The sequence below is a fragment of the Anabrus simplex genome, chromosome 2 (genome assembly GCF_040414725.1).
Source record: "Anabrus simplex isolate iqAnaSimp1 chromosome 2, ASM4041472v1, whole genome shotgun sequence".
NCBI classification, from domain to species: domain Eukaryota; kingdom Metazoa; phylum Arthropoda; class Insecta; order Orthoptera; family Tettigoniidae; genus Anabrus; species Anabrus simplex.
The window spans coordinates 105,545,640-105,833,997 of record NC_090266.1 but is presented as its reverse complement, the minus strand read 5'-3'; the positions used below and the strand labels follow the sequence as shown (position 1 = coordinate 105,833,997).

Sequence of the window (288,358 nt, the reverse complement as noted above, 5' to 3'; positions counted from 1 at the left end):
TCACTGTCGGTTAAGCCTGCAGTGGCACGGGGCCGGGCGATGTCTTCGCACTGCGTTTGTTCCTTTCCCTGTAGAGTTTAATCCTTTCGGCAGTGGTAAGAGTCTCTCTCCTTTTTCTTTAATCACCACAATCTGACCATTCTTCTAATTGCCGTTCCCTGAAATTCCGCTTGTATAAATTCGCAATATACCTCAACACTGTCAAGTTTTTTTTAAATTTGTTTTTACGTCGCACCGACAGAGATAGGTCTTATGGCGACGATAGGATAGGGAAGGGCTCGGAGTGGGAAGGAATCGGCCATGGCCTTAATTTATTAAGGTACAGCACCAGCATATTCCTGGTGTGAACATTGGAAACCACGGTAAACCGTCTTCAGGGCTGCCGACATCGGGGTTCGAATCCACTATCTTCCGGATGCAAGCTCACAGCTGCGCGTCCCTAACCGCACGTCTAACTCACCTGACGTGTCATTTAAAAAATATATATTTTGCAATGTTTATTTTTTTATTTTTTTGCTACTTGCTTTACGTCGCACCGACACAGATAGGTCTTATGGCGACGATGGGATGGGAAAGGCCTAGGAGTTGGAAGGAAGCGGCCGTGGCCTTAATTAAGGTACAGCCCCAGCATTTGCCTGGTGTGAAAATGGGAAACCACGGAAAACCATTTTCAGGGCTGCCGACAGTGGGGCTCGAACCCACGATCTCCCGGATGCAAGCTCACAGCCGCGCGCCTCTATTTTGCAATTTCGTCTCACATTTATTATAGCGTATCCGTATAATAACCCTTTAAAGAAATTTAATATGGTTCACTATTTATCGAAAAAATGTACTTTTACTTCACTTAAATCGGTTAATAAATCTGTTCTCTAAACACTCCCAAGGTGGAACCGATTCCTCAAGCAGTGCATCGTTCCTTGTTGTGACCTTGAATAGTTTCAAGAAAACGTCTTATATGCGAGCGTGTAAACTCTTGCTCTACGTAAGAGTGCACGTAACTCGACTGCACTGCGTACGATTTATATCTTGTAATGATTTGAAATCTTCCCTATTTTCGAATCACTCAACTTTAAAAACTCGTATTAGCCAGATGATCTTGTCCAGCTCGCCACTGAGAAAGCTTGGAACATAATTTGTGTCATAGCCAAAAGAAAATAATTAAACAACAGGTACATATCGATGGCCTAGATCGAACACCTCACTACTTTCTACCTATCCATTATTTTCCTTAAGACTGGTCACGCCTCCCAGCCATATTTGGATAATGCAGTCCATCCAAACAATTTTCGTTGTAATTATCGTATTTACTCACGTATTTACCTTCATCGCATATTTTCCCCGCTCTGTTTTTTCGGGACTGAAAATCTAATTTTATATTTCTCCGCGAAATTTCCCCACTCTCTGGTTAGCTCAAGTAGGCCGATCAGCTGACAAGCCGTCTCGAGTTGCTGCCGAACTTGCGGGGCGAATATTGTCCCGAGTTCCCAGCTCTATAGCGAGAAATGACGGCAAAAATTACATTTGCGAGATAAAGTACGAAGTTTAACTTAAACTCGAAACTAAGGTTGCGCAAATCACCAAAACAAGTACGATGTTCTCCTAGAGAATGGGAATTATTTGCAGTGCTTTCTTTTTAACAAATATATCGCTGAAGGTCAAATTGGTCAAAATTTTGAAGAAATAATAGTAATTAAGAAGATCGGAAGAAGAGGTGAACCTACAACACTTGCTTTCCAGGCGCTCAAGGTTACACCCCTTCCCATGCGCTCCTTTTAAAATTAACTAGCAGGAGGTACAGTGGTGTCACAACTTCCGCATTCGGGAATCCCGCGCCGTTCTAGGACATTTCGCACCACGGACAGTTCGTACCACCGGACATTTCGTACCACTTAATTGGCTGATTACCTGCGAAATGTCAGCTAATGACTTTAAAATATTTAGGAGCGGACATTCCGTACCACTTGAAAGAGTGGAAAGTATTGCGAAGTAAAAACGATTTCCTAATTAATGTAATGACTACTCGTGCAGAAGCCTGTCCGTTACTAAATACCGGTATCTAATATGTTTTGGTGTCCACTACTGATACATTTGCTGCCTCAAGAATAAATTTTGTGTACATACGTATATCCCGTTGTGCAGTTTTCATTACAAGGCAAGAAATGAGTAAAGGATGGTTCTGTCTATAAGAATACTTATTTTTTGAAGTTATGTAACTTACCAAGAAAAGCACAGTAAAAAATTACTCGAACAAATTTCCTTAAAGTGTCCACTACCGGTGCGTTTACCTTATTTTTTAAATATTTTTGGTGTTTTTTTATCCAAACAGCCATCCCGTGGTGCAGGGGTAGCGTGCCTGCCTCTTACCCAGAGGCCCCGGGTTCGATTCCCGGCCAGGTCAGGGATTTTTACCTGTACCTGAGGGCTGGTTCGAGGTCCACTCAGCCTACGTGGTTAAAATTGAGGAGCTATCTGACGGCGAGATAGAGGCCGCGGTCAAGAAAGCTAAGAATAACGGCCGAGAGGATTCGTCGTGCTGACCACATGACACCTCGTAATCTGCAGGCCTTCGGATTGAGCAACGGTTGCTTGGTAGGCAAAGGCACTTCTAGGGCTGTAGTGCCATGAGGTTTGGTTTTGTTACCCAAACAATTAACAAGTTCGTCATGGTGTGTTTCATTCCAAGTTCTGCGAATATGAGAGAGCTCCCAAGCAGGATCTGAGCTTTTCATTTTCTTCATACGCTTCATTATTCTGCCAAGCTGTTCATCATGTCTTCCTTCTCTTTGCACTTGCAATTCTCAGTTCGTACTTTATGTGTTCTCCAGCCATTTCTCAACGAAGTAATAAAAAAAAAACAGGCTTAACTTGGCCGACTCTGGGGCTTCAGAGTAAATCTCCACCCAGCCATCTTGAACATTCTCTGGTTTTACGAGTAAGAAAGACAGGGCTGCACACATCCAGATGTGGAGACGTATATCGTCGTTTTCACGGTAATCAGTTGAGAGCCCTAATTCTTGTACTCTGCGCCAAAGACAGTTTTTCATATGAAAAAGCATCCATTTACCCGTGCTGAAGGTAGCACTTCTCGAATCGCATTTCATAATCCACGTTCACCGTTTCTAGATTCCACTCTGGAACAGCTTGACGGATTAATTGAAACAATCGAATGTAGGTTTCTTCTCGTTGGACAATAGGGCAAAAACAACGGGGTTGACGTTAGTTTCTTCATCCATACCTCCAAAATCCGCATGAATGCTGTATATCTGTGAAAACTGTATACTAGAGCACTTAAAGGTAGCGTCCATGAAAACGATTTTGAAACATTTCAAACTCTCTTTGCTCTTGTCACCACTGAAAACTATATTCTGTCTTCTTCTCCAACGTCGGCCAACAGAAAAGAAGTTCCATCAGTCATCTTCAGGGTTTCTTAATCGAAAACCATTCCTTTGCGGTTGTTCGACACTCTGGTGTTCCCTTGCACATTATACTCGTATCACTGCCGACGTAGGTTCTTGTAATAGCCTACTGACTGGGCATTTTCGCAACGAAGTCGTACCCTGTATAAAATGACAATAATAATACTACATTTATAAATGAAACAACAACTTATAACAGTTATTATGAAAAATTAATGTTTCGAATGCACAGAGTTGACGCTGAAAACCTTTTCTTTTTAATGTTGGAACGATACGACAAAGATTTTAAAACTGGTAATGGCCATTTAGGCTCATCCAGTTATTCGCTTACAACGAAAAATAACCCCCTGTAAATGTTTCAGTAATTCAGATTATATCGGGTACAGAGTGCTTTACTAGCGTAGTTTAAATCTTTTAGGCTTAGTCTAGTTGTAGTATAAATATATGATAGCCGGGCTGAGTGGCTCAGACGGTTAAGGCGCTGGCCTTCTGACCCCAACTTAGCAGGTTCGATCCTGGCTCACTCCGGTGGTATTTGAAGGTGCTCAAATACGTCAGCCTCGTGTCGGTAGATTTACTGGCAAGTAAAAGAACTCCTATGAGACAAAATTCCGGCACCTCGGCGTCTCCGAAAACCGTAAAAGTAGTTAGTGGGACGTAAAGCAAATAGCATTATTATTATTAAATATATGATATAATTTAACTTTAGCAGTTGCTATTGTTGAATGAGTATTACAAAAGGTTATATAATAATCTATCTAATTTCTTCATATTATACTTATTATTTTTATGTAATCTTTCGCTATAACAAATTTAAAATTCCAAATGTAATTTAGCAGTAGGAAGATGCCTACTCGCAAGTGTGTATTATGTTTTAAAATAAAATAGATAATTTTAGTGATCTACCTTATCGTTGCCGGTGATCTGAATGGACACGTCGGACAGAGGAAAGAAGACTACACTGACCATGGCGGACATGGATATGGAGAGAAGAACGACGACGGCCAACGCATTCTCGATTATGCAAAAACTCATGATCTGATAACCACGAACACCTGGTTCAAAAAGCGTGATGCTCATCTAATCACGTACTACAGTGGCTCCAATGCAACTCAGAATGACTACATCCTTGTGAGACGACGAAATTTGAAAGATGTTCTAGATACAAAAGTTGTTCCTTACGAAACCGTCATGACGCAACATCGACCGGACATCTGCAAGCTACGGATAAAGTCGCCAAGAGCCGAATACTTACACAGAAATGGACCTAAAAGAATCAAATGGTGGCGCTTCAAGGAGGCCGACGTTGTTACAAACATTACAGTGGCACCAATCAACACAGTGAAAGAGGACTGGACTACATTGAAAGACGCCGTTCATGAAGCCGCACGCTCTATTCTTGGAACACCTAAACCAGAACGACGAAGGATTGGCAAAGACACGTGGCTTTGGAATGACGATGTTAAAGATGTAGTGCGGAAGAACGAACAGCTATACTGTGAGTTTCTTTCAGATAAAACACAATCTCGTTGGAATGCCTATAAAGCAGCCCGTAGTGAAGCGAAGACGGTCATTGTCGTAACAAAAGCAAACCGATATGCAGACCTATATGAAAAACTTAACACTCGCGAAGGCGAGTGGCACTTTTACCGGCTACTAAAATCGAGGCACGGCGAAACGGAAGACATCCAACGTTTTCACGGCATCAATGACGAAACAGGTGACTTGTTGGTCGACTGGAAGAAAGCGCGAGAACGCTGGCGGAGCTCATTTGAGAAATTTTCAACAGAAGAATTTCCCCACCCACCAATCCCAATCACCTCCGCTATTGAAGGTGCAGTGAAGGAAATTGACGTCACCGAAATCCAGGCTGTTCTGAAAGAGATGAAACCAGGGAAAGCCACCGGCCCCGATGATCTTCTGGCAGAGTTCTGGTGCTCTCAACGGTGGGATGCGCAGTATGGCTAACACAGCTCTTCAACCAGATCATCAAATAAGGTTAAACACTATCAGATTGGCGACGGAGCACTACCGTACCAATCTTCAAGAAGAAGGGAAGTCCTGCCGATTGTTCTAATTACCGCCCGATCAGACTTCTGAGCCGCGCGATGAAGATCTTCGAAAAATCTTGGAAAAATTGTGACACAACAGATGCAATACACGCTACACGGCTGTTAGTTCAGAAACACCGTGGAAAGAATAAGCCGCTTCATCTCGCTTTTCTGGATCTTGAGAAGGCCTTTGATCGGATTCCACATGACCTAATCTGGTTAGTGCTACGAGAACATAGCATTCCATACCACACTGTTAAGTGGGTGCAGATGCTCTACGTAGAACCGAGTAGTTACGTTAGCTGCCGCAGGAGCGTCCGATGATTTCCGCATCACTGTAGGAGTCCATCAAGGGTCTGCCTTATCACCACTGCTGTTCATTCTTGTGATGGACACTGTTACATCAGACCTGCACAAGCCAATACCATGGACACTTCCCTATGCTGATGATGTCATGTTGGCTGCTGAGAATAAGCTTGATCTCCAGCGCCAAACAGAAGATTGGAACAACCGACTAGCGCAGTACGGCCTGTGCCTCAACAAAAAGAATACGGAATACATGTCATTAGATCCTCGAGAAGTTGGAACCATCCACGTTGACGGTGAAGATCTACCACGAGTAAAGTTCTTGGCTCCACAATCTCTGACGATGACCGACTCGCTGACGAGGTCAACACAAGGATACACGCTGTCTGGCTGAAGTGGCGAATGACAACGGGCGTCACCTGCACCCGTCGGATGAAGGACCTTCTGAAATCTAAGATCTACCGGACTGTTATCCGTCCTGTCACTCTCTACGGCACCGAGTGTTGGCCAGCTACAAAGGAGGTAGAACGTCGACCAAGCGTCATGGGGACGAAGATGCTTAGGTGGACAGCTAGCATCACTAGACTGGGTCATATTTCAAACGACGATATTTGGAAACGTTTTGACGTTGCGCCGATCCAGAAGAGAATGCAGGAAAACCGTCTGCGCTTGTTTGGGCATGTGTTGCGTGCAGAAGACAATACGTTGGCAAAGTCAGCGTATTCATTGGAAATCGCTGGAAAGAGGCCCAAGGGACGACCAAGACAGTGATGTACCGATACAGTGCACAACGACCGGAAAACTGTAGGACTACATCCAGATGTGGCCCGAGACAGAATTAAATGGAGACAACGAATCCACACAGCGGACCCTGCTACCGGGCGAGGCAAACGCTAAAGAAGAAGAAGAAAAAGAAAATTTTAGTGATAATTTCTGTAAGAAGCTACAGAATGAAAAACTACTCTAACCTTTATCGTGAAGATCGCCGAGAGTCTGGGTGTTCCTTCCTCCCACGCCCTTTTCTTCGCCAATTGCGTCCGTTGTTTTACTTTGAGCTGCGCATCGTTCTGAAATCCACACACGTGACTGCTTGAAGGGCCACTAATAACTTTATTTCCCCTGGATTTTATAATCACACACAATTGTCAGATTGTTGCTTTACAGAAATCCAACAGTATCGTCCTTTGCCTAACGCTTCTTCCTATATGCATATCCCCGAAGTGGGCACACAAACCTCCCTTAGTCGTAGCACATAACGCCATGTTACAATTTCAAAATATTGAAAGCCGTACATTGTGACCATTACTGATGTTAACCTTCTGTCGGACGCAACTGATCTGACTGGCACACGTGTTAATTCGTCATTCGCAGGGACCTAGTTACTTCCACCTTTCAGTAGCTTCCTGTTTCCCACACCCATATTGGCCATTTCATCAGAATATTTTGTTTTACTTACTTGCTAATGAAATAATGCAGTAGTTAATAAATATTCACAATAATAGTAATAGTAGTATCCATCCTTGTGCTCGTCAGGCACATTGTGCCCGAACACGATGGACAGTATATTTCTATTGTATTGTTTTGTTTCAGGATTTATACTTCAATAAGTCGACTTTTTTATGATAATATTTATGTAAATGGAAGTGGTAGAGTTAGTATAGTTTAAAATGCAATTATTAAAATAATATAGAAGTTTTCTTCAGCAAATGTTGCAAATGACTTTTTTCTGATCTCTAAACTGTACCTGTCAGGCTCATTACGCCCGCTAGCGCAATACGTGGAAATGGAATTCTCATCTGACATCAAGTGGTACGGAATGTCCTGGCTTAAATATTTCGGGATTACGGGAAAACATTTCGCAGGTGGATAACGACCTAGGTGGTATGAAATGTGCTCTAAAATCAAGTGGTACGGAATGTCCGTGGTAAGAAATGTCCGGACACCATCCCGCGCTGAGCCAGCTAACACGTAGTACAGCAGTAACCTGAGTAGCGAGCAGATTGTGAAAACTTTTATCACAATAAAACAGTTCAATTTTCTGGCGAGTGAAACTAATAAACATGGGTAAACTTAACAATTATAGGGCAGAGTTTATGTTGCGTGTACTTTTCTCCATTGAAACAAACGGAGTAAGAGCTACAAACCAAGAATTTTCAGTGGACCCTAAGTTAATACTTGACCCATCTACCGCGTCCAGTAGGAGAGTAAAAGAAAACTCCGATTACCCAGATGATCTTAGGGTACATCTTATCAAATCTTGGCTTAACGTGAGGTCAGAGAAAGAGTACGGTGCTCCACAACTGTGACCTGTCAACGTCTCAGGTGGACGTCTCCACCCACGTACCATACGATGCGAAAGATTAAAAAAATGCAATTCACTTAAATTTATATCCTTAACCTACAATATCTATCAATAAATAACCTCGTCACATGGTAAATTTTAATGGTTTATTAAATAACTAGAATAGCTTGGAAAGAGACACATACTGTGACATAAATCATTTCATAATACTTGATGTTCAAATAAATCTCATCGGAAATATTATTTACAATACAGTTTTCTTTTATCTTCTAAGTATGACTATCCCCCTGCTTTAAAATTAGCTAACCAACGTACAATACATATTTTGTAATGATTAGCCTTACCTCCTTTCCAACAATCTCCACTGATATGTAGATCACTCCAAACAAATCTGTCCTCAACATGACTATTTATCAATTTCCAAATTTGATTTTGTATACAACACACCTAACTTGTCTTCCTAACCTCATAACTATTTCTCATGCCCACCTTCGAAATGACGTGCTAAGTTTCACTTCTTCCTTTAACAGCAAAATCTTGCATCTACTAACCTGATCTTAATTTACTGCGATATTTCAATCATAACATTATCTTTAAAGTGAAAATTTCTAACTGACTTTTAAGTCAATCAATTCAGCTTTTATTTTTAAATCATGTGCTCCAGCATCAATGTAGTATAATAGGCCATTGTTTGTATACAGCTCTTTAAATTCAATGAACAGCTTTACTACGACTACCACACAACAACATTAAATTATTTCATCCCTTTTCTCAATATATTATCATATTAGACACACGTGAGATGTTCGATATAGTTATCACTTAACATATTAATCTTTATTACTTGGATATGCCCACAATATAAGTTGGACCATGCTTAGCATTCACTATTCTAGGTCAGATATGTCCTCATATACTTCTGTTCCCTCGATTAAATTCCTTAATACTTCAATGTAGCCTGTACATGACCCAGTCTTAAGCTACACACATCTCCTACCCCATCTATTTCTTCTGTGCATTGCTAATGCTAATACTCTTCGACGATTATACACTTCATTTAGTACAACTCGCAGCTTACATACTTCAACTGTAATCATCTCTGTATATATTCACTTCTTCTTAAAGGTCTCAACCTCTTCTCATAAACACATTTCCCTCGATGAAACATACATAACTATAGCTATTTGAACTACACTGGGTCATATATTATTTCATTCCGACGACATCTGACTCCCGAGTTTACCATAACATTGCTTCTTGCTTTTCAATGACAACGAAAACATATCTGCCTGGATATCCCTACTAAACCCTCCATATGTTTTCCACAACAAACATTACAATATCTAGTTCTCAAAAATTGCTGTTCTCTGACGTAGTAAACTTTATCTATTCAATATTATCAAGGCGACATGTGCCTAATTACAGCACTGTATTCGTTTTATAGACATTGAAAACTGCTCCATTCTTACATCGACTCTGATTTAGGTGAATACGTGAGAGCTTACTTTTCATTTAATATATCCATACTACAACTATATACTCTCTGTTGTAGGTTACAAACATGTTTTATTTTTAATTCAAATAAGAGTTGTAATTTATGGGAACTTAGCTCAATCATTCTCCGGTTTGGGGCGATTCAGCTGCCATCCATCCTTGGTCTGTTACTCCCTCGACCGCTCGGGAAACAATCAATCAATCAATCAATCAATCAATCAATCAATCAATCAATCAATCAATCAATCAATCAATCAATCAATCAATCAATCAATCAATCAATCAGTCAATACTGATCTGCATTTAGGGCAGTCGCCCAGGTGGCAGATTCCCTATCTGTTGTTTTCCTAGCCTTTTCCGAAATGATTTCAAAGAAATTGGAAATTTATTGAACATCTCCCTTGGTAAGTCATTCCAATCCCTAACTCCCCTTCTTATAAATGAATATTTGCCCCAGTTTGTCCTCTTGAATTCCAACTTTATCTTCATATTGTGATCTTTCCTACTTTTATAAACGCCACTCAAACTTATTCGTCTACTAACGTCATTCCACGCCATCTCTCCGATGACAGCTCGGAACATACCACTTAGTCGAGCAGCTCTTCTTCTTCTTTCTCCCAATTCTTCCCAGCCCAAACGTTGCAACAATTTTGTAATGCTACTCTTATGTCGGAAATTACCCAGAACCACCGACACGCTGCCTCCACATTCTACATCAGGTTGACCGATTCCGCGGTGTCGAACACATCTCTAGGGCTGCCCACTGCATATTTAGCTGGAATTCACGATGGTCTTCTTGCTTGAGCACATGTTAAGAAAATATACAGATGAAAGTTAAGAATTCATATCGATATCCTTATGAAGTAGATATATATTGCTTTTCTGACTTTGCTGTTCTAGATAAGACTGCTCTGAATTGTGTTATGGGATCTTGGTTTTGATCCCATTCTGTATTTTATTTCCAAGATGATCAGGTTTTAACAATCTGCTTGTTTTTCCGCGATAATTTCTATTTTCTCTACTTTCTTCTTGAATATAGCTTGGATTCCACCTGGCAATCTCGGTATTTCGCTGACTACTGCTATCTCGGCTATCGTATAACAACTTGTTCCGGTTGTTTATCTCTACTCTTCTTCTCTTGCAAGAAATACTTCTTCTATGAACGGGTATATTTCTTTCTGAAGTGCTTTTCGTTTTCTTCCCTTTAAAAAATACATATTATCTGTCATTAGATATTATTTAAAACTTGTTGTCCATTTGCTTTTCTTGGCGATGTTGTAGTAGTTTTATAAACCTTTCTTTAACAAGAACAAATAGTGCAAATTCTTGTGGAAGGTATCTCTCCACCTTATACAGTAGGTCTTATTTATGTTTCGCGTCTCGTCCTCTAACGTTTGCAGAGTTAGAGGCTATGGCGGTGTCAGCAGAAGGAGTGAGGTATGCCGACACCTTAAGAGTTGCAAAGGAGCCCCCTCCATCTTCTAGTAGTTTTCGGCCTCCACTTCGCCGAACATTCACCACCCGCAAAATGCTATGCTTGTGGGTCAACGGAACATCTGCGTAACAAGCGCCCATTGATAAAATTGGGTGAGACAAAGAATGGAACAGGGTCATCTCGAGGTTGTTTCAAATGCGGCTCGTTTACCCACCTCGCCAAGAATTGCCCTAATGTCAATAGCACCCCCTCCTCCTCAACTTCTCGTACAACCTCCACGAACTCCAACAATAGAAATTGACTAGTGTCATCGGCTAAGTCGGCATGTTCATCTTCCCAAGACTCAGCCCCTCTTAAACCCAGCGAAAGCTCTGGTAAGGGTAAAGGTTCTTCTAATCTATCGTTTGAGGGCCCCAAAGAATGCCTCAGAACTGCGGCGGAGACTCCCGCACTGGTACCATTTCTTAAAATTAAAGTGAATAGTGAACCTGTCACTGCACTATTAGACTCAGAGAGTGTGTGTTCTATAATTTCGGCTGAATGGTATTTCAAATTAAAGACTGTAAGTTTTCTGACTATTGTTCGTCTTCAGTCCAATGCGTTTCTCCATTAGAAATTTTGGGTTTCATCTTTGCTAAAATTCGTATTTCTAAATTCACCTGGAAAATAAAATTATTTGTGGCTAAACACTTGTCTTGCCCTGTAATATTAGGGGTTGATTACATGGCTTCTACTGGTATGGTGCTCGACATTCAGAACAAGTAGTGCACCTTCAAATTTGCTAGTAAATGTAAAATTCCTTTGCAAAAATGTAACTCTGTGTCATGATCATCTGTTTCGCCTACCCAGGATGAGATGTTGTTAGACCTTAGACATCTACCTGATGAGCAGGCTGAAAGTATTCTTAAATTGTGTCAGTCGTTTCCTGATGTATTTTCTGATACTCGTGGCGTTACTGACCTTATCGAATACAAGATTGAGGTTACGGATTCGATTCCAGTTAGATTTCCGCCTTATAGACTGTCCCACCTAAAATGAAGGCTCTTAAAGAGATCATCGATCAAATGCTAAAAGATGGTATTATTCGACCTTCTAAGTCGGCGTATTCATCGCCCATTTTTCTGGTGCCGAAACCCCAAGGTGGCTTCAGGCTTGTGATTGACTATAGGGCTTTAAATCGTAAGGTGGTGTTACAATCAGTGCCCCTGCCTGATCTTCACTCTTGTTTTTCATGGTTTCGGAAAGGCAAGTTCTTTACCATCCTAGACTTTAATCAGGCGTACTACCAGATCGCTCTAACTGAAGAATCGAAACATCTAACTGCTTTTGCCACGGATTGGAACTTGTATGAGTACAACCGCGTGCCTTTCGTGCTCCCCACGGGGGCAGCTGTTCTAACTGGACTGCTAGATAGGGTCATCTCAGACATCAAATTTGAATACTTGTATCACTACCTTGATGAGGTTTTTGTATTTTCCGAGACCTTTGAAGACCACCTAGATCATCTAAACGAGGTACTCAATCGCCTTCCTAAACCTGGGTTGACTGTCAAATTATCTAAGGTAGCTTTTGCTAAACCTTCTGTCGTTCTTAGGGCATATTGTGTCTCCCGATGGTGTGTCCATTCTAGAACACAGGCCATCCGTGATTTCAAACCGCCTAAGGACATCAAAGGTACTGCCAGTTTTATAGGCATGGTGAATTTCTTCAGGAAGTTTATTCCTAACTCCGCTAACAGAGCGGCGCCCTTGAACTTACTGCATAGGAAAGGTGCCAAATTCGAATGGGGGCCGTCTCAACAAGCCGCGTTCGAAGATCTGAAAACAGCTCTTTGTAATGCCCCTGTTCTAGCAATGCCCGATTTCTCACAGAAATTAACTGTCCAAACCGACGCCTCATCATCGGCGGTGGCTGCTGTCCTTCTTCAGGAAACGGAACTCGGAAGGCGACCCATCGCCTATGCTTCTAGGACTTTATCGGCTCAAGGGGCCAAATATTCCATCTATGAACTTGAGGGTTTGGCTGTTTTGTTTGCACTAGAGAAGTCCCGACTCTATCTGAAGCATGTCAAATTTGACTTAGAAACAGATAACCAAGCCTTAAGTTTGGTATTAGCTAGGCCTCGTCGGACTGGTCGTATAGCCCACTGGGCCACTAGGATTTCCGCCTTCCAATTTGATGTGAGGCATATCAGAGGATCTGAAAATATAGTTGCGGATAGACTAAGCCACATGTTTTCTCACAAAGTGGAGACCACCGACCAGGAAGACAGTTCTTCTCTTCCCACGTCCATACCTTCGGGCATTAATGCCATCCCAACGGATGACCCCATGTTTTTTCAGGATATTGAAAAATATCAACGTGAAGATCCAGTGCTGGCTCCTATTATGGAAACCCTTTCTTCTGGGGAACATGTCATCCCTTACGTGTTGAGAAACGGGGTTTTGTGTTGCCCGTCGAGGCTTGATCAAAATATGAAAGTAGTGGCTCCAGCTATGCTTGTGCCTATGATCTTCAAGTACTATCATGAGACCCAATTAGAGGGGGCATTTAGGCATCTTCAAAACTCGGGAAAAGATCCGAGAATTGTTCATTTGGAAAGGTATGGATGGTGAAATCAGAGAAATGGTAAAAATTTGTAAATCTTGCTGGCTTACTAAACCCACCTTGTCCACCAACCGTCGCGCCCCATGGAACGTCTATATATACACTACGTCGGACCTTTCCCACAATCAAAGGGGAACGCCAATAAATTCATTCTGGTGTGTGTAGATGGTTTTACTAGATTTTGCTGGTTATTTTCGACCAAGCTGGACACCGCTCAGTCTATTATTTCTTGTTTGAGTACTATTTTTGCTTCTTTTGGTCCTTGTCAATATATAGTTTATGTTAATGATAAGGCATTCACATCAAAATTATTCCGTAAATTTTGCTTTGACCTGTCTATCTGACACGTAACAACTTCTGCTTATTACCCTCAACCATCTCTGGCTGAGCGGGTCAATCGTAATCTTAGATCTGCTCTAATAGCGTTTCATCATGAAGATCATTCCAGGTGGGATACTTCCCTGCATTGGTTGGCCTTTGCTTTAAATTCGGCGGTTCACTCCAGCTTCACTTATGTTTGAATTTGTTCCTAACACGCCGCTTTCTAATCATTGGTCACTTAACGACATATTACCAGAGACAATAGATCCCGATTTATCTTAGAGATCTATGGAAGAAGGCTAAACATAATCGTAAGGTTCCCCATGAAAAGGCTAGAGACATATATTTAAAAGTCGGAGATCAAGTCATGGTTAATAATTTTGTTCCTGCGGGCAAGCTTGCCCCTAGATTCCATGGGCCATGCTACATCCTACATTTTTTGACACCTGTTACATTATTAGTAGGCAATCCAGCCACAGAGAGGATATTTAGAGTTCACCTCTCTCAGGTGAAGCCTGTGTAACTTCATTGATGTTAAATTTGGCAGGAGTCGAAGGTTATGTTTCTTCGTAGAAGGGCATGATTTTAAACTAATGTTAATGACTAATTCGAGGCCTTCTGTCCTGTTTGGTATATTAACTGATATGTACGATCTTCCCCTCTGATTACTCCTGTCGTCATTTCCCTGGTAGCCATTACCAAGTCCCCGTCTCTTGCACTCACGCATTATCGGCACACACTCACCTTCAACACCGCCCGCCCCTCTGCCTCACACCAATAAAGATCGTATACTCAAGGTTACAACAACACTTCTCTGTCGCCTAGATCTTACTGTCTCAGTACCCCCTCAGCTGTCAGCCGCCATACTGCAACATCGGGCGAGAGATACCAGAGTGGAGAATGGGCCCACATCGCTCTAGTGATGTCTCATTATCAACGGCGCGCCGGAGTCCATCTTTCCGGCAAGGGCTGAAGTGCGGTATCTATACCGCCAACCCATCTGAGGACTGCACATATACATCTGATCTGCGGCGTCCTTCACCATGACTACCCCTCTCATAGTAGCGGGAGAGGTGTATCTGAGGGTACTTGAGGGGGGGGGGGGGTCCGGGCGACCTCACCTGGGTATCGGCAGCGGCGGCAGATCTTGCTGTCAAGCGTAATCACCATATAATTAACTTCTGCAATCACAAGAAGGCTTCAATCGGCGTTGGTCAAAATGTTCTACAAACCAACTTTCGAAAAATCTGCGTCATCACAAGGAAAGACTTTTGAGGGGGAGGTCTGTACCGGGAGGTACACCTCAACTCCGCACATTCAAAATAAGCGCCTTAATGAAGTCCTCCACCGACCAAAATGTGAAATTGCTACTACATAAAGTTGAAACTTTAATCAGAAGATGTCTACTGAAATATTAAGTAATTGTGTTATTGTGAAGTTTCCTAAACTGATTGGATTTCTCTTGGTTTTGTTTTTGCCGTACATCAAGAAGTTTGGACATTTTCCCACAGATGTCACTACCAAAAAAATATGGTCATACACTCTGTTGCAAGGTAAAGGAAGTTGTTATTGAAATAAATTTTGTGTTTAGAGATTTTCTCAACTTTCATCTGTTTTTATGTAATTCCAGGTTTGCAACACTTCAGTCTCATTCAGCCAGTTTTGAATCTGGCCAATGAAAATTTTCTATAATTAATTTTAAGCCTATCATAGGCTTCTTGTTCGGTTCTGAGTGTAACTTTTGGGTTCAGCCCATAAAAATGAGAGGGTGTGTCCGGATTAGCCCAGAGTCATCTCGAACCTTCCTTGAGGGAATATAAGTTGCGGCTTTTCAAGTTTCCTTGTCTTTTGATCGTCGTCTTTCTGAGTGTGTGCGTTAAGGCAGGAGGCGGGACGCCTCATTCTTCGGCAGGCAGGACATCAGTCATGTAATGGCCACCTAAATTCTCTTTTCTGTAGCTACCTCCGCATACTTATCCGAGGGGAAGGTCAGAATTTTTAACTATGTAACAAAACTTTTCTAAAATGTAAATTTTATTTCGGCCAATGTAAAACTTCATGAAGTATTTAACTGTAAATCGGGGATAGAGAGTGAGTTTCCCTCTCGAGCTCCCCTTCATCTTGGTTTGAGGTGACTACGATTTCGTAACTGTTTTCTTCCTGTAATGTATTAAATTTATTTCCATGCGAGGCACCTCAGTAGCTTGGGACTAGCCCCTGCTTCATTGGGCCCAGAGCCCTGTTAGGGTTTTAATATTTCATTATCTAGGAGCGCAAGTGTACGCCTACATTCCGTTTGTGTTCGGGCCATTTATTTAACCTGTTCTTTTTCCGCAAAGGCCCAGTAGGTTGGGTACTAGATACCCATGTGTAAAACTATTTCCATTTCTAAATCGTGCCTTGTGAGGCCTGAGAGTGTAAGACTTGGATGTAATGTCGCCTTGAGTAGGCTGTAAGAAATTGAGAGCATGTAAGCTCTTTCATAAGTTTTGGTAATAGTGAGGGGTGCCTCTGGAAGGCTAGAGATTGTCATTTTTGGAGCAAGTGCTCTTGAATTGGGGGATTTCTGCCCTTGACTAAATTATTCCTAATTTTGAATTGTAAATTTTGTAAACATGAGCTTGTAGCTCAGAACTTGTAAATCTAGGGCTTGAAACCCAAAATTGTTGAACTCCCTATTCTGTTCCACCCTTGTTCGGCGTTGTACCTGAGATATCATTGTTATTTTCATCAAGTGAAAAATTGTTAAGTTTGTTGTTTTTGAAGAAATACAACCTTCACTTCAAATTTTAAATTAATTTTGGTATTGTAGATAGACCCATTCACCCCAGCACCTTCTTTTACCTATTTCTGCTCCACGGATATCTCCGTAACAATTATTTTTATTGCGATGATTTCGTGGATCACGGAGGTGCGGGCAAGAATGGGTGGATATACGAAAATCGAAAGATTGATTTAAAACTTTAAAAAATGGCACTTATTTTTTTCCCTAACCTGTCCCCCTTTTTTCTTTTCAAATCTTAATACTTTGCCAAGTAATTAACAATCAGTTACAGAAATTTAGCTTGAAAAACACTTTTAGAGAGCTCAAAAATAACCAGATAATAATTTTGCAGGCTGAGCTTGAAGCTACCAATCACAATTTTTGCCTGAGCACAACTGCTCCTTTAAATCAATAGTCAAGGAGACGGATCTCCCAATTTCTTTTTCATCAAGAGTAAGAGTTTCTTGGTTCTATCAATTTACACTTAGGAATCTATTTTCGAAAATTCACACTTTCCAGGCCTATCAATGCCATAACATGTATTTAACAAAATTAAACAGTATTCACTGTCTTAACTGCTCAACAGTCTGATTTCCTTAACATGAAAAGAATGATATAGAGTTTTACAGGGGTAACCAGTACCCATTCTACAAGGCCTTTGGTAAAAACAAAAGGTTAAATTTACAGGCCCAGAAACCAAAATGGTGAGGAGGCGAACACTTGCGCTCCTTAAAATTTACATAATTGCATAAAACCCTATTTGGGCTTACGAGCCGACGTTACAGAGGCTAAGCCTATACTACAGAGGTGACTAGATGGAGAAAAATATTTAAATTACAGAAATTACAAGACAGAAAATGTTACAAAATCATAATAGCATCGAAATCAAGGTGAGAGGGAATAAGAGAGGGTATCTCACTCTCTACTCCCTGATTTCGGTAAAGTTCTTTCGGCTTTATTTGAAATTTACATTTAGAGTTCGAAATTTGTATTTTAGGAAAGGAAGTTACCTTACTAAAGATATGAAACCTTCCCCTCGAGCTAGCTTTGAAAGACTATCGCATTTTAAACTGGATCTGCCATTACCTTGGCCTGGTGGACCTCCCGAAGATGGATGAGGCGGCCCCCGCCACCGTTACGAACACACACTAGACTGTAGACTGGAACGATCACAAAGACAACCTGGTCCAAAAGGTGCCAGCTTTTATAGCAGAGGGGAAGGTTCCAGAAAAGTCTGGGCTAAGGGCCCGACACACCCACAATTCTCATTGGATAATCAAATAAATACCAAAATGTTGTCATTGGTGAACAAATAAATGTACAAATATTTTGATTGGCCAACCCCTTAATTTGGCGGGAAGAGACAGAAGTGTTGATAACTTTTGAACATCACTAAACATTCCAGTTTAGGAAACCTTTACATATAAAATTTATCAAGAATTTTAATAGTTCATCTTTACACCAGAGGGGAAAACATAAGTTTAGAGTAGCGACATCTGTTGAGAAATGTTCTAACTTCTTGTACCAGATGTTGCAAGGTTTATATTTCAGATGGCATTCTCGAAGGCGCTTAATGTAAATGCGCGGGGCGAGTGTACCTCCGGTACAAATATTATTGTTGCGGAGAGTTTTCGTGGAACAGAGAGGTAAAAGAAGGTGCTGGTTTGAATGGGTCTATCTACGACAGTCAAAGATTAATTTAAAACTTTAAAAGATAAAGGTTATATTTCTTTTCAGATTTCAACAAAACAACAAAATTTCAGGTACAGAGCTCGTTTGGTACAAGGTAGAAAAAACAGAAACGAAGAACTGGTAAGTTACACTTTGAGCTTCAAGCTCATAATTTACAAAGGTCCCAACATCACTACTGTTGCGTTTAGACAGACAGTCAAGGAGACGAATCTCCCAATTTCTTTTAAAGGATATTTAAAACACAATTTTCAAGAGCACTTTGCTTCAACGGTTACAGGTTACGACCTTCCAAAGGCACCACTCAGTATTTACACAAATATCTATTACATTACAAGGAAGAAGCCTCTATGCACTATAATTCAACCAAGCAGAGTGCGCTCCCAAACCCTTACAGCCTACTCAAGGCAACCTTTAAGTTAAGAGATTAGAGTGTCGTTGCTCAATAAAACTTACACTTTCAGGCCTCTCTAGGCACAACCTACATTTAATAATACCGTATCAGTTTTCTTTTACATGGAAGAAATAGTACAGGGGTATCGAGTACACATTCTACTGGGCCTTTATGGAAAGCAACAGGTTCAATTACTGGCCCCAAACTGAAAAATATATGGAGGCGTACACTTGCGCTCCTTGAAATCAAAGATTAAAACCCTACTTGGGCTTGTGGCTCGACGATGCAGAGGCTAATCCCAATCTACTGAGGTGATTAGATGGACAAGTTAAGTTACAATTTACAATAGTGAAAACAGTTACAAAATCGTAATCACCTCAAGATTAATTGAAGGGGAATTCGAGAGGGTAATGCACTCTCTATCCCCGGTTTTCAGTTTAAGTACTTTTGACTTACTTGAACTTTTACATGAGAAGGAAGAACGTTTACATTTTAGGAAATCGACTGTTACATAGTTAAAGATTGGAAACCTTCCCCTCGAGTCAGCTTGCGGAGATAACTACTGAGATAAAAAAATGGTGGCCACCTTAGCTGATGTTCTGCCTGCCGATGGATGAGGTCCCTGCCTCCTATCTTAAACACACACACACACACACTCACTCAATAACACGACGATCAATAAGACAAGTTGACTCGAAAAAGCGTCAGCTTTTATAGCCGAGAGGAAGGTTCAAGAAGGCTCTGGACTAAGACCAGACACACCCTCCATTTTTACTGGACAGTCGAAAAGTTACAAGGAGCCTATGATTGGCAGAAAAATAAATACACAAAATTTTTGATTGGCCAGACTCCAAAGCTAGCGGGATGAGTAAGAAGTGTTGAAAACCAAGAAGTATCAAAAACAAAGAAATTCAATTCAGGTCAGAAAACCTATAAACACAAAATTTCTTTAATTTCTACTTGTTCCACTTTGCACCAGAGTGCATGACATCAGTTCTTTTTTTTTTTTTTTTTTTTTTTTCTTGATAGACACATCTATGGAGAAAAGTCGCAGCTACTTGAAATAGCTGTTGCAACTTTATGTGATAGATAGCGTTCTTTAAGGCGCATTTAAATGCATGGGGTTGATGTATACCTCGTGGTAAAATCGTTATTATTATTATTATTATTATTATTATTATTATTATTATTATTATTATGATTATTATTATTATTATTAATGTCCGACTCCTTTGCTGAATGGTCAGAGTTGTGGCCTTCGGTTCAGAGGGTCCCGAGCTCGATTGGCAGCCGGGTCGGGGATTTTAATCTTGTCTGAAAAGTCCTCTTGCTCGGCGACTGTGTGTTTATGTTAGTCCCAACATTTTCCTCTTCATATTCAGACAATACACTATACTACCAACCAATACAGAACATGCAATAGTGATTACAACCCTCAATATAGAGTTGACGACAGGAAGGGCATCTGACCGTAAAATAGGGCCAAATCTACTTGTGCGACGCAGTTCGCGCCCGCAACCCCACAGATGTAGGGAAAAGTGGTATTATTATTGTTATTAATTATTATTATTATTATTATTATTATTATTATCTATCCATCATCATTATATAACGTTATGCCTTTCAGCGTAAAGTCAGCAAGCCTGTGTGAATTTACTAAATGTCACAAAAATCCTCTTGCTGTGGCCTCATTTAGTTCTATACCTGTTATCTTTAAATCGTTAGAAACTGAGTCTAAGCATCATCGTCTTAGTCTCCCTCACTTCTCTTACCCTCCATAACAGAGCCCATTATCCTCCTAGGTAACCTATCCTCCTTCATTCACCTCACATGACCCCACCACCAAAGCCGGTTTATGCATACAGCTTCATCTAGCGAGTTCATTCCTAATTTAGGCTTTATCTCTCATTGCGCGTACCCTCCTGCCGTTGTTCCCATCTATATCAGCAATCATCTACTTTCATGTCTGTTACTTCTAACTTATAAACAAGATATCCTGAATCCACCCAGCTTTCGCTCCTGTAAAGCAAAGTTGGTCTGAAAATAGACCAATGTAAGGATAGTTTCGTCAGGGAGCTGACTTCCTGCTTACAGAATACTGCTGATCACAACTGCGAGCTCACTGCATTAGCTTTACTGCACATTGATTCAATCTCGCTTACTATATTACCATTCTGGGAGAACACACATCCTAAACACTTGAAATTATCTACCTGTTCCAGATCTGTATCACCAATCTGATATTCAGTTCTCTTGAATTTCTTACCTTCTGACATCAATTTAGTCTTCAAAATGCGAATTTTCATACCATACTCATTGCACCTATTTTCAAGTTGCAATATATTAGACCGCAGCCTTTCAGCACAATCTGCCATTAAGACCAAGTCGTCAACACAGGCTAGACTGTTTACTACATTTCCACCTCACCCAATCCCTCCCTGCCACTATACACCTTTCAGCAGATGACCCATGTAAACTACGAACAACAAAGGTGGAAGATTAAAGCCTCGTTTAACTCCTGTAAGTACCCTGAACCAAGAACTCATTCTACCATCAATTCTCACTAAAGCCCAATAGTGAACATAAATGCCTCTGATTGATTTTAATGATCTACCCTTGATCCCATATTATGAACAACTTTTCCCTCGGTACCCTGTCATATGCTTTCTTTAGATCTACCAAACAAACACAACTCTCTCTCGTAGCATTTTTCAATTACGTGGCACATACTGAAAATCTGAACCTGACAGCCCCTCTGTGGTCTGGAACCACACGGGTTTTCATTCAACTTCCCCTCAACCACTGATCGCACCCTCCCTTCCAAGATGCCAGTCAATACTTTGCCCGGTATTCTAATCAATGAGATACCTCGATAGTTGTTGCAATCCTTCCTGTTCCCTTGCTTATAGATAGGTTCAATTACTGCTTTTGTCCAATCTGATGGTACCTTACCAACACCCCATACCAATCTTATTAGTATATGATGCCATTTACCCCTGCCTTCCTACTATACTTCACCATTTCAAGTCTAATTTCATCTATTCCTGCTGCTTGGTGACAATAGAGTTTATTTACCATCCCTTCCACTTCCTCAAGCGTAATTTCACCATCATATTCCTGCTCCCCATGAGCTCAGTTGTTCACGACACCACCATGAAGATTTCCTTTTACGTTGAGAAGATTTTCAAAATAATCCCTCCACCTGTCCAGTGATTCCCTGGGATCTGTGAGTTCACCTGCATTACCCAAAACACTGTTCATTTCCTTTTTTTCCTCCCTTCCTAAGATTCTTTATTACTGTCCAGAAAGGTTTCCCTGCTGCCTGACCTAGCCTTTCCAGGTTATTACCAAAATCTTCCCACGACTTCTTTTTGGATTCAATACCTCCATTTTTGTTCTGTACTTATCTCTTCAACACATACTAAATATACGTAACACGACCTAATAGGTTGAAAGTCGGTTTCGATTACAATGCGGTCGTGAAAATTCAATATTCATTCCTTTCTTCTGTTCTTGGCTCTGGGAAGTACAAGTGGTGTAGATATGCTTAATGCATTATAAATACAAATGTTTTCGTCAGTAAAAGATACTAATTATAATTTCTTTACGATAAATCCTCCCTTATATCAGCCAAACCAGGAGGTAATTAATGTTCTGTTTTTGGACACTTAAATTGCAAGAATTTCCCGTTTTATTAATTTTTTTGGACTATAGCAACCATAATTTGTTTTGCTCTGTTTCTTTCATCTATGTACAATTTCCTGTCTGCATCCGCCCTTGTTAGAGCCATTTCTTACAGGCCTTCTTTTTACGTTTGCAAACTGCTCTCACTTCATCATTCCACCAAGATGTTTGCTTCTTTCCACCTTTACACACAGTTGTTCCTAGACACTCCCTTGCTGTAGCTACTACAGCATCCCTGTATGCTACCAATTCTCTTTCTATATCCTGAACCTGCTTACTGTTCGCTGTTCGGAAGTTCTCACTAATTGTATGCATGTAGTTCTGTCTAATTTCCTCGTTCTGGAGATTTTCTACCCTTATTCATTTGCAGACAGATGTCATCTTTTCTATCCTATGCCTAGAGATACTTAGTTCACTGCAGATCAGATAGTGGTCTGTTTAATCGAAAAGTCCCCGAAAAACCCGTACATTCCTAACAGATATCCTGAATTTGAAGTCGGTTAAGATATAGTCTATTATGGATCTGGTACCCCTAGCCTCCCTTGTGTAGCGGTGAATAGACTTATGCTTGAAAAATGCACTCGTAACTGCTAAACCCATAGTAGCACAGAAGTCCAGCAAACGCTTCCCATTCCCATTAGCTTCCATATCTTCTCCACATTTACCAATCACCCTTTCGTATCCTTCAGTTCTATCTCCAACTCTCGAATTGAAATCGCCCGTTAGCACTATCCTATCCTTGGTTTTGACTCCAACTACGATTTCACTCAATGCTTCCTAAAACTTGTCAATTTCATCCTCATCTGCACCATCACATGTGCACCGAGACATTTCTCGCCCTAATTCCTCCAACTGCCAAATCGACCCATATCATTTGCTCATTTGCGTGATTAACAGAAACTATGTTGCGTGCAATAGTATTCCTGATGAACAGCCCTACCCCATACTCTGCCCTTCCCTTTTTAACACCCGTCAAGTACACTTTATAATCTCTATCTCTTTCTCGTTATCTCCCTGTACCCGAATATCACTTACCCCTAGCACATCCAGATGCATACCGTACTCTTTGCTGACTCAGCCAGTTCTACTTTCCTTTCTTCCATAAGCCCCATTATTATTATTATTATTATTATTATTATTATTATTATTATTATTATTATTATTATTATTCAACCATCGGCTAAAACCAACATCAGGATAGTGACCTCCAGAAATGCACGAGATAAGCTGAAGGCCAGTATCAGCATAAGTACTGTAGATCTAGTGACCGCCAGAAATGCATGAAATCAGCTGAAGGAACTTTTATTATTACTACTATTTATCACCTCTGGCTGAATGGTCAGCGTTGAGGCCTTCGGTTCAGAGGATCCCGGGTTCGATTCACAGTCGGGTCGCGGATTTTAATCTTATCTGTTCAAGTCTTCTGGCTCGGGGGACTGGTTGATTGTGTTTGTCACAACACTTTTCTCTTCATTTTCAGACAATACACTATACTACCAATGAATACAGAAACGCACAATAGTGGTTACATATCTCCATATAGGGTTGGTGTCAGAAAGGGCATCCGGCCGTAAAACAGGGCCAAATCCTCGTGTGCTACACAGTTCACGCACACGACCCGCCCAGGTATGGGAAAGGTAGTTGAATTATTACTATTATTGTTATTATTATTCATGTCCGACTCCTTTGCTGAATGGTCAGAAGGAGCAAGAAGCAGTAGTGAGTTCCTGGAGTGGACTGCGTGTGCGAGAACGCATTGTCAATGAATATAAAACTTCCGTTTCCGGTCCTCTCGGCAAACAGTATATGAGAAGCAGAGGCATTCATTTCTTAAGACCACTGAATGCAGTCGACATGCAATATTTTTAACATGACTAATGCCTTTTTTTTTTACTTGTAGGTACCGGTATATATATTTTGCTAATATGAGGTAAAAAATTATGAACACTAAAAAGAAAAGTTGTTTGTGTAGAATTAAACGCGTATATAAAAGCTGTGCAAGTATTATCCTTCCGGAAATGCGTCGTTTTCCGTTGCTTTCATCACTATGCTGAGACGTGTATACACCATAACCGTGTTCATAGTAAATTTAAGCAGTGTTATGTGTTACGCTTCTGTAAATACAGTGACTTACGTGCAGAGAACTTACGCCATTTATGCCGTATCGGGGCCACGCATTCCAACCGTGACTCCTGTCCGCTGGAGCTTGAACTCAGAATTATTGAGTGTAATTGTGGATGACTGGGGAAAAGCTGAAAGAAGTTTTTGAAAATATAGTTACCAGTAACCAGTCTGGTGACAAATGTACTCTACTTGCCAGAGGCTTTCTTCACGACATGAACAGTTTGGAATTCACTTTTCTGGCAGTAGGGTTTCATGACTTTTTGTTTAACTGATATTCTTTATGATATTTTCCAAAAGAAGTCATTGGATGTGAACTATTGTATATCAAAATAAGAACATGTGATCTAACAAACAAGAGGACCGATAAGCATTTCCTAATTATATTTGACAAGGCCAGAAAAATGACGGATATGCGCTAAACCCAAGAGTTCAGCACCCTTACTCAGGACGAATGTGTTCAGAAGTATCGAGTTTTATATTTTGAAATTTTGGATATCATTTTGATGAAAATTGACGAGAGATTTCAAGACTGTAAAAAAATAAAATTTGTTTGCTTAGCCGATAACACAAAATTTGAAGAATACAACACATGCTCTCCTTCTAGCGCTCTTGAAAACATGCAAAATTTCTTTGGATCTGTGTTTCCCAAGATGCATTGCTTAAGAAACGAACTCTCTATTTTGTATGCCGATGAAAAATACAGGCATGTTTCTATTGAAAAGATGTTCCAAATGCTTCACGAAGATAAAGACATTTTTACGGATGCTTATAAATTGTTCTCCTTATTCTGTTCATCTCATCTACCGTACTATTGCATTAGTGGAAAGAAGCTTTTCTTGCCTAAAACACAAACATATAAAAACATACCTTAGAAATGCAATTTCAGAAGAGAGACTTTCTTATTTGGGGAATATTCCTATCAGAGTTAATGAACAACCAACCATTCTATGAAGACATTACCGACAAATTTGCAGCTGATGTACAAAAAATAAGCGACTTCAATTATTAAGAAAAACAATTAATATAAATATATATTTTCTTTACTACTACAGTATAACTTTTTCGGTTCCTAGCGTCAGTAAACAGCTGTGCATCGTAAATGAAAACATGTCAAAATGCCCAGCTCTTCTCGAGGGTGCCGCGCTTCCATAATTGTTAGTCTCCCGGTCAGATCTTATCTCTATTTTGCATTGTAGAGCAAAGTCCGACTCGTTGACTGAATGGTCAGCGTACTGGCCTTCGGTTCAGATGGTCCCGGGTTCGATTCCCGGGCGGGTCGGGGATTTTAACCTTCATTGGTTAATTCCAGTGGCCCGGGGGCTGGGTGTTTGTGCTGTCCCCAACACCCCTGCAACTCACACACCACACATAACACTATCCTCCTCCACAATAACACGCAGTTACCTACACATGGCAGATGCCGCCCACCCTCATCGGAGGGTCTGCCTTACAAGGGCTGCACTCGGCTAGAAATAGCCACACGAAATTATTATTATTATTATTATTGTAGAGCAAAGACAGCCACATGGCAGCCGCGCTGTGACGTTACAGAGCGCTCCGGTCTGTATATATTTTTGGTCACGTGCTGGACTCTCCGCCAGTCACAGGTACGAGTACAAAACAACCAAAAGCAACACGTAGTTCCTAAATCTGTCGCTCGAAACTGAACGGGTTATAGCCCTTCACCATACTTTACAGCCACGAGCCGCCACTGATGTTAGTAGAGATGTTACATCAACTGTGTTACCATGCCCTGTATTTCCTCATGTTGAACATATTACCACCAAGGAATGACGAGTTTCTTGTGCCCCCATGCCACGTTGTAATCCTACCATAATTTCCGTGAACAAGTTTCTTGCATAATTAGCTCTGATTAATATTTCAGTAGTAGGATAGACAGTTCCAGTGTCATAGACTACGATCTTTCTACCTTTCTACTTTAATTTTTGCAGGCAAGCTCTCTGATCAATGGGAGTATTGAACCACATATAGAAACTTCATCTAATCCTCCAATCTCACATGAATAATTTCCTGATACACACTGAAGTGATATGTGATATCTCTTATAAACTTGTCTTCATGAGGAAACTCCCACAAGAAGTATCTGAATCAGATTTTCAGATCCAACACAACAGCAATCCATTTCCCGTGTAGTCTTCTTTAGGATGTAGGACCACTGAGATCCACTATCTATTATCAACCTTACCACACGTTGACAAACCTTAGCTGTGATTACTACGAATAAAGTCTGCAGCAGAACATTTGCAGAACAGTGATTTATCTGACACTCTTGTTTTCCCTCTTATTCTCTTCTGGCAATATTGATTTCTCACTATTACTAGGCATTTCAGAACACATTATTGAGTAATGTTTATTTCCACAGATCAAATATTTCAGTGAAGATTTACACCGTACAAACCTGTGCCCATGTTTCAAACATGTGAAACAAGATTGTTTAGCTTTTAGAATGTATGTCTTTTCCTTAAGAGACATCGTTTGAGCTTTAAAACACACCTTACTCTCATAAAAACTTCTCACAAAATACACAAAACTTTGACCTCTTACTCTGTTTTTCACCAGTCAACAGATTACATCCAGTAGGTACGTTCTTGTCCCCTGTTTGTTTTCTTTCATTGAATATTTTACCTGATCTGTAAGATAATTTAAACTCAACTTCAACAGTGCCAGCCTAATAACTCTAACAGCATGTCTGGCCAGTCCTTCCAGTGTTTATTTCATCTGGACTCCATTTTATTTTGATGACACACCTATGTGGATTAGTAAGTTTTAAATAAGTTTTAATCACTGATGATGGACCTTAGTGTCTGAAAACTGGTTTTGAACTGGATACTTGTGTGGTGATATGACCATAAGTTATGAATTTCACTGTGGTCCATATTGACAGTTGATCACTATCAAAAAGTAGAGAAACGAAGTCTACAGTCTGCTCATCTAACAAAGAGGGTTCTAGAAACAACCATTCCACTGACATTAACCTAATATCTTCATCATTTATTACATCTTTATTTAACTCAACTAGTAAAAGTTTGGAGGTTTTCGCAAATGACATCCTCACAGGTTTCTGTTTCTTAAGCAATTTCTTGATTGTAGCTTGTATAGTTATTACTTATTTCTTATCACATCAGGGCCACCAAGTAAATGTTGGGTTAGACATTCACGTACTACCGGTACCCATGTTGCAGATTCTTTCACCAACAGTAACAACAGCAGAGTATCATCTACATGTACAAACCCATTTCATAACACAGGATATACTTCCATACCAGGTCTAATTATCCAAACATTCCTGTTTACATTTGTTTTTTTCATAAACTACATTCACAACACTTTCTTTTATAACACTGCCAAAGAGAAAAATGTTTCCCATGAAGACATAAGTACACATACTAAACTCATGTCACCAAATAGATCACAATCAAGTACAACAAAGTACACAACACAAACAACACATATTACATTGGTTTCTGACACCATGGACTCAGTTGGGAATACTTTAAGTAGGAATTTTTGATGGTCCTCAAATTTACCAGCTCACCAATGATTTCAAATTCAGTTGTGTCAAGACTGGCACTGAAGAGCACCTGCCAGGTATAACTTCTTTTCTGTTGTAAGGAAATTTTTGGGCAACCATCGAGCACTCAGTTATGAAGAAGTAGTCCACAATATACTGGCAAAATTTGGGGGCTGATATATGCATAAGATACTGTACCGATGCCAGTTAATTGCCCATACGAACTGAAAGTTTATGCTGAGAGCACAAATACAAACAGGCCATGAACAGAGTGTGCTAGATTGCAGTACAGAGGGAAAAGTTCTATCTACAATAATTTTAATTTTTTTTTCCTGAACTTGAATTTATTCAGTGTTGGCAAAATAAATTTACATCACCTCTATACAGTTTCTGATTGTTGTCTTCCAAACTCTTTCTCCTGGCATCATCCCACCATGGTACCATGGTCCCACGTAGTCTGTATATCACCTTATTACCACAATCCATTGATGATAGCTCACCATCATAGTACCACGATCTATCGAATACCACTCACCACCAGAGTACCATGGTCCATTGAGGACCTGGGAGCTCTGGAAGATCATGTTGTGGGGTCAATTCAATTGTAATTTTACTTAGCATGAGTGTCCACCTTTTAAAATTCCCCTTGGCACATTCACTTTTATGTTTCAAATATGACTATAATCACTTCATGTGTTTAATTGGATAGCTGTTTGAACTTAAGCACTTACCCTGAGAAAAATGTGGAAATTGAGGTGAATTTAGTGGTGTCTTGCCACCTTTAAGAAGAAGATAACTACGCTTGAATGTCCCTTAATAATTGGCATTTATCACAAAATAAAGATATGCTGGGTTAACAATCACTGAATAACGTAACATTTAAAAGTCCTAATGTTTCACTTGGAAATATTTAACATTTAAGACACCTGACCATGCAGATTCCAAGTTTTGCTGTTCATCAAGGTATTTCAAAGAAACAAAAAAATTTCTATGACCTCATTTACATAAGAGATTATAAGTTTCACTCTACTAACAGAATATCAAGTTCACTTGAACAGAGTTTCTGGCAGACTTTCAACAGCACTTCGAGCAATATTGTGGCATACATGGCGAGCCTGATGGGTAACAACTCCCAACGATGAATACCAAATGCTCTAGCCTGACAGTCGTCCTTTATATGGGTTTCGGCTCTGAAGTCATCTGACAGCGTGATTACTTTCTCCTGGGATATCTCCTATTTCCCTGCATGGATTTTCCTGAAACTTGTATACCGGGACGTTTATGTTCCTATGCATATAATGATGTACTTCTCATGTTACTGGGTCAATTATTATAGAATTTTTTAATTTTTTGAGATGGAATTCTCTGGAATGTGTGATGTAACTTGTCCTTGTCCAGCACTGTGAGTTGTCTGGTTGCAGTAGGTTGGAGTGGGCTGCCTATCTAGCTCTGCAAGACTTGTTAGAAACACAGGCTGAGGTGAGTTGAAATGTATTACTTATTTAAATCTCATAATACTATCTTACGTATGGTACCTGTGTTCCTGGTACAGTACACTACCTACATTGCCAATTAAATAGATTTCTGCGAGTCTTGGTAATTTCAATGAGGGGCAAGGGGAGGTTCCATCTAAGCATCAAAGTTACGCACAAGGAGTGTCAATGAAAATGGGACAGGCATGATATGGCACACTACTGCTGGATTCCCCATCAGAACTGTCCTGATAACTCACGTAGGAAAAAAATCAAACAGGAAGAGTTTTTTTACATAATAATTGTAAAGACTAACTTGCTTTCCATCATTAACTAAATCTAATGTCATTGTGTTTTTCATATGATTACCTTATGGTAATTTGATATTATGCTCATGCTGCCTTTGAGTAGGTGATTTTATTTGTTCATTTTCTTGTGTTTTTAAATGTTTTTCAGTACGGCATAAAATATCTCAAAAATTAGAGTCAATCTAGCAAATCCGATGCAATATTCTGATTCATCATCCTAAAGTCAGATAAGACTGGCAACAAAATGATTGTTGACAAGTTACTATTATTAGATTCTCATGAACATTTTCAAAATATAACTTCCAGGTGCTGTTGATTGTGGTGGTGGTTATTTTAAGGTAAAAATCAACATGGTTCCCAGTCTTACCAAAAAGAGGGAAGCACATCAGAATAAAACAAGGATGGAGACTGGTGGAAAAACAAACAACCGTACATACTGAGCTACAAGATCACACAATGCAAAGTTCATGCATGAAAAAAAAAAAAAATCCTAGACATTTCCTATCCTGAGGTCAATAAAAATGTTCTCTCTTTTCACTATTCACAGTGCCTAAATTCTTTGGGCAAAGGTCCCAGTGAGAGTAGACATAATACAATTTCCCCACATCTGGAGTAAAGTATCAAGAAGAAATTCATAATCTTCATCATTCTTATTGCCTGAAAGTGACCTTCAGGACTCCTAAAATCTTCTGAAATCCCCATTATCATACGTACTAACAATTCCAAACAGTTCATTACAAATTTCCTAGTCTGATGGAGTGCTAATACTTACATCATTTCAACTGAACATTTGTTTAACATAGTAACTCTCATCTGAAAGAGGGTGGAATCCAGAATCCTGGAATGAATTCCTTCCTGTCAGTTCAATAGCATTGTATTTTTTTTTTTAGTATCCAATAACCTTACACTCTGAGTAATGGAATCAATATTCAGCCAATAGCACTCAATTGATCATCTCTAGAATTTATAAAGTCGAAAACCTAGGAGCATATCATAAATATATGTCAGCATATCCTGTTTGACTACAATTTATGTGAGATTGTTTTCCACAATTAATTCAGACAACAGAGTGTACATTTTATTGGGTGTTTCTTTCAAATATCTGTGATAGAGGAGAAGAGCAGAAGGAAATTTGTTTCCACCATAGAACAAAATTGGATTTAAAATTAAATTACAATAAAAACATCACATCTCACAATGACTGATTCCTGATCCAGCTGCTATTTCCAAATTTAAATATTTTGAAAAAACTCAAGAGAATTATTGACTTTAAAAGCAAGGAAATTACTTGTATAAAGACTTATGATGCCCATCTTCAACTACTGTGATTAAGTTTACAAAAGTCTGACAATATCTCTTTCGAACATACTTCAGTGAGTCCATAATGCATGTGTTAGTTTTATCCTCAATGTACCAATTTTCGACCATATCTCTCCAGCATTTACCAAACTCATAGAGCTACATTTGAAAGAATGACAGAATCTGCACTGTCACCACCTTACTTCACGTAGTGACTCAATACCCCAACATACCATGCCTTGCAATTTCATGACCTATCAACTTCTACAAGCTCGCAAAAGAGGCTCTGTGCTAAATATCCCTGCCATGTCACTGATCAGCAGCCTATGGTTAATCATTCATAGTCTCAGCTAACTGAGCCTGGCAATTGAAATTTGGAGGATGTCAAATTGCACTTTATGAATCATTGCAGGAAAGAGCTTGCAGTTGAACATTTATAAGTTACAACTCAGCAGTAAATTAATAAAATATAGTATTTTAAGCCTATGGTATTTTATATAAAGTTAACATAGATTTGTTACAAGATCACTTTAACTATAAGAACATAGTTGTAGGAATATAGGCTAAATTATAAGAAAAATAACATGTCGCATATCAAATGCGGGTAAATGTGTGTTTGGGCAGAGAAGCAGGCATCATAGCTGAGTCCCAACATGTAAAATAAGATATTTAATAAAACAAGATCACGGCAGTCCAACAAACAAGTAATGTAGCAGTTTTTGGTACATCCTCTTTGTCATCCTACAGGTAGCCCATATTCTGTTTGAATACAATATATGTGCTGAGATTGTTTTCCACAATTAATTTGGACAACAGAGTGTACATTTTATTGGGTGTTTCTTTTAAATCTGTGATAGAGGAGAAGAGCAGAAGGAAATTTGTTTCCCCCATAGAACAAAATTGGATTTAAAATTAAATTACAATAAAAACATCACATCTCACAATGATGATTGATTCCTGATCCAGCTGCTATTTCCAAATGTGAATATTTTGAAAAAATGCTGCTATCTTTTGTGGACAATATTATATGAAATGTTGGCAAGCAAATTCCACTCACAGCCTCAAAGTAAGCCACAGTAATATAGAGTCTATCTTACCTCAATAAGTCCAAATTCTGTGTGTTCTTTCAGAAACATAACTGTTATCACTCAGGAGACACTAGAAGTTGCAAGTTTTCACTATGAAGGACTAGCTGAATGTGAGTTTGAACATTCATAATTAATTCTTTTTCCAGGTATCATCTGATGCATTTGCAGTACTGTACAAATATATTGGTCATTTATTTGGCCTGATTGTTATGGTGGTTGGTGGATAGGCTGATGATGTCGGTTTGGTATATATAATGGAAAGAGTATGTTACTGGTAGTAGTTAATTTTAATAATTCTGATCAAGACATATGTATGCATTTCCACCTTAATTCTCTATCCAGTTGTTATGTTATAAATAACATTGTCTTTGGCATTATTTGTAAATGCGGTAATAGAATTCTTGCTCATTGTCCCTCGACATTGGCAGCTGAGTGCAATTATTTTATATATGTCATCTACTAAAAAAGGCTACACAGTACTGTATATTCAAAAGCTAAAAGAATGTGGAATTCCATAATGAAAGTCACCAATTGAAAGGCTCAGAATCTCTAGTAATTAAATATAATGAACATACTTCTGTCTAAGCCCTGACAAAATCTCTGAATGAGACAATGTAGTGTGCATTTCCCAAAAAATATTTTGGAAATGCTGAGGGGTACTCATTTTTAACATATTTCCTCAACGGAATATTGTGAAATAATACTTGATAGTGACAATTAACACCTCAAAGTTTGTGCTGTGGGTTACTCTAGTCACATCTCGGTCCATAAACCAAGGGCAATGGCTAAGTGGCCTAATAATTGGTCCTGAGACACAACACCCAGTTGGTATGGAACGGGAGTGTGCATCTTGGACATATTCTGAGTCATGGCCTTCCTTTCACTCTGGCAGCTGGGACTGTACAATTCACCGATGGTCTCTAATTCATTAGAGGACAGATCCTCACTTGGACTACATGTAAGTAAGGGTAGCATCCTGCTTCACAGAATTTGCACTGAGCTCACTCAGAACATTTTAAGCAAGCTTTGGACTTATGGGAGTAATAGAGTCCCACTCCCATTTGACAGGCAAGAGACTCATTGGAAACAACGAGACAGAAAAAAAATTAGTTCAGTGGGGAGCTGTCAGTATTATTGGGGATTACAGAAAACAAACAGCAGAACTGCCTAAGTCAGCAAAGAGGATGCATCTGGATATATTAAGAGTTAATGATATTCAGGTAATGGGAGATAACAAGGAAGAGATACGTGATTATAAAAAGTACTTGACGAGTGTTAAAAAGGGAAGGGCAGAGTATGGGGTAGGAATGTTCATCTGGATTACTATTGCATGCAACATGGTTTCTGTTAGCCATGTAAATGAGGGATGTGGGTAGATTTGTCAGCTGGAGGAATTAGGATGAGAATTGTGTCAGTGTGTTCACCATATAAGGGTGCAGATGAGGGGGAAGTTGACGAGTTTTATAAAGCATTGAGATATAGAGTCATCAGCAAGGTTATTATAGTGCTAATGGGCGATTTCAATGCAAGAATTGGAAATAGAACTGAAAGATACGATAGGGTGATTGGTAAAAGTGAGGAACATATGGAAGCTAATAGGATTGGGAAACGTTTGCTGGACTTCTGTGCTAGTATGGGATTAGCAGCTATGAATACATTCTCCAAACATAAGGCTGTTCACTGCTACATATTGGAGTGTAGGGAGACCCAATCCATAATAGTCTATGTCTCAAACGACTTTGTATTCAGGAAATCTGTTAGGAATGGGCAAATTTTCTGGGGATTTTTCAATGTTACAGACCCCTATCTGATCTGCAGCAAACTAAGTATCTCTAGGGCTAGGATAGTAAAAAAGAAATCTGTACATGAATAAGTGTAAAAAAAAAAAAAAAAAAAAAAAAAAAAAAAAAAAAAAAATGCTCAAGGATGAGGAAATTATACAGAAGTTCATGGACATGATAATTGAAAAGTTTCGAACAATGGAAGGTAAGCATGTTCAGGACATAGAAAAAGAATGGGTGGCATAAAGGGATGTTGTTGTTGTTTGAGTCATCAATCAACTGACCTGTTTGATGCAGCTTTCCATGCCACCCTATCCTGTGCTAACCTTTTCATTTCTACATAACTGCTGCATCCTACATCTGCTTGGCATATTCATACCTTGGTCTACCCCTACCATTCTTACTGCCTACACTTCCCTCAAGAAGCAGCTGCACAATTCCTGGGTGTCTTAAGATGTGTCCTATCATCCTATCTCTTCTTCTGGTCAAATTCAGCCAAATTGATCTCCTCTCACCAATTCGATTCAGTATCTCTTCATTAGTGATTTCATCTATCCATCTCACCTTCAGCATTTTTCTGTAACACCACATTTCAAATGTTTCTATTCTCTTTTTTTCTGAGCTAGTTATTGTCCATGTTTCACTTCCATACAGTGCCACACTCCAGATGAAATTCTTCATTCTTCTAATTCCTATATCAATGTTCAAAATTAACAAATTTCTTTTCTTAAGAAAGGCCTTCTTTGCTTGCGCTAGTCTGCATTTTATGTCCTCCTTACTTCTGCCATCATTAGTTATTTTACTACCAAAGTAACAATATTCATCTACGTCCTTTAAGACTTCATTTTCTAATCTAATATTTCCTATACTGGGATACTGTAGTAGAAAAAGCAAGGATCAACTATGTCAAACAATGAGAAAAGGAAAACAACTCAGTGGAATGATAAAAGTGACAGCAGCTTGTAAATACAGAAATAAGGCGTATCAGATGTGGCTCCAAACAAGGATGATGCAGACAGGGAATTGTGCAGGGATCAAAGAAACAGAGTGAAACAAATAGTTATTGAATCCAAGAAGAAGTCATGGGAACATTTTGGTAATAACCTGGAAAGGCTATGTCAGGCAGCAGGGAAAATCTTCTGGACAGTAATAAAAGACAACTCATAGGAGATCCCAGGGAATAACTGGACAGGTGGAAGAAATATTTTGGAAATCTTTGCAAGGAAATTTCCTGGCTCAAAGGGAAGAGGACAAGAATGTTGGTGAAATTACTCTTTAGGAAGTGGAAGGGATGATAAACTCTATTGTTGTTGAAATCTGCTTTCCTCATTGGTATTGTTATAGCCCTGTGAATCATTGTGTTCAGTCCTGCTAATTTGTACGTGGGTCGGGTGATTGGAATTGCTGTGATGTTTGAGTGGGTTTCTTGTGTATCTTGTATGGCAGTTGATCTTCCCATTCACTTCTGGCTCCATTGTGAATTTGGTTAAATTGTGTAAAGAGTTTAGTGTGTCAAGTATGTGTTGTGCATTTGTGACATTATCATAAACTCATATTATGTTATCAACGTATCTGCTCCAGTGAAATATTCCTTTGGAGCTTTGATCTATTAAGAGTCTGTTCTCAGTGCTATTTAGGAATATGTTCCACTATTCCTCTCGATAATGGTGAACTCATGGCTAATCCTTCATTTTTGTGAAAATATTTTGTTGTTAAACATGAACAGGTTTTGGTTGAAGGTCACTTTTAACACGCTGATCATTTCTTCTGTTTAACTGCTTTCTTTTAGATGGTTTTCTATTATTTTAACCAATTCTTCTATTGGTATGTTAGCGTATACAGTAGAACCTCGATAATTCGAAATCGGTTAATTCAAAATCCCGCGTAAGAAGCTATCGTTCCCGGAAACATGAGATACAGTTTTGCATGTTATTTAAATTGTTTAATTCGAAATACGGATAATTCGTAATTCGAAGTACAATGTTGGACCCATTACCGAAATTCATACTTATAATTCGAAACTGCCTTTACATTTTAAAACAATAGTATGTTACAGAGTAATTTCAACTCTAAATTTATCCGCTCCGCGTCATAACAGAACGCACGTTCCCGAACGTGGAGGGGTAGCTTTCCGCACTTACACTCACTTCGGTGGGTCTACAGTACGCTTCATGATTGCTAAGTTGAATGAAATCGGAATTCTTTTGTATTCAACCTTTTAAGGAACGACGTAACATCACGCAACAGGCAGTGTGCGGAAAAACAGAATCCGCGAACACTAGCGATGTCGACAGTTGACGAAAAAACGTGGCTCATATAATAAATTCGTAGGCACCGTACAATATGGTCATTGCCGGTGAAACTGCATTGCTTTATTTTAATGCGAGCCCAAACGGTCTTATGGTTTTGAAGGAGAAAGTGCCAGCCAGGGAATCGTACAAGGGTGGGGGTGGGGGTCATAGTAGTGCGTTCCAATGCACGTGGAAGCGAGAAACTTTATCCAGGAAAGTTCGATAAGCCACAATGTTTTAATTACTTTCCATGCCAGTACAAAGCATCTAAAAATGCGAACAGTACAGAAATCCAAAAAATAATGCATTTGCACGGGGGAACCGGCATCATTTATCCTCATCTTTGAATTGTGTGATTTTATCTTTCGTTGCGTGAGGTTATGTTTGTCAGTGAGATATCCGAGTGCATTATTTGAATACTGTAAATGCACCTTCTTGGATACATTTTGGAAATAGTTCTTTTTCATGGCATTTGAAAGGTATAAACTGTGAATCAAGGTTAACTGCATGCAGTAACGGGCCTTAGAATATTTTGTAACGCGGCAAGGGTTGGTACTTCTGAATTGCGAATTGGTGGTTAATTCGAAATCACGTAATTCGAAGTCCGATTTTTGAGTCGTCCCAACGACTTCGAATTAACGAGGTTTTACTGTATTTTGGTGATGTATGAAGGCTGTTTTTTGTCAACCTCCGATGGGTTATAAAAAGACGCATTGACATAAAATTATTTTATCACTGAAAGTTTAGTGGTTTCAAACTTATTTTTTCCACATAATTGCCAAAATGATTTAGGGATTTGTCGTATCGTGACACCAGCTTTCTGATGCCCGCTGCAAGGTAATGTTCGTCTGGACAGCCTCCTGCTCCATAAAGTCCAAGACACCTTTATGGTCCCAAAAACTGGTAGCCATTGTTTTCCTGTTGCTAAGTGCCAGTTTAAACTTTTTTTGACCTGTTTGGAGAAGGATACATCATCTGATTAAACATTCTTTGGTTTCTGGAGTGTCATACAGGACCAAAGTTTCATCGCCAGTAACGATAGCCTTTAAAAACTCTTCCCCATTACTATGGTAACATGTGAGAAACATTATGGCTGATGCCATTCGCCGAATTTTGTGATCGTCAGTCAAAATTTTTGTGACCCAACGTGAACAAAGTTTCTGGTCTACTAAGTGTTGAGTCACAACTGTGTAGAGAAATGACCTGGAAATGTCTGGGATTGCTTTAGAATGTTCACTGATCATATACCTCCGTTTGTGGCAGACAACCACCGAACTTCAGGAGGCTGTCGAGATGCACATTACCTGACTGGCAGCAGACTTATTTGCAGAGGGATTCGGAAAGCGGGTGTCACGATACGACAAATGCCTGAACCGTTTTGGCGGTTATGTAGAAAAATAAGTATGCAACTACTAAACTTTTAGTGATAAAATCATTTTGTTATGTCAATGTGTCTTTTTTAATAGCCCATCAGAATTTGAAAGAAACCTTTTGTACTTTCTGTGCTGTGTTATTTTCAGTGTCTTTTAAGTTCTAATGTGTTTTTAATCCACCTGTCATTGTTGTTGTCTTTTCTTTTAGCATTCTGTTGAGAAAAGAGTTTACATTGTAACTTGGTTTTTTAAATTGGTCTGATAGAACTTGTGTCTGTGTATTTTGGGGAGAGTTCTTAGTGTTGGAATTTGTAATAAGTTAGTCTTCTCCCTTGGTAAGGATTAAACTGGTTTTCTTGACTGCTTGCTTTACGTAGCTCTGAAATGTATTAGTTGTGATCTCCTGTATTGAATTGTTGCAGACAAAATTGTTAGTTTTATGTATCTATTAGTCATTTTTAATTATGACCACTGTGTTCCCTTTATCTGCATTTAATGTTTTTAGTAATAAGCTTTGAGTTTTAAAATTTGGTTGGTTAGCTGACTTTTCGAGTTTGATTATTTTTAATGGTTTGTTGGTTACTGTGCATTTTATCATGTATTTGTGTTGTGTGGTTATACTGTCGCATGCAATTTCAACATCAGTGATTAGTAGTTTTATATTGTTACCCAAGTGATTTTTTTTGGCAATTAAACTTCAGGCCTTTTCCTAACAGGTACGCTTCTCTATTTGAAAAGGTTGTAAGGTTAACAACTCTTTGGTAGAACATCTCACACGTAATGAAAACGATCACTTTCCATGGCAGTTGAGTAAATAACTAATACAGTATTTTGTCATGGACATTCTTTTAAAAGGTACAGTAAGAGAAAAAAACTAAGCACAAGAAATGGAGTTCAGACATTCTTTAATTAATTAATCATGGATACATTTTTGATACTGACATAATTAACAAATAATTGTCAGGCTCTCACATTAATGGTGGAGTGACCTGTCCTAGTGACTACATGGCACCCAGGCCAGTTGAGGTCCACACCACTGAATTTTACAAAACTGTCTTATTGTAGGTAAGCCCAATTGTTTGAATTTACTTCATCTCTTCATTTCATTGTTCATCATTTAAAAACAGCAAAACATTTTAAAAATGTGCAAAACTGTAATTACACAAAATAAATTTCTTAATTAAGTCTGTATTGTCACCTTAACAAGATTATGGCACATTTTGATAAAAATTCCACCTTTACAATAAAATTCTTCTCACAATAAAAATATCTTAATAAAATGGGACATGTTTTGTCACCATGGTGACATCTTCAGTCATAGTTAAAAGACAAAAATACAAAAATAGAACAAGGATATATTAACCCGTGGGGGTTTTGTAACCCGTTCCCCTATCGGGCGCGTCCCAGGTGGCGGATAGGTGGACAGGTATTGCCGAAAACGTCTTGAGGCACTGTGATTGTCACTAACCCAAGTCAAGGCTTGGAAGTTGAGGCCTCACTCACACATGCTAGCGAGACATCCATGGTTCCTCCACATGGGTGATACCGTGGTTCAGATGAAGTGGGGCTGGTGATTGAGGTGAAGGCTCACTGTGGGGTGCTGGAACCAACACATCACTTTGCTCTACGTAGCCTGGGATGAGCAACGGGTTGGGAAAGGGGCGTTCCCAACCTAGGGGGAAAGTCATGGCTGTGAACTCTGTCATGGTAATGCCAAGTGGAGACCACATGAGTAGGCCTACTGAAAGGGAAACAAACCTGGCTAGGTTCGGGCCAGGGACGGACCGCTGTATGGACGACTGACGGGCGTGGTTTCCGCTACAGAGAGCCTGAGTTGCGGGAGGACAATGTCTGGCTGTATGCCTCACCACGGATGGTGAGAACGACGCCCAGGACCCTAGAAGGGGCAAAAACCGTATGATTGATTGAAATGTGGATGCTTATAAAGAACCAATTTCAAAAACTTCGACATCAAGGGAAGCCATGGAAGCTCCAGTAGAGCAGATCCGGGAGCAAGCCCAAGATGAAAAAATGGAGACAGAAGTCCCAACTGGACAGGCTGTCCCAGACTCAAAACAAGAAATGCCAACAGAAGCTCCAGTAGAGCAGACTGCTACCACAAGCACACCAGGAATATCTGTAGAGAGAGAACTGAAGATTTCTGCATCGAAAATCAACAGATTTCATATCGACAGACAACATCACAACAGTGCATATTACAAGGAAAGGAAGAGAGCGAGGAAGGAAGCCAAAATAGTGGCGGCAACTTGGATGAAGAAGAAGCCAAGGAATAGGGTTCGGCGAGAGGCTATCCCTCCAACAATGCCCAAAATGCCAAGGTCAGGGGATATTACGCCATCAAGTTTGACTACAAAACCACCTGCCAAGAAACAGAAAGATGGTCATGTCCTTTTCGGAAAGACTAACTTCAATCAAGGTAGCAATACCTAAAACCTTTCCAGACGGGAAATTGAAGGAGGAAGACGTGAAGGAAATTTCATCTGCTCTGATAGCACAAATGAAACCGCTATCGGATGGATGCCTTCCAGGCTTCGAATCTCTAAGGCTGTAAAGTGGAGCAGAGGTACTGATCTGTGCAAATCCAGAAACTAAAAGCTGGCTGGAACAGAAAATGGCCAGTTGCAACCCTTGGAAAGGGGAGAATTTGGAGGTGGCAGAAGCCAAGAAGGTGCCGAATACTACAAAGTTCATCACCAAGTTTCCTCCTCCAATTCACAAGAAGAAGGTTGATGATGTGCTTGTCAGGATACATCAGCATGACACAAAACTTCCGACGAAAGAATGGAGAGTGCTGAATGCAACAACTACTAATGACACAGGAAGGACAATAGTTTTGGCCCTTAATGAAAGAAATTATGAAGAGCTCAACAAAAGAGGCCTTAACGCCAAGCTTGGACTTGGGCAGATCAAATTTCAAGTAATAAAGGGAAAAACAAAACCTAGCATTGGCAAGGATGGTACTGAAAGTTCTACAGGCCAACCGACAACATAAAAAATCAGCTGTCGCCAATTTCATCAGGAAGCTGAAGTCCGAGGCTATCGATGTGGCTCTTATACAAAAATGTAACAAAGGCTTTTCAGTCTGTCGAACACACAGCAAATACAATGTAAATTATAACACTATAAACATACCTGTAAAATACACATTAACATACAAAAAATGACATGTTTCGTTCTACAAGAACATCCTCGGATTCTATCAAATCACTTAAAAACAAGCTTATATATGTACAGTATTGTTTACGTAGCGTAAACTTGTCAATGATAGAAAGTTTAGTGATAACATGAAACAGTAATGACACAAATAAAATATATACAAGTATTAATATAATGAAAACTTACGTACTTATCTAGACTGCCAATGTTAAGTCCGTTGTCACCAAACACTATTTCAGGACTTAGGTCATGGAAAGTTTTTGGTGAAGCACCCTGCGCGTGGAGAGGGTAGGGCAAGAAAGGGAGGGGGCCTTGTAGAGCGATGTGGATCTCTCTTATTGGATGATTAAATCGAGTACACTATACAGTGGAGAGGAGAGGGAGAAGTAGGGCGAAGCGGCTGGAGCGCTGTGGAACGTTCCATCAACATTGGAGAGGGGAGAGATGTTATTGACCTATTTCATGTTAAATATACCTTTATGTAATATGGATGAATGCAAATTAATAATTTTTAATTTATTATTTTTTGTTGTGTGAAAAAAGTAAGGAACGGTATTATTATTATAATATATAATTCGCTGGGGCCATCAAGGACCACGTTAAGTCTTGTTGCATTTGACACTGAACTTGGCCTTCTTTAGAGCCCAAATTTCCCTCATTCTTTGTGAGTGGGCCTGCTTACGCTCCTCTGTCCAAGGGGCACCGTGTCTTCTCTTCGCTTGCTCGTCTCGGTTTAGCCCGTTCGTCAATATTTTCTTGCGGAAGAGATCTCTGTTAAGGGCGTCTTCACCCGAGATATGTAGCATTTGCAGGTCTTCTTTGGTATTTCTAAACCAGGGAATTGTCGTTTTGGGGTTTGAATCAAAAAGTGAAAGACTTCTTTAGTTAACTTTCTTCCGTCCATTCTTTTCAGATGACCATAAAATCGTGCCCGTCTTTTTCTGATTGTGTCGGTAATTTTCTCTATTTTGCTGTAGACTTCTTTGTTGGATCTCTTTTGATGGATTCCATTTCTGTACTTTGATCCCAAGATTCCTCTCACAATTTTGCGTTCTCTTTTCTCCAGTTCCTCAAGGAGTCCTTTGTTGGCATTTAGAGACAGGGTTTCGGCTGCATATAGAACTACTGGCTTCAGAACTGTTTCATAGTGACGTATCTTGGTGTTTTGGGAAAGGCATTTTTTGTTGTAGATTGTGCGGGATGTTTGGTAGGCTATTTCCAGTTTGCGTACTCGCTCCTGAAGTGCTTCTTTGTCCAGTCCATTTTTCATGATGATCTCACCCAGGTATTTGAATTTGTCTACTCGGGTGATGTCCCCGTATTTTGTATGGAGTTTTGGTGGAGCCTCTTTGATGTTAGTCATTACTTCTGTTTTCTCAAACGATATCTGTAAACCAGTTTGTTCGGCAATTTCCTTTAAAATTTCAACTTGAGCTCTAGCGGTTTCTATGTCGTTTGAGAGAACAGCAGTATCATCGGCAAATGCTAAGCAGTCCCTTGCCATTCCCTTGGATTTGGTTCCTATTCTCAATGGACTGTAGTTGGTTTCCTGTAATCTCACCCGCCAGGTTCTGATGATCTTTTCAAGAACACAGTTGAAGAGTATCGGGGATAGCCCATCACCTTGTCGGACTCCTGTTTTGATGTCAAAGGAATGCGAGAGACATCCGTGGAACTTCACCTTGGATTTTGTATCGGTCAGTGTGGCTCTAATTAATGCCAGCAGTTTCAAATCAACTCCAAATTCATTTAAGATGTTTAGCAGGACTTCCCGGTCAATGGAGTCGTACGCTTTCTTGAAGTCCACAAAGACAGACACATACTGCTTGGACCTTAGTGTACAATATCTGATGATCGTTTTGAGATTTTGGATCTGTTCAGCTGTTGAGCGACCTTTTCTGAACCCTCCTTGGTATTCACCTATTTGATGTTCGACTTGTGCTTCCAAACGCTCCAGGATGGCAAGTGATAGAATTTTGTAAGTCACGGGTAGCGAAGATATTCCTCTGTAGTTGTTGATGTTCTTCATGCTGCCTTTTTTTGTGTAATGGATGGATCAAAGCTATTTTCCAATCTTTGGGTAGGGTCTCCTTGTTCCAGATTTCTTCTATTTGCTTTTGCAAGATATCAAGTGATTCCTCTGGGGCATATTTCCATAGTTCTGCTACTACTGAGTCTTCCCCTGGCGCTTTGTTATTTTTGAGACGGGCAATGTGGCGCTTGATTTCATCTCTGTCGGGTGGTCTGGAATCTGGCTACCTGAGTAAGGGTTCCTTGGTCTCAATGGCGCTTTGTGGTTTAGAGCAATTAAGTAAATTCTTGAAGTAATCTGCCAGAATGCTGCAATTTTCTTCATTTGACGTCGCCAGTGTGCCGTCCTTTCGCTCGAAGCATAGAGATGGTGGTTTATAACCAGTGAGTTTGCGTTTGAAGGCTCTGTAGTACTCTCTGCTTTCATTCTTCCTAAAGTTTTGTTCTATCTTTTCAATGCGAGATTTTTCGTATTTACGTTTCTCAGTTCTGAACACCCTAGCTGCTTGGGCACGTTGGGTTTTGTAGGTTTCCCAATCATTTTCCGATTTCGTAGAGTAGTACTGTTTCCACGCATTGAGTCTTTCTTGGAGGACTGATTCGCAGGTACTATTCCACCAGGCATGCTTTTTGCTTCTCTTGATTTCTGCAACGTCTTTGGCGGCCTCAACAAGGAGACTTTTGGCGTTGTTCAAGTCACAGTCATTTGGTCTAGCCTTCTCCTGGAATTCCTCGACCCTTTGCCGAAGTTTATCATTGTCGAAGCGTGTGATCTGTTTGGTTATCTCCCTTGTGTTTGCGGGAATTGGTTTGAATTTGATAAGAGACATAATGATCTGAGGCCACATTGATGCCTTTCTTTACCTTGACATTCATAATCTCAGGGCTGTTTCTCCTGGAGATTGCAACATGATCAATTTGGAACTCTCCGAGAGCTTGGACGGGAGAAGCCAAGTCATTTGCTTTCTGGGTAGATGGCAAAAGTGGGTCGACATGACCTGCAGGTTGTGATTTTCGCAAATGGATACCAGTCTTTTGCCGTTGGGATTGGTTCTTTTGTGAGCAGGGTAATTTCCTATAACTTTCTTGTACTTCTGTTCACGACCTAGTTGGGCATTGAAGTCACCCAAAAGAAGCTTGACATGGTGTTTGGGGATTTTGTTTAATTTTTCATTCAGTAGGTCCCAGAAATTATCAACTTCGTGTGGATCAGACTTGTTCTTATCGTTTGTAGGAGCACGTGCGTTAACTAGGGCGTAGGTTTTGTTTGCGCATTTAATTGTGAGTATAGACAATCTGTCATTCACAGGTTCGAAATTTGCAACCAACTGAAGGATCTTGGTTCTAACAGCAAACGCGGTTCCAAGCATCACAGCTCCATTGAGAATTCCTCTTTGCGCTTTGCTCTTGAAAAATCGGTAGCCTTCGGATTCAAAAATCTCTTCATCTGGGTACCTTGTTTCCTGTAGGGCCATTATGGTAATCTGATTTTCGTGAAGAGCTTTGGTGAGGGTTTTCAGCTTGCCAGTTTGTGTAAGTGAATTTATGTTGAAAGTTGCTAGAAAGGTTTTAGATTTTGGCCTGAGTTTTTGACTCTTCGGGGTACAGCGAGACACTCCGACTCGTCTCTTGCATGATGTCGAGTCTCCCCCAGAATCCGAACGAGACGCGTGCGCCGTGGCATTAACGACGAGGGATTTATCCGAAGATTTACCCCCTGGGGTATGTTTCTTGAAATGTTGTGCCATCATGCTTTTTGACTTGACTTTGCTTTGGACGGGTACCCATCCTTTTACAACTAGGGTTGTTTGCCCTAGAGGTTGCCTCAAGATGTTTTCTGGCTTCTGGTCATTTACCAGTCTTCGCCGTAACCCTGGCAAGGGACCAGTTTTTTTTTCACGGTGGTATTTTATTTCCCTACTACCCTCTGACTCTGCTGGCGGCAGAGCCAGCGAGCTTCCCCAATTCCAATGGGACGCGCCCGATGGAGGTAACCGGTAAATCCCCACACGGGTATTATTATTATTATTATTATTATTATTATTATTATTATTATTATTATAAAAGCAATATAAAGAGTAAGTGTTGTCAGATATTATGTGAGTAGAGCAAATAGGGGGAATTATTTAAATGTGCATGCTCATTCAAGTTATTTGCATTAGCATTTTTTGCGACGTAAATTTCTATTGCTTCTTTTATATTCAAAGATTTTACTTTTATTTTCGAAGTGTAAATTTTTTAGATCAGTTTTGATGTCTGTGAAATGGTGTGAACAGTCGTATATGTGCTCCCCGAAGGCTGAATGCCAATTATATCTGATCGCGTTTTTGTGTTCTTTGTATCTTGTATGGAAATTACGTTTTGTTTGACCTATATATGTGGCGTTGAAGTTAGGTTCTTGGCACTTGAGTTCATATACTCCTGACTTTGAGAAAGGGTCCTTTTTGTTTAGGTTGCACCTGCTGATGTGTCTCTGTAGCGTGTTATTCGTTCGAAAGGCTACTTTTAAACCTTGTTTCTTGAAAATGTTAGCTATTTTGTATGTGTTATTGTTAACAGAGTTGAGAACCACGTAGTTTTCATTGTCATGTATGGTGCTTTCCCGGCAACTTTTCTTATGTTTATTTAATAGTTTATCTACTGTGCCTGAAGGATGGTTTTCTTTTGCGATTTGTTTAATGATTTGCATCTCTTCATTGAAATCCGTTGTGCTCATTGGTATGGAAATAGCTCTATGTATCATTGTATTCAGTCCTGCTATTTCGTGTGTGTATGGGTGGTTCGAGTTGTTGTCAATAGTGTGCGACGTCCGAGTGGGCTTTCTGTATACTTTGTAAGATAGGTTGTCATTATTCCTGTTGATTGTGATGTCTAAATAGTTTTTCTTGTTATTTTCTGGCTCCATTGTGAAGCTGATGGATTTGTGTAAAGAATTTAGAGTGTTTAATAACTGGTCTGCATTAGTGATGTCATTATCATATATGCATATGACGTCATCCACGAATCTGCTCCAATGTAAGATTCCTTTTGAAAGCTGGCCCATTAAGAAGATGTTTTCGAAGTTATTCAGAAAAATGTGTGCTATTATACTGTACCGGGAACACCGCTACGACAGAAGTTCGAAGTATGTTTGTTGAACTTTGCGCGAGATGGAAGGTAGGCAGCCCGCCGAACGCAGTGACGTACCCAGCGAGTGACGTGGCCGCAGTAAGCCAGCTCTCCGCTACCATATATGGTAATGATCCAGCTCGTCCTCAAAAGTACATCTTTGAGCTAATTTATCGCTATTTTGACACTGCCATCTTAAAGGCCCTTACAATAGACATCATCTGTTCAGATTTCAAGAAAATCCACCGAGTATTATAGAAGTTATAAGGGTAGATAGTACCCGAGTTCTAGACACTTCCATGCGAACGTGTATAAAAGGAAGACCACCCGACCTACGAATTCAGTGTCTGTCACTCCGCCGTCTCTGTGACACGGGTGACAAGAGAAGTCTTGTGTGTGTCGAACTTCTAGTCGACAGTCTGCGAAATCCAAGTTCGGTATTTCTCTAAGTGTTGTATCAGGACTTTGCCATATTCTTGAAGTGCCTGAATGGGACTTTGTTTCCTGCGGACATCGTATTGGAACTTTGTCATATTGAAGCATTGGGACTTTGTTTTTTTTGTCGTGTGTCGTGATTGGACTTTGTTTCTTCTTAAAGTGTCATATAAGAACTTTGTTTTTTTTCTGAAGCGTCTCATTGGAACTTAGTTATTTTCGCCAAGTGTCGCGATAAGACTTTATTATTTTCTTAAGGTGACATACTGGAACATTGTCATCGAAACTTTATTTTCTTCGAGTGTCGTGTTGGGACTTTAACATTTCGACACGTTGGAACTTTATTTTCTTCGAGTGTCGTGTTGGGACTTTAACATTTCGGCACATTGGAACTTTATTTTCTTCGAGTGTCGTGTTGGGACTTTAACATTTCGGCACATTGGAACTTTATTTTCTTCGAGTGTCGTGTTGGGACTTTAACATTTCGGCACATTGGAACTTTGTTATTTCTACACATTGGAACTTTGTTTTTTTTCTGAAGTGCCACATAAGGACTTACTTATTCGACGACGATTGAATTTTCACGTGTGTTGTGTATCGCATTGAACTTACGCGAACTTATATTTTTGAATCAATTTCTGGAACATTGAACTTAGGGGACATTAAACATTACGTTTAATTGTGAAATATGCAATGCTTTCCAAGTGCTGCACAGGGACTTATGTTTGATTCTTAAAGACTGTGACAATTCGGAATACGCATATCGCATTTCCAGAAAGCCTAGAACTTTCCAGTATTTTGAGTGATCCATAATTTATGAAGTCAGACTTTTTCTTTCAAATATTATTTTCTTTAATGGCTATTCACTTCGCTTATCAATGCAACAGGACAGTTTCCGAGTGCTACTTATTCAGTTCATTACCAATATGTTTTAAACCTTCAGAACTGTGCATTTAGGGCTGCAGTAACAGTAATCCTCTAGAACATCCTGACTTACAGTGAGCTTGCCTTATGAACTTGCATTTCTACCAGTACTTGTTCGAGTGATTATTCTAGAACGTTTTCGCAGTAATCATAATTAAAAAAGTCATATCTGTTCAGACAGTGCCCTGAATGTGTGGAGTGCCGTACAGGAAATTCAGGTGTGAATTACGTCTCGAATCGAACCCAGGAGCACGTACCAATCTTCGAGACATTCCAGAACGTCGGGACATTCCAGAACGTCGAGACTTCCAGAACGTCGAGACACTTCCAGAACCTCCAGACGTTCCAGAATTCCTCATCCGAGCAGGTGTGGTCCCTGCCCGGTCGATGTCCAGCACCATCCCAGGACTTGGAGGTACCAACCAGCCGCGACATTTCCACGCTGCTGTATGAAGGTGATATGAACTTGCTTTTGATGATCAATAAACTCAATTTATCAAAATAATCTCTCAATTTGATAACTATACCTCTCTCTGTACCAGCTCCAATGATAAAGCCACAACAGAGATTAAGCCTCATGCTCGTTCATTTAATATCAAGCGCCTTAAAGATATGAACACATTTTTACGGGTACAATACCTGATAACGGTGAGCCCATGGCTAACCCTTCTTTTTGGCAATAGATTTTGTCGTTAAATGCAAAGCAATTTTGGTGTAGTGTTGTTCTAAGAAGGTTAATTTCTTTGGTTTCTTGTAGAGACATGTTCTCTTTAAGAACGTTTTTGATAATTTTAATGGATTCATCTATTGGTATGTTGGTGTACATGTTAGTGATGTAGAAATTGCTTGCGACAAAATACCCTCTCCACAAAGAGAAATAATAAAAAACGTAGCCACCAACGAAGCCCTAAAAATAATTGCACATAAAAATTCCATCAAACAACCGAATTAGGCCACTCAATACTCGGCATTGAAAACAGTTAAGAACAAAATTAAAAACGACAACCTTATCATCACGAAAGCGGATAAAGGTAACAACAGTCATAATGAAGAAAGACGAATACATAGAAAAAACAATAGAATTTATCAACAACGGTATTCAAGAATTGCAACGCGACCCTACAAATAAATTTCAAAACCAAATAAAGCAAGCTATCAAGGAAACAGACTTCATTTTCACAAAACAAGAAAAAGAAAGCCTCACCATCAAAAATCCTAAACTCCCCACACTAAGAGCCCTGCCCAGAATACACAAAGAGCCGTGTTCCATTAGACCAATAGTAAATTTTGAAGATGCGCCAAGTTACAATTTAAGCAAACAACTGAACCTAATTCTAATAGAGAAAATTTCACTTAAAGGAGACAGATCAATTAAAAATAGCCTAGAACTAATTAAGGAATTAAATAAACTTAAAATAAGAGAGCACACGTATGATATCCTTTGACATCACTAACATGTACACCAACATACCAATAGATGAATCCATTAAAATTATCGAAAACCTTCTTAAAGAGAACATGTCTCTACAAGAAACCAAAGAAATGATTAACCTCCTTAGAACAACACTACACAAAATTGCTTTGCATTTAACGACAAAATCTATTGCCCAAAAGAAGGGTTAGCCATGGGCTCACCGTTATCAGGTATAATAGCAAACATTTTTCTGAATAACTTCAAAAACATCTTCTTAATGGGCCAGCTTTCAAAAGGAATCTTACATTGGAGCAGATTCGTGGATGACGTCATATGCATATATGATAATGACATCACTAATGCAGACCAGTTATTAAACACTAAATTCTTTACACACATCCATCAGCTTCACAATGGAGCCAGAAAATAACAAGAAAAACTATTTAGACATCACAATCAACAGGAATAATGACAACCTATCTTACAAAGTATATAGAAAGCCCACTGAGACGTCGCACACTATTGACAACAACTCGAACCACCCATACACACACGAAATAGCAGGACTGAATACAATGATACACAGAGCTATTTCCATACCAATGAGCACAATGGATTTCAATGAAGAGATGCAAATCATTAAACAAATCGCGAAAGAAAACAACCATCCTCCAGGCACAGTAGATAAACTATTAAATAAACATAAGAAAAGTCGCCGGGAAAGCACCATACATGACGAAGAAAACTACGTGGTTCTCAACTATGTTAACAATAACACATACAAAATAGCTAACATTTTCAAGAAACAAGGTTTAAAAGTAGCCTTTCGAACAAATAACATGCTACAGAGACACATCAGCAGGTGCAACCTAAACATAAAGGACCCTTTCTCAAAGTCAGGAGTATATGAATTCAAATGCCAAGAACCTAACTGCAACGCCACATACATAGGTCAAACAAAACGTAATTCCCATACAAGATACAAAGAACACAAAAACGCGATCAGATATAATTGGCATTCAGCCTTCGGGGAGCACATATACGACTGTTCACACCATTTCACAGACATCAAAACTGATCTAAAAAATTTACACTTCGAAAATAAAAGTAAATCTTTGAATATAAAAGAAGCAATAGAAATTTACGTCGGAAAAAATGCTAATGAAAATAACCTGAATGAGCATACACATTTAAATAATTCCCCCCAATTCGCTCTACTCACATAATATCTGACAACACCTACTCATTAAATTGCTTTAATAATAATAATTATAATAATAATAATAATTATAATAATAATTATAATACAGTTCCTTACTTTTTTCACACAATAAAAAATAATGAATAAAAAATTATTAATTTGCATTCATCCATATTACATAAAGGTACATTTAACATGAAATAGGTCAATAACATCTCTCCCCTCTCCAATGTTGATGGAAGGTTCCACAGCGTTCCAGCCGCTCCGCCCTACTTCTCCCTCCCATCTTCATTGTATAGTGTACTCCATTTAATCATCCAATAAGAGAGATCCACATCGCTCTACAAGGCCCCTCCCTTTCTTGCCCTCCCCTTTCCACGCGCAGGGTGCTTCACCAAAAACTTTCCATGACCTAAGTCCTGAAATAGTGTTTGGTGAGAACGGACTTAACATCGGCAGTCTAGATAAGTACGTAAGTTTTCATTATATTAATACTTTTATATATTTTATTTTTGTCATTACTGTTTCATGTTATCACTAAACTTTCTATCATTGACAAGTTTACGCTACGTAAACAATACTGTACATATAAGCTTGTTTTTAAGTGACTTGATAGAATCCGAGGATGTTCTTGTAGAACGAAACATGTCATTCTTTGTATGTTAGTGTGTATTTTACAGGTATGTTTATAGTGTTATAATTTACATTGTATTTGCTGTGTGTTTGACAGACTGAAAAGCCTTTGTTACATTTAACTATGTCAACACTGGAAAACATGGCTTCATTCTTAACAAAAAAAATAATCTTATACAAGAGCCATGGGTAGTTAAGGGCAGAGTAGCAGGACTGGTGGAATCTGGGGGTAATCTAATGTACAATACTACATCGAATATGTCTAGAACATGTTTACTTGTGAGGAGAAAAATGAAAAGCCTTCCGTTTCAGGACTTTGTGGCGGCCAAGATAAAACTTGGAAATTCGGAAGGTCGTGGAAAAATAACCATACACTATGCATACCTCCCATATGACTCAACTAATCTGTCCCCATCAGAAGAAGTTGAGAACCTAATTTGCAATACAAAGAAGAAAGGAACACCTAGTCCTGGGAGCAGATGCAAATTCACACCACACAGCATAGGGCAGCACGAACTGCAATGCAAGAGGTGAGTCTTTACTAGACTTTATTATTGGAACCGAGATGACTATACTAAACCTAGGAAACAAGCCTACATTTATAAATAAAAATCATAGTGAGGTAATAGACATTACACTAAGCACTATGCATATTGCAAACTTTATTAAAGACTGGAAGGTGCTGGGGGAACCATCATTGGCAGACCACCAGGACATCCAATTTGCAATAGATGAGAGACTATGTGGGATTGAGATGTACAGAGACCCAAAGAGAACTAACTGGAATAGATACAGAAGTTCTAGGGAAGGCTGTGCAAAAAACTACCTAACGTGAGAGGAGAGAAGGAATTGGATGAGGCAGTGGAACTAATAGAAGAGGCCATTATAGACTCATACAATGACAACTGTCCTCTCAAAGAAAAGAAAAAACACCAAAAAAGTAAGGTGGTGGGACAACAAACTAGCCAAAATGAAAAAAGAGGTTAAGATATTGTATAGAATATCATCTAGAAATGGTATGTGGGACGTATATCATAGGAAACTCAAGGAGTACAACCTAAAGATACGGAAAGCAAAAAGAAAATCTTGGACACTGTTCTATGAGAAAGTGGAATCGCACACTGAAACAGCAAGACTCCAGAAGGTTCTTAAAGCAACCCATATAAATCAAGCGGGGACACTGGGGAAACCAGACAGGTTGTTTACTCAGGCGGGGAAGGACACGCTGGAGATGCTAATGGTGCGTCACTTTCCTGAGGCTGAGGAGATGACAGAAGAAGAAACGGTTGGAACAGAGACCGGAGCTTGAAGAGCAGACTGGAACTGTGCCAACAGAGTAATAGAACACAACCATGTAAAATGGGCAATCGACACGTTTCACCCTATAAAGGCTCCGGGGCCAGATGAGATACTTCCGATACTCCTACAGGAAGGACGGGAGATACTCGTCAATGCCCTCACGGAGCTCTTCACAGCTAGTCTAGCTTTAGGGTACGTGCCAAAATCATGGTCTGAAGCTAAAGCAGTATTCATATCCAAGCCTGGAAGAGCAAACTACGCCCAAGCCAATACAGACCATTATGTTTAACCTCCTTCATGCTGAAAGCAATGGAGTAAATTCTAGATAAATAGATCAGAAGAACGGTGCAACTGAACTCAACGTTACATGAAAATCAGTTTGCATATAGACCTGGCAGATCCACTGAAGTAGCACTCCACCAGTTGGTTTGTAAACTAGAGGAAAGCCTACAATATACAGAAATTGCACTGGCGGCATTTCTAGATACAAAAGGAACCTTCAGAAGTACGACCTATGACTATGATAAAAGCATTGGAAAAGAGCAAGGTGAGTAAAACCGTCATCAAATGGATTTAATCCATGTTAGACGGAAGGAAAATAAAAGCAACCCTGTTTGAAGAAACGCTGATGGTTAGAGCCACCTGAGGCTATGCTCAGGGAAGAGTTCTTTTGCCTCCGCTGTGGAACCTCGTGGTGATCAAAATCATAGCTATCCTCAACGAACTGGGTTTCTGTACACAAGGATACACAGATGACCTAGTGATAATGGTACAAGGTAAGGTGATGAGTGTTATCCAGGACCTCATACAAAGATCACTCAACCTTGTGGAAAACTGGTGTCGGAAAGAAAAACCATCAGTCAACCCAAACAAGATAACTCTGGTCCCTTTTACAAGAAGTAGAAAATTAGAGGAAAAGAGATCACTGAAGCTCTTTGAGCAAGATATATATGGAAGAACAGGGCCTGCACCTAGGTGTAGTGTTAGATAAAAATCTAAACTGGAATCCACATATAGAAAGGAACACAACCTGGGCCAAGAACTAGCTGTATGCATGTAAAAGTGCCGTTGGGAAGACATGAGGCCTAAGACAATCAATGGTAATGTGGATATACACAACGATCATTAGACCGTTGACGGCCTATGCTGCAATCATCTGGTGGCAGAAAGTAAGTCAAGGAAAAGTCTGCAATAGATTGGATAGCCTACAGAGAAAGGCATGCATAGCCATAACTGGGGCTATGAGAACTATGCCGACAGAAGCCTTGAATACCTTACTAGTCCTTCCATCACTATGCAATTTCATAAAAAGACAGGCTAGAATGAGTTCTTTTAGATTGGCAGAATCAGAGTGCTGGAATGCACTAGGACACTAAAATTAACAGAGTAATAACAGAGGAAGTTCTACACGTCTTCTGATCATATGATACCATAAAAAACTTTGAAAAACCGTTTGAGACCCAGATAATAAAAAAAAAAAAAAGAAGACGTGGATACCAACAAATGGAATACTGAAAAAGAAGATATAGTGCAGTGGACTGATGGCTCAAAGACTGTGGATGGCACAGGAGGAGGGATCAAGGGATCAACAGAGAGATCAATCCAGATGAGCCTGGGCAGACACACTACAGTCTTTCAAGCTGAAATGATAACTATCACAACATGTCTTGAAGAAAATCTGAAAATGAACTATAAGAATAAGAACATTTTCATTTTTACGGACAGCCAAGCTGCCATTAAGGCACTAGAGGCAGTCCGGATAATATCCAGAATTGTCTGGTATTGCCACTCACTTGTCCTGAAGCTCTCAAAGTACAACATAGTCAAAATAATATGGGTGCCAGGGCATGGAGGTATAGAAGGAAATGATAAGGCAGATAAACTCGCCAGGAAAGGGGCAGGAACACTCTTTTTGTCTAGTTGCTTTACGTCGCACCGACGCAGAGAGGTCTTATGGTGACGAGGGGACAGGAAAGGCCTAGGAATGAGAAGGAAGCGGCCGTGGCCTTAATTAAGGTACAGCCCCAGCATGTCTGGTGTGAAAATGGGAAACCACGGAAAACCACCTTCAGGGCTGCCAACAGTGGGGTTCGAACCCACTATCTCCCGGATGCGAGCTCACAGCCACGCGCTCCTAATCGCACGACCAACTCGCCCAGTAGAAACACATTTTGTAGGCCCAGAACCTGTATGCGGGATTTCCTATGGACAAGCCCGACAATACATAGGAAAATGTGTACAAAAGAAACAAATGGGAAACTGGAAAAATACTCCAGGATGCAGGCTTGCAGAGGAACTGATAAAAGGACCAAATAAGAAGCATACTAAAGAACTGTTGAAACTCAGTAGAGAAAATATAAAAAAAATGGGTAGAAGGACTGTTGACAGGACACTGCCATCTGAAAAAACACCTACATAGAATTGGAGTAATAAGAGACAACACGTGTAGGAAATGCAATGAAGCAGTGGGAACAGCTGAACACACACTTTTTGAATGTGAGGCGCTGTGTAGAATCAGACTCTCCACTCTAGGACTATAAGGTGAAGAGAGAAAAAATCCAAGAAGACCCCATAAGAACAACCTGCAGCTTTCAATCAATCAATCAATCAATCAATACTGATCTGCATTTAGGGCAGTCGCCCAGGTGGCATATTCCCTATCTGTTGCTTTCCTAGCCTTTTCCGAAATGATTTCAAAGAAATTGGAAATTTATTGAACATCTCCCTTGGTAAGTTACTCCAATCCCTAACTCCCCTTCCTATAAATGAATATTTGCCCCAGTTTGTCCTCTTGAATTCCAACTTTATCTTTATATTGTGATCTTTCCTACTTTTATAAACGCCATTCAAACTTATTCGTCTACTAATGTCATTCCACGCCATCTCTCCGCTGACAGCTCGGAACATACCACTTAATGGTAATACTAAATTCCCATGAAGGGAATTAGATATTTTTCCACCAATAGAGCATATCAAAAATCAGATCAAAAATTGGATGTATGGCTTTTCAGGCGTTTGCTCTATTAACCAGCATTTCGTCTTAGGTCTGACACTAGACTCGTCAGAGTGGGATGTGTCAGACCCTACCCACTGATGCTGGGGTGTATGCAGGTGAATTTATCAGAAGCCTCTTATGTGGCACAGTCTGATAACTGCATACGGGATATAAAACTCCACAATGGAATTAATGCCCGCCTAGCAATTCCAAATGGTAATACTAAATTCCCATGAAGGGAATTAGATATTTTTCCACCAATAGAGCATATCAAAAATCAGATCAAAAATTGGATGTATGGCTTTTCAGGCGTTTGCTCTATTAACCAGCATTTCGTCTTAGGTCTGACACTAGACTCGTCAGAGTGGGATGTGTCAGACCCTACCCACTGATGCTGGGGTGTATGCAGGTGAATTTATCAGAAGCCTCTTATGTGGCACACACATCCCACTCTGACGAGTCTAGTGTCAGACCTAAGACGAAATGCTGGTTAATAGAGCAAACGCCTGAAAAGCCATACATCCAATTTTTTATCTGATTTTTGATATGCTCTATTGGTGGAAAAATATCTAATTCCCTTCATGGGAATTTAGTATTACCATTTGGAATTGCTAGGCGGGCATTAATTCCATTGTGGAGTTTTATATCCCGTATGCAGTTATCAGACTGTGCCACATAAGAGGCTTCTGATAAATTCACCTGCATACACCCCAGCATCAGTGGGTAGGGTCTGACACATCCCACTCTGACGAGTCTAGTGTCAGACCTAAGACGAAATGCTGGTTAACTCTCTTGGAGCCAGGCGGTACTGCGAGCGTCCGCCCTTTAAATTGCCAGAGCCGATGAGATCGGCCTTTAAATACCCGTGCGGAAGTTGCCAGAGCCGATTACATCGGCCGGCTGGAAATTCTGTGATATACGTACTTTTTGGCAGTCTATAGTGACGTGCATACTTTTGTGACAACCTGTAGTAAAGGGGCTACAAGGTATTATGTGCCTGACCTTGCTTTGGAATTTCTAAGAGGGTGTTCTAGCTTTCACAAGAGTTGTCTCCTGTGTTTAGAAATACCGCTAACCGGTCAGTACAAGATTGCTTCTTGCAGTGAGTGTATTCTTGACAGCAGAATGGCAAGTGGATCACGTGATATATTTTCAGCAGGTATTGATGACGATAAATTAATGGAATATTTGGAACAATGCGAAGTGAACGCGGATGATTTATCGGATAGCGGTAGTGAATTTAGTTCAGAGAGTAGTGATGAAATTATACCAGACACGCCCCCGTGATCACCACAGCTAAAGAAGAGGCGTTTATTTGTTTCTAATGGCAGTAAAGCTACTGTGAATACTGTTGTTGATGAAACTAGTGATGACGATGATGATGATGATGATGATGATGATGATGATGATGATGATGATGATGATGATGTCTCTGGAGAACATTTTGTGGAAATTTCTCCCAATGAACCTGACAACGTTCCTCAGCCCGCTGTTTCGTTCATGGATATCTTAGACTATAATCGTTATATGGGTGGCATTGATACAAATGACATGATGGTGTATTTTTATTTAGATGAACGTAGAACTTTGAAATTCTGGAAAAAAGTTGCATTCAATATAATTTCGAGAATGGTCTTAAATGCTTATTTGATGTATTTAGAAAACTGTAACGGAAAGAAAATGACTAGGATCCAGTTCTACTCCAGTATAATTGAATCTCTGAGTACTGAATGGTTTGAGAATAGACAAAAGATTATCACGAATATTCCCGTGTGTGGCGTAAAACTTTTGTCAGGTACATTAGAAAGACGGTGCGTTGTATGTAGCTCTCCGCAACGGAGAAAGAGGTCGCGAACTGTGTGCATCAAGTGCGATAAAGGCCTGCATACTAAATGTGCAGCTCTTCATAAGTGCCCTAAATAAACAAAAAAAAAAATATATTTGAAGTTCTACTTGAACAAAAAATAGAGATTTTATATGACGTTGCGTTAAGCTTTTTATTGTTCCTATTAGTGTTAGTGATAAGTGATTAGTGTTAGTGATAAGTGATTAGTGTTAGTGTAAATAACCTTAGGTGCTTCAACAGTGGTCTCAAACTTTGAACAACATTATATAGCGGTGACGGGTCTTCTTCTCAAAAATGTTCGGTAAGTAAATTTATTTTGTCATTTTCCTTCTTTTTTACTAGTGACATAGTAAATTTGTGTTTGCATTTTTTGTTTTTCTTTTTCTCGTTCAGAGCAATTATTCTGTTCATAAATTAATTCTGTATCATTACGTAAATGCCGGTCCCCACGGGTCAAGTGTACTGTGCCTGCCTCTCACTCGGAGGTCATGGGTTCGATTCCCGGACAGGTGAGCGATTTTTACCTGGGTCTGAGTGTTGGTTCGTGGTCCACTCAAATTAAGTAACCCTAAGTGATGACAATCGAGGAGAGATCTTAGGCTAAGAGAGCTACCTTGGTCTAGAAAACCATGAATAATGAACGAGAGAATTCGTCCCACTGATCATGCGTCACCTCGTAAACTGCAGGTCTTCGGACTGAGCAGCGCTCGCTTAGTAGACCAAGGCCCATCAGGGCTTTAGTGCCATAGATGATTTAATTACGCATATTGTATTGTATTTTAAGATGTTTTTAAAAATAGATACTGAAACAGAAAACTAGAAAAGGGGATTTCCGATAAAATAAAAACTATAATCTCAACTATTATTTTTTACTTTTTAATAACTCAGAACTATTTTTATACAATCTACACCACATATATAAAATTTATCTTAAGTGTTTGCCATACATCGATATATACATGAATTTTATCGATGAGTAAAATTGTCTCATTTTCATTAGGGACATGCGTTTGAATTTTAATTTTTTATATTTTTATTTTTCGCGTTCAAAATAATTATTTTATAGCATTATATTTAGAAATAAATTCTGCATTTAGACGTATATTCTTTTGTATCGTAGATGATATTTTCAAAGTAGATATTGAGAAAGAAAGTGCAAAAATGTTTTTCTCTTCCTAAAAGTAAACGTTTTCGACAACCATAATATCAACAATAATACTTTTTAATTATTTATATCACTCTAAATCAGTTGTTTATTTTATGTAGTCGACGTATAGAAAATTTCTTGCCGGTATTTGACATACACCGGTAGATATACGCGAATGTTAAAATGCACGTAATTCTACTAAAAACGGCCTGGCACTTTACAGTAGTAGAGTGCAGGCGGAGCTCTGGCCTCTTCCAGCTGCTAGTGAGCGGCCGATCAGATCGGCTCCTGGCTCCAAGAGGGTTAATAGAGCAAACGCCTGAAAAGCCATACATCCAATTTTTGATCTGACATACCACTTAGTCGAGCAACTCTTCTTCTTTCTCTCAATTCTTCCCAACCCAAACATTGCAACATTTTTGTAACGCTACTCTTTTGTCGGAAATCACTCAGAACAAATCGAGCTGCTTTTCTTTGGATTTTTTCCAGTTCTTGAATCAGGTAATCCTGGTGAGGGTCCCATACACTGGAACCATACTCTAGTTGGGGTCTTACCAGAGACTTATATGCCCTCTCCTTTACATCCTTACTACAACCCCTAAACACCCTCATAACCATGTGCAGAGATCGGTACCCTTTATTTACAATCCCATTTATGTGATTACCCCAATGACGATCTTTCCTTATATTAACACCTAGATACTTACAATGATCCCCAAAAGGAACTTTCACCCCATCAACGCAGTAATTAAAACTGAGAGGACTTTTCCTATTTGTGAAACTCACAACCTGACTTTTAACCCCGTTTATCAACATACCATTGCCTGCTGTCCATCTCACAACATTTTCGAGGTCACGTTGCAGTTGCTCACAATCTTGTAACTTATTTATCACTCTATAGAGAATAACATCATCCGCAAAAAGCCTTACCTCCGATTCCACTCCTTCACTCATATCATTTATATATATAAGAAAACATAAAGGTCCGATAACACTGCCCTGAGGAACTCCCCTCTCAACTATTACAGGGTCAAACAAAACTTCACCTACTCTAACTCTCTGAGATCTATTTTCTAGAAATATAGCAAACCATTCAGTCACTCTTTTGTCTAGTCCAATTGCACCCATTTTTGCCAGTAGTCTCCCATGATCCACCCTATCAAATGCTTTAGACAGGTCAATTGCGATACAGTCCATTTGACCTCCAGAATCCAAGATATCTGCTATATCTTGCTGGAATCCTACAAGTTGAGCTTCAGTGGAATAATCTTTCCTAAAACCGAATTGCCTTCTATCGAACCAGTTATTAATTTCACAAACATGTCTAATATAATCAGAAAGAATGCCTTCCCAAAGCTTACATACAATGCATGTCAAACTTACTGGCCTGTAATTTTCAGCTTTATGTCTATCACCCTTTCCTTTATACACAGGGGCTACTATAGCAACTCTCCATTCATCTGGTATAGCTCCTCCGACCAAACAATAATCAAATAAGTACTTCAGATATGGTACTATATCCCAACCCATTGTCTTTAGTATATCCCCAGAAATCTGATCAATTCCAGCCGCTTTTCTAGTTTTCAACTTTTGTATCTTATTGTAAATGTCATTGTTATCATATGTAAATTTTATTACTTCTTTGGCCTTAGTCTCCTCCTCTATCTCGACATTATCCTTGAAACCAACAATCTTTACATACTGCTGACTGAATACTTCTGCCTTTTGAAGATCTTCACATACACACTCCCCTTGCTCATTAATTATTCCTTGAATGTCCTTGGAACCTGTTTCTGCCTTAAAATACCTATACATACCCTTCCATTTTTCACTAAAATTTGTATGACTGCCAATTATGCTTGCCATCATGTTATCCTTAGCTACCTTCTTTGCTAGATTCAATTTTCTAGTAAGTTCCTTCAATTTCTCCTTACTTCCACAGCCATTTCTAACTCTATTTGTGAAGGGAGCAGGTATATCTAGGTGGGAATGAAGGAAAAACATGGTAGCAAAAGATCTTAGAGGTCGACACTAATTAGGAAGTAATATTTAGAGGTCCCGTGAAGAAAAGAAGAGGAAGAGAAGAAAAATACTTTAAAAAACAATTTAAAAAAACAAAACAGACTGATCATAACAGGACTACAATAGTTTCAAAACATTAAAAAATCACTAAAGAAATGTGCGAAACTGTCATTACACAAAATAAATTTCATAATTAAGTCTGCATTGTCACCGTAACAGCATTATGGTACATTTTGATAAAAATCCCACCTTAACAATACAACTCTTTTCAGAATAAAAATATCTTAATAAAACAGGACATGTTTCGTCCCCATTATACAGTATCTTCAATCATAGAAGACAAATTATACAAAAATAGAACAAGGTTACATTAGAAAACAAAACAGGCTGATCATAACAGGAGTAGGATAATTATGTAGTAACATTTTTCTATTTGATTCAAATATGCACATATTGTATTAAATGAACAAATTAATTACCTATTTTCAAAACAATAACAAATAAAAAAATTACATACAAATGAAACTAAAGCTCATTCAGAGTTTCTCTTTTTTATTCTTTAACGGTCACTAATTACGTTGTCCCATTAACACTTCTGAAAATTCCTTTAGGATTTTAAGAGTAGAGCAATTATCTCCTCCTCCTTCCAGTTCTTTCTGCAATAATTTGCTCTTCCATTGAGAACAGCGTAGGAGTAGTTCATCCCGGACGGCTGACTTAATATTTAGGGCACTAGAAGGGAAATAAAAAATAAAATAAGCTTAAGCGCACATATGACGAAGCATATATGAAAAGGCAGGGTCATTGAAAGTAGTAGTAGTAGTAGTAGTAGTAGTAGTGGTAGCAGCAGCAGCAGCATTAGTAGTAGGTGTTCTGAGGTACGAAACAAAGGGATCATCGGCCCATCTAAAATAAAACATAGAAGGAAATGGAGGAGACCCAATCCATACACGAACCATAAAATGGAGAAAACAGTTGACCACAGGTGGCTGAAATGGAAAGATAAAAGAGGAGACTGGTATAAGTGTGTGGAAGAAATAGACTCCACTAGGGTCCTGTGGTTCCCATTCCAGGCTCGTTACAAGCTTTTGAAGATTGCATCAGGGAGCTAGTAGAGATGAGATAAAACCATTAATTTATGAAAAACAGTACAGAAATTTACTGCAGTGTGTATGTGATGAACGGGACTAGGATAGTTATGTAATAACATTCTTCTATTTGATTCAAATATGCACACATTGTAATATGTGAACAAATTAATTACCTTTTTCCAAAACAATAAAAAATAAAAAATTACAAACAAATGAAAATAAATCTCATTCGGAGCCATATCATGAAAATACCATTGGTCAAGGGTCCCAAGTCTTCCATGTCACCGTTTAACATCACTATTGTCATAAGGACAGAATTTTATTCATCACATAGATTTTTTATTTTCTCATAACAAGACACAAGCCTTAGTACATTTAAAGGCCGAGTTTCCTCAAGCTAATGTATAAAATACATGTGCATAAGACTTAACATCATTGTCCTAAACATCAAGATTTGAAAAAAAAAAAGACTTAACACAATGGTCTAATGCACCTCACCCATAATTCAAGTTTTTGTGCTGAACTTTCATCTCGCTTATTTTAACTTAACATTAGCTACTTTATATTTCTTGTTATGTGTTTTTACATTCCTTTTTAGGAATTTGAAACTTGTACCTTTTGTATCACTGGCTGATGATGACACAGACTTCTTGTTGAAACTAGTACCTACCATCTATATGTGAACAACTTGTGATGTACAGTAATTCACATAAAAACTATTTTGTATTGAAAAAGGTGGAACCAAAACTATACCTATTTTACTGTAATCCCAGTTCAATACGGACCATTAGGAAATGTTTAACCTTTAATGATATATCCAACCAGGCAAAGCAAAAAGCCTACTACTATATGGGCTTCAGAATTAAGATCGCCAAATAGGCAAAGAAAATGATTTCTTGAAACAATGCATCACACATAACCTAACTCCCAACTTCCTTAAAGGCACTATCAAAAAATGTTGCTCTGCACCTTAATCTATCAAAATCCATCATAAGACTAATAAAATTTGGCTAAAGAAAGAGATTCAATCAATCAATCAATCAATCAATCAATCAATCAATCAATCAATCAATCCTGATCTGCATTTAGGGCAGTCGCCCAGGTGGCAGATTCTCTACCTGTTGTTTTCCTAGCCTTTTCTTAAATGATTTCAAAGAAATTGGAAATTTATTGAACATCTCCCTTGGTAAGTAGTTATTCCAATCCCTACCTCCCCTTCCTATGAATGAATATTTGCCCCAATTTGTCCTCTTAAATTCCAACTTTATCTTCATATTGTGATCTTTCCTACTTTTAAAGACATCACTCAAACTTATTCATCTGCTAATGTCATTCCACGCCATCTCTCCGCTGACAGCACAGAACATACCACTTATGAACATTAAAACAAGAATAATAGTTAACACCACCTTTCCAATACCTATCTTTCCTTATATTTAGGAAATAAACATTACAACAGGCGTTGTAAGATGGGACATGTTTCGCTTAACAGTCGTAAGCATCATCAGCTGAAAATAAATCTTAGCCTAAGGTCAGGGCCCTGAACCTAGTGTCCTTAACATATATGGCACCCTAAGAATCAACATTTATATTTAGAAAATGAAAATAGGCTTAAAACTAGTGTGAAAAAACATAGAATGTTACAACATGGCTAAGAGAAAAAACCTTGACTACAATGTCAGGTTCACTAAGGAAGACAAATTCAACAGGTCTTTAAACTTCCTGGACTTAACCTTGACCAGAGCCAGTGATAATTTTATTTTCCAAATTTACAGAAAGCTGCTCCTTTGACAATAAAGAATGAGTCGTTACACCCTCAATCTCATAAACAAGCAACTTTCTACAGTTTAGTTCATCGAGCATTAAATATTCCACTATCCCCTTCTAACCGAAAAACAGAGTTTGAATATATAAAAGAACTTGCAAAACTTAACGGCTATATACCTAACCTGAACAATAAGATTATTGGTAAAATAAAATCAAAAAATACTACAAATTTAATTCCAGATAAGCCCAAAAGAATAAACACTGCCACCTTCACCTTCACTAACCCCGCCATACACAGCATTACTAACTCGTTTAAGAAGCATAACATCAGAATTGCCTACCGAACTCACAACACTAATCGGAATATATTCTTTAATTCCAACTTGGTAAATACTTCTCAAGACAAATTTTCAAACTCTGGTATTTACAGACTCAAATGCCCCCAGTGTGAATTTTCTTATATCGGACAAACTGGCCGCAGTTTTAGAACTAGATACTTGGAACATTATAATGCCTTAAAGCATAAAAAGTACTCTGCCATGAGCAACCACATGAGGGATTCCGGCCACAATTATGCTACAAGTGATCAGGACCTCCACATTATAAAATATGTAAATAAAAGCAGCTTAATGACTGAATTGGAAAATACATACATTTTCTTGGATCAACATTTTAATAATAATAATAATAATAATAATAATAATAATAATAATAATAATAATAATTTGAATGATGTCCCTGAGAACATCAGCCCATTCATTGAACAAGTCCCCAATTTACTCACTAAACTTAATATAAATCATAACAATTTCACAAAAATCTCCAATTATATACCTTTAAATACCCCTCCAGTCGTCATAACAGATTCCACCTTACCCCCTCCCCATAACACAACTCCGCCGCCAGCTTCCAGCACTCTCATTGTTGCGCCTACCCCTCCCGTCCCAACTTACTCTCTGCCTAGGCAAGCACACAGATACAACACACGCAGCAACGGGCATAAATTTAAAAGTCCCCCTTGAACAGCTAATGTCTCCGCTCAACGCTCATCCAACATAAGAGATTTCAGTTCACGCACTTGGCATCTTCTTTTTTTCCGTTTCGGTCTTGAACTCCCAGCAAAAATGAAGCAGCTTCAGGCGTGATCAATCCTGTTTGAAGTGTTACTACTCCATGTCTGCTACAACATGTGATTTCTCTCGCCCGTTCTCACGTATCTATACAAGAGTGGGATTTAATTATTTCTTCACTTAAAAGAATATAACCATCATGTTTTGTTATATATGAACATTCTTATTAACTGACTGGCAGCCATGAGTTTGATTATTACACTGCCAGCTCTGTTGTACCTTATGTTTTTAACCTCTGGCAACACGATTACGTGTTTTTTTCTAACTCAGCCATGATGAACACTCTTATATATTTCCACTCTTGTTTTTATGTTTGAACATTCTGATTGACTGACTGGTAACAATGATATCCTAATGATTTTAATTATTTCACTACCAGCACTGTATTGTACTTTCTGTTCTTATCCTCTGTCTCAACTCGATTGTGTTTTTTCTCTTAGCCATGTTGTAACATTCTATGTTTTTTCACACTAGTTTTAAGCCTATTTTCATTTTCTAAATATAAATGTTGATTCTTAGGGTGCCATATATGTTAAGGACACTAGGTTCAGGGCCCTGACCTAACTTTAGGCTAAGATTTATTTTCGGCTGATGATTCTTACGACTGTTAAGCGAAACATGTCCCATTTTACAACGCCTGTTGTAATGTTTATTTCCTAAATATAAGGAAAGATAAGTATTGGAAAGGTGGTGTTAACTATTATTCTTGTTTTAATGTTCATATCTGATGTCCAATACGGTCTACAATGAGATTTATTACTTGTAACATACCACTTAGTCGAGCAGCTTGTCTTCTTTCTCCCAAGTCTTCCTAGCCCAAACTTTGGAACATTTTTGTAACGCTACTCTTTTGTCGGAAATCACCCAGAACAAATCAAGCTGCTTTTCTTTGGATTTTTTTCCAGTTCTTGAATCGGGTAATCCTGGTGAGGGTCCCATACACTGGAACCATACTCGAGTTGGGGTCTTACCAGAGACATATGCACTCTCCTTTACATCGTTACTACAGCCCCTAAACACCCTCGTAACCATGTGCAGAGATCTGTACCCTTTATTTACAATCCCATTTATATGATTACCCCAATGAAGATCTTTCCTTATATTAACACCTAGATACTTACAATGACGCCCAATCAATGCACTAATTATAAATGAGAGGACGTTTCCTATTTGTGAAACTCACAAACTAACCTTTAACCCCGTTTATCAACATACCAGTGCCTGCAGTCCATCTCACAACATTATCGAAGTCATGTTGCAGTTGCTCACAATCTTGTAACTTATTTATTACTCTATACAGAATAGCATCATCTGCAAAAAGCTTTACCTCTGATTCCACTTGTTTACTCATATCATATATATATAAGGAAACAAAGGACCAATAATACTGCTTTGAGGAATTACCCTCTTAATTATTACAGGGTCAGATAAAGCTTCGCCTACTCTAATTCTCTGAGATTTATTTTCTAGAAATATAGCAACCCATTCAGTCACTCTTTTGCCTAGTCCAATTACGCTCATTTTTGCCAGTAGTCTCCCATGATCCACCCTATCAAATGCTTCAGACAGGTCAATCGCGATACAGTCCATCTGACCTCCTGAATCCAAGATATCTGCTGTATTTTGCTGGAATCCTACAAGTTGAGCTTCAGTGGAATAACCTTTCCTAAAACCGAACTGCCTTCTAGCGAACCAGTTATTAATTCTGCAAACATGTCTAATATAATCAGAAAGAATGCCTTCCCAAAGCTCACATGCAATGCATGTCAAACTTACTGGCCTGTAATTTTCAGCTTTATGTCTATCACCCTTTCCTTTATACACAGGGGTTACTATAGCAACTCTCCATTCATTTGGTATAGCTCCTTCAACCAAACAATAATCAAATAAGTACTTCAGATATGGTACTATATCCCAACTCACTGTCTTTAGTATATCCCCAGAAATCTTGTCAATTCCAGCTGCTTTTCTAGTTTTCAACTTTTGTATCTTATTGTAAATGTCATTTTATCATACGTAAATGTTAATACTTCTTTAGCATCAGTCTCCTCCTCTATCTAGACATTATCCTTGTAACAAACAATCTTCACATACTGCTGACTGAATACTTCTGCCTTTTGAAGATCCTTACATACACACTCCCCTTGTTCATGAATTATTCCTGGAATGTCCTCCTTGGAACCTGTTCCTGCCTTAAAATACCTATACATACTCTTCCATTTTTCACTAAAATTTGTATGACTGCCAATTATGCTTGCCATCATGTTATCATTCTTTTTTTTTTTTTGCTAGTTGCTTTACGTCGCACCCACACAGATAGGTCTTATGGCGACGATGGGACAGGGAAGGGCTGGGAGTGGGAAGGAAGCGGCCGTGGCCTTAATTAAGGTACAGCCCCAGCACTTCCCTGGTGTGAAAATGGGAAACCACGGAAAACTACTTTCAGGGCTGCCGACAGTGGGGTTCGAACCTACTATCTCCCGAATACTGGATACTGGCCACACTCAAGCGACTGCAGTTATCAAGCTCAGTCATGTTATCCTTAGCTGCCTCCTTTGCTAGATTCAATTTCCTAGTAAGTTCCTTCAATTTCTCCTTACTTCTACAGCCGTTTTTAACTCTATTTCTTTCCAAACTGCACGTCCTTCTTAATCTCTTTATTTCTCTATTATAATAAAGTGGGTCCATACCATTCCTTACCACCTTTAAAGGTGCAAACCTGTTTTCACATTCCTCAACAATTGCTTTAAACCCATCCCAGAATCTGTTTACATTTTTATTTACCGTTATCCACCGATCATAGTTACTTTTTAGAAACTGCCTCAAGCCTGCTTTATCAGCCACATGGTACTGCCTAATAGTCCTACTTTTAAGACCTTCCTTTCCATCACATTTATTTTTAACTACCACAAAAACTGCTTCATTATCACTAATACTTATCAACTTATCAACTTATTCCTCACTTCATTCCACCCCTCTCCCCATTTAAGTGGACTTTCTGAAGGAAAAAAATACGTGAATTTTTAAAGGAGATTCCAAACACCAATTTTCACATCTGTAAACTTCAGTTTTTGAGATGCAAGTTTCTCCAAAAGAAGTACAATTTTTTCACTTCGTTTCACACTCAGACCTTAAGGGAATTTTCCAAAAACAAAAAATGCGTATTTCTTTATTTATAAAGGAGCTTCCAAATACCAATTAGCATGACTATAACATCTTCAGTTTATGAGATATATGTATCCTCATGAAAAGAATTTAACTACTTTTGGTGCCCAAAATTGAATCTGCATATAAAATCTCAATCCAGAAACATAATGAAGTACAGTGAAACTTCGTTAGTGTGTTCCTCATTAACGTGTTTTCCTGCTTAACACGCAAGTCCTAATTCTCATCGTATTAATTCTATATGAAAATACCTCGCTTATTGCGTCACAAATTTTCACTATTACTGCTTAGTACGATCACATTTTTCCTAGCCCTGAAAATGTTATTTGTCATCCCTTGTGAAAGAAACATGATTTCTCGAGTAAGAGCCATCGCCACAATTCTGTGATTATGGGATAAGGCCTTAAATTCCGGAACTTCACAGAATAAGGTGCACATTCGGGAAGCAAGCCGTTAGCCTCAGGAATGTTCAGCTTTGCTTGCCGGTTAGCAGCGAGTTTGCTGAATAACACAGTGAGCCTATACCAGTAGCTTGTATTTTGCATTCCATTCAGAAATTAGAAATTTATTTTGTGTTTAGTGGTACAGTGAAGTGTAGCAAATATTTGTCGCATGATACGTTACCTTAATCTGGATTCAGAACGCAACTGTGCACAACTGACTAGCGTGGTGGATATTTGTCTTGTGATGGCAAAGAAGTTGTTTCGAATTCATATGTCAATAATATGTTCATTTGTGCATGAACTTACAATTACATACCTTCATTATCTTCACTCCGAGTATCTTCTCTAACATCACCCTCTGAGCCACTATTGTCACATACAATATTGAAAATATCACTTTCGTCAAGCACACGTTTGCCACGAGAAGCCATGCCTTAGAACTCACTGAATGACAACATCTACTGATGTATGCTGGTCGAAAATATCGTAAATTCTCTGACGTAGACATATAATACTGCCATCTGCTTAAATACTCTTGTAACTAATAAATGAAGAAACACGATGTAACCACCAGAATGCGTGCATAGCTCATTCTCGATGTTTAGTGAATTGTCAAACCTTACAACGGACTATGCCCGCAGCGCGGCTCGAGCGTAATTTCGGCCGCTGCGAGCTATGCTCACAGTTAGACCAGAAAGAATTAACGACATGAAACGAATGACGTGATATGAGTAACTAAAACAGATTATATTTACTTTATATGTAGGCCTAAAAGTCATGTTCACCATTTATTGACTTTTTACATTTAGAAATATTGCCTTCCAATGAAAATAGCCAGTATAACTCAAATACACTCATAGGAGTGTTAATGACCAGTGTAGAATGTTTACATGTACAATTTATAGCTCTTTATAACCTAGAAGTCATGTGTTCACTGCACAAAATTTGGGGTTATCGCATACTGAACACCCATTTACATTTTTTGGCTGTAAAAGTGGGGAAAAAAAGGGGTCTAATACGCAAGTAAACACGGTACATGCCAAATAAAAGCAATATAGGAATCTCACACTTTACAGAAAGCACAGAGTGGCAGTGTAGATGCATGAAGGCAACACCATTTTTCTCTTTGTCAGAAACTGCCAAAGGACCACACAAAGAAAGGTAGTGCAATTCTATTGGTATTTTGCATTCATAATTAAATATGCATAATTTCCCCTCACCCCCATTTATTGAGGTTAAAACATTCTAAAAGCAGGAAAATGTTTCAAGTAAATAAAGTCATCTCAACAATTTCTTTTTAATTTCCTGTTTACAGTCTATTGGGTCAGGTTGTGAATCAAGAACCACTACAGATTTCTATTTCTCCCCCACTTCCTTCCTTCCTTCCTTCCATAGGGAACATGCATGATCTGAGCTTTTAATTAAAAATATGCTAATCTGATTCAAAATTTCATGCAGATTTCAAAAATGTGATCAGAATGTACAAATAACTCCAAACATGATAAAAATCTAAATCAATGTACGAAACTGTCACGTGGCGCAAGTACGCGATCTCATTGGTCTGACGTCATCGTACAGGTTGACTGAATTAGCAGACGAAATAACACATAGTGTGCTGTGAGAAGCAGGATACACTTCGCGTATTTCTACTTTATGTTAGTGTCTGGTATAGTTAAATTCGAGGTCTATACATTGGATAATAATCTGAGTGGTATATTTTAGACTTAAAATGAATCCTGCGCAGACAGTGAGGCAGAAAACTTATAAATGGTGTATAGTTCTGATGTGGAATAGCACATTGCATACCATCCCAAACAAATTGTTTATAAATGTTCCAAAGACGCTAAAACTAGGGAGAAATGGATTTTGGCGAGCCGGAGAAATGCTGGTGATGTATCGGAAAAGTCTACAGTTTATTTTTTTTAAAGATTTAAACGTAAGATGAATTAGTTTGAATTTTCAATCACTTTTCCATGTCAGCTGTTCCAATGGTAAAACATTAAATTTTAATGTATGATGCTTTATTTAAATGCTTCAATTACATCTTGGATTATAAAAGTAATAAACAGTGCATTAATTAATGCTGATTATTAAAGTATTCTCCAAACCTAACCTATGTTTTGGGTAAAAAGTAAAGTAAACTCGTGTCCTCATCCCGAGGTGATGCAGCTCTTTTCAGGCACACCCCCATTGGAGGTGAGCTGCATGTACCATTGCAACCACATACCAGCCCTCCTGCCATTCTTAAATTTCTGGCAGTACCGGGAATCGAACCCGGGCCCCCGAGGACGGCAGCTAATAACACTAACCGTTACGCTACGGAGGCGGACATGTTTTGGGTGATCCATGTCAAGACAATAAATCAAAGGGGTTATGAACCATTTTGACAGCTCTAATTCTACCAATTTATCTTGGCATGCAACAGTTAGTTATGTCTTTATTGAAGAGCTTAATTTGTAAAGAAATTTAGGCTATATCTAAATACTCTATAATAGGCGTGTACATCATGAACGGAAACAACGTGAATTTAACAAATGTATAACTCTACACAAAACCAATGCTTGTCTGTTGGGGTCTTATAAGTTAACAATGCTCAATTATAATAATTATCATAATATTAATGAAATAAATAACATCATTGCACACAGAGGAAAATAGTGATGTTGGTGTTTAAAATATTATCCAACTTAGCCTAAGTTTTAGGTTATACAAGCCAAGTCAATAAACCGAAGGGTAAAAATACCGGGAGAGTTGGCCATACGGTTAGGAGCGCGCAGCTGTGAGCTCACATCCGAGAGGTAGTAGGTTTCAAACCCCACTGCCGGCAGCCCTGAAGATGGTTTTCCGTAGTTTCCCATTTTCACACTAGGCAAATGCTGAGGCTGTACCTAAGGCCACGGCCGCTTCGTTCCCATTCCTAGGCCTTTCCTATCCCATCGTCGCCATAAGACCTATATGTGACTGTGCGACGTAAAGAAAAAAAGAAAAAGTCACAGCACCCAAAGACATTCCTGTATTGAACGACTAAAATGTCACCAGGACACTTTTCTTGCCTGATATGCTCAGCTTGTTAAAAGCCAAATGTAATTAATGTTATTGGCTTTACGCCCCGCTAACTACTTCTACGGTTTTCGGAGGCGCCCATGTGCAGGAATTTAGTCCTGCAGGAGTTCTTTTACATCAGTAAATCTACCGACACAAGGCTGACATATTTGAGCACCTTCAACTACCACCGGACTGAACCAGGATCGAACCAGCCAAGTTGGGGTCAGAAGGCCAGCACCTCAACCGTCTAAACCACTCAGTCCGACTTGTGAAAACTAGATGAAGTCATATTTATCTTTATCATGTTTAACTCTTTCCCTCCACAAAGATATTTAATGTTTCTCTTCCATGGGCCTTGGAAGTGGGTAGGCCAGCTGTCCCAACCATAAATATATATATTTTGGGAATGATAGATTATAGCCCTATAGTACTATGATCTTTCTTTCTTCCCTTCTTTCTTTCTTTCTTAATCAGTTTATCCTTCAGGGTTGGTTTTCTCTCGGACTCAGCGAGGGATTTCACCTATACCGCCTCAAGGGCAGTGTCCTGGAACGTGAGACTTTGGGTATGGTGATGAAACTGGTGAGGAGGGCCATTACCTCGCCCAGGCGGCCTCACCTGCTATGCTCAACAGGGGCCTTGTTGGAGGATGGGAGGATCGGAAGGGATAGACAAGGAAGAGGGAAGGAAACGCCCGTGGCCTTAGGTGCCTGGAGGAGAAGTAGGAAAATACGAAAAACCACTTCGAGGATGGCTGAGGTGGGATTCGAAACCCCTATAATGCTACCTATATGTTTATGTTAGTGCTGAAATCCGATTTCTTACTTTACTAATGCTGAAAGCCCGAAAATGTAATGTTATTCTTTAATATGGGAATCAGTCTAGAAGGAAATGTTGAAAGTGATGCGATATCTATCCAGGTTCGTTATCCTAATACTATGGGTTACAGTACATTGCACGTACATAAAAGATGCCACTTACAAACTTGCTTTTTATCCGCGAATTTCTGCGGCCACAAAAGTCACTATTTCAAGAATGACGACACCTGCACATGGTAGATTGTCTGACTGTGCTGTTTTGAACCTTTCTTCTGTCATTTCAAAGTTATTCGCGATCATGAATAATAAACATTCGGCTTTTAGCAACAGCTGATGCACAACAGCTGGTAGAGCTGCATGCGGTACTGGATCATGACGTCACAGCGCGCCGCTTACGTCAGAGGCCGTTTCACTCGCCTTGCGGAAAGGCACTATTAAATAATTTTTTAATGGTAGAAAACAAGGCAACTTACCACAATGTAATACGTTTATGTACTACTTCATTGGTGTACTTTTCAAAAAAAAATATTTTTGAAAATTATGCATGTTCCCTATTAATTTTTCTACTTTTACTCCTTTCTTCTCTATGCTCTCCTTGACCATATGCATCCACCTCTTTCTGGGCCTTCCCCACTGTTTTCTTCCTATAATTTTCTCCGTAAATACTCGCTATGGAACTCGATCCTCTTCCATTCTCATCATGTATCCATACAATTTCAGCTTAATGGTCTATCTTGCCCTGCAGTTTAGAGAATACAATTCTCTCTGATTTCTACGTTTCTGACTTTATGCCTTGATGTCTTCCCAATTATTCCTCTGAGAAATTTGAACTCAGCTGCTTGGGTTCTGCTTCCATCATGTTTTGTTGCTGTCCATGCGACTGCCGTGAACGTCAAAATTGGTGTGTAATACACCGAGTACAGAATTTTCTTGCAATTCTCTGGGACGTCCTGGTTCCACACTATACCTTTTACACATTGGTAAAGCCCGTAGGTTTGTTGGATTCTCTTTCCAATTTCTTTGTTTATTTTCCCATCTTCTGCAAGTATTCTCCCCAAATATTTGAAGCTTTTCACAAATTCTAATGGTCTTCCATTAACTTCAATATTTTCTCTTCCTTCTCTATTACCTCTCATCACTACTGTCTTACCCTTCTTCACACTTATTTTCATTCCACATTCCTCTATCTCCTGATTCCATACAGCAACTTGTTCTTGTCTACAAAGAGTAAAGGCCTTTGTCTCTCTGCCTCCCATTTTTTGTTGTACACTCTTGTGGATTTCATCCATGACTTGTCAAAGTCCTATTTCTACAATGAACCAGTTTATTTGCCGTATCTTAGTCTTCAACACACTTATACACATTTCATAAATGGTTTTGATCACTTCTACTTCTGCTCTGCCTACCTTCTTTTTTTTATGAATATATCCCAGACCAGTTGCCATAATAGTGTCATATGCCTTCTCAGTATGTATGAATGTCATCACTAAATCCTACCTGAACTCCCATCTTTTCTCCATCATGTTCCGTAACGCAAAACTTGGATCAAAATTTGATCTCTCTCTTCTCAATCCATACGGCTTTTCCTCCATTTCCTTTTTTATTTCAATCCTCAGTCTTCCCTTTAATACCCTCTCAGAAGATCTTTGCTACATGTGAAATGAGGGTGATTCTCCTACAGTTGCTACATTCTTTCTTATCACCCTTATTGAAAACTGGGATTGTAAGATCATTTCTCCAATCTTTTGGTACTTCATTTTTCTTCCATATCACTTGAAACCGTCTATAATAAATCCAATGTAACCCTACTGTTTCTGCTGGGAGTTTTTTCCTCCCTCTTTAGCTAAATTTTTTTTTTTTTGCTAGTGGCTTTACGTCGCACAGACACAGATAGCTTTTATGGCGACGATGGGATAGGAAAGGCCTAGGAGTTGGAAGGAAGCGGCCATGGTCTTAATTAAGGTACAGCCCCATCATTTACCTGGTGTGAAAATGAGAAACCACGGAAAACAATCTTCAGGGCTGCCAACAGTGGGATTCGAACCCACTATCTCCCAGATGCAAGCTCACAGCCACATGCCCTTAACCGCACGGCCAACTCGCCCGTTCCTTAGCCACCTCATCAACACCTGATGCTTTGCCACTTTTCATCTTTACAGCTCCTACTTTCAACACTGTTATATCTTCATTTTGATTTTCTTCCACCATTTCTTTGAATTTGGTATTAAGTAATTTAGCAAAATACTCCTCATATCGCTGGAGAATACTGTGTCAAAATTTGTCCTGTATCTGCCCTTACAAATTTTGTATCTTCTCTCCTGTTTACTTTGCTTTTAACCACTCCATGCAATACTTTTTTACTTCCTTTAATATCCTCTCACAAAGTTTCTGTGCAGTTTTTCCAGCACTTACATTCCTCTTCCTGTATAATCTTCTGATATGCTTTCTTTGCTTTGTGGTACTTTTGGCTACTCTTCATATTTCTGCCTACTGTCCAACTCCTCCATGTTTCTTATTTTTCTTTCATTGCATACTTAATTTGTTATTCCACCACGGTGTCTCCCTTTCCTTCTTTTTCTCTGATACTCTACTACATGTATTTTCTGCACATTTCACCACTCCTTGTTTGAACTTGGCCCATTCCACTTCAACACTGCAAACCTCTCCTTTAGGAATTTGTTTTGTCAAATCTTCGTGGAACTTCTCTTGTGTTTCCTTTTCCTTTAATTCCCATACCATTAGTTTTCTTTCTCTTGCCTCTTTTAATTTCATTATTTTACCAAGTCTTAATTTAGGTAGTATAATTCTATGGTCTACTTCAAAATCTTCTCTTGGCATAGCTGTCACATCTTCCAATTGTCTGTGCCCCCCCCCCCCCCTCTCTCTCTCTCTCTCTCTCTCTCTCTCTCTCTCTCAACTAAAATCAGTTCAGTCTAATATCTAATATACCAAAACGTATATGAAAATATCCATCAATGGTGCGTGGTCTCTGAAGAGACCTGGAGCAGATTGTTCAAGTAAAAATCCTTGAGCAACTTGCATGTCTGCAAGGATGGGGTCCTATCTAGGATTAAATCGAACACTGGAAACATCACAAACACCCATTATTACTAGTAAGAGGAATTAACCGGTGAATGTTAAAATTTCTGACCTGACTTAGAATCAAACCCAGGACCCCTCAGATCAACAGTCAGCATTCTACCCAGTTATCAATTCTTCTATTTCTGTTGCTCCCTCTTCTCACACTCACCTGCCATTGTGTTCGTCCTATAATGTGTTTCTCTTGTTCCTATCTCTCTGTATTTATGACTTGACATTGTTTCCCTTGCTAAACAACATTGCAGGCATCTACAAAGTAAATGAACTATCTTATTATATTTCATTTTGTACCCTTGCAGAATATGCTGCAAATCAATACCACATGAAACAAATTGAGATGAGGAATAGCTTAAAACCTTCCCAACACACTACATAGCAACCACAGCCAAATTAGTGTAGTAAAGATTAACAGTGATTGATAAATAAACATTGTCTTGTATCAGAGGATCAGTAACTACCAAGTACCTTTTTCACTAAACTCAAAATATCCAAAATACAGACCAATAAAGGACTTATACTTACCTTTGAACATCACTGGCAATTATTTCCTGTGATTCAATAACTGAGCGCAGAACTTTTCCAGCCTGTGCATATGAGTCTGCATAAGGATGAACACATTCGCTGATTGTTCTCAAACGGGTAAGGATACTGTCCATAATTCTCTGCAATTCAACTATAAAAATGAAATATTATTTAGCACATTAATTTAATCAGAAAAAATACTGGATTTCCCACAAACAGCTTCACATGAATACTAAAGAGAAACATGAATAAGAAAAGAGGAGAAATTCTTCCACAAGTCTATCCACAACAACCCATTTGCAAAATTCATACTTCCATCAGCTTCAAAAGGAATGAAGTCATTATTAATATTTATTTATCATAGGTATTTCACAGTCATATCTGTATCATGCAATGTCGTTTCAGGATTTGGAACAGCGAGCTAAGGCATTCTCCCAAAGCAACACGTGCGGTTCCCACCCAATCTGCATGGAAAGTTGGCGAGGTTTACCCAAGAAGGGACAAAAGTGGGCTAACGAATTGAGTCGAACTATGTCTTGACACATTCCACACTGGTACCATGACCGGAAGAAACAACGAGCTAGTCAATGTTCTTAAAAACCACCGAACTAACATCGCATGTGTTCAGGAGACTAAGTGAAGGAGTATCATCAAGAGACACTACAAAAGGTTTTTATATAGTCTATAATGGCCATAAGTAAACGCACAATGATTGGTGTAGTGGTTAGCGAGAAGTTGAAAGGGAATATCTTACAAGGCGACCACATATATCTTATCATTTGATGATGATGCTTGTTGTTTAAAGGGGCATAACATCTAGGTCATCGGCCCCTACTGGTATGAAACGAGATGAAATGTAATGACAAAGTCCAAAATCCTCCACTGACCAGAATTCAAAACGTGAGGACAAAGAAGGAATGGATGGATATGAATTTAAAATCATCAGTGGATCCGACCTGCAATGCCTCACATTCACAGAAACTGACGTAAAACAATAGTATTACTGACTAAGGGACTGCGCTTCTATAGCATAATACTGAATCGATGATGCTTGTAGTCTAAAGGAGTCCAAAATCCAAGTCATCGGCCCCCCATAATGGTACTTATCAATAGGAAAGTAGAACCATGGTATTTGTCATGTTGCAGTACTACTCAAAAGTAGCGTAGACTCGCGGTATTCCATACGGGCAAATGCATCAGGTTGTTTAAAAGTAGTGAGACAGCCGATTACATTCAGTAATTAATAGTGGCCGGTTTTGAGGCATTTAAAAAGTGAGCGACGCTCAGTAAATTAAAGAACGGTGTTTGTGATAGGAAAAACGTTTGCACACTCCATGGACACTTGTGGTAACAATTAGACTGTGTGATTAAAGGGGAAATGAATAGCGATTTATACAAACTTACCCCTATTCGGGTTAGTCCATTTGAATTTATAAGTGGATCTAATCACCAGTAGGTTCTTTGAAAAAACAAACAGCGTTCAATAACCAATTTTTCCATTTTTGCCTGTATGTTCGTGAGTGATTGTCGGACCCAGAACTGGAATCAACGAGAGTCGCGCCTAGTGCCAGCATTCATCTCTTCAGGGAACGTCTAGAGATTCCAAAAATAGAAGACCACAATTCAAGACATAGACAGTATATTGAGGAAGAGGAACCAAGGACTATTTAAGAGTGAAGCTGTCGTCATGAAGGTCTAAAAATCCCAGATGTACCCTCGAGATGGCAGAAAACCACACGCAGTATCGATAAGTACATTTTTTTAATATACTAAAACATGAGATTTGCACATCGATGTCAACTTTTATTAGTAAATAAAAGTTTGTTTATTTTATGTAATTAATACTATTAAATGTAGGGAACACTATACACGTGTGACTGGGAAAAATTATTTTATTAATTTAATTAGGATTTCTTCTGTAATTTATGGATATTCTCTAATATTTCAGCGGGCTTATTTGCATGAATTAGTACATAGATCCCATAAATTTTTAGTGCGTGTGAAGCATATGTTTTAAGGGAGAATGGCACTTCAGCTAAATTTATAATTTCTTCCTAATGATACTAACTGGTAAGGATCATCATAATAATTTGAATATAGATTGTGTGTTCGCTTCACAGGGTAATGCATGTATTTTATAAATCCCATAATAATAAAAATATGATTATTAAAGATGTTCAAGCCAAGGTGCAATTTGTGAATTATATAGATACGCGAGTGAGATGGGATTAGTTAAATGACCTGTGGGAATAGAGTCTTCTATATAAATGAATATTTTTTTTTTTTTGCTATGGGCTTTATGTCGCACCGACACAGATAGGTCTTATGGCGATGATGGGATCGGAAAGGCCTAGGAGTTGGAAGGAAGTGGCCGTGGCCTTAATTAAGGTACAGCCCCAGCATTTGCCTGGTGTGAAAATGGGAAACCACGGAATATAAATGAATAAAATGGATTTGAGATGCAGTAGTGTGACAATGAAGAAGATGAGACTTGTGAAATGTTTGAGATGACGGAATGACAAAGAATTAGAATAATGATGGCTGTCGCAACGTATTCAATTAGACTGTATATGGCCGGAATAATAAGAAATAAGAATTGGCGGCCCTTAACTAAATGTGTACTTGGAAACGAGCCAAAAATGAGAAGAAAGAAAGAAAGAAAGGAATAGAAAGTGTCTTTGCGACTGCAAGGTAGGACACTGACCATTACCAGAGAGACAGATTTATGATGTAAGGGATTTGCCCAGTCCGTGCGGACAGAGTTGTCTCGAAGAGTTCTCGGAACATATGCCCTTGTAAGACTGTTCATTCACCACTGCAATATCAATCCCATGCTAATAATATATTATGAGTAGCGTTGATAATTTTATGATTCTGCAAAGGACGTATTCCTCCTCATTTTATTTATTAAATTAGCTTATGATATGAGTTTCAGATTTTTTGCACCTTGAAAGCTGGAGAACGTGGGTTCGACCCACGTCAGAACGATGGATTTAACCTGATACCATGTGGCTTGACTAGGCCACATCTTCAAGATGTATTGTTCACTATATGTTTAATATTTCTCTATGTAATGTATTTATGTATATCCGTTATTCTCAAGTGTTTATGGTGATGGGTAGGATACCAACGTTGTGTTAATCCACTTCGAATACAACAGGGTCAGGTAAACCCAAGATACGTGTATGTGTTCAGTATAATATGTAACTGATGTGGTCAAATAGACCATGTGTTCAATATGCGACGATGTAATCTCGTGCGTGAAAAAAAGGTATTAATTTAATCTTCCTAAATTCCACAACCATGACAGCTAACTATTAATACAATTTAATGAGAGTGTGCCATCCTGACCTTGTGGTCAGTCTATTCAAATAATTTTTAATTTCATGTGGCTATTTCTAGCCGAGTGCAGCCCTTGTAAGGCAGACCCTCCGATGAGGGTGGGCGGCATCTGCCATGTGTAGATAACCGAGTGTTATTGTGGTGGAGGATAGTGCTATGTGTGGTGTGTGAGTTGCAGGGATATTGGGCACAGCACAAACACCCAGCCCCCGGGCCATTGGAATTAACCAATGAAGGTTAAAATTCCCGACCCGGCCGGGAATCGAACCCGGGACCCTCTGAACCGAAGGCCAGTACGCTGACAATTCAGCCAACAAGTCGGACATTCAAATAATAGATACCATCGAGTATCATTGCTCAGTGATAAATAAACTTGCGTGTGTGAAATATGTATATAGTATTAGTGCGCGCTAATAAGGTGATTTGAAGTATGCCAAGCAATAACCACAACAGTGTACGAACTGACAAAGACGTTGAGTCATACTGTATACAAATGATTGCTTTACTATTGATTTTTTTAAATGTGTAATAATATGGCATTATCTCATATATTTATCGTATGGTTCTATCAGTTTAATAAAATGATTAGTAAATATTGGGAACAAAACTCTTCTCATTTAATATTAATGTATTCGTCTTACATCATAGAGAACCATACTTTCGTTATATTTAATGTAGTGCCCATTTTTCTTCTATGAATATTCCATTACCTGTATGCTTCCGAGCTTTAGCCGTTGATGCAATGAAAGTAGGGAGGATGGGACTTCGAGCCCCCGGAAAGTGATTTTCAAAGGTTCTCATCCAGGAATTCCATTTATATATTTGTTTGTGAAGCCGAATTATGTAATTATGCCCGGGACGGGTACATTATATCGAGTGGGGCTCGACATTACAGTAATAGACTTTCATTCCGATATAGAGTCCCACTAGACATGACAACAGCGTGTACTTTTAGCGATTGTATGACGACTGTGCAGTGTTCCAGTATTGTAGAGCTATCTAACAGTCTCCAAGAAAACATCTTTCCCTATTTACTATAGTTTGTAAGAACTGTAATAACTTTACAACCTCTGTTATTCTCGAACGTTTATGACAGTATACTGATGATACAGACTGAATGTAAACATGACTGCTTCATCTTCGCTCACGGAAGTGGTTATTTTAGAACAGTTAGCATACAGTATTGATGCTTTCAATAATTTGACTATACGTTGATTGCTCAGACCACTACACATCAAACTATGCTTTTATCGTGAAAAACCTGAAATGGTGACAGAAATTTTATTCTGATTATTGGAAGTGGCATGTCAACAGATTCCTGCTCTATAAAGTTTACTGCACTGCGAATTGCAGACATTTCATCCTACAAAGTCTTCTGGACACAGGTGATCAATGAGTTGGTTGGGGAAGTATGCAATAAAAGTCAAAAGGGAGGAAAACCAGCTCCTCCTGGTGTTGAAGAATGAATGGTGAACTGCACATTACCAACAAGCTACTTGGAAAAACAACATAAGGATTGTGCTGTCTGTTCAAAGAGGATCAATAAAGATGGTAGAAAGGAAACGGTTTACTACTGCAAAATGTGTTCAAGAAAACCAATTTTCCACCCAGAAACTCTTTTGAAAAGTACCACATAATGAAAAACTACAAGGATTAATGTATTTTGTGTTCTGACTGTAAATATATTTCTTGTAACATATTATATTTTGTGTTAGATTGTTTTGCAGCGTTCACTTCCTACAGCTGTTCATAGTACAGAAATTAATTAGGAGTGGAGCAGGAAGCATATGTTAACGGTAATGGAGTTCAAAAGGTTAACATCCAACTGGAGTCAATTGAATAAGAGGAACATATCACAACTGGGGGTGATTTCAGTGGACATGTTGAACAAGAAAGAAATGGCTAGTGAACACCTCCTTTAAGAAGACAATCCCACTTGATACCTGCAACAGTCGAGGGCATACAACTAAAATCAACTACTGGGAAATCTGATAAGTCTTGAAGTTGGTGATCAATACAAAGGTTATTTTAATCACCCATATCCACGCAGCATCCCATGAAGTACTGACACAAGTGTGATAAACAGATATAACTTGAAAACAATATTCTCTTACCCATGGGTAAACAAAACAATTATCAAGCTTAAATTATTATTATTATTATTATTATTATTATTATTATTATTACTTGTAGGAATAGCTATGAAGTGTTACATCCATTTAGTATTATTACATCATATGTACATATGATATGATCACACTGTTTGTGAGGTTAAGTCATGAAACATGTGCTGTACATGAATATTCATATGAGTTCAATTAATGTAAATACCTGTAAATTAATTATATAATTTATTCTTACCTGTATATATAATTTGTAATCCATAATTGTGAAACACACGGCAACTTCCACAATGATATAGGTAGACGAGAACAATGGAGAATATTCTGTACATTATAATCTATGTATTAGGCACACTCGAATTTTCATGAAGGTATATTTTGTAATGTAGCTCCTTTTTTTTTTTTTTTTTTTTTTTTTTTTTTTTTTTTTTTTTTTTTTTTTTGCAAGTTGCTTTACATCGCTCCAACACAGATAGGTCTTATGGCAACGATGGGACAGGAAAGGGAAGGAAGCGGTCGTGGCCTTAATTAAGGTACAGCCCCAGCATTTGCCTGGTGTGAAAATGGGAAACCACGGTAAATGACTGCAGCTATCCAGCTCGGTAATGTAGCTTTCTAATAATAATAATGTTATTTGTTTTACGTCCCACTAACTACTCTTTTACGGTTTTCGGAGATGCCAAGGTGCCGGAATTTAGTCCCGCAGGAGTTCTTTTACGTGCCAGTAAATCTACCGACACGAGGCTGACGTACTTGAGCACCTTCAAATACCACCGGACTGAGCCAGGATCGAACCTGCCAAGTTGGGGTCAGAAGGCCAGCACCTTAACCGTCTGAGCCACTCAGCCCGGCAATGTAGCTTCTAGAAGCCTGGCCAGGCACATATATAAGGAGGTGGTTTGATGGCAATGACAAGTATTGTTTAGCACGAGTTTCACTGGTGAATACGTGTTGTGGTTAACTGACATGCCGATGTAGGCAGTCTGTATCAACTGATTCAACTGTGTTTCAAGGTTGTAACCTCCATGTGCAGCGATTGGCATTTTTAAAATGGCGGTTTGTGATGCAAGTGTTTTGTTGTGACAGCAGTGATTAAGGTTACGTGTGTGTTTAATTTGTAAATAGATGCGAATAAAAACTGTACCAACTGACAGCATCTCGTGTGCGTCTTTGAGGATACGTAAACTGGCGATCATGACAGGACTATTAGAATCTATTGGAATCAAAAATGAAGAACGACCAGAGGACTGTGGTGATGTCTGAAGAGTTAATTTCCTTCGCTAAAAACATCGAGGCCCAGTTTGGAAAACTCTAGGAGAAAATCGGGCCCAGTTCAAGACCAGACTGACGTCAGCAGACGGAGCCGAATACCCGAACGTTGGACGTCGTGGGCAGGACATGGAGTATGACACAGCCCACAGTCACGTTCGACCTGCGAGGAAGTTGTGGGAGAAATTTCGGCGGGCGTGGCAGTGCCCATCAACCGAGAGCTGACTACTGAGTCCAGCTCCAGGAGAAGAGTGATGGCGGAAGGGACATCATCGAGTATGCCAGCAGCAAGCTATCTCCCACCGAACAACGCTACAGTACTGCCGAGAAGGAAGCCTTAGCCGTGGTGAGGGCCATGGGCAAATTCAGAGGCTACTTGGAGGGAAGGAAGTTCCAGCTTTACACCAAAAACGCCTCTCTCAAATGGTTGAACTCGTTCTCTGGCTCAAAATCTAAATTGATGCGATGGGCTCTGTTAATCGCAGAATTTTATTTCGATGTGTGTCACGTCCCAGGACCGACGAACATAGGAGCAGACAGCTTATCTAGGCACCCGACGATAGAACCTGAAGCTAGGATCACCGTTGTCGAAAGGGAGTTCCCAGAAAAACACCAGAGTGAGCCTAAGGAACCTGTCCTTACGACCATCAAGAAGGAACTTGATCGGTGAGTGAACAATCAGTGGCAGGAACAAGACGAGCCCTGTAGGACCATGACGCAGTGGATTAGGGGACAGAACACAGATAGTCGACTTGTCCCGAGGGAATTCAAGATGTGCTACAAGAACTTTCGGGTTGACGGAGGACTCTTGATATACAGGTCACACCTTTCCAACATGCCTGCAGTACTGGTGATCAATAGACAGCACACGATGGACATCCGACAAGTTCCACGACAACACGGAAGCCAGACATCCAGGACTACATGAATGGCTGCTACATCTGTGCCTGCACTAAGGTGAGCAACAGGAAGGCATATTCCAGCCAACGAGGAAGACGGCCACAACGCCCGTGGGAGGTCATAGTCCTGCACTTGATGGGTCCTTATCCCCAGAACACCACGGGGTAAAACAGGACTCCTAGTAATCACTGACGTATTCAAAAGATGGATTGAGGTCTTTCCGATACCAGAAGACACGACGGGATGCATAATCAGCCTGCTACAAGACGAGGTACTCAGCTGCTACGGTTATCCACAGTGCATTCTGTCAGACAACGGGAGTCAGTTCACGTCGAGGAAATGGCAGCAAACGATGACAGAATGGGGTGTGGAGCACTGGACCACCCCTATCTACAACCCAAGGGCAAATCCAACTAAATAATGGAACCAGGAGCTGAAAAGGATTCTACGAGTCCACCTAATAGACAAAGAACATTGACTGTGGGACCTTCAGATACCGCAGTCACTTTTTGCCCTACGACAACGCATCAACCGTGATACCGGCTATTCCCCAACAGAGCTGTTTCTTGGTGATTAGTCCTCTGTGGGGGTTACAGTTAAGTCCTTGAAGATGGGTACAGTGGAGAAGGGATCCATAAGCATACCGAACTCAGCAAAACAGGTGACTCGGATCTTCTTGGGGTTAATAAAAACAATTGGCAAACATCTGTACACACATTGGGAAGATCCAAACAATGTCTGTATTCACCATTTCTTATAGAGGATATTCCAAAATTCTGAAGCAAAATGCACTTCAAAAACTTGAAACAAAAGTCTGTTACATTCACTTCCCAGTCAAGCTATGATAACAGATGTTCATGTTTACTCCATTCAAGTTTATTATTATTGAAGGTTATTCAATTTTTTGAGAAAGAAATGAACATGCATGAACTCTGAAGTTGTGATTTTTGTACTTTCTTTTAGCCAGGGTACCGGCACTTCCTGAAGTATATAATGTTAATTTTCCTTTTACCAAGTCCTATAGCCATTGGATAGATAGGTAGATAAACAGATAGATAGTTTTGTCTATACTGCCAGAATTTTTTAAAAATTGGTATATATGTGTTGGTCAAATCCATAGTAAGAAGGATATGCAATTTTTAAATTTCTACCATGTCAGTACGTACGCACAATATGAGAAAATGGCTTAATAAAATTTAACAAATATCAGTATTTAAGGTCAAAGGAGAAAGCACTACAATCTATGCCATAAATAATTTTATTCAAGCTAGCTGGAATAGTAGTTTAGGGGAAGAGCTAAAAACTTCTCAAATACATCGGCTAATACTGGTCATACCAATAAAATTTCTGATTTTACATGAATTACAAACTGATCCTACAATGAATAACAACAGATATATTGAAGATTTTATACTTTTAAATTATGTCCTGCCGCTATTAATACTAATCATCGAAGAATCTTTTGTAGCAAAGAGAGGAGGAAAAGCAAATTCTGATCTTCCATGCCTCATAGATTTCTATCACAGTCCCGATACTTGAAGATATTGTCTGTCTAAAAGTGGGCAGTAAGCATACATCTGCGTAACACAGTCTAGGGAGGAGGTGGAAAGCTAGAATACTTTATCTTGCTATTCCTCTAGATCTTTTACAATTTGTTTTATGTCGCACCGACACATATAGGCCTTATGGAAGCGATGGGATAAGAAAGGCCTAGGAGTGGGAAGGAAGCAACAGTGGCCTTAATTAAGGTGCAGCCCCAGCATTTGCCTGGTGTGAAAATGGGAAACCACGGACAACCATCTTCAGAGTTGCTGACAGTGGGGCTCGAACCCACTAACTCCCGGATGCAAGTTCACAGCTGCGCGCCCCTAACCGCACAGCCAACTCGCCCGATTTCCTCTAGATCAGGTGCTTCCAACTTGTAAGAGCTTAAGGGCCACATTGGAAACCTTAGACATCGTGGGCTGAACTTTAATAATAAGCCAATTTTAGTAAAATTCTGCAAATAGAAAAGAGGTACTGTACAGCATGATGAAATAATATGCACAGTTAAATTGAAACAAAGGTTTGATAATTTCTTTGTCATGAGTAAGGCTTCTCAGTGAAGTTTAAAGTTGTGGATTATCAGACTGTGCATCCATCTCTAGATAAAACTGTGAAATTGATGAAATCATAGTAGCTTTTCCGTTTGAGGACTAGATGTCTCTGATATCAAAATGTTACCTAATTTATTAGAGTTCAGATGTCCTTATTTGTCAGGGAGAATGTATTTAGATGTTATTCATACTGTTCATCTTCCAATGTTTATTTTAATTCTCTGAAGTTACCTAAACTGCAATTTGTCGACATGATATGGGCTTTTGGGCGTATGCCGTGTCAAGCAAAGAAGGTGAAACTCTTAATACGTTTCGCAGAGAACTTTGTGAACAGTCGAGATTTTTCTTCTGAAGACCCGGAGCAATGTTCTCTGAGAAACATTGATATGAATTTAATTTAACCTAATAAAAAAGTTTTCACTACAATGTCCAGATGGTTCTGCTTGTAGGAATATGTCAGATTGGTCAGAAGGTTGGTTGGATCGCCCCGAGCGGTTGGGACGCTTGGGTTGGGACGTTTCAACTAAGGTACAGAGAAGGATAAACAATGAAGTGGATTCCCACGAAGATACTATATTCTTAGCTGTAGAGAGTTAATTACAGTATGTACACTATGTACAAGTAATTCAATATTTTCCGTTGACAAATCTTGAGAGAAGTGTCTTTCACCTTCTGTTTCCAAGTCTAATTATGAGAAGACCTAAGCTACTATTGCTGATTGCGTAATCAAATTGTCGACCAACAGGGATTCTGACTGCAGCTCATCCGCGAATTAATGGTAGAAGCCCTTATCAACGGCTTCTCTGCCCTTTTATAGCCTTTGCGGCCCCACCCGATTTGTTCTCGAAGCTTGTAGATTATCTGCTGCGTGACTGTCGAACATTCCTTAGTTCTGACCAATCAGAGGCCTGTATTCTCGGTACAATTCCGGTACATCTTAACATTGTTCATGGATTGACCTATGCTCCGGTCAACATGACTCACGTCCTCGTGCTTGTGACTCTGAGCGTATGACAAACTTCTCTGTTACTCAAGATTTCTCAACCAGTTGACATATAATTTCTACTCTTAAATTTTCAACTTCATGAATACGAATTATTTTATAGATCATCTTATATTCAGGTGTACCCATACCTGACTTCTAGCCCTTATCACTGGCTTATTCTAATACATGTACCAGGTACTGCAATTCCTCCTACGTTCCCTCCGGATCGATCCTCGGAGAGAATAGCTGTCCTGTGTTCGTATCCCCGGGAGGACGCGACAGACGCAACACCTCCCTCCCCTGGGAAGAAATGAATGCAAACATCCCTTGCATTCATTTCGTTATAACCTCTTGGAGTATATCCTTCTATTAGTGGGGCTACGCTGTGCCAATGTCTCGTCTGGTAACACCCGCAACTCAGGTGTTTCTATCAATTCTAACTCCGGCAGCAAGCCCGGTTCACTGGGGGCCTTTCCAGCGGCCCGGAGTTGCTGAAAACGGACCGTAATGTCCTCGACTGATACCTTTGCCTTTCTGTTGACAGTAATTATATTCTGTTATATAGAGAGATTGGGACAGCGTTCCTTGTAGTCATCAATGCACTTGGGGTTGTACTTACATTTTTTACAACAGCCACAACAATAACACAATATGAATATCATTAACACTAATATACTCTAAGTTACTATTTGGTATACACTTATATACTGTAACGTCATTTTGTGTTCGGGTACAGTTTCCTGTTGTTGCACTAAACGTTTGACTTCATTTACCTTATGATTGGCCCATTTAAGGTCGCTTACATGATTCAATAAATTACCTACAGTCACTTTATTTAACTCAGGAATTTGACTGAGTTTGATATCACTATAACTTGTATCACAGCAATCATATTCAAGCATAATTTCGGGAATAATGAATGTCCTTCATTGTAGAGTTCACGATTCCTGAACTTTGTATCTTACTATCTATGGAATATACAGTAGGGCCTACACATTTCCATGAAACTTATTATACTTATGCCATGTAATTTTATATCACTAGTAGATTCCTTACACACACATGTCACTTGGATTTCATTAGGGGCTATATAAATGTATTTATCATCATTTACAGGGATCCAAGTGAGCTCAAAAATTGGCAATACCCTTTTTTCACAGTTTTTGGGCATATAATTTACACCTGTCAGACTGATTATACAATTTCTTTTCATGACTACATTTCTTAGTGGAAAGTTGAACTTACATAGTCTTTGATTATCTTCTATTAACTTACATTGTTGCACTTTTCCTTACTTAATTGTGCGTATGTTTGTTTTTCTTTATCCGATATTACATATTCTTTCTCTTCCTGTAGGTATACGAAGTGGTTGGGATTGCTCTTTATTTTGTTGGGATAGGGAGTATTTAATTCCATTTGTGAGTGGAAGCTTTAATATGTACACCATTGAGTCTTTTGTTAGGTAAACACTTACTGGCAAGATTTGATATGTGACACACCCATAACTCTCTTATCTCTACTGGGAAATTCCCCTTGTACTTTTTTATAAGCCTTTAGGATATACTTTTTTATAAGCCTTTAGGATATCATCGGGACTAAGAACCCGCACTTGAACTATTCCCAACTGAGCATTTATAATACAGTCTAAAATCACTTGATAGTGCTCATGCAGCTGAATTAATACACCTTGTAATTCAGTCAGGTGTTTATTTAACGTTATCTGTAGTTCAGAATGTCGGAAAGCCTCTGAAATTTGTAAGGTCTCGCTTTGCACGTACATTTAAGTCGCTCGAAATTTTCACTAAATTTTATCTCATTCACGGCAATATTATACGGAGTGTTAATAACGTTAACACGTCAAACAGTGTCTTGGTTACGGTACCTACTACGTGGATTAATTCAAGTTTATTAATCCTCTTTCATTCCGTCTGCCTTTTATGTCTGACATCTATCCCTTTGAAAATTTTTGTATCCCTTATCCAAAATAAAGAAAGTAACAGGAAACTATTTACTCTACATTTTCTGTCATGCCTCTTTAGTGACACTTAGGCCATCTACGATAGCTAACGGTGGACCTGTTGAGGATTTAATCAGCCTTCGGGTTGAAAACCCAATATACATATACGAACGCATCCCTTACATACAATTTCCTTCTTGATTCTAGTGCACAAATTTGCGTCCCTTGTGGGTTCGTACTGGCTAGAATATACAATTCAGATAACCTATTAATTGGAATAATAATTACAGCGTACAGTTCTGCTTCTCTCTTATCTTCAAAGTATACGCCTATTGGCTTGCTGTATGGGTTATGTCTAACGGTGCTGCCTTATCAACATCAAGGTTGCTGTCTCTCACCGTTTACTGGATATCATGCATGCTTGGCCGTGCTGGCCTGCGAGTCAATACAACATCTCTCTTATCTACTGGCAATGGTGACATAACTTTGTCTTGCGCTTGACTGGTATTACGTTTACGTTAGATGATCACGACGCTGAGGTGTTAACATAGCAAGTTGTCACTGTTCATTCTTAGTGACTTTCGAATACCTGTAATGGTATTACTGCCTACACTGACCGAACGGTGGGTCACGGTGACGTGGGTCTCGGGTTCATTTCCTTCCTATAATTATGGTATTGATTCAATCCTCCTTACTATTCACATAGCGATCTTCGGTGTCGTGAGTCCTGAGTTCGCAAGAGCCCTTCCAATAATAATATTGGATTCCAGATTTTGGCTCTTCATTACCTGGCTTATCCATAGGCATTCAGGTAGCTCCCGCCCTATAATTAGCGAGTCTTCCCAAGAGGTGACCTTCGATCAAGAGTGTTTCACCTTCTGCCTTCAACATCCTCTGATAGGAGACATAGAGTTCCGGTCCAAGGGTAACGACTATGTAATTTGAAGGTCAGAATTTTACCTTGAGGGTAGCGCATTGTGGTGTGTACATTCACCAGAGTTCATCGCACGCAGAGTGGCACAGAGTTGCGTGGTGAATGGTTTTATCATTGTTTGATATCGCACAGTTCCTAATACACTACGATTATGTTTTTGGGAAGTTTGAGGTCCTCTCTCGACATTTTCCAATTTTTACTGTAAGAAGTACAGTTGTCTCGTGTGGGTGCAAATGAGGGTCGAACTGGCGATGTATGTTTATGGGAAAAGTCCTAGTATTTTCGGTGTTTATGTGGCTCTCGAGAAATACTCGTGAATTAACGTGGTTAAATTCAAGGTCTCCTCTTAAGCATATGGGAGATCCTAGAGTATGTGGATGGATTTATTCGAATTTCAGTAAGATATCTTGTGAGAAATAATTGGAATTTTTTAGCACCTTGTGCTGCATGAGCGTGGTTGCTCGTTTCGTTATAATGTGAGATGATAGTCCAGTCGACCAGGCTTTGTTCTTTAAATGCATACTAACAAGGATCCTGACCTTATTTATAACCCTTCTTGGTGGATTTCGCGCTAGCGGAGATCACACCTCCTTGAGTAGCCACCTGCTCCGTGGTGACATACCCCAGGTGGAAGCTGTCCCACGAGATTTCACGCCTCCCGCAGGGTGCCCGCATCAGTGCCTTAAGGACTAAATGTACGGCCGTTCCCTGTGGGGATCTATTAGTCGCCTCCTACGACAGACTGGATCGCGCTGAGGTGTTATTCTGGCGTACAAAGGCTGCTTATGTTAATCCCCAACACCACACAGGGTTCTTCCGTGTATTTTACTATCAGGACTCGCCTGTTCTCTCCTTAGTGAGAGAATTGCTGTATACTTGACCGTATTGCTTAACTCTTCAACATTGATCTGTGGCTGTGTTTATTCACAACTTCTCACCCTTCACGTTGGTTAATTTAGATGCAGTTTTCGTTCTATAATGCTTATTCTTTGTAACACTAAGTTGTGTATTAGCAATGTCCCTATTAACACTGAATTAAATTTTTAAGCCTTCTACTTTCACTATATGAGTGAGCCTTGTGCTCAGCTCAGGACCCCGTGGGTCAAGCTTGGTGAGGTTTGACATCTAGACTCTCAGCCTCGCCACTGTGGTCCTTCTGACGGGTAATGAGGATCGTGCAATGTTTGATGTCCCGTACCAATAATCTTGGCTCTAAAATTTCTAGGTTAAATTTCCAACGTCGGTATCCCTAATATGGCGCGTGGCCTGACTGGGTATTTCATATTAACCCTATCAGCAGCCATTGAAAGTTCACAATGCTGTTGGGGTAAAGGGAGCGTAGTTTACCGCGGCCGAAATTAGAGCCAGTTAACTAATATCTATGCCACCGAGCTTGATAGCTGCAGTCGCTTAAGTGCGGCCAGTATCCAGTAATTGGGAGATAGTGGGTTCGAGCCCCACTGTCGGCAGCCTTGAAGATGGTTTTCCGTGGTTTCCCATTTTCACACCAGGCAAATGCCGGGGCTGTACCTTAATTAAGGCCACGGCTGCTTCCTTCCAATTCCTAGGCCTTTCCTATCCCATCGTCGCAATAAGACATATCTGTGTCGGTACGACGTAAAGCAAATAGCATTAAAAAACATATCTATGCCCTTTTAATTAATATACAGTTTTAGTCTGTTCTTATGGACTCTGGCTTGCTTCCCTCGTGAAGTGTGCAGTTTACACCGTCTACCTTTATAATTCTATAAGGACCTTGATACGGCAGAGATAATTTTGATTCGCTACGTCCTCGTCTTACGGCATCATTACGGAGTAATACTAAGTCTCCTACCTTAAAAGAAACTTCGTGCTGCGATGCATCATACAGATTCTTCTCTTGCTCTCTCTCTTAATTAGGGTCTGTCTAGCTATTTCGTGACTCTCCTGGAGTCACTGAGTTAATTCCTCTACCACATTCTGATACTCATTGTAAGTTTAATCGTTTCCTCTGAAGTACGCCTGGGATATTGGCCTTCCTTCCAAATATAAATTCAAACGGCTTGTATCCGGTGCTGGTATGTTTGGTAGTATTATACACAAACATAGCCATTGGGAGATACTTGACCCAGTCATTCTGAGAGCTACACACACAATGTCTCAGAAACTCGCCTAGTACTCTATGTGACCTTTCTAGGCTTCCATTCGATTGTGGGCGGAAAGCGTCTGTGTGTACCTTCTTAATTCGTAATGTCCAACACAGTTTCTTAAACACGTCCGCCATGAAATTTGCACCCTGATTAGTTAGGATTGTTCCTGGGATTCCGAAGACACTAATTACATTATTAATCAAGAGTCCTGGCTACCGTGTCTGTACTTTGATCTGGAATTGCACTTACGAACAAGTACTTTGATAACTGATCCTGACAGGTGAGTATATATCGATTTCCGGCCTCCGTCAAATACAGGGGGCCTACGATATCTAATGTGACTTTATCAAACACCGTGACAGGTGTGTCCGATTATCATTGGCGCCTTCACTTCCGGTCCGGTGATCTTATTCTTTTGGCAATAAGGATATGAACGGATATTATTCTCTATGTCCTTTTGCATTCCATCCCATTGGATGTAGTTTTTCACCCTAGCATACGTTCTGGCAATGCCCTGGGTGACCTCTGACCAGCGAAGCATGTGCTTCTTCAATTATGTCTAACTTTTCCTGCTCTGTTAGTTCGGACTTCCATTTGTCTACTGTACCGAAGCGTCCTCAGATTCAGAGCTGAGTCCGTCTCTCTGTACACTTTCCCTGTTCGACCTCGGGTTGAGTGTTGACGTCCCTTATTTACTTTGTTGCCTGTTGCCTACCGTGTTCACCTCTTGGCTCTCAGTGCTAACTATATTTACCTCTTGTTCAGGGGTAGCAGGAATTCTACTCAGGGCATCCGCTTCACCTCTTTGCATACGATATAAAAATCGTACTCGGCTAACTTTAGCCTAAATGTTAATAGCCTAGAAGACGGGTCTCATACACTAAAAACCCACTTCAATGTTTTATGGTCGGTCACCACTGTGAAATGGCGTCCAAACAGATATGGACGGAAATATTTTACGCCGAATACTATGGCCAATGCTTCCCTCTCAGTAGTACTGTAATTTCTCTTGGCCTTATTTAATGATCTACTGGCGTAAGCCACCAGCAAATCCTTGCCTAGCGGACCTTGAGACAGTATAGCACCTAATGCTTCTCCACTCGCATCTGTGGTTAGAATGAATGGTTTCTCAAAGTCCGGATACTGTAAGACTGGGTTCTCATTGAGTTTCTGCTTCAGCACTTGGAACGCATGTTCCTACTGTTCTGTCCACACGTAAGGTACGTCCTTTAGAAGTTCGTACAGTGACTTCGCTATCTTACTGTAGTTGGGTATGAACCTACGGTAATAACCTGACAACCGTAAAAATCCTTTCAACTGTTTTGTGGTAGTAGGTTGTGGAAAATCCCTTACTACTTGGGTTTTCCTCTCATCAGGTTGGACTCCGTCCTTTGTAATAACGTGGCCCAAGAAGGCGACTTCAGTTCGTAAGAACTCGCACTTGTCCGGCCCTAATTTCAAGTTGGCTTCTCTTAGCCGTTAAAATACATCTCGAAGTTTCTGGTTATGGCCCTCTATAGAGCTGCCATAGATTATAATGTCATCTTAATAGCAAAGGCATTTTATGCCCTCTAGCCCTGTTAATACGGTTTTCATTAACCGTGTAAATGTTGCGGGGGTGTCTCGCAAACCCATCAGCATCCTCAGGTACTCTTAATGCTTCCCCAGTGCAGAGAATGCAGTCTTTTCTCTGTCTTCCAGCTTCAACATGACCTGATGATAGCCATGGGCCAGATCCATGGAGGAGAAGTACTGTGCCTTCCCCAGGGCATCTGATAATTCCGTAATTAACGGGAGCGGATAAGGTCTACCGATCGTAACTCGGTTCAACTCATGAAAATCGACTAATAGCCTGACTTTTTGCTTCCCCGAGACGTCCATTTTCTTCGGAATCAAAATGGGCGAGGACCCTGGAGAGGTAGAAGGCGCTATAATTTCATCATTTAACATCTTATCAATCTGTCTACCTATGTCCTCCTTCTGGGCTTCGGGCAATCTATATTGCCTTAAATGTATGGGAGGCTGGTCAGCGGGTGTCGGAATGGCATGTTGCAGCACATACGTGTGTGTCAACTTATCACCTTCCAAGTAAAAAAATCTTGGTAGGCGGTACAGACCGCATATATCTCTTCGCCATCTTTGGCTGCCAAATGTTCTAATCGTAACTGTTCTCGCAGTCTCAGGGCCCTAGACTTAGTAACTGGAGAGTTGGTCTCCATTTGTTCACCACTGATATTATTATTATTATTATTATTATTATTATTATTGCCGTTCTCAGAGTGCTCTTGTTCTCCACCGCTTACTCTAGATAAGGCGGCTCTCTCGACCTTGTTTACTACACCGGGTGTTTCAGCTGTCTCATTCATTACAGAGTGAAGCTCTACTACTGGACTTGGTAATCTCCAAGTCTTATCAGTAGTGTCAATAGCCGTGTAATCTTTTGACTTGGTCAGGCACTCTGCTAAGTAAAGACTCGGTTTTACTTCTTGCCTCTCAATTAGGCCTTCAGTATTACACTTATCTACCTCAATAGCCACTATTTTTTCTGTTCGGGGTTCCAGGGTGACCCATACAGATTCCCGTGCACCAAAGGGATATTTCTTTCCTGCTATTAGCGCATACCCGTCTTGGTAGTTTAGCACGCTATCATGCAGGACGTCCTTTCCAATGATCCCATCTTGTCTCAGATTAAAATCATTGCCTACTAGATGGAACTCCAGGACCTTCCCTCCTATTGGGATTCAAACTTCTCCCTTTGTGAATATTGCGTCTCCACTGATGCCTCTCAGTTGGAGGGTCTCCTATCGATTCACAAAAATGTCCTTAGGTGCACACTTTTCCTTGAGGAGAGATACGTCGCTACCTGTATCTATAAAAAATCTAACAGGGTCTCTCCGACCGACTAAATCAACCAAGATTGTGCCTTCGGTCTTGGTTATTTCTGTTGCGGCGGGACTTGATACCTTCGGGGTTTTCACTGCTGTCCCTGGCTCGTGACCCCTTGTTAGTTTAACACGTCCCTAAAATTGAACCAACAGTCCTTACTATCGTGGGACCATATTTTACATATCTCACACCGTGATTTACGACTGTGATTGCGCGTAGGAGGGCTACTCTGTTCGTCTCTGCTATTTTGTGTTATACAAGCCTTGACTACGTTCTGTCCTTTCCTTGAGGGCTGGCTCGGGCCTCTTGGCTGAGCTTGGTGGTACATTGCCACCGTAAATGGCCATGCCTCCCACAGGCGTAACACCGCTTCAGTGCACGTCCACGGTTCCTGTTATATCATGGACACTCGGGTCTCCTGTGACCCATTTTGCTGCACTCATAGCATCGTATCAAGGGCCCAGATCGCTCCTTACGATACACTGTTCCCTGCGCATGCTAGAATCATACCTTAGGTGGCACTTTCATGGACCTAACTATTTTGATTTCTCCGGTTGTAGGTTTCTCTTGGTCCCTTAACTTCTTTCTACATTCTCGCTCTTTATGACCTAATTTTTTTGCAGTACGTGCACTTAGGTGTAGGTGTATCGGACTTGGTTCGAGGCCGGTCACACTCTTTTGCGATGTGGCCTTCCCGCTTGTAATTGAAGCAGGTTACCAAAACATTTCGGGATTTGTTCTGTTTATTTCCCATAGCCTGACGTCGCCCTGTGTTGCCTTTAATGGGTAACACCTGCCAACTTTCTTTACGAGGAGTTCTGGATGGCTGTGGTTTGTATAAGGCTTTGCGTTCCTCTTGGGAGAGCAGTAATGTCTGGCCGCGCTTGCAACCTCCTCGAATGTTTTCGAATTCCCGTCCTGTACCTTATGCTGTATTCTTCTTTCGGAGCCCTGGAGTGAACCCGGGAAATGCAATCTTTACTATCAGCTGGCGCTGATATTCGTGGCCATCTATCGGTTCCTCCTCTAGAATTGCGTTCCTAAACATAACTACAATTTCTTCTACTTCGTAAGCCCATTCTGCCACAGCATCCCTAGTCCCTTGCTTGGATTGGAATAGCTTGAATAGATACAGTTCAAATGTGCCTTGTTTGCCATAATACTCCCATAGAGCACACTTCGCATGCCTCCAGTTTATAATATCCCCCCGCGATAATAGTTTCTTGCGAGCTGGACCCGTAATCTTTGTTAAGTTATATTTAAAGGATAATACTTTCTCATTGGGCCGTATCGTGCAATGTGCGGCTTCATGACCTATTATTTTATAACCTTCTGCCGCCAATATATAGACGTTCTTCTGCATGCGCATTACCGGTATCAGATCCTGAATCACTGATGTTGCCTACTAAATTACCCATTTCACTTGACTCTGCCATTATAGTAGAGCAAGTTACAAGCACTCACCCTTAAGGTTGATCGGTGTTGAAGCTGGGCTGGATCCTCGGTCTTCAGTCGCTGTCTGTTACCACGCGCTGGGCTGGCTCAGTGGGTTGCTCTCGTGCTGCTGGCACCTCTCATTGGATAGGGAACTACAGGCTGGTAACTTCTTTCTTGAGCTAAGCCTCTTCTGCGGGGCTTTAAAATAATTTATTTCCTTCTCTGCTGAGGTTGTCTGCTTCCCACACCACAGCTGCACACCAAACATTTTCTTCTTCTGTCGTGACAGAGAGGATTTGAGCTTGAAGGAGTATGTCAGATTGGTCGGAGGGTTGGTTGGATCGTCACCGAGCGGTTGGGACGCTTGGGTTGGGAAATTTCAACTAAGGTACAAAGAAGGATAAACTATGAAGTGGATTCCCACGAAGATACTATATTCTTAACTGTAGAGAGTTAATTACAGTGTGTACACTTTGTACAAGTAATACAATATTTTCCGTTGACAAATCTTGAGAGAGAAGTGTCTTTCACCTTCTGTTTCAAAGTCTACTTATGAGAAGACCTAAGCTACTGTTGCTGATTGTGTAATCACCTTGTCGACTGACAGGGATTCTGACTGCAGCTCGTCTGCGAATTAATGGTAGAAGCCCTTATAAAAGGCTTCTCTGTCCTTTTATAGCCTCCGCGGCCCCACCCGATTTGTTCTTGAAGCTTGTAGATTATCTGCTGTGTGACTGCCGAACATTCCTTAGTTCTGACCAATCAGAGGCCTGTATTCTCGGTACAATTCCGGTACATCTTAACATTGTTCATGGATTGACCTATGCTCCGGTCAACATGACTCATGTCCTCGTGCTTGTGACTGAGCGCATGACAAACTTTGCGGTTACTCAAGATTTCTCAACCAGTTGAAATATAATTTCTACTCTTAAATTTTCAACTTCATGAATATGAATTATTTTATAGATCATCTTATATTCAGGTGTACCCATACCTGACTTCTAGCCCTCATCACTCGCTTATTCTAATACATGTACCAGGTACAGCAATTCCTCCTACCTTCCCTTCGGTTCAATCCTCTGTGAGAATAGCTGTCCTGTGTTCGTATCCCCAGGAGGACGCGACAGACACGACAAGAAACCCTGTGCATTGTAAATATTATGGAAGATTTACCTTCCTTTGACTGTATAAATTCCACAAGGGATTACCTTCCTCTCGCTGGAATCTTATGACGTGCGGGTCAAAGAGTTGGACTGTGCTACTCAAAGAGAGTTGCATTTAATTCATTATACTGTTGTAAATATTTTGAGGTATCAAGCTCGTCATGTTGTAAAATTCCATAATTTATGTAAATTCTAGAGTGTGTCAGCTTTTGGTAAATAATTGAAAGTACCTTTCCACCCACGACATTTATTAACTGCTCCATATTACGAAAGAAAACAAACATCCAAAGAGATTAGTTTACTTAAATTCTGGCTAATCCTTGTCGAACTAGTCACATCTCAGGCTTCTTTCCCCTCTCTGCTCTGCAGAAATAAGCAATGTAACAATTTTATTTGCTTAAAACATTATTTTACAATTGAAAAGAATGAAATTTAAAATAAACAAAAACTATTATACTCAGAACAATTGAATTTTGAAGAAGAGCACTCTTGTCAATTTATTTGAATTAATATTTGATAAATGGCAAAAAGGAAAAATTGTTTTACCAAAACAGAAACTGAAATTAATACTGAGATCAAAACACAACTTAATCAAGGACAATTTAGATGGAATACTTGTGATCAATCAGCTGCATCTACCAATGAACGAATGTCTCCAGCTCTGTTGTTAATGTCATAAGATACAAAGAAGAACCTGCAAGTCTTCTAAAAAAATGAATTTTATAGAAGGAAAAACACTTTCATATATGTACAGGGGAACCTTGATTATCTGTTCCCAGAAACAAATTTTTCCTGGATTATTCGTTCAAATTATACAGTCCCACGAACGTCCTAGTTTTTTTCTGTTGTAAAAATTTTGCGTTATCCATTCCTCGAAGAAACTACAGTTCAACCTGCTTTATACATAAGTCTGTTCTACGTAATTTGTATTTGTACACAATTTTCTTTAGGTCCCGGCAAAATATAATTTAGAAGCGTGTTAATTAAATCTTATTTATTCGTAATCCGTTTATACGTAATTCGCTGTTATATGTATTAAGTGCCAGTGAAATATAACAGAGTTTTGCGTAATTGTAATGAGAATGTGCTTTTTAAAAAGAAACGACTGTATTTACGAAGTTTCCCCTTTGTCGGCGTAGGCGGAAATAGAGCGATCGGGTTTCGGTGCTGAAACAGAACAGAGTTTCGCCGAGTGACATTGTTGACCCTTACATACTGCGGCTTAACAAAGACGAGCCCCCTTCGCTCCTCCTCTACCTTCGTCGTTTTTAACACGCCGCCAAAGATTAAGGTACATTGTAAGCAAAACGGGCGGTTTTGATGCGGAAACAAAAGAAAATACAGTAAATTTGTTTGAATATGAGAATTTCTTTCATGGGAACAACGGAGAATAAAATGTTCACGATGCCAGTATCTGGTGTTTACTGTTGAACAGTAGTTTTGTCATTCAGTTGCTTTTGATTAGCCATGGAGAACAGAAAAGGGAAAAGTTATACGAGAAGTAGACGCTAATCCACACAAACAAAAACTGAAATCGCTTCAGACTTAGCCATTGCTTATACCACGCTATATACAGTCATCAGTAAAAGAAACGCTATTTTGGACGATTTCTTAAAACTGGGTTCAAAATCAGCAAAGCGCAGCCGTCAGCAAGAAGGATGGTACGTAGATTTGGAGAAAGCACTTTTCACATGGTTCCAGCAAAAGCGGGCTGCAGCTCTACCAATTAGTGCAGACATGCTGAAGGCAAACACAATAGATTTAGCTAAAATGATGAGTATCACTGCTGCTTTCAAGGCTTCATCAGGATGGTTGCAAGGATTTAAAGATCGTCATGGAATGACAGGAAGAACAATTTGCGGGGACTCAAAATCTGCAGACGTCACTGTGCAACACTAGAAAGAAGAGGTTCTGCCGGGTATCATAAGCGATTATCAGCCTCCAAACATCTACAACTGTGATGAGACCGGCCTATTGTACAATCTCCTTCCTAATAAAACATTAGCCTTGAAGCAGCCTGAGACACATTCTCAACAATGATGCAGACATTCCGAGGCATCTGCACACCAAGCTGGCCAATCAATGGATTGAACTACGATTCCTTCAAGGAAGTATCAAGAAATATAAATAAATAAAACATTAGCTGAAAAAGGGGACTCATGCCACGGAGGGAAGAAAAGTAAAATTCGTGTAACACTACTTCTCGCCACCAATGCAGGTGGATCTGACAAACTTCCTCCACTTGTGATAAGAAAATCGAAGAATCCAAGGTGTTTTAAGGGTATGAAAGCAAAACCTAAGGAAGTTGAATCCAGTGGAACAGTGGTTGAAAAAACTGGACATTAAAATGAAAAAGAAACAGAAGAAGATCCTTCATCTTACGGATCGATGTGCAGTACATCCACCTCAAATCGTTGTGGAGAATGTCCAAATGGAATTTTTCCCTCCTAACTGTACCAGTGTTCTACAACTGCTTGATTTGGGCATCACTGCAAATTTCAAAGCGCATTATAGAAAAATGCTGGTTCAACATTTAATAACACTGAGTGATGCAGGAAATGAACCTCTCTCCATTAATTTGCTACAAGCCATGAACTTTATTTCGGCTGCCTGGAAGCAGGTGTCATCCTCCACAATCAGCAACTGTTCCCGCAAAACTGGTGTCTTACGAGAAGAGGCTGCCTCTAATTATGATTATGGGGACGAAGTTTTGTCTGGCAATGAGCTAACGCTACCGGTGCGTGTATAAAAATAGAATTCGATACTTTTGTGCATTTCGATGACAATCTGGCTGTATGTGGAGAACTACCGGATGAAGAGATTATTGCCGATGTATGCCAACAACGCGGTGGTGATGGACCAGCTACAAGCGATAGTGACATTGGAGATGGAGATAACGACTTGAATCTTGACACCTGAACTGAGTGGAGTGTTAAGTGCAATCGAAGTGTGTGTTACATCAGTGCAAAAAGTTGTAGTGAAAATGCTTTGAATGCATTACCAAGTTTGCTAAAGGAGGTTTATATTCTTAATGCAAGAAAAGTGAAACAAGCCAAACTATCTGATTTCCTTAAGGCCGGGCCAAGTTCAAAATAATATTTTCTGTCTTAATGTATTTATTATTTGCAAGGATTTACACATGTAGGTCTATTCCATTGGTTTTTCAGTAAATATGTGATGTATTGTGCAAGTCTGATTTCTAAGTAATTCTGAGTTACAAGTTTTTTCTCTTCCCCTTGGTATACGTACAAGTCAGGTTCAACTGTATTTCCCGGATCAACCGTCCAGAAATTTCAGTCCCATCAAAGCTAAATCCTCGATCGTGGTTTCCCATTTTTGCACCAGGCAAATGCTGGGGCTGTACCTTAATTAACGCCATGGCCGCTTTCTTCCAACTCCTAGGCCTTTCCTATCCCACCATCGCCATAAGACCTATCTGTGTCGGTGCGACGTAAATCCACTAGCAAAGAAAAATCCTCGATCAAGCGGTTTTCAAGAAAAAGTATCTCGGGAAAGGACGGCTACGACATACCTATGGATTTTGACGTTAACATCCCATCATTGAAATAATTAGAGCAAGTACTGCATTGGGAAATCAGTCGGCAGTGAACTTGCTTAGCATCACATTCAGTTGGTATTATTTAGGGAATCCTCTGAAATTGTATTTCCACTTCCGGAGGTGCATATGACCCTGAGGTTCACTCAGCCTACACCAAAAATGAGTACCAGGTTAATTCCTGGGGGCAAAGGCGGCCGGGCGTAGAGCTAACCACTCTATCCCATCACGTGCCGCGGCTAACAATGGTGGAAGCCTTTACCTTCCACTCCTCCAAGGGCCTTCATGGGCTGTACGGAGGTGTCTGTCTTTGTTTGAAATTGTAAAGCAGAGTGGCCACAACTATTGGAAGGAGAGACAGCTCCACTTCAAGATGGAATGAGTTTCGTCCAATGTTCTTACTTATAAAACATCTACATTACGTCCAGGGTTAGATGTTTATTTTTTACTTTTTTTCTTATTGTATTGCCGAACAGGTTTTTGGCACTTCCCACAGAGCACTATATAATATACAGTAGTGACTGGGCTTTCGGTTAGGAATCAAAATTGCTCCTTCTTAACACGAATCTAGTATTTTAATATGATCGGATACAATTATGTTCTCAAAACCAGAAGAAATGTTACACTTTACACATGTAAGGCCATTACTGTTTCGGTCCTAATATAAGATGGAGATTTTATGTTTACGTTTTTATGTTAAAAAGTCCTTATAAAAACAGCATTTGTTATATTTGCGCAGCATAACATTTAAGAAGTTTGTATCATTTCCTACTCGCACTAGCTTGTGCAGTGAGCACACTTTCCAGCTCAGCTTTAGGTCATGAATAAAAAGAAATTTTTGGAGGAGTTTATTTTCTCTTTCCAATCTGCTTATGATTAGTGACAGGCAGAATTGAAAAATTGAAAAATTAATGCAATGGAGAACTTTTGAGAATCAATACTTTACGTGGTACAAGATTTCCAGAAACTTACGGTACTATAAACAGTATTATTATTTATAAGTTTCATATTCCGTATTGATTGGATTCAATGTAATAGACAAGAAAAATGTTCCACCGATCAATACATTTACTGTGAATGAATTATTGCACTAGTAACGGTTTCGGCCTATCTTGGCCATCATCAGCTAGCACACAAATTTACAGTCATTAGACAAAGGTGTTACGTTAGAGCATCCGGATGTCTAATGAAAAATGGAAGTAAAATATATTGCAGTTTGTTGCGTTAAAATATCTCTGATTAAAAGTGGTGATGGTTATAATAAACTAAAACCTATTGAGCATGGACATGAGTACATAAACACATTAAAATATATATGCCACATCATAAGACACTAAAAAATATAGCACATTAAACACATTAAAACATGGTATATTTTAAAAACGTCTATTAAAATTCGAGTTCATGTTGCGTTGCATTCATTCTTCAATCCTCTTGTAGTTCTTGTGTTGATTAAGTTGTATTAGGTGAATATTGAGAAAGTTCTATGGCTGATATACTTTGTATTGGTATGTTATAAGAACTCTTGTCATTAAAATTTGAAAATTGAGTACTGTGCAATTCAACTGTTGATGTAGTCAGGTAAGATTTATATATACAGCAAGATAGGGTTTAATTTTAGAACAGTTGGTGGTGACACCTCTCTCGTCTATGCACGTTATATGGTTGTTATCTGTAAAGAAAAGCTAATATGAGTATAGCGTATGTATGAAGGAATGCCTGGATGTATGTGTGAAATGAAAAGAGTACTTACTGTTGTTGCTGTGGAGGTTCACCGTCCGTTATAATGAACATATAAATGCAGTAAAGCACAACCATTTCTCATCAATAGGCCAACATGTAGAAGAACCTAAGCACAACTTCACAGACACCAATAATGACATGATGATATTAAACATAAACTCTAAGGGCCCCCTGCTCAACATAACCGAAGATTTCTATATTTCTTTGGATCAATACGCTAACACCAATCATAACATTAACGACATTACAGAGAAAACCAGTATCATCTTTGACAAAGTCATTCCTGCAATAAAAAATGACTATCTCAAATTAGTAAACACACGTCATAACAAACCGACGAATCACAAACCTAACCCCGCCCCTACCTTCACAATAGCCACCCCTCCATCCCCTCTACCAACATCCCTCCACACAGCTAACATGAGCCCCAGACGTACTCGTAGCAGAACACAACAAATCTCCAAACATATCAGTACACAACCTCCACTAGGATGAAAGTAACACGAGTGGTCGCGCGTTGAGCAAAATGCTCATGGTATGACACGATGTGTTTACATAATAAATTCCAATAATAGTTAACAGTAAGTACTCTTTTCATTTCACACATACATCCAGGCATTCCTTCATACATACGCTATACTCATATTGGCTTTTCTTTACAGATAACAACCATATAATGTGCATAGACGAGAGAGGTGTCACCACCAACTGCTCTAAAATTAAACCCTATCTTGCTGTATATATGAATCTTACCTGACTACATCAACAGTTGAATTGCACAGTACTCAATTTTCAAATTTTAATGACAAGAGTTCTTATAACATACCAATACAAAGTATATCAGCCATAGAACTTTCTCGATATTCACCTAATACAACTTAATCAACACAAGAACTACGAGAGGATTGAAGAATGAATGCAACGCAACATGGACTCAAATTTTAATAGACTTTTTAAAATATACCATGTTTTATTGTGTTTAATGTGCTATATTTTTTAGTGTCTTATGATGTGGCATATATATTTCAATGTGTTTATGAACTTATGTCCATGCTCAATCAATAGGTTTTAGTTTAATATAACCATAACCACTTTTAATCAGAGATATTTTAACGCAACATAATGCAATATATTTTACTTCCATTTTTCATTAGACATCCGGATGCTCTAACGTAACATCTTTGTAATTTTGTCTAATGACTAAATTTGTGTGCTAGAAGATGATAGCCAAGATAGGCCGAAACCGGTACTAGTGCAATAATTCATTCACAATAAATGTATTGATCGGCGGAACATTTTTCTTGTCTATTACACTATAAACAGTATACCGGAGACCAAATTACAATGGAAAAAAAAAAGGCATTTTGCCATCATGTTGGACACTTTCGTATCTGACGTACTTTATTTGCTTATTTGATTAGATTAGAGAATTAAAAATTACTTGAGATAGACTGTTGTTCGGCTTGGCGTAATTTATTAGATATTTTGATGAGCTTGGCTGATCATAAGTTGCCGACATGTTTCCCCAGTAAAAGTGAACATACAGTATCGAGATTCGTAACTCAAGTAATTAACCCACCAGTGGTCACTAGGATGAAAGTAACACGAGTGGTCGCGCGTTGAGCAAAATGCTCATGGTATGACACGATGTGTTTACATAATAAATTCCAATAATAGTTAACACCACCTTTCCAATACTTAACTTTCCTTATATTTAGGAAATAAACATTACAACAGGCGTTGTAACATGGGACATGTTTCGCTTAACTGTCGTAAGCATCATAAGTTGAAAATAAATTTTAGCCTAAAGTTAGGTCAGGGCCCCGAACCTAGTGTCCTTAAAATATATGGTACCCTAAGAAACAACATTTACATTTAGAAAATCAAATAGGCTTAAAACTAGTGTGAAAAAAGCATAAAATATTACAACATGGCTAAGAGAAAGACACAATCTTGTTGAAACAGAGGATAAAAACAGAAAGTACAATACAGAGCTGTTAGTGAAATAATTAAAATCATTAAGGTATCATTGCTACCAGTCAGTCATCAGAATGTTCAAACATAAAACAAGAGTGAAAATATAAAAGTGTTCATCATGACTAAGTGAGAAAAACACTTAATTGTGTTGCCAGAGGTTAAAAACATAGGGTACAACACAGAGCTGGCAGTGTAATAGTCAAACTCATAGCTGCCAGTCAGTCAATAAGAATGTTCATGACAAAAAACGATGATTATATTCTTTTGAATGAAGAAATAAATCACACTCTTGTATAGATACGCGAGACGGGCAAGAGAAATCACATATTGTAGCAGACGTGGAGTAGTAACTCTTCGAACAGGAATTGATCGCGCCTGAAGCCACTTCATTTCCATATATTTTAAGGACACTAGGTTCGGGGGCCTGACCTAATTTTAGGCCAAGATTTATTTTCGGCTGATGATGCTTACGACAGTTAAGTATGCCCTTTACACAAGGAGGACGAGTCACTATATTTGCAGCACAAGTATGGGAGCGTGGGTTTCTTCTAGGTGGGTGTCTGCCCCACTTTGTCACCTTATCTTTCCCTATATAAACATTGTCACTAAACATGAAATTCTCATTTATCTCCAACATACGTTGTTCACCAGCTACAGATTGCTCTCCAGGTACAGTTCCATTAGCACGTTCTTCTGTCTTGGACTGTTCAGTACCCATATTATGTTCACTGTGTCCACTTGCACAGTCTGAGTCGCTGTTTTCGCCCTCGAGTTGATCACTAGCAATTTCATCACACCAAGTTAAAATATCACGACTCAAAACCATCATCACGCACTAATTATACAACACATTAATACAATAAGTTGCAAAGAACTGTTTCAACTATGAAACAACATACAACTATAGCAAAACTATAAAACACACAGAAATTAGCGCCAAAGTGACTGGTCGTACGTGAAGCAAAATGCTCACTGTTGATGGTCGCTGATTATTCCTCCCAAATTCAGTGCATCCATGCTTCTCTCAAAATTGCTGTGCAAAGGTACATCAGGGCTCAAGTTCGAAACTGTATGCTGGATAAAAGAGCAGATGATTTTCACTAACCGTGAGCATTTTGCTCATATAGCAACCACTGGCGGGTAAATGTTTGAAGCCAGCTGCGCGGTCTAGCTTGCCTGCCTCTCACCCATAGGCCTCAGGTTAAATTCCCAGCCACGTCGGGCATTTTTTACCTGGATATGAGGGCTGGTTCTAGGTCCACCAGCTTACACGATTACCGTACCGTTAATTGAAGAGCTATCTAACGGTGAGATGGTGATCCCGGTCTAGAGCGCCAAGAATAACGGTAAAAAGAATTAGTCACACGGACCATGCGTCACCTCGTAATCTGCAGAACTTCGGGCTGAGCAGCGGTCGCTTTGTATGCCAAGGCCCAATAGGGCTGTAGTTTGTTTGTTTTAGGGATATTTGTTAGATTATAACCATACATATTTAATTATTTTGATGTTCAGCCAAATTGTTGATGGTTTTAATTCAAACCCAGATTTTTCCATTTTCCCATATCTAACGCTCTCCCCCCAAAACGGAGAATCGAGGTTCCACTGTACATGCTCCCAAACACTGAACTCATTTTTAGTCCGTATTATGTTAAGTTTGGGTGATTTTCTTTGCTGGATAGCAGTTTAAAAAAATGTCCTCCCTTTTCTTGTTTGGTCTGTAGGAGAGTATTGGCTTATACATTGTACACCTCAAGTTGTATGTGTGGTTCTGGACCCTTGATTGTAGCACCAAGGATTCACGTAAAGCTGTGCACTGCTTTTCCAAGTTTTAATTTCTTTGAACCATGTGTTGAATTCTTCGCTGATCTCTTGAATGTGTGAACTGAAATCTGAAATATCTATAGCTTCCTGGTCTTCCTCTGCTGGTAATAGACAATAAGGGAAATATGTTAATTGTTTTCCAATGAACGTTTGATAATGTTTAATTTATTTCAAAATCTGTTTGCATTTCCCACCACATCTAATACCTCCTTGAAGACTCAGGCTGAACATAAGGTGATTTGTCATGTCTGTTAGGAAAGTTAACTTCTTTAAAAACTGTGGGCATTGAATTTCTTCTTCTAGTTCTGAGGTATCAGACAAGACAAACCTTGAGTTATCTATGTAAAAAAGCTTGAATTCCACCTCTTAAATATTAATAATTGTAAACATTAGCTCAAAAACTTCAGTTTTCTTCAGTGATTTCCCAAATAATGCTCCTTGGTGAATGAGACAGTGGATCACACCTTTTTTTTTTAGCATACTTGTCAGACCTGTCTTTGCCCCTGTGATTGCTGGCACCATGTCTGTCACAATGGCTGACCATTTACTAAAGCCTATAATTCTATTGACTCATCACGAAAAGACCTATCTCCGTCAGTGCAATGTAAAACCAATTATTTTAAAAAAATCTGTCAACAGGTTTTTCCGACAATCTGCTTTATGTTGCAGCAACACAGATAAGTCTTATAGCAACGATGCGATAGGAAAGGGCAAGGAGTGGGAAGGAAGCAGCCATGGCCTTAAGTAAGGTACAACCCCAGCATTTGAAAGGGTGAAAATAGAAAATCCTGGAAAACCCTCTTCAGGGCTGCTGACAGTGGGGTTCAAATTCTCCATCTCCCAAATATAAGCTCACGGCTGCGCGCCCTTAACCGCATGGCCACTTGCTCGGTACAGGTTTTCATAACAGTATAAATGTCCTTCCCATTTTTGTTGCTCCTTGAGGAGAACAGTCATCAAATAGCTCATCTTTACGGCTGAAGTCTGAAGGTGCTGCGTACAAATATTAACAACTGACTGACCAATGCTTTCATGAAGGCATAGTGAGAAATAGTGCTCCCTTCACCAATTCTAATCAGCAGTTTTTCTACTTGTTCTGCCATATCAATGACCCTTCTCTGTAGTCTGGTTGGAAAGTGGCATGGATTCAAATTTCTCAGCTATTTTAGCATCTCCGAAAGCCTCTGCCATTATCCATAGCACACTTTTAAATCAGACTGGCTTCAGTGAAACTTCATTTCTATGCCTTTGCAAGTTGAAGCGACACTGCGTAGGAGGTGTACAGAGAAGATACCATGTTTTAAAACTTTACTGAACGTACCTGCTTGCTGTTTTAAGTTCTTGTCAAAATCTGCAACCAGTACATATCAAGCTTCTTCCTTGTATGTTGCATTCTTGTTCTTGGGATTTGTTGAGTAATGTTGTTTAACACTGCACTCATTCAGTGCAGACATAATGTGCAGGCATACCAAACATTGAAGCTTCTCACTGTCATACGTAATTAGTCATTTTCTCAGCTTTTCTTGTAAATTCTGTTTTTATTTTTAATTGTGTTTCTTTGAGTTTCAGCTCTTTTTTTATTCACATAAATACACTGTAAACTTCACTCAACACAAAACAAAGCCCCCAAAATGAACAATAACTTGTGAAACTTCACTACACATTAAGCAAGCGCAACTGAGCATGAGTGGAGACAAGACGAGTAGCCAGCAAATCTTGCCGGGTGAGTCTATTGCTATGTGAGTGAAGAGGAGGAAGGTGAGTGGAGAGGCCCACAACTACTCTTGCTCGCTCCAGCACTGTGCAATGCAGCACACTGTTTGTAGAAGGGATGACTTAATTCCATATCAACATTGTTTGCTATGTCTTGCAAATCCCTTACAGACAAAGCATTCGCATTTGCGAGCATCTTTTATACATTAACATTAGTGATTAGAGTTCAGCTGTTGTAGAAATGAGATCAATTTGACATGAATGTTAGGGTTCTATGTATCAAGTTTCATTTCCATGAAAATATTTTGTACAGGGGTTAGTAACTATTGAAACAATATAATGCTGCACATTGTATATCTCAGCATGACAACTCGAACATTTTTATTTCATCATTAAGATATTTATGGCAATATTCAAAAGATAAGTTACTGAAATATACTGTTCAATATTTAAATATTTATTTCATAGTAATTGTGGTAAGATACACACACAACTGAAAATGGTACTCATATGACAATATATGTCCTCACAAGAGTGTCGATGTAGGTTAAGGCTGATCAATCAACATTTCCACGATGAATAAGTGGGACTTCAGGAATGATTCTGACTGGATATTGCAGCTAATTGAAAAAGACACTTCAGAACTTGAATGAGTGATAGCAATGATAATGACTGGTTGGAACACTGGAAAATACAGATGTTGATAAAAGCAACGAATTGGAGTAAATAATGAAGGCAGCAATGAGTAAAGTGACAGCAATGGAACTGTTCTTAAGCAACATGAGCTAAAATCCCTTTCCAATCCAAAGATCTTCCTTGTGGAGGGAACATTTATATTCAGTTGTAACAGCCTAAAATCCCAGCCCTGAACTTCCACGAGTACTTCCCCGAAAATTTCGAGACTGAAGCACTGTGTAACAGCTACTACTATAAACAAGAGAAGAACGAAGGACTGAAACCACCTTCTACAGCAATGGAAATGAAAGAATTTTTTGGTATTCATTGTATGCTCTGTTGCATAAAAATTTCCACAGCTGTGCTTCCCATAAATTTCAAGATTTAGAATGGATCCCAAAGCCATTTTTATAACGGTTATGGCCCATTTCCCCCAAAAATTTGGATTTTTAAGTTACAAAAATCAAATATACTCTATCTAGATCAAGAGAATAGACAAAAATAGGAAATATTAAAGAATGAATTATTTCTCACTGGGGTCTGTAAGAGGTACATTAATTAATGAACTTTTTGAACAAGCTATGAAATATTTTTCATAAACTGTCTTCATTTTTCATACATATTTTTTTCAAAAAGCTTTTGTGGCCTGCCAGTTGGAAACTTCTGCTCTGGTTTATACATATTCTGAAAACTATTGGTACCTGACACACTGGTCCATCATAGTACTTTAGCTATTAAATTCGTACTAAGGAGGCGCTGATAGGAATGAAGAGTTTACAACCATGAATTAGACTGTTTTCTCTATTTGCATGAACTACATACAAGGCATATCTGTCAAGGACAGGTGCAACAGATGATTAATTCTTGTGAAAATAACATTTCATTAGATTTACTTCAAGAGGGAACTGAATTTAAATAAATAAATAAATAAATAAATAAATAAATAAATAAATAAATATAAAACTCCTAATTCTGCCTGTCATTCCAAGCAATATTGAGAAAACTAGAAGGTTTCAACAGCTGAAATTTGTACCAGTTATAGATTATGTCTTTTTTTTTTTCCCCAGAAAAATACAATGAACCTCTCTCAACCATGACTTTTGCACTTCTTTAAAGAAAAATAAATTTCTATCAGCCAGTTGACTCATTCGTCATGATGAAGTAGGTATTGTTGGCACGAGGTCAAACTATGCACATCCTCATTTCTGTTGCCTTCATAGATATCAGAAAACAGAAACATGTGAGAGACTTAAACTGGTACCAGATATGGGTTACAAGAACAATGCAACGATGACCATCATTCTTGAACTATTTTGTGAAAAATACTACCTTTCAGTGAAAGAAATCTTTCCATTCTGGGATATGAAAACGCATTACAGTATTTCATGCAAAAATTGCAGCTCACGTGGTGACCATGATCGTTAAGGCGTGAAGTGTATGGTCTGACACCGTAGTTAAGCAGTTCCGAGTCCCGTTGGTCGAAGGAAATTTTACCACCAGAATGTTGGCTGGTCGGGTAGGGGGGATGCGGTGGTGGTATACAATTTAAAACCACTAGGTTGCGTGCCAAAAGCCTGGATTAAATTTCAAACATTTTCACAGTCCTTATATGCAGGGCATATGACTATTGATGGTGATTTGTCCATCAGAAAGGGACGTAAAGCCTTAAGCAGACCCTTTGGTGGTATTAGACCGGAGTAGGTTTTGTGCTGGCATTGGGTTTCACCCCCTCCCTTCCTACCATCATTATATCACATCATTCATTTCATCTTACTCCTCTGATGAGGAGGTTGTCAGGAAGGGCATCCAGTTGTAAAAACTCGCTATGAAGATTCATCTTATTTCACACTCCCCTTACAAAAATGGGGCAAGGGTTGGACATACAAGTCTGAGGAATGACATCTTAACAAATGTTCTTGGATGCTTCGTTTCAGGTGTTTCTATGGTAGAGATATGACTTGGCTGAGATGGAAATTTGGATGCTTGGTTCTTTCTGGACAAAATACCTCTTATTCAACAAGGCGAGATTGTCATTCTGTTGCACATAACATTAACGTACTCTATTAGCATAACACTGAAATAGGTTTATTTTCTGGTTTTGAATTTTTCGCGCATTGAATGGATGAGAAACAGAAGACAATCGTTAATGCTTATCAGTGCAGTGAGGTTGTCGCATTAATGCAAGTAGCAAATTTAACAGAATCTAATGGCATTAGACTGAACCAACTCCTGCTGCCTGCTTCGATGCGATTCCTTAACAGAGCGCGATATAAGCAAATGACAATAATTCAGTATTCATTATATTTGTGTTCTGTGCATTTAAGTGTCTTGGTATTAGACATATTCTCCATTTGCTCACACTAAAATGACAGATTTAATGAGTGAATTGGAATCTGGTGATTATTTATTGGACGATTATGTTAATTATTTGTTTCCCAATATTTTCTCTAGAGAAAATATTTTAAGCCACAAAATAATTTTTCTTTTCATTGGAACTTGGAGCTTTGGACTTAATTCAACTAGCAGAAATATGTCAGCAGACATCCATCAGGAGAACAACATCCATGAAGGCATGACATCCCTCTCATCTGAAAAGAATTTTCGATCACCGAAGGCTGTATGAATTGTATGTGTTAAATCAACAAATTTCTAATGACCTGACCATCCAAAGTACTAAAACTCCATGAAGAAAACAAAATGAGTATTCAAAGGCAAAAAAAGGTAAAGATAAAATATGCAGTTACAGAGACATACATACCTATTTTAGACTGTTATGCCTTTCAGCGTTCAGTCTGTAAGCCTCTGTGAATGTACCAAACGTCGCCACAATCCTCTATTTGCAACTAGTGTTGTGGCCTCATTTAGTTCTTTACCTCTTATCTTTAAATGGTTAGAAGCCGAGTCTAACCATCGTCGCCTTCGTCTACCTCTACCTCTACTTCTCTTACACTCCACAACAGAGTCCATTATTCTCCTAGGTAACCTATCCTCCATTCGCCACACATGACCCCACCACCAAAGCCGGTTTAAGCGTACAGCTTCATCCATCGAGTTCATTCCTAAATTAAACTTTATCTCCTCATTCCGAGTACCCTCCTGCCATTCTTCCCACCTGTTTGTACCAGCAATCATTCTCGCTACTTTCATGTCTGTCACCTCTAACTTATGCATAAGATATCCAGAGTCCACCCAGCTTTCACTCCCGTAAAGCAAAGTTGGTCTGAAAACAGACCGATGTAAAAATAGTTTCGTCTGGGAGCTGACTTCCTTCTTACAGAATACTGTTGATCGCAACTGCGAGCTCACTGCATTAGCTTTACTACACCTTGATTCAATCTCGCTTACTAAATTACCATCCTGGGATAACACACAACCTAAATACTTGAAATTATCAACCCGTTCTAGTTTTGTATCACCAATCTGACATTCAATTCTGTTGAATTTCTTACCCACTGACATCAATTTAGTCCTCGAAAGGCTAATTTTCATACCATACTCATTGCACCTATTTTCAAGTTCCAAGATATTAGACTGCAGGCTTTCGGCACAATCTGCCATTAAGACCAAGTCGTCAGCACAGGCCAGACTACTTACTACATTTCCACCTAACTGAATCCCTCCCTGCCATTTTATACCTTTCAGCAGATGATCCATGTAAACTACGAACAGCAAAGGTTTAAGATTACAGCATTGCCTAACCCCTGTAAGTACCCTGAGCCAAGGACTCATTCTGCCATCAATTCTCACTGAAGCCCAATTGTCAACATAAATGCCTTTGATTGATTTTAACACGTTCAGTACCTGCTTCTGAGCGGGACACTTGAATGCCTGGACCGGTCATTTTCATGGCCGGCCCTCTTGACATGCATCACTTAATACAATTTTCATTTACTCCTAAACTATAAGTGTTAGAAAAATGATACTTTGTGCTTACCTGTAGTAAATATTTAAGGTGTGATATATGGTGTGACAGGTTTCAAAATGCGTCTGATTTTATACAGCCTATCTATATTTTCAGCATAACGATTACTGTCACCGAAGTGAAGAAATGAATATGAAGGAAGCGTATTCGGAACATTGTTTTAGAAAATATCGTAGTATGAATAACAGGGTCTTCGGTCCAGTACATTTTTATATCAGGATTTTGGATTAATTGGTTTCCACGATTGCATGATCGAATTCTTTGTGAAAGACCAGGGCGCCGCACTTATCACTTGACTCGCGTATAGATTGGTCTGCTCACACACTGATAAAATTCGTCATTCATGAAAATACTCACGTAACTCAAAATATCCTGCTTATTTTCTATTTGAACGTTTATACCTGAAGTCTCTGTAAATAGTGGAACAGGTGGACAATAACTAGAATGATATGTATCAGGCACTTCACTTTCCTCTATACGCCTATCGGATTCAGGAATCGCAATTTCCTCACCACTCTCACTTTCACTATCTGAGTCTATTTCAGGAATAAGTTCATCACCAGAATAATCATTGTGAACAATATCTATTTAATCTTCCGTAAGAATCTTTGTATTAAAAGCCATTATACTACACTCGGTAAGGACGACACACACTGCATTGGAATCTCAAGTACCGAATTGACGCGCGAGGAAGTTATGAGATTTTCCAGCTAAAACTGCTGAGATAAACATGAGCCCACTCAACGCGAGGGTTATCTCAACAAGGTCAACCAACTTCCTGCTACAACCAGTAACGCAGACTAAGGTGTAAGAATGCATGGATGACTAATATAAACAGCATTGCTTCGCGCGAAACATTAAACGCCTTACGCCGTCCACGGCCCGCAGCATAGGAGCAAGCTTGAACGTCTTACGACGTCCACGGTCCGCAATGAGTTAATAATCCACCTTTAATTCCAGAGTCCCCTAGTATGGCGAAAATCTTTTCCCTCGGTACCCTGTCATATGCCTTCCCTAGATCTACGAAACAAACACAACTGCCTATTACTCTCATAGCATTTTTCAATTACCTGGCGCATACTGAAAATCTGATCCTGACAGTCCCTCTGCAGTCTAAAACCACACTGGTCTTCATCCAACTTCCTCTGAACGACTGATCGCACCCTCCCTTCCAAGATGCCAGTGAATACTCTGCCTGGTACACTAATCAATGAGAGATACCTCGATAGCTGTTGCAATCCTTCCTGTTCCCTTGCTTATAGATAGGTGCAATTACTGCTTTTGTCCAATCTGTAGGTACCTTACCAAAACTCCATGCTAATCTTCATACTCTATGAAACCATTTCATCCATGCCTTCCCCCTATATTTCACCATTTCAGGTCTAATTTCATCTATTCCTGCTGCTTTATGACAGTGGAGTTTATTTACCATCCTTTCCACTTCCTCAAGCGTAATTTCATCAACATCGTTTTCCTCCTCTACATGAGCTTGGCTGTTCGCAACACCACCATGATGATTTCCTTTTACATTGAGAAGATGTTCAAAATATTCCCTCCACCTCTCCAGTGATTCCCTAGGATCTATTATGAGTTCACCTGAATTACTCAAAACACTGTTCATTTCCTTTTTCCCCTCCCTAAGATTCTTTATTACTGTCCAGAAAGGTTTCCCTGCTGCCTGACCTAGGCTTTCCAGGTTATTACCAAAGTCTTCCCATGACTTCTTTTTGGATTCAACAACTATTTGTTTCGCTCTGTTTCTTTCATCTATGTACAAATCCCTGTCTGCCTCGGCCCTTGTTTGAGGCCATTTCTGATAAGCCTTTTTACATTTGCAAGCTGCTCTCACTTCATCATTCCACCAAGATGTTCGCCTTTTCCCATCTTTACACACAGTTGTTCCTAGTTATTCCCTTGCTGTTTCTACTGCAGCATCCCTGTATGCCACCCAACCTGCTTATTGTCTACTGCTCGTAACTTCTCACTAATCATATCCATGTACTTTGTCTTAATTTCCTCGTCCTGGAGATTTTCTACGCTTATTAGTTTGCAGACAGATTTCACTTTCTCTACCCTAGGCCTAGAGATACTTAGTTCACTTCAGATCAGATAGCGGTCTGTATTGTCGAAAAATCCCCAGAAAACCAGTACGTTCCTAACAGACTTCCTGAATTCGAAGTCGCTTAAGATACACTCTATTATGAATCTGGTACCGCTAGGCTCCCATGTGTAGTAGCACTGAATAGCCTTATGCTTGAAGAATGTATTCGTAAGTGCTAAACCCATACTGGCACAGAAGGCCAGCAAACGCTTCCCATTCCTATTGGCTTCCATACCTTCCCCACATTTACCAATCACCCCTTTGTATCCTTCAATTCTGTTTCCAACTCTTGGATTGAAATCGCCTGTTAGCACTATCCTATTCTTGCTGTTGACCCTGATTATGATGTCAGTCAATGCTTCATAAAACTTGTCAACTTCATCCTCATCTGCACCCTTACATGGTGAATACTCTGAGACAATTCTCGTCCTAATTCCTCCAACTGATAAATCTACCCACATCATTCGCTCATTTATGTGCCTAACAGAAACTATGTTGCGTGCAATGGTATTCCCGATAAAAAGCCCTATCCCAGACTCTGCCCTTCCCTTTCTAACACCCATCAATTACACTATATAATCTCCTATCTCCTCCTCGTTATCACCCCTTACCCGAATATCACTTACTCCTAGCATATCGAGATGCATCCTCTTAGCTGACTCAACCAGTTCTACTTTCTTTCTTCCATAAGCCCCATTAATATTGATAGCTCCCCATCGAATTCCATTTCGTTCGCCAAGTTGTTTCCAAGGAGTCCCTCGCCTGTCAAATGGGAGTGGGACTCCGTTACTCCCATTAGGTCCGAGGCTTGCTTAAAATGTTCTGAGCTCGGTAAATTCATGAAGCAGGATGCTACCCTACTTACACATAGTCCAAGTGAGTATCTCTCCTCTAACAGGTTATGGACCACCGGCGGATTGTATAGTCCTACCCGCCAAAGCACAAGGAGGGCCATGACTCAGAATATGTCCGAGATGCCCACTCCCATTCCATAGCAACTGGTGTCCCAACTCTCAGGACCACCTACTAGGCCACTCAGCCGTTGCCCATGGTTCACGAACTAGGACGTGACTACAGTAACCCACACCATGAACCATCGACAATTTAAGCTAAAAGAATACGTTTGGAGAAAGGTGAATTGAGTGGTTAAGTCACAGGAAACAGAAATTACTAAATTTGCAGACCTCCACGTCTAACATAAGAATGCCCGAAGACGCGGAGTAAATAAGACAGGCTAAGTTAATCACATGGAACGAGGCAACCACAGCTCCCCAATACGCTCTTTCAGCAGTATGTCAGCTACTTATAATGAACAACAAATCACCGTTTGCTAGAAAAGTGACTTTGCTTCGTGCCTGGAAGTAATTCCTCACTTACAGAACAGCTGTTATCCAGCTAAGTTTTAAATATTCTACTTTATGGCTTAAAATTATGATCTAACTTTACTGAAGGGCTTCTATAACTTGGAAACTGAGAATTAGGTGAAATGGCACTACTGAGATCATCAAAACCAGATTACCAAAAAAAAAATTTCGCCAAGAAACTAACAAATTAACACATCAACCAATAGGTTCTGAATAGTTTCATAGGTGACCAAATAACGTACATTAAGACTGACTCTGTAGTGTGCAATGATGTTAATTAGATCAATAAAGCTGGTTTGTGCAATGGAATGCGATTGAATTTATAGAAGCTAGACAAAAATATCGTTCACGCAGAAATTCACACGGGCTCAGCTTCAAGATGAAAGTGTTTTATTCCGAGAATAGATTTAGCACCTGCAAATCAGGGTATATCATTCGTTCTTAAATGGAGGCAATTCCTTGTAAATTTGGCCTTCTCCGTCACAGTGAATAAGCCACCAGGACAAAATTTAAAGTTGGGATGACTCTCCCCACTCCAGTGTTTTGGACAGTTGTACGTAGTTTTCTCAAGAGTACGCAGATCCACAGATGTAAGAGTACAACTCAAAGCTACGACTGCACTCATTTTGGTTTGTAAGAAAATACCATAATAACTGTTTTGATTCCATTCCAATGCTGTATGAAACCTGGAAAGTGTAACTTTTATTCATAAGATTATTAGTCCGTTTAGAATTTCCGATTACTTTATAGATAATTTCAACTGTAAAAAGCAGGCTTACATCTCAGCTGCTTGTAATCTCTGACATTTCCTTTTCAGTGTCCTAACTTCCCATAAGTAAGAACATTCTAGATAAGTCTTAACAAATGCTTTATTGGAAATAACAATTCTCATGATTTCAGAAATACTTTTGTTGTCACTGGCGACCATGCTTCTGTAATAGCAGAACTAACCTGTTGGCTCAATTTTTTATTTTCTAATCTTTCATACCTGCCAACTTTTAGAAACCAAAAACAGGAAGATTTTTTACTTCTTGGATGTCATCACGTATATTGCGCCACGATCTCGAAAAAAGGACAACATAAAAGGCATCCATATCTACAGTTACAAGGCAAATTGACCATTAAATTTAAAATCTTATACTGAGAAAACATACGAATGGTTACAAGAAAATGTAACAAACACAGAACAAAATGCATACAAGTTTCTTTTATTATTTGTAACATAAAAATTCAAAATTCAGTTTTATAGATATCTCTGAACATATGGAGATAACGTATGTTATGTTTTGTTGCCATAAAGTGAACAGAAAATAGCAGAAACTGTCACGACACAACTGTCTGGAATACATTCATCTTATTAAAATTATGAGCTAAGAATGAACACAAATGCACTGAAATATGCGAAACTACCGTACCACATATAAAATAGATCAGTATGTCTCATACTATTAACATGCGACTTCGACAGGGGGAAAAGCACAGAACCGCAAAGAAAGAAAAGAAAACCACACGTGGCCTACAACTCTAACGAAACTATGCAAAGAAGCTATGTTAACAGCGCGCGAACCACACAATAAAAAACTCAATCTTTCATCCTGATTAACTGAGTCGCTAGCGCGCGCTAGCCTCTCTCACTTGTAGGACGATTGCCATCCTGAATTCCCAGCTGTAAAACACACACGATGCTGTAGTAAGTGGCGAACAAGATACAGTAAGGCGACGGACGATACACACTCGCCAAATAAAGCATCAAATAAGTACGCTTGAAAATGAGGTTGCATGAATTACACAAGCACACAATTTTTCCTAGGGAAAGAGTATTGACCGTACTGGAGGTTATATTGCTCAAAAATAGGAAAAATAAATCGGAAAATCAGAAGACGAGTTAAAAACTGAAAGTTTCTGGGTAAATCTGAAGGGCTGGCAGGTATGATCTCTATGTGAGCCTCAGACATTTTGACTGCCTTCTTTCAGAAACAAATAACAGTATATTAAATGTCTGTCTGTTAGGTCATCAGCCCAGAGGCTGGTTGGATCCTCAAATAGCACCACCAAAGGCTATGCAGTTATAGGGAAACTTCAAAAACCAATGGCAGAGCCCAAATGAGGCGTACTAGGTGAGATGAGGAGTGAGGTAGTTTGCCATTGCTTTCCTCACTGGGCCAGAAGGTGCTACTGCAGCACGACTGATCCGATGAGCAACACTTTTCATAACACAGACACTAGTTGTGCTCCAAATGTCATTACTCAGCACCACCCATACCCCAGCAGCTTCCATACTGTCACAGCCATGGATAAGACTGGGACTTCGGTGGAAGCTACACTTTGCTCTGGCCTGTACCAAGAGACTGATACAAAAGTACTGCATCCATCAAGAAATGGCAACAGGCCAGTATATTAAATAAGGAATTTAAAAGAAAGTATCTGGCTTCGAGCCCATTTGAAAGGCAAGATCATAAGTCATCCAGCTCCTTGAAGTGTGTTTCAAAAGTTCTACATAATGCAGTTAATATAATAGAATAATGTTGCAACTTTATTTGGGAGCTAGGGTAGTATATGCACACACTGTAGCTGCTCTCTGTTAAAACTAGTGACAGGAATTCTTACTCCAGCCTTGAGGCCAGCACCCAAAATCTTGAGAATCACATGACACTTCTTGAGTCAAAGTAACTAGTGCCACACACACTACACACATGAACAAATCCCAATATGTTCTAAACATTTCTCAAAAATTTCTTCCCTGAAGTGCAGGACTTGTGCTGTTTTAAACAATCACTCGTATGATTATTCTGTCGTATTGCATAAAATGAATTTCATTGCAAAGCAATACTAAAATTCTTTCTTCTATTAGTAGTTAACAAGTGTCAAGACATGTTTCGTCCTTTTCGGACATCAGGTGAGAATACTTGTAAGATAAGTAAAATCGACAAGGTCACAAATAGATATTAGAACACGATTCGGGTTACTGAATATGTCAAGTTAAAATGCATGATAAAATTTGAATAATGTTCCTAAAATGCTGAAGCTCAATTGCTTTTGTCGTAACATGTGCCCAACATATTTTTAGAATTTCTTGCCTTCAGAGTACCTCATAATGGATTTTATTTGACAAAACAGCTTATTTGCACAAAAAAGAATAAGTAATTAAACAAAACCTAGTTTACGAACTCTTAAAAAACAGACAAAATATCTGCAATTAAAAATAGAACATTACATCTTTGAATTATGCTTTCTCTTGTTTCTCATTTTACAAAAACCTTGCATTTAACTGTAAAATGTTAAGTATGTATTTGAAAAAAAAAAAAAAAAAACAGAATGAAGAGCAGCAGAACATAATTCAACCTAAAAATGCAGCCCATCTTGAAATATCTCATGGTTCTCCAAACAGCCAATCGTGCTCAAGGTATTTTTGCCTTTGAAACTAATATGCTTGGGACAAATATTAATTGCACTATATTTTCTGGGCCTCTCAGGCTTATGATTTTTTTACTGGTAGTCATCAATGTACACTAAAAATATCACAATCAATAAATTATGAACAGAAGGGCTCAAAAAGTTCAGACTCAAATGAAATGACAGATTCTGCTATTTCTCCCCCTCCCCAAAGTTGGCTGATAGGGGTAAATCAGACCTCCTACCAGCTTCCTTCCCATCTGCACATAGGTCTCTGCTGTAAATGGGAAGACCAAACCACCTCCTGACTTGGTTGATTGACTGAGATAATGTAGTGTGTTACTGCTTTCAGTGTACTGTATGAGATCAGAAGTGTGCCTACCCTTCTTGATATGTCTTGTGAGCAGGAAACTGAGAAGTTTTCCAGCTTCTTGAGACTTATGCTCTTGTTCCCCATCCCTAGTTAAAACTATTCTTGTTGTGGCATGAAATAATTAATATACATGTAAAAAAAATAATAATAATAAAGAGTTGTGAAATATGATGTTCATTTTAGTAGCTACCCTGACAAAAATGGAAGTTTTAGTACAACTGTACAATAAAATAATTATACAACTTACCAACTTCTGAAGAATCTTGACAGACTTTGATATTCTTGGTCGGCACAATATGACGTACTGTATTCAACTTATTTGTTATACTGACAGTATCTTGTGAGAGAATCTTATCCAAAACATCTGAAAGAAATGAGCATTACAAATTATCATAAAATGAGGATTCAAGGTCAAGAATAAAAGGTAATGCCATTTCAGTGACTCTAACCAATAAGAAATTATCAAGTCATCAATCACAAATTTCAATAGATGAATGTTCGAGCATGTCGTGTGTAGTTGTACTGATTGAAACTATGCATTATGGTACAATCCCCATCAAGTAGACATCTGATGGCACCACACAGAAAGGAATTGGTGTTGGCTACTGAGTGTATGATTCGAAGCAGTGCATCGATTCATTGAAGTGACCGAGTGAATCTATGCAGAGGAACAGCAAGCTCACAGCACACAATTCAGTTGACTCGCCACAGACATTGCTGAGTGGCTCTCTCACGGATCAGCGAGACACAACACAACACAACACAACACAACACAACACACACACACACACACAGAATTCATTATCAGCACACTGGGCATTGGCGGGGAGCCGAACTTCCGCTGCGGGCGAGACATACAGAGCCATAGCACACTGAAAGAACTGCACACAATCAAGGCTCAGTGAGACAAAACACACACACGATTCATTATCAGCACACTGGACATTGGCGGGGCGGCAAACTTTCGCCGCAGTGAAGAACACAGAGATTGTATGCTACGACGGGCTCTCACTCTCAGCTCATTTGACGCAAAAACTGACTAAAATGCTCTTAAATACATATATTTTTAGTTTATTCTACAAAATAAAAATTAACATCTGAAAAAAAGCACCTGCACAATTGTGCATGTCAGGACTTAATTCACTACTTACAAAAAATAAAAATTACCTCAATGCATGTGAATATACATATGTACATGATCAAATGTTCTATTTTACAGTGGGGAATAATTTAAAACAATTAAATCTTCGTTCAAACACAAGTAAATGTTACATTTTCTACACTGAGGAAGAGTTTTGCTTTTACTGCCCTTTTGGCAGCAACAACTTGCCGTCAGACCTGAAAGAAATCTGGAGGTGTCAAAACGTCAAAAACTTACTAAAATGCTCTCAAATACATGTTTTTACAGTTTATTTTGCAAAATAATAACTATCGGCTGAAAAACAGAACCCACACAATTGTGCATGTCAGGACGTCATTCACTACTTGCAAAAAATAAAAAAAATAAAAAAATTCAACTCAGTATATGTGAATATGCACATGTACATGATCAAATGTTCTATTTTACAGTGTGGAACTATTTTCAACAATTAAAATCTTATACATTACATTTCTCATGTCGAGTACGAGTTTTGCTCTCACAGTCCTTTTTGTGACAGCACGCAGCACTCCTGCATGCATTGCCTGTAAGGAAACCTAGCCCGCACATGTGCGTATCAACATTCAAAACCTCATATTACGTACGATATTGTAAGTACACAATTTACGTTTGCTACACAATTTACACAATTCATTGATTATATTCTGATATTCAGTAAAGCTTCTAGATTAATATGAATGCAATAAATAAATACTTACTTTAGGCATTACTGCTTCCCGCCATCTTGCTAATGAACTGTATTCTTAAACTCTTCTTCCTGACCCCTGGTGGGCAAGTACTAAATAAAAACAGCTGAAGTACATGCTACGTGTCCCGCACAAGCACTGCAGTCTGGTCTAGCACCAAGAAAACGTTAAATAAGCTCAGATATAAATAAAATACCAACCCACACAATTGTGCGTACACGGTCTGAAAGGGTTATAGGGAGGTTTAAATAATATGGATTTATTTGCAGTGTTAAAAAGGTACTAAAAACGATAATTCCAAAGTAACTAGCTAGTAAATAGATAAGCTGTTAGGTTCTTCTATTTAACAGTTTAATGAATCAGTATTATAACTTAGTTGACATTCGACTATTAATTCACCTCAACTCTCTAGCCCACCTTATGACCAAGTCATGCTCATGACCAAGTCATGCTCGTGACCACTCTAAATTTTCTGATTTATATTGGGAAGAATCGCTCAGTATCTTCTCAGTTCGTATGACACATCATTGCACAAAACTTCAATAAGTGAATCACAAGATCACTGGTGTATGTGGACAGTGGGCGAGTCGACTGATGCAATAAAAAAAATGTTGAATCAGAAAACCACAGGGCTACTCTGCATCTAAGGTAGTCTATGCAAAATATGGCGATTTAAAAAATCCTCTACTGATAGAGACATATTTTCAAGATGACCGAGCGTGTTGGCCATGCGGTTAGGGTCGCGTAGCTATGAGCTTGCATTCGGGGGATGGTGGGTTCGAATCCTACCATTGACAGCCTTTAAGATGGTTTTCCGTGGTTTCCTATTTTCACACCAGGCAAATGCTGGTGCTGTACCTTAAGGCCACAGCCGCTTCCTTTCCACTCCAAGCCCATCGTCGCCATAAGGCCTGTCTGTGTCGGTGCGAGGTAAAGCAACTTATTTGATATATATGTAGGCTACTTACTGCGAACACAGCTATTTTTACATCTAATTCTGTATATATAATAGAGTTGTAACTTTCTGTGAACTGAGGGAAAACCATAAGTTAATGTATAAAATTTGAGTTATGTCCTTCTTCTGGTGATGATTAATATTATTAACTATGTAAGTTTTGTACTTTAATATATTTGTTTTGTATTGTGTACTTACCATGAATACAATGAAATTTCCATGTTCTTTGAAATCATTTAAGAAAAGACTAGGCAAACAATTAATGGGAAATCTCCCACCTGGGCGACAGCTCTAAATGCAGATCACTGATGATTGTGCTTACAGATATTTCTTCATCTCTTTCTATATACTGTACTTCTCTAATGGAGTTGTCACTGTGGGGGAAAGGCTTTGCAACATCAAAATTTGGTGCGATCGATACAAGCCTCGATGCAGATTTTGATGTGGAAAATTAAAAATTGGGAAAATGCTATCAATACATTCTTCTTTTTTCTCCAAGCGTATCAAGAGGGTGTTGCAAAATCGACAGTTCAGAGTGGTTTACTAAATTAAAAGCTGAGGATTCAAACATAGAACACAGATATCTCGAGAAAACTTTCAGCAATGGAGGACAGTCTCAAATGAAGATAGTGATGCTAAATTAACACCTTGGAGATTAGGTGAGACTCAGAAAATTCCCAAATATAGCTTTCACGAATAATTTAGTGAAGTTTGGATATGCTTTTGTTTATTATAATTGGGTCCCACAAAAACTGTTTTGGGAAAAACTGTAGTTGCAATTACTCAAAAAAAGTTTCCCGATGAGACTGTTCCTTAACCCGCAAGTGGTCGCTATATGAGATTTTCCCTCACATTATTTTTTATTGTGATATTACTTCAGAGTGATGAAAGGGAGGTGACTGTTCCCTCTTCCAGCTGAGTTTATAACTGTCATGAGTAGAGCGATTCACATTTGAGGGGTAAGGATCCCCTTCCCTTGTCAGAACAAAGGTTCCTATGTGTCCGTGTGCGCTGCGTGAGAGTTTCTCTTATCGCACGACTAATGACGTTGGTATTATTTTGAAGTGTAGCGGGAAACTTACTCCTGTTGTACGCGTTAGTATTTGTATTATGAGCACTTCTTGTTTTTGAAAATGTTATTGTGTTCAGAAACCTTGCTTTGTACGTAAATATTACCAGATATAATGCTTGTGTGAGATTTTATTTTATACAACTTCACGACGGAAGCTATTTTTATGTACATTGCATATGTAATTTTAAGTAGTAATTTGTGTCTTTAATAAAAAGCTAATCATGTCCGGCTCCATGGCTAAATGGTTAGTGTCCTGGCCTTTGGTCACAGAAGTCCCAGGTTCGATTCCCAGCGGGGTGGGGAATTTTAACCTTAATTGGTTAATTTTGCTGACACGGGGGCTGGGTGTATGTGTTGTCTTCATCATAATTTCATCCTCATCATGACGCGCAGGTCGCCCACGGGGGTCAAATCAAAAGACCTGCATCTGGCAAGCCGAACTTGTCCTCGGACACTCCCGGTGCTAAAAGCCACATGCCATCTCTCTCACAGCTAATCATTTTATTTTTATCTAAAATATATAAGGTAGAACTTGAGTTTCATTTCAGTAGTAAATTTCAGCCTTACGCCCCACAAAACTGAAAAATTTCATATTGAAACGGGAATGCCCTACGAGCATTCACGTTTCATTCATTTATTAAGAGGAACTCGCTAACACCCGGCCGTAAGCATTTAAAACTTGCGCCGAGCGCACAGGCATTGTGGGAACTGCAAGCAAGCTCGCGCTGTTCCGGAACACCGGCCAAGGTCAAGCGACGTCGCAGAAGGTTCTTTCGTGTTCCATAGCATTACAGCATGAACGAAATGTGATATCAATATTTCAATAACGTCACCTTGCAGGCAGGAATAATGAACGCTGCTAGCCGAAATTTCATGTCAATCAGTGTAAAGATAGCCAAGATATATACAATTTTCTTGGGGCCCACAGGTGTAGCCACGCCCACCGACCTTCGGCAATATAAGCGAATCGCCAGCCTGGGGTAAAGCAGAGAGTGTGCAGTGTGGGCAGTGTGCAGCTGCAGTGTGCCGTAGGCAGAGAGAGTGAGAGGAGTCTGCAGTAAGCCGTGAGTTCAGTGTGTGTGTGTGTGTGTGTGTGTGTGCGCAAATAAGCACGTCGCGATATAATTTGTCGCTCGGTCCGGCTGTGTACTTGAGTTCGGAAACGTTAGTGTTGGAAGCTTTCTCCGTGGGCTTGAACTTTGTGCATGAACAAAAACGTAATTTCGTTTTTATCAGTCTGTACGACTGGGCGATTATATTTCGTTTGTGGACTATGAATGTTTCTAGCATAAACTGTGTCAACCTTGATTTCATTTGAAGACTGTGTTTCTAGCATAAACTGTGCCAACCTTGATTTCATTTAAAGACTGTGTGAAAACAGCGATAACGTTTCTAACAAACTGTGCCAGCCTTCATTTCATTTAAAGACCGTGTTTATCCATTTTGCGGAACTGTGTTCGTAATAAAACTGTGCCGACCTTCATTTCATTTAAAGACTGTGTTTATCCATTTTTCGGAACAGTGTTCGTAATAAAACTGTGCCAGCCTTCATTTCATTTAAAGACTGTGTCTATCCATTGAACTGTGTTCGTAATAAACTGTGCCAACATTCCCTCTTAAAGACAGTATTAACTTGTGGAATACAGTATCGTAATTTCTTTCCGAGGGACCATGCCAATTCCCATCATAACCTGTTCTGAATCACGTATGATCTTAAGTGTCAGTGATAATCTTCTGAAAATTACGACGTAACAGAACTTGGACTGTCGTTTATTTCAACAAGTGTGTGAATATTGTGCTCATGGTGTACAGTGCAGAGACTGTACCCGGTGAATTTAATTTTCTTTGTGAAGTGCTTAATCACTGCACCTCGGAAGGTCCTAGTTTGTTTTCGTTTGTTTATTATTCCAAATACGATAATTCCTTCCATCTTATTCTCATGGAACTGTGACTCTGACTTTATCCTTGCTGCTAAAGTGCGTTCAACATCATTGATTGTGGGAACTATTTCGGTGTGCTTCGCCTTAGAGAGGTGTCACACCAGAGTCCCATGACGTCCGATGCGGAAGCTCCACATTTCCCCGTTCCCGCCTCAGGTTCGAGTCGCCATCAACACTAATACAGAGAAAACACCAACGACGGAAGACAACGCCGACGCCGCAGGACGACGTCCCCTCCACGCCTTCAAGGACAACCCCACGATTCAGCTGTAAAAGGTGACATAATTCTTTGCATATCTATTGAATAAACTGAAGGATCCACTTAATCATAAAAAAAAAAATTTCACTACCCTTCTCTCTCACTCTTTTAAGCATGGGCCGTACACGCCTTGTCGTTTCTCATGCTCTCCGATAAACTGAAGTACGGGCGTTCCTGTTTCAATATTTATTTTAATGTGAGAGAAAGTCTCACGTGCGACCACCCACGTTACATTTCGGCAAGCGACCGCTCGCTGGTTAAACAAATATGATCAGATCAATAATGTCTTTTCTGAGCAAAGCCATACGCCATCTCTCTCACAGCTAATCATTTTAATTTTTTTCTAAAATATATAAGGTAGAACTTCATTTCAGTAGTAAATTTCAGCCTTACGCCCCACAAAACTGAAAAATTTCATATTTATTTTAAAGTGAGAGAAAGTCTCACGTGCGACCACTCGCGTTACATTTCGGCTAGCGACCACTCGCGGGTTAAACAAATATGATCAGATCAATAATTGTCTTTTCTGAGCAATGTACTACAGAAACAATTCTGTTTGCTGAACTATGAAAACAAATATCAAATTGAAATACTCGTGTAACATTCTGGATCAGATGGGATTTCAATGTCATCATCATTTTTTCCCACACAACCATACATTTAACACGTTTTTCACCTCAGAACCACGTAAGTTCTATGCGCAAAGAATTACAAAAGTATTGGAAAGTTGGCTTAGTCATGGATGAATTTAAGATACGTCAATGAAATACATTCCTTTCTGTTGAATCAAGTCATATATAGAGACAGCAACAAGAAAAGGAATAGGCCTACAAAATAGGATAAACACTATGGCAGGTCAGGGCAGAAAGAAGGAACAGAATGAGGAGACAAGGACAAACATAAAAACACAAAAGGACAAGCAAAATCTGCACACCTTCACACACTTCTTTTCTATCTATTAAGCCTGTCAAAAAATTCAAAAACTGCCTCTAAAAGAAACATATGGTAACAATATTATACCTAGAAAATAAACTACTTAATTAAAAATAGAATTAAATGTTTTGTTCTTGAAAGAACATCATCAGATTCCATCAAATTACACTCAATAATAATTAGAAATGTATCAGCAGTAAATCCTTAAACACGTGAAAGCTGAAATTTAACTTGACGACATCCTCACTTCTTTCCACTCTAGCACCAATGCAGCACCGACACAGATAGATCTTATGGTGACGATTAGATAGGAAAAACCTAGAAGTGGGATGGAAGCGGCTGTGGCCTTAACGAAGGTACAGCACCAGCATTTGCAAGGTGTGAAAATGGGAAACAACGAAAAACCGACTTCAGGGCTGCCAAGAGTGGGGTTCGAATATACTACCTCCCAGATGCAAGCTCACAGCTGTGAGCCTCTAACTACACGGTCATTTCACCCGATCTGATGGTAGAATGTGTTCTTGTTTCAGGATACTTACAGGCGTTAGACAAGGATGTAATCATTTTCCTTTGTTGACCATAGTTTACAAGGATCATCTGCTGAAAGGTATAAAGTTTGGTCTTTGGCAGATGGTGCCAAAAACTTGAACTCTAATATCTTGGAACTTGAAAATAGGTGCAATGAGTATGCTAAGAAAATTAGCCTTTCCAAGGCTAAATTGATGTCAGTAGGTAAGAAATCCAAGAGAACTGAATGTCAGATTGGGTACAAAGATTGAACTAGTAGATAATATCAAGTATTTAGAATGTGTATACTCCCAGGATAGTAGTTTAGTAAGTGAGGCTGAATCAAGGTGCAGGAAAACTAATGCAGTGAGCTCGCAGTTGCAATCAACAGTATTCTGTAAGAAGGAAGTCAGCTCCAGCATGAAAATATCTTTACATTGGTCTGTTTTCAGACCAACCTTGCTTTACAGGAGTGAAAGCTGGGTGGACTCAGGATAACTTATGCACAAGTTAGAAGTAACAGATATTAAGTCCGGCCCCGCATTGTAGGGGGAAACACGTCCGCCTGTCACCCAGCCGGGTCAGGGGTTTTTAATTGCAAATGATTAATATCCCTGGCCTGGGGACTAGGTGTTTGTGTCGTCCTTAATGTTCCTTTCCTCACTTTCAACACTTTACACTTCCGAAATTTAAAAATACACGCAGGTTCACAACATATGGTGCAAAGTAGTGGCAGAAGATCTTAGGTCGGTGCCCCGAAGAAATAGCATTTTTTTTAAATCAGATATTAAAGTATCAAGAATCATTGCTGGTACAAACAGGTGGGAACAATGGCAGGAGGGTACTTGGAATGAGGATATAAAGGCTAATTTAAAAAATTAACTCTATGGACGAAGCATAAATCAGCTTCGGTGATGAGGTCATGTGAGGCGAATGGAGGAGGATAGGTTATCTATAGATCATTCCATGTTAAGAAAACAGTATTGTTCTTATGGACCTGCAGGGAGCTAACATACCCCCTATTAGACACTTATAATTTCTTGTGATTAAGGAACATTACAATGTACATTATATTGCATTATGAAAGACAGAAAAAGAGGATGAGGAATTTTTTGCCTGTGTGTTATTAAAATAACTAGGGAATCTTTCTATCTCATAAATATTCATAGAGAGGAAGCACAATTGCAGGAACAGCCATCGCTTTGTTGGCTTCCTTCAATTTCCTTTTGTGTTGCTCTAGTACAAGTAACCCGTAATCTGTTAGTCTGGAATCCTGGCAGCTTATTACTGTACTGTTGTCGAGAAGTCTTCTATTTATGTCTTCCATATGTTTTTTTAAATCTTTATACCACTGTGTACTTGTATTGAGCGAGTGATATGCGATTAATTAATCTACGTGTGCGATGTTTCCTTTTAGGTTAATATACTGATTTATTTACTTTATGGATGAGGCTGAGGAAGAAATAAAAGTAAACTGCACTAATTTGCAGTTTATCATAAATATAATTTTCAGCTTGAACTTAAATAAGCCTACTGAGTTTCACCAATATATATGCTGCAGCATAATGCTGTGAAAAAATTAAAATGAGCCCCGTCTAAACCCCCAATCCCCTTGAGTTCATAAAAATAATTTTCAGCAAAGTTTCTTCCCTCTCTTATCCTGAACTTAAATACTCAGTTTCACAAATTTACACACCAATGTTTTCCTGTGATGCTGTAGAGGAGAGCTGTTCGATATGGCAATCCTGTTGTCATAAGAATAATACTATTTTCTTAACATGGAATTATCTACAGGAGAATAATTAACTCTGTTATAGACGATAAGAGAAGTAGAGGGGGACCAAGACGATGATGGTTAGAGTCAGTTACTAACGATTTAAGGATAAGAAGTATAGAACTAAACGAGGCCATAGAACTAGTTACAAACAGAGGATTGTGGTGGCGTTTAGGAAATTCACAGAGGCTTGCAGCTGAACATTGAAAGACAATCTATAGTGTACATTCATGTATTATTATTATTATTATTATTATTATTATTATTATTATTGTAAATGTAGTTTTTAGTACAACAAATTCTGTTATAACTTTTCTTTTTCAGATAAGTTAATTTATAAATGTTTTTATTCATAAATCAGTTTCAAAAGATTGAAGAACATAAGTTACAAATTAACCGAGTTGAAACTGGAAAGAAACGGCTTCAAATATCACAAAAAATCTTCATACACTCCCATTTCTGAAAAGATTCTCTCCTAATCATTCCCAGTTCTTCTATATCCATCTCTTCTCAGCCCCCAAAGAGCTTATTGCCGCTTACCAACTTCATCAGCAAAGTAGGCATCAACGCCCACTGAGGGGTCATCCTGCCAGATCTTCAGTCTTGACACGGGTAGTGTAGGATAAGAACAAATAAAGGATAAATTCAAGGAAAGGGAAGAAACATAAGATAAAGATCAGGTGGTAAAAGGTTAGAAACACTGGACAAATACAAAAGGAGAAAAGAACCCCAATGTGATAATATAAGTATTAGGAAGGAACAAACAAGTGTCAAATCAAGTAGATAGAAGGTCTTAATGATTGAGCGACTCCACTTTTAAAACACAGTAAAATTTTATTCCTTTTTTATTTTATGTTAAAAAAGGGACATGTTTCATCTCTTCCTTGGGAGGCATCTTGAGCCTTAAATAGTGGCAACACTACTGTGGAGAAACTATGCAACGGAATATAATATTGTCGCTGATAGCACACGTTGGTTACATACCCACCTACCTACCTTACCTCAGAGCAAATGGACTCGCCCTTCCCACATCGCCTGCGTGCGCACAAGCGAGAGAAACAGTCACTTGTGAGCTAGCAGTCTAACGTAACGTCACTATGTTTTCCAAACAGGAACAACGGGGTTGGATCAAGACTGAATGTGACAGAGGTCGTACAGCACAACAGTGTCATCAAGGTTTTCAAGAGGCTTGCAGAACAGTGGCACATTGGGTAACAGCCTTCAACGATAATCGGCAAACTGTGGTGGACATTCATCGGGCAGGTCGTCCTACGAGCGTCAGTGAAGAAGAAGTGCTTGCTCTTGCTGGGTTACTGGACAATGATCGAAGCCAGGGAATATGAAACATAATGGCAAGGAGGAGTAGAGGAGAACTAAGGAAATATGTAGATGGAAAGGACAAGTTAACTGAGAGGGAATGACTGAAAGGGAAGTGCTAAGATGTTTAAATTTTTATGGTCATATGAGAGATACGTGCTGTATTTAGGAAAGTGAAAGAGATTCATGGATACAGGCACAGTAGGTGTATGAATATTGGCTCAAATGGAAAACACTTGTAACAAACTACAAAATGCCATTAAAGCAGAAAGTTACCCCACTAATAAACACAGACTTCATCTGGAGAAGGAACTGCTTCTAAGATGAGCTGAGCAAGCAAGAACTGCCCAGAGAAAGGACAATGAGAAAGCAAAGCATAGTCAGGTTCATGTCATAACATTTGGTCTCTAGAAGACACTGCCTACTCCACTGACAACAAACCTTGTTTATTACAAGAAACAGCTATGGACATACAACCTGGGCATACATAACTACAAAACAGACTAAGCATACATGCATATGTGATCAGAGAGCACTGCATCTCTTGATGCTTCAGAAATTAGCTCATGCCTATTAAGGTATGTTAAGACGATGCCGGTCAATAAAATACATCCTATTACCTACAGTGATAGCTGCAGTGGGCAAAACAGCAACCAAATAGTTACTCGCTCTTGATTGTTTATTGTTGTTAAAACTAGTATCAAAGTAGTTTACCATAAAGTCCTGACGCCTGGCCACAGCTATATAGAAAATGATGCAGATTTGGTAATACAGAGATAAAGGATATCTTGCTCATCCATGTAGACCAGAAAATACACCAGTCGATCTAACGTATCTTTGAGATTCACTAGTTTAACTGAAGAAAGCTAAGCTGAATGACAATGTCACTGCTGCCTTCCATTCTTCTACCAGAGCACCACCATTCCTACTACAATCTAAGGGCAGAAGGGAGCCAAACAGACTGTTGTGAATCTGTGTCCTATGCCCATCCTCATGGTCACCCTTGAAACTGCAAATCTCTTTCATTCACAGAAAGCATAAAACAACTAGAAAGATTTATAGCATCGAAGAAGAAAATTGGGTGACTGAGAAAAGAATGATGGAAACAAGAGTGATACAACTAACATTCTAAAGAGAAATCTTTGTGCATAAGGGTACAGGTGAACTATATATCTTTCATCTGTGTACCTATATGAACGGGAAGAGTCTACTTTTAATTGTCTGGAATGCTAATCACTTGCCCATTAACCCTCCATTGGTCAAACCTCCTGGACGGACGTGCATGGTCAAGGGAGAGCGCAGCACTCACCTATCATACAGATCATTTTTCAGACCGTTGTATTCTTCTTGAAAGCTTTTCTCTAATATTACAATTTAGAACTGTCACAGAACAAATATAGTTACCAATGACAATAATTATCGTGGAAGGGAGAAGCCCACTCCAACAGCAGATTATTCAAACGCCAGGATCTAGTACTTAATGCTTTACCCCTCCTTGCCATGTCATATGAAATGAGCCACACCATTAATCTTAAATGGTTTTAATAAATGTATTCATAATTACAGATAATAATAAAGTCATACTAAGGTAAATGAAGAAAATGAGTAAGTTAATATCTTGGCAATTAAAATCATATTTGTAGAAATAATAAAATATGTAGCTTGAAATATTTTTAGATCAAGATAATAATCCAAAGGTGAGGTACCTCAATACTACTAAAACTATGACTATAACAAATTATTATTCCCAATTGGGCTGTTGTACCATATCCAGAACCTCAGAATCACAACAGGCCTTGGTTAAATAGGGAAGGAATATAGTTAAATTCAGGGCATTCTCTTGCCCTTGGGGTTGAATACTTCCCCTCAAGGCGAATGAACCATATTTGGTCAACGGCATAGAAAGTCCTCAACGGCGGACCAGGCGTAAGGACAGTAAGTCCCTCCTCAGCTGGAATGGTGGACGAAGGCTGCAGTGACTAGGAACCCTTCAATCGTCTTGCATCGGCTTGCCATTGAAAACAGTTCTTAAGTCATCAAGTACAGTGCGTTTGTTGAAGTGCAGCAACACTCTCTTTCTAAAAGAATCTCACACACAGCAGTCTTCCAACAACAGATTGACTCTTCCAAAAGTCCAGCGGCGATCAGGAAGTTGCGACGGGGGCAGGATTGTGATGTCTGAAAGCCTCTAGTGATAACTTGGCACATAGGCGGTAGATGTGTGATCTGTCGTCTTGCTTAGGATTGTGGCTGTAGAGCAATTCGGTTGCTGCATCTACGACTGAGCAGTTCCATTTAGGGTCCACTATGCTCACCTCACATGGGGAAGGGGCTAGAAAAGGTGCCCTAAACATAGTCAGCCACTTCTAGTACCGATTGGATAGCCGCGTCCAATGGTATCACCTCAATGCGGTCGAACAAGAAAGAAATTATACTTTGCTACATGGAACATAAGAACACTTAATGATGACACTTCAAATGAGAGACCCGAAAGGAGAACAGCCCTTGTGGGTGGAGAGTTACAAAGATACAATATCGACATAGCAGCACTCTAGGAGACCCGTCTTGCTGAAGGTCAGTTGAATGAAAACGGAGCAGGATACACTTTCTTCTGGAAGGGTAAACCTACCAGCGAACACCGAACACATGGAGTACGCTTTGCTCTCAAGAAAAAGCTTCTCAGAGACCTGCTGGAACTTCCAACTGGACATAATGAACCCATCATGACATTAAGACTTCGATTAAATGACGACCAGCATGCCACAGTAATTTGCGCATATGCCCCCACATTAGACTCTGATGAGGACATCAAAGAAACCTTCTATTCAGATCTGGATGGCATCCTATCAAACATCAATTGCCTAGATAAAATCATCTTGCTTGGTGATTTTAATGCCAGAGTGGGAAAGGACCATAAAGTATGGAATGGTGTCATTCGCAAGGAGGGAGTTGGCAGTGAAAACTCCAATGGTATTACAAAATGTGCTGAGCATGGGTTGATAATCACCAACACCATCTTTCGCCAAAGGGATCGCTTCAAAACATCATGGCAGCATCCTAGATCGAAACACTGGCACCTCATTGACTATGTAATCGTCCGCAAGCAAGATCTACGCGATGTTCTCATCACCAAAGCAATGACGGGAGCTGATGACTGTTGGACAAATCACTGACTTATTAGATCAGTGATGCATTTGTCACTGTCCACCCAGAGGAGGAAACAACAGAAGAGCTTCAGACATACTTTTGACACAGAGAAGTTTGGCAATACAGAAATTACTTCAAAAGACAGAGAGCTCCTTCATCGGACTTTGCTGAAGGAATATCAACTTGATGTAACGTAACACTGGGAGAGTCTGAAGACCACTATTCAAGATGCTTGCAAAGAAACTGTAGGATATAAGACCAGAAAACATCAGGACTGTTTGATGAAAATAACGAAGAAATTGAAGCACTGATCTCAGAGAAGAGAAAAGCCTTGCAAGCATGGCGAAGGGACATGAACTCCCACTCTAAGAAACAAGCTGTAAGTATTGCCAAAGCAAATGTCCAAAGAAAAACCCGTCAGCTAAAGAATGCATGGTGGACAGCAAAGGCAAAAGAGTTGGAATATCTAGCAGATAAAGATTCACGACAGTTCTTCCAAACGACAAAAGCAGTTTATAGTCCCACCACCTTTGGGAGAAATCCTCTTTGGTCCAGTGATAAAAGTACACTTTTAAAAGATCAGAACTCCATCATGAATAGGTGGGAAGAGCATTTTGAAGACCTCTTGAACCAGGATTCGATTATTGATGAACAGGTGTATGATATATTAAAACAAGCTCCCATCAATGAAGAACTTTGCTCCCCACCAACACCAGATGAAGTTAAGCATGCTGTCAATCAAGCAAAGCGTCACAAAGCCTCTGGTCATGATGGTATACCAGTTGAAGCTCTCAAAGAAGGAGGTGAGAAACTAATAAGACACATACATGAACTGATTGTCAAAATTAGGAGCACAGAAGAAATGCCTCCTGATTTCAGAGACAGTCTGTTAGTTCCCATATTTAAGAAAGGGGATCGAACAAACTGCAATAACTATCGGGGACTATCCTTACTGTCGTGCCTGGGAAAGCTTATTGCTCGAATCTTGGCAAATCGTATTGTACCCCTGGTGGAGAAAATACTTCCAGAGAGTCAGTGTGGCTTCAGGCCTTCTAGAGGAACCACAGATATGATATTCACAGCTCGTCAACTTCAGGAAAAATGTAGAGAACAAAATAGACCTCTTTATAATTCCTTTATTGATCTTACTAAGGCATTTGACTCTGTGAGCAGAGAAGCTTTGTGGAAAATTTTTAGCTCTATAAGGCTTTCCGCAGAAATTTATTGCCATCTTGAAATTGCTCTACACTGATATAATGGCAGCTGTCATTGGCAATGGCTCTATTGGAGAGCCATTCCATATCAATACCGGTGTCAAGCAAGGCTGTGTGATAGCCCCCACTTTGTTTTCCTTGTATGTTGCCGCTGTCATGGAACTTGTCAGAGATGATCTCCCTCCAGGAATTCATATAACTTACAGGATGGATGGTAAACTTTTTAATTCGAGCCGTTTAAGGGCAGGAACTCTGACATCGTCTGCAGCATTAGTCGAGTTACAGTATGCTGATGATAATGCTGATATATTTGTCCTGAATGAGTAAATTTATAATACCAATATAATGGTCTGTTATTGGACATTATAAATTTTCCAGCTAACTCATTCTTGGCTGCCTGCGTTTCGCCTACGTGTGTTAAGTTGGGCTCGTCAGTTGGGACTTAGGACACCTCCCAAGACGCAAGGCTAGTGCATACCGAGGAGGCCACTGCATAGGCTACTTGAAGCCACCAGCAGTGCCAATACACTATGAGAGCGAAACGCAGGCAACCAAGAATGAGTTAGCTGGAAAATTTATAATGTCCAATAACGGACCATTATATTGGTATTATGATGATAATGCTGTCGTGGCTCAGGCACAAGAAGAGCTTGTGATAATCCTGAATGCTTTTTCTGCTGCATACAACAAGATCGGACTCAAACTGAATACCAGCAAAACGCAGATCCTATACCAACCAGCCCCTGGGGAAGGTCAAAGAGATATCAGTGTCACAATTGATGGAGTGAGCCTTCAAGTTGTAAACACCTTCCCATACCTTGGCAGCACCCTCTCATCAAGCGCAAATATAGATTCAGAAATCCAACACAGAATTAACCGTGCAGGAGCATCCTTTGCTAAGTTAAGATCTCAAGTTTTTGACAACCATGATGTCAATATCACAACAAAGATTCTTGTGCACAATTCTGTTGTAGTTCCAACCTTACTCTACGGATCTGAATCCTGGACATGCTACAATCAACACCTTAAGAAGCTGGAACAGTACCATCAACGTTGCTTGAGGAGATTACTGCAAATAACTTGGCAAGACAGGTGCACAAATATCAGCGTTCTTGAAGAGGCAAACACCACCAGTATAGAATTGATTGTTTTAAGACACCAGCTACGATGGACAGGGCACATAGTTCGCATGCCCAATAATCGCATTCCCAAACAAGTGCTTTACTCCGAGCTATCAGTAGGTAAACGCTGTGTAGGCGGTCAGAGAAAGCGATTTAAAGATGTAATCAAGGCTAACTTGAAGAGATGTAACACTGATGTTGATAACTGGGAGAACTTAGCCCTTGACCGTTCATCCTGGAGATCACTAGTCCATTACGGCACACTGTCTTTTGAAGAAAACCGCCGACGTATAGCGAATGACAAGAGGCAATGTAGGAAAGAAAAAGAAGTGTTGAGTAGACATAGAAATAACATGACTGCTCCACCTAGGACTACATGTCATCACTGTGGCAAATTGTGTAACTCCCGCAGTGGACTGTATAGTCACCTCCGAACGTATAGATGAAGAGGCATCCTGCCTGGAAGACAAACCTACTCTATTACGAGTGTTTGCTATCATGATAGTTAAATATAATTAAATTTACTGCTTGAACATGTACAATCAACTGGCAATAAATAATAGATTGACTAACATAAATAAATCAACAAATAGGATCCACATCTAAATAACAAGCTAGCAGAATCAATTTTATGGTCATCAGTCAACCATTCCATCCATCAGTAACATTCAAAGATAGCCATCTTTCTCAACAACAGAGAGGGCAAAAAAAAACTCAAAAAAACATTTTTTTTAAAAGCCGTAACCCGGCAACAGGCCATAATAATAGGCAAGGCAAAATAGCGCACATAAAACTAGCCTCACTGCCACCAATAATTTTGAGGTTTCGTTTACATTAGAGAAGAATGCATCAAAATGTTATAAATTTTTAGGCCTACTCTCACAAACAAGATGATCACATACCTTGAATAAACCTTAACCAAGGATTAGAATTATGATATAGCTTTTGAATCTTACTAGAAAAGATGTTTACCGAAGTAAGGTTTTCATTTTAGCAGTATTTAAGGATTCCGAATAGAATAATTGTGAATTACTTAGTTTATCTGCCGATTGGACGGCCACCGGGACCAGTCCTACACACTATTTTGATTTACAGCATACTAAAAGGTTTCTATATTTAACTTAAGGTTCAGAATTCAATACTGACTAAGTAAAGGTGAAATAATAGAATTAAACAAAGTTACCACATGAGCATACGAAAACTGATTTGCCCAAAAATAATTAACACCAGAAAAATTAAATAACTGCGGCTATAAAGAAAAAGGTTGTCAATTATGAAACTGATAGTGGTTTCTATTCAGGATCAAATTCTAGCCTTCCAGATATTCTTTTTTGCCACAAACACCAACTTGCATCCAACTCAACATCCATCTTGACCTTTAATACAAAGGCCATTTTTCTCTCGTCTACTTCAACTATTAGTTCCAGTGTCGCAGAGTGCCACCAACTGGATGAGGCTTTAGTAACTGGCTACGCCAACAGACAGCGTTGCGATGCACACTAGCTTAAATCCATTATGTGATACGAATTTAAAATCACTTGTCAAAGAATCCAAGTCCATTAATACTGTCACAAGAATGATTTGTGAATTTATCCCACCAACGTCAAGATGATATTCTAAGAGGCACCGAAATGAGATTTTTGCAACTGAGTACTCAGACTTTATGCCATAGACGACATCCACTCCGCCTTTGGTAACGTTATACAGAAAGTCACAACAGGTTCTTTTTTTTTTTTTAAGGTTTTGCGAAGCTTCATCAAACCCGTTTAATCATGCGTTGTCAATAAGACGATGACATTCTGGTATTTCTTAGGAACATAAGACAACCATTGCATTTTTCCTAAATGCAAAGAGACTCCAATTTTGAATGAAGTTGCGTTGACTGAGACGTTTGAAGTAGTTTCAATGAGAACATTGCTACCAATGGACTTTTGGTAATGCTAGAGCCACGTGGAGCAAGCCTACATATACGTAAGCACATGCGAAGAGGTGATTATCAATTATACATCACGAAGTTAGTAGTGTTGAAGAACAGTGATTGTGGAGTCATTACTGTACCATTACGGAGCAGACTACAAAGGCATTAAGGAGTCCTTACAAGTGTATTACGAGAATATTACAAGTTCATTCCCAGTGTGCAGTCTGCGGAAGATGCTACATATAGTTCATTTGTCAGTCATACTCTGGATTATTTCTCTCCGAGAAAATGCACCGTATGTGTGGTGGTTTATATGTGTAATCTGGAGCTAATGTGTTGTACACAGAACTAATTATTGCTAGATGAAATTTTAGGCCAAGTGTTCAGTGCCTGGTCATTCTTTGATTGATTCGACATGGCATTAATCGTTCATCCATTCCACAGCAGCCTTTTGACATTGTGAAGTTGTATGGTTTGATTAACAAAGTATATTGAGATGATGCTTGTCGCAGGTCATCGGCCCCAGTATATTGAGATGACTGGGATCGTTTCCTTTTCTCATACAGTTATAACCCATGGTAAGTTGATTACACGGTGATGCTATTTTGTTCATGTAAATATGGTTAAGAACGGGTAGTCGTCTGATCCGTATGAAATCATCAATCTGAAGCGCAGCCTAAAGAACCAAGTACATTTGTGGTGTGTAGATACATGTCTGTGGATGTTTATTTCTGTAAGCAGCAAAACAAGTTGGTCTCATCACATGATGATTCTTGTTGGTATTTGTTTTGTTTTACATTATCATGTTTTGGGAGCAAGTTCTTGTAGTGAAACTTACAGTAAATCTTTTATTGGTGGAGTAAGGAAAAACCTGGCATGCTACCCAAATTTATTTTCAAAATTAAATAGTAGCAGGTAAGGCAATGAAGCAAGTTAGGAGCCTCATCAGCCTGATGACCGTCACCTTGGGAGACGTTCATTCATCCTCTATTGAGTCAATTATTCCTGTGAATCTTTCACAGGTGGCGCCCAATTTCATCGTTTATATTTTATTCCAGGTATAAATTATCCATTTCGTGTTTCGGTTTCCCCAAGAGGTTACAGTATGGCTTTTAATGTTTTTGTAGTGGAGGTAAGTGTTTTGTGGTGTGTGAATTGCAGGAATGTTGGATGCAGTACCAACAACCAGTCCCCAAGCCCGAGAAATTCACCATTTAAGGTTAAAATCTCCGATCTGGCCGAAAATCAAACCCAGGGCCCTCTGAATCGAATGCAACTAAACTGACCATTCAGCCAAGGAGGTGGACTATATGAGGGGTAGTGAGGGGCATTGATTCTTGTTGGGGGAGGAGTCTTCAAAGGTCTGCCTAGCTGCGGTCTTTCGTGTTTATTGTAGTTCATTAAGATGCTCTCAATAAGTCTCACCTTGAATTCTAATATGGTATCCTAATCTTCTGACTTCTGGGACAAGTAGGCATTTAGGCAGCATATGTCCAGTAAATGGCAGAAAACTATTTCATGGTAAAGAAGACAGACCAGACTGGGTGGATCAGATGTTAGTGTGCTAGCTTTTTGAGCCAAAGGGTTTGATCCTATTCAATCAGGTTATATTTTAAGGTGCTGAAATATATCCACCTCATATCAGTACAAGGTACCTTGCATGATTTTCAGGGACATCAAGGTGGCAAAAATTTTGTCCCACATGTTTCTTGTTGTTCCTTTTTTCATACCTTTATTTAGTCTAATTTCTCTTACTACCATTACCTTCTCTACCTTTGTCTACATCCGTATTCCAGTCTCTCATCACAATTAAGCTTTCATTTCCTTTTACATGCTGTGCTACATCTTTCTTTGCATTTGTTTTTTGCGTGCGTGCATTTTAACCGTAGAAATCTGTTCACTATGCTGGTTTATCTTAAGGATGTTGTGCTTCTGCGGCTGCTAGAAATAATACTGTATGGGAGTATACTGGAACAACTTGAGGTGCACATCGAGATGCAGTAAAAACATCTGCCCTTGTGCAGTACTACTCTGCAGCTGAGTATGCATGCCCAGGGTGGTATAAATCTTGCCTGTGGATGTGGCACTCAATGAAATATGCTAAATTGGCTGCCCGTCTGTGTACCATACCACTGGAAAAGATCTACTGTCTTGCTGGTAGAGAATCTCCTGACATCCATCCAGAAATAGTCGCCAGAAGAAAAGAACAAGGCAACACCACCTCAGACCCATCCTCTGTTTGGACATCAGACATCTTACCAACTTCTTAAAAGAGAAGCAACAGGTAAGACATATCAAAACCTATCCTGACATTTTTCTGACAATTGTTGTACCGTAAGAGGATAGCATGTGGAGAATCAGCCCCCACATTTAACGGCAAGGCTCAAAATCATACCTGGAATCCAGGTACACAAGCTTGATGGGTGGCACTGCTGGTCATCTCTGAGCCAGCTCGGAGTTGTGTTGTGGCAGGGCGTATTTGCATGCAGTCTACTCGACCCACTCTGAAGCTGTATTGTTTCACTCACTTGTCAGTTACTCAGAAGAGTGTATCAGAAATGACTGGTATAAAATTCATGATGCTAACGGGAAGTTTTTTGTACACCAAGCACAACAAATTAGAACTTCATTGTCGCGTTCTTCACACATTTCTTTCTTCTTCCCCGAACAATATTTAGCGGGCACTACGAACTCGAAATCGTGGTGACGAAAACTGAAAATGTATAAAAGACTGCAGTTTATGGATTGTGCCAGTGGTGAACCTCAACTTTATCATCATTACAAGAAGTTAGAATTTCTGTGAATACACGGTAAAAAGCTTTACACTGCTGGAAAAAGAATTTGTCAAACAGTTTAATCAAAGCAGTTCTATTGTTTTATGTGGAGGAATGTCTAAAAGACAAGTTGTATCGCTATATGTGTTCCACGAATGAAAAACCAGGGCACAGTTGTCTTCAGAGGAAAAGGCTTCTCTAAACCACATTTTCAGTTCCGTTTTCCCCTTTTTCCCCAATTTTGTGGCAGTGACAACAATGTTATCTACTCTAAACATTTTTTTTTTAAACCAGAGGACCAAAGGTTCCAGTAGGCTCCTAGATTACAATAAATAATTTAGGGAACAAAGAACCATCCATTCTGGTTGTTGGCATTATGGTGTATGAATGTGTGAGTGAACTAACCGATTGAGCTATCATGTGTGTGTTTTTCACCTACAAAAGAGAAAGTCATTTTCAATCGCATTTTGCGCTTGAAACCTCATTGATCAGTTGTTCCGGCATAGCTATGGCTAGACCACCTAGTTGCTCGCTACCACTTCCTAGGACAGATAGCAGCACCCTTCAGCACCCAGCCGGAAGTGGTGTGGATGGAAGGGGATGAGAGACTGTTATGCTTGGGTGCCTCGTGCGAGAGGACACGAGAACATGTGACTGACTGTTACCGAGGGCATCAGCCCATTAGTACTCAGTATTATGTATTAATAATGTGTTATAAGTGTCGTAAGTGTAATAAATGTTGTTATTTAAATTAAGTGAGTGATTTACGTACAAAACATCAATGTTGTAAATACGCGACGGGGTGTAATGGAAAAATCATTCTTGAGCCTTCTACAGAAATTCTTCTTCAGCCTTATTTTGTTTTTCATCTTGAATATCCAAAGGGGACATAAATTTCATAATTTTTCTACTCCCAATTCTGTTTTGCTTCTTGAAACGGCTGATCCAGGCATGAGAGGCGGAGACATTACTTTTTGTGACAGATAGTTCACGTGCAATTTCCAAAGCCCAGAGTCGTAAATCTTTCGCACTTATATTTTGCCTTCCTCTTCTTACCTCCTAAACACGTGAATAGAGTTTTTCATACATAAAATTTTTTATGTTCAATCGGACTTCCCGGCATACCTGTATTTACATTAATTAAATCAAAAGTAAACTTCCACCTGTTTGATACTATATGATTGCTTTAAGCAAAGTGATAAATAATAAATTAATTATTAACCCTCGAACCGGTAGTTGAAATGGCTCTAACCAGTGGGTGTGCACCATACATTTGCAGTACCTGATGCATGTCACTCTGACAGATGTATTATTCACAAAATATGCACATAATACATCGAAAGCGAGCCTCCGTGGCTCAGACGGCAACGCGTCGGCCTCTCACCGCTGGATACCGTGGTTCAAATCCCGGTCACTCCATGTGAGATTTGTGCTGGACAAAGCGGAGGCGGGACAGGTTTTTCTCCGGGTACTCCGGTTTTCCCTGTCATCTTTCATTCCAACAACACTCTCCATCCTCATTTCATAGCATCTATCATTCATTAATAAATCACTTTGGGAGTGGTGACACCATCGTACTAACAGCCTATATCTGCTTCATTCATTACATCCCTGACCCGGTCAATGACTGGAAAACAGGTTGTAGGTTTTCATTCAATACATCGAAACATTCAGCATGAACTGGACTATTTGAAAAGTGGTTTTTATTTACCCTCAATGTAATATGTTTTAAGTTTTCTGCCCCTTTAAATGCCCCCTCAAAAAAATCAAAAATAGTTTCTACTTACACATCAAATATAAATGACTAATCAGATTTTCTGAAACTTTTTAAAATATACATTTTGTAGAGAAATTAATTCTGATGATAGGCATGCAAAGTTTAAGTGAATAGTGTTAATACTTTAGGAATTATTCAATAAAAAGTATGTTACTTGATAGAGCTCTAACCGGTGGGTGTTCATAACCTACCTCAGGTGGCACAACACTTATCCATTATGCTGCAGTAGGCCTTGAATTTACAGATGCATTTAATTCTATTAAAGTATCTTCATCATTTAAATCTGAAAATGTGGCCATCATGTGTGCATAACACACTAATGTTAAAAACTTCATATTTGGTCCGTATTGAAAAAAAAAAAATGTTGTGATTTTGTATTAACAACATAATTTGTATTGATATAAGGTGGATCATTTATACTCTCTTTATACTCTCTTTGTTATGTGCATAACACACAGTAAACAATGAAAGCAAGTCACAACAAAATCAACACGTGTTTCAAAGCTGTACGAATTGCGACCTTCATTTGGTTCAAAGTTATCACACATAAATGGATGTACTGAACACCGAAACATTCCACATTCCAAGGAGAAAACAAGCCTGATGAATGCTGCCATCTAACGTAAATATTCACAAATTCTTCTACCTGTATTCACTGGTAAGGTAGACCTGACGATCTATCGTCAGCAGCGGATGAGATAGGTGCACACCTGCCGATCTATCGTCAGCTACCACTTCGAGGGTTAATAAATAATTCAGATTTGATACGGGAAATGAAGCGGATTTGCAATACCTGTATTTTCCAACTGACCGAGCTCGATAGCTGCAGTCGCTTAAGTGCGGCCAGTATCCAGTATTCGGAAGATAGTGGGTTTGAATCCCACTGTCGGCAGCCCTGAAGATGGTTTTCCGTGGTTTCCCATTTTCACACCAGGCAAATGCTGGGGCTGTACCTTGATTAAGGCCACGGGCCACTTCCTTCCCAGCCCTAGCCCTTTCCTGTCCCATCGTCGCCGTAAGACATCTGTGTCGGTGCGACGTAAAGCCAATAACAAAAAAAAAAAATTCCCAACTGCTTCTTCCACAAGTAAATATATTGCTCTAACTTCGGTAAAGTAATTTCGGACATGTGAAAGTGATTATGGCTTTTTACCACCTTCATTAAACCAAAATTTCACAGCCCTCCTCTTGTAGGCCTACTTGCACACTTTCTATGGGACTAGGAACCTAACTAGAACTGGACAATTTGGATGGCGACAAACTCGTAGCATAACTAGATTTTGCTAAGTCATATTCTAGTTTGAACTCTGACCCGGAATTTCACTTGCTGTTGGCAGAAGCTTTTGACAAACGGAAATCACTGGAGTCTCTTTCACTGTCTCCAATGTGTATATCAAGAGAACCTCCTCAATGATTATTTTACATCAAATCAATCAAATATTTCCTTTTCAGCTAATTCGTCTGGGAAACAAGAATCCCTTTTCATGGAAATAACTCATTACAAACTCCACTATGCTAATAGGATTTAAAATGTCATCCTCAAGGAATTCATTCTCACTATCTTGCTTTATTTAAAATAACCATTAAAATGGTTATGTTATTGCTGTATGCAATGAAACACCCGACAGCTGACTACTGCATGCGGCTCTGCTTATCACTGACCTTGAATATCTGGGACGTAAGGACTGTCCACTCCCAACCAACATGGACATGTACAGTACTCGCGCTACTTCCCATTGATCTATATGAGAGATTTGCCACATGATTTCGGAAGCTTGTAGTTACATCTGGAAGCTGTTTATCTGCACACTGTCCTCTTATAGTACAATTGTATCAATAGAAAATCAGGATAGGTTTCGACCTGTCTTACCTGTTACTTCTGCTGTTAGATCAAAAAAGACCTTAAAATCTACTGAGGTGCTTATAGGTACATCATGGCAAGTAAGAATTTAAGAGTGGCAGGCAAGAAGTCAGCAAATGAATGAATGGGTGATGCCAGATTAACAACTCCCTTCTGGTCACATGGCAGATTGGATGACTTGAAAGCCATAAAATGCAATTCTCCTTCTCCGCATGAGATCAGAGATCTTCTGGACATGAGTATCCAGCTCATAGTTATGCTGACGTCTGTATTCCTCTTTGTCTTTAATTGGGCCAAGAATTTTCCTTAAGATCTTTCTCTCTTTAATTTTCAATTTTTCTATGAGGCCTTTCTTGTTCCGCTGCATACAAAGCCTCTGGTCTTATGACAGTGCAGTAATGTCCGAGTTTTACATTCAAGGATATGGACTTTTTTGTTGTAAACTTCTTTGGTCAGTTAACTCATTTCCATTTTATTCATACGTGACGCGAAAGCTTCTTTTTCAGAGATGTTCGGTTCTATCCACTTGCCAAGATATTTAAACTTAACTGTCCGTTTGATTGCCCCCTTGTTTACTTTTAGCTCTCTTGGCGCTAGCTTGATGTTAGTTATGAACTGAGTTTTCTCCAAAGATATCTGGAGGCCTGCTTTTTCCGCCTCTGTCTTGGGGTGATTAATTTGCTTTGTAGCCATGTCTAAAGAATCAGACAAAATTGCTAGATCATCTGCAAAAGCTAAGTAATCAATTGAAAGGTTCATGTTCTTGTAACCCAATCTCACACCATTTTTGAGCCCATCGTTAATTTCTTTGCGCCATTCACAGATGACTTTTTCAAGGACGCAATTGAAGAGCAGGGGCGAGAACCCATCTCCCTGCCTAACTCCTGTCTTTATCTTGAAAGAGTCCGAAATTTCTCCTCTGAACTTAACTCTGGAGGTTGTGTTAGCTAGGGTCTGTTCGATGATTGCCATGGTTTTGTTATCCAAGCCAAATTCCTTTAGGACACGAATAAGAGCGATTCTATGAATCGAGTCATAGGCCTTCTTGCAGTCAACGAAGGTCACCACAAATTTCTTGTTCCTTAGTTTCAGATACGAGAGGATAGATTTCAGATTCATAATTTGCTCGGCACATGAACGCTCTTTCCTGAACCCTGCTTGGTACTCTCCCAGTTGTGGATCAAGTTGTTGTTCTGCCCTAATCTGCAGATTTTGAGAGAATTCTGTAAGATACCAATAGGAGGGAAATACCACGGTAATTGTTAACATCCGTTTTGTCCCCTTTCTTATGCAGTAGGTGAATCAAGGCAGAAGTCCAGTGATGTGGAAGTTTCTCAGTTTCCCAAATCTTTCTGATGATGTCAGTCAATTTATCAATAATTTTGTTACCAGTATACTTCCACAATTCAGCAGTTATCGAGTCCTCACCTGGTGCCTTGTTATTCTTAAGGAAATGGATAGTCTGTTTGATTTTTCTTTCATTGGAGGGGATGAATCTGGGTGGACGTGTATGTTATCTTCAAATGAAAAGTGAATACTGGAATTACACAACTGAGAAGAGATTCAAAGTACTTTGCTAGAATCTGGCAATTATCTTTGTCGTAAGCTAGTTTCCCATCTGAGTCTTTGAACTGTAAGCTTGTTGGATTTTACTTGTTTAGACTGTGTTTAAAGATTCTGTAAAAGTCCCGTGTGTTGTTCCTCTGGAAACCTTGTTCAATCTGCGTTAGTTGATTCTTGTTGTAGGCACATTTTACATTGCAAATAGCTTTTGCCGCACATTATCTCTCGTTCACAAAGTTTTCCCAGTTATCTTGGTTCTTTACCGAATTCCATTTTTGCCAGGCGAGTTGTCTTTGTTTTACCACCGAGACACATTCGTCATTCCACAAGGCATCTTTGACTTCATCAGTGAGACTGTTTCCTTTGCTGTTGTAATCAAGGTCTGTTGTAGCTCTTCCCAGTTCTGGGGATTCAGGGGTTCTATATACTTCGTAAATTCAGGACATGAGCATAGTTTTGCAGTATCAAATCGATTGATCTTCAAGTGGATCTTTCTGGTGTTTCTCGGAATCAGTTTAACTTTGATTTTGGATAAATAGTGATCCAAATCTAGATTGGCATTGCTTAGAAGCTTCACATTCTGTATCTCTCTGAGCTTTATGGAAGACTGCGATGTGGTCGATTCGGAACTCCCCGAGACTGGGATTTGGAGATGTCCAAGCCTTACATAGCTCCACCAGCCGCTCTCATACCTGCCAACTTTTAGAAATAAAAAAATACAAAGATTTTTTTTAATTCTTTGATTTTATCATGTATAATGCACCACGGTCTTGATGAAAAAAGGCCTACAGTTACAAGGCGAATTGAAAAATTTTAAATCTTAAACTATGAAAACATTAAAATGGTTACAAGAAAATCTAACAAACACTGAACAAAATGCATAATAGTTTCCTTTATTAGATTGTAACACAAACTGAAATTAAATTTTGTAGGTATCTCTCAACACTTGGAGATAACGTTTGTTATTTTTTGTGGTCATAATGTGAAGAGAAAATACCAGGAACTGTCACCGACACAGCTCTCCGAAATACATTCAACTCATTCAAATTATGTACTAAGAATGAACACGAACGCACTGAAATATGCAAAACTACCACATACAAAACACATCAATATGTCTCATACATTATTAACATACGACTTTGACAGCGGAAAAAGCATAGAATCACAAGAAAAATCGTGTGGCCAACAACTCCAATGAAACTACGCACAGAAATGATGTTAACAGCACGCGAACAAGAAACTCGACCCTTCGTCCTGATTAACGGAGTCGCTAGCGCGCGCTAGCCTCTTTCGCTTGTAGGACGATTGCCCTCCCGAATTCCTAGCTTTAAAACACACGATGCTGTAGTGAGTTGGAACACGATACACGAAGACGACAGATGATACACTTGCCAAACAAATACACTTGAAAATGAAGTTGCGTAAATTACACAAGCACACAATTTATCCTAGTGGAAAAGTATTGACCGTACCGACGTCATATTGTTCAAAAATAGGAAGAACTAAAAATAAATTGGAAAATCAGAAGAAGAGTTAAAGAAACTAATATTTTCCGAATAAATCAGAGGAGTTGACAGATATGTTCTCTCTGTTGCGGTTTGTTCTCTGGTGTGCCGGATAGGTTCCGATAATGTTCCGGAACTCTCTTTACCCAGCTGTGCATTGAAATCTCCAAGAGGTATAATTATGTGTTGTCTGGGATCTTACAAAGAACATCCTCAAGATTTTCCCAGAATTTATCTGTTCCTTCTGAGTCTCTCTAATTCACTTGACTGATTGGTGCATGAACATTCACTATAGTGTAAACTTTGCGCTCCAGAAGGAGAGTGTTGAAACTCTGCTACTAGGTGAAGTGAAGTTAATGTCTGAAACCAGAATCTTCCTACCGACTATAAAACCTGTGCCAAGGTGGGGAACCATTTATAGAACGCATTTACCAGTTTTTCCTTTAAAAGATTCCGTAACCCCCTGACTCAAAGATTTCTTCATCAGTGAATCTTGTTTCTTGAACCGCTGCAATTAATGGGATTGGTGGGATAACTCATCAGTTTTTCAATTTGCCAATCTTCCGAAGAGAATTTGTGTTAAAGGTAGCAAAGAAATTCCGGCATTTGTGTTGGATTTTTCCTGGAGTCTTCGATACCTCCAAGCATATTCGTGCAGGCTTTCCAGAATCCAAAGGCCTGCATGCTTCACTCAAGACGAAGGCGGATTAGGTACCAACTGGGGTAGTAGCTTCTGCTGAACTTTCCTCCATGCTGCAGACAGTTGAAAAACTGTAGATTGGGGTTAGTGATATTTCATACTGACAAAAATACAACCAAGGTTGCGAGCCTTGGAGAGCCTCACGATGTTTTCTGGCTAAGGGCAGGCATTTCCTTCTACTCTAACTAGGTATGGTTTTCCCGCCAACATCTGAGTGGCTGATTGCAGTGGTTACCCACTGGGCAATGGGGTCGCGACATCCCTACGCCAATATTATTATTATTATTATTATTATTATTATTATTATTAAGAAAGTTGATTTAAATCAGCCAGTCGATCAGCAAATTTCATTTATAAGGACTCTGGCGTGAAGGAAAAGGTCCAGACGAGCAGATAAGATGGAAAACTGTTTAAGATATCAAAATTAAAATGGGCCCCCATATGAATCCAGTATGCCAGTTATTCTCACACCAAATTTCAGCTCAATCTGTCCAGCCATTTTTGCCCAGCCTATTGCAAAGGAATAACACAGTCAGAAGAGTGGCAGTTATAAAACTGCTACAATTTTTTTTTATACTGGTTTCATCCCCCACTCCCAAATTACATATTATGAATAACATTGGTAAAAACATTTCTTTGATACTGCCACTTGTTAATATTCCTAAAATCCAACAATAACAGATTTAATTCATAAAATATTTTTTTTCAATTACCTTTGTCATCATCATAATCATCGCAATAAAAAAAGGTGTGTACTTACTCAAAATATCTTCAATCTTGTTACTCTGAGATTTTAAAGCTGCTTCTTTTTCAGCACAGTATGAAATGTCTTTAAGAAATACACTGGCCTTTTCAAACGTGTTTCTCTGCATTTCTAACTCTTTAGACAAAGAATCAAGGCAACCCTGAAAAGAGTAAAAGTCAAGTCAAAATATATCTAAATCCTCTTCTACATCCTTTAGTGTTCAATTTTCAAGTCTCACCAAATGACACACTGTCTCTATAACCCTCCATTCAGGCCCCTCTACATCATCTACTTTTGTAGCAAACAAACACTGAGTATAATCAATGTCACCTAGATATTTCTATACTTCTCTCATCTTGCTTCTACAAACTATGATCCCACTACCTTCCTGCTGATGAGGGCAGTGGAATACATCCACAGTACCCCCTGCCTGTCATAAAGAGCAAATGAAAGGGGGCCAGTGGCTCTCAGCTTGGGAGCATGGGTTGGCAACCACAGGGCTCTACCTGACTCTGCCATTGCTTCCACTAATTTGTGTTGGGCACCTAGCTTTCATTTTTTTGTTCGACCCTCCTGAATACACTTTTGTTCTATTCTGGCCCTTACAGTATTATGTTTGCCTATCATGTTCATGAGCTTCATGATCCTTCCCTTTCTTTTTCTCATACCTTTATATTTCAAAATGTTGGACCTCTTCCATTTTCTCTCTGATTAGTGTTAAGAGAGGATGGTTATCCAGCAGCACAGTAAAACCTGTACTAAAAGACCACTGTCGGTTCCAACAAAACATGGTCCTCCAGAGAAGTGGTTGCCAAACAGAGGTGATTGTTTTTATACAGATGTACATTATACCAACATCATCTTCCTAGCATTTTCCTGCTGGTGCAGGTTCAGCTGTTTTAACCATAGCTCACCATTTTGCATGATCTTGGGTATCATGTGGTCTAAAGTTCAGAGTCCTCATATCAGCATTTACTGTGTCACGCCACTACAGCAGTGGGTGAAATTGGCAACTGTTCCATGTGCAGCATGACATGACAATACCGTTGGAAACATTTTTCCCATGACTTCTCAGTGATGGATGCTATGCCCATTTGCTGGCAAACTGTCATTTTTGACACAATGCAGAGGTGTGATGTCCATCGACCAACGGAGCATACACATTTCATGGTGTGTAATTGGCGCCCTGTAGCTTTGTCAGCTGGTCAACATTCAACACTGTATAAAGCAACAGGACATACTATCATGTGGTATATTTTGGACTTCAGATGTAGTGGCATCCTTCTGCTGCAGAGTACACCTGCGACTTCCGTCTATCTCAACCATGCTGCCTTTATCCTACTCCATATTTCATCACCTATTGTGCTATCAGTCTGTAGGCAGGATCCCAGATACCTTAAGCTTACGGTCTTCGTTAAGGACTCTCCATCAACTTGGACTGAGCCTTTGCTTAGTATGGTTTCCAGGTATTCAGTCCTTCTCTGTTCAGTCTCACGCCGTATTGTGAGAGACGGCCATTCCAATCTTCAACTTAACGCTGCAATCCACTTCTGGTGGTATCAGCAAGTGGGACATCACCTGCATGTAAGAAAGTTCAAGGGACAATCCTCTGCAGGTCCCAAGTGACCGTGTCCATGACAAGGACAACGATCAATGAGGACAGTGCAGAACCTTGGTGTACACTGACTTTCAGTGAGCACTCCAAGATGCTGACAGCGCAATGTAGCCGACTTGTGATGTTCACGTATAGTATCCTGGTCAACTTGATATGCATTTCTGGTACATCATGCTACAAATATAAAATGCCTGGAAGTTTGTTTAATTTTAGTACACTATTTTTTTTCTTTCTGTCATGATTTCATTTTATTAATTGTCCTTTAACAAGTTAAAAATTTATTTCATATGTTGTCCAGTTGCAGTCTTTCAATGGTGCCAATTGTTGAATTCTCTCAATGTTTGACAAAATTTCTTGAAGTTGATGCAAATGTAATGGACTAGAATAACTTGGAAACAATTATCTAACCCATGGGTAAATAATGAAAATATCGAGCTCCATTATTATTATTATTATTTTTGTAGTTATGTACGGAGTTTATTTGGCATAAATCGTGATCGTAATAAAACACATGAGGTTACGTCAGGACACGTCTGCTGTATGTATATTCATGAGTTTATTTCATGTAAGAACACATAATTAATAGTATATAACATATATATGTAAATACGATATATAAATCCAGTGTAATGTTGTACAACAAACTGTAATAGTCCAGAACAACGCATCTTGCCACGAGAAAGTTACAGAACATTCGATCCATTTGTAAATAGGTTATTGGAGACTCTAGAAATTACAAGAAAACATGTTGTGTCATACTTTTCTTGAAGCACAATTGACAGCATGTCCTGTGCGAATCTTTTTTGGTTACAAGAAAGTGACAGTTTCATGTACAGAATCACCACCACTACCACCAAAATGTTTCAAGATTTCAAGATATCAGTAGTTCACTGTTTGATCCTCAGTCAGGAATTCAGGGCGCACAACACTGTTGATGTCAAAATAGTCTGCCAACATTTTTACAATCGGAACCACTCTTAACACTGCATATAATTCGTGCACTGACAGTCACAGTCATTTGGCATGTCTCCGTAAAAGTTTGAAGCAGAAGCAAATGTTGATATGCTGCTCGTAATATTCAGATATTTCCACAATAGTAATGCACACTCCACACACTTGCGAACTAACAACTGCTGGGTGATAACTGTTTCAGAAATGCATGAGAAAATGGCTGTTTACTTAGGAAAGATTCCACTTTACATTGCCACTTTAAAAAAATAGTAAGATTTCGTATTTGCTATTTTGCTTTACGTCGCACCGACACAGATATGTCTTATGGCGACAATATTTCATATTTGTGCTGTATTTTTGAAGTTTGGTTATTTTCTGAAAGGCCTTGTAAACCTTTTAGCCATGAAAACAAAAAGTCTGCCAGGTATACAAAGCATATTAAACGAATTGTATCAGAGAAAGTTTGGATGATATACAATACTTAGAAAGTCTTGCATTCAGAGGCCTAGAATGGATAGTTTGCACTCTTGACATTCTCATCAAGAGCAGTGTAATGTGTCTTCCTCATTTAACATTGTAGAAATAATGTCTGCCATAAAGGGGCTTACTAATATTTATGGCAAGAGTATAAGCTTTTCTAGATCACTGTTCCCCCAGATATAGTTCACTGAAATTTCCCCAGATGGCAGATTTTGAGGTTATTGCTCTGTGTTATGGTATAATTATACAAGTTACACCTGGATTATTGAACTATGACTCTACGTGGACTAGGCATATTGTTTTCAGTTCTTTGTAATGCAGTGTATGTTCAGATATTTAGTGACTGGAGTAGCTTTCTCAGTCTGTTACAAGGAGAAATTCAGATATGCATGCCATACCGTGTATTATTAACTATTTAATTTTGGTTTTAATGTTTTAAATATAAAATAAATATGTAATTATTTCAACTTCTGTGGTTTCTATATTTAATGTACTGTAGCATAATTTTTGGAACAGAATCCTTGCCATAACTACAGCAACTTTGGGTTACTTTAAGTTTCTTAGATATTATGCATATTAATAAGGGGTTTGCTCCATTTAGATATTTGTAAAAAAGGCTTTGCAAGTTGAAAAAGTTTGGGAACTACCAAGAAGTATGTATAATCTTAAATATTCCACTAAAATGTATCTGTTTTCCAATATTCATTTAAATGTTATGAAAGCTAGATGCTTGGCTACAGAAAATAACAAAACATGTTTTAAGACATGCATTAAGTCAATTTTTCTAACATTTTGCTATTATTGAGATTTTTCAGGTTTTTAAAGTTTCCTTTCCATCTGCTTTTTTTGTCAATTATTATCAAATTAATGGTAAAAGAAAATGTTTCACAGAAGTCCAACCCCTCATCCAATCCGTGGGAGATGGGCAACGTCATCCAGCAGGGAATAGTCTATCAATGTAAAGTACAGTGGGGACCACGTGTGCCCCAAGACTGCTACCGTAGCTGTGAATACTGTACAGGAATCTGAAAAAGATGGCGAAAGATGGCGGCTAGCGGACCTCTGGTGAAATCACGACAGGCCTAGCAAGTAGATGATGGATATCAACTCGCTTTCAAGGAAATGAGGAACAATAAGCCGGACGGATGTAACAGACGATCCTGGTGAGGAACAGGATTATGAATTAGAACACTGAATATACGAAGACTGACTGGAAGAGTAGAAGTTGTAGACATGATGGAAAGAAGAAACCCGGATGTATTGAGGCTAGCAGACTAAATGGAGCGAGTATGGTAACAGAGAGCTACAGAATGTTTCTTGGTTGTACTATATAGAAAATGATGAAGGAAAGCGGAATGGAGTAGGAGTGGTAGTAAGAAATGGACTGAAAGAGGAAGTAAAAGGGATGTGACAGGTTGATGAAAGACAAAGTAACAGTCAAAGGAAAAACCTAGGAAACTGTACAAGTATATATTCCACACTTAGGATGCACGCAATAGCATAAAGATGACCTTCAGGAAGAACTGAAGAGACCGTTGAAAGGCCATAATATCGTAGTTATGGGCGACTTGAATGCTTGTGTAGGCATGGAAAGGAAGGGATATGAGAACGTGCTTGAGCAGAAGGATGGAGAAATAGAAAGAAATGAGAAAGAGGAAAGGCTACTGGATTTGTGCAAACGAAATGTGATGATGGTCAGGAACTCAATAGTCAAACAGAGAGAATGGCATAAGATAACCTGGTACAGCACTGACTGGTCTAGGAAAGGAAAGAGAGAGGGCAGATAAACAAGATGTATCAAAATATGGAAACTGAAAAAGAAAACCAACGAATACCAGGAAAAAACTAAGATTGAACTCGCTAAGAGATGATACAAAAACAGGAGAAGAGGAATGGGAAAGGTTCAAGAGGACATTAATAAAAATTGCAGAGGAATTTTGTGGGAGAACTAGTACCAGGAAAAGATGTAAGGAGACCCCATGGTGGAATGACAGATTCAAAGTGTCAGTTCGGGAGAAGAAAAGCCTTTAGAGTGTGGCTTGTTTGTTTGCCTGTTTTATGCAGTTGTTTTTCTTTTCCTTAATTATTCTTTTATATCCCTTTTTTTCTGAGTATAGTAGCAACGCCTCCTCCGTACAATTCTGTTTTGCTGTTTGTAGTTGGTCTGAAGCTTCCTTCGCTATCCTTTTCCTTTGATCTACTTGGGCTCGTCTTATGAATACCACTATTGTTTTAAGTGATCCCCCTTTAGCCTCATTGTCTAATACAGCTGTTGCTGTTTCCAGTGAGGAAATCTTTCTTTAAGAAAAGTCTGGTTTAATTCTCTTGTTCGTGGAGGTTCAATTAGTTCATTCCATTTGTGATTTGTGTGTTACTTTGATATTTGAAAAGTTGTTACCACCAGTAAGGATTTCCAAAGTGGCACTTTGTTGCTGTAATAGAATTTCTTGCTTACAGGCTATATTGTACATTTTTCTTCCGTGGTCCCTCCAAAAATGGAGAAGCAAGGTTCCACTGTATTTAATTTGTATGATTTAGTAATAATGTTCAAAAATAAGGTTCCTAGGAGGAAAACATAATTTCACTTCATCAATGGTAAATTTTAAAAACATTTAAGCTCTTTAAGTCTTCAGGGTTTTTCAATCTTGAAATTACCAGCGTTTCACATCAGTGTAGCAGTGGGCTCATCAGTTGGAATGCTACACCTTTCCAAGATGCTGGCCATCTGGGCTAAGCCCACTGCTACACTGGGGCAAAACCCTGGTAATTTCACAACTGGAAAAGCCTAAAGACTCAAAGAGCTTAAATAATAATAATATTAATTTTATATCCCACTAACTACATTTATGGTTTCCAGATATGCCAATATGATGGAATTTTGCCCCCCCACGAGTTCTTTAATATGCCAGTAAATCTACTAACACAAAGCTGAGGTATTTGAGCACCTTCAAATACCACCAGACTGAGCCAGGTTCAAACCTGCCAAGTTGAACTCAGAAGGCCAGCACTACCATCCAAGCTACTCAGACCAACTGTTTGATTTAGATGCTTTGTATTATGTAACATACGAAGGTACTGGTAAAGTACACTACACTACACATTTAGTAATATTTAGTCTGTAGTTCTGAACATTATGCATATGGTTATATATTGTTGAATAATAATTTTGAACTCAAGCGAGTTTTTAATAACAATGACTGGTATACATGTTACGACCATGTTTCCATATGACTGCATTATTTCATGCAATAACCGCTGATGATATACAAACTGCAAACTTCAAGCATCGACTATGCTCGCAGTTAATGGGACTTCAGAGACTGCAGCATGGGAGAATCCGTCATGAGACCCGTGATGTCTGTCTTGGGAGTCTCAGTGTACAAGAAAGAAGTCTACTTGTTCAAAATGACACAACCTTACCACCTACATCAGGGCTATCCAATCTTTTCATATATTGGGAAGCACCTGACTCCCTGCTATGGAGGCGCTGATGCCATTTGATGATGAAATAGAAACATGTAGGCTAATAATGACTAAATAATTTAAACATATACTTGCGTATTTAGTGTGAGATTTTACATCGCATGTTCGCTCATGTTAAGGAACAGTATTGTTCCTTAAATTCACTGTATTTTTTTAACCATTTAGTCATGATTACAATCAATGTATAAAATAATCCAAATTAATTACCGATATATATATATATAGTTTTCGCAGTCAATATAAACATAAATTAAGTTCATAAAAATTCAGTTCTTCACTAAATATAAATAAAGTTTAAATCTAAAGAGAAGCTGTTCTATGGCCGTGAACAGTAGATACTTTGTAAGAATGGAAGTATGCTGAGAAGGAAGAATTAAAGAAACATTCACAATGCGACTTTCCTGAAATGTGCTCTAACCGAGAAATATCAAGAGTTAACATATTTACTTCATCCCCCAACCTTTCCCTACAATGCCTAGTACTCAACAGAAAGCAGGAATTATAATGTACAGAGTTGTCAAAACACATTGTGTACTTCAAAAGCATATAGCAACTAAGGGAATATTCTAAAATATTAGGTGTGGTCTGTAGAATGAGTACTGTTAAAGCTAAGAAGAGAAAGAGGTAAATCAGAATTATGAGAATTTAACCATTACTTGTATCTTCAAAAGCATCCTAAACTTTTACCTACGATTAATGTTGGTACAAATGAATTTACATCTAGAGGTCTCGAAAGAAGCATACCAGGGGCGCAATGGCACTGTTGTACAGGCCTGACCTAGATAATTGAAAGTCCATCAGCAAACTGCTATAAATAAAAACTATATAATAAGAGCCCACAGTTTTCATAACTGAATAAATCATCCTTTTTCATTAGCATCTCCAAAAACCATAAAAACCGTTAATGGAATGTAAACCAATAACATCCAAATTTTTTCTTAATGCATCTTCAACAATGAGGAAGTCTGTATTTTACACTTACAGGGATATTGCCAACTTGTCCTTCCAACTAGTTTAGGAGTATCATGGTGGTGGTGATTATTGTTTTAAAGGGAAAAGTAAGATTATCTCTCCTATTTAGTAAGAGTGTATTGGTGTTTTAGGACCATGTATGCGTTTTATTAATATTTCCTGCCCCAGGTAATTGGACTTCCTGATATATCACACACTTCCCTACAGTTACAACTACAATAATAATAATAATAATAATAATAATAATAATAATAATAATAATAATAATAATAATAATAATAACAACAATAACAATAATAATGTTATTTGTTTTACGTCCCACTAACTACTCTTTTACGGTTTTCGGAGACGCCGAGGTGCCGGAATTTAGTCCCGCAGGAGTTCTTTTACGTGCCAGAAAATCTACCGACACGAGGCTGACGTATTTGAGCACCTTCAAATACCATCGGACTGAGACAGGATCGAACCTGCCAAGTTGGGGTCAGAAGGCCAGCGCCTTAACCGTCTGAGCCACTCAGCCTGGCAGTTACAACCACAGACAGGAAACACTGCTTCAAAACATTTCATCAATAATACCTGCAGCAAACAACGCACAAAAACAGATTTTACTACTGTATATAAGCTCATGTCTGTTTCCAATCCTTGTCCCGTTTCTCTACAGGGTCGGGTATGAAGTGAGATGAATTTTCATGTAGAGATTTTACGGCTGGATACCCTTTCTGATAACCTCATCAGAGGAGTTAAGGAGATGAAACAATTTTTTTTTTTTTTTTTACAATTTGTTTTATGTCGCACCAACACAGGTAGGTCTTATGGCGAAGATGGAATAGGAAAGGCCTAGGAGTGAAAATGAAGCGGCCATGGCCTTAATTGAAGTACAGCTCCAGCATTTGTATGGTGTGAAAATGGGAAACAACGGAAAACCCTCTTCAGGGCAGCCGACAGTGGGGTTCGAACCCACTATCTCCCGGATGCAAGCTCACAGCTGCGCACCCCTAACTGCATGGCCATCTCGCCTGGTGATGAAATAAATTAAGTGATATATGATAGTGGGTAGGAAGAGAGTGAAACCCAACACTGGCACATAACCTGAGAGATCATAAAAATATTGCTTTATACTTACTTTTATTTGTGATTTTTCTTCCAAAAGCAGGTCATTCATTAATGTACTAGCATACACACTTTGCAAATATTCTGTATATTTATAAAAGACTTGAGATTGTACATTTTCTTTTTGCACACATTCATTCTTTTTTGAAGGCATTCTCTTCTCATTCTTTTTTGAAGGCATTTTCTTCTCATCCCTTTTTGAAGCCATTTTCTTCACAGCACCAGTACTCGGAATAGGTGTGAAACTAGCATCCCAATGTGGTGCCACTGATGTATCCGAATTCAATGAGGAACAGAAAATTTTAGAATTCTTCTCCCTGTAACATAAATTTTAAAATATTGAACAAATATAGTGGTTAGAAACGTTTATAAAGAAAACCATCCAACTATCACCACCTATGAACAGACCTTAACAATGCCTTCTTTTTTAAATTTTAAACACTGATAAATACAGATTTTTACCAATAAGTACTACCAAGACAGGCATACAAATTCTACCACTACAGTAATTGAACCACCGTACCATGCTACACTTTTCGTAGAACAATGACATCATAGTTTATCAGTTTCACTTCCCATATTGATGATTCCAATGATCACAATCATTAAGGATGGATTTTCCACCTAATCAATACTTTTATTTGTATTAAAGTACTTAAAACATTCTTCAATACCGGTTTTGGGCTTTATAAAAGGCCATCTTCAGCTGCTGAAGAACCTTGGGTTTTCTTAAAATAACATACATCAAACATCACTTATTCTAAGTTTAAGACGACTTATTTCTAAGTTTAAATGATACATTGTGGTGATAAATCTTGTATCAAAGAGAATTGTAAAAGTCTAAAATTGTCTAAAAGTTTGTTATGAAATGGCAATGGTCTTGATGTTCCTTTGACACACAGTTTGATTTCTATATTACAATGTTAGACACTACTTATTCTAAGTTTAAGATGACTTATTTCTAAATTTAATTTTATACCGGACAAGTTGGCCATGTGGCTAGGAGTGTGCAGCTGTGAGCTCGCATCCGGGAGATAGTGGGTTCGAACCCCACTGTCGGCAGCCCTGAGGATGGTTTTCCGTGGTTTCCCATTTTCACACCAGGCAAATGCTGGGGCTGTACCTTAAGGCCATGGCTGCTTCCTTCCCATTCCCAGGCCTTTCCTGTCCCATCGTCGCCATAAGACCTATCTGTGTCGGTATGATGTAAAGCAACTAGCAAAAGAAACTTCAAATAATACAATGTCGTAAAATTTACACCAATAGGAAGTCTAAAATTAACAAAGTTAATTTATGAACTAACACTGATCTGGATGTTTTTAATACACTACGATTTCTCTGTTAAAAAAGGTACATATTGTATGTTTAAAATTCCAATTTTGGAGGAACGAATTGAGTTGAAATCTTCATGTAGTTTAAGCACTACTCGAGGTCAGGGTATGTTAAATTTAACACCCTATGTTTTGTAGTAGTATGGTTAGTGTGTTCCTTCCTTTGTAATTTGTGATAGCTGTGTCGAAATATCTAAATTGGAAGAAAGAGGTTTTCTGTTAGAGAATGTCTATGATATGTATTGTGAAATATACTGTAAGTGTATATTTTACTTACTTTCCTGTTCTCTAGTTGATCGCATACGTATGTCAGGAGTGTGCTGTGCACTGCCTCGTGTACGGCGGGTGATGGCTATTGCGGCACCGGAGGGGAAAGGGGTGGAGCAGAGGGGTGGGCTTGAAGAGGGGCAGGGTAGGAGGGGGGGTGTCCTGTGGAGTCTTGGTTGTGTAATTTTTTTCTGTTTATTAACTTTCTTTAATTTAAAATTCTTTAAGGGGGGGATGGCGGCATTGAAAAGGATGTTTGTTTTTTCTGTTATTTCACTGAGATTAAAATTTGGGTTGGCAAATTGGTCCATGTTGACAAAGAATTCCTCGAAGAGACTGATATTAAGTTATCTAGATATATCTGTCACCAGACATGAAGATCATCTAACGTATAGAATATACAGAAAACCTACACAAACATCAAACAAAATAGAACAAGATTCCACCCATCTCAACGTCTATAAAAAGGCAGCCTACCATATTATGATATACAGAGCCTTTAATATACCCCTATCTCACAAAGACCTAAAAATTTAGTATAATCCATGAAATACCTAAACAAAACGGAACCGAGCTCGATAGCTGCAGTCGCTTAAGTGCAGCCAGTATCCAGTATTCGGGAGATAGTAGGTTCGAACCCCACTGTCGGCAGCCCTGAAAATGGTTTTCCGTGGTTTCCCATTTTCACACCAGGCAAATGCTGGGGCTGTACCTTAATTAAGGCCACGGCCGCTTCCTTCCCACTCCTAGCCCTTTCCTGTCCCATCGTTGCCGTAAGACCTATCTGTGTCGGTGCGACATAAAACAACGAGCAAAAAAAAAAAAAAAAACGGATATAACAAAGGATCAATAACTAAAATCATCCAAAACACAAAACATCAACCAAAATCAAAATTAACCAAAGAAAACAAATCAAAGAAAGACCATGTAATTTACACTTAAATACGCAAACATCCATCTCATTACCACCATTTTCGAAAGACGTAACTTAACAGTAACTTTTAATACTTCTTGCAATAATGCCACCATTCTGCATAATAACAATTCCGTTAATGAAAACAACAAATACAACCACTCACGAGTATACCGAATGAAATGCACTAAATGTGAGGCAAATTATATCAGGTGTACTGGCAGGAATTTCTTCATCCGGTACAATGAACATATAAACGTTGCAAAATAAAACTGATTTTCTTCCATAGAACAACACACAAAAGAATAAAAACCTGAATTTTCCAATATTGAAAACAATATGGAAATTCTAAACAAATTCTAAGGGCCCCTTGGTCAATATCTTCGAGGAATTCTGTATCAACATGGACCAAATTGCCAACCCAAATTTTAATCTCAAGAAAATAACAGAAAAAACCAACATCCTTTTCAATGCTGGCATTCTCCACTTAAAGAATATTTAAAGAAAGTTAATAAACAGAAACAAAAACACACAACCAAGACTCCACAGGACTCACCCCCTCCTACCCCAGGCCCCACTCAAGGCCTCCCTCTGCTCCACCCACTTTCCCATCCGCTGCCGTAATAGCCAGCGCCCACCGTACAAGAGGCAGTGCACGGCATACTCCCGACAAATATACAAGCGATCAACTACGGACAACAGGAAAGTAAATAAATTATACACTTACAGTAGACGCTCTAACAGAAAACCTCTTTCTTCCAATTTAGATATTTTGACACAGCTATCACAAATTTCCAACAGATCATAAATTACCGAGGAAGGAACACTCTCATCATACTACTACAAAACATTGGGCATTAAATTTAAGATACTTGACCTTGAGCAGTGCTCAAACTACAAGAAGATTTAAACTCAATTTGTTCCACCAAAACTGACTTTAAACATACAATATGTACCTTTTTTAACATAGAAATCATAAAGTGTGTTAAAAACATCAAGATCAGTGATAGTTCATAAATGAACTTTCAGTTAATTTTAGACTTCCTATTGACGAAAATTTTACCACAACATTGTATTATTTAAATTTAGAAATAAGTCATCTTAAACTCAGAATAAGTAGTGTAACATTGTAATATAGAAATCAAAGAGTGTGTCAAAGGAACATCAAGACCAGTGCCATTTCATAACAAACTTTTAGACAATTTTAGACTTTCACAATTCTCACTGAAGCAAGTTTTATCACAACAACATATCATTTAAACTTAGAAATAAGTCATTCTAAACTTAGATTAAGTGATTAACATTGTATGTTATTTTAACAAAAACCAGGTTCTGCAGCAGCTGAAGATGGCCTATTATAAATGCCGAAACCAGTATTGAAAAATGTTTTAAGTACTTTAATACAAATAAAGTACAGATTAGGACAGAAATCCGGCCTTAGAATTGTGAACGGACAATGATGCTGAAAAATTTGACAAAGTCAATTTTAGACATGATATATGTTTTCCAAAGTCGTATGTTCCTCATCACCAGAGGTTTCAATCCAGGCTTGTGTCAGTGTCATACTTCCATAATGTGTGTACAACTGCTTCTTCCCGCCCCGCCTCCTCCCAGACTGATTTTGGTGGTGCCGTCGGCTTCTGCTTCAAATGCTAGCGCTGTACCGCATATGATAAGCCATCTGGTGACGAATGAATGTACCACGTACACTTCTATTAGTAACGTCTAAATTCTAACTACCATTCTTGTAGAAGTCTTTGGTGTAAACAGTCTCTTCTAAAGATGCGGAGCAAAGTTCTCTGCGAAACATAAAGAACTCTGAAGCACAGATCTGATTAATTTAAATAAGAATGTGGCAACAAGAAGGCCCTACATATACCCAGAAGTGCCAGTTCATTATGTTTGGGAAAGTAATAAACTTGTCTGAAAAAAAAAAACTTAAATCTGAAAAAATAATAGGTAGAATGTTTAATGTTTCCCCAGTGGAATAAAAAAAACATCATCTTCACTTGCTGTTACTTCACACAGTAGGTGACACCTGTTTTCAAGATATAAAGACAGTAAAAAATGCATGCTATTCTACATTCAAGGAAGCAGCAATAAAACGTAGGTTAATTCAGGATGATGCTGAATGGCATTGTTGTCCTCATGAAGTCAGTTTTTCAAATGCCACTTTAATTGAGACAATTACTTTCCTTCATCATCACCACTTTCCAACTCCAGTTTTCCGGGTGTGGTGTACAAGTGCTCGCCACTTCTCCCTCTCAAGTATACTTTGTTCCTCTATGTCCGCCCACTTGGTATTCCTCTTGCTGAACTCCAATTTCACTGTTTCCATCCATCAATTCCTTGGCCACCCCCTTTTTACTTCTCTGTCAAAGTAATTCCTTGCTGTTCTTGTTCTGTCCATCCTCAGAACATGTCCAAACCATTGCAGCCTGCATCTTCCTAAAAGCTCAGTAATAGGTATTCTGATCCCAGCCTCCTTCCTGTCTGCTTCATTTCTAATCTTGCCTTTCCTGTTCTTTTGGTTCATTGTTCACATTAATTTCATTTCTGTTGACTGGATTTTACTATTTGCCTTGTTATGTAGGGTACATGTTTTGAGTCCGTATATGAGAATTGGAATGGAGTAGGTATAAAGCATGGTCAATTTTGCTTTCTGGGGTATTATATCATCCCAGAGTAGATTTCTCACTTGAAAATAAAATTGAGAAACTTTCCGAGTCCTACTAAGTATCTTTGGTTTACTGTGTTATCTTCTGAAATGATACTTCCAAGGTATTTGAAGTTAGAAACAGACTGTAACAGAGTTCCCTCCAGGAAAAAGTTTGAATATGTCTCTTTCCTGTTGATAGTTATTTCAAAAAATTTTGTTTTACTGATGTTTAGTCCATATTCTTTAAAGCTGCCATTCTGAAGATTTAGTTTCTCCTGTACTTCTGGTTAATTTTCTCCCCAGATTAGATCATCATCTGCAAATATTACTGTTAGACTCTTTGCAATGTTCTTTGATGGATTTTATTATCTGATCCATTACAATGATCAACAGGAGTGGTGACAAGCCACTTCTCTGCTGAACTCCTCTTTTGGTATCAAACCAATCTAATCTTCAATCCCCTACTTGGACACAGCTTAAGCACTTTTAACAGAGCATCTTTTCTTTATCAATCGGGAAGTTTGGCACACCTATACCTTCTAGGCATTCCCAGATTATCCCTCTAGACACACTGTCGTAGACCTTCTTGATGTCCACAAAAACCATCACCGAGTTCTTACCATATTCCCAGTGCTTCTCCGTTAGCATTCTGATGGCAAATATCAGGTCTGTAGTGCTTCTGTTCTTCCTGAGCCTGTGTTTCTCCTCCTCCAATAATGGTTCAACTATATTGCTGATTCTTCTTTCAGTTAGCTTCTCCAGAAGTTTAAGTGAGTGAGAAAGTAGAGTGATACCCCTAATTTCTGCATTTCTTCCTGTTCCCCTTTTTATACAGGGGGATGACGATACCTTTCAACCTGTCCTCTGGTATCCTGTTCTCTTTCCAGATGATACAATCAGTGTAATGCCTTGTATTCCAGGTGCCTTTATCAATGTCAGCAGTTAAGTCATCAAACCCTGGGGACTTACCATTTCTCATGTTCTTCAGCTCAGACTCCATGTTAGCTGGTGTCACGCTCCATCACTTGCACTTAAACTGCATTCTTCAGTGATATCATGTTGAAGACTTTCTCCATTTAATAAAGTATTGAAGTAGTTCATCATTTCTTCTCTGACAGCCTGATCTATCTTCACCAGATTCCCATTATCTGTTTCCAGTACAAGGAAATGTAATACCCACTTCTATTCTTGACTATTCTATAAAGCAACTTTCTATGCCCACATGAGTCCCAGAGCACAGTGAGCCGGTGTTCAACATCTGGTAAGGGTCCCAGCTCAGGGTGACGAGCGAAGACCTCAACAGCATTTACGGTGGAGAAGTTGGACTTTGGTACGGCGAAGTGACAGAGGAGGCAGCCTAGTACTACTCGGGATTAATGGAGTGCAGTTACCAAAACTACCCTGAGTGTCTGAACCCATAATGGGCGGCTCAGTGGCAGCGCCTGATCTCCATGTTAGAAGCTGCTGTGAACCTAACTCCTCTGAGGCTGACAACCTCAGCTGTATCCCTTGTCGATGTCTAGGCATCGGCCCCAAGCCAAAATTATTCGAGTCAGCATGATGGAAAAATCTAGCATAGGCACTACCCCAGGTTACCCCCACCGTTGTCAAGAACAACGTCAGCGAACCTTTGGATTCTGGGGAGCTCGCACCAGCATGCAAGAGATTAAAGAGCAAGAGAGTAACTCACTTTGCAACTTTCAACATCAATTCACTCCTTAAAGCTGGAAAACTAAAACATCTGACAATACCTTGTCCAAACAAGACATTGTGATAACAGCATTATAGGAGACCAGATTCACAGATGAGCCAGCTTTTGAATCACAAGGGTACAGGATTTTGAAAGGAAAACCAGGCATGAGTGTGTTAAAAATGTCCCTCACCTGGGAACAGATTTTATAACCAATAAACAAATCCTAGGAGCAATCACAGACTTCACTTCCAGGAATGGCAGGATTTCTGCCCTTTCCTTCTAAGGAGCAAATAAGCTCTATACGTTAGTCAACGCACATGCACCTACAAATGAGAGCAACAAGTAAGACCCTGAGAAAGTAGAGGAATTCTGGGAAGACTTGGAGGAAACTATATCCAAGGCACCAACCAACAATGTGATAATACCCCTAGGAGATTTTAAAGCACAACTGGGGAAAGAAAGGAGATTCAGAGCCATCACTAGAGATTATCCAGCCCACAAAAGGACTAATCAAAATGGAGAGCGATTGACAGAGTTATGTAGGACCTTCAATCTGGCCATAAAATCTACAGCATTCACACACCTCCCAAGAAAACAGAAAACACGGATATATAACAACCCCAACCTAGGAGAGTTGCAGACTCTTCACGTAGCGATCTCAAAACATGCGGAAAAGGAGATCCAAAATGTCACAAAGTCCTGAGGGGTGCAAATTTAGATTCAGATCACTTCCTCTCCAAGATCAAAGTCAAGATCATCCCAAGATCCCAGAAAAACAGGAACACAACTCAAACAACAAAGTTTGACAGAGAAAATCTCAGAATGCACAAAGATTTTGCAACAGAATTAAACAAAAGACAGTACCAGGGATGGGAACAGTTAAAAGAGGCTATGATTGATTCTGCAAGTCACAGTTCCTCTAGAGAACATGCATGGTGGTCATCTGAATGTAAAGATGCAATAGAAGAACGCCGAAAGGCGTGGGTGAATTGGTGTTCCCAGAAAACACCAGAGAACCAGAAGTAGTTCCAGGAAACAAGGAAAAGAACAACCAAGACCATCATTAATCTGAAGAGAAAGATTGAAAAGGAACGCTTGATTCAGATCGAACAGGATTTTTAAAAAAATAACACTCTGGACTTTTATAAAACATTCAAGAACACCTTGACTAGATATGATCCACCAAGCCTCAACTTCAGAAACCAAGAAGGAAAAGTAGCTCACAGTGATTTGGAGAATTGCCAGATTCTGTCAGACTACTTCACAAAACACCTCAATTGTGAGCCACCGTCTCAGAAATTCTACTACAATCACAAGGAACCAAACCCAGACTCGGACCCTCCGACTGTGGACAAAGTCACGAGAATCACCAAGACCTTAAAGAACAATAAAGCACCTGGAGAAGATGGGATTATTGCAGAACTTTGGAAATATGCTGACAACAGAGCGATCGTTGAACTGCCAGATGGATGGACATCAACGTTAATACAACCTCTTAACAAGAAAGGAGATAAGGCAGATGTCAAAAATTACAGGGGTATATTGCTACTACCAGAGACATACAAGATCTTTTCAAAAGCACTGCTAGACAGAGCAGAAAAGGCAGGTCATGTGCAGAACAGATCCTGAACCTGAAGTTGATCACAGCATACCAGAAACAGAGGAGCAAGAAATTCATGCTCACATTTGTGGACTTGAAGAAGGCCTATGATTCGGTAGATAGAGAAACACTGATCCGTATGCTAGAAGAAATGGGTCTAGATAGGGAGGCCAGAGAACTCGTTAAACAGAATGTGACTAACACAACATCCAAGATCACGTTTAGGGGGATACTATCAGAATCCTTTAGTATTAAAACAGGGGTCAGACAGGGAGATTGGCTTTCTCCTCTTCTATTCAACTGTGTTCTTGACAAGGTCATCAGAGAGTAGCGCAAGAAAATGCAAGGAATAGGTGGTATACGAATGGGATATATGAATAGAGGGACCGTAATCGACTGCCTAGTCTTTGCAGATGACACTGTGATTCTGTCAGAGTCAACAGAGGAGGCACAGAACCAGATTACCCAGCTCCAAGAACAAGCAAGTAAAGCAGGCTTACGGATCTCCTTCGAGAAGACACAGTACAGGGCCAACATCAAAGCAGCAACCAGAGGGATGACAGTGGAGGGAGGATTCAGAAAGTAGAGGAAGTTAAATATCTGGGAGAGTGGATAGATAACAACCTGTCAGAGAAGAGGCACTGATATCGAGAATCAACAAAATGAACTTTGCATAAAGCTAAGTATGAACACCTATAACAAAAAGATGATCTCAATCAATGAAAAACTCAGACATTACCAGACAGTGATCCATCCAGAAGCCTTATATGCAGCTGAATGTTTGAACCTGATAAAGGTAGGATTGGTCAAGAAGTTAGAACTGGTGGAGCAAAAAATTCTAAGGAAGATACTGGGAGCCCAAAGAACAGAGGATGGATCATACAGAAAGAAAGCAAACCAAGAACTGTACTGCAAGATGAAAAAGATCTCAGGCACCATCCGGAAGAGGAGAGCAATGTTCTTTGGACACATCTACAGAATGGACCCGGGAATACTGACCAAACAGATAGTAAGTTTTTTTGAGACCAGGAAAACTGTGGTATGCTGGCATCAGGAAGTGAAGAAGGACCTCACAGAAATAGGAATACAAGGATCGGAAATAAGCAACAGGGGAAACTTACAAGTCGAAAATAAAGAACACAAAGAGTTTCCAAGAAAAAGTTAGTTTGCGGACCCAAACACTATGGACACCATGGACGGAAAAGAGAGGAAGGTTGCAGCGTGAAAGAAAGAAGGATTACTGGGCGCAGATCAAAGCCCAGAAGCAGCTGAAATCAAATTAACATGGTCCACAGTTGGCCAAAACAAAAGAAAGAAGTAGAAGAAAATCAAACCAAGCTAAATAATAGATTTGGAGAACATATAATGAAAAAAGAAAGCAAAGCTCAACAAATAAAATAAAATGAAATCCAGAGTATAAAAGTAAAAATGAAAGAGAAAAAGTCAATGAAAAAAGTAACATACAGACTGAAAAACATGAGCAATGCATAAACGGAACACAATACATAATAAAGTAATGGAAATACAAGTATGACCATAAATAGTGATCTATGTACAGTACAAGAGCTAAAAGCTAAGAATTATGTACATTTATACTAAGTAACAATAAAAATAATAATAACCTAATATAAATAAGTTTGTGTGGCTATTTCTAGCAGAGTGCAGCCCTTGTAAGGCAGACCCTCCGATGAGGGTGGGCGGCATCTGCCATGTGTAGGTAACTGCGTGTTATTGTAGTGGAGGATAGTGTTGTGTGTGGTGTGCGAGTTGCAGGGATGTTGAGGACAGCACCAACACCCAGCCTCTGAGCCATTGGAATTAACCAATGAAGGTTAAAATCCCCGACCCGGCCGGGAATCAAACCCGGGACCAGCTGACCATTCAGCCAACAAGTCGGACAACCTAACATTAATTATAAGAAACAACAGTGTTGCCATTGATGCTTTCAAGGCCCGTACTTATGGATATGATACTGTATAGGCTTTTGAGCTTATGCCGTGTCAAGAAAATAAGGTGAACTTCTTTACGTTTCGCAGAGAACTGTGCTCTGCGTCATCAGAAGAAAATCTAAACTGTCCACGAGAAAGGCTTCTTAACAATGAGCGTTTGAAATTTAGACGTTATAACAGAAGTGGAAATGGTATGTTCATTCGTCACCAGATAGCTCCCCAGAAGTGGCACAGCGCTAGCGCTTTACAATGGCGAAAAATGAGGGTATCCTCCTATTCAATACATCATATATTCCGTCATTAGACGGAGCAAACAAATTCAGACATGTTTCGGCTCGTTTGAGCCATCTTCAGTGAGAAAAAAAGATGGCTCAAGCGAGCCGAAACATGTCTGAATTTGTTTGCTCCGTCTAATGACGGAATATATGATGTATTGAATAGGAGGATACCCTCATTTTTCGCCATTGTAAAGTGAAAACCGTCAATACGGAATGATTCTAATATCTTGTAACAGCGCTAGCGTTCGAAGTGGAAGCTGACAGAACCATCAGAATCAGTCTAATAGGGTCACATAACATGTGTACATAACATATGACATCGACACAAGCCTGGAATGAAACATCTGGCGATGAGGAACGTACGAATTTGGAAAAAACAGAGATGAAAAAACAATAGTGAAGGGACAGGGAAGGGAACTACCTCTGTAAATCCTTAATGGCTGGCAACCAGGTATTACTTAACTGATAGCCAGTCTCCCTGTTGAAACTGATATGATTTCTACGTATTTTCACAGCTTCCCGCATAATCCTGGACCTGTAGTGTCTAGTGTGGGTTAAGAGCTCGAGCATCTTAGAACATGACATCATGACCCGACGATAGAGCGTGCTCAGCTATTGCTGATTTGTCTGGCTGGTTGAGACAAATATTACGTTCAAGTTCCATGAGAATTGTTTGGCTGGTTGAGACCAATATTACGGTCACGTTCCTTGCTGGCTGGTTCAGAGGGTACATCGCGTACATCATTCTACAAGTATTTCTTACGTGTGCAGACAGGTCAGGAGTTTCAGTCAGGATCATACCTTGGTTCTTCACTTCCTTACTGAATGGGATTACTGTAGCCTTTCCGAAATGAAAGGCATTACTGTTACATTTGATGTCACCGGATGAACAGTATTATTTCTATACATGACGTTTAATAATTCCTGAGAACCAATTATAATTGTTGGAGATTTTTTAAGGGTTGAGAGAGAGAGAGAGTTTTTAATGGAGTATACACAGAGTTCTTGAAGGTCAGAGTTATCCCTTATTGCGTTTCGCTATATCACTTATAGGGCATTAATGTGGCAGTAAATTGGTAGGTCGTCAGCAAAAAGGTCTGTCTTGGTTTGAGATCCTTCTAGATCCACTAAAATCCTTTTGAACATATTGTTTTTCAAAGAAATCTCGTCCACCAGTCTACAATTCTCAAATCCATGCACATTTATGGATACAACAATCAAAATATAAGATCAATATTATGTGGCACATATACTAATATAACTTACTGTATCCACACAAGATATTAGTCACTAAACTCCAGATACTATCAAGGCAAACTCGAACATTCTACATAGTTCATTAACATATATTCTATGAGGAACTGTTTTAACCAAAAAATTGGTGGCTGCAATCCGACTGTCTCCGCACATATGACTTAATATTCTAAAACTAGCAAGATACCCGCGCTTCGCTACGGTATTATACTGAAATTTATAATTGAATGCTTATTGTTTTAGATATATAATCCGCCGAAATTCGCGATCTAACTCGTTTTCTGAGAGAATCCGCCAAAATTCGCGATCTGACTCATTTTCTGAGAGATTACGGCAAGGTTCCTCACAATTTTTCAATCTTTCTTTCCAGCAATCTATTTCGTACTTCCCGGGCTAGGTCCAGGTATTCCACCCGGACAGTTGGTCCCTAAATCTTTGCCATCATTTCCTATAAACATTTTAATATGGATCAAATCCTTGAGGAGATCCGGCGTGGTGCCGTCTTGGGTGCCTTGGTGGTACTGAACCCGCAGCCGGACAGCAATCGTAGTCATTACCCGGCCAGGAAAAGTTTCCAGCGCGGTCCGCACATTTTAACGACGGTCCAGAACATTATGACTATGATTATTATTATTATTATTATTATTATGGTAGGTGAAATTAGTTGAATTTAGGTATTATTATTATTATTATTATTATTATTATTATTATTATTATTATTCTGGACCTCGCAGCAAGATGCAAGACCGCTACTTGGCGGTAAATTAGATCTGCTGCCATTGTCATTGATGACAGTATGACCAGCACCATTGTCGTGCGTAGGCAAGTGTGAGGGATTTCTGGCGATACGAATGACAAACTACCGTGCATTAAGACCTTATTATACAGGAGAACAATTGGACGGTCAATCTCATTCCTATCGTTTATTTCAAAGGTGTTTGAATTTTTATTTAGATGCCAGGAGAATCTACTGTTATCTAAGAATGTTCTCCGAAGAAAAAGATGGCTCTTGAAAACGAACCCAGGAAAGATTAAAAATGATCTGTTTATGATCAGAATAAATACATCGAAAATCTACAACCTGTTTCCAGTCATTCCACAGGGTCAGGAATGGAATGAATAAAGCCCCCAACTAGGAGCAACAATAGGAATTGTGTCGGCTGCCGAAGCCTGTCTCACTCCTCTGGAGCAATGGATAATGAATGACAAATGAAATGGAAATTATATTGGACAGTGTTGCTGGAATGAAGGATGACAGGGAAAACCGGAGTATCCAGAGAAAAATCTGTCCCGCCTCCATTTTGTCCAGCACGAATGTCACATGGAGTGACCGGGATTTGAACCACGGAACCCAGCTGTGAGAGGCCGGCGCGCTGTCGCCTGAGCAACGGAGACTCCTTATAAGTACATTATGAACAGTAAAATCAATTGGTCTCACATCCTTTTACACCCCACCACCGTTAAGTTTATTTACTCCCCCCACCCCCCAACAAATAATTAAAAGAAGGCGTGTTTCTTTATGTTTAAAGGAGATTCAAAACACCAATGTTCACGTCTGCTACCTTCAGTTTTGAGATATAAGTATCCTCATAAAAATAATTCACTTTTGTTTCACTTCCTTTCACACTCCTCCCCCACCTTAATTTTCCGGCAAAAATACTTGTTTATTTAATAGTAAAGGATCTTCTAAATACCAAATATCACGACTAACTTCTTCAGTTTTTGTTTTATGTGTACTCATGAAAGGAATTCAACTCCTTTTCTCTCCCGCCGCCCAAGATGATTCCCCCCCCCCAAAACGTGTTTTTCTTTGTTTTTAAAGGAGATCCAAATACCAATTTTCACGCCTGTAACAACTTTAGTTTTTATTAGACGTAAGTATTCTCATACAATTAAGTCAATTTTTCAATTCTTTCACCTCCCCCCACACTTCATTGGATTTTCTGAGAATACGTGTTTCTTTACTTTTAATGCGGTTTCCAAATATCAAATTTCACGTCTGTAACATCTTCATTTTTGAGATATCAGTAGCCTAATTAAAAGAATTCAATACCATTTTCAGTCACTTTTAACCCCCCTCCACCCAAGTGGTATTTCGGAAAACTATAAATACACATTTCTTGATTTTTAATAGAGATAAAAAATACCATTTTTCACTTCTGTAACATTTTAAATTTTTTGAGATTTACTGTAGAAATTCTCATTTAAAAATTTCACCCCCTTTTTAGTTCCCCTTAAGTGGAGTTTCCAAAAACAAATCACCTATGTTTCTTCACATTTACAGGAGATTCCCAATACCACTTTTTACGTCTGTAACTTTTTACGTTTCTCAGGTATTCTGTAGATATTGTCTTTCAAAACATTCACCCCAATTTGTCACTCCTGTTTAACCGCAATTAATTGGATTTTCCAAAAACAAAAAAATACGTGTTTATTTTTAAAGGAGATTCTAAATACCAATTTTTATATCTGTAAACTTTTAAAGTTTTGAGATATAGATACACTCATTTTAAAATTTCACCCCCCTTTTCACCCCTTAGCGACAGAATATCCAAAAATCCTCCCTTAGCGAGCACCTACATCTTAATATGAATGTATCCCCAAAATTTCATTTCTTTACGTCCAGTAGTTTTGGCTCAGTGATGATGAATCAGTCAGTCAGTCAGTCAGTCAGTCAGTCAGGACAAGTTACTTTATATATATAGATGAAATCAGCCAATTTCAGCATATGTTAAATATAATTTTAAAATGTATATAATTCGATAGGGCCAATTGAATACCCTTAACCCTTAACCTGAATCCGCCCAGCGTGCCATATGTGGCACGGCAAACTACACAGTCTTCTTGGACTCTTATTATTGAAACCGCGCGCACTGTATTGTTTACTACGGTATTGTCGTGGTCATAGAAGTCCCGCCTAACATCTTACGTGGCTTGGTTTTAGTATATTGTGGTCATTTGTGTTGTAAAGCTTCATAAAAGAAAGACTTGTTTTCACGAGTGCCAGTTATGGCTGCACGTTTGAAGTAAGTAATTCCTGTTTCCTTCTATAGTTATATATATGGACCCTATTGCGCAAGATTTTTCTCTAAGGTGCTTATTTGTATGGGGATTAGCTTAGGCATGTCTTGGCGATGATTGGTGTCCTTTCATTTGAAGTAGAAACTTGGTGGTACTTATCTGGCACGCTGGGCGGAAGTGCTGTCTTTCTGACCGGCACAACTCAGCCTATAATTGTTATATTTCTGATGTTACTTTCCGTTCATTTCATTCTTCATTATCAACCTAGCAATGCATAATAGTGTTGGCTAATAATTATATGGTTAAATTAAACCATTTTTAATCACACAGAGTAAAATTTTCACATAAAATTGACACTTCACTGCGGTTTTCTTGTTTAAATGTATCTCTTATGCAGTTATTCGTCCTGTCTTTTCACGTGCTTCACATTTATGGGTTCGTACATTTTTCTAGGGGAATTTCACTACAAGAAGTACTCGACTTGTTGGAAAATTATGAAATTTCCGACGTAGAAAATGTATTCATCGAGCCTCCAGACGCTGCAGTTTTGTCGGACGAAGACAGCGGGAATGAAGATGGAGGTGGGTTCGCCGACAATTTACCTGGTAGCCAGCTTCTAGCGAACGCAGAATTAGTGACCCGTGAAACTCCAACTGACTATCAAGACTTTCAAGAGGTGCCTGTTGAAGTGGATCAAGCTGAGTTGGTACAAGTAAGACCCAGAAAGGTACATCGAATTCCTGCAAAATGGGAAAAGCGAAACCTTATCGCACGTTCAGGAATATTCCCCAACAGTGACTTCACCGAACTTCGAGAAAAATCGTGCGTTGAACTGTTCGAGTCAATTTTTACAGATGACATTTTTGATCACTTAGTTTCTGAATCTAACAAATATGCCAGCTTTTTGAACTGTCCTTCCCCCAATATTACTAGGCAAGAAATGAAAGTTTTCATTGCAATTTTGATTTTATCTGGATACAATACCGTTCCATCGAAGAGATCATATTGGGAGGACGCGTGTGATGTGCACCATTCTGTGGTGGCAAGTGCTATGCGGCGAAACAGGTTTCTTGAAATTTGCCGTTTCATTCACTGTGCTGATAACACGAAACCAAATTTCAACGACAAAATGTGGAAGCTGACACCTCTGATTGACCTTCTACGTGCCCGTTTCATGGAAAACTTTCGAGCTGAGGAGCACTTGTCATATGATGAGTGTATGGTGCCATATTTCGGGAGGCATTCCTGCAAACAATTTATAAGAGGAAAACCCATTCGTTTTGGTTTCAAGGTATGGTGTCTAAACACTCGTCATGGATATCTTGTAGATTTTGAAGTATACCAAGGAAAAAATCCTAAAGCGAATGCCCAGTATGAAGCAGAATTTGGGAAGTGCGCAGCCCCCCTTGTAACAATGCTGGATAATCTTCGACCAGACCTGAAAAATTTGCCCTTCAAATTATACTTCGACAATCTCTTCACTGGAATGGGATTGCTAACACATCTTGGTGCACGGGGATATGGTGCTACAGGCACACTTCGAGAAAATCGCATTCCTAAGGATTGTAATCTGAAATCTTCCGCTACCATGAAGAAGGAAAAGCGGGGTACATATGATTACCTAAAGAGCTTGGAGGAAGGTGTTCAGGTTTGCCGTTGGGTGGATAATTCAGTAGTAACCGTAGCATCTACATGCTATGGAGTGCACCCTGAAAAACATGTATCTCGTTATGTGAAAGAAAAAGGACAGACTAGAGGTGGAAAAGTCAGAGTGTCTCAGCCATACATGATTTCTCAGTACAATGTGGGTATGGGAGGTACTGATCGTATGGGTCGTAACTTGACAGATGTGCGAATCGGAATACGAGGGAAAAAATGATGGTGGGCAATATTTGCCTGGCTCGTCGATGTAGGAATGCATAATGCATGGCAGCTGAAACACATGTCTGGAGAAGGCATTTCTCACCTTGATTTTCGACGAGCAATTGTCCAGACTTACCTCACACGCTACAAAGCTGCTCCCTTGTTCAGCAGATCTCATTGTTTTGGACATAATGCAATGCAGGAACTTCGGTACGATGGAATGCATCACTGGCCTTCTACAATTCCAGAAGCGAAGAGAAGAAGATGCGTGTTAGAAAACTGCCTTGCTAGGCCTAGAACCCAGTGTACGAAGTGCAATGTAGGTTTATGTGTAGACTGTTTTACCGATTATCATACGCGCAAAGTAAATAAGTAGTGTGTACTTGCCTTTCAGAATATCATCGTTAGTGCACTACTTATATGAACAAGTGACTTACCTTTCTACATACCGCTGCTATAATTCTTCGTAGAGACTGATTGCCTCACGATGTAATGTAATAAGTGTTTTGGGTAGCCTGTGAGATTCTAACATTATTATTTAAAATATAAGTTCATTTCTTCATAAAATTAACAACTCAGGTCATTTACAACCCCTATAAAATCATCCCTAGTACCAACAATCAAACATCTAGGTATTTTTAATAGTTCTGGAAAGACATTATTTTTGTAATATGTGCAAATATTGAAGAAAATCTTGTATACTGATAATTTACAAAGAAGGTATTGGATGAAAGCATATCAAAATGCGGAATAACATATAAACTCCCGTATATGAAACAAAAGATAGCACTACCGCCCAGCGTGCCATATATGGCACGGGCCTTTTCTCGGAAGTTACATGCCAAATGAATAAAATGAAAGCTTTTCCGGGATCTTCACATGCACATTATCCAACGCGAAAAGTTACAACTTGATTCTCAAAAAATAAAATCTTGGGCGGATCCAGGTTAATCGGGCGCGTAGCTGTCTTAACGACCGACCTCTAAAAACGTTTTGGTCAAGGAATCCGTCTGAAGGTCAGCTATGCCCCCCTTCCTCCAGACTATCTCCCCCAAGGGATCATCTAGCCACCTGATAGGGTAGCCCCTCTTCAGCTGCCCTGTAGACAGGAAGGTAGATGTTCGAGTCAGTCTGCAGTCTTTTACACCGATGCGCCCGTTAGTGTAACTTGTGTTTCGGTCATTGTGACCAGTACGCGCCCGGCTGTGTTTTACTAGATTCGTTTAGTTTCGTGTGTGCATATACATCTCAATATGGATCCTGCAGAAGAGGAAAGGATCCATTTATTGATAGAGAGTGTTGAAAAGGAAAAAAATGAAAGAATAACTGCATTTGTGAAAGACAGAGACAAAGCAGTAGGATGCCTATTGGAAGAAGTTGATGAGGTAGCAGAATATACTTCCAGACAGCAGTCACAAAGTGATGATGAAGGTGAAACTGACAATCTTCAGGTTAGTGAACATGATACAAATAGTGAGCTACCTGGTGATGACTGATGTGGTGCTGGAGTTTCTGAAGTGAATTTGACAGACAAGGACGGTAAGACAGAATGGCGTACGCACCTAACATTTGCAAGGACTGGTCGTGGACCAGTTCATAATATTGTAACACGCCTTACAGGGCCTAAATGTTTAGCCAGGAATGTTAAAACTCCTATTCAAACCTGGGAGCTATTTTTTCCAGATGATATTGTACAAAAGATTGTCGACTATACCAATATTTGGTTAAAACAATGACAATAATTCTTTAGTGTGTTCATATAAAGAAAATAGTGCAAAATTGAACTTGAATATGAACTCAGATATACGTAAAATAATGTATAATTCTCTCATATACATGTTTTTCACAATGGTGGTTGTTATGCTGTAAAATTAGAAGTTCTTATCATTTGAAATACAAATATTTCTGAAAAAACAGTGTTTTAATTTATGATTACTTATGACTGAAATATTACAGTGACAATGAAGGGGAGGATAAATATATATCTAGTTCAAACAGCTTCCATTTTACAAACCAGAAAAAATAAATAGAACGGAAAGTTATTTTTCAAAGCCTTCAGAATTTATTTGTAAATCAACTCAATTTTCAACAAGTTTTTATTTTTCTAATGCGATCATTGAGTACGTAAAAATGTTTTAAATATTATCTAAATAAAAGTAAACTTACTTGCAACAGTATTAAACTTCAACATATTTTATTAGATTCCAAGGCCGTACAATAAATTATGAAAATAATCGCTGCGGTCTAAAAGACCGTGCGCGCCCTAGAGTGTTCATCGGAAGAGCGCGCCTGATTGAGGGTTAATGTCCAATCAAGTTATATTTTATGAATAAGTTTTTACAAAAACTCAATGCTGTAATCAACCTTTTATAACATCTACAAGCAATTTGACGTCATTTACTACTTTTAAATTCAAAAGATTGTATAATATTTATGACTTGTATCTCATAAGAATTATTCTAGTCTTTGTATTTTATATATACACGTTTTATGGTGTACACTCAATACGAAAACTTAGTTCGAGAACAATGGTTCAAGTTGTACATACAAAAAAAATTTATGTTAGCGTAGTTTTCTAAATGCCTTGTAACAATTTTCTTAGGCTGATGATGGCAAGTATAGTTGCCGAAACCAGTCCCAATAACGAGATCAAATAAATATGTGACGTATTAATAACTTCACAATTTTGTAGTATTGAATAGGTGGAACCACTTACCCATAATTCTTAATATAAATCTTGATTCAATATGGACGAAAAACGAAATTTTTGACATTAAATAGCAAAAGGGTGATATTACTTTATTTTAGAGAGATATCATTAACATAGACAGCAAGCTGGAGATGACCAAGGAAAGAACCTTGTGGAGCTCCTGCCTTCCTGACCTGCCACTGTGAAGTAATATTCTGAGCTATACCATGCTCTTTACCATCGTAAGGTGATTGTTGTTTGAGTCATCAGTCCACAGACTGGTTTGTTGCAGCTCTCCATGCCATCCTATCCTGCGCTAAACTTTTCATTTCAACGTAACTACTGCATCCTACTTCTGCTCTAATTTGCTTGTCATATCCATACCTTGGTCTACCCCTACCGTTCTTACCACCTTGTCGTGTACCGACCTCCCACGGACTCGAACCGGCGGACTGCCAGATGGAAGGCAGCCGGGATTTGCAGCCGAGTCTAGAGCTCAAGGTGTCAGAGGAGATTAGTTAGTGTTAGAATAATGATAGTCATCGACATGAGACACCTTGTAGTACTTGAGTAACTGTATAATAAGTATAATAATTATAGTTAGATTTAATAATTGGAAAGCAGAAGGAAGCTTTCAGTTAAGTATTGGAGAGCGGTTTGTGAAACGCGCTCGCTTACAAAAGTTGTTGACTAAGAGCGGAGACTTGTTGATCACAACAAGGTATTTACTGTGTATCGACAAACAGAGCTAGTATGGCAGCGGGCCGCCGAAGCCGACAAAGAAACAAAGCCCAGTGCAAGGCCATTCAGGGTCAGTACAGATGCACTAGGGAAACAAGGAAAGATGACGATAAAGTAAGACAGAAGACAGTAGTGCCTAGGTAGCAGCACTTACTGTGACAACTATTGAGAATAGCCACTTGAGGGCGCTAGTGACTGGATGATCAGTTTAGCAATGCCTGTAGGACCCAACCCCTTGATAGGAGGTAGGGATAGAACTTTGAGTTCAGGAGCGGAGATATAACCCCTGGCCAAGATGGCGCGGGGCTTTCCTCCAGCTAGTAGTTCGTACTTGTCAGGACGAGATTCTGTTCGGGCATAGCCCAAGTGCCGTAGGGCAAGATTAAGATAGACGCGTAGGAGAACAGTAGGCGCGTGGAACAAGCTCGCTCTCTCTATAGATCATTACATTCAGACTTGTAAATATACTGTACATAGTAGTTTTAGTGTCCTCAGCAATAAAGGACAGGGAAACCATTTCATCTTTTATTTCGGGAGTTGCGGGACGAGTCATACCTACAAATTACCTCCCTACATTCCGCTCGGCAGGTCAGGTAATACTTCAACATCCAACGGCCTGGTGACCAACCTACGAGATCGTCTCACAGGACAGGTAGGTCACGACAGGCACGTATAAAAATTTGGTGTCAGGTAGTGCAGGGTCCCGAGTTCGATCCTCGAACAGTGTCAACTCACCGAAATAACGTGAGAGAATCGCGACTTCGTAGAAGATTGTCCGTAAGAGAACCGCGACTTCGCAGAAGATTTCCGTGTGAGAAAATCGCGACTTCGCAGAAGATTGTCCGAACCGCGCTACCGCGTAGTTTCGTTCGTGTGCCGCGCATCGCAGAAGAGGAGCATCACTACCGCAGCCTACTAAGCCAGCCCAGCAGAGGGGTAGCATTCCAGTAGCAGACAACGCCATCCGGTGGAGACGCAGCACTACAGCCGGACTACTCATCCAGCCCAGCAGTGAAGCACCATTGAAGATTAAGGTAAGCTGAATATTATTTCAAATGGCACGACAGAATAGTTCAGTACCAGCAGACCAAGGCACTGAGATGCTTGACGAGGTGGAATCAGTAAGTATGAGTGGGCCTTTTGTTACAGTAGTAGAAGGACACCGTCTCATTGGACGAGAGTTTGATGGCAGTCAACCAGATAGATTGCATGAGTTCATAGCTAACGTAGATGCTGCTGTTCGTATGATTAAGGATGAGGATCAAGAGTTGTTTTTCAAGTACATTTTAACTAAGGTTACGGGCAGAGCCCGAGATAAGTTGTTGTACAGACGTGATATACATAATTGGGAGAAAGCCAAGCGGGCATTGATAGAATATTATGGCCAGCAAGGCACGTTAGATTTGTACATTTGTCAAATGTTCCAAACAGCGCAGGACCCGCGAGAATCAGTCGCACTTTGGGCGCACAAAATAGAAACATTGTCAGCTTCTTTTAGAGAGGCAATACTTGAGGATGAATTAGAGGAGGATCGTGACGCGCAGTTGAAAATAACGAGAAAAATATGTGTTGCTAGTTTCATACAAGGGTTAGCCAACCCTCGAATACAAGCTAGGGTACAGTCAGAGAAGGGCATTACTTTCGAAAAGGCAGTTACACTTGCTCAACAGGAAGAAACCGTAATATTGTCAAAGAAGGCACGAGAGGGCCTACAACACAAACGTAGCTCAGGGTTTAGCAAGCGCAGACCAGAACAGGAGCGCAGTGCAGCACCAAAGTGGCATACTAAGCCAACACATGCTAGTGTTAGGGTGGTCTGCTACAAATGTAACAAGGAAGGCCACATAGCAAGGAACTGTAAGAACACAGGAACGCAGGGGGCTCACACCACACAGACCGTTAGTTCCAATACAGCTACAGGAGGCACATTCAGTAAATTAAAATGTCGCTATTGTGGGAAAACAGGACACATTGAACGTGACTGTAGAAAGAAACAAAGAGATAAGGAAACAGAGGTACGAGAAACAGTGCGCATAGTACGTACACAACCAAATCAAGTGACAAAAGAAAACAGAATTTGTTATCGTTGCGGCCGAAAAGGGCACATACAGGTGAATTGTCGACAAGGTGCACACACTCCGGTGATGCGTACGGATAACCGCAGGTGCTATTCGTGTGGCCAACAGGGCCATATCCAAAGAAATTGTCGAAAAGCCCAAGGCAAGTCCACGGGCAACAGGGCCATGAAAGGCCAAACTCAAGGTGGTCGCACAGGGGGCAAGGCCATGAGATACCGAGCCCAATGCGAACATTGTGATAGGTGGTCACATCGAACCCAAGACTGTTGGTTCAAAAAGAAGGGCGGCAGTACGCAAGCCACGAAAGCCTCCGCGGCTCAGGCGGCAAACTAGAACGGGCCCGTAGCAAGGGGACAGTTACGGAGGCCCGTAGACCAGAAGGTCCCAAGAATTCTGACATAGAAGGCACGGTGCTGATCCAGGTCGCAAACCAAGGAAGACCGTTGAGATTTTTGATAGATACTGGGTCCGATATCAGCCTAGTAAAGAGGCAATCGGTACCCAAGGAATGCATGATTGACGGGAGCAAATCAATTGAATTAGCAGGTGTAAGTAAGGGAATAATTTACACTCAAGGTACTGTACGTTTTGCCGTTGGAAACACAAGTCACACATTTCATGTGGTAGGGAGCGATTTCCAATTAACACAGGATGGTATAATTGGACGAGACATCCTGACAGATAGTGTGATTGACTATAAGGAGGGTCATGTCACCATAAGAGGGCGACAATACCCTATGGGGGCGCGAGAGACGAAGGTGATCCGTCTCGAACCAAGGACCCAGAAGGTCGTTGTTATAGACGTAGATCGAAATCTACCTTTAGGAATTATTGAGAAGGAAGAGGTGATACCAGGGGTGTACCTCGCAGGGTGCCTAACCAAATCAGAGCGCCACGAAGCAGTGGTTAGCATGATGAATACCACTGAAAAGGCAGTGACTTTACACAGTCCACGAGTGCACATACAGGAGGTAGATAAAACCTGCCTAGCACAAGTGCGAAAGGTAGAGCAGAACAGTAGAGTGGCAAACGGAGAACCGGCCACCCAGAAGCCCCGATCACAGCGGGTGATAGACTGTTTGCGAGTTGATCACCTCACGCAGGTAGATAAGGAAGGGATATACGCCATCTGTGCTGAGTACAATGATATCTTCCATCTTGAGGGAGACAAACTAACTCACACTAATGTACTACAGCATGAGATCCCTACACCCCAATATCAACCTCCAATTAATGTACGACCATATAGACTTCCCGAAGCACAGAAGGGGGAGATACAAGCTCAGATAGACAAGATGCTAAGTGATGAAATTATCACACCTAGCACATCAGCCTGGAATGCGCCATTACTTTTAATTCCGAAGAAATTAGACGCCTCAGGGAAACAAAAATGGAGGGTCGTGATCGACTTTCGAAAATTGAACGAGATAACGATAGGAACCAGTTATCCCCTGCCATTAATTTCAGAACTGTTAGACGCCCTGGGCAAGGCGAGATATTTTTCGACCTTAGATCTCGCGAGTGGCTATCACCAGGTGTTGTTGAAGCCTGAAGACAGGCCAAAGACAGCATTCTCTGCGCTAGGACGCAAGTACGAATTCAGGAAAATGCCCATGGGTTTGAAAGACGCGCCAGCCACGTTTACGAGGCTGATGAACAACGTGCTCACAGGGTTAACGGGTATAAGATGTCTGTGTTACCTGGATGACGTCATTGTGTACGGGAGTTCAATCCAGAAGCACAATGCGAAGCTAAGAGACGTATTTCAAAGGCTGAGAGAGAACACGCTGAAACTCCAGCCAGATAAGTGTGAATTCCTAAGAACTGAAGTAGCATTCCTAGGACATGTAATTACTGACGAAGGTGTCTTACCAGACCCACGTAAAGTACAGGCCGTTAAGGACTTTCCGAGGCCTACCACTAGCCGCCAGATCAAGCAGTTCTGCGGACTGAGTGGGTACTATAGGAAGTTCATACCTAACTACAGCAAAATCGCGAAACCGCTGTATCAGTTAGTGAAGAAGGACGTTCCCTTTGTATGGGGAAACGATCAGGAACAAGCGTTCCAGATACTAAAGCAAAAGCTAATTGAGGAACCTATATTGCAGTATCCGGATTTTGAAAAACCATTCGTTGTTACCACTGATGCGAGCAACGAAGCGGTTGGGGCAGTATTGTCACAAGGACCTATCGGAAAAGACCTTCCAATTGCCTATGCAAGTAGAACGCTTAATAAAGCAGAAATGAATTATAGCGTAACTGAGAAAGAATTGTTGGCAATAGTGTGGGCAGTAAAGTATTTCAGACCATATCTGTTTGGTAGAAAATTCACTGTTGTGACAGACCATAAGCCGTTGAAGTGGGTCTTCAACGTGCAAGATCCGTCTTCACGCCTGCTAAAGTTCAGGCTGAAGTTGGCGGAATACGACTTCGACGTCGTATATAAGCAGGGCAAACAGAACTGCAATGCAGATGCCCCGAGTAGGAATCCCACTGAACCCAAGTGCCAAGCGCGAGTGGTTAACTCGGCTCAGCACAGGTCTCACTCAGAGACAACAGTAGAAACTCAGGCCTCAGACGAGAATAGAGAGGAGGTACTGTCTTCAAAACCCGAGGACGCTACGGCAGAGGGAATTGAAGCGGACGGTAGCGAAGTTTCCGAGGACGCTAACGCAGAGGAGATTTCGCCCGAAGGTAGCTTATCTGAGGAAGAGGACGAATTAGGCGAAGCTGAAAAGCTAGCCATTTTGAAAGAATGTCATGATTCTTTGGTGGGAGGCCACCAAGGAATAGCGCGCACGTACGCCAGGGTACGTGAACGAATTCAGTGGAAGGGCATGAAAGGGGACATTGAGCGCTATGTACGCACATGTCCCTCCTGCCAAAAGAATAAAGGGACCAGACCAGACGTCAGGGCTCCCATGAGAATCACGGATACCCCGAACACAGTCTTTGAGAAAATATCCCTAGACGTAGTTGGACCTCTTCCGTTGACAGAGGCAGAAAACAGGTACATACTGACATGCCAAGATCAGCTGTCAAAGTACCTAGTAGCGAGTGCCATGCCTAATCAGGAGGCAAAAACCGTGGCACGGACGCTAATCAATAACGTAATAAGTATCTACGGGATACCAGAGCAGATTCTCACTGACCAGGGTAGTAATTTCATGAGTGATGTGTTTAAGACGCTGTGTAAAACGCTGCGCATTCGTAAAACACACACTACGGCCTTCAGGCCACAATCGAACGGTAGCATAGAAAGATCCCATAAGGTGCTCACGGAGTACCTAAGGCATTATGTCTGCTCAGGGGAGCAGAATGACTGGGACAAGTATTTGCCTACAGCTAGCTTTGTGTATAATACCACAAAGAGCACAAGTACAGGGTTCACACCCTACGAATTAATTTTTGGAAGGAAGGCAAATATCCCAGGTGTGCTGCAAAAGCCACCTGAAATGAATTACAATGAACACCAGAACGTGGTGGAGGAACTGACGGCACAGCTTAGGCGAAATCACGAGGCCGCCAGAAAGACTTTAATAGAGCGAAAGGAATTAGAGAAAGAACACTACGACAAAAAGCAAAATGAGGTCACCTTTCAGGTAGGTGATAAGGTTCTCTTGCGCAATGACGCATTGCGAAGAGGAAAATCCAGAAAGCTAAGCCCACCATTCGAAGGTCCTTACGAGATAGTAGATGTTTCAGGGGTGAATTGCACCCTACAGATGAACAAGAAGAGAAAAAGGGTTAAGGTACATAAGAATCGTTTGAAATTGTACTTGTAGAAACGAGAACTGGGAAGCGAATGGTAACACACATCCTGTCTTTACCTTGCAGGTAGACAGCAGATATGGCGCGAATGCTAGGATTGTTGTCCATCGTAGTAGCAGTGATAGTCGTGACGTCACATCGCTACAGAATAGCCGGAGAAGTACTGGATGTCAAGGTGACACCATATGAGAGTACTCCAGGGGCATACTTCGACAATCAGGGTGAGATACAGTTATACCATACGGAATGGACATTAGTTACCTATGTAAACCTGAATAAATTAAGTGATGTATTTTCAAATGTCAAGAGACACATACACTGGACTCAATTAATATGTACACAGTTAGAAAGAAGTACTAACCTAACATGTCAACAGGATGTTAAAATGCTAAGTGCACAATTAGATAGAATTAGGGAATCGAAGGAATTAATTACGAGGATTACTAAACCAATAGGGGAAACGGATAACACTAGGCGAAAACGAGGCCTAATTAACGCAGTAGGTTCCATCGCAAAGGCATTATTTGGAACATTAAGTCAAGAGGATGCCGATAAATATGAGTCAAAAATTAGTGAGTTAGAGCAGGAACAGCTTTCAATTATGAAAATTGCAAAAGACCAGATGATAGTAGTAAAATCAACATTGCAATCTATGAACAGCACCATTTACGATGTCACAGCCAATAAGCAGAGATTAACTCAAAACATTGCAGAAATTAGATCTTATCTTGCCAATAGCACGCTTCAGATTACAGAAGCACTTAAGCAAGTAGAACTAGAAAACTCAGTGAATAGGCATTTAATTGAGATTGAAGGCCTTCTCATACAACTGTATGAGCATTACAGTGTTGTATTATCAGGTATAATGAATGCTCACGTAGGAGTCATTCAGGTGCAAATAATTTCACCAGATGATATTATTAAAGGTTATAAGAAAGCTCAGGGAGATTTCCCTAAAGGATTGTCCTTGCCATTTGACTTAAAATCAGCTTACGGCTACTTGATTTACAAAGTAGCCACAGTGGAAGTGTTCGCCAACAAAAATTATCTAGTGTACGTCATCAAGACACCCCTTACAGATAGGGTAACTTATACAATGTTTCACATGATTCCATTCCCCACGTATATGAAGAGTAATCCACACCATTTTGTTTATCTTCAAGAGACCAAGGACTATATCCTTATGGACAAAGAGAAACAAACTTATGTTCAGTTAGATAAAGATCAGGTAAATCAATGTAAGGTAGTAACACCCAGTTGGAAACTATGTCATGTTAAATTCCCTATTAATACAGTGTACACTCAAAAGAGTTGTGCAGTCCAGCTTATCTTAGGAGTTAGTCAGATCCCAGATAATTGTGATAAAAAGTGCTTCCCGTTCAACAGCTCATGTGGATACCTATCAGAGCTAACAGATATATATACGTATCCCCAGAAGAAGTTAAAGTAACATGTATGTGTAAGGATACCACCAGTGATATCAGGTTAACAGGCACTGGTATTCTTGTTTTAAGTGCAGGTTGCACAGTGTATGGGCCACATAATAAAATACAAGGTGTAGGTGAAGTGAACACTACACAAAGTAAAGACTTTGTACCAGAAGTCACACTTGATTATGACTGTTGTGAACAGATAGGTAGTGAAATCAAGTTAGAACAGATACCCGAAATGAATAAGTTGTCATTAAACAATTTACTAAATCACATTAACGATTTACAATGGGCTACCCATAAGACACAAGAAGTGGAAGATATGGTGAGACAAAAAGAAGAAGAACTGCAAAGACAAATGGTCTATCAACATATTAATGTGTACAGATATATTGTGTGGATAGTTGTTGGTATCATAAGTTTAATTTTAATTTGTTACTGTTGTAATTGTTGCTGTCCGAAACTAGGGTTTCCAGCAAAGAGATGGTTTGATGATGCACGGGCTCACTGCCCTAATATATGTATAAAACAAACGGTAATCACGAAGGGAGATAAGGTTAAGACTTCAGATGAGGATTTAACTATATTCCAACGTCCCAGGCGGATCCGGGGACGCCCGGAGATGTCTGAGGAGATCATGGAATTACACTCCAGGTCTGCTGGGGGACGCCCTAGTACGCCTGTGAGATCTACAGAAGCAATAGAAATGGATGCAAGTGATAATCAGAGTAGAGAACAACCTTCCCCTTCACCACAGGGTCACCGATCCTTACGTACCGGCAACATCAGAGTATAAATAGTGTAGGACAGAAATGGACGCAACGTATGGTTGCATCCATTTCTTCCCTAAGGGGGGAGATGTCGTGTACCGACCTCCCACGGACTCGAACCGGCGGACTGCCAGATGGAAGGCAGCCGGGATTCGCAGCCGAGTCTAGAGCTCAAGGTGTCAGAGGAGATTAGTTAGTGTTAGAATAATGATAGTCATCGACATGAGACACCTTGTAGTACTTGAGTAACTGTATAATAAGTATAATAATTATAGTTAGATTTAATAATTGGAAAGCAGAAGGAAGCTTTCAGTTAAGTATTGGAGAGCGGTTTGTGAAACGCGCTCGCTTACAAAAGTTGTTGACTAAGAGCGGAGACTTGTTGATCACAACATGGTATTTACTGTGTATCGACAAACAGAGCTAGTATGGCAGCGGGCCGCCGAAGCCGACAAAGAAACAAAGCCCAGTGCAAGGCCATTCAGGGTCAGTACAGATGCACTAGGGAAACAAGGAAAGATGACGATAAAGTAAGACAGAAGACAGTAGTGCCTAGGTAGCAGCACTTACTGTGACAACTATTGAGAATAGCCACTTGAGGGCGCTAGTGACTGGATGATCAGTTTAGCAATGCCTGTAGGACCCAACCCCTTGATAGGAGGTAGGGATAGAACTTTGAGTTCAGGAGCGGAGATATAACCCCTGGCCAAGATGGCGCGGGGCTTTCTTCCAGCTAGTAGTTCGTACTTGTCAGGACGAGATTCTGTTCGGGCATAGCCCAAGTGCCGTAGGGCAAGATTAAGATAGACGTGTAGGAGAACAGTAGGCGCGTGGAACAAGCTCGCTCTCTCTATAGATCATTACAATCAGACTTGTAAATATACTGTACATAGTAGTTTTAGTGTCCTCAGCAATAAAGGACAGGGAAACCATTTCATCTTTTATTTCGGGAGTTGCGGGACGAGTCATACCTACAAATTACCTCCCTACATTCCGCTCGGCAGGTCAGGTAATACTTCAACATCCAACGGCCTGGTGACCAACCTACGAGATCGTCTCACAGGACAGGTAGGTCACTACAACCTACACTTCCTTCAAAAACCAAGTGCACAAGTCCTGGGTGTCTTAAGATGTGTCCTATCATTCTATCTCCTCTTCTTGTCAGATTTAGGCAAATCGATCTCTTCTCACCAATTCGATTCAGTATCTCTTCATTCATGATTCAATCTATCCATCTCACCTTCAACATTCTTCTGTAACACCACATTTCAAAAGCTTCTATTCTCTTTCTTTCTGAGCTAGTTATCGTCCATGTTTCACTTCCATACAATGCCACGCTCCACACGAAAGTCTTCAAAAACATCTAATTCCTATATCAATGTTTGAAGTGAGCAAATTTCTTTCCTTAACACGTTCAATGCAGATCACGAGCTGGGCGCGACGCTACTTTATAAGCAGGTGCGGAGCACGTACCTAGCGCTAGGAAATGTAAATCACAGGTTTCCCGCATGGTAATACACCCTTCCACCTACAATTATTTCACTAATCTTTTCAAGAACGAGGGTTAATTGCGTAAATCATGTACAGTGGTAGGAAATATATGTTCCAGCTAGCTACTCAGGGTAAAAATATTTCAACTTACTCCATAAAAATCTGTTAATGAAATCGCAAGTTCCGTTTAAGAGTAAAGATATTAGTATTTCAATCATTCAACCCCCCAAAATCAACCAATTAACCATGATATCGCTCATATCATACCATAGATTATTACTATTAGCACTAATACTACCTTATGGCTACCTATTCTCAGAAAGAAAATGCAGAAATTATCCTAAATCTAGTTTATTAGCATGCTAATATGATATCAAATAAAATAAAATTGAACTGAGGCCTGTAGAGAAAAGAAAATGAAGTTAAGTTACATATTTAACTTGAATACATAAATTATTTCCATTGACATAGTTGAATCTGGATATACTACAGTATAACCTTTCATTCATAACTTGTCATTATTACTTTGTTGAATTATCTCAGTTAATCATATTTTGCATACTAATATTTCATGGGGCAAATGAGGATTGATTCTTTATTTCAGGAGGTTTCTTCATATTTAGTTTGTCTGGATTTTTGTATTAACTTTTTCGAGATACGAGATAATCAATAAGTTTCCTGAATATGGTTTCAAAATGTCATCACACTTTAAATTACTATGTCTATAAGAATGCCAAGTAAATATTGTCATATTCATTCAGACATGCCAGTAGAAATCACATATTTTATCAGTAAGAGCCATTAATAGGATAACCAATCAGTTCAAACTATGAAAGTCGTGCTGTACGATTATATATTTATGTGCTACTGTAATTAAAATAAACTAACATCATTTACCGCTGTGCCAATATTACGTTGTAATTCTATTGACCAATTCACACTGTGAAACATGCTGTACTACCAATCGACCATTAATCACCTGGACTGTATCTCTATATTCATATGAGCATGACCTAACCTCGCTGCTTGCGTCTTATATATCATACAATAACCGTAACTAACACTTAAATCTGTAACATCTTCCAACCATTGCTCACACAACGAACAATTAATATTCCCCAATACTATTATTACTTCATCATTCTCATATATCTCTTCTTCCAGACTCATCTGCATATATAAATTCTCATCTCATTTCTTCTAAACAACCTCTTTGTTACGGTTTACTAGTCCATCGACGACAAATTCTGCTTACCAACCGCGAATTCCCAACACTTAATCCATTTCTTCTTATAATACAGTCATAATGGCCATGTCAGCCGATCTGGTCTCTGCAATATCCATGTTTTACTCTGTAATTCACATACTCTCTTCTTAATCATGCCTAGCTCAACGCTAAATAATCTTTCCGAGTAGATTGGTATATAAACATCGATATTCACATTCCATATGTGCTTACAATAACCTAAAATCATCTTACGAGCACGGTATTACTATTACTCAAATTGGCACACGCTTGCGGTTAACTTCTTAAAATCTAGCACTGACATTCATATACTGGCACATAATTTATTTGTAGGCAATTCTGCACTTCTACTATTATATTTCAACAACTACAAATCACTTTCAACTGGTAATCTGGAAATTTATTACTCATCTCGTCTCAATTGGGTCCACTGCTGGCTCCTTCTCACTTCTTATGCCATCTCTGAGCACTCAGCCTTGGTCTCCGTGTACGTCACAGATGGGCATCGGTCTTGGCAGTCTGGCTTGAGTCAAAGCATCTCAGGTAGTCTTCCTCCACCAGTTTAAGCGTTTCATCATATCTCCGGTGTGCATGCAATAAGAAGACATCATTTGGGCAGAATACATGGTTAGATCTTCCGTTTTAAGCTTTCTAGGACGTATGAATGGCTATTGGTATTTCTTAATACTCAAAAGTTGTGCTCTAAATATCTATGTATTTCCAATAAAGCTTGTTCTCGTTAAATATGATAGATGTTGATTCCCGTAGGGAATCTGGAAGTCTTTGTTCCGAATGAGTAAATTATATATCGCCTACTGAATGTTGATTAGAGCTTCGGAATAATATATCTGCAGTTTTTTACGGTATCCGGCCACTTATTATAATGCGAGTGGCCCTGTCCTTCTCAATCCTTTACTGGTCCGTAGTTTTCCTTAACTTCAATATTTTAAAAGGAAAGTATATAAGTTTTCCTCTTGTCTCTGGTTATTTTTGCAAGTGTAAATAACTAAATTATTCGTTCGAATGTATTTTATCTCTCCGCTTTCTCTTCGTACGCTGATGATAATCTTCTTAGCTCGCAGTAAAATTGCTATCTTTTAAATGTGATCTCTTACAAAGTAGTTAAGAATAGAATGAATTCAATTATATTTAAGGACCATAGTTGTTCTATCTAAGAAACTCTTTTTCTTTCTCGCCGGTCTTTATAAGTCTCCGCCGTCTAATTACGATCAACATGCCACATGGATACATTTCATATATATTTGCACTGTCTGAAGCTGCTCCACGCCATTTTATCCGCTACATCTCCATGTTAATGATCATCTCAACTGTAACATAATGGTAAAGTAGGAAAGGCTCTAATTGTCATCCTGCACATCGTGTAAGTCCAGTCTACTAGCAGATTCATCCGTAGCCATATTTGCGCATGTGTATTCCATTTACCGCGTATTTCCTCTCTAGGTTTGTCGTCCTATGTCATCATTCATTTATGGGATCTTTGAGCAGCAAGACCACTTAAATGCGAGCTAAGACACTGCATTTTCTGTTTATTAATTCTTCAGGATAATTACGAGTGGTTCCGCTTTGGAAATAAATAAATTCCACTACTGCAATATGTTCAGTAAAAGAACTGAACTTGTAATTGGCATTTATTCTTGCATCATATATGTGTAAAACACAAACTTCAAATTGTTATTTATTCCTCATCACATTTATAAGTAACTTGAAAGAACATGCAGTAATCATTTTTGACTGCGTCGTGATGCTTATGTTATCATTTTATTTATATTTTTTTTTCTGATGGCCGACAATGTGGTTCCTTCAACATCACGAGACCTACCCAATTAGCCAAAGTATTTAATTTTTGTTTGTCAAATTCTGTAATAGAGAAGTGTAAATATGAATATATTTATGCCTGTAACATACTTTATGCATTTGTTTGCTATCCGCGGTAAATAATGCACACTAATCTACCAGCGCGCGTGGCACGTGATCCGTCTGGTGACCAGTATTACTTCTCCATTTCAAACACCGTGCGGGTCACGCACCAGGCGCGTGAATGGGATAAGTCCACGAGTTCAATAGAACTCGTCCTACCAACGTAAAAAACTTCGATAAATATAACTTTTAAAGAGTCCCACACAAATATTTTGCTTAGGTTGGCGGGTATGTCGCGCTCTGCTAATACGCAGTGAACGTGTTAAGAAAGCTCTTCCTTGCTTGTGCTAGTCTGCATTTTATGTCCTCTTTACTTCTGCCATCGTTAGTTATTTTACCACCCAAGTAACAATATTCATCTACTTCCTTTAAGACAATTTCCTAATCTAATATTTCCTGCATCACCTGCCTTCATTCGACTGCACTCCATTATTTTAGTTTTGGACTTATTTATTTTCATCTTGTACTCCTTACCCAAGACTTCGTCTATACCATTCAGCAGCTTCAAGTCAGGATTGCTTCACGTGTTCCTACATTTCTTCTGAAGCCAAATTGATCTTCTCCCAACTCAGCTTCAACTTGTTTTTCCATTCTTCTGTAAATAATACGTGTCAAAATTTTGCAGGCATGAGATACTAAACTAATGGGCGGTGGTTTTCACACCTGTCAGCACCGGCTTTCTTGGGAATAGGTATAACAACATTCTGCCGAAAATCGGATGGGACTTCTCCTGTCTCATACATCTTACACACTAAATGGAATAACCTTGCCATGCTGCTTTCTCCTAAGGCAGTCAGTAATTCAGAGAGAATACCATCAATTACAGGTGCCTTGCTCTTATTTAGGTCTCTCAGAGCTCTGTCAAACATTTCTGAAGGCATTTAAGGAAGCCACAATTGATCTTGAGGGTGATGAGGAGCCAACTTTACATCTGGTCCTCCCGTGGTTTTATGCCTTAAAAGCCCATTGTACTCTACAGGATGACGAACAGGTAATATTTCATTTCTTTTAAATTTTAATGCGAGTCTAACCAAACCAAACCCCACAGCACTTACCGCCCTTGATAGGGCTTTGGTCTGCCCAGCGACCGCTGCTCAACCCGAAGGCCTAAAGATTACGGCGGGCCGTGTGGTCAGCACGACGCATCCTCTCGGCCGTTATTCTGGGCTTTCGAGACCGGGTCCACCATCTCACCGCCAGATAGCTCCTTAATTCTAATCACGTAGGCTGAGTGGACCTCGAACCAGCCCTCAGGTCGAGAGAAAAATCCCCGACCTGGCCTGGAATCGGGCGAGAGGTAGGCACGCTACCCCTACACCATGGGGCCGGCTTTAATGCGAGTCTCCTGATATTTAAATGCAAAAAATGTTTTCATACTAAGTGAATTTTCAGTACTTGAAACTTTTGAAACAAACCGGAGGAGTTTTCCTGGAGCAGAAAATGGAAGTCGCAATGTTACTCAAAACTGCAACATTTCTGGTGCCTAAATATCGCACATTCAAGAAACTAAATGCAGGAGAGCAAATGTCTATTTTTGAGGCAGCTCGACAAATGTGTGCTGACGGTAAGATTCTGTGGTTATTTCTTCATCATTATTATTATTATTATTATTATTATACCTATGCAAATTAGATATTTTTTATATTCTAACATTACCATAAAATATCAATAACTTGGGCATATATATTTTCAGAGCAGCTACCCAATCAAAATAGACAAGAAGTCCCATCTTCTTCAAATGAAGAAAGTTCAGTGCAACATAAGAATGAGAAATTTGACGATTGGGCAGAAAATTCGCCAATGTTACATGATGAGGCCAGTAGGTACTTGCAAGGAGGGTTTATTAGTGACGAAACCACCGCCCCATTAGTTTAGTATCTCATGTCTGCAAAATTTTGACACATATTATTTACAGAAAAATAGAAAAACAAGTTGAAGCTGAGTTGGGAGAAGATCAATTTGGCTTCAGAAGAAATGTAGGAACAAGTGAAGCTATCCTGACTTTACGTCTGATCTTAGAGGATCGAATCAAGAAGGACAAGCCCACGTACATGGCATTCGTAGATCTAGAAAAGGCATTCGATAATGTTGATTGGTTTAGTGACGAAAATACACTGCAGTGGTGGAAAAAGAATTAGCACAGGCTGCCCCGACTTGCCTGTGTAGCGAAAAAAGTGCTTAACATTCCCACTATGAGTGCCTCCAGCGAGAGGTCTTCATCTGCTCCGAAAATTTTATCAGCAAAAAACGTTCCAGTCTTGACGCGCAAAAACTTAATGACCTCATAGTAATACACACAAACGATAATATGTCCATGCATTAAATATTGGTATGCAGTATGCACAGTATGAGGCGACCATAAACAATCAACCAATACTGATCTGCATTTAGGGCAGTCGCCCAGGTGACAGATTCCCTATCTGATGTTTTCCTAGCCTTTTCTTGAATTATTTCAAAGAAATTGGAAATTTATTGAACATCTCCCGTGGTAAGTTACTCCAATCCCTAACTCCCCTTCCTATAAATGAATATTTACCCCAGTTTGTCCCCTTGAAGCTATTTACGAATTCCATTGGCATTGGCAGTGCCGGTGGCTTCAAGTAGCCTACGCAGCAGCCTCCTCCGCATGCGCTAGCCATGCGTCTTGGTAGGTATGCTAGCTACCAACTGATGAGCCCAACCTAGCACTCGGGGGCGAAACACTGGCAACCACGAATGAGTTAGCAGGAAAATTTATAATGTGCAATAACGGACCATTTATATTGGTATTATAAATTTACTCATTCGGGACAAATATTTCAGATTCCCTACGGGAATCAACATCCATATCATCTGATGGCCAAAACGGCATCAATTTTTGGTAGTGAGACAAAGTCTCTCATAGTGCATTGGCACTGCCGGTGGCTTCAAGTAACCTACGCAGTGGCCTCCTTGGTAGGCACTAGCCATGCGTCTTGGTAGGTGTGCTAGGCACCAACTGATGAGCTCAACCTAGCACACGGGGGCGAAACGCTGGCAACCAGGAATGAGTTAGCGGGAAAATTTATAACGGACCATTTATATTGGTATTATAAATTTACTCATTCGGGACAAATATTTCAGATTCCCTATGGGAATCAACATCTATATCACACACCACTTAGTCGAGCAGCTCGTCTTCTTTCTCCCAATTCTTCTCAGCCCAAACATTGCAACATTTTTGTAACGCTACTCTTTTGTCAGAAATCACCCAGAACAAATCGAGCTGCTTTTCTTTGGATTTTTTCCAGTTATTGAATCAGGTAATCCTGATGAGGGTCCCTTACACTGGAACCATACTCTAGTTGGAGTCTTACCAGAGATTTATATGCCCTCTCCTTTACATCCCTAAACACCCTCATAATTATGTGCGGAGATCTGTACCCTTTATTTACAATCCCATTTATGCGATTTCCCCAATGAAGATCTTTCCTTATATTGACACCTAGATACTTACAATGATCCCCAAAAGGATTTTTCACCCCATCAACGCAGTAATTAAAACTGAGAGGACTTTTTCCTATTTATGAAACTCACAACCTGACTTTTAACCCCATTTATCAACATACCATGTCTGCTGTCCACCTCACAACATTATCGAGGTCACGTTGCAGTTGCTCATAATCTTGTATTATTTTTTACTCTATACAGAATAACATCATCTGCAAAAGGCCTTACCTCTGATTCCACTTCTTTACTCATATTTATATATATAAGAAAACAAAGGTCCAATAATACTTCCTTGAGGAATTCCCCTCTTAAATATTGCAGGGTCAGATAAAGCTTTGCCTACTCTAATTATCTAAGATCTATTTTCTAGAAGTATAGCAACCCATTCAGTCACTCTTTTGTTTAGTCCAATTGCACACACTTTTGCCAGTAGTCTCCCATGATCCACCCTATCAAATGCTTTAGACAGGTCAATCGCGATACAGTCCATCTGACCTCCTGAAACCAAGATATCTGCCATATCTTCCTGGAATCCTACAAGTTGAGCTTCAGTGAAATAACCTTTCCTAAAACCGAACTGCCTTCTATCAAACCAGTTACTAATTTCACAAACATGCCTAATATAATCAGAAAGAATGCCTTCCCAAAGCTTACACACAACGCATGTCAAGTTTACTGACCTGTAATTTTAAGCTTTATGTCTATAACTCTTCCCTTTATACACAGGGGCTACTATAGCAACTCTCCATTCGTTTGGTATAGCTCCTTCAACCAAACAATAATCAAATAAGTACTTCAGATATGGTACTATATCCCAACCTATTGTCTTTAGTATATCCCCAGAAATCGTAACAATTCCAGCTGCTTTTCTAGTTTTCAACTTTTGTATCTTATTGTAAATGTCATTGTTATCATACATAAATTTTAATACTTCTTTAGCATTAGTCTCCTCCTCCGATCATCATCATCATCATCACTGGCACGACAGACCTTTGTGTGCCTTGGCGTTCTGAAGAAGTTTTCACCATTCTTTCCTGTTAAGTGCACAGCTCCTCGAATTCTTGATTCCAATTATCTTTACATCCTCTCTCACCCCTTCTTCCCACCTTAACTTCGGTCTGCCAACTTTCCTGATTCCTTCTGGCATTGCATTAAATACCTTCTTTATCATTCTGTCATTAGCACGCAGCACATGTCCTGCCCACTCCAACCTTCTGATCTTTATACAGTTAACAATATTTGGTTCGTTATATAAATTATACAATTCATGATTATATCTTCTTCTCCAGACACCATTTTCTTCCACTGGCCCAAAAATTTGCCTCAAAATCCTTCTTTCATATATACTGAAACCGTACAGTGTCCTGTACAGCTCCATGGGAATGATATGGGCCTTTATACTCCATTAAAATTACTCCTAAAAGTTGCGTCATAGGTAGCAGTATGGGCGAAGGGGATCGAGCGGCGTCCTGCCAGAACGGAACCCGCGAAAAGAGCGCCTGCGAACAAAGGGAGGACAAAGCAACAGCCAAGCCCCCGCGGAATTACGCTCTCAACTTGCAGAGAGAGATAGAAGGGGACGCGATGCTGGAGTAGTCAGATACGCCCCGAGGTGGAGCTTAGCTTCCCAGAGTGCCAAACGAACACAAGGAACTTCCGGTTTTTTATGCACGTGTCACGGGTGCCAACGTCGGATTTTGGCGCGTAAAAACGGGGTGATATTTTTAATCCAGACATAGGAAAATTATGTGAGACACACCATTGAATAGAGCGGAATTTTCTGCGTTCTCCAGACTAAAAATATGTAATAACTTATGCAGGGGAAGAAATGAGGTCACCAGCTGTCAAGATGTAACATATCGCTAACACATGTGGATACAGCGGCGTCACCCCAAGCCAAGAATCGCGCTTAGGAGATAGCTCCACCCCCAGAGGACGCTATGAATTAATCAAAGGCGGGAAGCAAATTACATAAAAACTGCTGATCGGAGATCCAGCACGCCTGGCTCAAATGAAAGAGGAGACGGAGGGCTACAAGATGCAATATTCAAATATCGTCAATTCTTGGTACGAAAGGAGCTCTTGTTCTTAATGAACCGTGAACGTTGACGCCCCCGAGCTTCCGGCGGGCAAGATAATATAGCCCGAGCAGGCCATGGTAGAGACAGTTGTTCTTTTACGGGTCGGTGAGGAGGACACTATATCCCGCGGTGCCCCAGTTTAAGTCAGAAACCCTTGACCGTGTATTGAAAGCGCCATTGTGTCCAGCACGCTTTGTGAAGTGAACGGGAGGCCAAACGAGCCTAGGTATTGTCCCTGTGCTGCGTGTCAAACTAGTAAAAAACCGCGAGCATAATTTTCGAACAAATATTAGAATTCGGCTGAGACAGTGCCGGCTTTAATGAGTCAGTGAAATTCATAATTTGGTATCACCCAACGTGTTACTTTGAATCAGGGGCTCGAATCTCGTGAGCCACCCGATTCTTACTGTGAACGCGGGTGTAAACTCTGAAATAGAGGACGTGTGACGAGTGTAAAAGTGTTACCCACTTGGATTACTGTAAGATTTCAGCTGTGACGAGTTCCCCAGGATGTCGGACTTGTATGGACCAGGGATGAAGGACTGCACGCCCGCCACCTACCGAGTGGTCATGGAGTACTAAGAACTTCACCATGGGTCTCCCGTGGCGGGATAAACAACGGCCACCAAACAGATGAGTGATGTCCAAATTTAATTTCTAAGCATGACATAACCCGGGGATAGGATTAGCGTTCTTTTGTAAATATCAAAATGTAAGTTAATGCATGTCCTATATGGAAATTTTATTGATTTTATAATGTTGAAGTAAAATTTAAGGGAGCTGAATTCCCGGACGACTCATATTTCTTTCTTAATGATTAGCTTATCGTGAGGGTTATATTTTTAATGTAGAACGTCCTAGCAGATATGGGAACAAGGTTAGGAGAATATTTGAGTTTCCCGTAGGGGCAGTCGGAAACATAGTGCTGGCAAGCAGGGAAATATGTCAAAATGTTGGTAGTCACTGTCCCACGTGGTTGTCGGATATGCCAGGGAAACTCATGGGTCAGTCAGACAATGCATGCCTAGCTTACAGATATAATCCGTGCATGTACTGCAAGAAAGAAGAGAATCCCGACCGAGAGAGGTATATGTTGTGTCATTTTTGGTAGGTGTGTGGAACCATGTGCAAGTCTCCCGTGATTTTGATTAATTGGCCATAATGGTTTGGAGTGTTTTCTTTTTCATCTATAGCCGGGGCGAGACCCAGAGGCAAGAGTCCCTAAATCTTTGGCCAGAAGGTTTAAATATAAGTGTATTTATGTGGTATGAACAAGGAGCCATGAGAGCCGTAGGCCCAAGGGAAGAAGATACGCGATATGAGGCGTAGTAGAAGGCCGTATAGGAATTTACGATGAGAGGATTGAGAAGTGATCGTGCCCACAGTCTCAGTGATAATAATGAGAAGGGAGTGAATAAAAGGAGTATTTCATGGGAAGTCCATAATGATATGAATAAGCAAATGAAGCGGGCCGTGGATATGTGTGTCCCCGAGATGAGAGGGTAGACGTGTGAGCGAGAGAAGAATCAGAACGGCCGTGCGAAGTGAATGACCACCCTCCCTTCCTTGTTTTTTTTTGTTGTTGTGAATGTCAGGCTCTTGTCCTCGTGACAGAGGGATCCCTTTAAACCATTGTGTTAAGACTAACTTGGAGCCCTGGGTCAACCTCGCGCTCCCCTCGGTTGGTTTAAATGGCCCAGCTATGAAGACTTGTATAATGATAATATCACGGTAACTTCTTTTAAAAGGTATTTAATAAATGAGTAGGGATTCCCCCAGATATCCGGCGAAATGAGATTGTAGCTATTCTCGGTATCTACAGAAACCCACAGTACCTCTCGGTCGGGAGTCTGCCAGTTCGATTCCGGATTATGACGCCCTTGAGCGAGCTGCTCCAAGCTTGCGCTTCGGGCCGGAGACAGTGATAACCATGCTGTTTCTTTTCTAGGAATGGTTCTCCTGTGTGCATGAAGTGTATATATCCATATATTTTGTGTATGTTTCGTAATGATGTGCACATATTTTTGAGTTCAAACAGAACCTATGTGCACATTGTTTGGTCTTGGTAATAGATGAGGAGTCCGGGGTTTAGCAAAATGGTATTTGAGTTTGTTTGTGCATTATGCAAATGTGTCTTTTAATATGATATTGTGTAGCGTAGGCCCCGGTTATGTTCGTGCTTAGAACAGCTAGTAATATTTGTGAATAAGGACATCAGGTCATCCCACGGTGTGATAGACAGAATAATGTACAAATTTCATGAACGGTATGAATTAATGAGGAAAAATGAACGATAGCAAGTCGCAAAACCTCAATCATACCGTTATGCAGACGACGCCCATGGGCGGTTCGTATTTTAAAGTGATTATTATTTTCCTTTCATCCCATATGTGGAGAGTCATTGTATAGAGAGCTGTATCAACTTCGTTAAATTGTCATGTTTTGAATAAATTCATATTCGTAACCCCTATTTTATGATTCTTGTCATTTGTAGCAGTGTTAAGCAGTATCCACTAGGCATTTGAACCCAGAGATCCTACTTTCATATTATAGACCTAAGACTCCATCTTAAGTAGTTGTTGTTTTTGTTTTTCTTGAACGTACCACTTCCCCAAGTGCTCAGGCTGCCGGGCCGGCACAGAAAGTAGGAAGGGGAGCGGTCCGAAGCTCGTTAAGCAATTCGACCCGCTCTTCAATCCAATCTCATCCGTGGGTGTTTACCCCGTTACGTGGAGGCATTCTTATGCGTGGGTCATCCATTCGACGCCCGGTAGGGTGTATACTTGGCGCCCTTCGTGGATGGGCATTGTTTATAGTTTGCACTGGAGCATTTTGAGTAAGAGATAGGCCGCCCACAGGGAGGATAGTGTGCTATGATGGAGTCAAATTGCCAGGTTCGTGCCACAATCTGATTACATTTGGTATCGAACGGGTTGGCAATTATTTGGAATGGAGTACCCGCCACGTAACCGAACGGATGGAGACGTTAAGCACATGTCCGAAGTGCTAAGATTCATAATTATAGATTGGATACTGCAAGGGTTGTTCAGATTGTGTGATACTCAGCAGGACTGTAATGGTCATCGTACGGGCGTGCGTAAGTCACGACTCGTGATGATAACTCACACAAGATCAGCCATGAAAGGGAGCGACGTGAATAATAAATAGGATAGGAAAATGACAAGAACAGAAAAATCATGTGTCCAGTTTAAGTGGAAATCCGCATGAGTGTCGCTCATAAAAGTAAAATGGATACCCGGGACAGACTATGAAGCTGTCATTTCTTTGGGAGACAACGTTATGGTTCTCTCAGTGTGAGGTTAAAACGGCCGGCAAAATTCTTCAAATTTCGCCAGTTACGGGTATCGGCCAAAGATTGTGCGCTGAAGTAACAACATTTGGCAGAGATAAATATTTTTTTCGAGAGGGCTTTAGACGCCGCGAAGAGAGCAGGGTACCTCAACCCAGGCTCTAATTTTTGCGCAGTGACGGATGCGATGTTGCCAGTTTGAGACGGGTAATTGTCTGCTAACGTCATCTTACCAATCTCAAGGTGATAACATTCATTTGTGACTGGGGTATGCCATGTTTCCGGCATACGTAAAATCGAGCCCACGGTAGGCCGCGCGCGTGACCGGAAAACTTATTCCAGGATAAAGGGGCTAACGTAGAATCAGCAGTATTATTAGTTATTATTATTGTCAAGTGATATGACGAAATTTCCTATACAATGAATTATGACATTAATATGGTAGGGGGCGTGACACAAGCCGTTTGTAGGCCCAGTTTGGATTGATTTGTTGGAATTTCGAGTAAAGTTAGGTCACGCTGAAATTTGTATTAAATATTAGAATGTATCTATGCTTTCTGTCGATCACCGGTGGTCATTTTCTGCCCACGGGAGATCCGCTTTCTCCAAGATTGAATTTAATATGGACATGGAGGCCGTGAGGGATATGATGCGCCAATTATTGGCAGAACATTTCGAGAAGCAGGCAGCAGGCTTTAAGGCGCTGTTCGAGAAGCAGGGGGAACCTTTGAAGGAACAATTAGACACGCAGGCAGAGCTTTGCCAGGCTCAGGCGGCCACGAATAAGGCTTCGTTAGACGAGCTCGCAGAGGATGTGAGATTAGGTCGTGAACGTAGCGACGAAAACGCCGCGAGACTGGAGGCCGAGATGACCGAAGAAATAGGAGTAGGAAGAATCGGTAAAGTTTCTACAGAGCATATAGTGAAGGCAGATGGGAACAACGGAGCAGAGAAGGTGGCTACTAAAAGGGATACCGAAATAGACGCATCCGAAACCCAATGTGACGTCAAGATAGATGAAACTGACGTACGGCGACCACCAGGCTTGGAGATGAGTGACACGGCTGGCGGAGTGTACTCAAGAGTGGAAGAGATAATGGAGATAATAGATGACGTCGCGATAAGCCATCTGGAGGCGAGAGAAGCAGTAGAAACTGAATTGGTAGGAGCAGGAACAGCGAGAATGGCTAAGGACATAGAAGCGTCAGTTGAGGATATTGGGGAGTCGAACTCAGGACTAGAAGATATGGAGTCACGCGTACATCAGGCAGAGATCAAACCCAAACCAGAAGACTTAGTGGAAAGAGATGCGACCCCAGATGTCGAAAGGAAGTGCGAGATGGAAAGGTCAAAGAATGAAGCCAGGGAGTGTGGCTCGCTAATGGACGTAGCAGTAGCCGTGGAACAGAGGGACACGAACTGCTGGGAGCAGGTAGTGAACTCTAAAGAAGAAAGGAAGACATTGGGTCATCGGGGAGCAGAGCTGAAAGAAGCGGACGAGCTATCTTTAAGTACCCAGGCCATTGTGAGTGGACAAGAGGCGACAGGCGTATCCCTAGCTTATAATGAAAGAAAGGTCGCTAATGTAAATGTAATGGGAGAAGTAAGTACGAGCGCTAATTCTCGTACGGAGCTCAGTGAACAGGTGATGGAGAACAAACAGTTTCAACCAGCTGGAGAATCGAACTGGGTATCTCAGCCCAGAAGAAGGAAGAAGAATGTATTAGGTCGACGTAAAAGACGATACCGCTACAAGTACGGATGGTTCACTAGACGGAGGAAATTGCTGTCAGGAAGAGAGGAACGACGCTACGGAAGGACCATGAGATCGCGACCCGTGCAGCGTACCTTACGTAATAACAGAGCTCGGAAGAAGGAGGACCGGTGCAGCTACGGGAACGTTAGCGCAGGAAAGAAGGAAGAAGGGAAGAATTGTGAACCTCATCCTAAGAAATGCAGAGGCAGGGGCATCCAATTAGACCCCCACGTCTCAGATTACGATCCCGGAGGGCGAAGAGAGGATCTACAGGATTGATAGCGAATTGTGGTCGCATGAGAAACTGTATATTATGTAAATACATTTCACCATAGATGTGGGCAATTTTTTTTCGCCACATATTTTAAGGGGGCACGAATATATTATTGATTATGCATCAGGTGAGACCAAGGTGGAATCAGCGGGAGCCCAGAAAGAGTTAAACTGAACTTGTGTGAAGACAACGGTGCAAGATGTCCAGGCATAGGCCGAGAAGAGTCTGACAGCGAGGAATTATTACCATAGTTTACAGAACCCTACATTGGAACCTAGAGAATAACACGAAGTACAGCCAATGGATGGGAGAACAGAGACCACTTACAACGCTGCAGATAACCAAATTTTACCACGCCCCAGGACAACACCCTGAAGAAGGTCCGGAGGAAGAAGAACCAGGAGAAGCCGAGGATGACGAGGACAACCCGGATCCAATGGAAGAAATGGAAGCCGATGAAGAAGATGATGCCGTGAATCACATTGTTTTGGAAGAAGGGAGCGAGTCCGAGGCATCAGCCTGTGAAGATTGTCCAGAATGTTCTGAGAGGACCGGTCTTAGGAATGCTTTAATTAATCTATGCTACCAGATACAACTGGAGAACACAGAGTTGACCGAGAAGGTCCACCAGCTTCGCGACCATCACCAATGACTACTTTCCGAGACAGTTAAAAGGGAAAGAAAAATCCCGAGTTCGTGATTTTTCTTTGATGAAGTAGGAGGAGAATGAAACCGTACAGTGTCCTGTACAGCTCCATGGGAATGATATGGGCCTTTATACTCCATTAAAATTACTCCTAAAAGTCGCGTCATAGGTAGCAGTATGGGCGAAGGGGATCGAGCGGCGTCCTGCCAGAACGGAACCCGCGAAAAGAGCGCCTGCGAACAAAGGGAGGACAAAGCAACAGCCAAGCCCCCGCGGAATTACGCTCTCAACTTGCAGAGAGAGATAGAAGGGGACGCGATGCTGGAGTAGTCAGATACGCCCCGAGGTGGAGCTTAGCTTCCCAGAGTGCCAAACGAACACAAGGAACTTCCGGTTTTTTATGCACGTGTCACGGGTGCCAACGTCGGATTTTGGCGCGTAAAAACGGGGTGATATTTTTAATCCAGACATAGGAAAATTATGTGAGACACACCATTGAATAGAGCGGAATTTTCTGTGTTCTCCAGACTAAAAATATGTAATAACTTATGCAGGGGAAGAAATGAGGTCACCAGCTGTCAAGATGTAACATATCGCTAACACATGTGGATACAGCGGCGTCACCCCAAGCCAAGAATCGCGCTTAGGAGATAGCTCCACCCCCAGAGGACGCTATGAATTAATCAAAGGCGGGAAGCAAATTACATAAAAACTGCTGATCGGAGATCCAGCACGCCTGGCTCAAATGAAAGAGGAGACGGAGGGCTACAAGATGCAATATTCAAATATCGTCAATTCTTGGTACGAAAGGAGCTCTTGTTCTTAATGAACCGTGAACGTTGACGCCCCCGAGCTTCCGGCGGGCAAGATAATATAGCCCGAGCAGGCCATGGTAGAGACAGTTGTTCTTTTACGGGTCGGTGAGGAGGACACTATATCCCGCGGTGCCCCAGTTTAAGTCAGAAACCCTTGACCGTGTATTGAAAGCGCCATTGTGTCCAGCACGCTTTGTGAAGTGAACGGGAGGCCAAACGAGCCTAGGTATTGTCCCTGTGCTGCGTGTCAAACTAGTAAAAAACCGCGAGCATAATTTTCGAACAAATATTAGAATTCGGCTGAGACAGTGCCGGCTTTAATGAGTCAGTGAAATTCATAATTTGGTATCACCCAACGTGTTACTTTGAATCAGGGGCTCGAATCTCGTGAGCCACCCGATTCTTACTGTGAACGCGGGTGTAAACTCTGAAATAGAGGACGTGTGACGAGTGTAAAAGTGTTACCCACTTGGATTACTGTAAGATTTCAGCTGTGACGAGTTCCCCAGGATGTCGGACTTGTATGGACCAGGGATGAAGGACTGCACGCCCGCCACCTACCGAGTGGTCATGGAGTACTAAGAACTTCACCATGGGTCTCCCGTGGCGGGATAAACAACGGCCACCAAACAGATGAGTGATGTCCAAATTTAATTTCTAAGCATGACATAACCCGGGGATAGGATTAGCGTTCTTTTGTAAATATCAAAATGTAAGTTAATGCATGTCCTATATGGAAATTTTATTGATTTTATAATGTTGAAGTAAAATTTAAGGGAGCTGAATTCCCGGACGACTCATATTTCTTTCTTAATGATTAGCTTATCGTGAGGGTTATATTTTTAATGTAGAACGTCCTAGCAGATATGGGAACAAGGTTAGGAGAATATTTGAGTTTCCCGTAGGGGCGGTCGGAAACATAGTGCTGGCAAGCAGGGAAATATGTCAAAATGTTGGTAGTCACTGTCCCACGTGGTTGTCGGATATGCCAGGGAAACTCATGGGTCAGTCAGACAATGCATGCCTAGCTTACAGATATAATCCGTGCATGTACTGCAAGAAAGAAGAGAATCCCGACCGAGAGAGGTATATGTTGTGTCATTTTTGGTAGGTGTGTGGAACCATGTGCAAGTCTCCCGTGATTTTGATTAATTGGCCATAATGGTTTGGAGTGTTTTCTTTTTCATCTATAGCCGGGGCGAGACCCAGAGGCAAGAGTCCCTAAATCTTTGGCCAGAAGGTTTAAATATAAGTGTATTTATGTGGTATGAACAAGGAGCCATGAGAGCCGTAGGCCCAAGGGAAGAAGATACGCGATATGAGGCGTAGTAGAAGGCCGTATAGGAATTTACGATGAGAGGATTGAGAAGTGATCGTGCCCACAGTCTCAGTGATAATAATGAGAAGGGAGTGAATAAAAGGAGTATTTCATGGGAAGTCCATAATGATATGAATAAGCAAATGAAGCGGGCCGTGGATATGTGTGTCCCCGAGATGAGAGGGTAGACGTGTGAGCGAGAGAAGAATCAGAACGGCCGTGCGAAGTGAATGACCACCCTCCCTTCCTTGTTTTTTTTTGTTGTTGTGAATGTCAGGCTCTTGTCCTCGTGACAGAGGGATCCCTTTAAACCATTGTGTTAAGACTAACTTGGAGCCCTGGGTCAACCTCGCGCTCCCCTCGGTTGGTTTAAATAGCCCAGCTATGAAGACTTGTATAATGATAATATCACGGTAACTTCTTTTAAAAGGTATTTAATAAATGAGTAGGGGTTCCCCCAGATATCCGGCGAAATGAGATTGTAGCTATTCTCGGTATCTACAGAAACCCACAGTACCTCTCGGTCGGGAGTCTGCCAGTTCGATTCCGGATTATGACGCCCTTGAGCGAGCTGCTCCAAGCTTGCGCTTCGGGCCGGAGACAGTGATAACCATGCTGTTTCTTTTCTAGGAATGGTTCTCCTGTGTGCATGAAGTGTATATATCCATATATTTTGTGTATGTTTCGTAATGATGTGCACATATTTTTGAGTTCAAACAGAACCTATGTGCACATTGTTTGGTCTTGGTAATAGATGAGGAGTCCGGGGTTTAGCAAAATGGTATTTGGGTTTGTTTGTGCATTATGCAAATGTGTCTTTTAATATGATATTGTGTAGCGTAGGCCCCGGTTATGTTCGTGCTTAGAACAGCTAGTAATATTTGTGAATAAGGACATCAGGTCATCCCACGGTGTGATAGACAGAATAATGTACAAATTTCATGAACGGTATGAATTAATGAGGAAAAATGAACGATAGCAAGTCGCAAAACCTCAATCATACCGTTATGCAGACGACGCCCATGGGCGGTTCGTATTTTAAAGTGATTATTATTTTCCTTTCATCCCATATGTGGAGAGTCATTGTATAGAGAGCTGTATCAACTTCGTTAAATTGTCATGTTTTGAATAAATTCATATTCGTAACCCCTATTTTATGATTCTTGTCATTTGTAGCAGTGTTAAGCAGTATCCACTAGGCATTTGAACCCAGAGATCCTACTTTCATATTATAGACCTAAGACTCCATCTTAAGTAGTTGTTGTTTTTGTTTTTCTTGAACGTACCACTTCCCCAAGTGCTCAGGCTGCCGGGCCGGCACAGAAAGTAGGAAGGGGAGCGGTCCGAAGCTCGTTAAGCAATTCGACCCGCTCTTCAATCCAATCTCATCCGTGGGTGTTTACCCCGTTACGTGGAGGCATTCTTATGCGTGGGTCATCCATTCGACGCCCGGTAGGGTGTAATACCGAGCTGTCTTTCATCAGATTTTGAGTGTGTCCAGGTCTCAGCACCATATGTTAATAGAGCCTTTATACATCAGGACTTTAGTTTTCCTGAGCAGCAGCTTAGAATTCAGAAGTTTTCTGAGGCCATGATAGCACTTGTTAGCAGACAGTATACGTTTTTGGATTTCAGAACTAACATTGTTCTTGGAATTAACTTCTGATCCAAGGTAGGTAGAGCTACGCACAACATCAAACTTATACGAGTCAATTTCTATGAATGTAGACTAGACCCACTAGGGTAGTCTTTCTTGGTTACAGGCATGTACACAGTTTTTCCTTCATTAATCTGTAAATTCATCTTTCTTGCTGCTTTTTCGAGGCTTGCGAAAGCTTCTTTCAATGCTCTTTGTGTTCTTGCGATTAAACCAATATCATCTACATATGCCAAAATTTGAACTGATTTATATAAGATGGTTCCCCTTGTGTTGATACTTGGATTAGTAACAACTTTCTCCAAAGCTATATTGAACAAAAGGCATGATAATGAATCTCCTTGCCTAACTCCGTTCTTGGTCATTACAGCGCTTGATAACATATTCTGGATCTTAATTTGATTCAGAGTATTTTCCATGGTAGCTTTCAGAAGGGTGATCAATTTCTTACGGATCTCAAACTCTTCCGTTGCTGCATAGAGATTACTTCTATCAATGCTGTCATAGACTGAAGTTAATGAAGAGATGGTATGCATCAAATCCAAATTCTTTACATTTTTCAAGTATCTGGCAAATTGTGAAGACCTGATCAATAGTAGATCTTCCTTGGCGAAATCCGCATTGATAGTCACCAACCACATTTTCCACGTAAGGCACCAATCTGCTAAAGAGAATATTAGAAAATATTTTATAAGCAATGGATAATAAGCAAATACCTCTATAGTTAGATCACATCATGATATCACCTTTCTTATGTATCGGGCAGATGATACCTACGTTTCATTCATCACAGATTGTTTCAGGTACCCATATCTTGGCCACTAGTTTGTGAAAGTGTTTAACAAATTCTTTTCCAGCATTTTTCACAAGCTCTGATTGTATTAAATCCATTCCCAGGGCTCTGTTATTCTTCAACTTCTTGATGCCAAGCTCAACTTCCTCAATAGTAGGTATCGGTACTTCTATGTCTGATTTTCTTGTATGTACAGGAGGTAAGGTTACTTGGGTATCACCTGGATTTTCATTCAACAGTTCATCAAAATATTGGGCCCATCTTTCTAGTATTGCTTCCTCACTGTCCAGTATACCATCTTTATCTCTACACAAACTTGTTCTAGACTGGTAATCCTTACGACTTTTATTTAACTTCTTTTATTTAACTGCTCTCACATCATTCATCCCTTTCAACCGTTCCATTTCTTCTAATTCTTACCTTTCATACTCTCTTTTTCTTCTTGTCAATCTCTTTTCTTCTCTTCTGGAAGTTCTATACTCTTCCACTGCTTTTCGGGTGTTTTTTAAGGTTGCTGCTTGTGCACAACTTTCATCAAACCAATTGTTATGCCAGACTTTCTCTTCCCTTCCCGAAACTTCATTTGCAGTTTTTAATAGTGTGTCTAAGATTCTTCCAGATTTCATCAATACTCTCACTATTAGTTAAATCAGTCAGGGCCTCATTAAGCAAGCTAGCATATCTGAGTGCAGTTTCAGGCTCCTTCAGCTGAGCACTGTTGAACTTTCTTGCATTGGATCCATGTACCTTTCTTGCATTAAATATTTGGCTTCTAATAGTTGCTACCACAAGGAGTTGTCAGAGTCAATATTGGCCCCCCCCATAACTTCTAACACCCATCAAGTTAGAGAAGTGTCTTGCATTATTAGGAGGTGGTCAATTTGGTTAGAAGTACTTCCATCTGGAGACTTCCAGGTCATTTTATGTATGTCCTTGTGATTAGAAGTTGTACTTCCCACTACCATATTTCTCAAGGATGCAAAATGTATAAGCCTGATTCCATTATCATTAGAAATGTCATGCAAGTTATATTTTCCAATACAAGGTCTGTATTCGTCTTCATTTCCTATCTTCGCATTCAAATCCCCGAAGATTATTTTACAGTCTGCTCTTGGGCACTCATTATAAATTTCATCCAATTCATCGTAAATTGAATCTTTATCTTTGTCGCTCTTCTCTTCTATTGGAGCATGTGCACAGATCAGACTGTAATTGAAGAACTTCCCTCTGATTCTAAGTCTGCACAACCTATGTGATTTTGCCCGAAAATCCATGATAAGATGTTTGATCAGCTTACTGACAATAAAACCAGTACCAAACATGTGATCATGAGGCAGCTATAGAATACAATGTGATTTCTCCTCTGTATCACTCATTCACCAATCCATCTCACTTCTTGAATAGCAGTAATATCTAGTCGATACTCATCCAGCTGATAGAGCAACTTTCTTAGGTTTCCAGCTTGGTAAAGAGTTCAAACATTCCACGAACCAACTCCCAAGTCCTTTACACGTTTGCGAGGTCGTCGTAAAAAGGTCAGGCCGGCTATTTCTTCTACAGATTTCGTAACGAGGGTCTTTTTTATTACAGCTTTGGTTGTCAGCCCAACGCAACACCCAACAATCCTGGAAGGCCGATGTTTTCTTTCAGGGTTGTCTCCCTTAGCTGGTGGACCCTCATTTTGAAGCGTCGGGAACTCGCTTTATCGCCTTTACATGACTTAGCCGTGTACACGCAGTGCTCCCGTTGCCCAGGGGCCACGGCGTGGACATGCACATATCGGGCTTGGTAGGAATAAATGGCATTTCCTGTGCTTTATTAGTACACTTCCACCAGCAAGAAGTGAACCCACAGGACCACATACTAAACCTTTGGCCCCCAGTCTCCTCCTCTATCTGGACATTATCCTTGTAACCAACAATCTTTACATACTGCTGACAATACTTCAGCCCTTTGAAGATCCTCACATACACACTCTAATGGTTCATTAATTATTCCTGGAATGTCCTTCTAGGAACCTGTTTCTGCCTTAAAATACCTATACATACTCTTCCATTTTTCACTAAAATTTGTATGACTGCCAATTATGCTTGCCATCATGTTATCCTTAGCTGACTTATTTGCTAGATTCAATTTCCTAGTAAGTTCCTTCAATTTCTCCTTACTTCCACTGCCATTTCTAACTATTTCTTTCCAGTCTACACCTCCTTCTTAGTCTTTATTTCTCTATTATAATACAGTGGGTCTTTACCATTCCTTACCACCCTTAAAGGTACAAACCTGTTTTCACATTCCCCAACAATTGCTTTAAACCCATCCCAGAGTCTGTTTACATTTTTATTTACCGTTTTCCACCGACCATAAATACTTTAGAAACTGCCTCATGCCTGCTTTATCAGCCATATGGTACTGCCTAATAGTCCTACTTTTAAAACCTTCCTTTCTATCACATTTATTTTTAACTACGACAAAAACAGCTTCATGATCACTAATACCATCTATTACTTCAGTTTCTCTATAGAGCTCATCTGGTTTTACCAGCACCACGTCCAGGATATTTTTCCCCCTAGTTGGTTCCATCACTTTCTGAATCAGCTGTCCTTCTAATATTAACTTATTTGCCATTTGTTGATCATGCTTCCTGTCGTTCGCATTTCCTTCCCAATTGACATCTGGTAAATTCAGATCTCCTGCTACAATCACATTCCTTTCCATGTCGTTTCCCACACAGCTGATTATCTTATCAAATAATTCTGAATCCGTGTCAGCACTACCCTTTCCTGGTCTGTAGACTCCAAAGATATCAAGTTGCCTATTATCTTTAGAATTTCATGCGTGTCATCTTTAACTTTTGCAGTTTATAAACGTCATTTTCCTTGTCCGTATTGAAGATCTACTTGTGATACAATTCCTTTAGTTTTGCCAATTGCCACCTTTTCAATACAATAAAAATATATTACAAACTTACATTTTCATTATGATGTTTACATGGTACATGTTTTGTTTCGCTCCTTTTTGTGAGCATCATCAGCCAAACTATCATTAATCTAAGATTGTATAAGATCATAAAAAAACAATTCTTTTGGTTCAAGATTACACCTATAAAACTAATTGACAATCTTATAACATTTTAAAAATCACACAACAATAAAATTGTCTTAAGTTAACACTTTTTGTCGAAAATCTTCTTCAGTCTAAACATTTTATCGCCGAAATTCATCCGGTGAACATCTTTTAAAATTGTTTAAAAAAAATAAAAAAAATAAAAAACTTTTGAAATCTGTCTAGTTGTGTTGATTACCGTTGCTTAACTTGTATAATTGTCATTAAAACTTCATAACAGTACTGAATATTTTCTGCAGTTGATAATTGTCATTATGGTCGATAGACTTGTTCTCGTTGCTGGAGTAACATTTATAAAATGTATTGGTATTAATTTATATTATCAATGGGGTAAAATTGTTCGTGAACAAACTTGTTGATGAAACACTTTTTGATGTGATATTGGATTTTAAAATGTTCTCGAACGTTCCATAATGGCTCGTTGGTGTATTTTCCTGTCTGTTATCAATAACAAGTAGTTCTCAAGAGGCTAGGAGTAACACCAAACAATTACACAGCAGAAAGGAAAATACACCAACGAGCCATTATGGAACGCTCGAGAACATTTAAAAATCCAATATCACATCAAAAAGTGTTTCATCAACAAGTTTGTTCACGAACAATTTTACCCCATTGATAATATAAATTAATACCAATACATTTTATAAATGTTACTCCAGCAACGAGAACAAGTCTATCGACCATAATGACAATTATCAACTGCAGAAAATATTCAATACTGTTATGAAGTTTTAATGACAATTATACAAGTTAAGCAACGGGAATTAACACAACTAGCCAGATTTCAAAAGTTTATTTTTATTCTTATTTTTAAACAATTTTAAAAGATGTTCACCGGATGAGTTACGGCAATAAAATGTTGAGACTGAAGAAGATTTTAGACAAAAAGTGTTAACTTAAGACATAATTTTATTGCTGTGTGATTTTTAAAATGTTATAAGATTGTCAATTAGTTTTATAGGAGTAATCTTGAACCAAAAGAATTGTTTTATGATCTTATACAATCTTAGATTAATGATAGTTTGGCTGATGATGCTCACAAAAAGGAGCGAAACATGTACCATGTAAAGATCATAATAAAAATGTAAGTTTGTAATATATTTTTATTGTATTGAAAAGGTGCCAATTGGCAAAACTAAAGGAATTGTATCTTTAACTTTTTCGTAGCTTACAAATTCTTCTTTCCTTGAATGAATACTCCCCCTCCCACTGTTCCTATCCTATCTCTACGATACACACTCCACTTCCGTGAGAAAATTTCTGCATCCATTATATCATTTCTCAGCCATGATTCAACTCGTATTATAATATCTGGTAAATATATATCTACTAAATTACTTAATTCTATTCCTTTATTTACAATACTTCTACATTTCAACACTAACATTTTTATGTCATCCCTACTTGATTTCCAGTTCCCTGTTCCCTTACCGCCGCTCCCTAGGTCACCCCGTTTCCCTGAATGTACCTCCCTATTACCCTTCCAAACAAATTTCCTAACTTATACGTACCACTGCAGTTTAAGTGAAGGCCATCTGAGCACAGATCCCTATCTCCTACCCACCTATTAGGATCTAGAAATTTCACTCCCAGAGAGCAAGTGGTAAAATTACACTTCTAAACTGATTTTTTTTTTGCTAGTTGCTTTACGTCGCACCGACACAGATAGGTCTTATGGCGACGATGGGACAGGAAAAGGCTAGGAGTGGGAAGGAAGCGGCCGTATTTATTTTGGTTCTGTGGGAAAGGGGTTCCTAAATTATTAAATGTATTTCAAAACGTTACCTATAAAATTAATCTTTACCGAGCTCGATAGCTGCAATCGCTGAAGTGCGGCCAGTATCCAGTAATCGGGAGATAGTGGGTTCGAGCCCCACATAAGACGTCTGAATTACAAAATAAATTTAAACATAACTTTGTAATGATTAACATAATACTAAACCACCATATAAATACTAAATAACCATATAAAATAATATATGTGTTGACGAATCCTATATAAATTCTGGCATGTAACAACCCCTTTCCAGTCTGCATTAACGCGAGTCTCATATCAGCACAATGAACGAGCAAAACGTCGATTAACGCAGCAGGAAGAATAAAGCAAGCAAGCAAACAAGCACGCTAACCTGTAGCCTGCCCAAGTTGGGCTGAGCTTGACCTGGCCAGGAGTGCATCAGCCTGCCTGTACTGTTGTTTATGTGCAGCTAGCTTGCTTGCCTGCTCTCCAGGCAAGCATGGGCAAGTTAAATGAAGAGTTTGTACACCTCTGATCTTGAGCACCAAGCTTGCAGTCTATATAAGCACATGCTTAAGAAAATTTAATCCTGCCAGATACTGTTAAAATGATTTATAGCAATTCGAGTTTAGGAATTAAATGGTGTTTAAAATGTTCCTTAAAATGAGTAAAATGTTCATGACAAATGCGCTTTTGTAGAATGTGGTGTAACTCGCCAAAAGTTCCAATGTGTTGTCGAAAAATAGAAGAATGGGGCGTATATGTATTATGCGGATAAAGCGAGGCTTTTCGTGGATAAATTTGATAATGATGATGCTTGTTGTTTAAAGGAATTCAATATTATAAGGATAACCTTATCTAGGTCATCGACCCTTAATGGCAAGAAATGAGAAAATGCAATGACAATTTAAAAGTCCAAAATTCATCCACTGACTAGAATTCAAAACGTGATGAGGAATGAAAGGATAAATATGAATTTAAAATAATCAGCGGAGCCAACTCACAATACTGAAAGTTGAAAATAATTCCAAAATCGATCCACTGATTAGAATTCAAAAAGATGACAAACAATGATTACGAACTTAAAACAATCAGTGGATCTGTCCTGCAAAGCCACACCTTCCCAGAAACTATATTGAAAAATTAGCATTACTGACCAAGGGACTGCTTATAAAGCACAATTCTGAATCTATGATTCTTGCTGTCCAAAAAGGTCCAAAATCCAGGTCAATGGCCCCTCATAATGGTACTTATCGCTAGTAAAGTAGAACCATGGTATTTCTCAATTTGCGGTACTAATCAAAAGTAGCGTAGACTCATGGTGTTCGAAACATTAGGGTACTACTCACAAGTATTGTACATTGCACAGGTAACGCAGACCTATGGTGTTTCTCGCATAATGGCGCCACTCGTAGGCAATACAAACCCATGGTGTTCCTCTTATGCATGTACTAATAACAGGGACTCGTACTATCTAGTGGTGTTCCTCACGTAGTGGGTAATAATCACAGGCAACGCAGACCCACTGTCGCTCATATAGTGCTACTAATCACAGGCAACACCCATACCCGTGGTGTTTCTCACAATGGCACCAATCACAGGCAACGTAAGTCTGTGGTGTTCCGCATATAGTGGTACTAATCACGGGTACTGTAAACCCATAGTGACTCACCCACTATTGCTACTAATCACTAGAGCCTGGATTTCCATGTAAATACATGTTTTTGAATAAGCTGGTTACAGTTCTCTAACTTTGCAAATACTAGTTTTATGGCTAAACAATTCCAAATAACTGTTCTTTTTCCCTACATGTTTGCATGTTTTGTCCTTTTCCGGAGAAAATTCATCCATAATGCATATTTTGAAAATTTTGGATTTAATAGCGAATATGTGGATGTTTAACATTGCACAATATGATTTTCCTTCTGACTTTGGTGCATATATAATGATAACTTGCATAATAGTGCATTTTATGAATGTTGGTTTGTAGAATTTGAGACAGTTTTTCCACACTATACAGTATGTCTATTACTAAGAGACAGAGAGAATGTATTCCTGGCATCCTATCTGACAATCAAAGTTAGTACATACAGTAGAGGTCCTAGAACCCAATTAACCAAATACTCTCTTACCTGTTGCTTGAGTGAACACTGACGTAACCCAGGACACCCCACGTTGAACTCTTGTAATTCATGGGAATAAGCTGTCCCAGTTATACATTGTTACAAATCGAACCATAAATTGTGCATTAATCATTGATGGCTCATTTGTCTATATTAGACGAACAAAACAAAACTTGTATCGTACTTTTGTGACACCACGTTACTGAGCTAGCAGCCTACAAACCTTGGTTTTGCACTGAATTCTCTTCCATTGTTATCCTGGATTTTCCTACCCAGAACTCTCACACGTCACTTTGTTATTGCAGGCAATCATTACCAGTTATTGAGGACATTCAAATGTGTGTGCCATCATTGCAAGGAGAAGTAGCTGAGGCAGCTAGATATAAGTTGAACGAAGTGATCCGTTCAAAGACCTGATTTTCAATTCATCAAGCTTATAAAAGACGTATTGTGGTGAATATGCTAAAGACGAACAAACTGACCCCACTGTGTTCCAAATGTCTTCATTTAGGTATGAACTTGTCACTTCTTGAGACGTAGAAAGATCATTTTCTGGGCTTAAGAATGTGCTGACAGGTAAACGGTTGAGCTTAAATCAAGACAATTTGGAGAAATTAGTTGTGCAATGTTTCAAAAAGAACTGAATCTTGATAGTGCATATTTTCCAATTTATCATGCATGTTTTGCTATATGATAGTGCTTGAGGGCATGCATATCTTGATATTTGATAGTGCATGGAAATCTGGGCTCTACTAATCACAAACCTATTGTGTACTACACGCAAGTAAAGGCGACCCATGTTTTTCGCCGCATGATGGTACTACACTCAACTATCAATTTACCGTAATTTGATCAACCGCGTTGCGGCTTAACTGCAATATCAAAAACACTAAAAATGCACGAGTGTTAGGAGCTACAGTAATACAGAATTACAAAGGGTCAATCAATCAATCAATCAATACTGATCTGCATTTAGGGCAGTCGCCCAGGTGGCAGATTCCCTATCTGTTGCTTTCCTAGCCTTTTTCGAAATGATTTAAAAGAAATTGGAAATTTATTGAACATCTCCCTTGGTAAGTTATTCCAATCCCTAACTCCCCTTCCTATAAATGAATATTTGCCCCAGTTTGTCCTCTTGAATTCCAACTTTATCTTCATATCGTGATCTTTCCTACTTTTATAAACGCCATTCAAACCTATTCGTCTACTAATGTCATTCCACGCCATCTCTCCGCTGACAGCTCGGAACATACCACTTAGTCGAGCAACTCTTCTTCTTTCTCTCAATTCTTCCCAACCCAAACATTGCAACATTTTTGTAACGCTACTCTTTTGTCGGAAATCACCCAGAACAAATCGAGCTGCTTTTCTTTGGATTTTTTCCCAGTTCTTGAATCAGGTAATCCTGGTGAGGGTCCCATACACTGGAACCATACTCTAGTTGGGGTCTTACCAGAGACTTATATGCACTCTCCTTTACATCCTTACTACAACCCCTAAACACCCTCATAACCATGTGTAGAGATCGGTACCCTTTATTTACAATCCCATTTATGTGATTACCCCAGTGAAGATCTTTCCTTATATTAACACCTAGATACTTACAATGATCCCCAAAAGGAACTTTCACCCCATCAACGCAGTAATTAAAACTGAGAGGACTTTTCCTATTTGTGAAACTCACAACCTGACTTTTAACCCCGTTTATCAACATACCATTGCCTGCTGTCCATCTCACAACATTTTCGAGGTCACGTTGCAGTTGCTCACAATCTTGTAACTTATTTATCACTCTATAGAGAATAACATCGTCCGCAAAAAGCCTTACCTCCGATTCCACTCCTTTACTCATATCATTTATATATATAAGAAAACATAAAGGTCACTAAAAATTGATGCCTGCTTGGCCATCAGATGATATAGATGTTGATTCCGATAAATTTGCTCATTCAGGACAAATATTTCAGATTCCCTATGGGAATCAACATCTATATCAACTGGAGTGTGTATCGTAGAGATAGGTTAGGAAAGGTGGGAGGGGGAGTTTTCATTCTGGTGAAAGAAGAATTTGTAAGCTACGAAAAAGTTAAAGATGAGACACATGAAATTCTAGGTGTGAGGTTCATTTCTAAAGATAATAGGCAACTTGATATACTTGGAGTGTACAGATCGGGAAAGGGTAGCACTGATGTGGATTCGGAATTATTTGATAGGATAGTCAGCTATGTGGGAAACGACATGGAAAGAAATGTGATTGTAGCGGGAGATCTGAATTTGCCAGATGTAAATTGGGAAGGAAATGCGAAATTGCTATAATCGCATAGAGATTTGTTGTTGTTTTTACATCTTGTGATGTGATACATGTCACAGAACTGATCACACAGTGAACATTCACATTTTTCATTTGGGTCGATATTAATTAATTATATAAGGAGCACTCGAATGAGTATTAAGTTTGTTGTCCCAATTTACATTGTGCTGTATTCTGTTAGAGTCTTTATTCTGTTCTTGCACTTTAGCAGATGGTAGCGGTCGCACTTTTCCTTACACAGTGTACAAACACAGTCATCTGTTGGATTGTGGAATTTTGTCTTTGCGCATATTTTGTGGTGGAAGCCATGTATTGCATATCTTGTTATGACATGTCTTTGCTCTTGAAGTTGCTTGGTCCAGTTTCGATCGATCTTTGTAATGCACATTCGTGCGCTTTTCTAATAATAATAATAATAATAATAATAATAATAATAATAATAATAATAATAATATCGTCTTAGATTCTAATAATGGCCTTCGACATAGAAAGGGATTCAGCGATGGAGGGTCACAGTAAAATGATTGAATATATATATATATGTAAACATTACACATTTTCCAGCTTCTTATAGTTAGCTGTTGATGAAGGTGCCCCTAAGTAGTTCTTGTAATTTCCACCCGCAGCAGCACATTTTTTACGTATGGAGCCTATAGGTCTGCAGTCTGGTTTTATTATCTTTGCTTTTGCAGTTACCCGCCCATTTGGAAGTGGTTAACAAAGTCTCTTAGTGCATTGGCACTGCCGGTGGCTCCAGTTAGCCTACGCAGTGGCCTCCACGGTATGCACTAGCCAGCGTATTGGTAAGTGTGCTAGGTACCAACTGATGAGCCCACCCTAGCACATGAGGGCGAAACGCTGGCAACCAAGAATGAGCTAGCTGGAAAATTTATAATGTCCAATAACGGACCATTTATATTGGTATAACACACTCCAGTGTCGTGAGAAAATTTCTGCATCCATTATATCATTTCTCAGCCATGATTCAACTCCTATTACAATATCTGGTAAATATATATCTATTAAATTACTTAATTCTATTCCTTTCTTTACAATACGGTACTTCTACAGTTCAGCACTAACAATTTTATGTCATCCCTGCTTGATTTCCAGTTCCCTGTTCCCTTATCACCGCTGCCTAGGCCAGGGTCAGGATAACATTGCCAGGATGATGCCATCATCAAAAAACTTGTTTTGGGAAACTTGAGAAGAAAAATAAAGAAGTGTTTCTCGGTACAAAAGCAGAAAACCATGACTGATTAAATAAAATTCAGGAAACTCAATTGTCAAAAATAACCAGTGTTTCGCCACAGTGCAACATGGGCTCATAAGTGCGATACCGCACCTTCCCAAGAGACTGGCCAGCTAGCACGCCAGTAGCAATACCACTGCAAACTATACATGTGATGAGCACAATGCAGTGCCAACGTACAAGGGGAGAATTGCATCTCCACTTGCTATATTCGTTTATAGGAAGGGGAGTTACGGATTGGAATAACTTACCAAGGGAGATGTTGAATAAATTTCCAATTTCTTTGCAATCATTTAAGAAATTGCTAGGAATACAACAGATAGGAAATCTGCCACCTGGGCGACTGCCCTAAATGCAGATCAGTAATGACTGATTGATTGATATATATGCCCTCCCGGGCTAGCATGCATGATTATTTTCAGAAACAGTAAAGTTAGGTAGTCTGAATATTTTTCTTTGCCTTATTAGTTTCAACGAGAAGTGCTGTTATATTTTTTAAATTTTTGCAGGTTAACCGCAATTTTACTTATCCGGGAAGCCTTAACTCTACAGTATCCTGGTTAATCAACAGTTGAGTGTAATCATAAGTAGCTTCATGGTTCTAATTCGATCATCCCTTGGTCGGCCCTTTTAATTGCCTCTTACGACAAGCAGGGGATACTGTGGGTGTATTCGTCTCTGTACCCCACCCACAGGAGGTGGATAAATTTGAAATATGTTCCTCCCTTCCCCGCTGTATCCTACTGAGAGGCAATATGCGAGACGTGTACAGCACCCTGTTAAGTTGAACAGCTGTTAGGGAGGGGTGGAGTGACGTGTAGGCTGGAGGAGTATTGTTATGGTTGGACGGTGAAAGAAGGAGGGTGAAGGGAATTTATGGCGTGTTTCTTATTTCTATTATATCTGTTTTATGTGTCTTTTTGGTAATAGTTTGTAAAATTCATCAAACAGCATATTTGTGTTTTCTGTAATTTCATTTATATTGCAATTAGGGTTTGGCCTTTGATCCAGCTGTATGTTAATACCTTGTAAGAGTCAAGACAGATATGAAACAATGAAATTTATCAACTGTTTCAGTGCATACATCCTGGCCAGAAGAGGTGCAACGTCATACTGATAAGTGGGATCGTAATGCCAAGTTCTTTGTAAATTTTACTTCATTTTGTAATCACTAAAATAATATCACATACCCTCTCAACACATGAAGTTTAATTTTGTATCCTCCTCCCCTTCTTGGTACTACAATTTTCTGTCAGGCCGTAGTGTATTTTGTGTTTCATCCTAAAGTATTTGATGTACAGCATGATAGAATTTGGAAGCTTCCTGTATTCTGTTGTTCATTGTATTGTCAGAGGACAATGGTGCGTGGGTACCACCATAAAATATGCAAGAATATGTCTTATCACAACCCAAGTGAAAACTGCATGTGCTCGTTATGTGGACAGTTCTATGATATATATCACATCACAAGATTTAAAAAAGAACATAAATCTCAATGTGATTACAGCAAAGACTAAAGTAATCAACAATTTACGTAATGCACATTCGTGCGCTTTCCTGTTGATAAAGGTGAACAGAGATATCACATTTTAACTCCTCAAAATGCCTTAGAACTCAGCTGGGATTGTACCTGCTATCTTGGAAACAAACGGACAACTAACTGACTGTATCACTGAGGTCAGCAGTAACACCCTTGGACAACAGAGTCAGTGTAATGAAATACATGAATATTACCTTTAAATGCTTGTTGAGGAGAGGTTTCTTCAATCGCTGATGCTAGAACCTCACCATCCCACCCCCATAAAAACTTGCTTCTATAGCCAAACACAGAGAAAACCTGCACTATTACCAACAACCGTCCACGGAACACTCACTAACATCGGATGCATTTTATGAAACTCCCATAATTGAATGCAGTTAGCCACAATGGTCGACTTTACCTAACGAATGGATCCTAACAAAATAGTTATAACTTCAATTGCACCGCGGGCACCAACAATGTGGGCCAATACCAATAGCCGATACAAAACCGAGCCCCCGCTACCCCTCCCTTTAAGACACTTTCTGCTAAACACCCCTGACGAGTTAGACTAATATTTTTTTTATCACTAGCCAGGACATGCTCAAACCAATAAAGACATGCTGTATAAAGTGTCAGTTTGAAGCATATAACGACATTCCTATTGGCATTCTCCTCCATTATACTTAGGGCCACAAGTGTAGGAGTCTGATGTTTAGCGCTAACAGTAAGAAAAATTGACTAAACGCTGCTTGAAAATAGTCTGTTGTCATGGCAATGATCCCAGCGATGCCACATTTTAGGGACATCATCGCCACATGGCTTAGCTTGCTATTATCACTTCTGTGATCATTCGTATTACCCATTACTCTTGTACCTGTTAGTTTTCCTAATGTTATTTTTGAGAATGTTAATTTATTTTTGAGTTAATAAATGGCTAGCTGTACAATTTCCCACTCAAAGTTCAGAAATATACTGCCAGAACCAAGGGAATAAACAGAAATACTGTTTGGAGCGACTCAACAGGGAAATTCATTTCCTGGAAGAGAAGCTATTCACAAGAACCTCATTCATATTCAGACTGATTGTGGGTCTTGTACACAATAAAGTATAATCTTATTCTTGAAGCATCCCATTAAAAACCAGTGTTAAAAAAATACAAATAATAATTACATACATTCATCTATATAGACTCACGCCTTTCACCATTCAGTCTGCAAGCCTCTGCGAATTTACTAACCACCGCCACAATCCTCTACTAGTAACCAAATTAGCCTACTGATCATGCTGCTTGTTTAAAGGGGCCTAACATTAGATCATCAACCCCTAATGGTACGAAATGAGACGAAATGCAATGACAATTTAAAAGTCCAAAATTCATCCGCTGACGAGAATTCAAAGCGTAATGATAAAGAATGAATGGATGAATATAAATTTAACACAATCAGTGGATCCGACCCGCAACGCCTCACCTTCCCAGAAACTATACTAAAACAATAGTATTAGGCCTACTGACTAAGGAACTCCTTCCAAAGCACAATCCTGAATCGATGATGCTTGTTGTCTAGAGGGGTTCAAAATCCAAGTCAATGGACCCTCATAATGGTACCTATCACTAGTCAAGTAGAACCATGGTATTTCTCAAGTTGTGGTACTAATCGAAAGTAGCATAAACTCACGGTGTTCCAAACAGTATGATACTACTCACAAGTATTGTATGTCGCACAAGTAACGCAGACCTATTGTGTTCTTCACGTAATGGCACCATTCGTAGGCAACATCCATCTCTATTTCCTGAACCAGTTGTTCTAGAATTCCACCACGTCAGTTAAAGGAGGGTGATCATAAGAATGATGCCTTTGAAATGTGATGTTACTGCAGACTATTGAATATTACATGGAGGGAAAACTTACAAATGCATGACGTTTTTAATTGAGGATCTTACATTATTTTGGACAAGTAATAAAAGAGAACAACTTTAAGCTCTTAATAATAACGGGCAAGAGAAATAGCACTACACCTAGGAAGAAGACTTCCTCTAAGACCAATAACAGTATCCAAACTGTTGCAGCAAAAGACCACAGGTAGACAGATTGTGTTGCAGGCATGCCCCACCCCCCTGACAAGTGGCACGGATCAAAGGCAAGGCGTAACAAGAATTAGCCTCGAAATGCCCTTAAAAACAAGCAGATAAAGGAAGTGTGTTCTCTTTGTATGAGAACTGAACTAAACTAAACAATATTTTAAATAACTTACAAATGTATGAGTAACCTAAACAACATTTTAAATAACTAAAAAATATAACTTATTCCTTCTCTCACTCATAGGGAAACAAAATGCTAAACTCTCCTCAACCAAATAGCAAAGCAATAATCGTGCACATAAATGCAAAACCGTGACAACGGACGAGTATCTTCGTTAACTCCTTAGCTGATGCCACGGCTAACTTATTCCAGTTATCTCTATTCAAAATAAGAATGTATAATAAATGATACCAGTCCATACCGCGATTGCTGCATTCTTCGAACCTTAAAGAGAACCTTAAATGCCAACAGGCCCAAAACGCCACAGTTAACCACTTCCAAATGGGCGGGTAACTGCAAAAGCAAAGATAATAAAACCAGACTGCAGACCTATAGGCTCCATACGTAAAAAATGTGCTGCTGCGGGTGGAAATTACAAGAACTACTTAGGGGCACCTTCATCAACAGCTAACTATAAGAAGCTGGAAAATGTGTAATGTTTACATATATATATATATTCAATCATTTTACTGTGACCCTCCATCGCTGAATCCCTTTCTATGTCGAAGGCCATTATTAGAATCTAAGACGATATTATTATTATTATTATTATTATTATTATTAGAAAAGCGCACGAATGTGCATTACAAAGATCATTGACCGTTTTAGTCTTTGCTATAATCGCATAGAGATTTGTTGTTGTTTTTACATCTTGTGATGTGATACATGTCACAGAACTGATCACACAGTGAACATTCACATTTTTCATTTGGGTCGATATTAATTAATTATATAAGGAGCACTCGAATGAGTATTAAGTTTGTTGTCCCAATTTACATTGTGCTGTATTCTGTTAGAGTCTTTATTCTGTTCTTGCACTTTAGCAGATGGTAGCGGTCGCACTTTTCCTTACACAGTGTACAAACACAGTCATCTGTTGGATTGTGGAATTTTGTCTTTGCGCATATTTTGTGGTGGAAGCCATGTATTGCATATCTTGTTATGACATGTCTTTGCTCTTGAAGTTGCTTGGTCCAGTTTCGATCGATCATGGCGTCATTTCCGTAGAATTCGGGGTCTATTTCCGCGCGTTTCTTGAGAAGTTTTTTCTGAAGCTCTTGGAATGGGCCGGTAGATGGCAGTGGTAGATTGAGTCGTAGATCCTCAATGAAGTAAGTTTCCCGTGCCAGTACATAAACAAGTCTGGAGGGTGCCAGTTTGCCTACTCCTAGGGCCTTCTTCAGGAACCTTGCTTTGTCCCTTTCTATCCTCTCCAAGTCACCGATTGTCAGGTTATCCCATATTATTTCGATTCCGTACGAGAATTTTGGGGTTATTGCGGTCTTGAATAGAGTCATCGCTGTGTTAAGGGATAGCATAGAAATATTCTTGATATTGTGGATGGCTCTGATTGCTGCTGTCGTTCTGTCTATGACGTGGCTGTTGAAGGATGCCATGCTCGTTTGGAACGTGATGCCCACGTATTTGAATTTCTTGACAATTTCTAGTGGTTTATTATTTAATGTTACAGCGTCGTCCTTGGCCGCCTTGCCACCTTTTATGAAGACCATCTGTACTGTCTTTTCCTGGTTAATTTCAAATTTGTTATCTGAAGCCCAAGCTTCTAACTTCATCACTGTCGACTGTAGTTCTGCTTTTGAGCTCGATCCCAGAGCCATGTCATCAGCGTACATTATTAGAGTAGTCTCAGGGGAGTCCGTCATTATCTGTGTGATATCTGCCGTTGCTACGTTGAATAGTAGCGGGCTTAGCGGGTCTCCTTGGGGTACCCCGTTTGTTTGAATTACTTTCCCGGATGAGGATGCTCCATCTTCAATTTTGATTAGGTTGTAGTCTAGTATGGTCTCAACGATTCTCACGAGCGTGTTGTCACCAATCATTTGTTTCAATTTTCCTATCAGAATATCTCTGTCGATAATATCAAAAGCCTTCTTATAGTCAACAAAGACGACGTAGTACTTCCCTTTTGGATGCCTCAGTGCCTCTTCAATTTTTTCTTTCAGGTATGCTGCGGCTTGTAACGTGCTTTTTCCTTTGCGGAAGCCTAGTTGGCATTCTGGTATGAATGGGTCTATTTCGTTGTTCAGGCGATTCGCTACAATAGTTGCAAATGCTTTGTATAAGTTGCTTTCTAGAGCTATACCTCTATATGAGTCGGGGTTGTCCGTTTCTCCTTTCCCTTTGTACAAAATCTTCAGCGTTGCCGTTCTCCAAACTTCCGGTATTTTGCCTAAATTTAGACATTTGTTGAATAGTTCTGTCCAAAGCTGTAGTAAATGGTCTTGAGTACTTTTTAAGTGTTCTGTATATATGTTGTCCGGTCCTGCTGACTTCCCTTTTTTTCCTTTGCTGATTACCATCTGTACTTCCCCTGTGGTTAGTCTAATTTCGTGTTCTGGATCGATAGGGTGGTTTGCGGTGTCACCTTTTGCTCTGCTGTCCCTGTTTAGAAGCGCTGAGAAGTGTTTTTCCCATGTTTCCATTGGTATTTCCCTCGCTCTACACTCTTGCTTTTTCTTGAGGGCCCGAAATGGGTCTGTTTCTGCTTCGACTGCAATCTTCTTGGCTTCTGCTTCCAGGTATTTAGCTCGCTTCTCTTTTAGAAGTTTTCTGTAATTTCTTCTTTTGATGGCATATGCTTCCAAGTAATCGGCGGTCTCCATTTTTCTGGCTGAGTATAACGCGCGTAAGGTGTCTTTTCGTGCTATGTAGCATTGCCTGTCAAACCACTTTTGCGCTCTCCTTTCTTTCACAGGCAAAGCGGTTTCCTGTATCAGATTTGTAGCAACTTCTACTGCTTCATCTAGGTGTCCTCGAGCTACAAGTGCTCTTGCTTTTTGTATATTCGGGTGGTTTTGCAGTTTCGTTCCATCAATATTTCTTGAAATTGTGATGCCTTTATCATCGGGTCTTAGTGTTTACCGTGACTCTTTGTGTTCAATCTCTGTGCAGATGGGTATGTGTTTTCTGATTGGCGTTGACCCTGAGGACCATAGACCTTCCTGTTTCCTTATCATAAATTTTTCACCTCTGTAGAATAAAAGTGTTCTGGGTCGATATTCCCTATGTGTTCAACCGTTCATGTTTGTGATGTAGATAGGCGCCATGACAGATCGCATTCGTGTGAAGAGTAGGACCTTATGTCTCTGTACATACTCTATCCTAAGTTTTGTCTTGTTTTTGACACAATATGATAGGCCTACCAAATACCAACGAGCTACAAAGGGGACTATAGAGTGGCTAACTATGGCCGTACTTTACTAAGGCCGTTACATTGGATATCCGACAACGTGGCTTAGAGCCAAGCACATGACTTCTGTGTTCGTAATTGGTAAACAAGTCTAACGCGGTGTATCAGTATATTTTGTGTTGAGCGTGAATTAACTTGATGGCACTGTTTAAAATTCAAAGTATACTGAAGATATTTTATGTGTTATAGTTTAAAAAATTAATGTTGCAGTATATATAAGAGTGACAAACCACACCGTTGTTTTAAGCCATTCTGTGTTTGTATTTTTAAAATTGACTACCGGTAGTTAGAAAGAGCAGAATGATCGTGTTATTTTATTTTACATTGCACAAGTATGACAATAACAACTAGAGCTAGGCTTGATTTCAGATACCAAGGCATTGCTGTGTTCCTTCGTGCTCTAGCAAATATTATTCTAATAGACAGTTGTGTGGTGCCAATTATAATGTATCTGTTTCACAAGTTTTTGAAGCTGAGAAGAAGATAAGGTTGCAGTGTTTGCTAGGATTAAGGTCTGCAAAATATAAAGTAATATATTTAAGCAAGGATATGTTTGAATTAGATTCCGATTCATTGAACATAACTGACGAAACAGATATATGCAGTGAATTTTCCAGTGTGCTAGTGAAAGTCAATGAAAAAGAAGTAGACTTTGATAACATGTTTCCTGTCATTTACATTTCAGGTTATGTAGCTTTTAAGCTAGCCAGTAAACTTAATTGCAGGTACTGTATCTCGAACATATCAAATGAAATAGTGGAAAATGGCATGTTTAATAGCTTAAACAGAGGTGGGTTAGCGGTCCCATCAGAATTGCTCTTCAATGTGTGTACTGTACAAGTATATAATTATAAGATCATGCAGATTTTAATCTCTGAGGAATATGATGTAGCATTCCTTCAGAGTAAGAATCAGAAATGTGTATTGATTCAGCTTGCTAGGCAAAGTGTAAGTGATACAAGGGAGTGCTGCTCATATTGTGAAAAACCTCTATATTAACTTATCTGCCTATCTTTGCCCTATTTTGCAAATATTTTGATCAACAACTAGACGAAACATGTTAATGATGCTGATGCCATGGTTAAGAGTACTGGCAAGAAAAGGAAACTGATGACCCTGGAGTAATTTGATTCCCAATGTTAGAAATGCATTTTGATGGACATAGGATTGTATTGTTTTATTTCTAGTTGTAGCCATATGTTTGTTTATTCTCATCTTTACCTTTATTTATTTCAATTTTCACCTTGTTTTATATGTATCCATTGAAAACTGCTCTTCCAGCAACGTTTTATTTGAGAAAACATCATTGAAGGTTAACTTCCAATATGTTACAAGTACGACTCCAAGGAGTAACAGTACGGTGTTGCCAAGTTTCAGTGTCACGGCGTTTAGTGTAGTCTGGCCATGGGCTAAAAAGTTTGCTACAGCGCTCTAGGTGGTTCCAAGGCCAAATAGCGACGCCATACAATATCAGCCTGTGTTTTACGGTTTGTACTGGTTATGGTGTGTTCTTATCGTGAATTATTGCACTGAATCAGATACATAAACTGCATAAATTATGCCGCCTGTATGTGCAGCAATTTGCTGCACATTCCGCAGAGGCAGCTCAAAGGATATATCATGTTTCAGGTAAGTTTTAAAGTATTTTTCATTATTTATTGGTTATAGAATGTCCCAGTGAGCTAGTGGCTCAAGGAGGGACTCCCCTTTACAATCACAGCTTGGCAGCTTTTAGTTTCAGTTAATAGATAAGGCATGGCCTACATATATAATAAGGAATGTTTTACAAATATACATTTACATCATAATATCATTATTTTACATGGAAAATAGAAGATGTCCAAAATAAACTAAACATAGGTGGAAAAATAGGTACAAAGTGGTTATCAATTTATTCTCCAACATACTGTTCAATGAGGTACCTGCGATCTTCTTTTTTAAATCTGTACAACTTATTGATTTGTTTCAATTTTGGAGGTAGATTCTTAAAGGCTGTGCTTGCTGAATAACAAATGCTTTTAACACCATATTTGGTAGTGTTTGTGGAATCTTTGTAAAACTGGTTTGCTGATCGTGTGTTATGGGTGTGAATATCTTTGCTGTATCGTAGTTCTGTATTAACTTTTATACCTGAACATAAATAAATCTTGAGAGTATTTAATCTGGCATTGTACTGGTAATATGTTTGTTTCCTGAAAAACTTCCATAGATGGTTTTAGTAAATCATATCCATATATAATTTTTAAAGAACTCTTGTGGAGTATTTCTAGTTCCTTTACAGCTTCCTGTGTACAATTTCCCCATATTATATTCATGTACATAAGGTGTGAATGTATGACGGAGGTATATATGTTTCTTAAGTGATGGATGTTTATTCCATAGTCCTTCAATCTTTTTAGAACTCCAATGACACTAATATTTTTTTCTTTACATTTGAGATATGCTCATTCCACTTAACCCTTTATAGGGCGTGGTACAATAATGTACCACCTTTTTGTATTAACGATATCATGTATGTGTCTTGGTACAAGTGTGTATCGAATGAATGGGATGATGTACCAGCACTTGTGGATTGTGCTGCCAGCTAGTTTGAGGTCTAGAAACACGCTGTTCTCTCTCCAGTGGCATGCGATTGCGAAGTGGTACATACCTGTACAGCGCCCGTTTGGAGGTCTACTTGTGAACGTGTCTTTGTGTTTGTCTTCGCTTTACAACTGAATTTCGAAGAAAGTAAACGATTTCTTACTGTTCCAAGGTATGTACATTTTTGTTAAGATAGATAACTACACACATAGGTCTATATATGAAATAGAATTACATTACTTACAAATACTTAAGTATTGCAATATAAATACGGAGAAATACTTAACCTGAAAATTTAACACAATGATATTACGTAATCTCACAATAAAATTTGGAGAGATAGTAACATAATTAATGGTGTAATAGTGAAGCCGGTCCTTTACCAATAGATCTACGCATAATTACATTTCGCAATTATTAGCCAAAAGATAATACAATTAATATAGTCGAGTTATGTTATGGTACTTTTGCTTTGGTAGGTCATGATGGGTATGTCTAAAGATGAAGTAGAAGAACTTTTGATCTCGATCTCCGAAAACCAAGACTATGAGGCGGATGATGAAGGAGATGATGATGCTGAAGATGGTATCCCAGTAATACCATCCCATTCACGATGTAAGAGGCAGAAAACAACAAGGACATCGGTCTTAGTCTGGAAGGTAAACATTTTTTAGATAATTTGACTACTGCCCCTAGTCTGTCATTTTAGAATTTTACTCCTTGGTTCCTTTGGGCCCTGTGTGATCTGGATAATTAGATGTTGCGCTTTCGCTGTCAGCCTGGGTTCAAGTCTCAATCGTTTCTTCTATATTTTTCTGGAAAAATCCTGGATTGTCACTTTCAGTTTCAATACAGTTCGGCCCCATAATCAATCATTTCCATCATTCATTCATTCATTCATTCATTCATTCATTCATTCAATCATTTACTTACTTCCTCAATCATAAAAGAGCAGGTATATAACAGGCCTCTTCAGACGGCCCAGTTCAATCATTTGGAGCTAGAGGGGGCATTCATTCCTGACCTGGGGTGCTATTCCGTACATGCCAACCGACGACGTTCGGATCGGCAAGTCACCGAGTATTATAGGTTGCAGGGCCGATAGTTCTGACGCCGAGCTATTCTGTACTCTGTCGAATCGGTGCAAGCGAGAGCTGTGTGACGTCACTCAACTCGGTCGGTAAAAATAGTTTCTTTGGAACACCCCGGTCGAAGGCTAGAATTTTTGACCAATAAGAAGTGATGATCTCTTACAGGAGAGTGAGTAGGGCTGTTAATGAAACGCATTAAGCGCGGTGGTCTTCAAAACCTCTTTGTTCAAAACCAATTCAGCGCCCACTTGAACGTCTAGAGCCGTACGCTTATACATTGTTCTTTAAAGGTTTTTGCTATTGAAATGGATACGGTACGTCTTCAAGAAACTATTCGAGGTAAGTGTTAATACAGTTTTATGAGCAGCATAGTATTATACGAATTACTAGAATGTTAGGATTAACAAGAGTATCGAATTCCCAACGTGGCGTACAATATTCTTTTTTTTAATTGTAGTTTTGGGTGTGGTATTCTAGTGCTTGATTTTAGTGTTCACATGTGTTATATGAGACAGAATAGAAGAATACCCGTATTTTATTGGTTTAAAAAGCGAAATTTTAACTTACCGATTTGCACATGCAAATGAAACACACTCGCTCAAACACCACGGGGCTTACAATATTTTTGTTTTAATTGTAGAGTGTTAGATGTGGTAATCTAGTGCTTGATTTTGGTATTTATTTGTGTTATATGAGGCAGAATAGAAGAATATCCGTTTGGTTTATAACAGCGAAACCGATATGCACATTCAAATGAAACAGTCGCTCAAACACACAGCCGTGAATAATTCTATCTTTACTATCACACAACAAAATGTCGCTCGTAGTTTATACAGATGAATAAGGTTAAGCACTCAAAATCATGTATTAAATTAATGCATGTAGGTACGATGCTCTCGACCGGTACCGAATTTATTTTTGTTGTATCATAAGTCCATAGACTGGTTCGATGCTGCTCTCCATGCAACCCTACCAGTTTCATTTCCTTTCTATATAACTACTACATCCTTGCGAATGAATTAGTGTTATTTGTGAGTGGTACCTTAAATATTCTTCCATTCATTTTTATATTGTGAGGAAAGCAACGGGAAACTATCTCACTAATCATTTCCCTAGTACGCCTCTTCAGTGATGCCTAAGACATCTGTGACAGCTGATGGCAGAGCTGTTGAGGATCCCACCAGTGGCAGTGCTGACGGACTGAACATACATACATACATACATTTTTATGTGACTATACCGATACACTATTTCTTACTCCACTGTGGGATGGTAACAGTACCGGTATGTAGATATTATAAATTGTAATTGTAATAGGTTTTGGGTACCGGTACCTATAGCTGATGAGATAGGATTTTGAAAGTCTGTTTTGATGTAGATTTGTCTTTTATTGCTGTTAAATTTATTAACATTTCTGGTACCAGTAATATATTTATGCTCCTTCTGAGATCATGTAATTATTATTTTATTCTTCAGGTAAATGAACAAGGATAGCTTGCCTAGAAAAATAATAGACTCGGTTGTTTAAGAGTAGAGGGAGACTGAAGCTATGATGGTTAGGTTCAGTTTTTATAGGAACGAAACGACGCTACAGAGCTAGTTGCAAACTAACGAGTATGGAGGTGCTTAGTTAATTCATAGAGGTTTGCAAATTGAACACGTAGTCATGACAGTCGACAGTATAATGAAAATATGTGTAATTTTCAGGCCACAATGGTATGCTTACTGGAAAGAAGTGTAGAATTTCTGTACAATATCTCTTTGTTGACAAGAATGAGATATTAATAAATATTGCAGTATAAACTATGATGAATAAACAATGTAGGATCTTACTTTCAGCTTTAAAACTCCAAGAGCTGGAAGAGCTACGGAAAGCCAGATAGAAGAACTGGTGACTTACATGGAGAACCACAATCTTTTCGCTCGTGGAAAATTTCTAGGGATGGGAAACGAGGCCTAAGTGAAAGGTGGAAAGCCTTAACGGACATCCTGAACAGTGTTCCCAGAGGAACTGTCAAGGACAGTAAACAGTGGCAATTTGTACGTTGAATTATATTTATAAGTAATATTTGTGTATAATCATTATCTAATACTGTTTTCATGTACAGGTTTGGAGGGATCTTAAGTTCTCTGCTTCTAAGAAAGCAGCCAATATCAGGCGCCAGAGAAATGCAACAGGAAATAAGCTCATCACTGCCACACCTCTTACAGCTATTGAGCTAAGGGTGTTCGAAGTGATTGGCTTTGTGTATGTAGAGGGATCTGCATGCCCTGATAGCTTGCCAGAAGAAGAGGTAACTATTTACAGTAGATGTATTAACCATTTTTGTATAGTCTTCTTAAAAGATTTTAAATATAGATTGTATTTCAGAGCCTACAGATTCAACTCGAGGCAGGGGATGTGTCAGTCCTACAGGCTCTTCCTCAAACACATATCTTGAAAGATGTGACGACTCCTACAGTGCTATCACTGGAAGTAGTAGATACTGAGATTGGCAAGTATTTCACAAACTGCAATATTGTTCTTATTCTGGGCATTACTTGAAACTTGCAATAATAATAATAAGTGATTTATTTATAGGTAATCGTGAAAAGAAGTTAGAGGTGCCTCCTGAATTGGAAAATTCAATTGAAGGAAGGGTATGTTTAGAAATACCTTCACCACGAACTCCTACTCAAAGCTCAGGGTCACGGCAATATTGTAAGTACCAGTATGCTTTAGTTTGATAATAATGAGCACTCAAATGACAATGAAGTTTTATTGAAAATTCACTCTGCTATATTCAGTCAGTGACTTCTGTCTGCTTTTACACTTTTGGAGGTGATAGCGATTGCACAAGTTATTACACAGGTAGGCCTACGAACACAGTCATCGGTTGCTTCTGTTCAGAATACTTGTTAGAAAAATTAACTTTTGTTTACTTGGATTTAATTAGTCTTATGTTTCAGCTGTGAAGAAACGCAAGACTCCTAGTAGGGAGAGAATTGGAGTTCAGTTGTTGGAGGCACGTGAGAAATTTACAGTCTTACAGGAAGACAGTAATAGAACTCAGATGGTAAGTTCCATTTACAAGAGTTTTTTAAAGAATGAAACCATGACTCAGTTAAAGTTCACTTTGTTATACATAAATTACAACACCTAATATACATGTAAAACCATTGGGTGTGTTTTTTTTTTCAGGTATGTTATAGTGTTGTAGGTGTTCAACAGCCTGGAAAAGCCTTTTATATTTACAAGAGTGCTAAAATAAAGAGAACTTTCCTGTTTGGGAATAGGTGACATGTTGGATTGTGGTCCATCTAAAATGACCATCAGTAAGAGGGAAAAATATGCTTTCACTATGTCCTTACCAAATTTGCTGCTCGTTTACACTTTGATTTCAAGTAATTGCTTATGCTACGTACATATTAATGATGTAATATGATAGTCGGCTCGTGCTCTATTAGATATGCCATTCACTCTTGGCAAGTGAACACAAGGATAGCACGACAGTTCATTATAAATATACATTTTTTATAAAGAGAAGTTTGACTAAAGAATTCAAGTAATGTTTCTTTTTGCTTTGGTTACAAATATACCTGCAAAGCATACATACTGAAATACTTATTTTCTGCACATCTGATGCGATCGGCTATAAGAAAGTCTAATATAGGCTACCCTTCAAAAGGAAATAACTGGCTATATCTGCAAAACAAGATGAATTTATAAATAACCATTAATGTCTACAGCAGATTTCTCCTATTTAAATATTGTGACCAATGCCTATTACTCCAGCTCTCTACAAACCTGCAGTATGCATGAATTGTATGACACACTTCATCCTTTTCTTCACCAATTGGATTTCCTTAGCAAATGCTTAATATATTTCATCTTTTAAGTTTACTGACAAGTAAGCAATGGCATGTGGGTATTTTTTGTTATTTGTTTCACTTTATACTGACACAGGCAGGTCTTACGGTAACAATGGGATAGGGTGCAGTTCTCTGCACATGGTCAGAGGGTGTTTAGGGGTTGTAGTAAGGATGTAAAGGAGAGGGCATATAAGTCTCTGGTAAGACCCCAACTAGAGTATTGTTACAGTGTATGGGACCCTCACCAGGATTACTTGATTCAAGAACTGGAAAAAAATCCAAAGAAAAGCAGCTCGATTAAGTTGGATTTCAAGAGGACAAAACGGGGCAAATATTAATTTATAAGAAGGGGAGTTAGGGATTGGAATAACTTACCAAGGGGGATGTTCAATAAATTTCCAATTTCTTTACAATCATTTTAGAAAAGGCTAGGAAAACAACAGATAGGGAATCTGCCACCTGGGCAACTGCCCTAAATGCAGATCAGTATGGATTGACTGAGTCTGTGCGACATAAAACCAGTAGCGAGAAAGATTTTTAACATTAAAATATTAATCTTACACTGTTCTCTTTCTTTGCAGATGATTGGTGAAGCAGCAAAGCAGCAGGCTGAGGCCAAGGCTGCGCTACAGCAGGCTGCAAAACGAAACAACAGAGAGGCTGATTGGAGTGATTGAAAATCAATCTATAGTTATGGAGCGATTCCTGACTGTAATTGAAAAAATTAATAAATATCTTGACTAAAGTGATTATTACTCTTTCTCCATTATTTTTGTACCCTCATTCAGTAGGACGTGGCAACTCGTAGTCTCTAATCTGAACTTTCTAAGGATTGCGATATGTGGTATGTCTGTCAGACAACCTAAGTTTTCGCACTGCTTAATTTGAGACTCTCTGTGAACTTGCATTCGGGAGATAACAAGTTCAAAACCTACTGTCGGTAACCCTAAAGATTTTCTCATAATCCACACCAGGCAGCCGTAGCTGTATCTTAATTAAGGCCACGGTTGCTTCCTTCCCAGACCTAGTCCTGTCCTATCCCATCATCATTGCCATCTGTGTCGATGCAATGTAAAAGCATAGCATTTCAGACTTTTGTGCCTTTGAGTACTGAGTTGATAAAAGCATGCAAATGAAGTAGACACCTCTGTTTATAACTAGGATTGAGGTTGCATGCAAATGAAGTAGACACCTCTGTTTATAATTAGGATTGAGGTTTCATCTTCCAAGCTTGAAATCAAGCAGAGAGAGATCTTACATAACTTCTTGTCATCAGAGGTTACCAAATGACGAAGCATGTAAAAATGTGGTGATAGGTATCTACTAATTTTTTTAAACGATTTACATCTGTCTGTGTAGGTCAGGTGGTAGAACACTGGCCTCTTGAACTTAAGTTGGCAGGATTGATCCTGAATCAGTCCAGTGGTATTTGAAGGTTTTCGAATATGCCAGTGTCACATTGTTACGTATTGGCACATAAAAGAACATCTATCGGACAAAATTCCAGCAACTCCGAAAGCCTCGAAAGTAGTTGGTGGGACAACAAAAGGCATTATAAAATTGTGTATAATGTACCTTATTATAGCTGGACAAAAGAAGTTTATTATAGTTTATCTCTAACCCTAATTGCAGAAGAAATATATAAACTGAAGGTAGTGAGTAATTACCTATCCCTTTGCAATATCTCTACTGAAAGTAGTTCCAAGGACAGTTTCATCCTGTGTATTTATCCTAACCTAGCCTGTGTCCTTTCATGAATACCCTACTGTTTAAGAAACTGAGTAAAAGTTATGAAGATTAGTTTATTGAATTATGCTTTATTTGATTGTATGGTAATCACAAAGAATGGATAAAAATACAAAACTACACTAGGTCAACATCTGATAGCATCAGAAGTGAGACTGAACAGGTTGTTAGGGCTTCCAAAGTAAGAACGCCGATGACAGCACTGAACGAGTTGCCCGATACTCTGCTTCTCTACACCAATCTCACATTGCTGAGCCGATCTTGTGCTGGAAGTAGTTGCAGCAGCCGTGTCTAGCCCATATTATGTTGAGGGAGCACCAAAGATTTGTTTTTAAAATTACAATTTGCTTTACGTCGCACACACACGTCTTATGGCAACGATGGGATAGGAGTGGGAATGAAGCAACCATGGCCTTAAAGCCCCAGCATTTGCCTGGTGTGAAAATGGGAAACCACGGAAAACAATCTTCAGGGCCGTCAACAACAGGGTTTAAACTCGCTATCTCCGGAATACAAGCTGACAGCTATGTGGCCCAAATTGTGCAGCCACGCGCTCGGTACCAATTCTTTCTTTGGAGATCAAAACCCTTTGGTTTCTTTGCACGATCCAATGTACCGGGCGAGTTGGCCGTGCAACTGTGAGCTTGCATGCGGGAGATAGTGGGTTCGAATTCCACTGTCGGCAGCCTTGAGGATGGTTTTCCGTGGTTTCCCATTTTCACACCAGGCAAAAGCTGGGGCTGCACCTTAATTAAGGCCACGGCCATTTCCTTCCCACTTCTAGGTGCTTTCCTATCCCACTGTTGCCGCAAGACTTATCTGTGTCAGTGCGACGTAAATCAAATTATAAAAAATATACATATATCTTATGTTTTCGTAGATGACTCATCCTTCCAGCTTTGATTTAATCAAACCCATCCCCGTATCTGTTGAATAGGACAATCCCGTCTCTTGGTTTAATCTTTTGATCCAATCTTTAGCTAGAAGCTGTCAGAGGTGCATCATTCATTAACTTCCCAAAGATATATCTTCTAGATTATCCACAGTCTTGTTCGTTATTACTTAAATATCTCAATATCAGTTTGCCCCCCCCCCCTATGTCGCTACTGAGGAAACGTCAAACTAGCCTAAAATGTTTGGAGTTTTGCAGTTACTATATAAGAAGTAGGATATATTTCCTAAGTAATTGAATTTTTAAACCGTGGTTTTTACTATTTGAAAAAATTTGAAGCTGATTACTTCATTAATACATAGAGAACGCAAGTTTTGTACTAAAGATACACTAGGCTTGCAATATTACCACACAATGTGGAAATGACAGAAAAATGGAAGCAAGATGTCCAAGACTCCATCTTAAACTTCAATGCCCTAAGCCTATCAGTAATTCTTGGAAAATGAGATTACAACACATTCATTGAAAAGATATTATGTTATAACGTAGTTGTCAAGAGAAGGATAATGCCAAGCAAGTAAGTGAAAATAAAATACCTTATTATCATTTGTGTTATAGTATTTTTTATTTAATTTGAAAACCAGGTAATATGAGGGTTGGGTCATAAATCATGGCAACTGTGTTTCCTCACATTTCCACAGGGCTACCATACAAAGATCATGTCTGGGAAAGTAAGACACTCTCTCATATAAACTCAGACCAAACACATGGTGGTCGTGCTCTGCGCTACAGCAGCTGCTTCAGCTGAACTTGTGTCACGCGTGGCTGCCCTGCTTTAAGTGTGTATACCATCTTATATGAAATCTTACCTTACAAAAGATGCTGGAAGTGTTGTCCTTCCTGGGTTATGCAGGCACTGTATCTGATAACCACATTCTGGCTTACACAAGTGAGTTCTGGCACTGTAATGTTTGTGATGTCATTTCCTCCAATGTATGAGTATTTGTTCAATACACTTTTTCTTTCAGTTTACCCCACAAATAAACATCACACACAGATCTGGGGAATGAGGGGGAAATAGACCAGCACTGATCTCACTGTCTGCAAACACTTCCGAGATTGTATGAGCAGGGGCTGAATCTTGTGTAAACCACCCATGCAAATTTTCTTCCTCCATTAACTGATGCAAGAATGGCTTCTAAAAGTCATCTTGGTACCTCTCTGCATTTACCATTGTCTCCAAAAAAACCTAAGGTAAATTATTCATCTTGCACTAACAGCACACCAAACACCAATCTTCTTATCACAATAAGGGACTTCATAAACACCATTAGGATTTTCTGCACACCAATAGCGAGAGAGTTATGATTGTTCACACGACCATTAAGATGAAACCGGAACTTTTACATACGAAAATGCGGTGTTGCAATGATAACTGCCTCACCGTGTTAACAGCCGAGATTCAGACTGGCAACTTATGCTTGCCAGGTCGAACACGTGCAGGCTGCTTGCTAGGTCAAAGACTATGCACGCTCCTCCCATACTGCAGCTGCCGTGGCGCAGAGTACAAACGCCGTGAATTTGGCGTGGATTTATATGAGAGACCCTGTACATGGACAAAGCACGAGGTTGCAGTGCATTGGACATTAGCACGCATAGGGTGATGGGGCTGCAATAGAGTCAGGCTTTGTGCAGAATGGATGTAACGAGGCAAGAACAATGTGCAAACACCAAACTAGCCATTCATCAGGGCCACAATGCCAAAGAATGTAAGAGCGCTTGTGTAAGCTGTGGGGAATTTTGCCCTTCCATAACAAACCATTGCAAGATGGGCAGCAATATTTCAGCATGGACATGAAACAAGTAGCAACATACAATTGTCCAGAAGACCTGTTAGTGTCTGGATTGTTGTGATACATGCAGTAATTACCCAGAGCATGGATGTGGACAGAAAATGGATACTACTTCACTTACAAGCCAAACCAGGCATTGAAAGATGAATAATCCATAAGAATTTAATAGGATATATTCATCAACATAAAACTGCAACACAGTGGGTGCCGCGTGCACTCACCGACATGCAAAAGTGAACATGGTATGCCATATACTGTGAACACTTTGTAAGCTACCAGCAAGAAGATGAGCAAATGTTGGAGGGAATGGTGATCGTGGATGAATCTGAGCTTAAATGCCAGTCTGCAGAATGGCGACATGTAGGATCACCACGAAAACAGATGCTCTGGCAAAATCTTTCCCCTGTGAAGCAGATGGTTAATTGTGGCTCAAGATATCAGAAGCGTGATTGTGTGTCACTTTGTTCCACCTGCCACATCGGTGACAGCAATGTACTACTGAACCCTCCTTCAGAGATGGTTAAGTTGTGCCATTAGGAACAAATACCTGGATCTTCTCAACAATGTCATCTTTCTCCATGACAACGCCGGGCTACATGCAGCAGATGCTGAATGGAGACAACTTCAGCGCTGCGGGTGGGAAATAATGGAACACACACCATACTCACCGGGCCTGTCTCTGTGTGATTCTGACCTCATACCCAAAATGAAAGAACCACTGCATACTCGGCATTAATCACACATTCCATTTGTGTGGAAGATCCTGCATTAATGCAGAAAAAAAATAGTTGTCATGACTTATGAGCCAACATTGTATAATGAACACAGTTGACATCTATAGCACCAAGAGTGCCTGGAAAGGGCTGCCGAGCATCTCGGAACTTCTGAACCGCAGAATAGCGTTCTTCTGCAGTCATTGGAAAATATACCCATTGTCTCAGAAGCAATTCAATGCTTCTTGTAACAGCACGGACACAGAAAATACTCTGCACTTTACAACATCTCAGATACTGTTTATATTTTTGTTCACAGTCTACTTTATTCCTAGAGATACTTGTTTCCTAATTAATAGATGAAATGTTAATCACTGCAAAAAGATGTCTCGATCAAATACATGTCAATAAGAAAAGCATTTCACAAACAAATTAAATAGCAGCTACTACTGTACACTATTGGAATATTGGTCAATCACATTGTCACTAATATTCCAACATTCTTTTAAAACAGAAATGTCTATATTTATATCATAAGTTTATCATTATAACAAATTGTAATTTTCATGACTAGTTATATGAGCAAGAATTATAGATTGTTATAAATTGTTCACTTTGCATTGATTAAGGCTTCGATGACAGGAAAATGCTAATTCAAAATCATCATCATTCTGGGTGAAGTCTACAACACCAAAATGACTGATCTGAGACACTGCTATACAGTTGATAGGGCATTTAATTTGGCATATAAAACTAGTTTGGTGAAGAAATTCATTCATGTGCCATAAATTGAATTTATTACTAGGGCAGAACTTGTTAACAGTGATTTTTGCCTAGTTAAAAAGTATAGCTTGTTCTCACAAACATTGTCAGAAAATTAAAACCAAAGTACATAAAATCTAAGATTTGGGATTAGCAACATCTGCTAAAATGATAATATACAGCTCTCTCTTACACATTCTTCCGCAATTTGAATAATGCTCTTTTTGTTTATCAGGATAAAAGCTTGTGATCAAACCCAACTCGTTCAACTAGGACTAGGAAATGGACAGAACGTTAAAACATAGGCCTACATGCCGTTTGTCAACAGCATAATTTGCCTCGTCATTTTATCATTTACATACATCATTTCAGGGATACATAGCAATTAAATATTACATAATCAGCAGGGCTCTTTACATATAGTAGTACTTCAAAAACTAAAATGTGTCAGATATGACAGCTGAGTGGCAAAGTCATTCGTTTCATACCAAAGTAGCAGCCGCAGTTCGACTTGCGACCAATGCAAATGGAATTTTTGAAATGAAAAGTCACGATTAGGAGAAAGATAGATTTAATGGTTAAATACGTCATTCATTTCATCACAACTTGCAATAATTTATACCTCTCAACTACAAGAGTATGCCAGGGTGGTATCTGTCATACTACTCCTGGCCTCTTCCCAATCCTAGCCCCAGTTACACAAAAACACATGAACATGGGTACAAACTTACAAAAAATATGGGCTGCTGATGATGTCTCAATACACTAAAAACAACAATAAAATACAGTTTAACTTCTCACTGATAGTTAGGCAAGCAATTGTGTACTTTACTTAATGTCTTCCATAGTGTCTAGTAATAAGGCTTTGCTGGATCCTCTGAGCTACAGCACGCCTTTGATTTGCGTTTTCTTCTTCACCAAGCAGAGGCTCTTCGTTTACTCTATGAAGACGACCCTGTTCTTCCACAGCATCAATTTCAACATTGTCCAAACGATGAGCAATTCTCATGTTATGGAGTACAGCACATGCATTAGCTATCATCCCAGACACGACAGGGTCATACATTAGCTGTCGTTGCTGAGAAAGGCACCGGAACGCTCCCTTCAATACCCCAAAGAGCCGTTCAACAACAGATCTTGCAGCACACAATTCTTCGTTGTACTGGAATCGTGGTGTTCCACGTATTTCATTTTTTAAAGGGGTCATAAGCCATGGCTCCACGACATAACCATCATCACCTACAATATAATAATGCATTTTATTACTTGTGATTTGTAAGAGTCAAAATGGAAAGATTATCAGCCTCATACATTATCATTTGCATTACATGTTGTCCTTTAAGCTCTCCTGTACCTATTGAACACAGAAGTGCAAAGTTACCTATAAGCCACGTGTTGCGTTCACCATAGGTGAAGTTCCTTTCCATCGCTCTTCTTGCAGCTGAATTAGACCAAACGTAAGCATCATGCCGAGCCCCAGGATATCTGGCATTAATATTCAAAATTTTCAAATCTGGATCACATATCTAGAAGCAAACCAACAATTACATTACCTACTATATATGAATAACAGATTGATAATGATAATAGTATGAAATGGAATTACAATCGTACTTACGGCTTGCACATTCAGTGTATGGTCACCCCAATGATTTACATAAGCTTCCTCATGCCCTTTAGGTGCTATGATTTTCAAATATGTGCAGTCTATAGCACCAAGAGTGCCTGGAAAGGGCTGCCGAGCATCTCGGAACTTCTGAACCGCAGAATAGCGTTCTTCTGCAGTCATTGGAAAATATACCCATTGTCTCAGAAGCAATTCAATGCTTCTTGTAACAGCACGGACACATCGGCTCACAGATGGCTGACTAACTCCAAGCTCCCATTCTTCACCAACAGCACCCTGATATGAGCCTGTGGCATAAAACCTCAAGGCAGTAAGGGCATATAAAGATAATCAATCATTCATCACTGAGCTCCAAAAGTCTCTGAATGAAAGGGCAGTACTGGTAAGCTAAAGAAAATTATTTTCATTCATTCATAGAGGTAACAAAAAGTTAAATAAATAAGAAGACAGGAAAAGATATAGTAGACCCACCTGGGTTTCAGCAGACAGTCCATATGGTTGTTGGCGTTCCAGAGATAATGTAAGTGAATCTACAAGATCTCTGGCAGCATCTGGACTTAATCTAAAAAGATCAAAGAATTCGTCATCGTGCAATGAAAATGGGTCACGGCTATTTCGCCACTCTCTTCTTTCTACTTGCCGTTGAAGTCTTTGTACTCGATGCTCGAGATGCATGAGATCCAAAGCAAGGTAAGCATTGGCCATATGCTTGAGTTAGAGGACAATATTTATTTACAAGGCCCTCAGTAATTAACCTAACCTCAGAATATACCTACATTTACAAGTTCTAACCCAAAGTATAATTTCCTAACCTACAAGTTCTAACGTTCGTACGATTACCTAACCTAATTCATTTAACCCAACTACAAAATGTAAAATACCACTACACAATCCTTAATCTTAGCATAAAACACAACTCGTTATTAAACGAAGAAATATCTTTGTAAACAATCATTTCGTTCATCTACCACTCACAAACTCTAATACGGCAAATTGAATGACAAGACAAACCACATAGTGAGGTCATTTGTTTAAAATTCATTATGTGTAAAATAATAAAATACAGTGATCACATTCTTCCAATGCATCTTTTACAAGATCTTGCTGAAATGCAGAGCACAGCGACTTTGTGTGATGTGACTTTAGGCGTAATTATGTATATACAGCCGTCGTTAACACACAAACGATGGGTCAACAAGCCGACGGTCACCAATCGAAGATATTCGGTCCAAGCAACAGCTTTCACCTACTATTATCGGTAAAGAAATAGTACAGAATAGCGCTCGCCGAACATCGAGTAACCGATATCGAACAATGTCGGTTGGCATGTACGGAATAGCACCCCTGGCCTTCGACTGGAAACAGGCTTAGATATATATTGTTAGTGTATTAGTTACTAGTGTGCAAACTTTCAATCCTTGTCTAGAGAACTGGAGGATTCTGATGATTTAACATCAGATGATTCTGCAGTGGATCCAAACTTCATGCCAACTGCTAGTGATACAACTAAGCCAGCAGGAATGGTCATACCGCAGTCGTCATCTGAATCGGAGGAAGGTGATCAACTTACCCAGCAGATCAATATCATTCGACCAAATTGAGTAAAATGCCTGATGAGTTCAAGTTTAGTGCAGTGTAATGTAAATATGTAAAATATAAATGCATAAAAGAAAATTCTGCTTGAATGTATTATTTTATATTTTTCAATAAAATTATATAATAATGAGTATGATTGATTTTTGAGTGCTTTTCTGAATAAAATTATGTAATAATTAGTAATGATTGACTTTGTAAGTGCTTTGATCATACGTGTGATTGAGGACTCATAATGCACTGTAATATTTTCAGGATAATGAGGTGGTACATTATTGTACCATGCCCACTTTAGTTTTTCATGACCGTTATAAGGCAGTGGTACAATAATGTACCCCCATTTTGACTGATCAAATGATCACAAATAATTATAAAATCAAAATCTATCGACAGTATGCATTATACTAAGTCATGGAAACACAAAAAGTAACTGTAAATTGCGAGAGCGCCTTATGCCCTATAAAGGGTTAAGTTATTGTCTAAAGCCAGACCTAAATATGAAAACTGCTTCACTCTTTCAATGTGCTCATTGCCAATTTTTACTACATTACAAGTATTGATAATTTGTTTTCGCTTATGGAATATCATGTATTTTGCTTTTGTAGTGCTTACTACTAGATTATTTTTGTTCAGCCATGATGTTAGCATGTCCATATTTTTTGCATATACTCCACAAACGTTTGTTCGCAACTGCTGTCATAAAATATAAATATATCATCTGCAAACAGAAATATCTTGCCAGTAAACTCAAGATAACCTATATCATTAATAAATATTAGACCCAGTAATGGTCCCAGCACTGACCCTTGTGGAACACCATCTTTATCATTGTAAATGGGCCCTTTAACTTCATTGATATTAACATGCTGCTTCCTATCAGTTAAGTAATTTTTAAACCACACAAAGGCTATTCGTCTAATTCCTGTATTTGCTAGTTTATTAAGTAGTAGGATATGGTTTACTGTGTGAAATGCCTTTGCAAGATCTATGAAAAGTCCAGCTGCGATTTTATTACTACTTAATACATTCTGTATAAGGGTCACCATGTCAAAAACGACTGAACGTGTACTATGTTTGGGTAGAAAGCCATACTGAAATTTGAAGAAGATGTGTTTTATTACGAAATTCAAGACTTGACTTTTTACTACTTCAAGTACTTTTGCTAGTGAAGATACTATACATAGTGGCCTGTAATTACTGGGGTCAGACTGTGTTCCTTTCTTAAGAACTGGTACCACGCTTGCAATTTTACATTTATCTGGTATTACACCGTTTGAAATGAGAAATTAATTATCTCGGTGAGCAAAGGGGGCCATGTGATTTACACACCTCTTGAGGAGTATGCTATTTATTCCGTCCTCTGTGTAGTTATTCTTGTTGGCTAGTGCGTCTATGATTTGTGTAACTTCCTTAACATCTCTTGACCTAAAGTACACAGAGTTGCAGATCGTATGATTAGATAGCAAAGATGGGTTTCATGGACCAAGATCTCAAATCAAGTTTTCAACTACATTAACGAAAAATGAGTTAAAAGCTTTGCAACTATCTTAACTAGAAGTGTGTTGAACATTTTCTCACACAATTTCTATAACTTTTGGTTTACTATTAGATCTACCAAGTATCTGGTTTACTGCCTTCCACATTTTTAATTAGTATCCCCTTTTCTAATTACATGATTAAAATATCACCTTTCTAGCAATCTTTTTATTTTAATTACGTCCTTGCAACATCTTGTGTACTCTTCGATTGTTTCAGTTGAAGGGTTTTTAGCTTTAGTTTTTGCATATAGTATATTTTTCTTTTTACCACTTCTAGGAATTTGTGTGTTACCTATGGCCTATGCGAATCTTTTCGCGGTGGTTTTTGCCCAATATTTGAACTAGCTACTCTAGGTCCCTCAAGAATAAAAGCACAGAGCTGGTCGTATGCTTCGGTCCTGTCAGTAGATACATTTGTAGGTACACGTATTTTTTGTGAAAAATCATTTAGCTTGGTGTAGTTTATTTTCATGTTTGTTTGTATATCTATGTCACTACTGAATGGAGTACCGTTACACACTTTACTTTGTGTTGTTACTTCTAGAATTAGATTATTATGATCACTAAGGTCACTTATTATATTACATAAATAGTAATCAGCAGTGACAAAGTTTGAGTGTGTATGTTCAATTAAAGCTGAGGATGTGGGTGTTTTACCTGTTGGTTGCCTTGTATTCCAGGGGTAAAAATTGTAACAATTCAAGAAAGATGTATAGTTCCTATAAATATTGCAATCATTTAAAACACCTACGTTATCGTCTCCTATAAGCAACGAGTTTGATTTTCGTGTATTGCAAATAACAAGTTCAAGGTCTATCATAAAGCTAGTAGTATTCCTCTCGTTTGGGTTGTAATATGAAATTACGTTATATCTCCTATTTTTGCTAAATACTTCTATTTGGAAAATACTGTGATAACTGCTACTGATCTTAATGACTTTAGTTGACCATTTTCTTGATACAAAAACCGGCAGTCTCCTGTCCAGTGCCCTCTCTAGCTAGATGGTAAGTTTCAAAGCTACGTATATTATAATAGGATGTTTCTTCATCAGATAGCCAATTTTCTGTTATAACTATTATGTCAAGTTCTGTAACCTTATCAATAATAATAAGGATAATATCCCCAAACTTATTCGTGCATTGATACAGATACATTTAAATTTAGAATTTAAAGCTTGATTCCTAATTTGTAATATATAATTTTGTATAGTATCACAATGGATCTCAACAGAACTTACTATTTCCTTACTATTATAAAAGTTCTCTACCATTTAAAATCAGTATTAGCGTGAATATAGTACATGCAGTGTTTACTGTCCGTGTTTACTCTCGAGGTGTGCGATCTTTTCTTCATTGCTGATCAGCATGCTTGGTCCATCCCTAGCTTCGCGGACGTAGATCTCGCCGCCCCTTGTCCATGAGGCAAATATTTTGCCATTCTGCTTCAGTACTGTATTGTTGTTGTTGTTTGAGTCATCAGTCTGTACACTGGTTTGATGCAGCCGTCCATGCCACCCGATCCTGTGCTAACCTTTTCATTTCTACGTAATTACTGCATCCTACATTTGCCCTAATATGCTTGTCATATTCATACCTTGGTCTACCCCTACCCTTCTTACCACTTACACTTCCTTCAAGAACCAACTTCACAAGTCCTCGGTGTCTTAAGATGTGTCCTATCATTCTATCTCTTCTTCTTGTCAAATTTAGCCAAATCGATCTCTCACCTACTCGATTCAGTATCTCTTCATTCGTGATTCGATCTATCCATCTCACCTTCAGCATTCTTCTGTAACACCACATTTCAAAAGCTTCTATTCTCTTTCTATCTGAGCTAGTTATCGTCCATGTTTCACTTCCATACAATGCCACGCTCCACACGAAAATCTTCAAAAACATCTTTCCAATTCCTATATCAATGTTTGAAGTGAGCAAATTTCTTTTCTTAAGACAGCTCTTCCTAGCTTGTGCTAGTCTGCATTTTATGCGCTCTTTACTTCTGCCGTCGTTAGTTATTTTACTACCCAAGTAACAATATTCATCTACTTCCTTTAAGACTTCATTTCCTAATCTAATATTTCCTGCATCACGTTCCTTCGTTCGACTGCACTCCATTTCTTTTGTTTTGGACTTATTTATTTTCATCTTGTACTCCTTACCCAAAACTTCGTCCATACCATTCAGCAGCTTCTCGAGATCTTCTGCTGTCTCAGACAAAATAACAATATCATCGGCAAATCTCAAGATTTTGATTTCCTCTCCTTGAATTGTGATTCCCTTTCCAAATTCCCCTTTGATTTCCTTCACTGCCTGTTCTACGTAAACATTGAATAGGAGGGGGACAAACCGCAGCCTTGCTTCACTCCTTTCTGGATTGCTACTTCTTTTTCAAAGCCCTGGATTCTGATCACTGCAGACTGATTTTTATACAGATTGTAGATAATTTTTCGTTCTCGGTACCTGATCCCAATCACCATCAGAATCGTAAATAGCTTCGTCCAATCAACATTATCGAATGCCTTTTCCAGATCGACGAATGCCATGTACGTGGGCTTGTCCTTCTTGATTCGATCCTCTAAGATCAGACGTAAAGTCAGGATTGCTTCACGTGTTCCTACATTTTTTCTGAAGCCAAATTGATCTTCGCCCAACTCAGCTTCGACTTGTTTTTCTATTCTTCTGTAAATAATACGTGTTAAAATTTTGCAGCATGAGATACTAAACTAATGGTGCGGTAGTTTTCACACCTGTCAGCACCGGCTTTCTTGGGAATAGGTATAACAACATTCTGCCGAAAATCGGATGGGACTTCTCCTGTCTCATAAATCTTACACACTAAATGGAATAACCTTGCCATGCTGCTTTCTCCTAAGGCAGTCAGTAATTCAGAGTGAATGTCATCAATTCAAGATGCCTTGTTCCTATTTAGGCGTCTCAGAGCTCTGTTAAACTCTGACCTCAAAATTGGGTCTCCCATTTCATCAGCATCAACAACCTCTTCTTGTTCCAGAGCCAAATTATCTACATCTTTACCTTGATACAACTGTTGGATATGTTCTTGCCATCTTTCTGCTTTGTCTTCTTTCCCTAGAAGTGGCTTTCCATCTGAGCTCTTAATATTCACACACCTAGATTTCCTTTTCCCAAAGGTTTTCTTGATTTTTCTGTATGCAGCATCTACTTTTCCCAGGAAAATACAACCTTCGACATCCCTGCACTTCTCCTTCAGCCATTCTTCCTTAGCTACCTTGCACTTTTTATCCACTTGATTCTTTAAACTCCTGTATTCTTTTCTGTCCTCTTCATTTCGAGCATTCTTGTATTTTCGTCGTTCATCAATCAGGTCTGGTATCTTCTGAGTTATCCATTGATTCTTATTTGATCTTTTCTTCCTTCCTAACATCTCTTTAGCAGCCCTACTGACTTCAATTTTCATGACTATCCACTCTTCCCCTATTGTGTTTCCTTCAGCCTTTTCATTTAGCCCTTGTGCAACATGTTCCTTGAAACAATCCCTCACACTCTTTTCTTTTAACTTGTCTAGATCCCATCTTTTTGCATTCTTCCCTTTCTTCAATTTCTTAGCTTCAGATGGCATTTCATAACCAACAAGTTGTGGTCAGAGTCCACGTCTGCTCCTGGGAATGTTTTGCAATCTAACACCTGATTTCTGAATCTCTGCCTAATCATAATGATGTCTAGTCGATACCTTCCAGTGTCTCCAGGTCTCGTCCACGTATACAGCCGTCGTTTGTGGTGTTTGAACCAAGTATTGACAAGGACTAAATTATGATCAGTGCAGAATTCAACCAGCCGAGTTCCTCTTTCGTTCCTTTGTCCCAATCCGAATTCTCCTAATGTATTATCTTCTCTTCCTTGGACTACCACTGCATTCCAGTCTCCCTTCACAATTAGATTATCATCACCTTTTACTTACTGTATTAAATCTTCTATCTCTTCATATATTCTTTCGATTTCCTCATCATCCGCAGAACTAGTAGGCATATAGACCTGCACTATCGTGGTGGGCATTGGTTTGGTGTCTATCTTGACGACAATAATTCTTTCACTATGCTGGTCGTAGTAGCTTACCCACTGCCTTAATTTCTTGTTCATTATTAGACCAACTCCTGCATTTCCCCTGTCTGACTTTGTAATGTGAAAATGGGAACTAATATTTACTGGACATAACTGAATTATTACATCAAAGCAGCTAAGAGTATTTATTTATTCATCTGTCATGTCGACTTGTGTATCCAGCCGTTATCTGTATTATCGGCCATTGTTGGAACTGTTTCCTAACTGTGGAAGTTACCAGACCAATTTAATTCAAGTTATTTATCCATTATTGTCAGGCATTTGACTGGACGATCTGATGCGCTGAATTATCATTTTGTAACTTATGCGCACCTTCGCGGTGCACGCATTGAATTATGGGACTGGCTACTCGCCTAGCTCGGTGTGAGCTCAGTAGTCTGCTTGCCGCGACTCTCCAAGATGGCTGTGTTGTGTGAAGCTCCCAAGCGGACGGCTTGGCAAGAAGGGAAAGCAATTACTATGGAGCCGGACTCCGGCGGATAAACCATAATGTTAGGGCTAGGCCCTATTATTTTTTGAAAGTTATCCAGTGTGCTCCAACCTTAATATTTTCTTAATGTAACATGTAAACTTGGTGCAGTGAGTTAACCGTTATCGGTATGAAAAGTTTCAAGTGTCTCGTAAGTTGGATATATTAACTCCAAGTAAGTACTGAAAATTATAATTTATTGAAGGGATCCCGTTCGTTCAGGCACTAGTGTGAGTAATTTCATCGTGGACATGAGCAACATTATAAACGACAATTTTGGTATAGTGTAACCTTGTAAGCAAAATTTGATATATATTTGAACTGAATCCGTTGGAAAAAGAAAATTTAATGTAATGTAGGGAGCTCCGGATCGCTAGTTATGCATCTATGAGGTGATATTTTGTGTAAGTGATTTTATCTTACGTTTTTGTCGGTGTGCATTATTGCCAACTGTGTTTCTTGATGTTCATTATGATGATGAATCTTATTATTATTATTATTATTATTATTATTACTCTTATTTTTTGTAATTCATTTCGGTGCGTGCTTTCTCCCTTAATTTTTTCCTGGTTGGTGGTATTTGCTGTCTGATTTTAGTCCTATTGCCTTCGTGGCTGATTATCTGTACGTGATTATTATCACATTGTTACGGGCCTTTATTAATGACACCTCATATTCGCATCGTAGCGCATTCCACGGCCCCCTCTGTTCTAGAGTATGTAAACTGCAGGTAAATTGATTAACTAGAGCTAATGTAAACTGGTACTATCACCTCTTGGATAAATAATAATAATAATTATTATTATTATTATTTTAATAACTTAAAATCTTAAAATTGAAATTTGCTGGTCGAAATTAAGTTTAATAATGGGAGTTTTCTTTCGTTGTCTTATTATCTTTTCTCCCATTGTTTGGGTTCCTTGCTTTTGTCTTTATTACGTCATGTCATCCCTTCTTATCCAATCTGATGATACGTTAATATTTTGGGTGGCTTTGATGATTATTATGGGATCTTGGCTTCGCGTCGGTAACGGGTAGCTCCTGTTGGGTGTTTCAGTGTTCTTTATTATTTTTATGAGCGCACCGTTATTTGTAAATTTCCTTTAATATACTTCATTTTGTTGGGGTTGCTGTGCGCTATTATTTTATTGTGTTTTCATCTAGCTCGTTTCTTTGGAGTAATGTTTATTCGCTGTTGGAGCCACTAAATTTTCTTCTTTTTCGTGTGTCCTTGTGTGCGTCTTGTAATTTAGTATTTTAGTAGTGTAGCAAATTTCAATTTTAAAGTGATTTTATATCGCGGGCCCGCATATCGGTTGCAACCAATTTTTAAATAATATTATTTTCTGCATGTAAGGTAATGAGTTATTAATGAATTTTCAAACCTTAATTTCGGCGGAAGCCTATGTTAATGTGAGCTTCATTTCTCCTTAATTTCAACTTTATTTTAAAATACTGTTTTTCTCATCTAGTTTGATTGCATTTTTAAATTTTAGAAAAAGAAATATATATATTTTTTATTGTTCTTATTTTATACCGGTACCATTTTCAAATTACATTTGCTTAGTAAATTTTCGTCATTTCAAATTTATCTGGTGTGTCATTTAGTAGCTAGCAATATTTACCTGGCAACCTGTCAAAGTTATGTAAGACCCTGGCCTTTTTATTCTCGCTTTTGCCCTCCACGCTTCATATTTTATGCTACTGCCTTTCGGTAAGTATTATGCTTGTTTTCTTCTTGATGTTTGTGCTTTTCTTTTGAATGTTTGGTTTACTAATTGGTAAGGTTGCAGTAGTGTGTGGTAGCAATTCGCTGTGGTTGTTGTTATTGTTATTCTAACACCTCGATAAGTTGCCCAGGTCAACATTGCTAGTTGCTAAAAATAAAATAACTGGTATTTAAACTTGTATTTGTAAGACCAAATGTAAAGTCTAATCTAACTGTTGTCTGTTTCATGTCAATCATGGAGTCTCGCCCCTTGCCAGTTCCTAGAATGTTGCGGAAGCTGGAGTTAAGCTATGAGGTGCAGATTCGTGGTAGGAAGCCATCCGGTACTATCCAGGGTGACGTAGAATTACTTTCAGAAATTGCTGATCTCCCCATTGTTGTACCTGACATGTCAGAAGCAGAGATTGGTGAGTCTGTTTTGTTCATTACTGATGCCTTAGATGAAATAAGTGAATTAACTGAAGCCTTTAAAACATCTCAACCTTCAGAGTACCAGGTACAGAGACAAATAGCTCGTGTAACGCATTACACGAATCGCCTCCAGGATCTGTGTACCTTAAAAATGGATCGGTCCACTCTGAACCAATGTACTGTGTTGCTAACTAGGGCTGTTAACATATCTGCTTGATTTGAACGTCATCATGCAAACTCTTAAATTGGGAAGTATTAATATTAATACTGGTTCTCAAGATAATGACCCCAATATTTCTGCTCCTCATGATTTTAACCAACCCATTTCTAGCTCTGTTTTGGGTAATCACTCATTAGCTGCTTTTCATGGCCAACCTGTATTATTGGTTGATAATCCTGGCATGCTAAGGTGCGATAATGTGAACCCTGTTTGTGATTTGCTTAAAGGGGTTAACAAGTTGTCCATTGATTCAATTGAAAAAACAGTGTCCTTTTGAGATTACTGGTCGAGGTAAAAGAGACCGCAGATTGTTTTAAACTTAGCTCTTCCAGTGTATTCCGAACCCTATTTTCCCATTGTGTTGGTATCCTTAAATCTGAGATCTTAGAAGCTTGTTCGGGTGATACTACCTTGGACCAATTTCATGATGGAATTTTAAGGAAGTTTATACCGTTCAGAGCGCTCAAGGATTTAACTGCAAAACATTGTTTTCGGGTACAGTTGTATTCTGAAAGCCTGTTTAAGTATGTCAATGACCTTAAGTTTTATTGTAATGTGTTCAGGCTATCTATTGATGAGGCAAATATGGTAGATAGTATAATGAGTGGTGTATCCCCTGAGTACCGTTCATACCTGTCCTTTAGGAAATGTCCTGAAACCTTTAGTGAGCTGAAAGTGGCTTGTATTAAAGCTGAAGAAGCCAAACATGGTGATAGTTGTAGACCTGTTAATGTACCCCCTCCAACTGGTCCTTCTCCTAGGCAGTCCTCTGGTCTGAACGCCAGTAGTTTAGGTGCTGTTTCAAAAAAATGTTTTGCTTGCGGGTCTAAAGACCATCTGAGGAACAAATGCCCATTGGTAAAGAGGAAGAATTTGCCTACTAGTAATTTTCCTAGCCCCCAATTTCAAGGCGTTGCTTACCCGGTGCCAAATTATCCACTTCCCTCTGCTAATTTCAACTTGAGTAATACTAATCAGCGCATCTGACTAGGTGAAAGTACTGATAACGCAAGCCCCTCCATGAGTAATTTGAATGACCATGATAATACTTATGTCTATGATAATGATGTTGTTTGTCCTGGTGACTGTAAAAGTATTTCAGGGAGTGTCCATTCTAAAATTCCGATTATTCCTGTAGAAATCAATAATGAGCCTACATTTGCACTGGTGGACTCTGGCAGTGTTACCTCTGCTATTAATTGGTCTTAGTTTTCTAAAAATCAATCTGTCTGTAAATTTCCGAACCTTGAGCCCCTTTCAACTGTGTTTCATGCCGCAAATGGCTCTGTCTTGAATGTTAAAGGTTATGTAAAGGTCAAAATTCGTATTAATCATTTCACCTGGAAATTTAATTTCATTGTGGTCGAAGGATTATCGCATGATGTAATTCTTGGTTACGACTTTGCTGTTCACGTAGGATTAATTCTTGATGCCCATAATCGTTGTCTGTCTTTCAAGTTTTGTACAGATTATGCTCTGCCATTGGTCAATTATCTCCCTTATTCTGGTAAACATCTCTGTTCTATTGATGCACACGACCAAGTTACTGAGGAAAAATGTGACCTGAGTCATTTAACTAGTGAACAAGCTCAACTGATACATGAATTGTGTGATGAATTTCCTGAGGTATTCACGGATAAGCTAGGGGTAACTAATGTGCTTGAGTATAAAATTGATGTGAGTGACACCATCCCTGTTCGATCTCCTCCCTATCGTCTATCTCCCCCACGTATGAAGGTTCTGAAAGAAATTATTGATAAGATGCTTGAGGAAGGAGTTATCAGGCCTTCAACTTCTGCTTATGCGTCCCCCATCTTCCTAGTCCCTAAGCCCCAAGGTGGCTTCAGGCCTGTGATCGACTACCGATCTCTCAATAAGAAGATTATCTTGCAATCAATTCCACTACCTGACTTGCATACTTGCTTTTCATTCTTCTATGGTGCTAAATTTTATTCTGTATTTGATCTCAATCAGGCGTATCACCAGATCCCTCTGGCCGAGGAAAGTAAGCATTTAACCGCATTTATCACGGACTGGAACTTATACGAGTACGAACGAATCCCGTTTGGCCTCAGTACGGGCGCAGCTGTGTTGTCGAGACTACTAGATTCCATATTGTCTGACATTAAGTTCAGGTTTGTGTACAATTATCTTGACGATGTCGTCGTGTACTCGGAAACCTTTGAGGAACATCTCTCTCATATCAGGGAAGTGGTTCGTCGCTTTAAGCAAGCTGGTCTCACTGTCAAGCGATCTAAAGTTTCCTTTGCGCAGCCTCGTATGTCTTTCCTGGGTCATATCGTATCGCCTAATGGTGTAGCTGTGGACCAGAGTAGAACCCAAGCCATCTATAATTTTCCAGTACCTAAGGATCAGAAGGGAATAGCCCGCTTCGTTGGTGTGGCCAATTTTTTCCGAAAATTTATCCCAAATTTTGCCCAAATTGCTGCTCCCCTTAATGCCCTTCGGCGTAAGGATGTTAAATTTGTCTGGAAGGAACCTCAACAAATTGCTTTTGATAAACTTAAATCTGCTCTGGCAAACGCCCCTGTCCTGGCTATTCCTAACTTCTCAAAACCTTTCATTATTCAAACTGATGCTTCTGGTTCTGCCGTTGCTGGTGTCCTCCTCCAAGAAGATGAGCTAGGTAGGAGACCCATTGCTTATGCCTCGCGTACCCTGAATTCTGATGAAATGAAGTATTCCATATACGAACTTAATTGTTTGGCCGTTATTTTTTCCCTTGAAAAGTTCCGCATGTATGTAGAACACTCTAAATTTCTTCTTGAAACTGACAACATGGCACTTAGTTGGGTATTAAATAGACCTAAGCGCACGGGTAGATTGACCCGTTGGGCAATTCGCATCTCCGCCTTTAATTTCGATGTTCGCCACATCCGTGGTACTGAAAATGTTGTAGCTGATGGATTGAGTAGGATGTTTGGTGAAAAGCCTCCTGACCCTCCTGATTTTCACGTCAATTTCCTTCCTAACCATTCTGCCTGCCAGTTCAATTGCATTAATGCTATCTTAACTGACTCCCCGTTGCTGTTCCATGATATGTCAAAAGTGCAAGCTAGTGATCCTGAAATTAGTTCCATTGTTAAACAACTTGCAGATGGTAACGTTGTTAAGCCTTATAAGCTTGTTAACAATGTCCTATGTTGCAAGGCCAGACATGACAATAAGTACAAAATTGTGTGTCCTCAAATCCTCATCCCTGAAATCTTTAAGTATTACCATGACTCCCCCATGGGAGGACATTTAGGTGTTTTCAAAACTCGTCAAAAGATACGAACGCGTTTCATATGGAAGAATATGGATTTTCATATTAGGGAAATGGTCAAAGCTTGTAGACTGTACAGTATAAGTAAACCTAGTTTGAATACCCGTGTTGGGTTGTTGTCCTCATCTCACCCTACTAAACCAATGGAGAGACTGTTCATTGATTATGTCGGAGCGTTCCCATTAAGCTCTAAGGGAAATCGATTTGCACTAGTGTGTGTTGACGGTTTTACCCGTTTTACTTGGATTTTCCCGACGAGAAAGATGGATGCTCAGACCACTATATCTTGTCTCAATTCGATCATTTCTGTATTTGGTCCTCCTAAGTTCATTGTGTCTGACAATGCTAGATCCTTTGCCTGTAACCTGTTTAGGAAGTTCTGTTTTGATCTCTCGATATCCCACGTCACCACTACACCTTACTATCCCAACCCCAGTTTTGCTGAAAGAGTTAACCGCAACTTACGTGCTGCCCTCATTGCATACCACCATAACCAACAATCTAAATGGGATTCTTGTATTCATTGGCTTACTTATGCGTTTAATTCATCTGTTCACGAGTCTCATGGCCAAACACCCATGTCTTTAATGCTTGGATTTACCCCATTTTCCCCCATCTCTAATGTGCTTAACATTGATTCTCTCCTCCCTGATGATCCAGACCCGGAGGAGATTCGTAAAATGTGGAACAGAGCTAAAGCAAAACTTGTTGTTTCCTATGATAATGTGCAAAAGAAGTATGACAAAGGACGCAGGCCTACCAATCTATCTGTGGGTGACACTGTTTTTGTCAAGTCTTATCCTAGTAGTAAAGCTGTAAATAAATTTTCTGCTAAATTAGCAGCTCGTTATCACGGTCCTTGTACGGTATTAGAGTTCTTAACTCCAGTATCCTTGTTAGTTAACGACCCTATTGCCAAACGCATTAGACGTGTACACTTGAGTCAAATTAAGCCTACTTAATTATCAAAATTTTGTAAACATATTTATGGTCATGTAAACCGAATTTCTTTAAAAAAATGTGTTTAATAATTTTCTTCAAAATTATGTAACTTACTCACACGCAAGATACTGTACCGGGAACATCGCTACGAGAGAAGTCCGAAGTATCTTTGTTGAACTTCGCGCGAGATGGAAGGTAGGCAGCCCGCCGAACGCAGTGACGTATCCAGCGAGTGACGTGGCCGCCGTAAGCCAGCTCTCCGCTACCATATATGGTAATGATCCAGCTCGTCCTCAAAAGTACATCTTTGAGCTAATTTATCGCTATTTTGACACTGCCATCTTAAAGGCCCTTACAATAGACATCATCTGTTCAGATTTCAAGAAAATCCACCGAGTATTATAGAAGTTATAAGGGTAGATAGTACCCGAGTTCTAGACACTTCCATGCGGACGTGTATAAAAGGAAGACCACCCGACCTACGAATTCAGTGTCTGTCACTCCGCCGTCTCTGTGACACGGGTGACAAGAGAAGTCTTGTGTGTGTCGAACTTCTAGTTGACAGTCTGCGAAATCCAAGTTCGGTATTTCTCTAAGTGTTGTATCAGGACTTTGCCATATTCTTGAAGTGCCTGAATGGGACTTTGTTTTCTGCGAGCATCGTATTGGAACTTTGTCATATTGACACATTGGGACTTTGTTTTCTTTGTCGTGTGTCGTGATTGGACTTTGTTTTTTTTCTTAAAGTGCCATATAAGAACTTTGTTTTTTTTCTGAAGCGTCTCATTGGAACTTAGTTATTTTCGCCAAGTGTCGCGATAAGACGTTATTATTTTCTTAAGGTGACGTACTGGAACATTGTCATCGGAACTTTATTTTCTTCGAGTGTCGTGTTGGGACTTTAACATTTCGGCACATTGGAACTTTGTTATTTCTACACATTGGAACTTTGTTTTTTTTTGAAGTGCCACATAAGGACTTACTTATTCGACGACGATTGAATTTTCACGTGTGTTGTGTATCGCATTGAACTTACGCGAACTTATATTTTTGAATCAATTTCTGGAACATTGAACTTAGGGGACATTAAACATTACGTTTAATTGTGAAATATGCAATGCTTTCCAAGTGCTGCACAGGGACTTATGTTTGATTCTTAAAGACTGTGACAATTCGGAATACGCATATCGCATTTCCAGAAAGCCTAGAACTTTCCAGTATTTTGAGTGATCCATAATTTATGAAGTCAGACTTTTTCTTTCAAATATTACTTTCTTTAATGGCTATTCACTTCGCTTATTAATGCAACAGGACAGTTTCCGAATGCTACTTATTCAGTTCATTGCCAATATGTTTTAAACCTTCAGAACTGTGCATTTAGGGCTGCAGTAACAGTAATCCTCTAGAACATCCTGACTTACAGTGAGCTTGCCTTATGAACTTGCATTTCTACCAGTACTTGTTCTTCGAGTGATTATTCTAGAACGTTTTTGCAGTAATCATAATTAAAAGGCCATATCTGTTCAGACAGTGCCGTGCAGGAAATTCAGGTGTGCATTACGTCTCGAATCGAACCCAGGAACACGTACCAATCTTCGAGACATTCCAGAACGTCGGGACATGCCAGAACGTCGAGACTTCCAGAACGTCGAGACACTTCCAGAACCTCCAGACGTTCCAGAACTCCTCATCCGAGCAGGTGTGGTCCCTGCCCAGTCGATGTCCAGCACCATCCCAGGACTTGGAGGTACCAACCAGCCACGACATTTCCAAGCTGCTGTATGAAGGTGATATGAACTTGCTTTTGATGATCAATAAACTCAATTTATCAAAATAATCTCTCAATTTGATAACTATACCTCTCTCTGTACCAGCTCCAATGATAAAGCCACAACCGAGATTAAGACTCATGCTCGTTCATTTAATATCAAGCGCCTTAAAGATATGAACACATTTTTACGGGTACAATACATTGTCAGATATTACTATCGATGACAGACTATGTAAATTATTATGATTATAAACTTCAAGTGACATCAAAACTTATACATCTAAATTTTCAACGGTATCCTCCATCAGACATTTTCGAGTGCTACTTCGTTTCGGCTGTTCGAGTGATTAGTTATGTGCCATGCCACGACGCCATTAATGCCTGTGTTGTGTATTTCGACCTGCAAAATTATTTACGGTCTTTGGAACATTATTCTGTGCTCCCACATATTATGTTGCAGTTTGTTTTGCGCGCGCTTTTCCAGCCATGCAACTATTTTAAGAGAGCAAGAATGTGTGATAGCTATGGTTGCCTACTACGCTCTGTACTGGTATGATAATCCTACTCTGTGTCATGTGCTGTAAACTTGTGTGGTGTGTGATGAGACGCTGGCCACGTTGCATCCCATTCTGTTCACACTCAACATGTAATCTGCTAGTATTGTGTGAAGGTCAACATTCCTGCAAACAAGTAAGACCATTCCTTGTTATTTGAACCTGAAAAAAAATTTGGTGTGTCTCTTCCTGTATCCAACGTATGAAGATTTGTTTGGACATTGAAATTATACCTATGGCATGCTATCCATTGTTTTGGACTTGCGCCTCCCCTGTGTTCTGGCTTCGGGAGGGGAGGACTGTAATGTGAAAATGGGAACTAATATTTACTGGACATAACTGAATTATTACATCAAAGCATCTAAGAGTATTTATTTATTCATCTGTCATGTCGACTTGTGTATCCAGCCGTTATCTGTATTATCGGCCATTGTTGGAACTGTTTCCTAACTGTGGAAGTTACCAGACCAATTTAATTCAAGTTATTTATCCATTATTGTCAGGCATTTGACTGGACGATCTGATGCGCTGAATTATCATTTTGTAACTTATGCGCACCTTCGCGGTGCACGCATTGAATTATGGGACTGGCTACTCGCCTAGCTCGGTGTGAGCTCAGTAGTCTGCTTGCCGCGACTCTCCAAGATGGCTGTGTTGTGTGAAGCTCCCAAGCGGACGGCTTGGCAAGAAGGGAAAGCAATTACTATGGAGCCGGACTCCGGCGGATAAACCATAATGTTAGGGCTAGGCCCTATTATTTTTTGAAAGTTATCCAGTGTGCTCCAACCTTAATATTTTCTTAATGTAACATGTAAACTTGGTGCAGTGAGTTAACCGTTATCGGTATGAAAAGTTTCAAGTGTCTCGTAAGTTGGATATATTAACTCCAAGTAAGTACTGAAAATTATAATTTATTGAAGGGATCCCGTTCGTTCAGGCACTAGTGTGAGTAATTTCATCGTGGACATGAGCAACATTATAAACGACAATTTTGGTATAGTGTAACCTTGTAAGCAAAATTTGATATATATTTGAACTGAATCCGTTGGAAAAAGAAAATTTAATGTAATGTAGGGAGCTCCGGATCGCTAGTTATGCATCTATGAGGTGATATTTTGTGTAAGTGATTTTATCTTACGTTTTTGTCGGTGTGCATTATTGCCAACTGTGTTTCTTGATGTTCATTATGATGATGAATCTTATTATTATTATTATTATTATTATTATTATTATTATTACTCTTATTTTTTGTAATTCATTTCGGTGCGTGCTTTCTCCCTTAATTTTTTCCTGGTTGGTGGTATTTGCTGTCTGATTTTAGTCCTATTGCCTTCGTGGCTGATTATCTGTACGTGATTATTATCGCATTGTTACGGGCCTTTATTAATGACACCTCATATTCGCATCGTAGCGCATTCCACGGCCCCCTCTGTTCTAGAGTATGTAAACTGCAGGTAAATTGATATACTAGAGCTAATGTAAACTGGTACTATCACCATTTATACCATTTTCAAATTACATTTGCTTAGTAAATTTTCGTCATTTCAAATTTATCTGGTGTGTCATTTAGTAGCCAGCAATATTTACCTGGCAACCTGTCAAAGTTATGTAAGACCCTGGCCTTTTTATTCTCGCTTTTGCCCTCCACGCTTCATATTTTATGCTACTGCCTTTCGGTAAGTATTGTGCTTGTTTTCTTCTTGATGTTTGTGCTTTTCTTTTGAATGTTTGGTTTACTAATTGGTAAGGTTGCAGACTTCGTATTGAAAATTCGGTACTCGCCTGACCAAAAATCATATTCTTCGTGCCAACGTACTTCACTTATACCAACTACTTCTAACTTTAGTCTATCCATCTCCATTTTCATATTCTCTAACCTACCACAATGATTCAAACTTCTAACATTCCACGCTCCGACTCGCAGAATGTCAGTATCCATCTTCCTGATGATCCCCCCTCTCGTGTAGTCCCACCCGGAGATCCGAACGGGGGACTAGTTTACCTCCGGGATATTTTACTCGGGAGGAAGCCATCATCAGTACATCATTCATACAGAGGGAGCTGCATATCCTCGGGAGTTAGTTACGGCTAAATTTCGCGTTGCTTTCAGCCGTGTAGCAGTATAAACACAGCTAAGCCATGTTGAGTATTATTACAAGGCCATATCAGTCAATCATCTCGACTGCCGCCCTTGCAACTTCCGAAAGGCGCTATCCCCCTTTCGAAGAACCATTCCTTAGTCTGGTCTCTCAACAGATACCCATGCGATATGGTTGCACCTGCGGCTCGGGTATCTGCTTCACTGGGACACGCAAGTCTCCCCACCGCGACAAGGTCACATGGTTCGCAGGAGAGGATTGTATTGTATTGTATTTCATCCGACTGATCATGCAGTGATATGGGACACGTCAATGGTCATATTTACAGCAACAAAGGATAAAACAGTAATACACATGCCATGATAAATAAAGAGAAATATACAATGTGGTAAAGAGATACTGATTCAAAATAGGTAATACATAATTAATTTTCAAGAGCTAAGTATTCTTCAATAGAATGAAAACAATGGTTAGAAACAAATTTGAATAATTCTTTCTTAAATTTCGAACATGGTTTTATATGCTTAATGTAGTCTGGCAATTTATTAAATAAATGTACTCCTGCAGAACTCAAACTTGATTCATATAGTTTAGTTTTGTATTGTTCTATGTGCAGACTGTGCCTATTGCTAGTATTATACCTACGTACATAGGAGTTTATGGTGAAACTGTATACATTCTCCATCATACATACAAGTGTATGGAAGATATAAAGTCTAGGTAATGGTAAAATAAAATAAAGTTTACAGTATTTCTTGCAGCTTGTCCTCATGCCGGCGCCGGCCATTCCTCTAATTATTTTCTTTTGTAACTTAAAGATAACTTCTCTATATCGTGAATTCCCCCAGTAAATGATTCCATAGGTTAGTATGGGACGGACATATGCGAAATACATTATTCGGCAAGCCTCTAAATTAAAACTATTTTTCAAAGATATTATCATGAAATAAATTCTACCAAGCTTTTTCCCTATAAACTCTGTATGTTTTCCCGAGGTTAATGATTCATCCATCCAAAATCCAAGAAACTTGTTGATGATGAGTACTCAACTATGGTCTTTCCGAATGATATTGGACTAATTTCTATATTTAGATTAACCTTATGGTGAAATCTAATCACAGAAGTTACCTGTTTACTTAAAATTAATGTATTATCTTCAGGCCAGCTCAGGATATTACTCACTATATTGCCTGCCTTTAATTCTAACCCTTCAGAACTTTCATCAGCTACAAAAACAGTAATATCATGTGCAAACAAAGTTAATTGCACTCCTTGAATATCATCGACAATTTGAACGATATCATTAATAAATACTAAAAATAATAATGGTCATAAAACTGCCCCTGTGGAACACCACGAACTATGTTTCAGGCACAGGAATACACAATCTTAATTACATGTTTGCTCAAATCAGAACCGGTATATGATATTTCAACAATTTGTTTTCTATCCCCTAAAAATGATTTGAACCAGTTATAGGCCATTCCCCGAACTCCATATATGTATAATATTTCTAAAAGCAAGCTGTGGTCAATTATATCAAAAGCTTTTGTTAAGTCTAAGAAAATACTTAAACATGCACCCTTCCCATCTAGGGTGTCATATATCCGTTCAGTAAAGTTAATGAATGCTGTGGTAGTTGATCTATTTTTACGAAAGCCATTTTGGCAACCAGCTAAGATATTATGCTTCTCTAAGAATGATAACAGTCTCGTACATAATTCCTTCCAGGGGAGGCAGACAGGCCTTTAGTTACCAGCATCTCCTTCACTACCCTTTTTATGTATTGGAACAACTTTGGTTACCTTGAATTTGTCTGGAAATTTACCAGTGGTTAGTGACAAATTTATCAAATAACAGAGAGTCTTGATTATGTATTGGTAACAGCATTTAATAAGGTAGTTTGAATACCAGCAAAACAAAAGTTATGAAATTTAGGCGTGGAGGAAATATCTCCACAGAAGATGTATTTGAGTGCGGCAATAACAAAGTAGAGCTGGAAAACTCGTACCGTTATTTAGGCTTAACATTGCAAGTAACTGGGAATACGTTTACTAAACACATAGAGGAACGATGCACTGCAGCGATCAAATCCATATTTGAAATAAAGAGCATTGAGAAACTATCAGTAAGAAACGGCCTCATTCTCTTTAACATTAAGATAGCTCCAATAGCCTGCTATGCTATCAGCAAAATATGGACGCACCTCACTATGACCAACCTGAAGAGACTGGAAGCTGTGAAAGCCACCTGCTTGAAAAGAGCATTACGGATACACAGAAAAGTTCGGACACGGTTAGTGTACAAACTGGTAGACACGGACTTTTTCATCAGGGAGATAATGATTAGTAATAATCTAGAATTCACCCCAGCATATGAGGCCCACATCGAACAAAGACAGCAAAAGCTTGCAGCAATAGATCCAGACTTCTACGAATATCCTGCAGTGAACACAGATGTATGAAAAGAGCCCAACTTTGAACTCCGACATGTCTTCACACGGACTGCAGCGCATGGCTTTCATCATAGAATTTGTCACCAACGAGGTTACCATCATGCTTCAACCCAGTGTTCCTGTACGCTCTGCGGCTTGTATTGTCCACAGTACCACTTGATTGATTGTAAGGAGAGGATAAATTCCCTGAATTTCTATGCAAACGATGACAACTTTCAAGGGATCTTATAACCATTCTTTGTTAAAAGTACACAGTGTGTTTAATATATCTATATAAGGTAGTTTGAATAACCATCTAAACCAGAAGACTTCTTTTTTCCCATCAGTTTTATTATCTTATCTATCTCCTGATCAGTCACAGGAGTAAGAAACACGGATGATACATTCCTGTGAACTGTATTCAAGTTTGTTCTTGTCACTGATGTTTGAAAATTTTCCGCTAACCTCAAAACTGCTTCTAGAAAATAGTTACTAAAGATTTCTGCAACTTCTTCTGGATCACTGACTTCTTTCCCTGCATTTGTAGGAGTAATATTATTTTTTAATGGAACTAGAGTACCATTCTCCCTTTTTATAATGTTCCACATATATTTAGACCTATTCTTAGAATTGTTTAGTTCATGCACATTATGCAATCTTTTGGCGAAGAGGTTACCATTTCAATCAATCAATACTGATCTGCATTTAGAGCAGTCGCCCAGGGGGCAGATTCCCTATCTGTTGCTTTCCTAGCCTTTTCCTAAATGATTTCAAAGAAATTGGAAATTTATTGAACATCTCCCTTGGTAAGTTAATCCAATCCATAACTCCCCTTCCTATAAATGAATATTTGCCCCAGTTTGTCCTCTTGAATTCCAACTTTATCTTCATATTGTGATCTTTCCTACTTTTATAAACGCCATTCAAACTTATTCGTCTACAAATGTCATTCCATGTCATCTCTCCGCTGACAGCTCGGAACATACCACTTAGTCGAGCAGCTTTTCTTCTTTCTCTCAATTCTTCCCAACGCAAACATTGCAATATTTTTGTAACGCTAGTCTTTTGTCGGAAATCACGCAGAACAAATCGAGCTGCTTTTCTTTGGATTTTTCCAGTTCTTGAATCAGGTAATCCTGGTGAGGGTCACATACACTGGAACCATACTCTAGTTGGGGTCTTACCAGAGACTTACATGCACTCTCCTTTACATCCTTACTACAACCCCTAAACACCCTCATAACCATGTGGAGAGATCTGTACCCTTTATTTACAATCCCATTTATGTGATTACCCCAATGAAGATCTTTCCTTATATTAACACCTAGACACTTACAATGATCCCCAAAGGGAACTTCCACCCCATCAACGCAGTAATTAAAACTGAGAGGACTTTTCCTATTTGTGAAACTCACAACCTGACTTTTAACCCCGTTTATCAACATACCATTGCCTGCTGTCCATCTCAGAACATTTTCGAAGTCACGTTGCAGTTGCTCACAATCTTGTAACTTATTTATCACTCTATAGAGAATAACATCACCCGCAAATAGCCTTACCTCTGATTCCACTCCTTTACTCATATCATTCATATATATATATGTATAAGAAAACATAAAGGTCCAATAGCACTGCCCTGAGGAACTCCCCTCTCAACTATTACAGGGTCAGATAAAGCTTCACCTACTCTAACTCTCTGAGATCTATTTTCTAGAAATACAGCAACCCATTCAGTCACTCTTTTGTCTAGTCCAATTGCACTCATTTTTGCCAGTAGTCTCCCATGATAGACCCTATCAAATGCTTTAGACAGGTCAATCGCGATACAGTCCATTTGAAATCCAGAATCCAAGATATCTGCTATATCTTGCCGGAATCCTACAAGTTGAGCTTCAGTGGAATAACCTTTCCTAAAACCGAATTGCCTTCTATCGAACCAGTTATTAATTTCACAAATATGTCTAATATAATCAGAAAGAATGCCTTCCCAAAGCTTACATACAACGCATGTCAAACTTACTGGCCTGTAATATTCAGCTTTATGTCTATCACCCTTTCCTTTATACACAGGGGCTACTATAGCAACTCTCCATTCATCTGGTATAGCTCCTCCGACCAAACAATAATCAAATAAGTACTTCAGATATGGTACTATATCCCAACCCATTGTCTTTAGTGTATCCCCAGAAATCTGATCAATTCCAGCCGCTTTTCTAGTTTTCAACTTTTGTATCTTATTGCAAATGTCATTGTTATCATATGTAAATTTTATTACTTCTTTGGCCTTAGTCTCCTCCTCTATCTCGACATCATCCTTGTAACCAACAATCTTTACATACCGCTGACTGAATACTTCTGCCTTTTGAAGATCCTCGCATACACACTCCCCTTGTTCATTAATTATTCCTGGAATGTCCTTCTTGGAACCTGTTTCTGCCTTAAAATACCTATACATACCCTTCCATTTTTCACTAAAATTTATGTGACTGCCAATTATGCTTGCCATCATGTTATCCTTAGCTGCCTTCTTTGCTAGATTCAATTTTCTAGTAAGTTCCTTCAATTTCTCCTTACTTTCACTGCCATTTCTAACTCTATTTATTTCCAGTCTGCACCTCCTTCTTAGTCTCTTTATTTCTCTATGATAATAAGGTGGATCTTTACCATTCCTTACCACCCTTAAAGGTACAAACCTGTTTTCGCATTCCTCAACAATTTCTTTAAACCCATCCCAGAGTCTGTTTACATTTTTATTTACCGTTTTCCACCGATCATATTTACTTTTTAGAAACTGCCTCATGCCTGCTTTATCAGCCATATGGTACTGCCTAACAGTCCTACTTTTAAGACCTTCCTTTCTATCACATTTATTTTTAACTACCACAAAAACAGCTTCATGATCACTAATACCATCTATTACTTCAGTTTCCCTATAGAGCTCATCTGCTTTTATCAGCACGACATGCAGGATATTTTTCCCTCTGGTTGGTTCCATCACTTTCTGGATCAGCTGTCCTTCCCATATTAACTTATTTGCCATTTGTTGGTCATGCTTCCTGTCGTTCGCATTTCCTTCCCCATTGACATCTGGCAAATTCAGATCTCCCGCTACAATCACATTTCTTTCCATGTCGTTTTCCACATAGCTAACTATCCTATCAAATAATTCCGAATCCGCGCCAGTGCTACCCTTTCCCGATCTGTACACTCCAAATATATCAAGTTGCCTATTATCTTTAGAAATGAGCCTTACACCTAGAATTTCATGTGTCTCATCTTTAACTTTTTCGTAGCTTACAAATTCTTCTTTCACCAGAATGAACACTCCCCCTTCCACCATTCCTATCCTATCTCTAGGATACACACTCCAGTTCCGTGAGAAAATTTCTGCATCCATTATATCATTTCTCAGCCATGATTCAACTCCTATTACAATATCTGGTAAATATATATCTATTAAATTACGTAATTCTATTCCTTTCCTTACAATACTTCTACAGTTCAACACTAACAATTTTATGTCATCCCTACTTGATTTCTAGTTCCCTGTTACCTTATCACCGCTCCCTACGCCATCCCGTTTCCCTGAATGTACCTCCCTATTACTCTTCCAAACAAATTTCCTAACTTATACGTACCACTGCGGTTTAAATGAAGGCCATCCGAGCGAAGATCCCTTTTTCCTACCCACCCATTAGGATCTAGAAATTTCACTCCCAGTTTCCCACATACCCACTCCATAGTCTCATTTAAATCCGCAATCACCCTCCAGTCAGTATCCCTCCTACACAGTATTCCACTAATAACAATCTCCGCTTTCTTAAACTTCACCCTTGCTGCATTTACCAGATCCCACACATCTCCAGCTATGTTGGTACTTATATCAGCTTGCCTTAAGTGGATAGGAGTAGTCAGAAAGCCTGGAGGCTACTCAGGCTTCTCAGTAAAGATCCTAATAAAGCATCATCTCTTTGCAACGTATCTGCAAACCAAATTGCTCACCAACTCGTCCAAAATGGCAAGTATGTAAACTCCGGTTGTAAAACAAAAATGGATGTTCCTAAGACATAATTCATACCAGAGACCAGTTTGCTTTCTAATCCCTTTACCATGGCAGAACTGAATGAGGCTATAAATATCAGTAAAAACGGAAAGGCTCCCGGTGTAGATGAAATCTGTATTCAACAAATCAAGAATTTTGGACCTGTTACTAGAGAATGGGTACTGAATCTATTTAACAATTGCATTCGAACATGAAGAATACCCAAAATTTGGAGGAAATCTAGAGTTATAGCATTCCTCAAATCAGGAAAAGATCCACATGATCCTAAAAATTACAGACCTATTTCCTTGCTCTGTCATTCATTCAAGAACTTAGAACGAATGATTCTGGTAAGGCTTACAAAAATAGTTGAACCACATTTGATCCCAGACCAAGCTGGTTTTAGAAGAGGGAAGAACTGCACATCACAAATCATCCATTTGACCCAATATATTGAAGATGGTTTTGAAAATCGTGAAATAACTGGAGCAGTCTTCATCGACCTAACTGCGGCTATGACACAGTTAGTCACCAAATTCTGCTGAGTAAACTTTATAAGATGACAAAAGACAAGAAGCTGACTGAATTTATTCGATGTCTTCTTGAAAATCAAAATTCTTTGTAGATTTCCAAGGGCGACATAGTCGTTGGAAGAAACTCAGGAATGGCCTACCCCAAGGTAGTGTTTTGTCTCCAATATTATTTAATATTTAAACGAATGATCAACCCTTGCCAAAAGGAACAAAATGCTTCATTTTTGCAGATGATCGAGCTATTGTCACCCAGGGTGATCAGTTTGAGAGTGTTGAACGGAGACTAATTGAAGCCTTAGATCAGGGCCTCTCAGGGTGCATGCGCGTGGTGCATGCACTGTGCACTGTGCAAAAGACGACTTGGCTTGGTTGACCAGAGTGCAGACCCCCACTCCTCGATTTGGAGCAATAGCGCTTACTTTATCTTTCCTCACGCCTGTCTCGCTCGCTCCGCCTGTCTCGCTCTGCCCCACTTGCGCCATAGCGCTCCAAATCCGGGCTGAGTTGAGCCGAGTATAGCCGAGTAGAGCCGAGCTTAGCCGAGTAGCCCAGAGACGAAGCGTTGTTCCGAGATATGCCGAGCGGCACCGATGCACAGTGCACGGAGCTCTTGCGCCTCGATCTGCACGCGTGAGATTTTGGGCATTTGAAAGGCCCTGCCTTACATGAACTGAGTCAATACTACAGAGAAAACCATCTAAAGCCTAACACCTCAAAGAGGCAAGTTTGCGCTTTTCACTTAAAGAATATGCAGGCAAGAAGAAAACTGAAGATTTTCTGGGAAGGTGCTCTCTTGGATCACTGCTCAACACCTCAATATCTAGGGGTGACTCTGGATCATGCACTCACGTATGAACAACATTGTCTTAACACGAAACACAAAGTATCTAGTCGAAATTCCATTCTTCGCAACTTATGCGGTACCAGCTGGGGAATGCAAGCTCAAAAAATGAGAACTACTGCTTTAGCACTGAGCTACTCTGCATCAGAATATGCATGCCCTGTTTGGTATAGATCGTATCATGTCAAACAGGTGGATATTGCTTTAAATGAAACTTGCCGGCTTATAACTGGTTGCCTAAGATAAGGTGATAAGGTATATTGCTTGGCTGGCATTGCTCCCCCAGATATCAGACGTAAAGTAGCTGCCAAACATGAAAAATCAAAAGTAGACGTTTCCCAAAGACATCCATTACATGATTATCAACCTGCTCAACAACGATTGAAATCGAGGAGAAGTTTTCTTCATTCTACTGAGTGCCGTTCGGAGTCACCTCAATCATCAAGACTAACTTCCTGGATATCCAGAAACCTCCATCTCAATGGATGTATGGATGGATCCATCCGAAACTCTTCCAGCCGGTTATGAAGAGTCATGGTCTACATGGAAGAGTCTGAACACACTACGGTCTGGGGTCGGTCGATCTAAGAACAATATGAAGAAGTGGGGTCTATCTGAAGGGTCAATCCTCTATGTCTGCGGAGAAGAACAAACCATTGCGCACCTCCTTAATTGCAACTCCTGCCCTCTCGTTTGCACCATGCAAGATTTAGTGAAGGCCACACCAAATGGTCGAGATCTTGCCAAATTCTGGTCCGATATGATATAATTGTTACTTTGAATGTACCTCTAGTATGTTTTTTACCAGTTAGGCCTGTTGTTGTTGTTTGAGTCATCAGTCCATAGACTGGTTTGATGCAGCCCTCCATGCCACCCTATCCTGTGCTAACCTTTTCATTTCTATGTAACTATTGCATCCTACATCTGCTCTAATCTGTTTTTCATATTCATACCTTGGTCTACCCCTACCGTTCTTGCCACCTACACTTCCTTCAAAAACCAACTGAACAAGTCCTGGGTGTCTTAAGATGTGTCCTATCATTCTATCTCTTCTTCTCGTCAAATTTAGCCAAATCGATCTCCTCTCACCAATTCGATTCAGTATCTCTTCATTCGTGATTCGATCTATCCATCTCACCTTCAGCATTCTTCTGTAGCACCACATTTCAAAAGCTTCTATTCTCTTTCTTTCTGAGCTAGTTATCGTCCATGTTTCACTTCCATACAATGCCACGCTCCACACAAAAGTCTTCAAAAACATCTTTCTAATTCCGATATCAATGTTTGAAGTGAGCAAATTTCTTTTCTGAAGAAAGCTCTTCCTTGCTTGTGCTAGTCTGCATTTTATGTCCTCCTTACTTCTGCCATCGTTGGTTATTTTACTACCCAAGTAACAATATTCATCTACTTCCTTTAAGACTTCGTTTCCTAATCTAATATTTCCTACATCACCTGCCTTCGTTCGACTGCACTCCATTACTTTTGTTTTGGATTTATTTATTTTCATCTTGTACTCCTTACCTAAGACTTCATCCATACCATTCAGCAACTTCTCGAGATCTTCTGCAGTCTCAGATAAAATAACAATATCATCCGCAAATCTCAAGGTTTTGATTTTCTCTCCTTGGACTGTGATTCCCTTTCCAAATTTCTCTTTGATTTCCTTTACTGCCTGTTCTATGTAAACATTGAAAAGGAGAGGGGACAAGCTGCAGCCTTGCCTCACTCCTTTCTGGATTGCTGCTTCTTTTTCAAAGCCCTCGATTCTTATCACTGCAGACTGATTTTTATACAGGTTGTAGATAATTCTCCGTTCTCGGTATCTGATCCATATCATCTTCAGAATCATAAATAGCCTGGTCCAATCAACATTATCGAATGCCTTTTCTAGATCTACGAATGCCATGTACGTGGGCTTGTCCTTCTTGATTCGATCCTCTAAGATCAGACGTAAAGTCAGGATTGCTTCACGTGTTCCTACATTTCTTCTGAAGCCAAATTGATCTTCCCCCAACTCAGCTTCAACTTGTTTTTCCATTCTTCTGTAAATAACACGTGTTAAAATTTTGCAGGCATGAGATACTAAACTAATGGTGCGGTAGTTTTCACACCTGTCAGCACCGGCTTTCTTGGGAATAGGTATAACAACATTCTGCCGAAAATCGGGTGGGACTTCTCCTGTCTCATACATCTTGCACACTAAATGAAATAACCTTACCATGCTGGTTTCTCCTAAGGCAATCAGTAATTCAGAGGGAATATCATCAATTCCAGGTGCCTTGTTCCTATTTAGGTCACTCACAGCTCTGTCAAACTCTGACCTCAAAATTGGGTCTCCCATTTCATCAGCAACAACAGCCCCTTCATGTTCCAGAACGAAATTATCTACATCGTTACCTTGATACAACTGTTGGATATGCTCCTGCCATCTTTCTGCTTTGTCTTCTTTCCCTAGAAGTGGCTTTCCATCTGAGCTCTTAATATTCATGCACCTAGATTTCCTTTCTCCAAAGGTTTCCTTGATTTTCCTGTATGCAGCATCTACCTTTCCCAGGACCATACAGCCTTCGACATCCTTGCACTTCTCCTTCAGCCATTCTTCCTTAGCTACCTTGCACTTTCTATCCACTTCATTCTTTAATCGCCTGTATTCTTTTCTGCCCTCTTCATTTCTAGCATTCTTGTATTTTCGTCGTTCATCAATCAGGTCTAGTATATTCTGAGTTATCCACTGATTCTTAGTTGATCTTTTCTTCCTTCCTAACATTTCTTCAGCAGCCCTACTGACTTCATTTTTCACGACTCTCCACTCTTCCTCTACTGTGTTTCCTTCGGCCTTTTCATTTAGTCCTTGTGCAACATGTTCCTTGAAACAATCCATCACACTCTTTTCTTTCAACTTGTCTAGATCCCATCTTTTTGCATTCTTTCCTTTCTTCAATTTCTTCAACTTCAGATGGCATTTCATGACCAACAAGTTGTGGTCAGAGTCCACGTTTGCTCCTGGGAAAGTTTTGCAATCCAACACCTGGTTTCTGAATCTCTGCCTAATCATAATGAAGTCTATTTGATACCTTCCAGTGTCTCCAGGTCTCGTCCACGTATACAGCCGTCGTTTGTGGTGTTTGAACCAAGTATTGGCGAGGACTAAATTATGGTCAGTGCAGAATTCAACCAGCCGACTTCCTCTTTCGTTCCTTTGTCCCAATCCAAATTCTCCTACTGTGCTACCTTCTCTTCCTTGGCCTACCACTGCGTTCCAGTCTCCCATCACAATTAGATTCTCGTCACCTTTGACATATTGTATTAAATCTTCTATCTCCTCATATATTCTTTCAATTTCTTCATCATCCGCTGAACTAGTAGGCATATAGACCTGCACTATTGTAATGGGCATTGGTTTGGTGTCTATCTTGGCGACAATAATTCTTTCACTATGCTGGTCGTAGTAGCTTATCCGCTGCCCTATTTTCTTATTCATTATTAAACCAACTCCTGCATTACCCCTATTTGATTTCGTGTTGATAATTCGGTAGTCGCCTGACCAAAAATCCTGTTCTTCCTGCCAACGTACTTCACTTATACCAACTACATCTAACTTTAGCCTATCCATCCCCCTTTTCAGATTCTCTAACCTACCACAACGATTCAAACTTCTAACATTCCACGCTCCGACTCGCAGAATGTCAGTATCCATCTTCCTGAAAATCGCCCCCTCTCGTGTAGTCCCCACCCGGAGATCCGAATGGGGGACTAGTTTACCTCCGGAATATTTTACCCGGGAGGAAGCCATCATCAGTACATCATTCATACAGAGAGAGCTGCATGTCCTCGGGAGGTGGTTACGGCTGTAGTTTCCCGTTGCTTTCAGCCGTGTAGCAGTATCAACACAGCTAAGCCATGTTGAGTATTATTACAAGGCCGTATCAGTCAATCATCTAGACTGCCGCCCTTGTAACTACCGAAAGGCTGCTACCCCCCTTTCGTTGAACCATTCGTTAGTCTGGTCTCTCAACAGATACCCATCCGATATGGTTGCACCTGCGGCTCGGCTATCTGCATCATTGGGACACGCAAGCCTCCCCACCGCGGCAAGGTCACATGGTTCGTAGAGGAGGCAGTTAGGCCTATTTAATTATTTCTCTTCCTTAACTAACAATTTATATGATGTATTGCTTCTGATACGAATAAATAAAAATCTTTTGGCAGGCTTCAGAACTTCTCGATATATGTTCTTATATGTCTTATAATAATCCTTCAATTCAGATGAGGTGTTACTCCCTTTCACACACTTGCCTAAAAACCTTAATCGTCTACTTGAATTTCTAATTCTTGTTGTAATCCGCCCATTCCTATGATTACCATTTTGACTGGTATTTCCACTTGATAATAATAGTTGAACAAACCCAAAACTCACTGAAGGCCTCATTAGTTGAGTTATTTCTATATACACTCTCCCAAGTTTCCTGCTTCCTCTCGTTCATCCTCTGCTTCCCTTTGGTCTGCTGGCGTGTGGTAAAGCTTTAAATTCGCAGCGTTATAGATGTTCTCTGAACTTCCATCCAAGCTCTGAACTTTGTAAGCATTGTTGTCATAAGTTTGTATAATCTTGAAAGGGCCCACGAACAATTTACAAAACTTGTGGTACACCTTCTGCTCTGGGTTAGATACACTAGGCTTCTTCACTAGAACGAGCTCGCCAACCCTCAACGGACGGTGGAATCGCTTATTCCTCAGCCTTCTCAATCGTCGTTCTGCTTGTGCCTCCAAATGTTCCCATGTCTTTCTGATACAAATTTCGCTGGATACGCGTGGATCTGCAGGACAAGCCACTGCATCGTGCCATGGCCTGGCCGGATATTTGTTAAAGTGAACCACTTCCGGTATCTGGCCTGTTGCTTCGTGGATCGTGGTGTTAATACATTTAGTTATAATGGGCACCACGTCAATCCACCGCCAATGTGCCTCGGAACAATAGATCCTGCAAAATTTTGCAATCTCTCGCATGATCCTCTCTGATGGATTCGATTCGGGATGGCGAATCGAACTAAGTACATGCTGAATGTCTAGTTGTCGTAATTGATTTGCAAACGCAGCAGATGTGAACTGACTACCATGATCAGTAAGGATCTTCTTAGGCTTCCCCATCTGTGGAATGATATGTGAAGTAATTCCTCGTAGTACAGTTTTAGAATTTGCCTTTTGCAGCGGATACAAGGCTACCAATTTAGAGAATACATCTAAACTAACAAGGATGAATTGATTTCCCCTACGGGCCTTGGGGAGCGGTCCGTACAGGTCCATTGCGAATATCTCGCGGGGTTCAGTAGGTAACAATGGGCGCGGAGATTGCTTAAGTAAGTACGGATTAGGTTTAATCCTTTGGCAAACGTCGCATGATCGTAGTACATTTCGGACTGTTTGGTTCATTTTGGCCCACACGAATGTCTCTTGGATAGTTGCCAAAACCTTCCCTATACCTCCGTGTCCAATGACCCGGTGTACATGGTTGACTACCGGTACTTGCATTTCAGATGGTATGACTATGCGAAGTTTCGTGTGTTCCTCATCCAAAAACTTATGAAGAACCCCATTCAAATAATGGTAGCTCGCTGATAATTTACTAGCTCTGTCATACTGTGGATTGTCTGGCTGCAATGTTTTGTTAAAGAACTCCATCATCAAGTTATTGAACCCATCTCTCTTCTGTATCGCTCCTATGTCCTTCAGATTCCTTAAGACCTCCTGATCCTCTTCTATCAACTCAATTTGGTGGATTACGACTTCCTCCGGGTTTGGATGTCGACTCAATGTGTCTGCCAAAATACTGAGTTTCCCGGGGCAATGTTCGACTGTTAGATCAAATTGCTGGATAAATAATGCCCAACGGCTAACCCTCTCACTTGCCATATTGGTTTTCATAATGAACGTCAGCGCTTTGTGATCGGTACGGATAACAATCTGAAAACCATACACGATCTTCTTCCAATACTGCAAAGCGCTCACGATAGACAGCATCTCCAATTCCGTGATAGTGTACTTTATCTCATGCTTCCGCAATTTCCGGCTCATGAAGGCAATATAGGTTTTTATGCTTGGATCATCGGGGTTTTCCTGAAGTAATACGGCTCCTATACCTATGGTTGAGGCGTCTGTTTGAATTATGAATCTGAGGCTGAAATCAGGGTATCCGAGCTTAACATTATGCAGTAATCGTTGCTTGGTCTGAGCGAACGCCTCATCACAAGTATGGTCCCACTCCCATCGATTATTTTTCTTAAGTAGGTCCTGCAATGGTGCTACTACGGTTGTATAATCAGGGCAATGATCAGCGAAGAATTGACACATTCCAAGGAACTGCCGAACATGTTTTACTTTAGTAGGCTTAGGAAACATCCTAATGGCCTCAATTTTGACTGGGTTTGGTCGCACACCATCTCCATCTCATACGGGGACCAATCATTCACGTTTAATTCGTATTCAAAATTCTCAATTTTTCCATGTTTTGAGCCAAACGTGTCGCTATGCTTTGTTAAAATTTTGAATAAATTTTCCTTCCCCTCGGGACCTATTACAGCTGCATTAACTTTATCTGCTATAACTTTCCCACAGTTGACTTCACCTTCCTGCAATTCTGCCGCAAATAGTTGATAATCATCAGAGGTCACATGATCATCCGTCTCACTCATGACACTTTCGTCCGTCCTAAGCGGATTCACGACTTCGGTATTCCAAATTTCTTCATGCTCTCCTATCTCCGACTGAGGGTTCATGGTTGTATCCTCGATACCTTCCCTGTGCTTAAACCTGACAGAGTTATCCCCCATGTCAATCACAGCCTGGTATTCGGTCATAAAATCAGCCCCTAGGATCAAGTTATAGTTGATTTTATTCATGATAATAAATGTATGAGCAAATTTTGAATTTCCAATTTCGATGTCCAATAATGCCTGGTTCTTACATATGACGGATTTATCCGGGATAATTCCACGAATCTTCAAATTTGAAACTGGGATAATCGGGATGTTTACTTTGGATTGTAGTTCATTTACCAGAACTTGGGTTACTACTGATACGCCGGCGCCTGTATCAATGAGTGATCGAACCCTCACGTGGTTGATCCTAGTATATATCACTGGTAGTCTCTTAACTTCCTTTGAAATTTGGATTTCGGGATCGTCAATTAATTCGTCAGAGGTCACAACCCATGTATCGACCTCTGCGATGGTCCATTCTTCATTTAAAATTCGGCGTTTTTTTTCGCCCCGAGCCGTTCTTCAGATTCGAACGTCGGTGCATTCGGGTTCAAGTCGCTGCCCCCTTTTCTTGCTCTTTGGAATTGCAAGCTCTCCGCTCCTGTCGCTTCCTCATCACGGCCTCGATCATGGATCGCCTCCTTCCATTTTCTCTTGTTCAGCTCTTCCATGTACCGCCTAGACTCTTGATATCTGTCATCCTTCTCCTGACGAGATCCTCCCTGGTAATATCTCGCGTTCCCTTGATTTCTAGATGGATACGGCCTATAATTATTTCTCTGGAATCCACGGTATCCCCTGTCAGCTCGAAAGTTACCTTGGTTGGTTTGCCGGTTGCCTTCCACAAAATTCCTAGGCCTCGTCCATTGTCGCGGCTTCCACTCCGTATTATATGCTCGACGAGGTTCCGGATCAGTACTAGTTCCCTGGTTCTTTGTACTAGTGGTCTTCGGTTCGATTGTCCGTTCGATATTGTTCACCTGTTGGTCCCTGCTCCTAATTTGTCTCGGGTTCGAATGATGCGTTGTGAGGTCTAATTGACGTAACAAAGCCTCCGCTTCGACAGCCGTCTGGACATTTGACGCTATCATCATTCGTTGGACCTCGAATGGCAATTGCTTTCCAATGGCGCTAATCAATTCTGTTTCGCTCATTGGATTGTCAAGCTCCCGTAGCTTGTGAAATTGTGCCACAAAGTAATCTGAGAATTTCGTGGGTGAAGATGTTGAATATCGTCTGGAGTAGACTTCCAGCCTTAACTCCTGCTGTTCCTGAATGCTCCAGAACTTTTGGAGAAAAGCCCGCCGAAATCCTTCAAAATCTTCAAAGGTATACAAGAAAGCCCTGAACCATACAGCTGGTGCTCCGTCTAGGAATTTCTCGACTGTTCGCAGTTGTCGCTCTACTGGTATCTTATTTTCATTTATATAACCGGCGATTTCCCGGATGAAACCTTTCGGGGTGATATGCCCACGGGCATCGAACCTTGGTGGCTTGTCATCAGACATCTTAATGACGTGTACCACCGATGTCGGGATAGCATTCGATGACGTAGACGACCCATCTCTGTTCTCAAACTTGAAGCCGTTTGTGTCAGCTTGGGATAGGCCCCCTTTCTTATGAATCCCCTGGTTATCATGGGGTTCGTATTCACGGTATTGGAGGTTAAAGTCTTGGCTAGACGCTGACGGTTCCAACCTAGCCTTCAACATCTCCAAGTCTTTTCGGATGTCATCCATGCCGTCGGGATTACTACTTGACATTTCTTTAGTGCCGGAATTTTGCCCATTATACGCCTTGCACTGTTCTAATAAGCGAACTTCCGTGTCGGCAAATGATTGGCCCTGTTCAATTAGGTCTTCCGTCCGCTGGAATAACGCTAGGTTTGCGTCTTCGCACTTGGTTATTCTCTGTCTACGGTCTTCTAAATTTACAGTTAATTCCTCGACTTTGGTTTTTAGTCCTGCTACGATTACAAGTGTACGTGCAGCTTCCCCACGTATCTCGTTCATGCCCTTGTCATGCTTGTCCAAGGTGCCAGCTATCTGCGCGCATTTTTCTTCTACTTGTCCCCGGACGATGTCATTCTCCTTCCGACATTCATCCCGAATTTCCTCTATGTGTGATTCTATGTCTTGTCTGTCAGTTAATCGTAAAGCGGCGAGTTCCTTGACACTAGCGTTCAATTTCTCCTTAATTTCTGCGCGCTCCATTTGAGCCTCATCTCTAACGCGGTCAACCCTTTCATTAATGATGGTAATGTATGAATCCATGTGCCCTTTTAATTCATCTTTCGCGAAGTGACATGCTTCCTGGACTTGAGTTAATTGGTCCCTAAGTTCCTGTCCCATCGCTACGCTCGCGGCCTGAACTGCATCTATTTGTGCATTGAGTTCTGTTTTATTAACTTCACACGCAGCCTGTACTTGGTCTATTTTATTCTCTAATGAAACACTATTAACCTTCATTTGTTGAATAATTTCCTGTTTATCTGAAATCCTATCAGCCTGCACTTGATCAACTTTATTTATAATTTTGTCATTTGTCTGTTTAACTGAAACGCTATCGGCCTGTAATTGATCCATCTTCAAAGTTAAACTTCGTATTAAGTCCACTAACGTGCTATCGACCACCTTTCCCTGTCCATCTACCACTATGTCCTGGGGTCGCTCCCCACCGTCGTCAGACATTATAACTTTTCTTGAGAAAGCAAAAGGGCCGATCGGCCTCTCACCTTGCTGCACACGAAAGAATACGCTATTGGGTCTAGGCCCTATCCTATGATATTATACCCCTACACTAACTTTCATTTAACAAAAAAAATTTGACTATAAAACTTGTTTACATTTGCAGGTCATTCAACTTGAATGCTGGCTTGCGCCTAAGATTTCACAATAAACTGCTCCAATATAACAACAACAACAACATTAAAAACAACGATGAAGTTGGAAATCTCCTGCCCTGAAATACGTTAATTTTAATTTATACCATCTCAACCTCTTTTTAAATAATAACTTGAACTGGTGCTCAGTAATATTTTACCATTTCAAGCCTTCCTAAACAGCTGTTTATAATATTTATCTCATGTCCAATGACATTTAAATGGAGTCCTGAATTACCAAAATAATATTAAATTCCATATGGGAAAAAGAGAAACATCAAATCTTCGAGCATATTGAATTTTGAATCATTGCCAAACTTGAAGAGATCAGCAATGGATTATATTAATAAACTAGTCAAATCTAGCCCCGTTCAAAACTAACCTTACTCTAGCATGATATTACGTTACAAGTGAACACACACTTGACCGTGATGCGGTCATCAATTAATAAAAATCAAAATTTAAAAATATAAAATTTGAAAAAAAAAGTATAAAAATTTGCAATTGATTAGCAATGATATTGGCCTCTTTAGAATGCAATCAAGCTTCCCAGTGGGCACACAGTAAAGTCCCACTTTAAACCAGCCATATTTCTTCTGGCCCAACTGTAACATGTCCTACAATTGGTCATCGTTTTACTGATGTCAACCAACATGACTCGTAGTTCTTCCCTTCATTTGTTAGGCCCTCTCTGCCGTTCTTAAAGCACCACTTTGGGCAAGCCATTTTGCACCCGTCCACCTCCCGAGTCCCAGACTAGCATTTATCTCAGGGGTGTCGGTTCATTATTTAAGTCATCAAATATAACTATAGCGGCATAAATGAACACGGGAATGAACGGAGCAATTTAAAATTAAAATGGGGAAGGCTCGATTGTAAACTTGAATTTAAGGACTCCATGATAGGACTAGGAAGTGACTGTTAACTTTAAAAAGGGCATCAACTAACTACAATAAAAAGATTATGAGAATGGTTTCCTTTGAAATAATTTGCCAGAAAAAGCAGTTTATTACGCCATCCGACGTACGAAACTTTGATACATTTGGCAACGATATTTAAATTTTCCACATATGTTACATAAACAAATCACTTGCTATACCGCAAGTGGTATCAATATCGTGCTGGGTTGCTTCTGAAATAAAATGACATTTTGAGGTATAATTTACGGATCGATTCCATTTGAATCGAACCGTTGTTCAAGGATATAGCTTCCTTCTATCGGGAGCCCGAGCATAACCCATGTTACGGTCGGCTTCCCGATTTAACTAAGATGATGTACTCCGGCTATATACATTTTTCCGAGACCGGTACTCGGACTGGGTAATGTTTCTCGTGAATTACGAAAAATGGATTACACGGACAGTTCCTATCTTACGATGTCCAGCTGATGCCATACCACTGAATTAGCATTTACATTTTATTTACACATGATCTGAAATGTTACAAAGTAGCCTCAGTAGACTACTGCCACAGATGAGATAACGAGAAGCGGTGGGAAATACCGTGGCAATGACCCCCCTCGCATCGCGGGCGAAGTAAACAAACGCACCAAGTATTACTGTAACATCGTCCCGTACCGAAACCGTACTATAACGAGGTCACAAATGATTATAATATTTATCACTCTTATTATTCAAACATACGAACCGAGGGATGTTGTCACCAATTAATTTAATCCACTATCGTCAGAAATATTCATTTATCCATGAAATTATCATCCTCGAAATTATTATTATTATTATTATTATTATTACTATTATTATTATTATTATTATTATTATTATTATTATTATTATTATTATTATTATTATACTCAACGGTTCCTGGCACTGTTACGTTTGATTAATATCGTCATTATTATGCGGGACGCAAACACAAATGGTTATTACTGTTATTATTATTATATCCCTCTTGTGGTTATTATTATTATTATTATTATTATTATTATTATTATTAAATAGGTGACTCCAGATTTTATTATTATTATTCACGTCACTCAAGAGGTTATTATTATTAATGAACAGGTCACTTCCGCCAAAATATATTAAGATATCGGTCGCAATTATAATTATTTCACTGATCAACCAACGGCATCATTACTGTTATTATTATGACAATTATTATTAAGCTGACCGCGATGATTTAACATCGTCCTTACATTGTTATTATTATTATCGGTTGCATATTATCATTTAGATTCCCGTTTAACATCTTTATCAATGCTCAATTAATTAAAGCGGTCCAATCCTTTATCTGCAATATTTATTATTATTATTATCACGACATCATGATTGTCATCGCTCGTCATTACAATGATTACAATATACGATCATTTATGTGGACTCTGAACTCTCATTATCCTTAAATCCGTAGTATCTCGACGAATAGCTGTGCAGTCTATTTATTTCGTACATGCTGTCACGGGTCCGAATTCTACCCGCTACGTAACTCAGTATTTCTCTGTGACACTGCCCGTACATTTTACACTCATTTCAATATCCTAAGTGTCTCTCGTACGGAATTTATATCCCTTTCTATCTCAATATTCCTTGATTCATTTATTTCTCACAGAATTATCAACTGACTTATTTATTTACTTCTGACATCATACGACCTTTTATTATCAGACTGCAGATTCTTTAACATTTTTCTATCTCATTTTGATCTACGCCTTAGTTCATTCTCCACAAATAATCGTAACATATGGAAATTATATTTACCAAAATTTGACAATCATGGTTTCGTAATATTAGTCCTACGTGTTCCGGCTAATGAATCGCAACTTTAAGACACGACATTTATACGTAAAAAATATTGGACCGTAATTTAAACCACACGTTCATTAACATGTACGGATTATTAGCACCGATCTACTTTTCAATATTATTAATTTATCAAGTTAAATTACCACACACTTTAATTCCGAATTAAAAACGACCTCCCGTCATTAAATGATTTCCGACAAACTCAACACGTGATCACTAAAAATTCAAATATCTCATGAATTATTATTATTATATCCAAATTAAATTTTAATTAAAAAAATTTCTTCTAAAAAAAGTAGTTTTATTTTTATTTATTATTATTATTATTATTAATTTTAAAAAATTTAATTTTCGCCTGTTACACGGTAGTCCACTCTTAATATGTTTAACGCATAACCCCTTTTACAATTTCGATTTATTCTGGCACTAACCAATCCAGATACGATTTACTTGGAATATTATTATAATAATCGCTTCTCATAAATTTGAACAACTTCACTTTGAAAATATGAACATACTAATCAACAACAAACACAACTGGTATGGCGAAGCTGGATTTTCCTTCAGTGTCATTACATAGCTCGTTAAAATGACAAAACAGGAAAGCACATATCGGGTCTTATTTAACTATCATAACCAAAAATCAAATGAAAGAAAATTATTCTGCAAAGAAATATGAATGCATGCATGACTTAACGTACTACACTATATATACAAATTTACATCTCCAACAAACTGAATACATAAAAGACCCGATTATTTACATTGTTATTATTTACTACTGTCCGTGCTACAAATTTAGGATGGGGTCGTTAAGCGACTCATCTTGTTACAGAAGGTAACCAAGTCTAATCAAATTATTCCCATTTTTCCCATCACGATAACATTTCCCAAATATTATTTACAGTTTAGTACTCATCTTAGTTATCGGTATTCCATTACAGCTTTGCAGATGAGAGGCTCCTTTCGGCCCCTCTCTGCATTTTACTCCTCCATTCTTGATGGCGTAGTTCCACAAAAGATTTCCTGGCACATTACCATTTTACACTAATACCTTAATTATCACAAAACTTCACCATTGACAACGTTAGCACTGAACACTTCAACTTTTATACAACAAATTAATATCCTAGACCCAAAAATTTAATATTTTACACTATTTTAATCTTCGTCCAATTACCGCACAATGGACCTGGACACGTACGACGAGGTGTCAACTTTTACGCCCGTCGCGATTTATGTCGTCCGACGCGATACGCCCGTTTCATACGGCCTTCTTGAAGTGTTCATGATAGCGGTTCGATATTGCAAAGTACAGGCTATTATTCCCTTAAAGTACTGTCCGTCACACAGTATGTTATTTACGTACTTATTGTGGTACAATTTATATTACTCTCTTACAGTGCAATTAATTTACTTCACTGATATTTATAACTGACAAACACTGTCCTACGTTAACTATTTCCAGTTCATGTTGCTTGAGCGCGATCACATCTTATAAACACTGGCGGATGCTCGCGCCATTAAATGTTGAGTTACTGTATGCCCGTAAAATTCGAAGTTAGCTGCGACCGACGGTTCAGCTCCAGATATTCAGTTCAAGTGTCTCGGCGATGATCCCTTGTCCCGTATATATGGATGAAGCTTTCTTCCGCGGATTCATTGACGTCATACCCCTTAGGGAGGGGGTGGAATTTTAATATCGGCACTTGCACTCCGAATTGGACGTTAAAATTTACATCAAATTAATCCACTCCGCTAGCATATCTGCTGGATTAAATATGAACTCCTGGTGATCACAGATTTAGGAGATACGGGTGGATTTAGCTCCTCACATTTCGCGCCTTTAGAAGCGTCCCTTACAACGTGGTCTTCGTCCAGCCAATGAGATTCAAGCTGTCTGGTTTCCAAGAAATCCAGCCTCCAATTTATTTAATTTGCCAATAATTATTGATTATTTTTCCATGCGTGACATCTAATAAATTCATTACATTGCTCCGTGTACTCACAATAATTTATTACTGATTAATTTTGAAGTTACGAGAATATCTCATCCATCATTCCTTAAGATGGTATCCCTGAGTCTTCCATCAAATTTTTACGATTGGCCGGCAAGCGGTCACGTGATTTAAATCTCCACCTGCCCGAACCTAGGCTAGCGAATGTACTGGCAGCCGCTGTAGCTTTCCATGACGTCACGGAATTTCCGTCCTGCCAAAAATATCCCAGTGCATTACTCATGTTGTGAGTTTCCTTTGTATCACCTATCCCCTTTCTCTTTCTGACCAAGACTTATTTGTGGACTCGTATTTCCTTGTTCGCCAACTAATGAGATCCCCTGCTGTGAAGTAGCTAAATGTTGGTGTGTCGAGCTAATCCGTCAGGCTCCAGTCTGTCGTCCTTCCTTCGCTCCTATTTCGACACAGATGAAATATTTTCAACTACACTTCTGTATTTCAATAAATGTACCATATATTATTTTATCAATCAAATCATGATTGACTTTGGGCCTAAGTCACTCGGGTTCAATATTCAGACGGGCGGATTTCTAGAAATTTTCTGAATTTACTAAGAACTCTAAATTTAACTTGTACAAACAAGCTACCTACACTTAATAATGCATGCTTGGATAATATTATCGTACATTTTTCGACAGGTTTGTATAAACTTAGACTTGTTGGTGGGGGGTTTGCTGACCATAACCCCTTGCTCATATCATTATATCTTAAACAGCCTGACATAATTTACAATGACGAACCTGTTCTGATGTGGGTAAAAGTCAGGGTGATGATTATATTAACATATTTATTGAAAATCTGAAACAAATTAACTGGGGCTTTGTGTTTGAATTCCAAATGGGAAAAAATTATATTGAAACTGTATTTGGAAACTTTTTAGATGAATTGGTTGAATTGTGGCATTTATGATCACCACTGGTAGAAATTAGTCGTAATGGTAAACTGAAAAGCAAGAAGTTGAACTGGTAAACTGATGAATTGACTCAGTATAGAGAAAGAATGCTCTTGCTGTATAGAATTTATAAAAACTCTTGTCAAGGAGGAAGCGAGCTGACAGCGTGTGTAAAGCTTATCTTAATCGTAAAAAGTTATATAAAAGAAAACTTATCCATGCCAAAATTTAGCTTGTAAAAAGTTTAATGAGAATGCACCCAACAAATGCAAGGCGGCATGGGATGTTATAGTACAAGAAAATATCCCTCCTCGTACTCAAGATACTTTTCTCGACCCGGAAGAACTGAATAATTATTTCTTAAACTCTGTAAACGAAATCGGAGATCAAACTACGGCAACAGGTACAGCTGCGAGCGACTTCCTTTACAATCATCCCCCCTTCCGAAACACTTTCCATTGGGTTGAAACCACATCTGATGAAGTAATTAAAGTTAGCTTAACATTATCAAACTCTAAGAGTATGGATTGTTATTGGTTATCTAGTTACATCATCAAAATAATAATATATTTGATTTCTGAACCTCTAGCTTTTATTTTTAATAAGTGTTTAGAGTTTGGAGTTATTCCTGACTTACTTACAATTTCTAAAGTTATTCCAGTATTTAAAAGTGGAGAAAAAGAATTTCTTCAGAACTATCGTGCAGTCTCAATTGTTCCAATAATTTCTAACATATTTGAATCGCTTTTGTACAATCAACTTAGCAACTATTTTGAAACTTACTATCTCCTATCCGACAGTCAGTTTGGGTTTCGACAAGGTAAATGTACTACTACTGCTGTTCTTGCAATTGTTAATCAGATATTAACGGCTTTTGAAAACAAGCAGGCCATCTCTTTGGTCTTATGTGATCTAAGTAAAGCTTATGATTGTATTAATCATGAAATTTTACTTGCAAAGCTTGAGATATGTGGTGTCGAGTATCCCTCACTGAAAATAATGAAGTCATACTTAAATTACAGATATCAGTTTGTCTCAATCAAAAATAAGTATTCCACTTTTAAAAAAGTTACAAATGATGTGCCACAGGGCTCTGTGCTCGGTCCATTTTGATTCATTCTGGCAGTCAATGTTTAACCGCAAAATGTCGCAGCTCATGCTCTTATATCCTATGCGGACGATACAACGTTAATTACAAAACACCAGAGCATCTCAGGTTTTCATCAGATGTCAGAGGAAGCTCTTGCAACTGCAATGCATTGGTTTCCATCCAATAGGCTGTTGTGCAATCACGATAAAACTAAATGTCTCACACTACGATTATCCAAAGATATTGATCCCGTTTGTAACAAAATATCGCGAGTGTCCTATTTGATATGGAAAACTGGGGATTTAGTTAGCAGTGACTACCTAAGGATGGCATATTTTGGTCTCTTCTAGTCACACATTACTTATGGACTGGTACTATGGGGGCATTCTTCTTATGTATATAATATTCTTCTAATACAGAAAAAGTTTGTCCGAACAATGTGTAGGGCTGGTGCAATGGCCCATTGTCGAGCACTCTTCATTAAGCTTAGAATGCTGACAATTATAACTGTGTATATTTATACACTGACTAAGCAAATGTCATGGGATAGCGGAGCACTGATGCGCAGGTGTGTTGTCTGCGCACCACACGCCCCCTGTGCCAGCGGCAGTTGTATAGGAGACATTGTGAGCAGTGGCTGTGCATGTGACAGGTGTAACATAGAACGTCGTCGTGAGCTGACACCATTCGAACGGGGTATGGTGGTCGGTGCCCGACGGATGGGAAGTGCGATTTCGGAAGTTGTGCAGGAATTCGGCTTCACACGATCAACCGTGTTCAGGGTGTATCGTGAATGGTTGTATGCGGGTGTCACCGTCCACAACAGACGGACGACCTGCCGTCCAGCCACCCTCGATGACCGTGACCGGCGACATCTGAGACGGATTGTCAATAGTGACAGACGGGCAACCGTGCAACAAATCACGGCTCAATTCAACACAGGCCGTGCTAGACACGTCTCCCAGTGGACAATCTGTAGGAACATGGGTTCTATGAGGTATGGGAGCCGGCGCCGCACACGGGGGCCACTGTTAACCCAACGTCATCGGGCACAACGACGCGCATTTGTCACCAGTCACCAGCGATGGACACTGGAACAATGGCGTAACGTGATATGGTCGGACGAATCACGATTTCAACTGCACCATGCCGATGGGAGTCACCGTGTTTGGCGCAGACCACATGAAGCGATGGATCCCGTCTGCCTCGAAGGTGTGGTCCAGGGTGCTGGTGTCTCTGTTATGGTCTGGGGTGCATTTTCCTGGTATGGAATGGGCCCCCTAGTTATTCTGGAAGAGACTTTGAATGGTACGCGGTATGTTGAGCTGCTCGGAGACCATCTCCACCCATTTTTGGCCTTCCAGCGCCAGACGGTTCTGCGGTGTTTCAAGATAATAACGCGCCGCCACGTCGCTCCCACGTCGCCCGGGAATGGTTCCACGAACATGCAGCGGAGGTCCAACGACTGCCATGGCCACCCAGGAGCCCCGATATGAACCCTATCGAATATATCTGGGATGTCCTGGAACGCAGGCTCCGTGCCATGGATCCTGCAGCCACGAACAGACCAGCATTGGCGGCCGCTCTGCAAACGATTTGGTGTCAGCTGCGTCCAGAGGACTACCAGGGACTAGTCGACTCACTTCCACGGCGTCTCACTGCAGTTGGCAGGGCCAGAGGAGGCCCCACACGCTATTAGGTGACAATCCCATGCCATTTGCTAAGTAAGTGTATATCTTTAACATATGTTAAAAACAACATAAATGAATTCAGTACTAGGGAAAACATTCACCTTCACGGTACTCGGGGCAAAGCAGACATTGACATCCCAAATCACAGGCTGTCAAAAACTGTTCACTCACATAAAATCAGTGTTTAAGATTATTTAATAAATTACCACATTCTGAATGGTCCACTATTTTAAGTAATTTTAAAAGAAAAATATATGATTGGTTAATAAAAATTCCATTTTATGATACCTCTGAATTCTTAGAAATGCATAATGTTAGTATTAAGTTTTAATAAACGGTGTATGTTAATTTAGCCTTAGTAATATAAAGTACTAAATTATTATCAGTTGACGAAGCCTATTTCATTGTATATGGTCAATGGCAAATATTCTTGATTATGAAAATACAGCGTGCTAGACCTCCACCAACGATACGAAACAATATGAGAGTCTCCAGTCCTACGCCGCCACTATTCCAATCTTCGTCCACAAATGTGGAATTGAACAATTCAGGTAACTATGCGATTTAACATAATTAACATTAACACGATAATGATTTCAAATGGTTTAACCTACGAAGTGTTCTGTCTATCATCATCATCATCATAATCGCCGTGGGATTGTTTGCTACAGTAAACTTCCATACCCGGTGTGTGCAAGTGAGGTTAGAGATCCAGCATGGCACATGCAACACTCGGGAGGCTTGCCAACTTACACATTCTTAGTGACAAGATCATTGAGCTGGATTTGTTAGGTTGTGACAAGATCATTGGTCTGGTTGGGTTACGTCCGGGGAGCGACAAAACCATTGGTCTGGATTGGATATATCCGGCTAGTTACTAGACCTTTTGCCTGGGGGCGTACACGTTAGAGTCACTTACCGGCCCTTAGGCTTTTAGTATCCTGTAGCCCTGTACATGCACACGATGTGAACTCACCATTACTCCAGCCCATTTGACAAGACTTTCACAACCGCATAACGAATGTTGTTTGTTTACAGGCTCGCGGTGCTCAGTACTGCCAATCTCTATACTTAGGAACTAATGAGTGAGTGGTGCTTCGATAGCTGGTGGTGGTGATTATTGTTACACGATTGGTGAGGAGTTGTTCTTGCCGTGCAGATGTTAGGATAGGACCTGGACATAACCAGTGATATAGGGTCAAGCAAAGGGGTTCTGGGAGCTCGTCCCCCAGGTTAGCAGCGACCCTAGGCCCCTAGTTTCGTGTGGAAACACGATTGATCTGGACTGGTTCTTGCCGTGCAGACCTGGACAGGATCATTGGTCTGGAGTCGTTCTTGCCAGTAAATTTTCTTGCGCATTTCTTGTGCTGGGGTTGGTAAAGGATTATGATTAACATTATTGACAGGAGCGAGATCACGTGCTACTTTACATTGGAGTAGGAATGCAAGTAGCTACTTCAGAAATGAAAATGGCCTATAGTAATCTTCATTAGGTTGTAAAAGTAAATGTACTCCTTGAGGCAGGATGGTGGGTTCCTGGACATCGCAATGAACACATATTTCCTCTGAGATGCACTCCAAGTAAGATTTCATTAGTTTCCACTTAAAACATTAGAAATATGTCTTCAACTGTGCTGGAGTAATACCACACGGTCTTGGTTTTAATTCTCTTATATAAAACGACACAGTCTTGGTTTTAATTCTTCTAGATAAGTAAGCCTACTTCTAGGGGCGAGATGGTGTGTTTGTAGCAAGCATAATAGAAGGATCTCTCCTTTCTGCTACTTAAGGTATCGTTGCAGAAAATTTTTATGTGATTTTTATTATACCTAATTCTGCACACCAGGTATGGAAACGGTACCGTATTCGGTTTTTCATGTGTAGATATTCCCAGAATATATGGATGTCATAGGCCTGTGTTAAGAGAGATTGGGTTAATTTTTAATTTGAAAAGTTTCACTGCAGTGGCAAGGGATAGCTTGGATAAATGTTGTATGTCCTGCATTGCCCTGATAGCTTGAATTACCCTTTCTTTGATGTGGGTAGTGAAAACTATTTCCCAAGTTCAAGAGTTATCCCTAGCTTTTAAAATTTATTGACATTTAATAGTTGAAATGTGTACTGTACATTAACTCCTTCTGCCAATCTGATCCTTTGCTGTGAGATTCAAGGGACTCTGTTTTCTGGAGGTTAATTTCAAATTCATTGGTCACTGTCCACACTGCAAGATATTGGGAGATACTCCAGTTCTTCTTTCGATGTAGAAGGGTCACCCGCATATGTGTAAATATTTACTTTTGTGGAATTGGCAATGCAACTAATATCTGCTGTAACCATATTTTAAAAAATGCGGCTTAGATGATCCCCCTGTAGAACCAGATTGTTTGCTGAATTGGTTGTGATAGAATACCGTGCCTGCTGGTGGTTTAAAAGTTCAGTGGTGCACAATTTTTACCATTGATATAATATGATAACGGGCTAATTTTCAAATCCAGATACATCAACAATACTCTTTATTATTAAAATAAAACAAACATTTTACATTTCTATTTTCAGGAATATTACTACAACCCAGTAACATTTTTTCATTTAAAAACTCCTTTAACAAATTGAAATGAAACACTTTGAGGTAGCCTAATTCCGGTATTGTACCTGGTTTCGAAATTAAACGTCGCGTGGGCCTACCCATTCGTCTCACCTCGGATTTGTCTTCAGCAGTCCGTTGCGGAAACGGCCCGGGCATTAAAGACTGCTCCGAAATCATGATCTGGCAAAATACCACTAACTGATAAAAACACACAATAAAAACACACACGCCGACACGAATGTTTACACAGTGAAACCAATAAGCTACTTAGTTTGTACGCACGTAGTAAAGCTCATTACTATACTGAAAGAAATGGCCGTTTTTACTTTAAAATTTAAAGCCATTAGTTATATTTCCAACAGATGAACTTCCATCCAATGTCGCTAGGTGACATCCCTGTTCTATAACAGACTCTCACATTGAGCGCCAATGGTCTCTAGCGACTTTGCTAGTAGTTGGTTACGTAGGAGCACTGCCGACTGGATCCCTCGCTGCGCTGCAAGGAGCTAGCTAGAGCGACGCATTATGTCGGCCGTGGTAGGAGGAGCCAGGTTGAACAACCTCCATTTAAGCAATGTATAAGAAGCCACGCCTATCTTGACCTCTCTCCACGCACCCTTCTAGCAGCCTAAAAGCGCCCCTCGATCAGCCCCGCACACCCCTCTGGCAGGCCAGGTTTCATCCTACCTCAGGTTGACTCTCGGCTGCAAACTTCTCGCCTCCTGCAGTGAACATCTAAGAGTACCTGCTTGTAGTCTCCGGGTAGTCAATATTTGCTCTTTCAAGCTCTTGAAAGGTTTGTCTTGTTGAATGAAAAAACAGTAGTTGAGTAATCCAAATGATAAAATTTTACCTAAAATAAACATAACAAAAATAATGGGGGTAGCACAAACCTGCAACACTATCACAGGACGAGTTGGCCATGCGGTTAGGGTCGCACAGTTGTAAGCTTGCATCCGGGATAAAATGGGTTAGAACCCCACTGTTGGCAGCCCTGAAGACTGTTTTCCGTGGTTTCCCATATTCACACCAGGCAAATGCTGGAGCTATACTTTAATTAAGTCCATGGCCGCTTCCTTTCCACTCCTAGGCCTTTGCTATCCGATTGTCGCCATAAGATCTATCTCTGTCGGTGTGACGTAAAGCAGATAGTAAAAAAATAACCCTGTCATCAATTACTACGTTGCTATTTTGTATTATGTACGTACCGTATTTACTCACGTATTAGGCCCTTTCTTTCCCCACTTTTACAGACGAAAAATGTAAAGGGGGTTCCACTATGCGATAACCTCAAATTTTGTGCAGTGAACACATGACTTCTAGGCCATAAAGAGCTATAATGTGTACATGTAAACATTGTACACTGTTCTTTAACAAAACCTATGAATGTATTTGAGTTATACTGGCTATTTTCATTGTCAGGCAGTATCTCTAAATGTTAGAAGTCAATAAATGTTGGCCGGGCTGAGTGGCTGAGACGGTTAAGGCGCTGGCCTTCTAACCCCAACTTGGCAGGTTCGATCCTGGCTCAGTCCGGTGGTATTTGAAGGTGCTCAAATACGACAGCCCCGTGTCGGTAGATTTACTGGCACGTAAAAGAACTCCTGCGGGACTAAATTCCGGCACCTCGGCGTCTCCGAAGACCTTAAAAAGTAGTTAGTGGGACGTAAAACAAATAACATTATTATTAATAAATGTTGAACACTACTTTTAGGCTTACATATAAATTAAATATAATCCGTTTTACTCATACCACTTCATTCGTTCCTCTGATGAGTTCGACATCAGGAAGGGCCGGAATTGATAACTGGCTACAAAGATTTTTCTCACCTTATACTCGACCCCTTAGAGAAAAGGTATAAGGGTATTGTATTATCACATTATGCAATATTGATACAAAATAACTCAGTAGCCAGTCTTTTGTCTCTGTCAGTTGAACAGTAGGCCTACTACACAGTAAACCTGATCACTGCTTTCAGTTTAATTGTCATGCGCCGCTAACGTCCCTGCTACCGGCATGTAGTCATTCCAAGTGACATCATCTTAACTGCCACTTCGTCAGCCATGCACTGCAACTGCAATCGAGACCGAGGGCATTCGAGGTCCCATCTTTTTGAACCTCTCAAGAATAGCTTCGTTCCCAACTATAGAGTCCAGACTGTGTGAAGCTATTCCCAAATGGTTTCTGGAGATGGTCTCTGATATTCCCAGCTGGTGTATTTATAGCAGAAGCCACTCCTGAACAAAGCCATGTTGTTGAAAGTGTGCCAAACCACCAGCTGATACCTAGGGTAGGTTACGAGTTGTATTTACGAATGTAATACATAGTGACTGGGAGCATTCTTTTGATAAGTGCAGCTGTTGAAAGTCAGACCCTTATTTTTAAGTATATTTCATGCTTATTTCTATAGATTTATCACATCAGGATTTACTGTTGGCTGTAAATGAGATAGGAGAGACCGCATTGTTTAGGTTAGGTATTGTATCGCTCGAATTGTGCCAAAGGTTCCAAGACGGAAAGAATAAAAATAAATAACAGGAAAGTTTGCAGCTTTTATGGATATCTAAACGGTGGCAGTAATGCGTTTTATTATCATAATGTTTAATTTCGTACGTTCGTTGTCTCCCATTTTTATTAACACATATCCTAGTATGATTTGTTTGGCGTCTCCAAAAATTGTTGACAGTAAGTGGGGACATAAGAAAATTAATATCATTATTATTTGTTAGGTATGTCGGGGAGAAAAATAATTGTGATTGGATTGTTTTTGTCACGTTTTAAACCTACTTCCCTCCCAAAAAACCTATATGGACCTGATTTACTAGATATTAAACGATCACTTTGTTAATGATTTCGCCTGCCTATATCAATAGGCCT

The 288,358-nt window shown here is 39.5% G+C and overlaps 1 protein-coding gene across 2 annotated transcripts; it reads right to left on the bottom strand.

The window, feature by feature from the left end:
* Positions 1-59,969: 59,969 nt before the first annotated feature.
* On the bottom strand, positions 59,970-220,197 carry LOC136864966 (uncharacterized). 2 transcript variants are annotated; one of them, XM_067142372.2, is made up of 6 exons: positions 220,115-220,197; positions 156,457-156,760; positions 147,848-147,992; positions 119,150-119,266; positions 75,044-75,194; positions 59,970-60,695 (listed from the first exon to the last, which is right to left on the bottom strand). In XM_067142372.2, the coding sequence occupies exons 1-6, from the start codon at positions 220,126-220,128 to the stop codon at positions 60,533-60,535; spliced, it is 894 nt and encodes a 297-aa protein (XP_066998473.2). In that variant the 5' UTR covers positions 220,129-220,197; the 3' UTR covers positions 59,970-60,532. The 2 variants fall into 2 exon arrangements, with proteins under 2 accessions (XP_066998473.2, XP_066998474.2); XM_067142373.2 differs by having other exon boundaries at positions 220,105-220,149.
* Between the last annotated feature and the right edge of the window lie 68,161 nt (positions 220,198-288,358).

What these genes read in the sequence shown, in the direction of transcription:
- LOC136864966 (XM_067142372.2), bottom strand. An exon ending in TCAAGATTCTTCAGAAGTTG is followed by an intron (nt 75,195 to 119,149) that starts GTAAGTTGTATA and finishes TCATTTTTATAG; the next exon opens with TTGAATTGCAGAGAATTATG. An exon ending in ATTGCCAGTGATGTTCAAAG is followed by an intron (nt 60,696 to 75,043) that starts GTAAGTATAAGT and finishes TTTCCCTTCTAG; the next exon opens with TGCCCTAAATATTAAGTCAG.